A 240257-nucleotide genomic window follows, 5' to 3' on the forward strand; every position below is an offset into this window, starting at 1 on the left:
CTGATTGAAATGCAAAGATTGTGTATTTTAATGGAAATTATATACATGGTTAAGTGCTCATAGACATATAAAAAACCCAAAGAAATTCCTCACAGCCAGCAGACGATGTATATTACTTTGAATTTAAGTTACCCTTTATAATAGCATTTTACAGTTAATAGCATTACAGTTGCTTATCAAACAGATGTCCTGTCATTTACATAGCCCCAACAAAACAAATTACGCTTACTCAGGATGGAGGTATCCATCCTTCCTGTTCCTCGACAAAGCTGAATAACAACCCTCTCGGATTCCATGATTACCGGAATAAAATCTAAGACGGTACCTAACGGTGCCTCCAAGTGAATCCATTTCGCGTCAGCTGCTCCAACTACTCGTTTCCCGATCCTTGCAGCTCGGAGATATTCATTCAACATGCTGTCATAATTGATATCCGCCGGAATCGGTTGCCCAACTTGACATCCTCTTAGACAACTGTTAACCCACTCGATTTGCATTTACAGTTATGCAATGGCAGCCGCGACAATGCATCCTTTTGACATAATGCCCACGTTCGAGACCCAGAAACGAGTTTCCTGCCTCTGTGTGAATTTAAATAATGAACAGCGACGGTGGGAGAAAAGAGAAAAAAAGTAAGAAAAACCCGCTATGTCGCTGAGGAGCCTGCTCCTTTCCATTTCTCGCAATTCTCACTTGTGAAATAAAACGAAATGAAGCAATCCAAGGAGCGACGTTCGGTTCCGCCTCTGACGCCTACAAACCAAAAGATATTCCGCATGGAATTCTCCTACTCCAACACACCTCGACTCTCCCTGTGTGTATTCTATGCTCCTAGGGAACAATAGAACAATAAACAGGCGCAGAATGGTTTGGAAAACAACATTTTTACCGTAATCCTTTCGTTTTGAGCCGCTTGAGAAGCAAACACACACATGCGCACATCCCAGAGCTATTTTCATTCGGTCGAAAACGAGATTGAGGAAGGATTAAGGAATGTTGCGCTACCTGGTTCAGGACATGAGTCTGCTTTATTTGAATATCATCAGCGGAACACAGGGTACAGGTACCGCTAAAAACCCGCCAAGGGGAAAAAGGTTTAGCGGCGTCAGGTGCTTCGTTTTCCTCTTTCCATCAACTAATGAAAAGGTATGGGATATAGGATTGCGTGGATCCTCAATCAATTTGATTGCGTGAAATGGAGAAAAATGATATTTTACCCCCGAAAAGATAGCGGGCAAAGAAAGGATATAGAAATTGAGTGTTTATACAAACCCCAGACAATCGATTGTAACGCACATGTTGCGCACACAGGATGTGGAAGGATAACTCACTCTACTCCGTCTTGCTCAGCGGAAATAGCAGCAGTTCGGCTACTGTCCGAAAACAATTCCCTAATTATGGCAAGGACACGGCCATAAAGCCATAAAATCATCCGTCAAAGGGTTCGTTTCGATTCTTGGCCATTAACTGGCTTTCTCCTTTCAAGGAAATCCCTTCAACCCATTCTCGTCCTTGCACGGTAGGCAAATCAGTTTAGTTTCCTGCGAAAAATTGAGGCCATCGGCGCGACGCGCCCACTTTCCGAAGTTCGCCGCTTAAGTCTTTCGTTTTGAAACGAAGATGCGCACGAAAAACCATGAAAAACAAAAATAAAATGCCCAAAAAAAGATTGCTCAACTGCCGAAAAAATATAAACGCCGCCGGAGTTCAACGAACGCACAAAATATATAATGAAAAATAACAACAATGCATGCTCTGTTACCAACAGTCAGTCAGTCAGTGGTCTTCTTTCCCCCACCACCCCCAGTCCATTTTTAACGTGGCTCTCAGTTTGTTGACCTTCTCGATTTTATACGTTATTGTGTATTTTTTGTTGTTGCTGGTTGGTTAAATACATTTTGGGCCAGAGCCGAAAATGAAATGGAAAAGAGCGAGCTGGCCCAAAACCCACCGAATTTTACACGAAACACTCTCGCCCCGAACACGCGCTTTTTTATGCCCCTCTGTTAAGATTTTCGGCTGCGAGAGAGTAAATATGTATACAACTCTTTTTCTGCCGTTCTTGAATCGGTTTTTGGGCATTTTGTTTTTGTTAAAAAGTGAAGTGAATCACTTCAATTCCCCAATTCTGTATGCACAGTAGCTGAAATGATGTGAAACGACCTTACGAAATTGGGATAAAAGGAAGAGATTTTTAGCAAGCGAGAATTTTCGGAGGATAAAATAAATTGATTTACGATAAGTGTATGGAGAATAAATTGCTTGTATAATATCAATATATAAACTAAAGTAATTTTGAACTTAACTCATTCACTCTTTATGGAGGCAGTCATCGATGGCGAAAAGAATTTCGGGAAGAAAAAAAGGGAAACGAGAAACCGAGCCAAACATTGATTAACAACCGACGATCGTCAGCAAAAACCCGCAGCAATGAGGCTACAAATTGTTTATTTTCGCATTCGTTAAATTATGTCGAATGAGTTGGGCAAACAGAGTTGGAGGTTCGAACAAAGCCCACATATTTTCCCAACCCGCGCCACACCTGCCACCGCCCACCTGCGATTTTTGGGGCCCGAGAAGGTGTGTTCAAACGGGTATGAAATTCAAAGGTGTTTTGTGTCCGAAGTTCTGAGCTGCGAATTGCTCCCGGTATTGCTTTCTTTTGTGCTTCAATCGAATTTGAATTCGTTTTTTTAATTTTCAATACGCAAGCGGAACTCGGTAAAAAATAAGGGAGTGGGATTTGCCTTCTGACAACTTACTGAATTGCGATTCCCAGGATGAGTAAGCCACGAACGTCACGAAATATGGTTATTCATCATTTTTAAAATACATGATGAAAACTACCATATGCCAGAAAGCCGCACACAATTAGCCATTATAATCTTGTTTATTTTTGAAGATTACATACGCATATTTTCGGTAAATTTGAGAACATTTTCTTCACAAAGGAGACCCCTAAATGTTGGCTAATATTTTGAGCTGTTCGCCGAGTTTGTTACCTGAGATTGGCGAAAATTATGACCGCAACCTTCTTAAAAAAAAACAGCGGATAGGGAGAAAGTAATGGCAAGTCAAAGTCCTTGAACTGTGTTCTTTATGCGTTGTTTATCCCTGTCAAATTTGCGCGTGTCTGTCTCGCTCCTTTTGGACAATGGGTCAGAGTTTTTGTGTTTTTGGGACTGGTCAGGATTGTGTTACCTGAGACGGCGTGACGAGATGTTGCATCATTTGTGGCAAACTGCGATCCGTGGAAATTGTCCCTACACAGCTAAGTCAGCCATCCATCAAATTTATGAGGCCGGCATAAAAAATGTGTTCCTTATCGGGAATTCTTCGTTTTTGACAGGACCATAAACAGATTTTCCGCACTCAAGGAAGTGAGCAAAGGAAATGGAATAAAGCTAAAGGAAATTTGTAGGGCTATGTGTAGTGCCCATTTTGCTGAGAAGTGGATCAGTAGTTCCGTTTCCCAACTAACTGGGTCAGCACATCCTTTCCTTGTCCTGCGCTTTTCCAGGTCATCGTTTCCGTTCAAATGGCAATCGAAGTGATCTCTCAATGAAATGAGCACACACATCCAGGACTGACACTTCCTTATGCGCCATTCGTATTTTCCTCTATTATCCCGAATCTAAAATTACATAATTATTGGGTACTGGAACACAAACACATCAAAGGGAGGAACCCTTAAAAAACGAAGACAGGGAAACCCATAAAAAACTCGAGAATTTTCGCGCGGAATGGGAAATTTTCCCATTCGACTATTGTTTCCAACCCCAGAAAGCGGTGAAAAAACACATCGAAATGAAAAACCTCGACAGATGCTGGGACTGATTCACTGATTATCATCATGGGATCTCGTCCTTATAACTGTGAACGCTTTTGATTTCGTCAGGTGTGATCCCGATGATCCCACCGAGGATGCCACTGCTGTTGCCGGTGGTAGGAATAAAGGAAATCCTTTTGTTGCATGTTTACAGTTACTGCACGCTGATGCCGTGGCAATTACGACCAGGCTCGGGAGTCCTGGATCGTGGGAGCGCTCCTTTTACAGGATACAGCCGCGCTATTAAGCACCGATCTAACGGTTCATAATTATGCAAGTACCTTGTCACGCCAAATCCAAAAAGACATATGCTTTTCCATCACTATATCCGATTTCGCATGTGTTCGATCATCAATCAGCATTAGTCCACAAACCGTAAACAAGAGCGACAACAGCTTAAGAGTTCATTGTTACAATTTATAAACTTTTTCGATGCCATCGGCGGCAGCAGAACGGAATTGGCCAGTAAACAACTCTGCGGAGATAGAAAGACACAAAGACACACAATGGCCAGACAATGCAGAGCAAATTATACCCTACAACAATGGCCAACAATGCCATTGGTAAACAGATGAGGATCCTCCGTCAATGGGATATGAATAATTTTCAAACGTTTTGTGGGTCAACTATGTGCGGACGCATTTGAAAGAGCAAACAGGATATTGGCCAATTTGGGAATTAGCTTGATTTTCCACAGGACAAAGACTGTTATCTTGATTTTGTTCAACTATTTTTCACAATATTTGAAGTATCATTGCTCCGGGTTCCATACTATTCCAAAATATTCTCTTTCTTTGCTAAGTAAATGTCCCAAACACTCTTACCACGCATTATCGTTTACCGTTGGCCTGCCAAATCGCATTTAATTGGTATTAAGTAAAATGTAGAACATTTCCAGCATTGCCGTGCGGTTTTTCTAGATTTTTTTCCTGCAGCTTCGAGTGTTGGTGGAGTAATCATAAGCATAAAGTGCCGCTGCGGCAGAGGCGTTGGCAGCGACGTAGGCAGCTGAGATTGACACAAACACTTGAAGTCGATCCGATGGGGCCAAAGGAGTGTGGGGGGTTTTGGCCGATTCACGATTCTTACCACCTCTTTCTTCCTCAATCTTCAGTCTCTTTCACCTCGTCGCGATTTGCGAATATGCCGTACACACGTATTCGTGTTAACAGTTAGCTCTGCCTTTGTGTGCGCTCTGCTTGCACCATTGTTATTGTTGTTGCTGCTGGCTCGGTTGTTTGTTGGCTCAGTTGCTGCTGTTGCTGTTGTTGCTGCTGGCGTACCGCTTCTGTCGGTCATTGGCTTAGCACACATTTTTCATTTCGTTGCGGAAAAAAGAGTGAATTCCTGCAGCGAGTTGGGATCGGCAGATCGGATCGGATCGCTTATTGATTCTCACAGTCTTCGGATGGCAAAGCGCACCTTGAGATACTTTTTTTTTTGTTTTTTTTAGCGGGCGCGCGTAATTGTGGTTTCGATTTAATCATTCATGGCGTTAATGAACAGGAATTTTTCAATCATCTTTAATTATCATTAAGAGAACAAACTCACTGCCTAAATATCATACTTTAAATTCCAGAAACCAATCCATTATGTAAATAGCTATATCGTTCGATAATGTGCCTTTATATATGTATGTAAGCTTGAAATTATAGGTTTTTGCTCAAAGTATTGAACATTGTGACCTGCTTAATTGCTTGGGTAAAATATGTCAAGAAATTCGACATGTCTAAACTCTTGGAATCGATGTCTTATGATCACTTTAGTTTCTCATTTACCGCCACTTTGCTGTTGAACTTTAAATGGGTCTGTGTGAAATGGCAGCTTCGGCTAAGTTCAAATAGTGTTCACCTCCACTTCTGCTGGAGCAGCCTTTCAATCCTGGGCACAGGCATTCACCGGCCGACCAATCAAAGTCCAGTCGAGTCCGTTCAGCGGAATGGTTCTTAGACAGCCGACCAATTTGACCTGTACAGGTGTCTATTACTAAGACAAACAGACGGACAGGCGAACGCAGACTGACAGGCAAACAGAGAAAAGCATTCACTTTGCCTCCCCGTCTTTCTCCGCCCGATTCTACAGGTCCTCCTCCGCCTCCAGTCTTCAGTCTTCGGTCGCGATTCTGTTGCCATTCCAGCCTCTGACGAATGGCAAGTTCATTGCTCCTAACCTAATTTTTCAAACATAATCATGAAGTAAATCAGGTTTGGCACATAGATAACAACAACTGTTCAAGAACGAAGACTGGAGACTGAAGACTTGAGCTGAGACTCCGCCAAGTGGCGGGCTATCAATGAGTCTACGTCTCTCCATCTCTAATTCTATCTCCATTTCCATCTGTGTGTGTGTGCGTGGTGAGAGCTTTTACCGCAAAATTCGCGCGTGTGTTTAACACCTTTCCCGAAGCCAAGAATTGCACCGTAAAATGTGGATCAGTTAAATATTATTATATTTTAAAGGTATATGGCATAGAATGTTACAAAATGAAGAAGTATCACAATTACATTATCAATAAATTGTGGTATAGTATAAGAAAAAGGGCTCTTCAGAATAGGATGCAATTTCTTGATTTTAAGATTGATTTCTCTCAGTGCACTTGTTGGCCACCATTTGGCTGCTGTGGAGACTGAGGAACAGTTAAGAAGGCGAGCTTTAGTTGGCGTATTCTGGTGTTCTATTGGCGTGGGCCCAGAGTCAAGTTCTCACATCAGCAACAGCAATAGCAGTTGAAATAGCAACAGAAGCAGCTGCAACATTACCAGCAGCAGTTGAACTACTTACCCACTGGGAAGGCCAAAAAAAGTGTTTTTTTTTTTTGCCAACAGAGCGGTAATTGATGGCAAGATCTGAGATTGTTGTTGCTGGTAGCAGCTGACAACAAGTGGCAAGCTGAGGCGAACTCCTTAATTTGTTGAGTGACCAAGCAAACAAACCGACCAAAACACCCAACAAACAAACAATCGGAGGTCTTTATGAGATTTGGGTTAAGATTGATTGGGGACTTGAGTCCTTCTGGGACTCCTGATTGATTGTTGGATTTTTCGATTAAAGTTAAAAAAACGTTAACTAAAGAGAATGCTAATAAGATTGAAAAAATTGACTTATACTGATTCTGCTCTTAACAGCTGTGTTTAATTCTTAGTATGCATTATCACATTAAACGTTAAAAATAAATGACAGCCAATGACCTTCATTATTTCCACCCTGACTAAAGCATAATTGCCAACAATTAGGAGGAATTAATTGCCAACAAAAAATCCCGCGTCTTGAAATGCAAATCGAATTGAGTTGCGCAACCGCAGCTCAGTGTCCAATTATTCTTAACTACCTTAGCCTTTTTTCCACGATTTCTGCACCGCCATTGCGTGAAGATTGAATACAATAAATTAACTAGTTTTTGATGTTGTGTCATGCAAAATAATTTTCGAATTATTATGCCTTAATCCCGGTAATCAATCACAGCGCCCGAAAAACAAAAGACTCAGGCGACAAACTCGAAACGAAGATATATGCAAAACAAAAATCGGGAAAGGAGGCAAGTGGAAGAATTTCTTTTTCTTGCCAAAAAATAAAGCAAAACCGATAACCAATGTAATAAATAATGAATATATATATACATATGTACTTATGTATGTTGCTACCACCGGTAACTTTCCTGGGCCTTTTCATTTCAGCCATCATTTATTTGTTGAAGTGCGGCCGGCAGCTTCTTTGGCTTGGATGGTGCTGAAACTGGTGGCCAATGAACTCCAGCAATGAAAACGAAATGTATAAAAAACGAAAACAACAAGAACACAATGCGGCCACGAAGAAGAACCAAAGAACGCGACAGAGCCCGAAACAGAAACCGAAAGATACCAAAATTGTTGTTCCTTTTTCCCCTTTTATTTTTTGGTAAGAAGTCAATGAACCTGGCCAACTGCGTGTGTGCGGGAGCTTGAAATAAACTTGGCTAACCAAAAAACGAAATGAAATGTAAAGAAAGAAATGATTGTTGCGCCCAAAAACTGAGCGGGAAGAGCGGGAACGGCCAGAAAGAGCCATCAAAAGCGGGCAAAACGATGATGAGTTGGCCAAGAAGCCGGGCCAACAAGCCAGCTGTAGATGCCGGCTTTTTGGGCCTACGCATATACCCGTATGTCTCTCACATTAACTATGTGAGGGTAAACCCTCGTACGTATTCGTTTTTTTTTTTTCTTTTGGGTGTTAAATAATACAACCGCCTAAGAGGCACTTGTTGTTGGCCAGAGGCTTTTGCTTTTAGCCCCAATGAATTCATATTTATTTAAAAGAGAATGCTTCCTCCTCCATTTCTCAACTTTCAATTATGGGATACGCGGGATTTGTTGTCGATCGGGATTCCATTCCCTAAGACGCAATAGTTTTATGCTAAAAATTTCCGAAAATCACTTTTGTTTATTCGTTTAGTTGAAAGTTCTTTCCTTTTCTGGACGGCTGAAAATTAATGATGCACGATTAAAAAGAAGAAGCTATTCGCATTAATAAATTGTTATTCAAATTGCCTAAATGTTGAACTTGACAGCGCGTTCCTTTCACTAACTAGCGTAGATTACGCATTTAATTACGGCACCTATACATTCCTATATACCTATATATTCCTAGTGAAGTTTGCTTTAAGTACTTATAACAATTTTACTTACATATCCAACATAATATTGATTCCCTGCCACGATGATGATGATTTATTATATATTTAAGTCGTCTACATAGAACACTTTTATTTTTTCGAGCGCTTAAAAATTTTTTTCCGTCCATGGCTAAATGAGTGATGATGTATTAACTATTAAAATTATGTTCATGCTCGTGTGGTGTTTAAGAATTTATTGACCCCACCGCGCCAGGTTTTTGCTTTCAGCCAAAAGAGTTCTAATGGCTAAACAAAAAAGGTTCTAATCCCAGTTGCCGCACAGAGTCTTTCGCTTTTTGCCAAGCCAACTTTGAATGCTTCAATTGTTATTTATAGAGAATGATGGCAGCGGCAGTCGAGTGTGGCAGAAACTAATGAGTTAGGCCTTTATTCCCGGCCGCAAACGGATGCGGATTTACCTTTTGATTCGCATCCTATCATCCGTCTTTTGTCTTTCCATCGGGCGCTAAGTTCAAGGTTGGCTTGGCCAGCTAAAATATTGATTACACCACGTGGTCAATTACTTTTAAATTATGTAAATGCTCGTTTTTCAATTAGTTTTTAGTTAAGTCTTTTGTCTTGGCAGACTATAATAGAATGGCAAAATCCATTTACGGAATGTTAAGTGTTTTCCCCACTAATTATATATTGATTAACCTTCCAGGTTTTTGACGATATGCTCACCCATTTTTACGACTGCGGCTAGGCTTGTTGGATAGGAAGTTGGTATCTAGTCAAAATGTAGTCACTGAGTAACTGCTTTACACTTTATTTATAGCGCAATATTATAGAGTTCGATTAGATCATTAATGGTTGCGAGTTTGAGTCATGGAATGACTGGCGTTTATGCACAGATGTCCATTGATCTAATGCCGCTTTCAAAGTTATACTTTTACTTTTAACTTAACTTTATTTTAATGTCTCAACTCATTTTTTTAATACTACGTATTGAATTACGAACTTAAATAGTTCAAAGAGAGCATGAGTTTTGTTACATGTAAATAAATCTGTATGAAATCGAAGTTGTTTCACCATTCAGTGAAGAACTCCTTAAAAGTATTGCATAAATGTAAGAAACGAAATTAAGTAATCCATCACAATGATAAATAACCTTGTAAAGTGATGCAAAAAAGCTCTCACTTCCCATTTTGCGAACGAGACATTTGTTTGCCAATTGTTTGCATGCAATTATGGCATCATGATATTTGATACCCAAAAAACAGGAACAGAAATAAAACTGAAACAGAAACAAATCATGAACAAACCAATTACATGCCGTGCCAAACTTCTGGCCAAGAGAGAGAGCCCCACCAAACGGGTTAAGAGCATTGAGAACAAGTGGCCCACGGACGGCATTTTGTTGCGCTTGGCTTGCGCCGATTCTAAACTTGTTAGAAGAGTGGTGTTGTAATTTTACGCTCGCATGCTCAATTTACGCTCGCTGGCCAGACTGCGGGTACACTGAAAATAAAATCAGCCCAGTATCTAGTAAAAGCTCACTCTCAGCTCGGCTTAAAGAAGTACTTATTAGACTTGAAATATTTGTAATTCATATTTCATATTTCTCTTAAAAGTCCATTTAAGCGTATACTTCTTTCTTATTGATATATCATTTTTATATTTCAAGACAAAGTTCTTTTTATAATATTACTTCTATTGAGATTACGATATTGCTTTAAAAATATTGTATAATTTTTTATTTTTGTGTGTTAGAAGAGTTTAGAACTACGTATGTCCGTGTATTTTGTGCGAAAAAGAGTGGCGGTATTTGCCAGGGTATTGGTGCTGCCAAAGAGATACCTGAGCCCGCGCGCTCACCTTGAATGAAAGTTCTGGCCTGTTGCGCTCAGTGCGCGAGAGGGAAAGAGACGGATAGGGAGAAAGAGAAAGAGAGGGGCAGAGAGCTGAGAGAGCGCCGAGATGTGGTTGTGATCAGTGTAAATGGCACTGCGATCAAGAACCTGAGACACCTGAGCTGCGCCCTACCTGTGTGTTGGTGTGCGCTGCTGTGTTTGAAGAGAAAGAAGAGAGTGCTGGACGTGCGAGTGTGTGCGTAAGGCCGTGTAATGAAATGCTGAAAAGTCTATCTGTCTGCGCAGTCGCCGCGCTGCCGCTGCTCTGCCTTCAGAAGCCTCTAACGACATCGACATTGAAGTCGCACCGCGACTCATCCGTAGTTTCAGTTTCCCGTAAGCAACAAAACGATCGAGACATGATTTCGTAAGACGCACGCGTTACGCTTCTACTTGCTTCAAGACAGCAAAAAGACCACTGATCCACCAGACTTTGCAACATACACCCACCCACAAAAAGTTCTGAAACTAAGAGTATCTAGAAGCTACAACCCCCAATTCAAAGTGATTTGTGTCTATCAGCTAAACTGACAAAAAAGTGACATACACATAAGACTGCCCCTAGTTATGCAAATGAAATTCCACTAGACCTAAGCCAATTAGTTCAATTCCCCAACCAGTGCACTTGTGTATCAAAAATATAGTTTGCTCAACTATATTCGAAAAGTTTAAGAATAACAAAGTGTCTATTATGATCGAAACTTAAACAGCCAGCAAGCACTTTTCGGCTTCGGATTGGATTTATTGCGTAATGGATTTAAATTTAGCCGCAACATTAGCAGCAACCTCAACAACACGGAACGGATATGCATTTAAACACTGAACATGGTAAGTACTTCTAAATGATTTACCTTATATAAACTTCGTAATATTTCCTAGCTGCCTTTTTATTGCTCCAAGTCAATTATATAGCCGACAAGCTAACGATCGAGCTTGCTAATAGAATTCGACGAAGGGTTTTTATGGGTCTAAGTTTACACATTGAAATTGTCTTGTTGAAGCAGTTCCCGAAAGTTCTGTAAAGAAAGCTTTCTTCGGAAGACTGTCTTCGTTGGAGAAGCTTCAGGAAATTTTAGAGCGGGTTTTTTTGGAAGGTGGTCTTAAGAGTTGAGAATGAATACGAATTGTTCTTTTCCCATAAATTGCATAATAAATCATACTGGCCACTGGTAATTAAATCTTTTCTTTCAAATAAATTCTTAGTTAATTTCTAATTTCCAGTTAGAACTTTTTTCAAAACTTCTCTTTTAATTTATTCTTAGATAATTTTTCTTTATTTCAACTTTTTTATTGACATCTTAATTGCTTGGGTTCTATTCCTGATTTTCAACTTTTTCTTCACTAAATCTCACATTAAAGCCACCATAATTTATGACTAGCGTTTAAAATTAACCATGATGTTACACAGCAGCCAGCAACATCTTATTATTCTTAACACCACGAAGAAGACTTTCACATACAATTTATGCTAATCATAAGTATTCGATAGAAAGGTTATATAATAGTACGTCGCACTGGGCGAGAACAAGTTTCCAGCAAAATGCCCAAAAAGCGGATAAAAAATGGTATGATGATTAATTACAGGCAGGCTAGAAAAATGGCATAAGCAGCTAAAATTTCTTAGCCGCAAATGGGAGATGGCAGAATGATGGGGACTGGGACTTCATTAGAAAAATCATGTATAAAGCTACCCCAATCTCCTGTCCCTATATAAACAAAATAAATATATATATATGTATATATTTTAATAATCACATCAGCAAAAACAACAATATAGCACTCACAACACAAATAATTAGACAAAACCAGTTTGGGCTTAAACAAATCGCACAAACAACAAAATGGGGGTAAATATACGCCGACGGAGGGACAGAGAGCAAATTATAGGCTGGATAGCAGATGGAGCGAGATGGCGACAGATAATTGGCGACGTAAGGCAGAAAAACCTTGACTTTGACTTTAAATGACTCGACAACTGATCGCACGCTAACACGCTCCAACAGACGGTGATAAAAGCAACAACGCCAGCAGCAGCGGCAATAAAATATTGTATAAACAAATAAATTGAAATCGAAATCGAAATGAGATGAGATGAATGAACACAACGACAAGCCGATCGAATGAAATCAAAACTCATTGCGAATTTGTAATGCGATTCAAAATCACACGATGATCATTTCAATATCAAGGTCATTAGCAGCTGCAGCTGTCCAAGTTCTGTCGTTGGCCACCTGCTCCCACAGAGCTGTCAGTCTCCTCCTGACTTGATTCCGAATGGCATTCGAAATGAGTTATATCTCTATCCGACCATATATCGCTTATATAGCTTGGAAACAGCTTGCTTCGTTTTGCAATTTAAATGAGCTCCCCGTCTAAGTTTGTGTATGAAAGCAATTCTTTTGATTCTTCTATGGCTTTTCCCTCTTCTTCATTTGTTGTTGTTGCTGTTTCTTTTTTTGGCACGCATGCCGAGAGTTCATTGACTGTCAGCCGCAAACATACACACACTCTATGCCCCCACCCCACATAACAAATGACTTAGGCAACAAACTTGCCTTCGTTCGGTTTTCGTTTTCATTTCGAGCACCAGAAGATGCTGTGTGCGTAAGCGAGACAGAGCGTTAGGGAGAGGCCAAGGACCTAGGCCAAGAATTAGAGAATCCCCTCCGCAAATCCCCCCTCGAAAAGTGAATCTGCCGCTTCAGCTAGCAGCAGAAGAAAAAGCCAATGACCAGGAGGGGAAACCAGTTCAGATCGGCTCATCCTTGGGCCAGGGGCACGGTTTGAGTTTGGGGCAGGTTGCAACAGCCAGCTCCTCTATCTCAGCCACCTCCTCCTGATTCCCGGATCCCCGGATCACCCCCCAATGGTACAGGCATCGCACATTGGGAATCATTTGCCGTGAAAAGGGCGTTCAACTGGCAAATGCTCATGGGCACATGGCGTGCTCAACTGAAGCAAGCCAAAGGTTCTTGCACTCAGCCAGTTCTTCTGCTTCTGCACTGGAAACAAGAGCTTAACAAGTGCTCTATTTTAAAGAAATGAAGTTAAAAAATGAAATAGCATCGGAAGTGGAAGAAACAATTCACAAATTTACCCAGCTATCTGCTATACGTTTATCATATTTCTAACTGATCTTTTATCTGCTAAACAATCAATCGCATAGGCTTAGTTCGGATTCTTATAAGCATATTTAGTTAAAGATATTGAATTATGGATAGATTTCTAGTTAGGGCACATAACGAATCAAATATAAGTTTTTTTCCGGTGTTCTTATGCCCGGTTCTCTGCCACTTCTAAGGCCTGATGAAAAGGGAATCAAATCACTCTTACTCTTGGCCAGCTTTTTTTTATTTGCTTGAGCCAGGGTTATTGACTCGCTCGTGGTCTTACCTTGGGCAGTTCTTCCTGCCTTTTGCTTTCTGCTGGAGCTGCATCTTCGTTTGAAATTGTTGCTGCCTTGGCCACTTGCCACGCACAAGAGGATGAGGCTGAGGAAGAGGTGGAGCTGCCAAGTCATCCGCGGCAGCTTCCCAGGTAACATACAAAACTAATAAGAGGCTTAAGAGAGCCGGCAAAGAGAACGCCGACGCACAGGTGGGACCTGCAGGTAGAAAGAAAGAGCGAACCAGGAAGAAAGTGTGGCCAAGCAAAAGAATGGAGCGAAAGAAGTGGTAGCGCAGCAGCAGATGAAAAGAAAACAAGTTCAATGACCGACCTACTCAAGCGCGTTATAACCAAAGCGCGCGCACACACACATGCATACACATACGCACTGCGGAGAGAGGAGAGAGAGCACATGCGCATGCGCACAGCTCGAAGCCGAAGCCGATGCCAAGCCGAAGTTGAGTGCCGAAGCCGAGTTACGAACCTCACTTGACGTTGAACTTTGGTGCGACAGGTTCTGTGTCAATGTTGTTGTTTTGTTGTCTTTGTCGCCTTTGTTGTTGCTGCTTTGACACTATCGTGTTTAGCTGTAAATGCCCGCATTGTTGTTATTGTTTGCAGTGCATAGACTGTGACATTGAGCACTCTGCGAAAAAGTATCAGGCAACTCAAAATTGATAAAATTATATAATATACACACACAGTAGTTCTCTGACTGTGAATTTAGCATTAAATAACTTTTATTTATATGAATACGTTAAGAATCCATTTCTGTCAGTGCATTGATGATCATTGATCGTCAGATAAAAGAGTGGGCTGATATAATAGGAAAGGGGGTGTTGGAGCTGTCCAACTATTTGTTTAGGCCCCTCTCTTTAGAACTGGAAATCAAATTATGCTCATTTACGCGCCATGAATACGTAATCCCCCAATTTGCCGGCCACTCGTAATTTGACTATGACAAAATGGCTTTTTATTAACCTAACGGTACATTCACCGGCTGTACTCCACCTATTACTTTTCTGTTTTACAGTTGTGTGTCGCGCTGGCCATTAAAATACGTGCTTGGCGTTCTTTATGACTATTTCGCTGGCGGTTAGATTCACAAAGACAACGCCGAAATGAACTCTGAAGAGGTCTAGCTCATTCGAATAGTTTTGCATAATGTCCCTGGCACCGAGACTTCCGGCTGCAGCTCTAGTTCATTGTCAACGGTCAATTTGCAATCGAATGGCAGCACAACCACCACAAACAGAGCATGCGTTGCGAAAGAAGAGAGCGAATTTGGGTTAGAAGAGAGCGCAGCGAGAGATGCAGCGAGAGCTTTGCAACGTCTGCAATGCACTTTAAGAAACGGGAGCTGAGCTAATGGAAAATGACATAAAATCATGGTAAAAAAGGCATTTAAATGCTAATCCCTAACAAGTAAGTTTCTATGATTCAAGAGATAGAAGCATTGAAGAGATATGATTCAAAATGCGAACTACCCTGAAAATGCTAACCAAATACTTTCCTAGCCCAACAAATCCTTAGCCTGACCTAACCCAATATGTTTTGTGTTCCAAAATAAACCCTGACTGTGTTATGTTCTAGGCCCAGAGCAGAACGAGCTGCACAGAGCCAGAGATCCACCCTCTATAGGTTTAGACTCCCGAACTTAAAAAAAGCACGATGTTGGCCGAATCCGCAAAACGAAGCTCTGCTGAAAAGGGCCGCCCTTGCTGCGCTGCTGCCGCTGTCGTGCTGGCCCTGTTGTTGTTATTGTTTCGCACTGGGCGAGTTCAGTTGATGCCAAGTGCAAGTGCCAATAGCATTGGCCTCCACCCCCCACAGCCCCCTGAGAGCCACCCAGAACCACCTTGTTTACTGTCTGCAGTCGGCGGGCAGAGAAGCCGACGTTGCAGCCAACTTCGCTGCCGCACTTGGCTGAAATCGAAGGGAGCTGGCAGCCTTTGCAGCTGCTCGTTATTTCAGTCCTGACTCGGGATGTTAACGCGTTGGGCAGGTCATGTCTCATGGCACAGCCGCGTTGCGTGGACCAAAGAACGGCAAAGAAAACCAGCAGGACATCCCGTGCACTGAGTTCAATACATAAATAGTTATATATATATATATTAGCTACAAGCTAAGGCCGCCGCCGCAAATGTGTTCAATTAGCAAACGAGAAGCGTTTAGAATAGCGTACATCGAGTGCTCCAGTGCTTCAGTGCGTTAGTTAAGTGTTAAGCTCGCCCTAAGTCAATGTATCTAATCAAGTATCCCGAGATACCACCAATTGGTGCAATGTGTTCACACGCCGATCAGCGCAGACCATTATACTTCGATCGCATCTACTTTCGCGACACCTTCGCCAACATCAGCTTCTTCAAGTCGCGCTTAAAGAGCCATCAAAAACTGGCCAACACCTGAAACAGAGCCATTAAGACTGAGGCCGCAAAACAGTGAGACTGAGTTTGAATTGTGCAACAACCGAAATCAAAGAGGTAACTACTAGAATAGGATTGTGCAATAGCCTCTGAGAAGTAAGCACCGGCTAGGGTTAGGGTTTTTTTTAGCATAAAATCTACTTTTGCTTTTGTGCTGACCATGTCCTAGCGCACTGACTCCCCCCGCTCCGCCTTTCGTTGTGAAAGTTCGCCGCTGCCGACGCAGTTCAACAACCTTTCTCTCTACACACAGTTCAGTTCAGTTCAGTCCAGCTCAGCTCGGCTTGGTTCGTTTCAGTTCAGTTCAGTAATGCACTCCGTACCGAGGAGCAACCCAGCCCAGCCCAGCCCGAAAGCAACCGAAAGCCAACCCAGAGGCAGCCCACAGCGAACCCAAACCATATATCCTTATATCCCAGACACAAACACCAGTCGTTGTCTCTTTCGCTCGCATGGCCTTGGTCGTGCGGCGCTTTTGCTGAATGGGTGGAAAAAATTAAAAGTGAAACTTAGCTGCGCCTGCCTGGGCAGACGATGACGTCGGCGCAGAAGCTCGGCTCAATTGCAGTCTGCAGTCTGGAGGTCCTTGCCCTCAGCAGCAGCGGCGCAGGCACGACCCACGGAGTTTTCCTCGCCGGCAGAGGCAAAGGCAGCAACTGAAACAGAGGCAGAGCGGAGTTTTCCACGCTGCACACTGTCAAGTCCACGTTCACGAGAGGAGCGCAAAAAGGACACAGAAGGAGCTGCGAACCCAACCCAAAGTTTCGCAGGACCTTCGCGTCTGTCTGCTGCCTGCGCCGCTGCCACTGCCGCCGTCGGCTGCTCTGCATCCTTCGACGTCGTCGTCAACGTCATCGCGTCGCATCGCCATCGCCATCGTCCTGTGTGTGTTTCGCTTTCCGTATTGGGTGTGTATCCGATTGCCCGGGTACGACGACCGTACGTGCCCGGCGGAGTTCATTGAACGCCAGCCGCAGCTCCAGCGATTTATGTATGGAAAGCGAAAAGGATAATGAGCCGAAGTCGACTGAGCTCGATGCCTGGGCCCTGCCCCAACATAACGGACTGCACTGGGCAAAAAAATGTTGGTCTATGATATTCTAAGTTAGCATATATAAAAATAGATAAGGTGTTATCAATCTTATGAAATTCTATATCACAGATGGGATTTAATCGATTACTTTGTATAAAACTATTTCTTTGGTCTGTTAGCCAGACACAATGACATCGAAAAGGACATTTTCTTGCAGTGTACTCACATCCACACTGATGGCGTCGTCTGGCGTCTGAAAATGCCTGAAAAGGGTCGTTCGCCTTTTCTGTTGTCTGGCCCTTATTTTTGTTGTACTTGTTGTTTTTGTTGTTGTTTTTTTCACTTTGCCCTGTGCGAATATACGAGTATGTGTGCTTTTTTACTTTGACTTTTTTGTTGTTGTCATGGTCTGGCAACCAATCTCTCTCGGCCCCGCCCCCTTTTCGCCAATGGGAGGCAGACAGTGGCTGCTCCTTTGTCGAATTTATGCGCATTTTCAATCGCTTTGTCGTAGGTCGTGTTTGTTGCTTGTTGTCGTACCGTTCCGTTCCGTTCGGAATAGTCGTCAAGGTAATGTGTCGCCCACAGGATTATGGATTTAAGCCGCTTCCTTGCGAAGTGTCCTGATCCGCCTGTCGGCGCAAAGGACACCAGTGAAGAGTTCCTTTGAGGGATCGATCGGTTGGGGTTTCTACTTAATAATTCTGCACTTTTAATTGTTGCTCATTGATTTTTGCCACAGGATAGTGATAGATGGGCATTTTCCGTAGTTCTTTTTCCCATTTCGTATTTTCTGGTAGCCATGACATCATCAGCCAAATCACTTGGCTGCAGTTGGATTTGCATTGCCTCATCGTTGCTGCGCCTCTGTCTCAGCCTCTGCCGGCGTCGGCGTCCACGTCTACGTCTGTGTCTGAGTCTGGGTAAAAAGCATTTGACCTTTGGGTTCGTTAACCCTTTTGTACGCTAGATGATGTAAGCCAAGGCACTGAAGGACCTGCAGCAGAAGCTTAAAATAAATATTTGCTTGACAGTGGGTAGCACTTAAAGATAGAAACGCCCTTGCTCCATTGGCAATCTAAGTTTCCAAGTATAATCATTACTAATTAAACGGCAAACAAACACATATACATTAATTATATCAAGAATAGCAACAACAACAATACCATGCAAATGGAAAACTTTCACTGCGCAGTAGGGCGAAAATTGCCAACTGATAAGGAAGCAAAGTGCAAACGAAAAGCTTAGCAAAGCTACTCAAAATAAACACTTGAAGCGTAAACTGCATTGATAAGAAAAATGCTGGGAAAAAAGGGGGGAAAGGGCCGAAAAGGGGGCGGTGCCCCTTCGAAAATAGCACTTAATTTATGGTTATTTGACCTACGTCAAAGCTAAGTGGAGAATAAATGCAATCAGCAAATGCTCAAGGGCAAAGCCTAGGCACTCAGAAATAATAGGGAAACAATCAAAAATCCTATTGATTTATTGCCATTAAAAGCAACAGCTGCTAGAGTTGGAAAAACAATTAGTCAAACGCCAAAAGATAATTCAGTAGAGCAGCAACAAACCAAGTTATACAACAACAATTCCCATTTGCAAAATGCACGAAAGAATTTCAAAAAGTGTGTTATTTTAATTTGATTATCTGCGAATGTCATGTGCACTTAATTATGCAAATTTTATAACGAATCGAAAACGAACACATTGCACATATATTTCAATTACCTGCTTCAGCAATCAAATGAATGAACTTAATTCTTGGGAATTGTTTAATTGAATACTTTCGTTTTTGTTTTTAGAGAATTTGCATTGAATGTGGTACAAAAAATGTTTAAAAATTGCTTTTAAAATTTGCGTACTTAATATACTTTCGCTTTTAGCTGTGTTGCTTTCTTTGCGTTCGATTTGAATTTTTAATTGATTTATAATTTACGATTATTAACTGACAAAATCCCCAACGACTTGACTGTACAGTGGGCATCGGCTAAGTGCTCTGCAGGAGTGTGAGCAGTTCAATCGCCTTTCCTCACTCTCGTTTGTGGGGTGGAGATTGCATTCGTTGTGCACATGCGCATTTCAAAGTAATGGCAACAGCAACAAAAACAAAAGAATGCACAATATTTTCAAGGTTAAAGTGCAACGAAACCGCAACACAATACCTAACCAGCCAAAAGGGGGTGGATTATGGGTGGGTGGTGAATGCTGGGTGGTGGGTACTGTGTACACAGAATCATCAGCATAAAAATAACTGGCATACCTTTTGTTCAGTGTCCTTGAAATGCTGATATTAATTTCACGACACTCTGATTAGATAATCACCTGCACACACCCACTGTGCGCCCTGCTTCCCCCACCTCCCCCACCCCTTCCTTATTGTTTTTTTTTTTTAATCTTTTTTTGCAATGCGGATGAGTGAGACGAATGCGGCAATTTTTGTTGTTTTCGCATTCAATTCGCATGCACATTCTCGACTTGTGACTCAAGGTTATGATGATGATGATGCTCTAGCTGAACGCCCCACCCGCCCACGGCCCCCTTCTCCGCTCACCACCCTCCCTGGTACCCTTAACGCTGAAAAGCTCACACAAATTATTATTACACAGGCAGAGTGAGAGAGCGAGAGAATAAACAAATAGCTCGCAATTTTATTTTATCAGCTGCCCCACCTCACCACCCCGCTCGTTTCGTTTTTCGCTTTTCGTTTCGTTTTGCATGCACATAAAACTAAATGCAAACTCCCCGCCATTCCCCCGCCATTTTCCACCCCTTTAGATTTTTACATTTCCGGGTTGTGCCCCCCTCCATCGCACACCCTGTATTTGGGCACTGACTGACTGCAAATCATCTCGGCCAACAATGAAAAATATGGATTAACTGCGGGTAATATCGTGTGCCGCATCTGTAAGTGCGAAGCGAGTGCCAGGCTAAAATCACTGTATACGACTTGAAAGTGTAGCGAATTCGATGTCATAATAGATTAGGCCTTGGGCAAAAAGACCTAAGAATGTGTAAACAAAAATTTGCAATTCCTGGTTCCGCCTTTGATAGGTATTATAGCTTAGATTATTAGAAATACCTAGACACATTGACAAGAAATTCGTTTTAGACTAGAGTAAGCAAAAAAATAGACACTTAATAAAATGATTATTTGATTAAAATTAAATAAATGATTGTGAGATGAAGTAATGCCAATTAAATATGACAATCTCTAGAAAACAAATATGAAATCTTTTTTAATCATTACTTAACAATCTTCTTAAATTGAGTTAAATCTAAGTTATACAACCCCTTTCCCAATACAGAAGCCTCTACTTTTGAAGCACTTCCATGGCTTGCATATGGCTAAATAATAAATATTTACATTACACTTGAAAAAACATCGTTAAATTTGTTTATTCATTGAAAGTACTTAGCTTCGCCGATTTCCTACTTAGAAAGAGCGAGATGGCGAACAATTTATGACTGCGCCGCTTTGGCAGAGTGCAGTTATCAGCTGAACGTGCACACACACACACAGAGTGCCATATAGAAGTGCATACATTACATTCATACATATATGTACATATATATTGGTATAGCGCTAATGCGGTTAGTACAGTTCACTTTGTCCTTGAGCGAGCGATTCCAAGCGGCATGAGACCCCATTTGGGGCTCTGTTCTGTTTGGCTCGGCTGCAAACGCTTCCCGCAGTGCAATTTGATAAAGATCGATGCATGGCGAGAGCATAGGAGCATCGCGGAAGTTTTTGTTCACTGGCGGCGGCGTACGCGGCATACACGGCGTATGCGCAATGTGCTCTTATCACGGGTCGTCAGCGTTCAAGTTGAATGTTGAATGTTGAATGCCTCTGATCAATTGCCTCTTGCTACGTTCTGTTTCTATCTACTTTTTTTTTTTTTTTGTGTTGATTTTTATGAGTATGTCTTGGTCTGTGTACTTTATTTATTTTTAATTTCCCTCGCGTCGAGTGTGTGTCCTTCAAATGAAATAGTGCGATGATTAGAAACGCAAAGCGCCAAGCGATTTTTACTTTTTGTTTCTAATGTCTGTATGTGCAGCTGTTTATTTTCATTTTCGCAGCGATAGCGAAAAGCTTTTTTGGCGCGCTATCTGCAGTTTCACGCTCACGAATGCAGTTTGTTGATTTAACTAGAATATTGTTGATTTTTGTGTAGCAAGGCATGCATGACTTCCTTGTGTGTCGAACGCATCTGTAAATTGCGCAAAGGGTTGCCGCCACCCCCCTCTGAAAAACGAAAGTATCTCGTGAGACCCACCAGCTCGATTCTTCCTCATTTCGTCTGCATATTTTTGGCTGACGGCGCCAGCTGGCAAGAACCCACACACAAATGTGGAAAGACATAGACAAGGGATGGGAAAATCACGAGCAGCCAGAAATCACTTTCTGCAGATCGTTTTCGCACATTTCCGCACTCGCAGAACAGAATCAAAATGCAATTCGCAAGTGCAAGTGCAAGTGCATTAGGCATCATTCAGTGCACACAAGCCGACATACCGACATTCAGATAGATTCACATAGTCGGTAGTGTTGCAATTTTGCATCCGTGTCGCATTTGATCGCCGGGGCTCGGGAAAATCGTATTTCGTACTTCGCATTCGCATTTCGCATTCTACGTGCGTGCAGTTCGACGAGCGGACGGAATTCGAGCCACTTTGTAGCTCCTTTTGGCCACTTGAATGGTTTACCGGGGTAGTTGAATATAGAAGCGTATTTATTGTTCATATATCTGTACCGATTGGGTGAGTCCACAACCACAACCATCACTCCCCACGAACGACCTCCAAAGTGAACTTCCTGGTTATGGGATTGCACTCAACTTGATTGGGGGGCGCGATATCATTTTGTATTAATAGTTGGGCTTGGGGTGGCGATAAGAAGAGTTCCTGGTATTTCCTGCTGCAAATATGCCAGGTTTCTAGCGAAGGAAATCCCTAGTTACTAATCTGCTTGCGGATGTTTGCCGCAAAATACACTTTATTTGTTCAAGTTGGGGTTTAACCATTTCCATAACCATGAATACCCACAAGAACTCCCCCCTAATTTATGTAATCAAAGTGAAGTGATCATGCAATTATATGTTTCCCAGCAAATTGTTCAAGGGCCCTCAAGGCGAAACCAATGCAACTTCCCCATTTCTAGGAAGGAACTGAATGGCCAGCCTTGCACAATAAATTCTTGATTGCGCAGCTGAAAATGTCCGAAAAGAGAAAAAAATAGGGAAACTATCATTTTAAATAATCGACAAGCAACCACCAATAAACCACCGCTGCAACCACTAGCCGCACCACCGAGCCATCGAGCCACCGAACGAGAAGCTTTTCGTCAGCGAAAAGCGCTTTCACAACCCTCTCTAGCGCAGAACTTTCCGAGCGAGAATTTGAGAATCTTTAACGGGATGCGTTTGTATGGCAGTGCAGTGAGTATTGGTGCAATGCCGGTTGTTGTGTGAGTGTGTGTGTGTATGCGACTTTCTATGTATGGGAAATTGCAATTTTGAGCTTTTTTGGGGTCTACGCCGGTTGGATGTGGGTCAGTAGTAGGAACTCTCGGTTGGCGGCGTCAACGTTTCCCTAGCTCTTCTTCACAAAAATACACATTGCAACCGAACGAAAAAAGACTAATAAATATTTCTACTTCAATCTTTGTTCGTATTTTCGTTGTCGTTTGCCGCAGATGCGTCTTAATTTTGTTTCCGCCTGGCGAATTTCGACGGAAATCTTGAATGTCGCAGTGCAAATAGTAGAATGCTGACTGAGCAGCAGGAGCTCTGTAGTCGTAGTTTGTCAAGCCAAGCTGGACGGCCACAGCCGGAAAATTATTCCGGGGCGGGCGGCAGGCCACACGGCGTATGCGTAACGAGAGAACGAAACGGAAAGTGATGCGTAATTTGCGGGCCCAACCAACAAAAATTCAAATAAAATTACAAATATCAGAATCAGTGCAAGGCGATATACAAAACCAGCAATCAATTATCAGTTTCATACTAATTAAAAGCCCAGCAAGAAGTAAACGGGTATTCTTTTCAATAAAATTGAAAGCAATGTAAGGGAAAAACCAGTGCAAATGCAAAACGAGAGTACAAAGCGCAGCAAACGGCAGCCAAATGAAGAAGAATAATTCAAGTGAGTTGTCTTCGAGGAATTTTCATTTCATTTTCTCCACCGGTGATGCGGTGGGTGGGCGTTGGGTGGCCATGCCCCTGAACGTGAACGTGTAACCTCCACTAAGGCCGTAATCTTGAACTGCACCACCAACCCCAGTGCCTCACCCCCTCCTTCTGGATGACCCCCTGCACTCGCTACTCGTCGCCGATTTGCAGTTAGCTTTTAGCAGTGGCGATAACACGAATGCAACACTGTGAAAATTCTGATGAGCTTTTCCAGGGTGAGGAAGTGCAGGGGTTCAGGTGTAGAGGGTGATAGGCGCCTCTATTTATAGCGCCAAATTATGACTATTTTTAAAACGCATTTTCCCATCCTTTGTGCCATTCCAGATCAAGTAAAACTTCAACCACAAACAACTAGCAGAATAAGCAGCAACCACTGAACCCCCTATATATATAAAACCAGCACATATATACACAGTGTTAGCTGAGCAACAATCTAGCTATAGTCGCCATGCATGGACATCACAACCACAACCATCTGCCGCAGCAGCAGCCACAAAATTCGCAGGAGCAGCAGGCGGGTGCCATCATGAAGGCAGCCAACCAGCCCCACCATCCCGCCCACAGCCATCAGCTCAATCACCCACATCCGCACCAGCATGTCCAGCCACACCCGCATCCACATCCGCATCCGCATCACAAGCTGTCGGCGAGAAGGGCGCGCAGTCGCAGTCGAAGTCGCAGTCCGTCGCCGGATGGCAATCAGGACTACGATGTGACCAGGATGCGGGAGGAGGACTTCGAGCGGCTGGCCGTCTACCTGGTGCCGGATGTCCAGGCGGAGCGGGGACTGCCCAATCGGGCGGACAAGACGCTGCCGCGCAGCCTGACGCTCAAGTCATCCATGGTCTACTCAACGCCAAATGTTAAGGTAAGAAAGGATCAATAAAAATGGAAAGCCATAAAGAACTCAAAAGAATTTACAGAAGAATGTGAAACTAATCCTTGCATTTGCATTATTTTCTTAACTTGCAGACTGAAGGAGTTTGGAGCAGCGGGGTCATCCCACGTGGCACTCGCTTTGGCCCATTCGAAGGCATTCCAACCTCTAATTATCCCAATGATAAGAATAAGGCGCGCTATTTCTGGCGGGTAAGCATCCTCATCACTTTCTAAACATTAAATGAAGGGTTAAGCATCTGTTGTGGGCTTTCAATTCATTTGCATCTTTTGTTTGCCTTTGTTTTTGGTCACAGCTCCTTCGTAAAAAACGGAGGTTTCAGTGTTGCCTTAAATGAGTCATTATAAAAATCACCTAAAAACATGCTTCCCCCATCCAATCATCCAGCCGAAAAGAAAATCGAAATATGCAACTAACCAACTCGTTTCTCTTTAATTTTTATTTCATGTGATCTAATCTTAAACCATCCCACAATTACCCAACCAAAATGAACACAAATATGTATAAAACAAAAAAAAAAAAAACCGATCATAAATTCAAAATTATACTTTTGCATTTTGGAACGAATTCGATTTGATTGTGGTTAAATCAGGTGCAGGGAACACGCCACATAACCTACGGGAATATTAAGGTACCACTCACGATTTATGCTTTCTTTGATTTCTATTTGTTGTCTTTGAATCCCAAAACTATACACCTGCTTTCCCAGCTAATCCACGATCAGCACAAACCTCTTTCTAACTAACCTTGCACTGCTCTCTTAATCTATACTTGTTGTGTATTTTACAAAAATTTAGGAATATTAAAGAGTATTTAAAAAAATACCTTTAAATTATGCAAATTTTTCTAAAAACACATCCTTCAATCTATTTTCCTTGTAGAATGAGCTATGTTTTTTCTTTCTTGTTGTGCGTCTTGTGTCGTTATGCTTTCCTTCGTTTTTCTCCAGAATTTTTCTAAATATCCCCATTTCCCCCGCTCTTTTCTCTTTCTGTAGATCTTCAAGGACGACGACTACTATTACTTGGATGGTTCCGATCGCTCGCAGTCCAATTGGATGCGCTATGTGGCCTCCGCGTATAGTTTATCCGTAATGAACCTGGTGGCGTGTCAGCACCAGGAGAGCATCTATTTCTACACCACCCGCGACATTCTGCCCAACGAGGAGCTGATGGTGTGGTACTGCAAGGACTTCGCCAGTCGCCTGGGCTACGATGTGGATCCTGAGACGACGATCTTTGGCGCCTGCAAGCAGGCTGTAGAAGCGGAGGAGGAGGCGGACGAGGAGGAGGAAGAGGCGGAGGGAGAGGACGGAAAGCCGCGATACTCGATGCCAGCTCCGGAAATTCCACCAGATGTGGCCGTGAGTCACATAACCTACGTCATGGGTCTCCATCTGCCTGTGGGAGCGGGAAGTGGTCCAGCGAATGGATCGGTTGCGGGTTCCGTTTCCGGTGCCACACCTCCACCCCCGACTGCCACGCCATGCTGCCGCCGCTCCAGTCCACCCGCCCACGTCAGCACCACCACCTCCACCTGCAACGCCCACCACCCGCACATCCAGCATGGTCGACATGCCTCCGTGATCATCGGCCAGGATCGATCGCCTATGGCCAGCAGTGACAAGGATACGGCGGGATCTCCTCTTTCCGGTCTGGACCATCAGATGACCCCACAGGATGGCAGCGTGAGGTCTGTGAGATCGGACGAGGGCTACCACAGCAACGAGTGCCACGAGGATGGACTCACACCACCGGAGGATTCCAGCGACAGCGAGAGTGAGCATAACTACGTGCTGGACTGCTCGAAGAAGGCGATTGCTCCCAAAGAGACAGTGATTGCCCAGGCCCAAAAGCCCAGCAGTTCTCCACCGGCGGTGGTAATGGCCAACACGACTACCAACTCAATGATTAGCCACAGTTCACCCACTGCGACGCCCATTTGCGAAACGGACAAGAATGAGTACAGAAAGTTCAAGGTGAAGATGCCACTGAAGTACGAGTTCAAGAACAAGAGCTGCGTGAAACAGGAGCCAAGCCTTAAGGAAGTGGACCAGGAGATGTCCTTGCCGCAGGAGGAGGAGGAGGATCAGGTGATGCATCCGGAACCCGATTCCATTTGCCCATCGACCACCACCCATCTGGGCGATGAGCACATGCTGATGATGGAACGGGAACGGGAGAGGGAGCGCGAAAGGATCCAGGAAAGGGAACCATCCAACCAGCAGCCCGCCTCCTCCACGGTCATCGTACTGGAACACAACTCCGGCGGTCAAGCCCGCACCATTGTCCCACTGAGTAAGCCCTACTACGAACCAGATCCTCCCAGCGAACGCTATATGCGATTTGGCCAGCCCTCTTCAAGCATCCTGGAGACCATCCTCACCAGCCAACATCGCTTGGAGGCGGCAGCTGCTGCGGCAAATGCCTGCCGACAGGCCAATGCCGCCACACCACCACCCACATCGCCCACGGAGATGGCCTACAGCTACAAGAAGTCCCAGCGATACGGCAATGCCGTGAGTCCGGATAGTAGCTCAAACCTGGGACAGAATCCCGAGCAGCTCTCCTCGTCGGCAGTGGTGGTCGGTGAACAGGAAATGACCAGAGCCACGCTGATCAAGGGAGAGTGCTCACCACCACCGCCTAGCCACCATCATCACAATGTCATCTTCTCGCCTTCGAGACATGCTGCTTATCTGGGAGCTGGAGAGGCGGGTGGCCACTCGCCCAGTCCAGGTTATCCTGGCTATCCCCACTATGGAGCTGCTGCCACCTCGACCTTCCACTCACCACCACACAGTTCCCATTCCCCCTTCGATCGCCAGTCGAATGCCTCCAGTGGTGCGGGTTCGGCCACCAATCTGCATTTATTGCAAACCAGCACCCAAATGCTGAACCATCCGCTGATGCAGCCCCTCACTCCCCTGCAGCGCTTGTCCCCGCTGAGGATTTCACCACCCAGCAGCTTGAGTCCTGATGGCAACTCATGTCCCCGCAGCGGCAGCCCCCTGAGCCCCAATTCCTTGGCCTCCAGGGGCTACCGATCGTTGCCCTATCCGCTCAAGAAGAAGGATGGCAAGATGCACTACGAGTGCAATGTGTGCTGCAAGACTTTTGGCCAGTTGAGCAACCTCAAGGTGCACCTGAGAACCCATTCCGGCGAAAGGCCCTTCAAGTGCAATGTGTGCACGAAGAGCTTCACCCAGTTGGCGCACCTCCAGAAGCATCATCTGGTGCACACGGGCGAGAAACCGCATCAGTGCGACATCTGCAAGAAGCGTTTCTCGAGCACCTCCAACCTGAAGACCCATTTGAGGCTGCACAGTGGTCAGAAACCATATGCCTGTGATCTCTGCCCGCAGAAGTTCACACAGTTTGTGCATCTGAAGTTGCACAAGAGACTGCACACGAACGACAGGCCCTATGTGTGCCAGGGTTGCGACAAGAAGTACATCAGTGCATCCGGCTTGAGGACCCACTGGAAGACCACCAGCTGCAAGCCCAACAATCTGGAGGAGGAGCTGGCCATGGCAGCAGCGGCTACATCGGAGTGTTTGGGTAGGTTTCAATGGCTTACTGCTGTTAGTTAAGCTTAACTAACAATTAAATTTTTAAATATTCAGATAAAGACCATCCCGAGCCGGACTCCCGAGAAGCCTACGAGCAACTGACGCAGCACATGCATCCTGCTGTGCATCCGGGATTGAGGCACCTCTCGAGTGGGGGTCAATCACCACCGCGCCTGATACCCCTGGGCAATCACATGGCGCCACAACAGCAGTCGCATCAGCAGCAGCAACAGCAGCATCAGCAGCAGGGCGTGCCACCGCCCCACTTGCTGATGACCCAACATTCGGTGGGTCCGGCACCCATGCTGCTGACCACCGCCAGCCAGTTGCCACCACCGCCGCCACACCATCAGCAGAACTCGCCCAGCCGCCTGCTGCAACATGGCCACCCACATCCGTTGCAGATGCAACAGCAGCAGCAGCAGCACTCGCCCAAGGGACTCAAATCCCTGCCGGAATCGGGGGTGTATCTGCATGGACATAATGTGCAGGCGCAGGAGAGCAGACCATCGGTCATTGAGTCCTCCAACCAGCCCATGATCATCGAATGCACGTAGAAGGTACATGCTACATGGCATACAAAACGGACATGGAGCAGCTGCAGCCCAGACCAGGAAGTGATGGAATCCAAGTGCAATAAAGTTAAATAGAGTTAAGCGACAGACAGGCAGACAGACAGACGATACCCCTTTTTAAACAAAATCGAAAAGGATAACAAAAACGCAGCACAAGTAAACGTAACGGTATTATTATATAGTTGTATATAGTTAGAGATTCCCCTCGTAAATTTTTGATCCTCCTCAAACCCTGAAATTGAAATTGAAAACTCATTTTCGCGCTATGAAAACTAGATCTCACCAATTGGCAATCCCATGAATTCTTCTTCTCATCATTATCAGCATGGCAGGAGAGCACTAAAGGCATATTATTTTTGATAAATATTTTATATATATACACCGAACATATAAAACAAAGTGAACAAAATTGGTTAACAGCAAGCGATTGTTAATGGGAAAATAAATGGAGCCGGCAGCAGATGAGAATTTTGCGGAAAACTGAGAACGAGAGAAAGAAAATGCATTTACACTTGACTTTCGATGATTTTCCAGTTCTGATTTGTTCTCACACCCTCGCTGTTTGTTTGTTTGTTGAGGCGCGCACCTTTAGATGTAGATTACGTAGTAAAGAGTTAAAGGATAAATAAGGATACATTTACACATACAATACATAGATTCAAGTTGCCTTATTTGAATTTCGTTAGCACTGAGATCCGCGGAAAGAACATTTCGATTATCTCTGTTCAGTAAGAACAGATCTGCAAAGCTTATATACGTATTTTATATATGAATATATCATTATTATACATACGAATATATATATTTATATGTATTTTATTATATATACACAACCGGAAATGCAGCAACAAACAAATGATAGCAAAACTGTACATAGAAGGAAATCTTATTTCGGCATCTGTTGAACTAGTATCGCCTAGCTATATATAATTACGTAGACCTCTAGGGATTACCATTACCATTATCATTATTATGATTACTATGATTATTACGGAAAAAAAGATATAAAAACTAAGCAACAAACAAAAGAAAAAAACGTAAAGAAAACTTAGCTGAAAAATCGGTGCTTTTGACTGTTTCCATTTGTCCACGTTTACATTTACGATTGTATTTGTATTTCGAAACATATGAATTATATTGTAAACCACACTAAATATATATAAAATATATACACGTTAGTATAACTCTCTAGGATATTTCCCCACAAACTACTTTGCGCCTTAATCATTCAACCTTCCTCCAGCTCCTTTAACTCCTTTCACCACAAACAAAAAAAAAACAACGGAATCCAAAAAATTTGCTCGTATTGTACTTTACCAAAATTATGCTCTCAATTAGTCTTCGTTTTCGTCTGAATATTATATATATAGTATATATATAAAATCTTTAGCTAAACATAAGCTTATAATCTTAATGAGGCTGACTAGCTTTAAGTATCCACGTAAATCTATTAAGCGCATATTAATTAAATTAGACACTAAGGTCTGTATATTAAAGGCTGAGTCCAGAACTCGGCTTCGATCTGTAAGACACAACACCAATTCGTAATGATTAAGTATTTGTCTTGTAAAGTACGAGATACGGGGTGGGAAGTTCGGGTAAATTCTGTAGAATCCCGATAATTGAGACTAAGACTATGCAAAAGTTTTTGTATTTTTGTATTTGATACAAAGCAAGCAGGAGTTAGGAAACGAGTGACGATGAGATGTTTTAGCCACGTAAAGTCTAGTTTAAGCTAGCCCTAAGATTTCTAAGCATATGCAATATTTATACGCATAATATTTCTAAAAAGAAAAGCAAAACGCAGAAAAGATGAGACAAGCCTACATACATGGAAAATATAAAAGAAGATAATCAAAATTATACAAAAAAACACAAAATTGATTTTTTATTTCTCGTTTGGTTTTAAACTCACATTTGTTGGTTGTGCAATAATCTAATTATTTTTTTTTTTGTTTTTTGTGCAATAGTTCGCGAATTTATGTTTTTGTTTCTCTTCGCCATCATTTGATCGAGTTGAAACTCTTTAGGAATCTACTAAAATAAGCGACACACATAATACTTTCCTATTTGTGAGACTGAATGAATTACTATATATACAATACTCGTACTCGTAACTCATAGAAAACCAATCGAAGCTCCATCAGCAGCCCCATCTTATAGAGGGTCTGCAGTGGACTCCACGGAAACCCAGACATTTCGATATATATTTTACCGAACCTTTTGTTTGAGCAAGCATTGTAATATATTACGATACGAATATGGATACTTGTAGGCATATAGATATATATTTATACAAAGCACACTTACATAAATACGTAGTCGTAGAGAGCTATAGCTATAGCTATTTATACATACGAACAACCTATGGCCTATGGTTAAAGCGCCCAACTTTGTACAGTAATTGAAATCTGTTTCAGGATTCAAGGAACGTGACGACACAACGTAAATTTAAATGGAGAATAAATGACTGCTTCTTAGTGTTATAAGTGACTCTGATTTAGGTCGAACACACATACACACATTTACACTCACTCACACACACAAAAACACACAGACACACACACAAATGATTCAAGGATCAATTCTAGAAATCAAATCCAAATATATATTCCATTATATATTCAATAAGTCTATCGTATACCTTTATTGCAATCAATATTTCAAATGTATGAATCTATATAATTACAATTATCTATAATTCAGCCCTATATAGATCATGTAGAGCCTTTGTTATATGTACGTATGTATGTCCTATGAAATTGTTTCCCCACTCTCTCTCTCTCTCATAAACACAAAATGTACAAAATTGGTTCTCATAAATAATTAAAAATTAGAAAAAGAAACAACAAAAACGCAGCGAATTTCATTTGCAATCAAAGCGAAGCCCAATTAAAAATGCAATTAAATGTAATCATTTTAATATTCGAGATGGAGATTGAGTTTCTGTTTGAACCCTCTTGAACAAAATAAATGTTGATTTACACGAGCCTCAAGGTATATACACGCTTATATATCACTCACCTCTTATACCACAATAAACGAAATAATTGACTATATGCATATTTATACGCCAATTACATGCGAGACATCTTAAAAGAAAGCATTAAAAACCAAAATCGAGCGGAAAGCAAGAATTATCTAATTATTTGAATGCAACTTAAATTCCTATTAATTATATATGAAATATCTCTATAAAATATCTCTAATGAATCACAATTAATAACAGTACGAAAAGAATGAATAAATACAAAAATATTTCATACTAAAATCATTTGATGCTTGAGTTGAACACAAAAAACGTGGCATACTTTTGGGGGATTTTGTTCTTAAGGGCGGTTTCTTATCACATTCTTAAACTGCAACAGGATAATTATGAATCGAACGATAACTTCTTTAGATGTAGAGCATTTCACTATTATTTAGTTTATAGATACTACAGTGATTAATGCAACTACATTGCATACAATTTGATTAAACTCAATTGCTCCGTGCGAAGGCAGCTTATCGCGACTAAGAGCTCTTTGACGGTCTGTCACTGCAAATGGAAACATCAATCACATGTCAATCTACAATGAAAGTAGGGCACTTCAATGCTTGCGCTCACATGTTAACCCCCCTGGACATGCAAATTGTGTGCGTTTACGCATAAAAAGATGACAACAAAAAACGTATCCTGATTATCGACGAGAAAACCCCCGGAGGCAGACGAGGTGCCATATCGGGTCAAACGCGTGCTGTGCGGAAATGCCACATGGATGGCTAAATGGAGCGAATGCCTGCATCCATCCCATCGCCGTTTTTCTACACCCCAACGTGCCGCGACCCACCCCACGCGCTCTTTCATCTGCGATTTTGCATAGAATTCCGGTCTGGAATTTTCCTCATTTTCATGTCAGCCTTGATTTTATGTTTGGCAACGTTTTATAGTTAAAGCCGATTATTTTCATGGCCATTGTGTCTGCGCTCCCGTCCACAATGGCCTCGAACCCAACTGAACCGATCCTCGGACCCTCGGACAATGCCCGGCTGCACTTCCCCAAACTTCAATTGCATTGCCTGTGTGAATGGCAGGACGCCTTGTTAATCCTGTTCCAATTACGCACATGTGAGTGCCTGCCATCGCATCCCATTCCATCGGCTGCATCCCTAATGGGCACTTTCGCTCTCGCCGCGTCCTTTGTCCCTTTGGCCGGCTTTGTCCATCGACCACTGGCCAGCGGATTGAGATTGGGAGCGGCTCAGGGCAGCCAAAATATTGATTACAGACTGTGCGACGGCTGGCTCGCGATGCATTGTTTTGGGTTTTTTAGCATTTATTTACTATTGATAAAACATCAAACTGACCCTCAGTGACCCCTCAGGCATTAACAGCACCCGCCCTCCGGAAATTTCTCATGATTTTCATCTATTTTGGCCCTCGATTGGTTCATATTACCTTTTTTTTCGCGTTAACAATTTTTTACATCGATAACATAACAAGCTTTGAAACATAAAAACTTACTTATCACAATCCTAGTTTCTAAAAACAAATCCTTCTCATAACAAATCAGTTGTTCATTTGATAAACTAAATGGTCAAAAGCAAATCTTTGGCATAGTTATTTATAAATTAGATCGTAAAATTAATTTTTATTTGCCTTACTAATTTCTGGTAATTTTACAAAAATATTCTTCCAAATGTATCCTTCGAAATCACTTTCACTGCAAATCGATCGAGCCTTTGCCAAATTTACGAACCACAAAATGTTCATCTGATGCCTCCCCTGTGCATTTGATCCTCGATACAGTTTCCGCCCTCGGATACACTGTCATCAATGGCATTGGTCATCGATTTGGCACGCCGGCGTGGCACGTGCCGAAATTAATTGCTACAATCCGGAGCCGCAGGACGAAACAGGGAGGAAGAGGCAGGACGAGCGTTCGCAAATATGTTGCACAATGCAGCTCGGGGGTGCATATTTCATATCAGTCGGCGAGGGGTTGAAATGCATCGAGTATTCACAGCTGCCCGGCACGCGACTGAAGTGAGGGTTGCAGAACGCCAGTTGTGGTGCAGTTTTTTAGTGCAATTTTTTGGCAGTCACCAATGGGAATAGTTCGTTTTTAGCGGCATCTTTTTTATAGGGAAGTGATCAGCCTATCAGGATAAAGCAGGATTTGGGGTGATTAAGTATTTCATTTTATAAATTCAATCTATTTGCACTTTGAGTGAAAAATGTAGTTACTAATATTTGTTCCTAGATTGGCTATAGTTTCAATAATTTCTGGAATGGCCATTTTAATGAGTAAATGGCTGACACAATTAAAGCTCTAATTTAAGAATGTTTCCAATTTGAATTCAAACATTTTAGAATTTAAACTGCAAGTGCTTACCAATGAGCCTTACAATATAATCGTATAAGGCAAAAAAGACAACATAACGTAACATATAAATCTCAATTGATAAAATACTTTTAAAAATGTTAATTGAAACCTATTCTAATTTGTATAACAGTTTAGCTTCTCAAGTATCCTGAAGTGCGTTAGTCTCACGCACTTTTTGAGTGCTATACAGATGCAGATACATCCGAATCCGAAAGTGTGCTCGGCATTTAGGGTCTGAGGCGCTTACTGCTTACTCGACATAGATAAATTTGGCTCTCACTCTAGCGCTCTCTCTGCACGTTTTTCGGTGTTTCTCCCCGTGATCGTCATGTCGAGTATCTGTCAGATACATTTACACGTTTAACTCAAATCGAAACCGAAACGGGGCGAATTCACTCAACATTCGGCTCGGCGTTTTCCACGCTCACTCACCGACACACCAAGCACACACACAAGCGCAGAGTCGAATATTGTTTTCAAGATACTGAGCTAAATATTTTTCGGGCCTGCTGCGACCTTCCTAGAAATAGTCAAACGCAACGCGGAGTCAGTGTGACGAAGTGCGTCGTGCGCAGCGGCAGCGTTTTCCAAATTTCCCCTTCGTTGAACCCAAAAAATCGAGAAAGTGCTGTAGCTGTGTGAGTGCGGGCAGTGAAAGATACAGATACAGATACGGATCTTTGGCCACATGTCTGTTCGTTGGCAGGAAAAGCATGCATTTGCAGTGAAGTTCTAAGCAACATTAAATCAAACAACAAAACGAAAATCAAACAATTGAAGTGGATTCCAAACTAAGAAAAATAAACTAAAAACCCAAGAAGTCAGCATGGAGAACCTACAGCTGGAAAACGGCTTGGAAAGGAGGACCACCAGCCAGAGTTCCACTTCATCAGGTTTGTTTAGAATATGGAGTAGAGTGAAACTAATTTCCAGCTAATGCATGAACGTCACACGAACGTCCACATTCCCCGCTGCCCACAACAAACGTGTTTTGTGTTCCAAAAAAAGCGACAACAAATTCAATAGGAAATCTTATCAAACTGATTGCTGATTGGCTGTGCGATCGCCCTAATATTTGGTTTCTGTTTTTGTCTGGTTTTTTTTATATACTGCGCAGTTCTTTTTCGCTGGCGTATGTTTTTCTCGGTTTCTGTTGTGTTTTTGCCATTCGCTGATTTGATTTTTTATTGGCAAATTGGGGGTTTTCTATATACACGGAGGTGTCATCAACCCCCGAACGTTGACCGACTTACCATCACACTTGGATCAAGGACACAGGCAGTCCAGTTGAGGATTATCCTCGCCTCAATGCATTTCAGGCATTAGATCTGCGAGACTTACAAAGCTAATTGAACGGGCAAACCAGTTTGCGGCTTACCTATAAGAAAAGGAAAAGGACACCCAACCATCCAAAAGGATAATCGTGTAATGCTGGTGGTGGTTTGAGCAAACTGAAATATTTTCATTCAATTGGGTTTCTTATCAGACGCAAAAGAATTTCCATGATCTTAAAAGTCCATTCACGTTCTCGCTGGAAATGAGTAAGAAAATGCTTGAGCAGCACAACGACCTAGAAATGCCAGCGCAACCCCCGAAAATGAAAATTTTGATTCCAGATCCAGATAAGCCAGAGCAGCATGAGAGTGCATTCCGAGTATCTGGGCATCGGGGCGATACTACGAGTACTCAAGTACTAGGGCCCACTTCGAGAAATACAGACATACATAGATAAGCTGCCAGCGAAATGGGAGCGAGCGCAGTGAAAACAATTTATGAATGAATGAATGAATGAGCCAGCACAAATGGATATGGGCTGGTGCGAGTGTGTGAGTGAGATGAGCCCCTGCTTAGATAATGGAATGAATCCACTCCGCCGCGCCGCTCGTTCACTTATTTCCGAATATTTCTTATAATAACAACGAAACCTGTTTTCTGCCCTCAATGGGCGTTGGGATGGGGACGTGGAGGGCTAGAGAAGAACCTAACCCAAGTTGAACTTGCCTCGCGGCAAATGGGGCAAGGACACGGATGAATGTTGTTCAGCTGCCTATCTGCCGCTTGGTCATTTGAATAACAAAACCTTGAACAGAGGGATTCCCAGACAGGATATCGAATTGGGCTCCGAACTCAAGTTTCATTTTCTATTCCCTCCAGCGAATCCGACAGATCCTGTGAGTCCCACCGATGAATGCGGTTGTGTGCGGCTGGGCAAATGCAAATGGTTCAACGTGGCCAAGGGATGGGGCTTCCTTACACCCAACGACGGCGGCCAGGAGGTGTTCGTCCATCAGGTGGGTACTCTTTGCTTGGGTGAAAATAAGTTCTTACCTTGATACAAGGTCAGTCTTATGTACTATCCATTAGTAGAATGTTGATTATGGAAAATCGGTATAATAATTTACTATAATTCTTATTTTAAACGTATGTACACAGAGCGTCATCCAGATGTCAGGTTTCCGATCACTGGGCGAGCAGGAGGAGGTGGAGTTCGAGTGCCAGCGCACGTCGCGCGGACTGGAGGCCACCAGGGTGTCCAGCAGGCATGGCGGTAGCTGCCAAGGCAGCACCTACAGGCCACGAATGTGAGCTCATACCCAATCCTTTAACTAATTTCCCCATTTTCACCACCTACCCACCAACCACCCAACAGAAATCGCCGGACTCGCCGCATGCGCTGCTACAACTGCGGCGAATTCGCCAACCACATTGCCTCCGAATGCGCCTTGGGTCCTCAGCCGAAGCGCTGTCATCGCTGCCGTGGAGAAGACCATCTCCACGCCGACTGCCCGCACAAAAATGTGGTAAGTGCTCCTCTACGCTTACCCAGCCCCATTTCGAGGACTAAGCCCATATCCTTTCGCAGACCCAAAGCCACAGTAATAGCAAAAGAAACAGCAACAATAGCAGCAGCAGTGCAGCCCAAGAGAAGAGCGAGGAGGCCACCTAGGAAGTCCTTGGACCATGGACTGGTAGTTGGAAGTTACAAACTTCGTTGATAAGTACAAAATGGAAATCTAAGAAAAAACACGCATCAAATCAAAGAAACCCACGTACAACAAAACTAGCTACTACATTTAGATATTAGCGGGATGAGACGCAGCCCGGAAACCATCCTATCCTAAGTTTATTTTCTATTTTAACATTATTTTCTAGGAACCATAGTTGCTAAGGTTTTTCACTAGAGTACAAGTAAACGAATTAAGCTAGAGAGCATCCCTTGGTCTGCCTTTTGAAATCGGAGCTTTTGCACCCTGGGGGCAAACTGAAAGCTCTGTGCTGATAAGAAAGTCCTGGTCGCGAGTCACGTGGCCACTGACAACAATGAAGCTTTCCTTGGGGCAACAACAAACAGCTACAAACGGAATCACCATGAAAACGCAGAATCACTGTGTAAGCTTGGAAACCTGAAACCCGCCCTCCCGGCGCTGAAGCCGCCACCCACCACCCCCAGAAAGTGAAACAGAGTGAGCAGCAGCAACAACAAACGGATTGGGCGAGGACATGGCCAGGAGGAGCAGGGAAAGGGAAAGTCCTGCCTTTTTTTGCTCGCTCTCTCTCTCTCACTCTCTTTTTCTAGCTGCCTCTCTGCCTCTTGGCTCTTGGCCCTTTGGCTGTTTTTGTTGTGGTTTAGTTTGCAACATTTTGTTCGGGCTCGCTCTCTCGCGATTTTTGTCCTTCGCCAAGGAAGCAGGAGCAGGATACCCAAAAGGATGCAACTAAGGCCAGCGTCGAGCTCAGTCTCAGTTGATCTCTGCCAGAGAATTGTTGTGTGCAACGCGGCGGAATTTACATTTACAACATTTTAACACAGAAAAATATGAAGACCCAAAAATAAAGGACACCCAAGTCCAATCATCAAACTTAACCAAAAACAATAACTTAGACAACTAAAAGAATTTCAACAAAGTTAACAAAGCGTTTCAGCAACAAATTTTCAAGAACCCACAAGCCCCAAAACCAATAAATACAATTAAAAAATTTAAAATTACCCAAAGTAAACGGAAAAAGTTTGTACAATTTTTTTTTTTGCATAAAATGAAAAAGTTTTTCAACGCATAAGATATACAAATATGGAAACAAAAAATGCTGGCGAAAACTAAGAGTTCAAGGTTAAGAGAAAATCAGAAAATTACCTTTTTAACTGGGCAAACAATAATAAAGCATCAGCATCCACTGACAGAAAACAATAACAATAACAAGAGCAGCGTCAACGTCATCGCATATTCATTTGGGCCAAACCACACACACTCGTACCCACACACAAGAGCACAACAACACCAACACACAAACACACACACACACTGGGAATTTACAACCAGATTTACATGGGGAGCGCCTGTTATGTAATATCCTCCTTCTGACGCTGTCTCCTGTCATGTTCCAAGTCCTTGTTCCTTGTTCCCTGTCCCCATTTCTCGATTTCCCGATTCTCGCGTACGTGTGAGTGTGTGTGTCTGTTTGCGTGTGTGTGTGTTTTGGGGGTGTGGCATGGCATGCACCTCGGATTTGCTGCCCCTACGGGTGCTAATTTGATTTAACTCGCTGCATGGGCACGGCATTGAGACACCGCGACGAAGGACGAAGGACACTGGCCGCCCATCCCAGCTATTGGTAAATCATAAAAATAGGGAAGCGCCAAGGTGTGTCTGCACCGCGTGCCTTTTTTTATGGCATGCAAATCGAGGCCATAACAAAAAAAGAAAAGAAAAACACACACATATTACGCATACGCCGCGTGCTCGATGATGAGATGGCTGGGAAGAAAAGAAGTTATTGGGTTGGGCCTAATTAACGAATGTGTGTCATAATGCGACAGGCGTTAGTAGGTCAAGTAGATGCGATGCTGGGCGATTGGAGGTCGCCGCAGGTTCGGTGGGGGAAAAGCTCTGGCCAAAAGGGCAACCCGAGGACGAGGACGGGAACGAGGTGAGATGAGTCGCGTTTTTGGAGAGCAAACTGGGCGACAAGCCCGAGTACGAGTGCGAGTAAATAAATAGATGGGCGTTTCTGGCCATTCAGGCATTATTGCACATTCGCCCCGTGGACTAGGGTTTAGGCTAATCCCCACTCGCATTTCAATTATATTGCATTTTTATAAATTCTCAATGTTTCCTCCACTCAATATCTTTCTCTCTGACTGTCGTTTGCACCACACTTTCACTTTTTACTTTACCTCACCCACATTGCGATTTGTACTCGAATTAATGTTTTTCACTCCCTACTCTTGCACAGGCAGATGTAAGAATGAATCTGTACTCTGTATCTGGCATGATTCCAACTAAGGAAAACGAAAACTCTAACCTAAATCAATTAATCTAAATAGTTCTCAAACGGTTTAAAGTTCCAACAACACGATGTACAAAGTCTAAACATGTTTAAAACTCCTACTTAAAACTAAAAACTTAACCGAAACAAAGGACACTTCAGTTAAAGTGCTAAATCCATAAGGAAACATCACTCAATCTTCCAAATAAACTAAGAAAAGGTAAGTGTCCTGGAATTTATTCCTAATATAAATGTTTAGTTTATTTTTACTATTCTGAGTGTTACAATTAACGTTTAATGCAAACTTTGAGCACCACTTTCCACTTGAATGAAGTAGTTCAATTAAATTCAATTATTGTACACAGTTTCTTACGCTAAACTTTGCTTAGGGAGATCGACTCCATGACGAAATTAGCTACAAAGGCAGCTTTTCCACGGCTAAATTCCATGCGGGAAGTCCGCGACACACGTAAATGCAGCAGTTGTAGATATTCGGCTCCACTTTTCCTTGCTGTACGAGAGATAGGATAGAGCACAGGCTGCCCAGGTGGTAGTTGGGTTGATCGCTCATGGTGGGCGTGGTTTCCTCTTTTCCTAAATTGAACAGAAGAAATCCTTAAATATGTCACTTAAATTGAATATAAATAATAACTTACCTTTTATAATGCCATTTTTGAGCCAGGACACCCGATCAATATGTGTCCACGGCATCACTTTGTTATCCCCCGGGGCCAACCAAAGACTCAATATTGTCACCGAAACTGTATCCATATTCCCATCCAAGGCGGGCATGAGAGTGCCCACTATCGAAGGACAAAGAGCTCCGTGGTAATAATCATGGGCTCCATACAATGCGCTGTACAGGCCCGTGCCCAACATGCGTGTGGAATCGCAGCCGAATAGAAAAACAACGCTGCGTACCCGAGCCCGGCAAATTATGCGACCATTGACGTACTGCAGCCCAGAACCGTGACCTGCGTATCTAAAATTAAAGCCACAAGTATTAGAATGCCATTGTTCGCTTGCAATCATATCTTACACAAAGCAATCCGCCTGTAGGGCCTGTTTCACCATCACCTCCTCTTTGGGCACGGTTTCAAAAAGATGCTGCCATTGGGAGAGCCAGTACTCAAAAAAGCTGCGCAGCCTGCGGCCGGAGTTGACCAAATCCGCATCTGGGTTTATTACACACATGCCACGTTTAATATTTGTTGTGTAGTAGCCATGCTTTATGTTTGATTTGTGATTCTGGAACAGGCGCCATAGGCAGTGCAGTGATTTGACGCGGGAGAATTCCTGCACTGTGACTAGTTGTTCCCAATGGAGGTGGTCTAGACGCTACATAAATAATATGGTATAATAAATAATAGTTTAAAAATTCAAATGAACTACCTCATCGACCACCAGGATGATGGGAAATCTTCTGCTCGCCAGGGGCTGGCGCTCCTCCACTTCCGTCCAGTCGCTGGCCAATCCCTTGAGCAATTCGTATGCCGACTGGATCTCGTTTTCGTTGCTCGACAGCTCATAGCAGACGAGTTTAAGATCTGCGGTGTCCAGTCGGTTGGCATGCAGGGCCGCTTGAGAAAGCAAAACACGTTGGTGGCTACCCCATTGATTAACCAGACAAAAATCGTCAACACGAGTATATGTGGCATTGATTTGCTTTTGGACAACAGTGCAGTCATATCTTTTGCCAAAGAACAGAAAGGAATATGGAGATATTATGTCCCGAAAGTCGGCGAGTAGTTTCTGGAGGAGGTAAAGTAATGATGATAAGATACTTTGACATTAATATGTAGTACTTACTTGCAGAAAAGTGTCAAAACCATTCAGCTCCTCCCAATACTTTTGCTTAGCCTCTTTACCTTTCATGTTGAGCGGATCCACGGTTACCACTCGCCTAAATCTTTCCACCAGAGTGCTGTACTCTCGAAAGAGATTGACCGTATTTTCGCTGGAAATTCTCAGGCAAATAGGTCCCAGTTGGGGGGATCTACAGTGTCGGAGCAGGGTGAGATATATTGCTCCATCGCTGGCAATGATCTCATTGAAAACGGAGTAGGTGGTGGCGGGATTGAAGCTCTTGCAGAGCTGGAGGACACACCATTCCTGGGGCAGACTATTGCATTTCTCTGAAATGCGAGTTAGACCCTCTGTAGGATCCTGCACATCCTCCAGGAAGTCCAGATACTCCGGTATTTCGTTAATGGGCTTCTTTGCCGGTTTCTCCTGCTCCATTTGCTGGAGGTACTTAATAATGTTCTGCAGGAATTTTTTGCTAAGAATAATGTTTGTAATTAGTTTTAAACGCGCTAAGTTAGGATATACCACCTTTTGTAGTCCTTTTTCTCCAGCTTAGTGGCTGATTTGATCAGTTCCTCTGAGGTAGGACGCTGATTTTCCAGTTCCGCCGATTCGGTAAGGTAACGCAGATCGGTGGACTGGAACTGGGCTTTAACCTGGTAGTAAATTGAGTGCTCCACATTGCCATTGCGGTATTCCTCATCGGCGCGCAGTAGATTATATTCTGCAGATAAATATTAACATAACATCGTGTAGTTGCGGTGGGAATTTCGCAGTTTCTGGGTCTGTTTATATAGTTACCCTTCGCCTCGGGGCCAACATCTGCACTGGAGAAACCGGCCAGCATCTCAGCCTCACCACCGGTTTCCAGCATTTCCTAGTATTTATTATTTACTTAAATGTTTATTTTCAAACTCAAGTCCGCAAATTGCTTCCTCCTCTTCGGCCGATATCGATAGATGCCTTGTAGCCTTTACCAACACTGAGCTATCGATGGGCGATGTGCGATAGGAAACTAGTTCATTTTGTGGTATTTTCTAGTACTTTTTTTGAATTGCGCGCTTATTATGCTAAAAAGCATTATACTTAATATTAATTAAGTAAGTAAGCTTTAACACTAATGAAATTTAATTAAAAAGATGAATAAATATATTTGCTTTTCTGCAAGCAAATTGGGTACACAATAAAAAGGCAGTATTGATTACTGATAACTTGTAATTCTTACGACTATATTTATTTAATTTTAAAGAATTAATCATTTTATAACAACCTATGTCTAATAAACTATAAGGTTACGATTTAAGGCACAATAGCTTTCAGCACACCCGTTTTTGTTGTTTTGCTGTCAGCAAAAAGCTTTTCCCCTTGTTGATGTTTGCGGCCGTTCATTCATAAAAACATGAATCGAGATAAAAAGGTGCAAGAGATTGCAGGTTGGCCGGAAAACAGATGTTAGGGTTGCCACGCCACCTAAATAAGGATGAGCAGAGGAAGCTGCGCAGCAACCACACCCTCTCAAAATGGAACCTTAACATCAATTAAATATTTGTTGAAGTGTTTTAGTGGCAGATTAAAACATATTAGCGCTATTTTCCCATCAAATACAGTCTTATTTATTTTCGAGGGTCAACCCTTAGCCTTTAATGCCCTTTAGTTTTTGGCAACCCTAAACCACACCCTCTAGTTGCCCTAAAAACCTTACGCAACAACAAAAGCCAAGTACACACATATGTACATATGTACATATAGACGGCCAATTAATGCATTTGTGAGCCGAGATACAATATTTTACTTTTTGACTTTTGGTTAACTTTAAAGCTGGCTTTTTTGTTTTTAAATATGTTTTTTTTTTCAAGACTGTGTGACGTGCGTCTGGAGCTCTGCTGCCGCCTCTGCCGACGTCAGCTGCAAACTGCAGTTTTCTAATGACGTCTTTTGGAGGCAGCAAGAGATAACGGTATTTAACCGACGCGAGTGGGCGGCTCAAGCTTTGATGCCACGCCCATTTAAAATATAATTTTTAAGTATTTCTTGCGATTAAAAACGAGTTGTTATATTCAAAATATGCAAAAACATTTGTTAAGCCCTTAAAAACTTTGAAGTGCAAGCGGCTAGAGCGAATAATTACCGTTAGAGAAGCTGCAGCTGGTCGCTGTTTTAACTCAACGAAAGCTTCGATAAATATTGAATTGGCGCAGGGGCATAAGAACCTTTACTCTCTTTGGTTCTGCCTCTGCCGCTACTGCGGCCGCTGCCACTGCCGACAGCGACAGCGACGCCGGCGTCAGCATCCTTTCTACTTATTAATTTTGATGTTGCTTTTCACTTTTACTTTGTCGGGAAACGTGCTGTTCAAGAACTTTTGCCAGTGTTGGAAAACAGAGGGGCGCTGGGCTTGATCCTTTAATCGCGAAATTTCTCGCTTGATTGGCATGATGGAAAAGAATAGGCACCACCCCCCTACACCACTAAACCAGCCCTATCACCAAGTCCCCTTTAAATTCACTGGCCTTTATCCTTTGTTTTTTGGCTGCATTATTGATGTCGCTAACTCGGCACGTTCGTTGTCCTTTCCGCCTAGCAAATTATAACATTAATATTACATTAACACACACGTACGCCAAGTCACACACACATACACATATGCATTGGGGAGACATTAAAACTTTCGCACACAGCAGCACATGTAACGGAAAGGCCAAAAACAACAAGAGCTAAGCCACCCCAAAAACAAAAAAAATAGCAAGAGTGTGTGTGTGTGGCACACATTCCAACAGTTGCAGCGACGTCTCGGTCGACTGCGCAGTCCGCGTCGCAGCATCCCTCTGCATTTGAGCGACTCAAAACGAATTTCGAAGTCGACGTCGACGGTTGTGTTTTGTCGCTTTTTCTTGCTTCCAAAAAATACTAATCTAAACAAAATAAAGCTTTTAACTAGCACCACAAAAAAATAGAAAATAACTAAGTAAATAAACGAGCTGAAATAATAACAACAATCCTGAGAAAAGTAATTTGAAAAAGCGGAAAAAGCGTAGCATACTTTTCAGCCCCAGTGGAAAAAACGCCCACGAGGCAGACGAAAATGAATTAATCAAGTAAAATTCAAGTAACAAACATTCCGCAACAAGAAAAGACATTTAAGTAAATTAAGGTGTGGTGATTTATGCAACTTTTTTGAGGCACACACGCAGCGAAAAGAGAGGGGTGAAGGGGGGCGTTGAAGCCACTGCACATACCTCTAAGCTAAGCCCACACACACACACACACACACACACACACTCTCGCAGGGAGAGAAGCAGGAGCAGAGGCAGAAGAAGAAGCAGAGGCTGAGGGCATACAAAATAAAGGATAACGACGGAAAACCAAGAAAGAAATCGAAATTAAAATATAAGCCTGTGGGAGAAGAAAGAGGAGTGATGGAGAGGGGGAGGGGCAGCAATTTTCGGCTGTCGCTGTAATTCGACGCTCATCTCCTGCTCTACTTTGCTCTCTTTCTCCGCTCTTGCCCGCTTTCTCTTCTCGCCACCGCTTTGCTCTCCCGTTTCGTCAAGTGAAAACATTTCGTTTGGGCTTCGTCAAGTTTTGTAGGTATTTTGGCTACACGAAAATACACAGCGCCTTCATCCTTCTCGGTTTCGTGGCGAAAAACGGAATATCTCGTTATTTCCAGTCGAAAATCGCACTCAGACGCACCGAAAATTCCTAAAAATAAAGTGAAAAGTGATCAGTTATTAATTAACGAAATTGATTTCGAAAACATACGAAAAAAGCAGGCCAAAAACGAACATTTTTTCGGTGGGCCGCGAAAGGCGTTGCCAAATCAAAGGCCACAGGATAAAACAACAGATCCGCAACTAAATTTCAAACTAAATCCTAAACGCAGGCACTAGAGCAAGAGGAAAATCCTTAACTACAAAAGATAAAATCAACTAAGCTATACAAAAGTTAATCATACGCACCGTTAATAAGCACCAAGTGAAAAACTGACAAGAGGAAAACGCAACGCAAAAATAAAGGACAAACAAAGGAGTAAAACTCTCCAGAGGAGCAGCAGAAAACAGCAGTATCAGCAAAGAACATTCTGCTGCATAAATAATACACTCGACATACGTATACGCCATATAGGCCAGGACATACCAGCAGGATATACCACACACACACGCACGCACTCACACATACGGACGGGCAGGACGTGCTCCTGTTCTATTATTTAACTGCTTTCAACGTCAGCACCGCGTTCAACCCGACGAAAGTCGATTGAAAGCCGCCTTCAACGGCCACAGCATCCCTCTCTCTCAGCAAACACAAAAAACAAAAAGGATAACGAGAGAGCGAGTCCTGTGCCTGCGCCAGTGTGTGTGTGTGCGTGTGTTCGCGACATCAGGAGCGACGTCAACGTCAATCCGCTCAATATTTATACATTGAACCGAGTCTCCAGGCCCACGAGTCTTGCGGCCCTCACAACGCAGACGCTCCTGGTCCTCCGCTGGGGCCCAAAATAAATAACATCTGACAGCTGCCCAGAGTCCTGAATTCGGAGTCCTGAAAGAGCACTCAGCGGTTAGGGGCTAAAAAAGAAGCAGAGCCAAAGCGTGTGGCGATACAATTTCCCTGGGAAAACACCAACCAAACTGAACGCGATCCTAAAACGAAAACAAAACAATGGGCGCCAAGGAAAGTGTCGAGGCAGCCGCCAAAATGAACGCCGATGGTTGGGGCCATGTGGAGGTGTGTATTATTTATAAAAAGCAAAGCAAAGAAACTAATAACAGAGTCATAAATTCCCAAATCACCAAACTCACCAGCAGTAGTAGTATTTTTATGAGTAAAAGGTTTTATTTAAGGAGTTATCTTAGTAACTCAAACATATGGCTCTATTTGGTTGAAGGGTTCTATACTGAAATATAGATAATTTCTATTCTATATGTTTTGTTGACTATCAATTTAAAATTCCCCAAACAAAAATCAGGAAAGATGTATATATTTTAGCAAGAATCTCTAAAGATCATCAATCCGAAACTATCAAAAGAAAAGCCCCTTAGATTGTCAACAACTTGATGATCCCTTTCGATATGTCGATCATCGCCCCAAAGTGTGTCAGACCGACGATCCCAATTGCAACTTTAATGAGGGTGCCGAGTGGTGAGAGTAGATTGATTTAAAAATAAATTAGACAACAACACGTGCAGCAAGCACGCGAACTGCTCTCAGTCCGAGAAGACAGTTCCATTTTCCCATTTTCCTCATTTCAATTTCATTTTCATTCCCATAACCACTCCGGATTCCCATTCACGTTCCCATGCCCATTGTCGTATGCTGGTCCACTTGATGATCGCATGTGCAGATGTTGCTCGACCATATCTCTTCAAAGATCCGATCTCTCGAGCGGCCGGAGAGCTTGGAAGCAAACATACATATATATATGTGGGCGGCATGGGGCGCTCTCGAGACGCCAAGAGATTGGGAAAAAGAGTCTAGAAATCGGCAGAGATGAAAATTCGTTTGGATTTCGATTTTCAGTCAGTTGAGCTTGCGGCGTGCATTTGTGATGTTGTTTTGGCTTTTTCAAGATCTCGTCAGCCCCGATCCGTAAACCGCAATTCGAATCGCTTGGAAGCCGGCAACTGAATGGCCAAAACCGATTCATAAGAAACAACAAACAGGTGTCCGTGTGTGTCGCCCTCTGGGTCAACTGATGTAAACAAAAATAGCTATATATAAAATCACCTAAATATATACATATATCGCTATCATGTGCTTCCGTGCCAGTGAACAACAAGTCTGGCCGACATATGGGCCAGTCTGGGAATATTTATAAGAATTTAATCTACATAAAAATAAATTCTGCTCCAACTCACCTCGGATTTTGCATCCGCTGGGTAGTGCAATTCATCGGCGGCAGAGGTGGCCAAGAAAATCAAACGTGAAAACTTCAAAGCACATTTTCCGCTTTTCATCGTTCGGCTTGAGTTATGCATCGCTTTTGTTTTTGACACCTACACAACTTTTGTGGCAACGAAGGGGGAAATATTGCTGCACCAGCGTTCGCACCTCTTTGGCCGTCTTGATGATAATAAACTGCGGCGTGGGTTGCTTCAACGGTTTAATCTCACAGATACGCGCACCCAAAGACCTGAAACTTGTTGTGCGGTCCGCGTTGCAGATATCTTGAGTCTCTCTCAAGTTTATTGCAGCTTAAAGATGGTATTTACCACACTTTTTTAACGTCCCACGAGGTTTATATCGATCGCCTTGGCGCAATATGCAATTCAAGAAAATTTAGAGCATTAAATTGTTGTTGAGATACTTTCTTTGTTTAGCTATATAGTTCTTAGAGTATATAGATCGAATTAATAGTGTATGTCTTAGCTGATTAAAGTGGAATGACCCTATGAGCACTGTTTAAATGAAGGAAAGAATATATGAAGTATCCGAAAATAGTAACCTAAAAACGAATAACCTCTTTCCATCTTTTGCAGCGATCGAGTCGCTACCACAACCATCGGCACAACCAGCGGTCACAGTCGCTGAATCGCGGACAGGCGCTCTCGCAGGCGGACGTGAGCGGCATGTGGTGACATCGGGGTGCCTCTGGTAAAGGTGAGCTCGTGTTCCGTGCCCGATCCCGGCCAGAAACTAATAACAAACTTATACAACCTGCAGGATCTGCGGCAAGCTGCGCCAACTGCGCCATGGGTAACAAACTGAGCTGCTCCTGTGCCCCGCTGATGCGCAAGGCCTATCGCTATGAGGATTCGCCCTGGCAAAGTTCCCGTCGTCGCGATGGCCATCTATTGAGGTGGGTTATGGTCCTAACTTTCGGAACAGAACCACCACTTTATGTTAACTGTTGACTGCCGAAAACGAGGGCTCCAACCACCAACGCCACTACCAACAACTGAACCACAATTGAATTCGCTCTTTCGATAGCTTGTTTCAAACCAACTAATTGTTTCTTCTTCTGGTTTTTCTTTCTTTCACAAAAAAAAAAAACAAAACAATTTACCAACTTACGACCAAATCAAAACAAATATACACCTAAAACCACAAAAAAAAACACAAACTGATGCGGCCAAACCTCCAAACCACCACAACAACTACAAATGTATCCTGCTTCAACTTTTCCTTCCTACCTCCGACTGCAACTACAACTACAACAACAACTATAACAACAAAATGTGTTCCTTTGTTTGTTTTTACCAATATTCTCCCCTCCAACCCGAAAACTAAAATGTAACAATTGTGCACCAAATTCAAATCCAAATTCGAATCGGAATCGAATCTCGAAACGACCCACCTAAAAACCAACTACCATCCATTGCTGAAACTTAATTAACCAACAATAGTTCGTTCAGGTTGTGGGCAGAGGTCTTCCATGTATCAGCCAGCGGAGCCGGCACCGTCAAATGGCAACAAGTGTCCGAGGATTTGGTTCCTGTGAACATCACCTGCATTCAGGACTCGCCCGAGTGCATCTTTCACATCACCGCGTACAACAGTCAGGTGGACAAGATACTCGACGTGAGACTTGTGCAGCCAGGTGAGTGCACATTGGTTGGGCGCCAATTCCGTGATTAACTTATTCGATCATCCCCAACCAAATGCCACCCCTTTTCTAGGTACACGCATTGGCCAGGCATCGGAGTGCTTCGTTTACTGGAAGGATCCCATGACCAACGACACCTGGGGCCTCAACTTCACCTCGCCCATCGATGCCAAGCAATTCCGCGAGTGCTGTGTAAGTATTCTCTTACGGTCTGGCAAAGCAAACATTTTCGCATAGCGACGACAACAACAACCATGCCAAAACCCAAAAAATATATTTGAAAAACAAAAAACAGCCAAAAGAAAAACAAAAAAAAAAATATAAATATATACCTTTATATGAAAATTAATTCAAAACCAACCTCAACTGATACCGATACCGAAAAAATAAACCTCAGCCACCCCCACAACTAATACAGCAAACACACTAACAGAGTTCGGGCGGCGAGCTGTAATCATGCCCGCCAGCTGGAGCACTTCAGCTGAGCCACCCACCCCGAACCACTGCCAAAACCAGAACCACCAGAACCACCAGTACCACCAGAACCACCAGAACCACCAGTACCACCAGAACCACCGAACCAACCACCCACAAAACACTCATGACACTCACTCACACACAGAGACTAAGACTAGAAAACACTGAGAGAACCGAGGTGGCGACCAAGATGGTGACGATTAAAATGATAACGATTATGATTATGATGTTGCTGCTGCCGCTGACGACGATAATAATGATAATAATAATGATTATGATGGTTACGAGCCAGTTGATGTTTGCTTTGCATATAAAACCCATCTCTCTAGCTGCTATGTACTCCAAATATCCATCATCAATCTCAAGGTTCAGTGCCGCAAAAACACTCGAACAATCTGAAGATGAAATCATAATTAAGCTCTTCATTCGCTCACTATCACCGCAGAGTCACGGTCACTGTCATAGTCACAGTCACGAACTACGTTTATGCCAATCACGAATTGAATATTTTGCAAATTTCTAATTGACCATGGCAGGTCAATTACATTCCAATGATTAGAAAGTGTCAGTAAAATAAAATTCAAATGCCTTTTACTTAAAACCTTTTAAATTTAATTCATCTTTGTTAAAAGAGAATTTTTCAAATATTCATTAAGTCTATTTACCTGTAAATCAAAAAAATACAAATAATAATAAAAAAAGTGTTTAATAGTATGCAAAAGAACAAACAACAGTGATATCGGCTTTCCATAAACACACTTGCCATCGCCATCACACTGAATATCCCTCTGCATACCCAAAACTCTCGAAAACACTCACCGTTACATAACTCGTCGTCCTTGTACTCGCTAATTAGTTGAAAACCCAGACGATTTGAAAAAATTGGTTCACTGCAAATTTAAGACAAGTTTTGCCTTTCATTTCCAAATTTGTATTGAGTTGTATGTGAAAGTTTTGCGTTTTTCGTTTTCTAGTTTATGCCCATTGAGAAATTTGGCCAAGTAAAGTATAATCGTAGTATTTATATAGACACACTCACACACATGAAAACACAACACGCATACAGAGACATGTACCTGAAAAGAACATTGAAAATATAGTCAGAAATTGAGAAAGAAAGCTAAAGAATTTGAAAAGGATTTTTTGTCCGTTACCAAAACACCCATCCAACTTAACAAAAACTCAAATAATGTATATAACCTATCATTCCTTCTGGATCAAACAGATAAATTGTATAAATTTCCTAGAATATCACAATGAAAAACTTATAATAAGCTATACTTTACCCCGCTGTGGTACTTAATTTCTGACCTACTCACTCATAAAGCTATCATCTGACAGATACATTTCAAACTGAAACTAGAACCCATCAATGAACACACTTATCATACGCCTATTAATATATAGATTCTAGTATAATGTAGTCAGACATGAACTATCTGGACTAGCCAAGTCTAATAATTGTTTCGTTTTCTTTTCTTACTTTGCGCATCATTTGTTGCAGGTGTCTTACATTGTAAAAAAATACGTTAGTATCGCTTCATATTATTTCTTTTCCACTGTGTACAGTGTACATCCTAATACACAGCCACACACCACTGAATAATTCTTGTTTCACCTAAGTGTCGTTTGATCGCCGATAAAAGATAATAACAATAATAATGTTTAAAGTTTACAACCCCTTTAAACGAATATCTCTGTTCAATCCGCAATGTCGGGCATGTGTAAGATCCTTCCATAAGTGTTTCACACCACAACAACCACATACTGAGTGTCGTAATTGTTGTAAACTTTTCTGCTCTATGTGTCCACCCACCACAAAGACCACCCAACCAACGCCACCGCCACCCACCAGCCCCAGTTTTCCACCCACTCTCGTTTTCACTATCAGTGTTCAGAATTCTCACCTGAAGTTCCCGGTCACAGGACTCATTTGTAAATGTGATTCATCCAAGTGCGAAGATGAACAACGAAAACTATCCGATAACACTGAACGCAGACAGACACACGCCACATACAAACACACACACACACTAAAATTTGTTAAATGTATTTATATTATATATTCTTTCATTTCTTTTTCTCTCTTCTAATCATTTTTCGAAATCATTGTCGAAACACGCCAAACCTCAAAAACTATAAAACCTTCGAAATATTTCATTTTAAATGCATTTCATTTCGTACTTCAATTCGAAACATTTTCAAAAACTAACGATACCAAAATGAATAAAAAACCGACGGATGTTTCTTTCGAAATTTATGAATGATAAACACTCAACTCCAACAAACAACAAACAAAACTCAACAACAACTCAACTACAACAACAAAACCCCAAAAAATGCCCCGAATAAAAACATTCTGAATGTACACCTCGATTCTATATGAAATCTATTCTATATATGAACCCCTCGTTTTCCCCCTACTTCGAAATGCTTTAATTATCTAACAATAATTTTATTTAACTACTCTCTAAATATATAATTATGTATGAATATATTTTCAAATCGATTCGTTTGCATTTTACGTGTGCCACAAAACCAAAAACTGAAAACCCGAAACTAAATTTCCGATAATAACTGAATGAAAATGTCTGAAAAATGTATGTAAATTAAAAATTTCAATTCGACCGCAATGATGATCGATAAACAATGTATATAACTGTGGAATCGTACAAATGAAAATGCAAAAGAAAAACGCAAAACGCTTTAAAACAATCGCACGTATCCTCTACTACAATACCGTTACCTATCCCCTACAATCCGTTTCCGACGAGCCCTAATCCGATCCTCCCATCCCGAGAATCCTGATCCATCCTCCCCCAATCCAAGATCCCATGCCAGTGGGCGGTTTACGAATCGAAGCAATTTTCAAAAGTCCAAATCAGCGTCACTCCAGTGAGAGCTAGATTTGATAGTTAGGATCAGCAGTAGTTGAAGATATTGCGCATATATATATTCTTGGAGCATCATTTATCGCCTCGAAGGCGGCTTCCATGGAGGTTTCTGAAACCAAATCGAATCCAGTCGAATCGAAAATAGTTATATTCAAGCAAACGCACATGCTTACAATAAATTGTTCAAGTTAACCCCAATCAAAGTTGTATAATCAAAAGAAATGTTAACGTTAGGCTAAGTAAATGTTCAGCTTAAGACAAGCTATATCGCTTTACATAACTATCAAGTTATCAGTTACCAATCTGCGCTAAGCGCCCAAGAAGAGATTAAGAGAAGATACCCAATGGCAAAACTGCTTTAAACTTCAAGAACCAATCAAAAGCTCGTTTGTGTCCCGCACACTCTACTACTACTACTTCCATAAACTGCTTTCACTATCTAGATATATTGTTGTACGCAAGTAGATCCAGGCTTTCAGCACCCAAAGTCAAGCTTCAAACTCTTCTATCTGCACCCTCTACTATTGCTACTCGTAGAAGTAGTTCTCTAAGATATTTCAGAACACTATCCTTTCGTTACTAAGCAAAACACACAGACACGCCTACTTCGCCGAGTTCTGGACTCGTGCCACAGATCTCCAAGGAGAGTTAACCCCAGGTGATATATATACATGTATATGTATGTCCCCAAACTGGGTGTTAAGCGAATAGTTAGAGAGAAGACAGAGATTAGATTGAGAGTGAGGAGAAACCGCACACACAGAACCTTGTAATCCCAATCAACTAACCTAATGATAGTGCGACGTTTTACAGTCGCCTTCTTTCAAATTTTCACGAAAGGCCTCGTCGTCGTACTCGCTGAAATTGGATCCCCCCGGCAAGGGCAAGGTGAAGGCCAAGCGAAAGCCGCTCAGCACTCCGGCGTCGCCGTCGCGCGTCCGCCAGGAGCCCCAGTGCACCTGCATGTCCGCCGAGCAGTATGCGCGCCTGCGAACCGATCCCCGTGTTAGAGGTGAGATTACTACTCCATAAGACCCCGAGAAAAACACACACACTAAGATAAAGACAAAGAATGCAAGAGAGAGAGAGAGCCCCGATGAAAGTGCTCGCCAGCAGCGAGTTAGCCCGATTCTTGATTTGATTCCATTTTGAGTTTCCGACACCCAAGCCAATCCTCAGTTTGTAACTCGAACATTTGCGAACTCAGTGCTTAGCGACTAGGCGACAAGATCCACCGCATCCCCACCCATCAAAACTCACCGCCATCCTCATTGCAGGTTCATCCACTTTGCCGCGTAACGTTGGTTCGCACCGAATCACCGACGTCGACGGCCAGCAGCAGGTTGGCTCCGGAAAAGTGGTCAGTGCGGTGAGCAGCACCTCGCTGTACGACAACGTGGCCAGCGGTGGTCCCGGTACCAATCAGGGAGCAGGTGAGTCCAGTCACGGCATCTATGAATTCAAAACCCATCTAATTTGAATATTCATCCAACCATTAGATACCCTGCCGCGCCAGATGAAGGGCGGTCAGCAGGACAGACAGGACGTGGCCAATAGCGGAGTCAATACCAATACTCCGGGCGTAATTGTCACCGGCGTGGGCAACGTCGGCTCCGATATGTGCGGCCAGAATCACGTGGGCTCACAGGTGGGCAACGATGACCCGGCCGCGTGCCAAATGGACATGGATCTCTCGAAGAGCGAGGGCACACAGGCCGGCGGCGGACTGCACCAGAGCGTGGGCACATGCACCTCCTCCTCCAAGGGCACCGGCACCCGCAACAAGGACTTTGGCGATGATATGGTTAGTTTGTTGTTGCATACGAAACACGGAACAAAAATAGGAGTCTAGAAAGTTAAAGGATACATATATAAAATCATTTTTCAATATTCGTTAATAATCAAACACATCTTCCTTGGCATAAATTTACTTTAATATTTCTAAAGCCATAGAATCAAATCATAATTCTAGAAAAAATCACAGATAGTTTAGGGCATTTTAGGCCATCTTTTCGCTGTGTGCAGCAAACAAGCACTGCCACCCACTAACTAACCACCTGCCACACCCACTCTCCGTCCACAGACACGCGACGCGCACTCGCACGACATGCACCAGCATAATGTAATCAACAACAACACCCGGCGGAAGACCAAGAGCACCGAGGACATGAACGTGGACACCAGCACGCTGAAGCGCATGCTGAAGCCGATGCCCAGCACCGAGTCGCCGGTGACCTCGCCGGAGATGGGGCGTCGGCGCTATAACTACTACAACGCGAATGCGGCCCAGACATTGGGCCACCCGCCGCACATGCACCAGCATGGCATGTCGATGGGAATGGGTGGCGGCGGAGGCGGTGGCCACCACATCATGAACAACAACACGATGGGCCGTGCCAGCAGTCAGTCGTCGCGATTCTCCGGCTCGAGGTGGGTGTACTTGTTTGTTTGTTTGGATTTCGCTTGCTTAACGGAGCTTGTTATTTCTGTCCATGCAGATCCTCGCATGAAATCGGACGCGGCTATCCGCCGCGTAATCTGTACTTGGAACTGGAGCGGGAACGCAGCTGCATCGAGGGTTCGCCGCCCTCGGACAATGTCATGTTCGACAACCAGTGCTATGCGACCACACCGAGCTCCAGCAATGGCAACTCGGATCAGGATCAATCCTACGGACAGCAGCAATCATCGGGTCAGCATTCCCAGCAGCAGCAGGGACCGCCGCAGCGTTCCTCGCGCCATCAGCACCATCATCAGCAGGCTCCCAATGTGACACCCACTCCGGGCTCACCCACTTCGCGCCTGCTACTCGAGTACGAGATGCATCTGAGGAACACTCTGGCCAAGGGTATGGATGCCGAATCCTACAGTCTGCACACTTTCGAAGCCCTGCTCTCGCAGAGCATGGAGAATCTGGGTGAGTCAACTCGATAGTCACGAGACTTGACCACGTTTTCGTTACCATTTTTTTGGTTAGCTCTTTATTCACCTATGTTCTCGTTGTTGTGGTAGCTGAGCATTTTGTTATTCCGTTTCTTTTGCTTCGCTTAATTGAATTTCTTTCTTAATTAGCTTTTGGGTAGCGAAATTCACTAGGAAACACATCAACCTGTCAGTAGTCCAATCGAACCCATGTCAGCGGCCTTTTAAAGTCAGGTTCTTGGTTTGGGGTTGGGTGAATTGCCTCGGAATGGCTTGATAATCTGATTAAATGGGAATGACAATGCTAGCTGGGATGGAATGTTCACTGTAGTAATTGAGAAGGATTGGCAGAGGCTTGAAAAGGGAACAAAGAATTTCAAATGAGTGTTGTTCATTGTTTAAATCATAAAATCAATTCATTGAACTACTTCATTAAAGTATTGTCTAAAGTCTTTGAACTACCAAAATGGGATCAGGAGCATATTTATTAGAATTAATATACTAATATCCAGCTTATTTATTACATTTCACTTTTCACTTTATCTTTCGTTTTCCTAAAATGTACGTAATTTTGTCAATATTTATTATCCCGTTCTTTAACAATATACCATAATTGCTATCCATGTCACTTCATGAAATGCTCATTCATTACCTCTCCTCGCATTGCCCAACGACACATGAACATCAACAACCAACAACACCACGAACAACTACAACTACAACTAACAACCACAACAACCCAACAACAAATCAACAATCATCAGAATTCGCTGAAAGCCTACCCGGATCGAACCAGCGCAGCCCATATCCACTACGTAGGCGTAAGTAGTTCCATTCCGGATCCGCACGATCTCTTCCAGATTTAATGCTCTAGCTTGTACTCATCCGATCTCAGTTCGATGCGAATTGAAGCCATAAGTCGATTGCATTTGCCTGACATAGATTTTGGAATGCTTTCAATTAGGATTGAATTTGGATTTGGAAATCGAACTGAACTAATCCCATTCCATGACATATATCTTTATCCACAGCCAATGCGAAATCTTCCACGCTGCCATTGCCGCCACATCGGCCATTGTCTACCATTCGCGATAAGGAAAGGGATCGCGATCGCGATGGTTACTACAGTGATCGCAATGAGTTGATCAGGGAGCGGGAACGCGAACGCGATCGTGGCTATCTATCGGATCACAATTCCAGGTTAGTAAAATTGAAAAGCAAAGATAATGCGATTACTAAACATACTTCGGTTTTTATCTTGCAGTTTCTCCAACTCGCGATGCGCCTCTTGCATTGGCGAATCGGCTCGGGCCCAGTGGTTCCGTCACTCGGATGGTTGGCGTTCCGGAAGTTCCACTATTGGATCCGGATCGGGTCACGGCATGATGACCCAGCAGGTTCCTGGCTCCGGGCACAAGCGTTCGCCCTGGGATTCGCTGCCTTCATTGCGACAGGACAGCAGTCTCAACGATTCGGGTTACAAGAGTGCTCGTGCCGATTCTCTAGAACAACGGTGAGTTAAGATATATTTTCATACTATATCATAAATTATAATAATCATACATTTCAGTGCCGAGTTCATACGTCAGGATAGTTTGCGATCAGAGTATTTGAGCGATCGCGAGTCACGCTACGGAATTGTTCAACAGGCTTCCATTGAGAGCACCGATTCAAGGATGTGCTATCTAACATCATCAGAGGTGAGTACTCTTCCTTGCAATCTAAATATCTAGATTTTTCTCTGTTGTGTGAATGTGAAATCATACCGTTTTATATATGAGTATTCAGAAAGCAGTTCTATATGATTCCCTAATCTTAATGAAAAAAGTCAGATAATTTATAGAAAATTTATAAAATCGTTAAAGACTTCATAGCTTTCACAAATCTAAAAATCTTTAGATACTGAATTTAAGATGTTACTTTAAATTAATTAATTAATGGAAATCAAAAGTATTATAGTGATTTTTATAAGTTTTGACTTCCACTTTAAAAACTGTATTCCTTTTCGAAGCCAAAGAAAAAAGTACTAGCATTGTACAATATTAAATTTAACTCTAAATACAATTTTACCGAGAGGTTAGGAAAATGTATCTCCATGAACCCGCTTCCTTGACCTCACCTACATAAATATTAGATTATTCACCTTAAGTAAAAGTCCCCAGCGCAGTCACTCCTCAATATTGCATTACCTACTCCCGACGGACTGACACGAAATATAATTTCCCATTCCCAGAGAATGCAGTTTCCTAAGCGGAGCGCTCAGCATTCGTCATAAGCCAGCATCCGACATCAATTGCTCAAATTCAAATTCTCGTTGGCGGCGGAGCCACGAACTCCCCGCTTTCCATTCCGCTACGCCCTTTGACCCCACGACCCGCCCCTTTGTGGGCTGTGCTATTTATAGAGAGCCAACTGGGTCAACAGTAGCAACAGAAGCTGTAACACTAACAGCACCGACTCCTCTACCTTTCGAATGTTAAATCTGGCAGAGCTCAAGCCGCTGTTATATCCGTCATATAAAATATATACATATAATATATATATGTATATGAGTATAATTATGCTATAGGTATATATTTTATATGTATTTGCTTATTCAAAGCCGAAAAACGGCGCGGCAAATGAGCGGGGGAAAGTCAAATGCAGCATAAATGATATTTTTAGTTGCAGCCCCAAAGCTGACCCAGTTAACGTTGATTAAAAACAAACTGCCATACACACACACACACACAATCTAACACACACACAGTCGAACACCTAGAGAGCAGGACGACAGGCGCAGGACTCCCCAACCAACAACAGGATGTAAAGCCCCGAAATACTTTCTCTTGGTCTTCTGATTCCTTTTTTGCCCAACTTCCTGCGATGATAGATGGGTCTGTGTTGATGGTGATGATGATGATGATAGTATATATCCTCCCTCTTTCCGCCTACGCCCTCGCCCAGTGGGCGTGGCACTTGCATATTAATTGGCCACTCAAGGAATTTGTCTAGTTAGTGCCAAATTTATATGTCGCCTTGACACTAATGAGGCCTGCAACTCTACTTGCATCTTGGTGGAGCATTCCATTGTTACACTGACACACAAAAGGGAGAACTCGATGTTCCTATTGCTTCCCTACAAGTTTTTCCCCCTCGATTTCCCCCCACAGACTTTTCCAGCTTTTCTGCTGCGGCGCATGCGCATTGGCCGTGCTCTCGTCGGCTCGGCTTTCTGGTCGTTTCGGTTTGGTTTTCCAGGCTTTTCAGTTTTCCAGCTGCGAAAGAGAAGCTTTCGGCTGCTTCTGCTGCTCTGCCGATTTTCCCGCTGCTGCGACTTTCCCAGTGCCGTTCGCGCTCCGCTCCGCTTGCCGCTGTCATTGCTGCTCTGCTGTTTTGCTGTTTTGCTGGCGATGCGCTAACTTTTGCTCTGTCGTTTTATAATCAACCGAAATTCCGGGAAGCGTGTGTGGGTGTGTGCCTGCCTGAATGCCTGCCTGCGTACGTATACGTACCGTACGTGTGTGTGCGTGCGCGTGCCAGATTTGCAACTTACGAAAATATTGCAATAAATAAAGTTTCCGGGGTAGGCAGAGCCACAGACTTTGCTGCGAAAAGAGTTTTTCTTCGCCGAGCCGCCGCCACACAATGGAAAATTGTGTATAAAAAATTGTTTTAAAATTCAGCCATCGAGCGGCAGTAACTGCAATTTTCTCTCATGTACATGCATACAGCATGTGTGTGCGTGTGTGTGTGTGTGAGTGAGCGGCGCTCCAAAGTATGCAACGTGTGGAAAAATTCACTTTATTGCAATTTCGTTGAACGTGAACGATAGACAGCCAAATAGCAAGCAGCAGAAAGCAGAAATCAGCCAGCAGGAACCAGCAGCAATCAGCAGCAACAACAATCAAGCAGCCTCAGCTCAACCAGAACTCAACGCGACAATAATAATAACAATAAAAGGAGAGCTACAAGCACGTTAAGCAAGTAAATGTCAATAAAAAAGGGCGAAAGCGGCCCAATAATGTCAGGCAGTGAGTGAGTGTTTTATGTGTTTTTGTGTGTCAAGCTGCGATTAAACGCTTGGTTAATCTCCCCCTCAAGTTGCTCAGTTACTACCCAGTTATGCAGTTACTCAGTTACTCGGATACTCAGTTGCCCGAAAAGAAAACAGAAAGGGATGCCCCCCATTCACATGATAATAAAAGTAAAACTGCCACACAACACACAGTGCGTATGCGTAATGTTGATAGCAGTGGGGAAGGGGGCCATCGTGGCGTATGCGTGATGCGAGCACAAATCTCGGACTAATGCAGCTCAGGCCAGCTTTCAATTAGTTCCCGGCCGCAATCGACAAACTGCAAAAATAAGCCCCAAGAAAAGGTTCTGTGCAAAATAGAGCAAAAACTTGGCCAAATGCGATTAGGAAGAAACCACGTTTTCCTTCATCACGTGTGTGTGTGAGTGTGTGTACGAGTGTATGCGTAGATGTTGTGTTTTGATAAGACAGCCAAGTTTTCTATCGCAAATGTGTTCGTGGCCGCCGGCGATGTGATGTGCCTTTCTATGGCTGCCCGAAAAACGGCAACCATTGATAAATAAGTATAGTGATAATGATAATGATGAAGCCATTAGATAAATTGAATGGAAATGAAGAGGACGTAAGGCGCTCTGAAAGGTTTACTATTCCCAATTGATTCGCAGGCTAAGGCTGGCCATTAGTGACTATAGCTCCCAGGCACGTTTCCGCCGTGTGACTTCCTTGCTAGCCAATGATCACTGTACTCGGGCGCTGAGCAAACACAAACACACAGCTGAAAGTGCTGGGCAATGTTTGAATAATGTAAATCGCCTGCTGCCAGACTTAACATGCCGCTGAAAGCTTCGTGAAAGCTTTTCTGTTAAGTAAGCGAGCGAATGTAGCAGGAAAATGCGGGCCAGAAGGACCAAAAACAGGGGGGCCGCTGTCCTTTGAGGGGGATTTAAAAGCTTTGCGCTGTCCACAGGATGTGGCAATGTGAAGAGCAGGGGTGGGGGCTGGGGGAAAGTTGGTCCAAAGGATATGCCAAACCGGGCTGCTGTTAAGCTCCTTATGAGCCCCTGTAATGGGAGAGTCCTGTCCATTGGCGTGGGCAAGTGTTCCTGCCATTTGATGAATTTTCAAGAGACGTTCTCCCTTTTAATTGTGAATTTTCGATACAATTCTCTTCGTGTGCCTGCCACCCACTTCATCAGTTCGACGAACATCATTAGTAGCTGAAATATTGATAGCATTGTATGGTTGGCCCTTGTCGACATATTTTTGCCTGGCTGAAAATAGTTTTTGGTGCCCGAAAATTTCTGCTGATAATATAATTTGACTAAACTGTCAGCTCATTGTGTGCATTCAACATTTTTTCTCGCCAACAGCGCACGAAAGTTTTCATGACACTTTGGCAGGCCAAACTTTATTTCCTCCATTTTTTATAATTTTTTTAATATTTTTTTTTTCGTAGGGAAAATTGAATGATAAAGTTTTGCAAACCACTCGCTGCGTATTGATTACAACTTTTGCATTTGGCATTCAGCTCGATTGGCTTAATGAGCTTGCATAATTTAAAGTACTTAAATATTTACAATATTGACATTCACTTTATTTGCATTCGCTCACCCCAAAGTAAGAAGATAAAAAAAGGACGAGTCCCCGGGCAGTTTGCGGCCATCGGAATGATCAATCAAATTGATTAATTACCCCCCATGAAGCAACATCGCAAACAACACCAAATTGAACACATTTTAAATGCGTGGCAAGACATTAATTTATGCGACTTTGTGGTTTTCCTGACTGACACCAGAAAGGAGCTGGCCCAAAATAAAGAGGACCCAGAATCCTGGGGGAGGATGACATTCATTAGGCCAAGACCAACGGCTATAAGGAAAAGGACCTGAAGGCGAATTTGAAAGATGAAAAACCGTGTAAACACATAAGCCACTTTGGAGCAGTTCTCGGGATTCGTAATCCACCCACTTCTTGTGGCATGGCTATGCTCATTAGCTTTATGTCCTTATCGGGGGAATTCCCTTTTTTAATTTTGTTTAATTTTCATTTTCGCACCTTTTTTTCTGAGTCACTTCCCCGCTGCCGCCGTTTCCACTCGCTGATATCATTAGGGCAAATTGATGAGCGCGCTGCCAAACAGCTGAGGCCACGCAAAAAACAAAAGCTGAAAACTTTGTAGCAGGTGTGTGTGTGGGGGGAATCCCCGTGCAACGCTAAATCATTTGGCACAGAGCATTTCAAGCAAATTGACGTAGAGCAGGCAGCACAAAAAAGAGGGAAAACCAAGGGAAAAAGCAAGGAATATATCTGCACGGCGGATAAAAAGGGCCCAGCTAAGAAAAAGAAATGTTCAGACGTGGAAATTACAATTTGGCTAGAGACGTTGCCCCTTTAACCCCCCCAACATTCCCCGCACGCTTGACATTCCATTGACATTTCAATAAGTGAAGAAACTAATTTTTGTATTACAAGCTTATCGGGGAAAAAGTTTCTCATCTTCAAACTATTGCCAAGGCAGGCGGAGGATGGCTAAGAAAAAAGTTCAATATTAATTTGCAGCGAGTGCATTAAGGCGGACGGGCAAGTGGGCGGGGCCGTGGGTGGCTGGGGGCTATGTGGGTGAAGGGGGGAGAAAGTCTTCTGCTGCTGTCAGCGAAAGTTGGACGTGGACAGTTGGCCAAACTATTTGACACAAAAATAACAGTTTTCTTATTTGCCGCTGACCAACGAACTGAGTTTTTGCCATTTATTTTTTCTAGTTTGATTCTTTTTTATTTCAGTTTTTGCCACGTATTTCTGGCTCAAACTTTGGAACTAAGTTCCATCCTCCTCTGTCTCCTCTATTTTTTTTTTTTTTTTTGTATTCTTTCTTGCCACCGGTTAGTTAGACAGCAGCTTTGATACTCAGGCCAACGGCAAAAGAGAGCTGTCAGCAGAAGTTTGCGACACCCACACACGCATTGGTAACATATGGGGGATACCATATAGTCATATAAATATATCTATATAGGATTGGGTGTGAAATGAGGTAGAACCATTATCTTCTCTTTTATTGCTGCTTAAAAACTGAATCAGGTTTAAAAATAGTTATATCTTAAGATTCTTGTCAATACTAGTTATTCTTAAGCCATTCTTTCGCCTTAAATAACCATTTTGCACAAATGCATTGGCGATCCTTAGCTGGCCGCTATATGCCATATCTGTCATGAAGTGTGGATATAAACTGCAGTCAGCTTCTGTTCAATTCCATTCCCTATTTTTTCGTCCTTTTGCAACCGCTGCTGCTGCCATCTTCATGCCAAATGACATTATGAAATGCTAAAAGCCTTGAGCCAAAAGTTGTCCAAGTACCAAAGCCGCTGCTGTGGGTTTAGCGCAGCAAGCCCGAGTTCCAAAGGAGTGGGAGATGCCTGGAATTCATTTTCATTTCTCGATAATTCTTTTGGCTGCTGGCCGCATGTGGTATAAGTGAGTGAGTGTGTGTATGTGTGAGTAGCACATGGCCAAGTGCCGTGGGAGTGGCCCCTTTTATTTGCCCCTTTGCGGTGGCCAAAAAGCAGAAGCAGCTCAGAATGCTCTGGCATTCGGATGCCGCCATGTGGCTTATGGAATTTAAGCGCTTTTGCCGGCCAACCAAAATAATGAAACGAATCGGTTCAAGTTGATGGACATGGAAAAAGGGGTGGTAGAGGGGCGTTGGTAGGAGTATCTCATTAATTGCCCCGGGATACGAACAAACGAATAAGTGAGATACGAGTTACGAGTTTACCTGAATGTCCTTGGCTACTTTGGCATAATTTAGGGGTCTTTCAACAACTCAATGAGATGCACTCGACGCTCGGGCGCCCCCTGAAAAGGGATTTAAAAACACTTACACAACTTTTCACTCACAGTCCTCGCCTTAAGTACGCCCGAGAAGTTTGAAGCCGGGCCGAATGAAAGAAAAAAAGTGGCCCGAGTGCAGAAAAAGAGTAAACTTTGCACATGCTTCACAAGCAGAGTTGGAGTACAACTTTCCCTGCGCTTTCTCCATTCAGCGTGTCCATTTGCAAATTTCACAGAAATATAACGCCGAGTAAAATATCGAAGGCTTGACTTGCAATGAAAGGCAAATGAAGGGGGGGCGGAGCAATGAAATCGAGAAGATTTTCATTTCAGCACTTTAATCGAGGAGTATGAAGTAAAAACTGGGAGGCAGCGAGCTGCAAACCACGTAAGATGATATCATACAGAAAAAGTTAAAAAGAAACATCAATGAACAATTGAGTGCGGGGTGGTGGCAGAGTTGGTTGCCAGGAGGAGCTCCTGAAATTGGGCTGAAGGAAATGGCACTTTAACACACGCACACACACACACGCGCGCTCTCGAGTGCAAATCAAGTTAACCGAATAAAAAGCCGCTTCCTGCCTGCCATTTGGCTTGTTTCGGGCTGGCTCCTTCCTTCAGTCGCCTCTTGATTTCTTCCTTCCTGCTGGGGAACAGGTCCTGAAATGGCAAACGATGTCGTTCCGTTTCGTTTTCGTTTCGTTTGCCGTTGCTATTGCTATTGCCTTTACCTCCATGTCAAAAGATTATACTCGTGCAGTCATAAAAAATAATAAAATGTGCAAAAAACGCACAACTACGCGGCGGAGTGGAGGGGTATGGCTTGTGGGGTGTAAACTTGCCAAGGTTCACATGAGCGCACACATGGGTTCCTCCAGAGCCCCCACAACCCCCAACCCCCATCGTCAACCCCCACATACGCATTTCTTTGTGTGTAACATGTAAATGTCGTTTCGGCATTCGCGCATTTTAAGCTGCCATCCCACAACTGCTCAGCACCTCACAATTCACACACACGCACACCCACCTGGGCAGGTGCAAAACGAAGGGGTAAATCCAAGGAAGCGGCAGGAAGGGGCGGGTTTGGCGGGGTTTTGGGAACACGACCTTCTTCACCTCGACAGTTTCTCAGGCCTCATTTTGGCACCTCGACAGCTTTGCTCCTTTTTTGGCCGCCTGGCTGGCTGTTGCCCCGCGTAATTGGCATGTGTTCAGCATTTCAGCATTTCAGCATTTTGTACATTTTTCGCACAGTTCGCAGAAATGCCACGCCCACGCCCTCGTCTTCGTCCCGCTCAGATTACCTGGTCGGCAATGGGGCTAAAGATATGAATATAATTAAATGTTACAACTACATATTTGCATCTCTTATAAAGCGATGTTTTCTCAACTGAAACTCACTCACCGGCGTGGCACAAAATGTCCTTTGAGGTGTTTCTGTTTGTGCTGGGGAGAAGCGAAGACAGGATAAAGCCATCAACTAAATTGGTCGGGTCCCCAGCTAAAAATATATATAAGAAGGTAGCAGAAAGACAGCGATGCCTAAAACTTGAATTCCATTTAGCTCGGCTCTTATTGTTGTTGGTCAACAATTAAGGACAATGACAGCGGCAGATAAGTTAAGAAATTAAGTTGAAATTGAAATGCCGGAGATTGAGTTACCCCAAAAAGTTCTTAATGAGAAAAGCGCGCGAAAAGCGGCAGATTTTAAGGGCCAACTAACGAGAACTCGAATGAAAATGTTAAACGAGTGTCCTTATTAGTTCCTAGATTGTGTAAAAACTAGAGGAAAATATATGACACGTTATAAGATTATTTATCTCTAGTTATTAAGTATTTAATCTTCAGAGAATTTCTCTAAAATATTCTTTATAAAATGTTACATGTAATATTAAATACTACATCTATTGCCTTACAAAGAAATTTGTCACATGTGAAATTGATTTGATAGGCGGACTACAGATTTTTTACTGACATTTCCGATTCATTGTAATTAAATCCATTATATTCCGCTGTAAGCGTCAGTAAATGCAAATTGATATCGCTATAAAGATCTGTCAATGATATATGCAAATTCGATTGACTACTTTTCTAGGGCAATTAATATTTTTCCCTCGTTGGCCGCTCTGTAAACAAGCTCTGAAAAATCCAATTTGCATAACTTTTTGGCCCACATCAAATGCCAATTTATCTGCACAGGAGATTGTAAACTTTATGCGAGTGTGTGTGTCGGTTTTACCTTTTCCTGTATACCTATGTGTGTTGTGTGTGTTTGTTTGACTGTGACACTTTAACTAAAATATTGATATCAATATCTATTCGCACACAGTAACCATTCTCAATTTCTTCTTTTGATTTTGCCATTGCAGGTAAGCTAAGCTAATATTCAGCATTTTTGCCTTGTGTGGCGGTGGTAAGTAAACGATAAATTTATAGAGCGAAGCTGGTATAAAAGAAAATTGCATACATTTTATGAGCGAACATGAAAATGTTGCTAATTTATAGTTGGCAATCACAGCAGCAGGAGGCAGGGTAAAAGCCAAGGGAAAACTCTGCCCGACACCTCAATGGGAGCCAATAACAAAGTTATATAAATGTGCCAGCTATATGTGTGCGTGTGCATGTGCATTTGTCTGTCCATCTGTATCTGTATTTGTATCTGTGTGTCCTGCGACTGCCTGTGTGTTTGTGAGAGAAGCGGATATCCGCATGCAAGCCATAACTCAATAAACCATTGTCCACAGCCAAAGAGGAAGACGCAAAAAAAGAATATAAAACAAAGGCAAAACTAAAACCAAAGCTAGCTAAAATGGGCGTAGATCGTCGGAGGGGAGTGGAGGGGTGCTTTCTCGATGGGGGGCTTAGCAGTCAAAGATACAATCGAAATGCAGTAACTAGCAGTCAGCCAGGGGCGGAGAGGGGCTGCTTTAAGGGGGGAACTTGAACAGCCACTGGGCGGCGGGAGATTAGAAATGTAAACAAAGCCAAGGAGAGCCGTCGACAATTCTCCACTTCAGTTAAGGGGGCTTCCCCCAGAAGCAGAGGGAGCAGAGAAAGGGGGGCTTGGTTTTCCAAGGAGGCCAGTCTGCGGGGTGGCAAAAGAAATAAACATTAACTGTAATTTAGTGGGGCATTGTGCTTAAGCGTCCAGTCTCGGATTCAGATTCCAATTCGGTTTCGCATTCGGTTTGCTGCCCTGGCTCCCTCTCGCTGCCTCTCGCTCCACTCGCCAGCTGTCTCGCTCTGAAATTATGGCCCCATTGTGCAGTGGCCAGCAGTCACGCCTCTGTCTGCCCCCCTTTTCTACACACCCGACGCCCCTGCCCCTCCCCCTGTCCACGCAGCCAGTTTAGTTTCAAGTTGCACGAGGCATTTCGTGCTGGTCAAAACGCGCCAGGGAATCAGCCATGGGTGGGCCATCAGAAAAGGGGGGATGTGCGCTGCGAAGTGGCGGGGTGGAGATGGACGCTAAGGAAGGAAGGACGAATCCTGGCCAGAAGGCCTGTCAGTGGAGCAATTGTTATTTGCCTGCAGAGGGGCAGTGGAGCAGAGGCGGGGAAGTAACAGCTTCCAGCTTCAGTTTCATAGACAAGTTCTCAGTTTTCGCATTGCCAACAATTAGGTGGCAGCAGCTGGAGAGCCGTAGGCCAACACTGAGCGAAATAGCCCATAGAATACAGCTGATTTGATTGCCTGGAGAAGATCCCCTTCAGCTTTTTCCTGCGTGTAAAATCCTTTTGTGGAGCTGGCCAGTAAAGAAGTGGAAAACTAACAGAGTCCTGGCATAGTTCAAATACGAAATACGCCCCAATCATAACAACAACAGCAACAAAAGCATAGACAATGCTGGGCAAACTCAACAATAATCGACAACAATAAAAAGAAGAAAAATTGTTGGCCATGCCAGGAGGAAATGGAAATGGAAACGGGATGCCAGGCTGGCCAGTTGAGCCCACCAAAAATTTATTGAAATGAAATTGCGACCTTTTTATGAATATTGCATGCGAAATGAAGAGCCAGCGTGGCCCGCATTAAAAAGGTTAATCAAAAAAGCGAAAGAGAGAGTAGGAAAAAAAGGAACTTTTAACCAAATTGTTGCCAGTCATATTTTGTGATTTCTGCTTTTGCACCATCATTAAGGCAATTTCTAGGCAATTAGCTGGGGTTTTTCGCCATGCCCAAAAGGCTAGAAAATCTGAGCCACCCGCTCGGCGCGACTGTTAAAACCGCCTTTGGCCATAACATGGCTTTATTTGGCTTACAAAATTGTTAGCAGTCCCGGGGTTCCCAGGCTCGTGAACTTTGCTCATAATTCAACACCTCCAGCAGACCGGGCCAAACAAAATTAATAAAAATAAAGAGTGGCGGGGGCAGGGGCTTGGTTCAAAAAAAAAAGAAAACAAAACAAAAGTACAACGAAAACGAGAAAACCTTTTTCAAATTAAACTTTTGCCAGCCCTCGCTCGAGTTTTCTCTCCGTTTCTCTCTCTTTCACTCGTGACCACTTGATGATGCCGCCCTCCGGTTCAGCCGGAAAAATACAAACTCGGCGGCACACTGATAGCCACCGCTTTTGCCAGCTTTTCCTCCGATTTTCCCCCGCGCCTTCACTAAACTTCACTTCACCGCCCCCTTCCTCACGGCGGACATAGCTTTATTGCAGCTAAACAATTTTCATAGGCTATCAGCGCGGTGTTGGCAACTTTTCCTCGAGTGCAGCAACAAATTAAATTTGCGCTGGTAATTGGATTTGAAAACACTTCGCCCTGTCCAGACTTCAGAATCTCTGTGTGTCGGCTGTATTTAATGCCGCCAACAGCCGCAAGGAAGCTTTTTTTTGTGTCCAGCAGGAGGCTGGCGGCCTGGCAGGATATTCGGCAGAGCTTTGGCCTAGAAACACAGAGTCCGAGAGTTTGAAAACAAAAAAAAAAACAAAAAGCAAGGCGAGGGCGACGCTTCAAGTAAACAAAATGAACTGACATAAAACCAAATTGAAGCGGCAAGTCAACAGTTTGATAATTACGAAAGGTGTGGGAAATTTTAGAGGAAAAAATCGACAACCATTTGTTTATGTGTTCTAGGTGACGGAAATTAAGCAACAAACGCCAAATGCCCAAGACCGGAAATTATAAAAACGCTCAAATGCAGATTTCCGGGCCGCAGAAGGCAGCGAGTTCGATTGGCAGGCCAAGTTGCTTTGAATTTAATGGAAATTTATTTAGCTGGGTTATCATTTTCCAAATCGTTTGAGCTGCCGCCGCAAAACAAATTTCAATATTTTTCTGTTTTACCAGTCGTCAGACTTCAATTACATTTACAAGCGCTCGGTTTTCGTGAAATTCAATGCCAAATGGCTTTGGATAAAATGGCAAAAGCCATTAAATAATCTCACCTAAAGCGAGGGAAAACCAGAGAAAGAAAATTCATTTTTCAAATCCCAATCACAGTTATTAAATCTTTGCTATATGGTTATGGTTATTGTTGTGATTTGATTTTATGGTAATAGATGAAATGCGAGAGACAGACAGGATGGCAGAGAGCAAGGACGACGAACGAAGCTTTCAATGCCTGCGATTCTCTTTGAAACCAAAGAGAAGGACCTTCGTTCGCTCTGTTATTGTAGTTTTGATGCTATCGCTGCTGTTGCTGTTGTTCTTGCCTGCCTGCCATTTGCGCGCGCTCTGAAATACAAGGAAAACCCGAAAAAGGACGAGCGGGGACAGAGCGGAAAAGCGGTGGTAGGGTGGGGGGTGGGGTGTTGCCACAAGCGGATGAACGAAAGAAAAACGGCCTAAAATGGTTTACTGACGTCATAAAAGTGACTTTTCTTATCTGGCAGCGTATCTGCTAGCGAAATGGAACAAGCAGGATGCGGTGGTCTAAATTTAAATGTCGCTGCCAGGGCGGCAATCCTTCACTCGCATAAAAGGAAAATAATTATATTTAAAGGCAATTTGGGTGGCACAGCCTCCACCTCCGGCCGCAGCCACATCTGCATCTGCATCTGCATCTACATCCACATCCTCATCGCCTCGAAGCCTCGAAATCCGTTTCAGCGCTTCAGCATCAGCTGCAGTGTCCTTGACCGAGTTTATGTAGATTTGCAAGGCTTTACACTGCGTGTGTTTGTGGGTTTCTTTCGCCCTGCATACCCTGCTCACCCCTCCCCATTCTCCATTCCAACTGCCACTATATATTTATATACATATATTTGAGTACACATATATGCAAGTATTTGTATAATATTTAGCAGTCAGCGCCCGCTCACATCTCATTATTAACATATTTCGAGCTATTTTCTTATGGCTGCCATGGGACCGGGACTGGGCCAACGCTGCGTATGCGTTATATTTTACGATTCCTTCGTGTCTATGGCTGTTTCGGTGTTTGCGTGTGCGTGTGCGTGTACGTGTGTGCGAGTGTTTGTGTGTGGGCGTGGCCCGCCATGTGACTTATTTGAGCGTGTTTAAGCATTCGTGCTGTTGTGATTGCCTATGTTGTATAGTAGGGGCAACTTTTACTGTTGTACATGTAGGTGTGTTTGTGTGTTTCTGGCTGCCTGGCGACATTTGAGTTTTGAGGTGTTGACTTTATGGGGCCATTTGAGGCGCAGATTTAACGCCTGTCTGGATTTATGACTCAAGCAACAGAGTTTCGCCCCCATGGACAAAAATGAGCAGGCTGGCAGGCAGTGGCAACTAGATCGCTTTATTGCACCCACAAGCCACATAATTATGTTTGTCGTATAATCAACATAATTAAGTTTGCACACGTAATAATCAAATATTTATATCCATTCAATCAAATGCGGAACGCACACACACACAATCTCAGCCGCACATTCTCTCCGGATGTCGAGATGACAACAGAAAGCTGTTACAAATTAATCCAAAAACTTGCCTCTCTCTGCGGCCATTCCATTATCCATTATCCCCCAAACAAAATGTCTCCTTCTTGCCGCCGCGATGAGCCAAGTTGTAGCAAAATAAATTATGCTCACGATTTGTAAAAGCTTTAATACGCCCTAGAGCCAAATCCTGAGTGCACACAGCAGGAGCAGCTATCCAGCCAGCTGGAGCGGCATCAGAAGCAAATGCACTCGGAGAAATAGGACAGTACTCGATAAGATATTGGAGTGCAGAGTTTGGGGAAAGAATGCAAGTCTTTCAATTTGGTAGGATTTTTAAAACTATTAAGCTCGATTACTATTATAATCCACATAATACCCCAATTATCTAATTGTAATTACTGGCAGCTATAATGCTTATGAAGACATTACATCAAGTGGCCACATTTTCTCGCTCTGTAGAGCATCTGCTGTGGTTTGACTTGCGTTTGCTTGGCTCCAAAGACAACAATGAATAAATTTAATTTTAGCTGCGGCCGACCTACCGCACATAACTCCAAGTTGTTGCCGTTGTCGTTGTTGCTGTCGTTGTTCATGTTGACTAAACACCTTTGAGTTGGTGCCTCGCCCTCTGGCAGCTGTCACACGGGTTGTATACGTTATATTTCCCCCAGCTCTACCACACTCGCTCTCTTTCTCGCTCTCTCTCCTCGCTTGCTCCGTCTCTCTCGCACCGAGTGCATTATAACTGCATTTTGGTTTTGATGACGTCGTCACCATCGTCGTCTGATTTGTAAATTATGCTTGGTTCACAGGGATTTCGCTGGGATCTCTTAGCTTTCGTTGGGCACATAACTCTTTTGGATATTCGAAGAGCGCAAGCTTTAGTCGTAGCTTTTCACCTTGCCCAACCATGTGACTGGCGAGAGAGCCGAAGAGAGCAAGGATGCTGGTCGGGGAGCTTTGCTGATTTTCGCTGATTACGTAAATAAAGGCGAAGCCTGGCAGCCGAGAGCGAAAAACACAACCACCAACGGAATGTGTGCGGCCAGAACTGTTATAAACAATTTCACTGGAACACCCGAAGGCACACTCGTCAGCCGAAGGAGCCGAGCCGAAGCTTTTCGCGACCCGAATCCTAGTGTTTCGCTCGTGTGCGTGTGCCCGTGTGTGTCTACACGAAATGGGGCGAGCAGAGCAGTCGCTGCGCTGCTGGAAGTTCTCCAAAAGAGAGAGAGAGAGAGCGGGTGAGAGCGGGAGTACTGCTGCTCCGGCTGCCTGGCATATCCACATCCTTTGTGGTGAAAAGTCAGTCAGAACGGGAACGTCGTCGCGAGCTGTGCTTGGTAGCGCTCTCTGGCAGCTGTGTGTAACGCCATTTTGTAACGCGAACGCAATAGCCAGTCTGTGGACTGTGCCCTGTGTCGGTCCACAAGTCCTCTCGTCCTTCGCCAAACGTCGTCGACGCTAAACGCTAAAATAAATCATAAATTCCAGCGTGTGTGTGCCGCCGCCAATCGTATCGTATCGTATCGGTATCGAATCGAATCGCATAAAATCAAATCAAAACGGGTCAGGAAAGCTGGGAAAAGTCCGAGAAAAGTGCGTCAGCAGCCGTTGAAGCAGCCACATCGCATCATCAGCGCTGAAAGTAGAGGCAGTGAAACTGAAACTGAAGCTCGAGCTCAAGCCGAAGCTATATTCCTGATGCCTCAGCGGGAGGCGGGCGGCAAAAAAGAAATCAAATTACAAAACAGCAACACACACACACACACCCAAAGGCAGACACGTCGAATCAAGAGCACATAGATACACCAACACTTGTGTCGACAGAAGGACTAACACACGCAGCGCTGAAATTGACGCAGACCATAGACCATATAATTTAGCACACAAGTTAAGCGCAATAACAAAATAAAAGGAAAAGCAAATACTCGTAATACAAAAAATATACGGCAAATGAAAATAGGGAGCACCGTATTGGTGTGTGTGAGAGAGTGTGCTTGTGAGCGGGGGAAAATCAAACGAAAATTTCGATTGTCAGGCCAGGCATTAAAGTCAAATTAACAAGTTGCAAAACCTGGCGCACCAAATGAAAATCCCGCCCAACAACAATAACAGAAAAAAGTGTTGAAAAATGCCAGAGCAGCTGTGAAGGATTCGAGGGGCATGGGGGCGTTGTAGGGGCTACAAGGGTACAGGCAAATACCAACGCACTTAACACATATTTACCAACACAGCGGCAGCACCCAAACACACACACACACACACGCACGCAGTCATTTGGGGGCACAACAAAAACAAGGCAGAAAAGGAAAAACTCGCTAAAAAAAAAAGTAAAAAAAAGTGGAAAACTTGAAACGCGCCAGAGATTCGAGTCGTGTCGAGATTCCATGTTATATTGCGGACTTGTTTTGCTTCTCTCTCGCCTTTGTCCCTTTGCATATATATGTAGATATATATGTACATTGCCCAGATATTTTTAGCACGCGGGCGAAAATTTAAATCGCCATCGAACGGCAAAAGAATAAAAACACAAATGCTGAGGCGAAAAAGAAAAACTTTTTTCCCAAACAGCTACGAACTCTGTGCGTGTATGTGTGCTTTGTTTTTTGCGTGCTGTTTTGGCCCACAAAAGTCGGGCTAATAAAATATCAACAAGATGCCCACAAATACGAATGCAAAAACAAAAAAAAAAAAAATAAGCGAACAACAAGAATAATAATCGTGCTGGTGGCATATTGAAAAGGCTGCGCCTTCTGTTGCAAGGATAACCGAGAGCAAGAAGAAGCAGCAGCAGCAGTAGCAACGTCATACATGTGCAAGGATATTATCAACGTCATGCCTGTCGAAGTTCACACAAACACACACACACACGCGAATACAAGTGCAGTCTCAGATAAAAAGAGCAAGACAGAGACAGATAGCGCAAAGAGAGTGAGATAGGTAGCTGCTGCATTTGGTGTGGCACATTTTGTTGTTGCTTGTCCTTACCAACTATTAAACGTATTTATATTTATGGATACAGGACCCTCGGCCCTCGTGGGTGTCTCCTTGTGCTAAACGCATTTAAGCCTCAGTCGATGCGGATAAATCTATTAAAAATAATTTCAACTAAAAGTAAATAATTCTGCAAGAGAATGAGATCGAGATAGATGGATCCTGGGTCGAAAGGCCTGTGGCTGGCCAGGCATTAGGGGGAAATCTAATTTATCTGAGCCACATCCTGCCATAAAGTCCTCGAGTGGATTTGCTGCCACATTTTCTCATTCCTCATAAGCCCTAAGAGCAAGAGTAACTTTTTTAGCTAAAGACTTCAGCCGTTTAAGTTGAGAAAAGGAGCTTTGCTACCTGTTTGGATGGCCAAACTACTATCTCACTGATCCCATCTTGACTTATTCAGGACTCCCACGCGTGCTAGGGAAATTTTTGAGTTGGGACCTCGCTACTTGGCAATTTGGAAAAGTTTTTGGCCAAGGAACAACAATCGAAACGATATAAAAATGTCATTTAACACGCCAAACGAGTCGGAGAGTGTAGCGAAAAGTTTTCCTCTTTTGGGGTGGAAGGAAATTAACTTTATTGGCCGAATCAAGCGAAAATCGCTAAACAAATGCGCCCAAGCACCTTTTCAAGTGGTGGCTTAAGCCGAGACTTGGGCCAAAGCCCTGGCCATCCTTATTTTCTCATTTCCCAAGTTGCCAACTAGTTGAGCCTTGCCTTGCCCTCCGCATCCACACTCCACCACGCACACACTCACTCATGCAGTGCGGCATCTCCAGCACGCACACACTGTTGGCAACTAAACACATGGCAAATGTGGCAAACTTGAAACTTATCGACGGCTCTAATCTAAACGGGACAAGCTGGCCAAAAACTTTTGCCCCCGCCTGCCGAAGACACTAATTCGCAACTGGGAAGCCCATAGACCACTCCTTCCCCTCCCTCCCTCGACTGTTTTTCGCATTGTTCATGCGGCCCAGAAAAGTAGGCTATAAAAACTATCAACACAACTCAAGTTTTGTGGCAAGTTGTTGTGTATGGGATTTCTTCTTAGGTGCAGCACAGCTCAAAACATAAAAATAGGAAAAGTTTTGTTGTTCTATTCGGCTGTGTATTTTTAAGTTTTTTTTTTCTACCCCCTCGTGCCCCTGGATCATATAATCCTTTCACTTAACAAGCAAACTTTTTGGCAGCATCCAAAACGAAACCAAACGAAACGAAACGAGAGGAAAAAACTTTGGCAAACTCCTTTGCATAAACACAAACATGACCGTAGAGAGCGGAGCAGCAGTTGCCGAGTCATATCTCCGTGTAGATGTAGACATGAAATTTATGCATTTGCTGCCAGCCCGAAAAGTATTTATGTATGCGCTTATAAATATATATGCATGTATGCCCCCCACTTCCACAGCGTGTCTGTGCAGATAGCCAACAAATTTATGCTAGCAATATAACAAACAAAATATTTGCGCACGAGTTGCAAAAACTTTCTCGCAGAGCAACTTTAAAATAACACCGAAGAAAAGCTCCGAGAATTTGGCCTAAAGTAAAAAAGCGGGCCGCATGCAACATTGTTTTTTTTTTTAGCCTTTATATATGCTTATTGAAGCGCCTACGCCTAGGACATACATATGTGTACATATGGGTGTATTTGTCAGGGATTATTTTCGTATGCAGCACGTTTTTGTAAAGTATGAGAAAGTCTAAAAAAAGATCTCACGCTGCCTGGGTAATCCTGTTAAATATCCGGCATCTGTCAAATAAAGAGCAACTTAAATGCGAAGGCTTAAAAATTGTTTTCGAATTCAGTAAATCCTTTTTGCCTTTTCGACATAAATTAATTTTTGGCGTATTGTTGGCTCTCCTTCTGTCCATTTAAACTTTGCAGTAATGCTGCTTAATTAATAATCACTTCAAAAGCTATTTCAATTGCATTGAAATTCAACAGATTAGTTTTGCTAATGGTGAAACAGGCATTTTAAATAAATAGCAGCACAAACTTTAAAGATTTTGCTGTAGTTGTAGGCTAAAAATAAAACCACAACACTTTAAGCTAAATACAAATTTAATTCGGTCACTGCAGAATAATAAAACTCATTCGCAAAACCCCGAACGAACAACAAAAACTTCGGGTACTTTGTGATTTATAGAGCAAAACAAATATAATTAAATAAATCCTTGAATAAATATGTACATGAACAACACATACAAACACACACACTCACACAAGCCAAGTGATTTCTTTTTTGCCACTCGTTTTGCTGGCAACAAGTAAAAATAATTAATTATAGATAAATGTGTGCGACGCGTGTGAGATAAATTGGCAAAGCAACAGAGCCAACAGCAAAACCGAAAACGAAAACGAAAAACAACCCCTGCTGCCGATGTAATAAATGACTGCGCCGCAAAATGAGCTTTTAGTTTAATTAATCAAATGAATAATAATCAGCACTAAATAGTTGAGGCCAGTGGAAAGTGGAAAAGTGGCAAGTGCAAAGTGCACACACGCACACACACAAATGGCGGACTAGCGCCGGATGTATGGGATACTGAGGACAGGACATCGGCATCGTCAAGGACGAAAAGGACCTCGCCCCCGTTGCTGCCGCTGTGATTCAGATTCATTCTGGCCGCCCAACAAGGCAACAACAACAGCGAGCGCGGCGATCACAGCGGCAATAGTGGTGCGATCGGTGGTGCACCGCCATCTCTTAGTGGTGGTGGCAGTGTTGGTGGTGCGGCTGCAGGCGATCCTGCGGGTCCGGGAGGCGGCGGAGGAGGAGGAGGCGGCGGCGGAGTTGGTGGAGGTGGCGGTGCTGCTGGAGGAACCGGAAACGGAACCGGAGGCGGAAGCGGAAACGGAAGTGCTGGCGGGGCGGACTGCAGCAGCGACGGCGATCCCAAGAAGACCTTCTCGCTGCACTGCTGTTGCGTGATCGTCGACATCACACCAGTGGCGCATCCAGGAGGACGCCTGACATCGGCAACAACGGCCTCGGGAAGGGATGCGGGTGGAGCCGCCGCTGGCGGAGGTGGTGGTTCCGGTGGTGGCGGTGGCTTGGGCCTCGGCCTCGGCGAGAATGTCTCCCAGTTGGCCAGCCAACTCTTTCGCTTTGGCAGCAAAAAGCGTCCAGGCGTTTGCATATGCAATGCCCAGTGCCGGCTGCAATCGCTGGGCGAGACCCAAGGCAGCCTGGGAGCCACCACGCTTAAGACCCATCATGGCAGCCTGGACAGATTGCTGCAGAAGGGAGACGGAACTGGGACAGCAACCAGTGGTGAGCGCTCGATAAGCTGGGTGGTGGATGGTGGGGCGGCGGGTTCTGGTGCCCTGCTCAATGCCTCCTCCGACGAAAGTGATGACAAGAAGAAGAAACTGGACGAGGGCAACCAGTTGCCGCCACCGCCACGCCCACCCTCGCGGTCACATACCAAGCCCACGGCCAAGGAGGAATTCGATCGGGGTGTTGAGGTGGAGAAGTTCTATCACCAGATCAACGGGGACATCTTCGAAATCACTCGCCGGGTGAGAGCTCGCGATGAGGAGACCATGGAACAGAAGTGCATCAGGCGGAAGGGATCGGTGCGGCTAACCGAACCCACGGGTCACGCCCACGTGCGGATTGAGCAGAGACCTCAGTTGCCACCGAGACGGCAGAAAAGTGCCGAGGAAGTGGCCACCATGCCAAAGAGTGCTCTGCGCCAACCGCCCGAGCAACTGGAGTGGTTCGATCGCCGGGCTCAACAGCGCCACTCCGCCCGATCCGCTGAAGGTGGCCAGGTGCGGGAGGAGACCATGGAGTGGCTGAAGCTCCAAAAAACTGCCAGTCCCATCCAGCCAGTGCGTACCTCCTCAGGTCCCAGTGAGATCACAGTCCTGAAGGACGAACTGCCCGACTGGCTGCTGGATCATCTGCCGCGCAAGAAGGAGCGGGAACGCGATCGATTGCCTTCGGATGCGGACAAGGCTGTGGGTTCTGCGTATGCCAAGGCCTTGGCGGATCTTCTCAAGAAACCGCTGTCCCGACAAAGCTCCGGACCCTGTGAGTTCTCGCTGCTGAAAACTGATATTGTGGAGTGGCTCACCAAGATGCAGAGCAGCAGTGGAACGGAGAGGGGCAAGTCACGTCGGTCGCATCATCGCCGGAATGGCAGTGGTGGCGACGCCCAGCCCCGTTCCAATTCCCAGGAAGATGCCCAAGATCAGTCGAAGACCAGCCATCGGAAGAGACACTCCCTGGGACACAGTGGAGCAGTCAGCGAAGAGGAACAGCAACAGCTCACTGCCGATTGGATAGCCTATCCTCTCCACAAGCTGCAATCCCTCGGAAAGCAGCCTCCTCCAGCTCAGCCACCGGAGAGAATGAGCATTCCCAGTGGCTATGCGGTGCCCAGTGCCCTTTCACACACTCCCCTATGCCAGCGGAGGGAGGAGCGTTCCCGGGAGAGAAGACTGCGGCACTCGGCCAGCGAAGTGGTGGGGAGTGGTGGGGCAGGAGCGGCATCCACATCAAACACCGCCCATCTGGAACGACTGTATGCCAAGCCGCACAAGGAACGCTATCAATATGTACCGAAAACCAAGGAGTCTAGTGGTCGGAAGGAGCGTTCCCGGCGCCATCAGACCCAACGGTCCGCCACGGTCTCTGACATGTCCGCCCAGCGTTCCGGTGGCCACAAGCGCAAGTCCTCGAGTGCGGAGAGGGCTCCTCGTTCACCATCCCCGGGACCCTGTACGGATCCCGATTGTCCACTACTGCCCATCTGTACGGATCCGCATTGCCGGTACCAGGAGTGCCAGACGAGGCAGTGCATCACGTCGTCGGTGAGCTCGGTAAATCTGGCCAGGCATCAGCAACTGGCGCAGGTGCAACTGCATGCAGTGCCGGCTCATCTGGTTGGAGCCATGGGCTCCGATGTGCCGACGACACCATCCACAACGGCCACACCTCCGCCGCCAACAGGAGGTGGAACTATAGGAGTGGGAGCAACCGGATCAGGAGCTGCAGCGACGAGCGAACGCCGCCTGGTCATCTGCCACGATTGTCGATCCTGTGCCCCGCTGCTCAGCTGCCGGAATCGCAAATGCCTCAATGCCGCCAAGTGCAACTCACTGCCTCGCTGTGCCGCCGACTTCAATCGCTTGCGCACCCAGCTGGCCCAGCCGCCCACCACATTGGATGACATTGAGCCGGCGCCACTGGACGACCTGGAGATGCAGCCACTGCCCTCGCCACCGCATCCACATCCGCACCATCACTATCGCAGCAATTCACAGCCAAACACCCTCCAGAGAGGTGACTCCGCCAGTTCCGCAGGAATGGGTGCAGGAGTCGGAGGGACAGGACATGGTGGCTTAGGAGGACCGGGATCGGGACTCGCTTGGCTGGAGCCCACAACCACGCTAGTGCAACCACTGCCCGCCTATGTGCAGCACTCGAATGGCAAGCTGATGAAGTCCGCCTCGGCTGCCTCGCTGAATTCCCGTCGACGGCGTCACAAAACCGTGCACTTCGGCGAGAATCTTCTGCGGGAGGTGTGCCAAAACAGGAAGCTCATCAAGACGGAGGCCCAAGTGCCCTCCGGTTCGGCGCCCATGAAGGCCAACATCCAGATGCTGTACAACTTCGTGGAGGGCGTGTTGAGCGCCTGGGTGGACGACGACGAGGATCAGGTGCGCTCTGGTGCGGAATCGGAGCCAGAGCACGGTGTGGTGCCCATGCAACCGATCCACAGATGCAACCGCCTGCGTTACCAGTGCATCCGGCGCGTTGTCGAGGAGGCTGCCGACCTCCAGGGCACACTGAAACTGGGCAACTCCCGCTATCGCCATCGCCATTGGCGCAGCACCGCCAAGCAGTGCAACGAAATGTTCCTTCGCAAGGTAGGAGGAGCTGATCCTCTAGAGGATTCAATTCATTTATTCTAGGATTTGTAATCTTTTCATGAATGATCAAGGGGTTACACATCTTTACTGATTAATTCATATTTAATTCTGCTATATGGTATGACAACTGTTTTGCAAACATGTCCTCTAATCCAGGATACTCATTTAGAAAGTCTTACTTCTAATCTTCGCAACGCCTAATGCCAATCGCTTTCGTTGGATACATTTGTCAGACCTGCTTTGAACTTTTGCTCCCGTGGAAATGAATGAAAATCGCGTGAGAAAATGTCGCCTTGTCAGAAAGAGCAGGGACCAATTTAGCCACGAACTCATACTAGTACTCACGCTCATCCCACCGCGAATTCCTTCAGTTAAGTGTATTGTCTGTCTGGTACAAATTCATTTTGGGCTGCCTAACAAAACGTTGATCAAAGCCAAAGCATCCTTTTCACGCTCGAGCTGCTCCTGGGCTCCTTTTCTGGCTCCACAAAGGAGCAATAAATTAGAGCATTAGCCACCCATCCCCCTCGAGGCAACGGCATTTGAGAAAAGCTCTTAACACACGAACAAATAGCATTCGTTTTTTGGGGGGGCGGAGCGGGTGGTGTAAATGGGAATTGGGGGGTGGGAAAAACTGGTACTTGTATTTAGTTTTTCGGTAATGAATGGCATTGATTGCAATACGCATGAATCAAACGGCTTCAAAGTGATAAAAGGCCATTTGTCCGAAAAAGCTGATGGAAAATTGAGAGAGAGAGAAAACTACGGTGTGAGTGGGCGTGGCCCCGGATGGGAAATGGGAATATGGGTAGCGATGCAGGAAAGTATCTGAAAATAGGTAGATAAAGAATGCCGTGCAGTGATATAGTATAGATTCTAAATGTGAGTAACAACTTCAGAATTCATTGGAAACACGCACGCATGTTGACTGTGTGCGTGTGTGTGTTTACTTTGCATCCTTGTAGCAACGTTTGGTTAACTTAACAAGCAAATAGATACATTGGTCAAGGGTTTCACGTGCAATGCTTGAATCTGCACACAAAGATACCACCGAGAATACACATATTCAAATGAGTGAGCTTCAATGGAGGGGCTTCAGTTGGCTTATCCACTGAATGGGTCTGCATATTAATTAATGGCCAGAGCTTCGCTGAAAGAGATTGTCCCGAATCAGAGGAGGGTATGGCGCGAATTGGATTTACCGGATTAAAGGTGGCATATCCGTGAGTTGCACCGTTTCCATGCCCCGTTGCTCTAATTAACGCTTGTTACCTGTCCACATGATCTGAATACCTAAATGTTTCATGTCCTGTGATTACTGCACACACACACAACGATGAATCCCTTCCGTGCCATTCCAATTCCAAGGTTGCCCGAGTCGCTTGTTAATTTTGATTGATTCAATGCTAAACAGTTTCACCTTCAGCCAATTAGGTGGCTCAGCTCAGCGCTGGCTGGAATATTTAATCAAATCGGAATGACACTGCAGGTTTACCACCTGCCTGCCTGCCACCCACCGACCAACCCACCAAGTGGAAACCCCCAAACGAAATGAGCTGTGGGATAATTCCAAATTGATTTTCGCATTGCAATGCAGCAATTTGACTGAGCGATGGCAAAAAATAGACAACGAAACTTTACAAGTCAGCAGCGAAGGGAGCGCTGATGGATCTTGTCTGTATCTTTCGATTTTGGCCCAAACCACCTACCATCTATATCTCACCCTGGCAGATTTCTTCGTGTTTGAATCAATTTCGTTTGGCTAACAACATTTGCGCCGGCAACGAAAACTTCTTTAATGCCTCACTTAATCGCAGCAATGCCAGAAACGTGCCACAGCCACCGAATAACTTTTTCCCAGCAGGGACGCCAGGGTAGCAGGATGGATACCAAGCTAACCTTGCCACATGCCCCCCCATCCCAATACAGTATATGTACATATATATGGCTATATGGGTTCCTGCGAGGTCGCAGCCCCTGCATAAACACTCTATCAAATATTGTAATTTTTGACAGCGACATATGAAAAGATTTTGCCCCATCAAAACGAAGATGAAGTCTGGCGGTCTGGGAGTGTGGAAGTCTGGGAGTCTGGTGGTATGGGGGTCTGGGAGAGGTGACAATGGCAATGGCAATGACACGGCATCCCCAGCTCATCTCGTCCACATTTGACATTCAAAAGTCATTGATAATTATGGCTGAAACGTGAACGACAGCCGCATCGAGGGATCACAATCAATTCTTGATTAGAAATCGTAACGAAAGCACCTGGCTCACCTTTGCGGATAAGTTTGGTGGGGGCTTGGAGCTGGGATGTTTGGATGCTTGGATGCTCGGATGGACTATATGGAGGGATATATAGGGAAACCATCAGTGAGCCTAAGTGGGCGGGTTCGTCTGTGCGTAAATTGAATTTTGATTTTGCACCGATGCTGAGATATGGCGTATTAGGCCCCAAAGTAATCAGATGGCCAAAGTGATGGGGATGTGAATGGGGAGGGGTGATGAAGGAACAAGGATACCTGGGGAATGCCCCGGACTGGCTGGCATTTAATCTTTTGTGTGATTGTTGCTTGGCCGTGTTCGCAATCGTGTTCGTGTTTTGGGTTGCCCATTTAGGCTTACCCATGTGAGTGTTTTTGGGCCAAATCGGAAGGGAGCAGCAGCAGGGGACTGTCCTTAGGTGGAGGAACCATTGTCAGATTCAGGGATTCTGCTCGCCTGATGAAATTCAACGAACAAGTCGGCTGGCTGGCTGGATGGCTAGCTGATGTACTACAACCTGCTGCCACTTTTGGGCCAATTAAAAATTCATGAATCATTTGACAAACTCCTTGGACTCGGGCCAATCCCTTCTGGGATGACCAGCCGGAATGCCAAATGCGTGGTAATCTGCTGTAAAAGGGTACCCAAAGTCCGGGCCACTTTAAATCGCCTAATTTGATTAAAAGAAAGGTGCCCTGACTACAGTATATTTTTCATTAGTCCTTCAACTAAGATGTACGCAAAGAATGCTCCCTTAATATTCATATATTTTTCACTGGGTCACTCTTTAAGTTCAAGTGGCATATACATACTAGAGGTTCCACAACCCACCCACATTTCAATTTCCCTGACCCATCCTGCAACAGTTCCACTCGACAGCTTCCGCTCGGCTTGATGATTTCATGGAAAACTTCATTGAGCAAGCGGAAACTATTTCGTTTTGGCGCGGAGTGCAGGTGCGGGTGTGCTTTTGAAGTTTCCTTTTAAATTTTCGCCCAACTCTTCGAGCCACTTAAAGTGACACGCACAGATATCGATTGGGTAGACATGCCCATTCCCTTCCATCTCCCATTCCACCCAGGTCCTCGCAGCAGCTTGTAACCGCTTTGATCTGAGCGGGAGGGAGTCCTTCGCTTCCTGGCCATCGTCAACATCATCGACAACCCCTCAGTCGCTAAGCAAGCCACGTCTCAGGTTGGGCTCCTTTGGTTATTTGCATGCCTTTGCACTGCTCTTCGATTAATATAAAATTTGATTAAACTTGGTCGCTCCGACCGATGCTGCTGTGGGTTAAGTACACATGACCCCGGCTGGCAAAAGACGGTGACTCTGCTCCACGGGTGGGACTTCCCAGCCCGTAAGCAAACATCAATCCCCCAACCCCATTTGAATCCAGCAAAAGAGGAGGCAGTCAAATAAATAACTTGTAAAACATGCATATGAGCAAAAATGTTTGAAAATTGCCAAAACGTAAGCATGGGTGGGTGGGCTGACAGGCTGGAGTATCGTAACCAGGAGTAACCAGGAAACCGGAGAGGAAGAGTATGAGTAGGAGGAGGAGTACTCCAAGACCTGGTCGAAGGACCCCGGTCACAGGAAGCAGAGACGAAACGAATAAACACATTGTAAATTGATTTCCTTGGGAACTGAAATAAAAATGGCATGAAAAGCAAGTGAGCGACAGTTCGGGCGATGGGCAAAATGGGCGTGGCCCCGGTCGCAACGCCCACCTCGATTGAAACGAATGAATGGGCAAACCAATTTTTATTGCCACGCGGGACACGTAGCCCAAGCGCACAGAGCCATCGACTTTGGTCTTGGCTTGAATTCCCACATGGACCGAAAGACTCCAGCTCGTCCTCATCCCTTTTGGCCTCCTCCCATCGTCCTGCAGAGAAGGCAAAAATGGCTGAGTGGCGAACGGAAGGAAGCTGGGAGATGGTAGATGGTAGATGGCCAGCCGGGCCAAAGGCAAACAGAATTCAGTCAGTCAGTCAGTCAGTGAGTCAGTGAGTGAGTCAGTTAGTGAGCCAGTCGGACGACCCGGCTTTTGATGAAATAACATTGCCAAGTAACAGTTTGCCTTTCGCCATTTATTTCCCTTCTCTGCCAGCGATTCTCGCAGCCATTTTGTCAATTGTTGTCTGGGCCTGCCCTATCTCTATCTGTCGAGGTCCTTTTGCCCCGCCCCCTAGCCTCATCCTTTTCGTCCACTAAAAATGCAGGCGAGAAGAGAAGACAAATTGCTTTATCGACGACATACGTAACAAATGTTGCTGTCGGCACTGACAACAGCAACAGCAACATAGCAGCAACATCACAGCACGGCAGCAGCAACCTGGCCATTATTGGTTTCAAATGGCGCTTCGTCCTGCTAGGCTTACCAGTGTATGCCATCCTGCCAAGCCGCTGCTGCTGCCAGCTAATTATGACTTAATTATTTCAATTATTTTCTCTTCGATTTATTGAATTTTATCGCCGGCAACCGAAACCTCGTACGTGTTGCTGTTGCCCAGGCGCCTTAATTAAATTGTCTGTCCACATTCTTGATTCTTTATTCTTGATTGAGACTGAGGCCATCCCTTATTTCTTTTTTGCAGATTTCGGACGATGATCGAATGAGCCTAACTACCGCCGTTTCGGATGAAGATGATGGGGAAAGTGTCATGGCGTCACCATATAAAGCAAAGGCAACTGGCACCGCTGCATCCTCCTTCAATTGCACGGGAGCTGTTCGCAAAGCCGGGTAAGAAATCTGCTCCTGGGAATCGGGGAATTTATGCCCCCGGTAGATGTAATCTGGCAGCTGGAGATATATAGGGATAGAGAATGGGGGGAGTGATGGGGTGTTCCTGGGCTGTGGCCAAACCTGCTCACGTCCAACAAGTCATCATAAATAACATACCAGTCGGTGGGTCCATGGGGAGGCTCCTCGGGGAGCATAATTTCACAGTGATTAAGGGTTTGGTCAGAGGTGGAGAAAGCAGTGGCTGGGGATTAACGTTATTATGTCCGTATAGAGGGTATCAGAGTTGCGATGGAGCCTGCACTGGTGGTAAGCACTGAAGCGAGATTAGGGTAAAAGCCCATAACTTTTATTTAATCATGATTCGTATTAGCAGCCAGCTCTGTATAACATTGTATTTTCGCACGTGACTGTCCTTTAGATAGCTTTTTCGATTTATTAATGGATCCACCAACTTTTTAATGGGCAGGAAAACAAATATTGTGGCTAAAAGGATTAAAAGGAAAGAAGTTTTAGTTTCTCGCCTAAACAATACTAATAATATTTATAAAAACAGCAATACTTAGCATACTATAGAAAGAAATGTTAAGCCAGGGTATGCCCAAAGTCGACCCCTTTTTTATATACCTTCACCTAGGCTCTTATGATAAACTGCTTGAAGACTTATGTACGCAGGACATGCCCCCTCCCATATCGCCGTATCTTGATTAACTTGGAAGGTTAATGGGTTGATGGCGAAGCTGTTGAAGTTCTCCCAGGGATTACGAGTGGCAGTCTCCTGCCTGGTCCTTCTGCCCCACAAACACCCCCCACTTGTACCCCCCACTAACCAATGTGAACCACATCGAAATGTTTGCTTGCAGCTTCCTATCGGTAAAGAAATGGTTACTACGCAAGAAGCACCAGATCGAGCTGGCAAGAAAGCGGGGCTGGAAGGGCTACTGGGTGTGCCTGAAGGGCACCACGCTGCTCTTCTATCCGTGCGATTCCCGGGAGGGCCGGAGTGTGGAGGCGGCGCCCAAGCACTTGATTATCGTGGATGGTGCAATTATGCAACCGATACCGGAGCATCCCAAGCGCGACTACATCTTCTGTCTGAGCACGGCGTTCGGCGATGCCTATCTCTTCCAGGCGCCCTGTCAGGTGAGTATCTTTATTGCAATGCGGATGGGTGTGGGTGATGAATTGGGTCGGTTTGGGTTGAGTTGCGTTGCCTGGCGTTGCGTTGTGTTGGGTGGATGCGAGTGCCGCAGGATATGCTCGCTCTCATTTCGAGCAGTCAATATCCAAGGGAAGTCCTTCAAGGAAACTTTGAAAGACTGGCCTTGCCGCGTCCGAAGTCGGAGCATAGAAAGATGGCAGCGCAAATTTGTTTGCACAAGGATATGCAAGGATATGCGAGCAGGCGGACGTAGGCGAGCTCAGCCCTCGCGGGTCCGAGTCGTCCTGCTCCCTCATAATCGCCAGCCTCACTGAAATGTATGCCATAAAGAAACCGCAAATGGAGATGCACTCTGAAAAATATATAGCCCTCTTGGACTTATTATTCATTTCCGATTGAGTGAAGACATTGCTGGTTTGTTAACATATATAAATAAATTCTAAATTCCTTCCTGTATCGGTCTTATATGATCTTCTTAGATAAGCCTTCCATAATCTTGGGTTTCAAATTTTAAAGTCGATAGCTTGTGGCGGGAATTTTTCATTAAAATCATAACTGGGGCACGACTTACAGAAACGAGTCCAATGCATATTTCTGCGAGTGTGCATAGATGCAGATGCAGATACAGGACGAGGACGAGGACATGGACATGGACGAGGACGCTGGCAAGGCGCTGACTGACGCAACCCGCAAAAGTCTCCTAGAGTGAGAAAGAGCCAGACATATAGCGAACGAAGGAGAGGGCAAGAGATAGAAGGGCCCGGGGGCGGCTTAAAGTGTGAGCCATGATTGAGGTGGCGTTGACTGACTGCCAACTGGCAGATTGCCTTGAACAGCTGCAGTGGCAGCAGAAGCAGCATCCTTGTGGCAGCCCTAAACTGTTACATGTCTCAAAGGCATACGTTCGGCATGGCCCTCGTCGTCCTTTTCGTCCTGCTGGGGTGCTGCCAACTCTCGCTGCCATGGCCCAACGTGATTTGTCATTAAATTTGCATAACTGATAGCCAGCGATGAGCGGGGATGAAATGGGATTTGCAAATGGGTGGCTCCGGATGGCTGGGATAGCTTGGATGGCTTGGATAGCCTGGATGCCATTCGGTTTGGGGGACAAGTTCGACGTTTGGCGCTGGGGAGCCATGTCAAATTGCTTGCGGTGCATTTGGTCTGCAATTTGTTACAATGTTTCCTCTTTAACATCCGCATTCTGTATCCATCCGCAGGTTGAGCTGGAGAACTGGGTGAACAGCATACACAGCGCCTGTGCCGCCGCCTTTGCCAGGCATCGCGGAAAAACTGGAACGCTACACCTGCTCCAGGAGGAGATCTTCCGGCTGGAGAAGGCCATTGAGTCGGTAAGTAAATATAAATATGTTGCCATCAAGTGCGGAATATATCATCTATATGCGCACATATACATACACATTCAGGCCGCAAAGACGCAAAACCAATATACATTTCCCCATACACATTCAATTTGAGCTTGCGAGCGTGCAAAAGTATTCGTTGCGGTTTTTCGGTGCACCGAGCACCACCTGGAGAATGCCAGGATGAAATCCAAGGAGCACGGGCTTGGATTGCGGTTGCATTTCGCATTTTGCATTTTGCGTTTTGCATTTCGATGATGCAGACTCTGTTGCCGCTTTGTTGGCCCAGGAAATTGTTGCTGCTCGAGAGTTAAGTCAATTTTGCCAAGTGGCTGCAATGCAAAATGAATGGGCCCACACAGCCATTCGCATACAGGCATACAGTCATGTCAAAAGGGATAACGCTGCGTTTCGTCGCCGTAAGGCCGACTAAGCCCCACTGAATGGCATATGCAACAAATAACCCATCAATTGGTATCGCTTACGAATGCATCATCGAGCATGGCATTTGTGCAAATAGCAAATGGGATTTGAACTATTATGAATCGCACTGTACTGAATGCAGCACGCCGTTGAATGGCAGATGAAAAGCGAATTAAATTAGGAAACCCATCGAATGGGGATTAACTGCACATCAGTGCAGCAATGTGCTTGCATTTTCTTCGCAGCAGGGAAAACATGTTGTTGCGCCTGGCAAATGTTGTGAATATTGATGAGCCAGTGATTTGACCCATAAATTGAAGAGCTTCTTATCATTTTACTTACTTACCAAGTGGCTAACAATCGTTGCCCTATATTATAGGCTAAGATGGCTCCGTCTGGCCAAATAAATATTCCAATTAAATTTTAAGAAAGTTAAGAGAGAGGAAACTTGGTGTACAGCTCCATAACTCTTTCGATACTCCATTACCTGACGCACTGACTAATGTAATCGACTTGAAAAAAAAATTCCCACAAATATATCCTCGGCAGGACAACAATTTCTCAATATCGCGCTGTCAACTCAGAAGTCAACTCGGCACAAAAGGCGACGGAACACAACAATCGCATTTTCCGCCCGCATTTTCTGCATTCCCAACCAATTCCTCAGTCTCAGGCGAATCCCCAAAGATTTATGCCATTGTCGAAACGAAAAGTGCGGGGTGGATGGGTGGATGGGGTGGCCTGGGGAAAGTGCTTCTACTTGCAACTATTTATGTATTTGCTTTCAAATCAATTCCCCATCAATTTCGCGGCAAACAGCGTAAAATTCCTTGCACTGCAATTTATTTTCCTCTCCAGCGAAAACTTTTGTAAAAAGAAAAGCGGAAAAGGGAAGGGAGCTGAGTGGGTGGCTGGTTGAGTAGGGCTGCTGGAAAAACCAAATCAAAGTGAGGAAAATTTTTGCGCGGCGCAAATCGCAAGACAAAGCGAAAGCAGGCAAAGATGGAAAAACGAATCGCAAGAGCAAACAGAATTGAACTCGAGCTGAAACTACAAGAAATTGCACTTGGCCCACGATAAATGCTCTGGATAAACCAGGCAACTGGAAATCGAGGCAGAGAGATATGGAGCCCATCCAGTGGCCCCGCCATGAAAAGTAAACTTTATTTGTTTATTTATTTTTCATCATGTCATTTTCAGTTGCCCCCACTTCCCTACCGCCACCACCACCACCCACTTTTCCGTTGTTGTTTTTCTTCGCTTTTGTTGTTTGTTAGTTAGTTAGAAGGACTCCGAAAGACAATTATGTTGTCTGTCCTATCCTCAACAACTTGATTCATTCGTCTCTGTCGCCGGCATCGCTGCTGTTTTTCTATTTCCACTGCCTCAGTTGCTACAGTGTTTGCCGGAAAATTACAACTTCCGGTTATGGGAAATCCAACAAAAAGAAAGTTTTTCAAATTACTATAAGAAGTGAAGTTTGCGCTCATAATTAATAGCCGGCAAATAACTTTGAAGTATTTTAGAACTATTTTAGCCTATGTAACATATAAAACATAAAACAATTGCATTGATTCTAATACATTTTATTTTTAAGATGCTTTTTTTTTTATATTTTAACTGAATTGTATATCCCTTATTTTTTCGGTGTGCCCCAGTTACTGCGCTACTTTTTCTTGGCGCCCTTTTTTAATTTAGTTTTTTCCTTCGCAAACTTGTAGTTTGATGTAGTTTGATGACCAGGTCGAGAAGGCCTGCGTTTGCCGTGCTCCTTCATCCATCTTGCACTATCTGTCCCTTTGGATAAACCATAATTACTTCCTTGAACTGCAGCGTTTTTCGCCCCGTTTCCCTATCTCTCTCGGCCTGTTTGTGTTTACTTCGTTTTTTTTTCGGAAAAGAAGGCAGCAGCAGTGAAACAGCAGGGAAAGAAAACAAAAACCGTTGGGCGGAAGTCCGAGATTGGCATAAGAGTGCTCCTGGGTCCTATTGCTTCCGCTTTTCCTCATTTCCCCATTTTGCAGCCACGGCACTTGGCCAAAAACCAAACTTGTTGGATGAATATTAATTAAATGAGCCTAAGGACTGCCCGCCCATAAATGCATTTGCTGTTTGCTTTGCATTTAGCATTTAGTACTTAGCATTACTGCGCTCTTGCATTTGTTGTTAATTAATTTTCTAGAAAAATAGCAGAAGGGTCGCTGGGCTGAATGAAATTATGAGAAAGATGATACACTAGGCAGTAACGCAAAAGAAAAAGGTGTCACACCAACGCATCATTCTAGTTGCTCCTTTTGTGAGCGTGTGTGTGTGAGTGTTTGCGTGTGGGTGGGTCACCAAACGCCCACCGCCTCTTTTCTGTGAAAAGAGCAACAGTGTTGTCACTTTTTTCTGCCCCTCTTTGTTGTTGCTGCTGCTGTGGCGCCTTCTTCTACTTTTGTGTGACGCCTACGCTTCTAGCTGCCAGCTTGTTGTTGTTGCTGTTTTTTATAGGTGTCACCTTTCGGAAATAATCATATATGTGTCAGCGGGGAGGGGCTAGGTTGCTGCTAAGGGGGCGTGGCCGTGTGGGGTCGAGTGGGCGGTTTGGCAGCACTTCGCTTCGTTTGCTTTAGCTTTTCTAGTTTTTTGCCTTACACCTATGTATGTATGTATGCACATTTGGTATCCTCCAGCTGCTCCTTCTTTTTCTAGCTATCTATTTTTTTTCTCGCATAAAGCACTCACACGCACACACACACACACACACACACAGATACACAATGCAGGACCGTAAAAAAATAGTAGTAGCTGCCCGAGCGCGTTTGGTTTTTCGTACGCTCTGGTTTTTACGCTCTAATTACGACTCCTACGACAGCAGCGCCCCCTCCTCCACCTTTGCACCTGTAATCCACCCATCCCCCGTCCACCTTTTTGCACCTGATGTGCAATTGCCATGGCGGCGCTGTCTAAACAAGGCTCACTTGCTACTCCTGCCATTCAACCCACCGACTCCCCCTCGATGCTTTCAATTTGCAATGGCTGCTGTCATTTCAGCTCAATAGCAGCTCACTGCAGCGCCCCCCGCCAGCCATGCCACGCCCACCAATCCCGGCCAGGTTTTAAATTGTTGTTTGCTGTTGCATTTTTTATAAACATTTTTATGGCACAAAAAACCGCTCGTAACGAACGAACGATTGCTCAAAGGCTCAAAAATATATATCACCCCAAATCGCACAATCAAAACAAGTTGTTTTCACTAGCGGAGAATATGAAATAATTCAGAGGTATTCATATTCGGCACGTATCCACAAAAATATTACAAAGTCTCCTTAAATGCAAGGGTTTTTCAAATTGCGTAAGTGATTTATGAAAAAATCTATTTAAAGTCCTTAAAACATTTCAACTCTTTAATTAAAACCACAGCCCTTGTGGCTTTAATGGCTTTTCTAATTGAAGTTAATTGAATCACCTTTAAATCTTTAGCATCGGATCGTTTCAACCTCTTTGACCCACATCAGAGTAATGAATGGCTTTATGCCTTTAAACTCACTTTTCACACAGTTATTCAGTTATTTCATACATTTTTTAAATACCTTAACCGCAGTTTTTATTGCGGCCAAATGATTTTGTTGCGGCTGCCATCGATTTTAAATAATTGCACTAATTAAATGATGCAACAGTCGTGAATGGCGAGCGTAATGCGTTTTCTCTGCACTCGGCGGGGTGTGGCAGTAAAATATTTTAATTGCGCTTTATGAAAACATTTAGTAAATGAAAATTGTTTTTCTTGACCGCTCAGCCGGAAAGTAGGCAATCATTTCAGATGTTCCGCAAGCATTGAAGATTTAAATTCCTTTTGCGAAAATTACTCCGCCAGTTGGACAAGCAACCAAACACATAAAGATACAGATACAGATACAGATACACACTCGAGGGAAGCCCCAAAGTGTGCAATTAATTTTACAATAATTAAATTGAAACTCAACCGCACTTCCAGGCATCTCATATATACATATTATATCTTTTACTTGACTTTTTGCTGGCCAGCATGGTGTGGCGTGTCCATAAACCGAAAATTTGTAAACCAAAATTATAATGAAATGCATATTTAGTTAATTTTAACTTACACCGAAAACTTTACTTAATTAGACCAACTTAAAGCCGCACAAAATGTGAAGAAACTTCGATGGGCAGCGGGTTGGAAAGGGGTAAACAATGTCGCCCCCCTCCTTTTTCCAGCAGAAACCCCCATTTTCCACTCGTATTGTGATTTTTTTCGGCGTTTTTTTTTTACTTTTCCGGCTCTGTTCTCTCTTCAATATTTTTTAATGAAACCATAAAGTTTATAATTACCATAAAATTTACTTGTTCGGTTCGTTTTTGTCCTGAGGTTTCTTCATGATGGGGGCAAAAAAGAAAAAAAAAACTTTAGTTTGACCTGGCACACACACACACACACACACGCAAAACCATTATGTACGTATATAGTGAGGGGGCGGCGGTGATTGTGGGTGGGCGTGGCATTTCATAAACTAATGCCAAAATGGTAAAAATTTATGGCAAGAAATATGAGAAACGGGTTGAGCTGCAAAGTCCGGCACAAAAGGCATGGACACACATGTGTGTGTGGACACACATGTGTGTGTTAGTGTGTGTGTGGGGGGAGGGGGTATGACCCCTCTCGTTGCAGCTTTGTTTTTGGCCAAACGTGCGAATATTTTTGCAACTTTTGGTCCAAAGTTGCACAGGAAATGGGTCTGGCATATGGTTGCCACCGTGGCCAGAAGGACACGGGGACATCGGGACAGTGGAATAGGAGCGCCGGCCCTTAATCCCAGGACCCTATGCCCTTCCCCGCCCCCTTTGCCACAACTAACCCGGTGCAGAATGCGTTTGCTTTGGTTTTTGATTTGTTTTTGTTGTTGGTGGAGGAGCAGGAGCAGGAGAACAGAGGCGTCTGTTCGAACGAGCCTGCTGCATGCAGATGCGAAAATATGCTTTATGTAGGCGCTGACACAGTGGGCGTGGCTGTGGTCAGGGGCGGAAAATTCAATTCAATTGTCAACAGCAACCAGTACCGAACACCGAATAGCACCGAGCATCCAACAGCTCCCAATCACCCAACACCCAGGCCAGCTCATCCTGTGGCCACAGAGCTAGGCGCCAGTTTAGAGGTTTGAGTTTGGGTGCATTCCGGGCTTAGCATCTTTTTTGTTGGCATCCTGGCCAGCAGAACGGGAAGAGGCCAGTTCAGGCCAGGCTCACCGCTCAACTGCAGCACTCACACGTTATATAATGTGGCATCATTTTGTGGTCAGCATTTATGCAGACCATATACAATTTTTCAGGCCTTTTGTTGACATGGCCGTGTCCGTGGCCCGCACCCACCCGTTGCGGTTTATGTAGAGTGAACCCCTGCACTGACTTTTGACTGCAATGGAGCAGCCATTTAATGCACAAGCCATGTCAAAAGTCATCTGAGCAGGTGGCTCAAAGGGTAGCGCCGTGCCATTGAACAACTCAATATCCTTTTGAATGCAGGCCCTGCACTTCCACCTCAGCCACCCACTTTAATTGATTGTTATCATGGTAGCAAAGTGGCGGGATGTGCAGAGGAGTGGACTGGGCAAGGACAGGGGCCATTAGCAGTGGCAAACAAAATACACTGATACCCGGGTCACGAGTCCTTTTGCCTCACTGCCGCCACATGATTATTATTTCAGTCCATTGTTTTTGGTTATTGTTGTTTTGCTAGTGGTTTTGCCATTTCAAGCATCTTTGGCTTGTCATGCGAGATTCGTAGAATACGTTGAGTACTGAATACTGAATGCACAACGCTGACAACGGGGACACAACAACAATGGTAAAATGTATATTTTAATTGTACTCCCGAGTAAAAACATATATCAAACCAAAGCACGGCTACAGCAAAAGCAAAAACAATGCCAGAACCATGAACTCTCCAAACTCTCGACTCTCAAGCGGAAATGGCAGACCAGAGACCAACAACAAGACTAGCAATAATAATAACAAGTACATCTAGCAATGGCAATGGCAGCTCCCGACCAGCTTCAGATTCAGTTGACACACTGAGAGAAAAAAGTGAGCTTTTAAATTAGATAACAGAGGCAGGCATCTAATGATTTCTATTGAAACGATATGTCATCTTTACCAAGAAATATGTTTTAATAGTATTAGTCCCACGCCAATTGCATGATACATCAATTTATCTCCCAGTAGTAAAAATAAATAAAAATATCAGAAATTTCCAATTAGCTTTGACAGAATTATATTTATAAATGAAGCATATTTCAATGCGTCAAAAATAATTACTCCCTTGGAGTACTTTAAATTTGAGCGATGAGCAAGAAATATAAATGTCAATCAGATTAATGTCATGATGACATTTGCAGATACTTCGATTTATTTTCCCCCAGTGTAGCTGCCTCACAAATGTGAGCTCTGGGACGCAGAGGCATCATTTGGGGGCAGAGGCAGCCTCAAGTGGCGCTTAATGAAAGCGCAACAGACAACGGCAGGACCACAGGAACACGACCACACGACAACTGAGCGGGACAGGATCTGGGGGAACCGTGGGCAGGGGCAGCAGCATGGACGTGGGCAGGCAGGGACACGGACAGGGAGGACAAGTGTAAGAGCAGTAGATACAGGACAACTAAATAGGCGAACCGCAAAAACTCATCGTCAAGGAGCGACAGATACGGCCAGGGAAAAGTGGGAAAATAGATGGGGAATCCAACTATGCAGCCATAATAAAATTCACGGGAATTGAGATGAAAGCAGTGAGCACAGTCGTCCGTAGGACCTCAAGCCGATGCCGGATCCGGATCCGGGTCCGGGTCCATCCCCCCACTCCGGAGGAGGAGGAGGAGCCGCTCGAACTGCGGCTGGGGCTGTCACTTAGCGCGTGACATGTGTCAAAACAAGCGGCAACCGCAGCGAGACCGTGACCAGAGCCTCCTAGCCTGCTGCACAAGTGCATCCACGGCATCGTGGGAGTGGGAGTGCTGTTAATATCCTTCCACAGTAGCGGTGAAATGGATTTGGGCGGGTGGCAGACTGAAAACCTGGGCGTGGTGGCACTCAGTGTGCGAGTTGCCGAGGCGGAAGCTGCCTAAAACCAAAAGGAGATTGACTTTAAATTCAGAACACAAACCGCTGCAAGGCTAAAGGACTTTTACAATAAAAATGCAAAATTTACTCAGCTAAATGTTGTTATAAGAACACCTTAAAGTAACCTTGCTGACCAGTTCCTCTTTACTAGCAGCATGATATGACACAATATCATATTTTATGCTTGGCATTCCTGTTTGTAATATCTTTAAAAGCTAAAATATCTTCGTGGAAAGATAGCCTTCCGTGTTTGTCAAATATTTCCATTGCATGTGCTGCAAGCATTTCACTCTCTTGAATCGGACACCCCAATGGAGTTCAAACACCCTGGAGCGAATCGCAGTTCAAGGATCGCTGGCGGGGAGCTATCGTTTGCGTGATTTACACTCCCAATTGCATGGCAATTACATGTCCATTAACATTGCCATTAACCCTTGGAGTGCCTCCTCCAACGAGAGCAGCCACTGAGATGGAGTGCAGCACAATGGCTACAATGGCCAGAGCGATTAATGGTCAAGCAGGCGAGAGCTATTTATGGCCCAGGAAGAGCCCATATTACTTTGACAAGGACAAACTGTTGCCTGCCCCAGCAAAGTGTCCTTCCAACCCAACCCCTTCCCTCACCCGCCTCCACAGTTTTGTGTTGTAAATAATCACAAAACTCTCTCGGTCCCCGAGATAGTGTCTCACTGCGAGCCGCCCAGGCTCCTTCCGGTTTGTGTTTGTCAAATAAGCAGCTTTCCTCAAGTGCCAAGTGCCATTGACAGCAACCCGGCCAACTGCTCCTTCGAAAAGGATGGTATCTCACCCCAAATATCCTGCTACAGATGTGTGTGTGTGCGGTCGCAGTGCATAATGGGATTTTGGTTTATTAATTAACCAACTTTATGTCTGCTGAATAGAGAGCGGAGCACACGACCAAGATGGCTTGGACCACAACTAGGAATCATTGGCCATCTTTAGTGGAATTGAATTAAGTGGGGTTACACACACACACTCATATCGATTGCCGCCACAACGCACACATTGTCACATCGAGCATACGTATGCGAAATGTGCAAATAAAATGCACAAAACTTTGATTTATTTCCACGTAAAACAAACATTGAAAAGGCTCAACGTGGCACTGTTCAAATACACACAGATGTGGGGCTGTAGCTACGTAATCCCAGGTAGGACCTCTCCATCCAGCGATCCTTTCGTCCTTTTGGTCGCTGCCTGTTTATGTGTACACATTCATTAAAATGTCGAACATCGAAAGTGCCTATTCAGGTTGTTGCCACGCCCACGGCACACGCACACACACACACACTTGCATTTGCATTGGCAACCTGCAACCTGCAACTGCAACAGCAACAGCAGCAGCAACAACGCGCAACTGCATCTGCATCTGCATCTGCAAATAATTGTCAGCTTACTGACTCGCATTCAATGCAGCAACAACGGCAACCAAAATGAAACAATCACGTGCTCCGTGAGATCTATGCAAGCGTGCTATAAATGCACGTGAAAGTGGGATCCAAAGTGGGGATTTCAAATGCTGAATTCTGGTTGCAGCACCGAAAAAAGGGGGGCGGCAGCTGCGGCGGAAGTCAAACGGTATTTGTAATGAAAACAGGGGCATGTATATGCAGCTCCCCGTTCGCTTCCCTTCCAAAAGGGAGCTTTTTTTCCTTGCAGTTTTGGTGCATTGCCAACGCACTTCAGTATCAGGGACAGGAGGCCAGAGCAGGCGAGAGATATTTGAATTGCGCAGGTTGTGGGGCGGGGAGCGAGGGGGAAAGCTGCAAAATTTTAGCTGCACATGACGCGTGATTTATGTATTTTCGTCAAATGGCAGCCACCGCAGCGGCAGCAGCAGTGGGACAAAGCTGCCATGAAATGCTAATGATGCCATGACTCGGATGCTTTCATAACCCACCAACGAGTGTTGCACACAACCGAACAGACACACGCTTACATACCATATACATGTAGCCCAGTGGCCTGTCTCCATATATGCATATGCCAGCACTAACCCGGTTTTATGTCCTTTCGCCCCGCAGGATCACAAGCTGAAGCACATGGCCGAACTGCAGCAATCAGTTGTCACCGATCAGGAGACGCGTCATCAGATCCAGACGCAGATACTGCAGTGGGAGGAGAATCTGGAGCGGCTCCACTGCGAGCAGTTCCGGCTGCGCTGCTACATGGCCTCGCTGCAAAGTGGCGAGCTGCCCAATCCGAAGGTGAGTTATGGCCCCAAAAAGCGGCCACTGCCGTCGACCAGTGCCCCCAAATTCAACCTGTCAGAGAGATAAGTCAAATGCAATTAATGGCGGAAGCACTGCCGGCTGGCGGCTTTATAATTCATCCAGAACGAGCACACTAGTTGGGGCACATAGTATTGCCTACATTTTGCGGCTGTTATAGACCTGCCCCGCGTTATTGAAAGTCATAGAGGCCAGTTATAGTGTGTTATAGCCTATTTTTGTTAACAGTAATATAAGACAGACTATAATTATATTTATATTTCTAGGCATTTGCGAGTTTTTTAAATAAAACAATTGGAAGTATTTATAAGTTTCAGCTATTTTTAAACAGCACTTCCCTGTTTGGAAACAAAAAAAAGGGAAAATACAATAAACATGATAATCACTGTTCAATGGCTGTACAATTTCGCCCCAAAAGCCACCACAAGGCTTAAATTAACCACGCTTCAGAGAAACATCAAAAGCAGATTCACAACCTGGTCGAGAGCTTAAGACCGGGACAATGGCATCGGCCCAAATCCCTCTAACAACAATTTACCCCGAAACCCGTTTACAATTCCGTTTAAAACCCTTTACGGGTTCGAGTAGTCTATAATTACCTCTACCTATTTTCACAATGGATGGGGCAAAGCCAATTCACTGGTACGCTTTTGGAAAATCAAAACCCAAACATGCACAATTAATCTCCATAACAAAAGTTTAAGCGTCTTAAATAGGCTTAAAGGCAACCTTCGCTGGCGCCAACTGTTGGCAACCTTAGAAGGATTTGCCAGCACCGACTGACTGACTGACTGAATGACTGACTGACTGAAAGGGTTGAAAGTTGATTGCGCTTTTAATGGCAGGCTGAAGCTGGGGTGAAAGCTGGGGGTTCCCGGCGGGTGCTGGGTGGTAAGTGCAGTTGTGTGCCTGAAAAGCAACATTATTTATTATTAATAACCACAAAATGCAAACAACTTCAGCACCTGTGAAGAGAACAACTTCAGTCGACTGCAGAATGCCAAAGGCTTATTTGCATAGGTGTACGAGTGTACGAGTGTGTGTAGATGCTCTGCCTGCTTTTTAATGCTCTTTGAAAGGATCGTAAATATAACGAAATTAGTTGAGGGGCACTGGCGGCGAAACTATGTATATGCCAAATATAACTTGTATTCACATTTCATTTTCAAACTTCTCGCATTCGTCACATATATTCAACAGTCGCTGCTGACACACGTGTCGCGCCCCACGAAGAACACGCTGAACAAGCTGGGCGTGTTCACGGTTTCCTCCTTCCACGCCTTCATCTGCGCCCGCTCGCCCTCGCTGCTCAACAACCTGCTCGCCGGACGCGGGGCCACCAAGCGGCGACCGCCGATGCTGTCGCGGTCCAACAGCGGCTCCAGCCGTCGCTCCATGCAGGTGAGTCCAATCTACAGGTAGACACACTGGCAAAAAAGTAGCCTAGCAACTGGAAAAGTGTTCGTTAAAGTCTTAAATGTTACAACTTAAATTCTTACAATTTTTAACAACAAATCATTTACTTTTCTAACTAATATTCCCCAATTTATGGCGGCTTGCCTCAAATTTCTACAAAGTAACATTTAACGAAACTTTCCTGAGTTTAAGCTTACTTTTTGATAAGTGTATGTATATAAACATTTATGTGCGTTCACGTTTGGTCGCCGCATCAATGTGTGTGTGCATTTATGTGTGGCCACGGGGCGTATGGGTAATAAAATTATTTCAATTTTAAACGCATTTACGGCGCAGCTCGTGACTGTTTGTGAGTTTATGGCTTGTTCTCTCTTAATGTGCGTCCGTTTGTGTGTGTGCGAGTGTGTATGCGTGTGCGTGTGGTGTATATGTGTGCGAGTAATTGAATTTTTATTTAAGGCAACGGAAACGGCATTAAAAGCTAAATTGAGCGCTAATGCTTAAATGGATGGCCACCAAAAAATATGTCGTCCGGCCACGCCCCTGTCCATTAGACTGAGCTGTTTTTGTGTATTTTGGCTTTTATAATTTGCATTTAATGGCCATCAAAAATTACAAAAAGAATAATGAAATTTATGAAGGGTCTGCCTGGTCTCTCACTCTTTTTCTCTATTTCTGCTTTATTTTTTTTGTTCCCCTCGAAAAGAAAAGCCGCGGCAAAGAGAACAAAAAGCAAGCGAACCCAAGTTGACTTGGCAAAGAAAATATTTGCATATTTTAAGTGAATAATGCAGGAGTCCATTTCAAATGGTGATCAGATGCCGCCGCCCCCCACCCCTGCTAATGACCTCAACACAATCAAATCTAAATCAAGTCGAGAAGTGGTCCGTTGGCAGGACATGCGAAAGGAGCTGTTTAAATTCCAGCAAATAGCTCGCAGGCATTATGCTATATTATATAATAAACCCGAATGTCGACAGTCGATTAGCTGTGGAGCAGAACTCACTTGTGCCGTTTGTTAAGCCTCAATTAGTATAACCAATTTGTGCATATCTCGTGTTTGTAATGAAATTCATTTCATAAATTCAATTTATTTCGATTACTGACAAAATAATCTTGTGCACAACTCGGATTTCGTGGCGTTCACTCTCGGCTTCGCTCTGCCCGGCATACACTTCATTTCCAATTAAATTTGCCAACGCTGCACAATTGCCTCTCATCCACACAGCCCCCACCCCCTGCATTTCACCTTCTATCAGCAGTCACGCTGCCACTCGGATATGAAAAGCAAAAAAAAAAAGAAAATAGGAGGCAGGGAGGAAAATGCATTCACATTCGGCATGGCCAGGGAAAAACAAATGAAATGAAATAACATAAATGAGAGGACCCAGTGTGCCGTTGCGTTGTAAATGCCCTGCAAATTCAATGAATTTGAAAAATGTGCATTTGATTTGGTTCATATATATTTTCGGCCCAGTTGCCCAAACTCTATCTCTACTGTCGTGTAACTGCATTTCACTTGGCCATTTACCGAACATGTCAACTGCAATGCAGCTGAAATTGCAACTGCAATTCAGAAATGGCAAATAAAATTAAAGCTTTCCAAAGCAAATTATCAACGCCACTACGAGGCAACCGAAATAGCCAACTCGCAAAAGTTGAAAATACCCTGGCTAAAATTTAATTAAGCTGTCCATCGACAACGGCCAGAAAGCTGAAATTTTCCTGGCCTTAAGGGGGCTCAGGCTCAGTCAGGGACAATCAAAAGTTAATTAGTCAGGAGAGTTAAGTGTGCGAGAGGCGTTCGTGCAGAATTAATCGTCTTTCAGGGCTCCAAGCTCTCCGGCAGAAACAGTGCAAATCTGATGACAATTGCTGCTCGAAATCAGGAACAGATAGATTAACAATTTGCCATGTTCACAATGGAAATCATAGAATTGATTTTTAAGCACATACTCAATTTATCAACTGCTGTCATTGTCGGTCTTCAATCGGTTTACCCAATAATAAACAATGTTGGCATTTAGCCATATAATTTTTAAGCTAACATGCCAGTTGGTAGCTCTTCACTTCTGAGAAATGAAAGCTGAATTTTACATATGTATGTATTTTTCCATGAATATAAAGTCGATATAAAGTATTTGGCTGGGCAATAATGATCCCGTAATCGATATGCAAAACTGTTATGCAATGCAAATGCAAATGCGGAGGTTCCTCGTCACTTCTTGTAGCTTGTAGCTGGGGTATCCAAGTGAGAAGCTGCCTTTTCCAACTGCCAAACTAATTCAATTGTCCTGCGTGTATGAGGGGGTGTATTACCTGGACCAGGACCAGGACCTCGTGCCGTGGATGAACTGCTGCTGCCAACTTGGGCGAACCCATTGCCAATGGCTGCCAATACAAATGCAATTTCCAGTAGCCGACAACTGGCAGCTGGGCCACCTGATTCGTTTACAGTTGCAGTTCGTTGGCAGCAGGACGAAAAGGAAGCAAAGGAGCAGGGGCAGGAGCAGGAGCAGCAGGAAGCCTCATCACGGAGTTAACATTGGATGACGATGACGTTGTGGAAACGGTTAAGCATTTTAACTGAGTTTTCTTCAAACTCAACTCGATGCGGCAGCAGATCCCGCCTGCAGTTTCAGATCCGCGACTGCTTCTGCACGTACACTGAGAGAAAACATGAGCAGTCAAATCTTTAAGCTTATGCCATGTAACTTGCAATGCACTAACAATATAATGACTGCTAACTTTTGCCTTATACAGCATACATCATAGATTTCCTCTCAATTACGGAATTCGAACACTTTTTCTCTCAGTGTTTCCTTTACCGGTGCCTCAGCTACTGCCAGCGACATTTTTCATTACATTTCAGAGGGTCGCGGGGCTACGACTGCGGGTACCAATGTGTGTGTTTGCTATTTTTCAATTTTCACTTCCGTGTGGCCATATTCAAGAATGCGCACGACTATGGATGGATTGAGTGTATGGGGGCTATATAGTATAGCTGTATCTGTATCTGTATCTGTAACCGTAAATGTATCTGTGTGCGGGCCTCGCAAATGTCTGTGCCTGACTGCTTAATGACATTGTACGTGGCTATGTATGCGAGCGCATGTGTTTGTGTGTGTGTGAGTACGAGTATATGTCTGTTTATCCAATCGAATTTTCTGCCTTTTTCCAGATGAATTCACGTGACGAACCGGAAAAAACTTTCAAAGTTGCAATGCCCGACAATGCTTACTCGACAGTTTATCTACGTGATGCCATGTCTGTGGAGGAATTCCTCGCCAGCGCCTGCGCCCGTCGCAACCTCAATCCCATGGAGCACTTTGTGCGCGTCAAGAAGCGACGTGACATGGAGGATCACAATTACTTTGTGCCGCATCGCAACGATCTGATTGAAAATTATGTAAGTACATAATCAAAGCCAGAATGTGAATATGCCATCCCACCACCAGCTGCGAACTTAATTCCATGGAGTTTCGCCTTGGTCCTGATGGCGCGCCAACTCCAAGTTCAATTCAACTTATCGAATTTAACTTGGAAATTGCATGTGGAGCCGTGCAAATGGAATTTTGAAACGTGTCCTGGGTGAAATATTAAAGGAGATGACTCGGAATCACTGCATTCGATTGCACTTTAATACACATATGGGCTCTAATTGTATTGCTCCTTATTATTTGTATATACATTTGATTATATTCATATCAATAATGCATTATAAAGTGAGCTTTTGTTATTTTTGGAGAACGATGCTCAGTGCATTTCCTCTTCTTTACTGCACATCATTAAAATTCAAAGAGGCTTAACTCGGAATGTGATACCTTTAAATTAATTTTAGGTATAATAAAGCTATTCCTTTTAGGCATCTTTAAGCTGGCTTTGCAAATAGGATTAAAAAAGATTAAGTTTAAATTGAAAGTAGACAGAAGCTGTGTGCCCTGTCTAGTTTTTACTTAAAAGAGAAAAACTCTTTCAAAGTACTCTCAACAATTTTCACACCGAATAGTGTGTTGGTAGTTTGGGTTGTTGGATAAATCCCTTCCTTGCTGCTAAAAAGCTACTGGCAACAAAGTACCCAATTTCACAATTAGCTCATCTCCACACCCACTACGCCCATTTCTCTTCGATTTCCAAAAACATAATGCCATAAATTATGAACTTTCCCGTTGGCCATTTCCCTTTTCCCCTTCACTTGGCACACGATTAGTCTAGGTGAGACTTTAGCCAGCTGCCAAGTCAGCCGCTAGCTGAAAACTTTCGATGCGCTCCGCTCCGCTCCGCCGAAGACCCCTAACAATTCGAAATCTGAACTTCGACCTCAACAACAAGCTAGTAAATATTGGCCCAGCCAGGCCAATTGGCAAATGGCAAAAATGTGCAACTGCAACTGCAAATGGAGTTGGAATTTGAGTGGGTTTGGTTTTGTGGGTGGGGATGGCAGCTTTGGTGGGCTTGATAAAAAGTTCCATTCGCCGTTGGCAGTTCAATAAATTTCGACAACAACTTGAGCAACTCGCAGTAACTCCACTCAATCAATTTCTGCCCCTGCCCCTCACAAAATGATTGCCAGCGAAACTCGGCTAATTTGGCACTTAACTTGGGCACTCAAATTCACTTTCCAGCCATCTGTCCTTCTACAGGGATAAAAAATATATAAAATATTCACATATATCATTTATAATCGCCTCTCACTGCTAAAATATTAATAAGTTGCAAACTATATCTTCCCCACAGCTACATAATCACGAGTTCGTGGAGGTCTGCATGAAGATCCTGTACCAGGTGGAGCTGCAGCGCACGACTCTGGAGCAGATGTGGGGCTTCTCCGTGGAGGCTGAGCTGATCGAGAATGCGGAACGGCAGGACGAGCTGTGCTGCTACGTGAGTCGCGTGGAGGACAAGAGTGTGGCCATGCACAATGGTGAGTACAAAAGAAAAGGACGAGTTCTTTGCCTTTGAGTTCATCATCCAGGCGACATGACAGGACGAAAATGGGTTTTGACACAAATCGCATTCAGGCGATGAAATCGTGCATTTAATTTATGCCATTGAGGTGACGCAGCGGTACGCAAGGAAATGAAATAGAGTCTTTGTCTTCGTCTCCAAGGATTGGTGGCTCCATCTCCAGCCTCCAGCATCCAGTCCACTTTACTCTACTACTCAACTGGCGCCCCGAGCGAAACAATGTGGCCCAATGTTGCCGAGCTAAATTATAAAGTGCCCAGGTAGTCGGCCCCCTGCCTTTGCCGCCTGCTCTTTTCTGTATATCCATGCTGCTGCTTTTATATTTAAATGCTTTTCACTTTTATGTCATAAAAAAAACGCAAAAAGTGAAGAGCACAAGACGAAACTTGAGCAAACTCACTTTGGTCTACAAGGGAGACCGAGTCGAGTCAAGTGGAGTTTGAGCCCGAAAAGAAAGAGAGGGAGGAGGAGGAGCTGAGGGATCCGGAGGAGCGAGAGGAGCTCCTCGGGGCGTGCAATGCGAAAAGTCAACTGTCAGCGCTTGTTCCACCTGGTGAATGGGTGGATGGGTGGCCAGGTGGCTTGACGACGATGATGGTGATGAGCAGCGCACTCGAAATGTTTGCCAGGTGTGGGCGACGGTTTACTTCTGCTGCGGCAACGGCGGCTTCCAGGTCCTTAAAGGGGTTTTCCTCGAGTGTAAGCCGTCTCAGCATCCGAGATCCCCACACCCCTCACCCCCCACTACGTCCTGTTGTTTTTCTATCACTTAAAATCAACTTAAGTTGGCATTTGCATTTGCCGGGTACGTCGACGACGATGACGACGACAACGCCATGGAGTCAAGTGGATGTAGTCGAAATGCCACTAGAACAGCGCCTTAAATTATGGAACTGACAGGCAGAGCCACCTTTTCCCGAACCCTTTTCAGCAGCCCCAATCTCTTTCACCCTCCTTGCAACCGCCAGGTGGGAAAACTGCAGTGCTGCACTTGGCAAAGTGATGAACCGAAAGAACATTTCATGCTGCAGTAACAGCAGAAAACTCATTAAGCACGTCGAGTGCGAGTGGCGCTCATTTGGTTGGTTTTTGAAGGCGACAACGAATCAAAAAATCCATGAAACAATGCGCATGAAATTCCCCGGAAGGAGTGCCTCCGTACTAAAAAAAAAAACAAAAAAGAAAACCAACCACAGGGGGTGAAAAGTTGGACTGCAAGCCAAAACAGAAGAAAAACAGGAAGAGTGAAACACAAAACTGGGCAAGAAGTTGTGCTAATGAGTTTTACGATTGAGCAAATGTTGCATTCGCTGGCAGGGAAATGCAGGAAGCCTTAGCTTAATTAAATTACGGCGAATTGGCACTGAAGTAGTTATAACATTGATCTTATTGCATTAGCCAGAGTTAATGGGTCAATTAGGTAAGTTCCCTTTTAAAAATAATTACCTGCAATTATTACGTATACGACGCGTTGTGCATGCGTTGCGCATAATGATATGATAGATGATATACTGATTTCATAGAAACCTACATTCGAGGTATTAATCTGCTAATATCAAATATCAATTCCGTATACAAACTTAGTTTAGTTCAATGCATATTCAGCCGGGATTCATGGATAAAGCTTTTATTGGTTTCTGACTCTCCCCAGTATCAATATAGCGTATATGGCAATCTATGCTGATTGCCTGGCTTTGCCAGCATTTGGCCACAAATATTGCGTATACAATGTGTTGAGCTTTAAGTGCGGCTTTAAGCCCTCTACCGTCAGCGTTATCTGGCCGGCTCTCTGCGAGAATATCCCCCACTCATTGTAGTGGCGTGTGTATGCATAAATTAAGGACTCCAGGACTCAGGACTCGCATTTACATTTGCAAAACGCAAAACGCAATAGGAAACTTTTTGCGCCCCCAGCCTCCTGCTCCTCTTTCGCCGCTAAACGGAGATGATTGAGGGACTGGGAGCGTGAGCGGGAAAAGCGGGGCGCAATTGAATTTAATGGCTATTAGCATGTCGAAAGACGCAACTCTTAAGCAGCAACCGCAAAACAAAGCTCGGACAGGCTGGAGGACAGCATTTACGACCGAATTGCACAAAAGTTCGCAATTTCCCCACCCCAAAGAAAGGGGAGCGGGACAAACAAAAACAAATCCTGACCGCAGCTTTCAAATGCAAATGTGGCTGCGGAGCGGAAAATTCTGGCCACTTTTCCTGGGCTAATTGTAAAATCGTAACGAACTGCGAGGAAATGCGGTGGCCTGATGAAGATGCCAGCTTCGGGGGAAAACTCATTCAGTAATCTAGGACTTGTCTTCTTTAAGCGCAGATCTTAAATTCCTTAGTTTTGGCTATCCATCCGCCGCCAGTTTGTAACTGCATCTTCATCTTGGGTGCACAAAGTTCGGCTCTTTTGGAGTGGCGCAACTTTAGCGGCGAAACAAGCGTGGCAAAGCATTTGGCAAACATGGAATAACAATTTGCTCAGCCTTCGTCTTCTTTTGGGCCAGGCCAACTGGAAAACAGCAAGCGAACGTGTTGACAACGCATATGCCAGGCCTGGGCCAAATCGGGCAAAAAGGGTTTATATGGGATATATATGGGGGTTAAGGCAGCCCAGCAGCCACCGCAATATAAATAAAATTTGTCTTTCTCCCAGGGCCAGAAATAATCCTCCGGATAAAGTACAGAACGACACTTGCATATAGAAGTATGTGCATTTTATATGGTAAATCGCATGTGTCATGCCTTGCCAGCATTAAGATGTAAAAATCCGTTTAAATTGTAACAAATGCATAGGGGACAAGCTCCCTCTGCCCCTCCGCCCGAAAAAAAACAAACCTAGGTGAAGTGAGGAACCCAGACGATGGTGTAACATAGGTAAAATATTGCCACAAGGCGGGCTCCGAACACACATACTACACACATACATCTGTCTATCTATCTATCGAACTTTTGCCTTAAGAAAATGTTGCTCCTGCTGCACCAACAATGATAAGCGACACTGGTAGCTTGCAACTGCAGGCAACTGAATGCATGTCGTCAACAGGAAGAAAGGAGTGGCAACAAAGGGGGGTAAGACAGGTCGAGGCAGGCAACAAGGAATAACCAACATCATGGCTAGAATAAATGCTGGAGAAAACACACATGATAGACGAGTCATGCAGACAAAGTAGAAAATGCTAACGAACGCAGCGGAGATATAGAGAGGTACACAGAAAGAAAAAACTATGCAGAATCATAAAACGTTCTTAAAATGATGAAACGGAAATATTCTTTCTCAAATCATAGTTCAATGATCATAGATCTTTAGAGATTATATAATATAATCGCTTATTCATAGTTTGTTGTTATATTTAAGGACTCCATGTTATGTTCAATCTAAAATAACAACATATTGTGAATTTATCCAAAGGTTTATTTGCTCAGTGCACCGATGGCGCTGGGATAACGTGGCGTATGAACAATGCAAGATACCACAATGCTCTTGTTGTTATTGTTTTACGAGCATTGAAGCTGCACTGGCAGCAGCAGTAGCAGTTGCAGTTGCAGATGCAGCAGGAGCAGCACCGCCAACTGAAGACATTCCGCTTATCGTTTGTTACATAAAAGATGTCAGTGGTCCACAGGAGCCGCACAATTGTCAGACATTGATTCCACACCCATATAACATCCTTGATTGCTAGGCAGCATTAGATCCGCCCCCCGCCCCCCAAACAGAATATAACCCATTGTCTAAGCTGGAGGGGAATGGAGCTTCGACTGAAAAATAACAATGACCGTGGCAAAAACTCAACCTACATAGATATGTGCAACAATATGTAGTAGATAGTATGTTGTATGTATAATATCCACGACTAACGCTCTTCCACCAATTGCAGGCATTATCAAAGGAGACGAAATAATGGTCATCAATGGCGCAATTGTGTCCGATCTAGATATGATGTACTTGGAGAGCGTCCTGCAGGAGGAACAATCGCTCAGCATGATGATGCGGTAAGTTATGACAGGCTCTCTCTCTCCCTCTCCCTCACTCTCTCTCTCTCTCTGTGGAGCATCATTGTTCTTGTTTATGTCCTGCTTAACATCTGTTTCGATGTTTCGTTCGGAGCTGAATGGCACGGCGGCGATAAAGTATACGCCGTGTGGCCGGTCGCTCGCCATGTGGGCGCACACGATGGCCATTGTTTAAATTTCAGTTACACGGATTAATTAACTATTTTAGTCACCGGACCAGGCCAGACTGTCAATTAGCTTTAGGGCGCCCTGTGACAGCGTAATGCAATATCTCGGCCATTGTTCAACCATTGTTTGGACATTTTGTGTTCATTTCCCCGTTTATATGGCTCATAAAGTTGAAGGCATATCGCCTGACTGACACATTTTAGCTGATTTCATTGCAATATTCCGGACGGCAACAAAAATCTTTCATTAATGTCCAATGCCAGCTTGAAAACGAAATTTGTATAAAAACCGAAACCTGCAGCTGCTGATGCTTGTTAATTAAAAACATTTTCGTGCAGAGCTTTCTAACTCTGACATCACTCAACCAACTGGCCACAAGCCACATCAAATTCACACAACCCAGAATGTCAACAATCGACAAGCTTTGCCAATTTTTGATTATGTTACACCATAAGAAGTTTTCCAGCCAAAAGAGCAGAATACAACAAAAAAAAAATGGGTAACTAAACCAATGGCAGAAATTGTTTCGCAACAAATCGGAAAAAATGTAAAAAGAAAGTGGAGGGGAGTGGAAAAAAAAAACTAGATGTTTGAACCGAAAAATGTTCCATGTACATGCATTCTCGAACCGTTTTTGGTTTATAGTTTTTCAGCAAAGTCAACAACAAGTTCAAGCCGCAGCTGGTAAATGCGGCGTGTAGCGGGGGTGCGGGGTGAAAGAAAAACGTTTGGAAAACGGGGAAAATTGGGGAGACAAGCCGTAACCCAAACACGTTGCCACTTCACGTTCTCTCGCTTGCCATGCAGTTGGAACGTGGTCGTTTGGCTCCTTTGGTTCCGTTTCGTTGACCAGTCACCCAGCGCCACCCTGCCCCACCCCCTTTTCCAAACCATTCCCCCCCAATCTGGGAAAACACAGCCCCATCCACACTGCATCACCTTTCGGGCGAGCCGAACGGCATTTTGATAGCCTAATTAGCTTCTCTTTATGGCAAACGAAAACAGAAAAGCTTTTGTGCTAAGCGTTTGTAGAGCCAAATGCGCCCGTTCCTGCCTGTGCCGTGACCCCTGACCCCTGACCCACGACTCCCGACCCCCAGTCAGCCGGTCGTCCATTCAAATTATGCACGTTGGAAGCATTTTCCGCATCTTTTGCTAATTTCGCGCACTGACACAGAAAAAGGTCACGGCAGTCCGCAGTCGGTAGTCCGTAGTCGGTAGTCCGGAATCCGTTCCAGGTGTCGCTACACGTTCATTTGTTTGGATTTGTCAGGAGGGTCACAAACGGAAATTATGCAAATACTACACGGCGCAAAATGGGCTACTTAAATGCTGCGTAATGCATTTTCCAGGAAGATATGTATAACAATGTAGGGTTCACCCAGTTTTAACACAACTTGAATTCAAATGTGTAGCAATTAAATCCAATTTCAAGTTTGCACTTTACGAGATGAAATCGCATTTTTAAAATATATTTTTATTCTCACCTAATTTACATCTTAATTAATACTGATGTCATGGGAATACGCACATGTGTGTGTGTGGGGTTAAGCATTAACATTTTTTCCCTATCAAGTGGGTCAGCAATGAAAATTATGCAAATACCTGGTTCACCCGACGATAATCTGCTCTTTTTCTACCCATTGCCTTCTCATTCCGCAGGTCCTCGCGCACGGAGCCACCAGATCTAGTGGGGATCATGAGGGTAACGGACGATATGATTGACTCGCTGGTCTGTCCGCCGCCGCCCACAGATCCGCCGGTGATGAGCGAGGAGATGATAACTGGACTGATTGTTCCGGCCCCCGGTTGGAGTAAGTACCACCCCAATGCCCAAATTCCGATTCCCAATTCCCGATTCGCAAAAGCCCAGTGGCCAATGCACCCATGCAAAACCGAAAGAATTCTACCCCGGGTAACCTCGAAATTGTTGTGTGCGAATTCGGCCGTTTTTAAACATTTAAGCTGGAAAACTGAGGGGGGGTGCGGATAAGGGGGGGATCAAACCACAGGCAGCATTCATCAGCCACTCGTACAACAAAAGCATACTAATCACGGCTATGGTTGCAGTTCCGTGTCCGTATCCGTATGTACGGCTTGGGGTCCGGTTTTACGAGCCTTGACGTTGAGGTGCGTCGTCCCTGTATTTCTGCCTCTCTTTATCCTTTATCCCTGAATCCATGCACGTGTATGCATGTGAGCGTGTGTTCGTAGGTGTGTGTGTGGCAGGAAACGAAAAAGCGCATTTCCGGGCATGCATGCGAATTTGTAAAGTTCATTAAAGTAATTTATATTTCTTTTTTTTTTTGAGTTGAGCCGCATTAAATGCTGGCTCTAGACAACGGCTAGTGAAAGAGATGGCATTACAGTGCGCGAAAGAGAGAGAGCCATTGAATGTGGGCGTACAACATGTACAACAACAATTACATCAATAAGTAAAGAGGGGACGAGAGGCGCGTGCACGTGTGTGTGTGTGTGTCGTTTCGCAACAACCAACTACATAATTACAGGATTACAAACTGCAGCATACATTCAAGCGCTCACACGCACGCACACACACACGCTGCGCTGCACTCAAAAAGCCGAAGTGGCTAAGAACACAAAACAATTAAAGCCAACAAACGCAGCAGCGGCAAACAACAACAACCACAACAACAGCGCCACACAAAATGAAACTTTTTTGTTGCGGCAAACAATTAAAAGGCACAGAACGAACACTAAAAAAAGAATTAAAATAAAATATATACCAACAAAACAAAAATTGTAGCAGAAATTAAACGACTCTCTTTATACGAACGCATATGTGTGTGTGCGCGTATTAATATTTATTTCTGCATTTCTCCTCTTTTTTTTTTTTGTTTTTGTTGACACACATCCTGGTGGCTAAAAAAGTTTGCCAAAGAAGAGAAGGGTATTTAAAGGGACAACAAAAGCGCACAAAAGCGGAGTAACTGATTACAGGGAGTATTCCCACTTTTTTTTGGCCAAAGCCACCAATTTTCAATTAAGTTTGTTCGCCATAAATAAAAAACGAATTCATTGATACCTTGGCTGCCATCTAGCCAATTAGTTGTATTAAATTGCGAAAAGTTGAGCCAGCCAAGTTAACGCAGCGAAAAAAAGTAGTCGGATTTCCTTGAAAAACTTCGCAAACGTTCAAGGGATCATTAACCCCCAGGAAACTATGCAGGACCTGTGCCAAGTTGTTTAGTATCCTGGCACATAAAGCAAAAAAAAGTAACCGAACAGGAAGAAAAACAAAAAACTGGCCCAGCTTGAGAGCTCCTCGAGCGTATCTTCCTGCCATAAACAACGGCAAGTCTTACTTTATTTAAAGCCACTAAAACTGGCCAAGTTATTTGCCATCGACAAATTCGGCTTGGCACGTCCACGAGTTATTAGCTCAGGCTTCTGCCAGGACCCTAGAAAAACCCAACAACCAGGACTACGTGCAGCTTGCAAAGGGAGACCGCAAACTGAAATTTATAAGACGGCAATTTCCAATAACTACTCGCACGCAGTGTGTGTGTGGTGTCAAATTTTAGGGAAAATGTTCATAAAATTTGTTGCCAGCAAATTTGCATGCAGAAGGGCCAAGACAACAGGATAGTCGACACCAGGACACCAAGGCGGTCTTCAAGGACATGATACTTAAACGCTTCCCGGGTGCCGGCAAAACTACTTCTACTACATGCCACAAAAATACACACAAGAAAAATGTACCAAAGTACACTGCAATTCAAAGTGAATCTAAAAGAAATGTTTTATTTTCAAAAACAATGTAGGTTTATAAACTGGAACATGATCGTTAAATGAACTTTTAAACATGTATTGTTTTGAACTCAAATGTTCATTTAAGGATCCAAACTTTTGAACTCTTGAGATTGCGAACTTTGTTTATGCGAACTTATTGCCAACGAACTCAATATTTAAAAAGTTTATGCAACTTTTTGGCTGCTCAAAACAATATATGTATAGTATTTGCGGTCTAGCTGGATCTTTGCTAGTTTTTGGCCCAAAAAAGCAGCTTTGAAGAAATTGCCGTTTCCATGTTGTAAGATTAAAAATTCCGAAAATAGTTGCGGCTTCTTTTTTGGGAAGTGCAAGTGAGTTTCTCTGTGAGTTGGCCTCATATGTATGGGCCATAAATTTTTTTCGGTTAAGAGCGTGGTTCGCTCCGTCCCTTTCCCGCCGCCTGTGTCCTTCTCTTTCTGCCGTTAGTGTGTGAACGCTGTGGCAAACACATTGCAGCAATAATCATTACTGCTTGTTGTTGCTGCTGGCTGTTTTTTGTCGTTATTACTTTCGGCTTTGAGGCAGGGTAAAAAACGAGGGGGCAGGGCGCTGAAGGCGTGCCATTTTCGCCAGTATTAAAATTCCTTCGTTCGCCTTTTTTACTGCACAAACATGGAATTTAAAATTAACAAGCAACAAATAACCGAAAAAACGAGCATTTAATCGATATCCTCCAGGCGCCATTTAAACACACACATATACAAACGGCACACTCAACTAATTACGAGGCAGGGCAAAACTAATAATAATAAAAGTAGTAATAATACTTAATCACAACATTCGCTTATCTCCCCTGCAATTTTCAGATGGCACTAGCAAGGATTTGTACTCGCCGGAGGCGGAAAGCTCGCCGGCCACCTCCTTTGTGGATCCTGCCGCAATGGCCGCCCAGCTGGCGGTGGGCGGCGTGGGAGGCGTGGTCGTGGGCGGACTGGGCGTGGCCAAGCCAACGTCGCGTACGAGCAGCTTTGAGATTGAGAATCTGCTAAAGACCGCGGAGCAAGTAAGTGCAGTGCCCGAAAATCGTTGGTATGATCAGGAGGAAGGTGGAGGGAGGTTGGTGGCAGGAGGATGACCTCCTGAAGCTGGAAAACTGGGAATGGGGACAACCAAACGCAAACACAACTCCCTCTCTCCCCTCTCGCTCCCTCGCTCGTTTGTTCGACCCCCCATGACCCCCAGCACGGCCCCAAAATCCCACCCCTTTTAGTATGTACTTACCCCCAGCCTTGTCCCACAGGAACCTGCCACTTGGAAGGCAAATCAAATTGCTTTGAACTCGCAAAGCGGAAACGGAAACTATTAAAACGAGCGCCAAACACGACATTCAGTGGGTGGGTGGGTGTAGTGGTTGTGTTGGGTGTGGATGAGAATGGGGATGGGGCTGGACTATATGAATGGGTTGTATACAGTAGTTGATGTGGCGTGGCTTTCGGAAGGCCGACTTCCTCCATTCCCCAATGAGCACTTGTGATTGAAATGTGCACAAATTGAAATTTGCACAAAAAGATGTGGCAAGAAACACTCGTAGCAGGAAGCGAGATCTCCGAGAGCTCTATGCCCCAGGGCGTGTCTCGACACATCTCAAGATGTCATGGCAAATTTGGCCTATTGGGTCGCCACTGCCGCCAAGAGGACGAGATCCTCCGACGCGGCGCCGCTTTCTTCTCCTACAGGCAGCAAACAATAAACGTCACGGATAGCAATGTGCCAGGCATAAAAATATCAAGGATATCTATATATATATACACACAGGACAAGAGATATGCCTACAGAGAAAGAAAAGTGTTCAAGATGAAATGTTAAAAATAATATGAAACAATAATGTGCCACTTAATTTTAATTCGGAAGTTCATATGCCATGCATATCTGATGCCGCGTTAAGCACATTGAGCATTATCTTAATATGTTCCCTATCATTATGAGTATTTAATTTTTTTCAGTGGGTGGCCAGACGATGGGGTTGAGGCAAGGGGCGCGACGGGACAGATAGAACAACAAGCAAAGATGCCACAGAATGCACTTTGTTTTCTGGATATGCTTTTCCCAAGTGTGCTCGAAACTGGCAGAAACCCACTTCATTTAATGATACTTGAACACTGTGACACACAAACACACTGAGGGGAGCCAAAAGAGGTTGAGGGCGAAGGACTTTTGTGCGGGGAGGTGTTGTGTTGTGTTATATAAGGAATCCTTTTAATTCAAGTTGACATTTCGCACAGGACGAAACGAAGAGGCTGGGCGCAAAATTCAAGACATTTTCAAATTTTACATCTTTGGGCCAGGCCAGCGGCAACAATGTGGGCACTCAGCGCCAGAAGCTGCCGCAGATGTTGCCACTGTTGTTGCACCTGTTTCACCTGCCGCAAGGCACCCAGCCCCAACCAACCGCCCACTTCATTTTTTTTCTCTGCCTCCTGTCTGCCGTTTTGGCTTTTGGGTCGGCGTCGCTTATGCAAATCAGAAGCGCAGCTCAGCTCAGCCCCAGAATGCAGAACAATAAAACAGTTAAAAGTAGACAAGAACAAGCTGCAACAGCCAAGGGAACCAAGGCAGAAAGAGAGGGGCATAGTGCCGAGGAAAGAGAGGGCACTAACAATACACAAAGTGCAACTGCATAAAAGTGAAACGTCTCCACAATGCCGGGCAACAAGAGCGCCAAACAATGACAACTGCAATTGCAGCAGGTCAGAAAGAGAGGCAAATGGGGGGAAGGGAAAGAGACGGCACTAAGACCTAGTGATGACAACGTGACAAATGGATATTTCAGCAGGATTTAGGATTCCGAGTTTTTATTAATTAATCAAATTATAGTTTCTGTTATATACTTCTTCGTACATTCTTTTCTGCGGCTTCACTCAATTTGTAATCCTTTTTTACCTATAACTACCTCGTTTTTTAATCCTTAGTTTTAACATGCATTATCCTTTGTTCTGCAAGTTACAAGGTCTTGAGCTCGGAGCTCTGTTTGTTTAGGTATTTACAATGCAAATTCATTTGCCGCTCCTTTTGCTAAGTCAATTTATCAGGAATTCTTCATTTAACATTTTTTTTCTCGTACTGTTTCAAAGACACAAGTAGGTGAAGCAGAAGAGCTAAGCAAATAGGAGAAAAGCCAAGAGAAAGAGCCACGAAGAAAGTCTCTGCCGCCACTAAGTCTTAATGCAAAAGTAGGGTGCTTTATGGGGGGCAGAGCATATGGGATGGGGCAAAGACATGTCCGTATGTATTTTGTGTATGTCAAGCGTCAACTGTCAGTGCCAAATGTGCTTGTAACCGCAAACACACAGAGAAAGGGCGAAGGTTGTGGGTGGCACGGCCAACAGATAGTTACTATCTCGGGATAGGGGAATGGTGGGACTTGAGATTGAGACCCACAAACACTTTGCCCGCAACACCAACAACGCGAACACCCTTGGAGGACAAAGAACAAAACACCAACAACTCGGACAAGGACGTGACAGTCATTTAGAACCGCAGCTGTCTCCGTGTCTCCTTAAAGTGGCCGCGGGCTTGTTGCCACGCCCAAAACCCAGTGCAAACCCCTTTGAATAACCCAACCATTTGGCACCACCCACTAGATCCAACCCACTTGGTGTTATAAACTATCACTGTTCTTGTCTATCTCTGTCATGGCTAACTTCATTTTTGTTTATTGTCATTTATTTTGTGTCTCCTTTTCACGCGCTCGCATCTCTTTTCGTTCTGTTCTTCCTTTGGGTTTGTTCCTCCTCATCATGCAACAATCAACACAACACCAATATAACAACTCAACAACAACTCAACAACTACAACAACAACCACACAACACCACTGTTACAACAACTACAACTTGAACCTGACCTGTGAACCGTGTTAAGGTTACCGGATTTTGTCGTTCACCCCAGGAAACGCGGAAATCGAGCCCAACCGGCTCGGTCACCTCATCGGTGTCGACCACGGCATTAACACCATCACGCCAGCTGACCGATGCGGAGAAACTGCGCAAAGTCGTCATGGAGCTGGTGGACACGGAACGCACCTATGTGAAGGTAAGTCTACACAGCAAAAAAATTCCAATTATATCTGTAGAAATTTATTAAGGGCAATGCCGCACAATTTTAGAGATCTTTGTTGGTGTCTATATATAATAATAGCTTATTTGTAACAAAAATTAGAATACGAAGTTTTATTTTAAGCCAAACACTTTTATATATCTCTCAAAGGTTAAGAAAGTTCAAAAGATATGTCTTTCCACATTAAAACGAACTGTATATCTCGATTTTAATTTGGTTTTCATAATAGCTTCTTAGCATAATGAAATATTTCTGATCCTATCGGAAAAGTACTTCTGTTTGTTCAGTGTGCCCAGATCCAACTTAAATGCAAATCCCAGAATCGACCACACCGACCTGTGTTCATTAGAGTGGGGCGGCAAAAAGTTCGCCTGCAATTAAAAATGCAAATTTTAATCCTTTAACTGTGTCGCTCGGCTTCTGTTTGGGATTCTCTGTTTCTGTTTCTGCTTCTACTTCTGTTCCCAATCCCAATCTCCTTGCCAGTGTTTGCTTTAAGCCAGCTTCAAGTCTGGTTTTCGTTGGTCTGGGCTAGGAAGTATACAAATAATTATTATAATTTAGAAATTATGTAAAGCGCCGCTGCGGCAACGACGAAGGCTCCGGGTCTTATCTGTGGCGAGCGACCAGACTGCTGTCCCGCCCATAGCCCGCTCCGCCCTACCGCCTACCGCCCGCCGCCCACCGCACCCCCGCTGCCCGGAAGTATTGTTCCAAATGAAAGCGCGCGCCTGTGGCTATGCTACAGTATTTCTCCACTCTTTTTTGTTTCATGTTTTGCGCCAGTTGGCAAAACTAAAAAGTTTCCTCCAACCAAGCATAACTGCTGGCCAACTCCGCCGGGAATTGTTGTGGCCAAAAAGGGCGGTGTGGTAGCAATGTGGCAGTGGCGATGGCAAAGGCGCAGAGTCGTCGTCGGTCGTTGATTTTTTAATTTAATTTATGCATTTTCGCTTTTGTCCCTAAAAAGCGAAAAAAAATGGAAGTACTTCGCTTTAATTCCTGTATTATCATTTGGGCTTTATTGAACCGTCCGCTTCTCGATTCACCTTGCAGCACCTGAACAACCTGCTGGAGCACTATCTGGAGCCCATGAAACGAGAGACATTCCTGTCCAATGCCGAGATCAACGCTCTGTTCGGCAACATACACGAGATCGTCACATTCCAGCGCCAGTTCCTGCAGAATCTGGAGGAGTCCTTGGACCTGGAGCCGGATTTCAACAAGTTCGAGCACTGCGGCCAGTTCAGAGTGCGTTTCGCAAATGGTAATTTAAGTGTTGCATTATAGTAATGGCATTTCATTGCGATTCGCAGAATGTGCTCTTTGCGATTGGCTCGGCCTTCCTGTACTACGTCAACCACTTCAAGCTCTACTCCTCGTTCTGTGCCAGTCACAGCAAGGCGCAGAAAGTCCTGCATCCAAGTGAGTATTTCCCCCATAACACTCAGCATTACCCGCTGAATCCCAATCCCAATCCCCCGGACAAATCAAACTCGCAAAGTATGGAAATTCATTTACATACATCAGCAGGGCAAAAGAAGGCAGTCCACAAGATGCAGGAAAATGTTGAGAAAATTAAATTACAACTTTTATTAGCCGCATCACAAGATGTGTATTTGCATATTACAAGATTGAAAGTGAAAGTGCAATTGAAGTCTCTGAAAAAGAAACAAATTAGCATGTATCCTTGACCAGAAGTAACAATGTTAGTGACCAGGGAATATATATTTGCATTTTTAAATTGAAACAATTGACTAATTTAAGTGGAGTATTTTTACTATAGAGGGATCTAGTAAAATGGAAATGTAAGGTTCAAAGGTTCAGCCCGAAAGTTTTGCTCTATCAAATTAGCAAGTGCGTTACCCTCATGAAACGCACTGTACATGTGTGTTTAGCCTTTTTCGAGCACACACACTACGGAACTATTGCAATCAGCGTCAAGCGTCAAAGTCTATTTGAGTTTCAGTTGAGCAAGAAACTTGTAAAAGTCAAATAACCGAAGCGAACCCATCCGAACCCACAGAGCGAACAATTGGCAAACTATTCGCTTCAATTGTGCCACACCCCACGCCCCGCGCCCCACACCCACACGCCCACTTTAAAATGATTTGCAAGTTAAATGAATAATTACAACCGCAAATGTCGACGACGACGGAGATGGCGACACCCCCAAAGTGGAAACCGCAAACTGAAGGCAAACTCCCGGGCCGAAAAAGGGTGTGATGTGGTGGTGGCAGCAGCATATTCATATTCATGCCAAGGCAGCCAGTAGCAGCAGCAGTGGCAGCAGCAGCGGCAACTGTCAAGTATCTTTTGTTAATTAAACTTGTAGAATTATGACACGCTTACAAATGGCGACCCAAAACTATGCCAGGGCTTCAGAACTTCTGTCCTTTGGGTTGCGAAGAGTTGGAGGTGGTGGAACTTGGGTGCTCCACTACCACCACTACCACCACTTCCACCGCTTCCACTAAGCCCGCCTTGCAGTGAGCCGGATAAAAGGCTACTGTGGCGCGACAACATGTCATAATTAAATTAGACTTAGTCTAAGCTTAAAAACACTCGAGCAAACAGATGGCTAGATGGCCAGATGGAAGTTGGGAGCAGGCAGCACATTGATTGGTGCCACGATGATGGGTCGGGATTTGCAGCTAATCAAAAGCGTTGGAGGTAAAAAAATGTATGCGCAATATTTACAATCAATGAGGGAAGGTGTAGTCAAGGTAACCAGGGGGGGTTAGGAGTCCTGCAAGCATCATCCACTCCAAGGGGGAGGGTGGTGGCATTGCGCCCGGCTGTTGCATGAAATTTTATGCAAAAAGTTGAAAGGATAATTAATTATAGCAAGAAGTGCACTTAAGTGCCTTCGTTACGTGCAAGAGCAGGAGAATCCTGTTGCGGATTGGAGGGCTGGATGGATGGCTGGATGACGGGCAGGCAGGCAGGCAGAAGGACAAGCAGCCAACGACAGACGCTATTAGACGTAAATCTGCTCCGGCTGAAGCTCCATCTCCATCCAGCTGCCTTTCCTGCTGCAGACAGGCTTTGACTTTGCCTTTATCAAAAGCTGCTCGGCTGACAATAAGAACAAGTTAATGACATTTTCTTGTCGACGTTGTGACGCTGTCATAGCCGCTGTAACTGCATATCCTTGTGCGCCCTGCAACGGAACAATACCCTCCCGAATGTCCCACCCAATCTCTACCATTGACTCTAATGGGCCAACGTTGCAATTAATTACACCGACTCGAACGAGCGTCCATTGAAATCGAATCATTTGGCAAATGTCTCAATTTGCATTTCAATTTTTTTACCCATCTCCATCTCTGTCCGCCATTCAAACAGACGAGGGCAATCACGCCCTGCAGGAGTTCCTCGCAGCCAGGAATCCCAAGCAGCAGCATAGCAGCACCCTGGAATCCTATCTGATCAAGCCCATTCAGCGCATCCTCAAGTATCCACTGCTCCTGCAGCAGATGCGCAACCTCACAGACACCCGGGCCGATGAGCATGTGCATCTTTGTGGTATGTATCTGGCAAATGTGTCCATTTGGGCTATTTGAACTTATGGATTCCAACTCGAACAGAGGCACTCAAGGGCATGGAAAAGGTCGCTGAGCACATCAACGAGATGCAGCGCATTCACGAGGAGTACGGTGCCATATTCGATCACCTGTTCCGGCAGCACCAGAAGTCTTGCAAACAACCCATTGATCTAAGTCCAGGTAAATACATAGTTCACAACTCTTGTGAATTTCTACTTACTTAAGTCTTTAGGTGATCTGCTGTACTATGGCGGAGTGGAATGGCTCAACATCTCGGACTTTCTGGGCAAGATCAAGAAGGGACTGGAACTACATGCCATGTGCTTTGTGTTTAAGTCGGCTGTGGTGTTCCTGTGCAAGGAGCGACTGCGTCAAAAGAAGAAGTTGATGGTAAGAAAGAAAGAACCTACTAAATCATTCGCAAATCTTAACTCAATTTATATGTACGCATATCACAGGGCGTTTCCAGCAAGAATGCCACCAATGAGGTCGAGATCATTCGCTACCAGGTGCTCATACCCGTAACCGAGGTGCAAGTCCGCGCCAGTTCGGCCAAGGATATGGACTCCCACTTCCTGTGGGAGCTCATCCATCTGCGTTCCCAACTGCAACGCCGCTCCGAGAAGGTCTACGTGCTGTCCAACAGCACTGCCGACTTCCGCAACGCCTTCCTGAAGACCATTCGCCAGATTATCCGCGAAAGCGTCCGGAACATGTCAATTCCGATGAAGAACTTTGGCGGCAGCTCCGGCTCCGTCTCCGGCCATTCCTCGCAGGGCATGGGCAGCATGGGCTATGCGGGCAACTCTCAGACGCTGGAACGTCCCAAGCAGCAGGTAAGCAATAAAGCTTATATTAGAAATCCCGATTACTATGCCACCTTGTTCTACAGATCACCATCGTTCATGGCTCGCACACTCTGGGCAAACCGAAGAAGAAGTCCGGTTCGCAGCGCCACTCGGCTGGCAACATTGACTACGACAATTTGTCGGGCAGCCAGGAGGCAGACGACCTGCCACCCAGTGTGGGCGTGGTACACTACGCCTCCGGCCACGCCCACGGCCAGCAGATGCAGCCAGCTGGATTCCGCGGTCGCAGCAAGACGGTGGGCGATGTTACAGGTGAGTTGATGTCCATTCCAGATGATTCTGCTTTTGTCGAGAAGATTGCTAACAATGCATCATTGTTATCATCATTGACATCATTGACATCGCACGCCGTACCATAAAGAAATCACCTGCTCTTCCCCAGAACCCCATCAGCAGCAGCAGCAGCAACAACAGCAACAGCTGATGCAGCAGGGACACGCCCATGCCCACCCACATCCCCATCCGCATCCAAGGGAGCCACCGCCGCCTCCGATCAGGCAGCCACATCTGCACCACCATAGCTCGGACATCGAAAGGATCGATCCTGGAACGAAATCGGAGGGCGAGGAGGACTCGCAGCAGGGCACAATCAGGCCCAAGGCCACACTGGGTCGAACGCCCAATCACCTGACGCTGAGGTGAGTCCGGCTAATCCTCCCACTGATAACCCCTGCTAACTGGTATTCTGCTGACTAACTGGATTTAGCCAATGCAACTAATAATCGTTACTGCTATATAAAATATATGCATTTACTTTAGCTGGTTTATTCCATTCCTAGCCAGCTCCATAAACTTTAAAATTAACAATTCTATTTAATATTAATAATATTATCGTTTGGCATTGAAAAGGGCATTTAAATTCTAATTCATAACTTGCGTTTAATCCAGTCAGTCTGAGAATATCCACCCAAAGTGATAGTTTCTCGAAGTATGCTCGACTATTGCTTGACCCTGTGAACTTATCCCTTTCTCTTACTGCTCGACCCGCATCTCTGACACACGAAATGTGCGATCCTACAGCACCACATCGACGCTCTCGGTGGGCAGCACCGGCAGCCAGGCGCGCCTCATTCAATCGTCGCATCCGCCGGCCAGTTACCAGCCGGTGCTGATGAAGGACCTAGGTAAGCCCAGCCCGGATGAATCGGAGCTCGAGTCGGAGTCGGAGGTGCATGCCGCCCAGGTGGCGGCCTCCTTTAACTTAAGTCTAGGTAGTAGTGGTAGCTTATTCGCCTCTGATGCCAGAGATAATCAGACACAGTCCCGCACCCAATCCCAAACCCACTCCCTGCATCCCTCACCTCGTCAGTCGCCGCGTCAATCGCCGCGACAGTCCCCCAAGCAGGATATCGAGGTGATTGAGATCTTCGAGAGCGAGGCGGAACGACTGGCCGCCTCCCAGCAGGTGGCCGTCGTCCACCAGCATCCGGCGGACCAGGCCAGGGAATCCGGGCATAAACAGCGACGTGACCGAGACCGTAACCCAACTGAGACGGACGCCACAGCCCGGTTTATGGACAAGCATTTGAGTGACCTCGAGCAGGAGAACTTGGCCGATGGCACCTGTGACATTGTGGCCTACATGGAGAGCCTGCGCGAGAAGGCCTTCGATCCGCAGGATCTGGCCGAAGATACTGGCGATCAGCAGCAGAATGACTCTAGCCTCTCGCCGGAGCCACAGACCATAGTGGAGAATACACAGCAGACCGTGGTGGTGGATATTGAGTCGCCCTCCCGGCCAGCCACTGAATCAGATAGCACTGGCAACACAACCGGGCCCTCGGAAAGATCGGGAGATGAAACGGAGGAGGAGGCCACTACCAGTTCGTTGGCCTCGCATATCGTGGTGATTGACAAGAAGGTGGACAAGATCTTCAAGGCCAAGTCACCAGAGCGTCCAGCTTCCACCAAAGTCAAAGGTGGTAGAAGGCAGATATATATATCGCCAGATCGGTGCAAGTCCCAGGGTAGTTCCCCAGTAAGGATTATTAAGATTAAGTCACCTCGCACCAGTTTGAGTGACCAGGGCAAGCGGTTGAGTGTGTGCTCCTCCAGGGACAACTCACAGGATCGCCTGTCGGCAGGCCGACGGACACCGAGTCCTCGCCGCTCCTCCGAAGGTGGTGGCATATTGAAGCACACCACAGGACCGGCTCCTGGTATCCTGAAGCCACCATCCAGTCCAGCCAAATCGAAAAGTCCGGATCGGAGTTGCCTCAAAAAGGGCGGACCATCGCATGTTTGCAGCGTGGAGACTCTATCGCCAAGGGTTTCACCCAGAGGCAGTATGGATCACCTGTCGCCCGATCGCGGTATGACCAGCAGTTCCTGTCTGCGCCACTCCCCTCGCAGCAGCTTCGATAGCCACGGTGAGTCGGATCACAACTTGGATGTGCCACATGGCAGTCGTAAGAGGAGTATGTCTGCCCACGGCAGCTTTGAGACGGGCACCCGGCCAAGGGCCCAGGAAACCTATCAGTATTATCCAGTGTATGACAACCAGACCTGCAGTGATCACTATGTGGCTGCCGCTCCAACTGGGCGATATGGCGGGGGCACTAGTAGCAGGAGCAGGCAAAGCAAATCCCTGGAACGCTCTACTTCTAGGGATAGCACCACCACCAGCAGCTCCTACGGACACAGGGCATATGGGGTTTCCCCTGACCGTAACTACGTGGTCTTCAGTTCCGGGCCACTGCGATCGCAGTCTGCTGAGAATACCTTCTCCTCGCAGCCCATATACGATCCCTTGCCCCGTCATCCACCTCAACCACTGCATCAGCCGCCGATGCACCACCAACAGCAGCAGCAGCAGCAACAGCAATATATGAGCTATGCCCCGGAGATAGGAGGATACACTGGCTGCCAGCACGATCCGCAGGGTGGCTACCAGCTCAGCTCGTCGGCACCGGAGTACACCACATGCATCGACTGTCTGTACCAGAAGAGACCCTCCTAGCATAAGTCCCGCGTGCGGCAGAGTCGCACGCGGAAGAAGACACCACGCGGAATGGTGGTGGTCAGTGCGCAGCCGACGGCCACCGGGGGAATAGGATTCGTGCCCGAGATGGGCTCCTCCGAGGCACCCGGCGGTTGTGTGGACTGTCACGACTACTTCGAGATCCATGTGTAAGGGAACTCCGCCACTCAAGGACTCAAGGACCTAGCCTACAGGTTATATACAATCTACTTACTAGAAAACCACGAGCATAGGTAATAGAAGCAAGGCACTCTTGAAACTAGATGAAAATAGCTCCAACGTTACCATAACCAATCGAAGACCCCATTCCGCGTATTTGTTGTGTAAGTGTTAGCCGTAAGTCACCGAACCTGAGCGTAGCTAGCTCTTTTAGCGCAGCATATGTAGTTCATACCGAAAACTAATCAAAGGTTAAAACGGTGGGTAACTAATCCCGGTTGGCGAAAGGTTGCATAATGGGTGTGTGCCACCGTTTTGCAGTTAATTATTTAAGTTGCAGCCGAGTTGGGCGCGAACATTTCGCCGTGATTTACACACTCGCCCACATTCACTCACTCAAGCCATCCACCCACACGCATTAACGAACAAAATGGCGGAAGTTCCGCTCGCCTCGGGTGGCAAGTAGAAATATTACGTATACGCCGCGTTGCACACACAATACTCAAGTGCCGTAATTACGAGGGCAAACAACAGAAAAGAGCAGTAGTAGCTAGGGCAGAAGCAGCAGCAGCAGCAGCAGCAACTAAAACTAAAGTTGAAATTCATACTCGCACTCAAGTAAACTATGTACTAAGAGACAGGCAGACAAACAAATGGCAAACTCAACTTGAAACACATATAGATGGGGAAATAAGACAGCCAAGAGCCAGGAGCAGATACAAAACGAAAAGACACCGAGCACAGCTAAAAAGTTCGGCAAAAAGTTCGCCAGCTAACTAACTATTAGCTATGTGGGCTGGAAAAGCGGAAGGGCGGGATGGAAACTGTGTCACTTCCGTAAATGAAATCAAAAATTTTTAATTACCCATCTGGCGACATGGATCTGCTACTGAGCTGGGCTTTGGGTCGAATCGCAGGCCAACATTCCAGGGGTTAACATAAAATATACCTAACAAGAGTTTACCTATCGATATGGGGATTATTTACATAAAGGACAAAAAGGACAACTAGCAGAAAACAAAATCAAACATTAGTTAGTTAGAAAATTTTGCCAATTTGCACGTTTGTGCTATATCGGGCATCGGTGTGTGTACCAATAATGTTGTGACAAATAATTTGCATATATGCATATGGTTTTTATATGATTTTTATAGGTTTTTTATAGATATAAACAAATATACATGCATATACAAACTCGACGGGCAAATCGAATGAAGCATTTTCCGCATGGGTTTTCCACCACTTCCGTTTCACATTCCAATTAAATCAGCATATTTAAAGCATACAATAAAAGGGATACAAATCAAAATGGGAATGTATTCAGAGAATGATAATCGTAAGTCGTACCTCAATGTTCAGTAATGGGTAATCATATTATACATGTATGTACACTTAGGTAGCTCTGGAAATACGCGTATATATATATATATATATCCTCCCTTTTCGAGGCGCTGGTCGGAAAATCCTATTCGATTTTCCGATCCAAGCCGCCAACTCTCGACTAAATATATAGAAAACGGTTAAGATCAAACAAATTTCAGGTTGTTGTAACGAGAATTCAAAGCAGTATAGAAAAAACGAACGAAGTATGAGCATAGTCAGAATAACTAAGTTTAAGCTTCAAGAACATTTACAGTTTACAGTTTACACTGGGCTTCACAGCAGCAAAATCAAAACAAGAAATGATAACAAATATTCACAAAAATCAAAATATACATCGTAAATGTGGCATATACATACATATATACAGCAGCATATACGGACAGCATAAATGTTAAACGAAACTAAAAACTGGAGCTCTCGAAATCCAAAAAATACGCGAAAATAAATGCAAACTAAATAAAGATAAGCGAGCATTGAAGAGGAGCAGTAAAGCTAAAACAAACATCAAATTTAACCGATAATCCCTGTGTGTGCACAACCCACACACGGCCAAACACACTGAAATCCACTAAACAAATAATCGAAAAATCAACACACTAAATGCAAACTTCAAAATCAAATTCGTAAAAACCAAAACTAAAGCGAGCCCCTACGTACATAACTAATAATGGCAACTAACTAACTAACTAAAACTAAGCTAACTAAACCAATCGAAACGCAATTAACGAACTGGCCCATGAGTTTAAAGTAAATACATAAAGTACGCAAAAGTTAATAAGTATAAAAGGACAGCGACAAGTAGAGGACACCCATACATATACTATGTAGTCTATGCACCGATTTCCTGGCCCATCCAAAGAAAATCCTCTCTCGATTCAAGAAAACATACCCTCGATTAGTTATGCATTTAAGTTTGTTTAGTAGTTGCTTAGCAGGTAAGTGCGATATTAAGTTGTAATTAGGCAAACGAACGATGAGTACTTGAATTGAATTAGTAATTAAACAATTTAACGGGTGATATTTCATTTTGTCTACACACAATTATCTCAAAGATAACTAAAATCCCAAAAAAAAAACACATGGAAAATTGACTCGAATAATGTTGAACTCAGTTAGACATACCACATACACTTAGTCGTAACTCTTAAGTCGGAGATGGAGTTGGAGATATAAGTATTAGGCATGTTAAGTTAATAGGTATTACTACCCGCCCATTCGATGCATTTGTGTGTATCTCTTTATAGCGTATCTGTGTATCTGTTGTGTCTGTTACAAACACTTGATATTATTAGTTGGCATCGCTTGATTAACAAACAACTAACCAACCGAAATTCGAATCGAAATCAATGAACTTTGCAAGTTTCCCCCACTTCAATTTGAACGTTTTGCATTTTCTCTATCAATATCACGACTAATGGACAGAGTGTGCCGAAGATCTAATGCCAAATCTTGTACTGCTGAATGCCATGCCAACCGAAAGAGAGCAATGCCAAGTCCATTATAATCGATCTATATATATATATATATATTTATCTAACTATATATGTCTTATGGTTACACACACCAGCCCCACCAACTCAACTCAACTCAATTCAACTCCTCACCACCCCCCAAAAATCCAGAATCCAGTATTCAGAATTTATTCGGCATTTTTTCACACATTGAAACGCAATTATTTTCCAGAAATTTAATTTTCTGTTTTCCGTACAACTTTTTGTGTGCCAAAGCTAAACAAAATGAAATTGAATTGAATTTTATGAAACTCTCATCTATGCACAACTTTATCCATCATTTTTGAATCACGCTCTTGACTTTTGCATCTGGAAAACTAATTTCCAAATTAGCAAGTGGGTTAACTGAAATGCGAAACAATTTCAATTTCACCACTTACACTACCATAATTTTCCAAATTATAAACACCCCATTTTCCACCCGCATAAATATGTACATCAAATTCTCGCTATCATTTTGCAAATAAAATTGGAGTCCTTTAATGAAGACACACACGAGAAACAGAAGAGGCAGAACGGAAAATGTTGGCATAAAATGCAAAACTTTTGATCGAAAATTGGAAAAATTGCCTAGTCTTAACTGAAGCTCTTTACAAAAAAAGAAGAAGCTAAACTATCTGCAAACGAGAAAATGAACCAAGCGATGTCAACATTTTAGCCAACACAACTCCCTCTCTATTCAAAGAACCCCCAATCGCAAATATTAGTTATTAGTTGGATTAGCTGTTAATCACTCCCACTACCCAGTTCCCGTCCCCCAAAAACTATATCAAGTAGAGAAACCAGCCGCTTGAAGTAGTGCTCATTATACATTATACAATAATTAGTTTTGCTTATATTTTTTAACCGACAAATTTTGCTTGCATGCTTTTTAAATCCGAATTGGCCACCATTTACTTATTCAAATCTGTTCGACACAATTGTATATAACCGAATGGAGGCGCTATCCTCCGCCCACTTGCTCTTTCTAACTCTTTCGATCTCTAAATCTATATTTTCTATCTGACAAAAAAAAAAGAAGAAAAATAAAAACCAAAACTACAAATTAAGTTCTGCAAAACCGAAAAGAAAATATTTCATAATTTTTCATATATGGTTTCCATTGTATCTTTTCTTTTCTTTCATTTAATTGTAGGGTCCCCGGTGTGGAAACCACGAGACATGATAAATTTAGGCACAGATCCACAGTCAACAACCCGCAAAGACGATGTGAAAAATTAAATCAGAAAAAGCAAAGCAAAACATTTAGTATCAAGCTAAGCAAGCATAAGAACTCTTAATCCACAACTTCAAATCCTCTGTTCGATTTCTCAATTTTACCTAATCAAGTGTAAGGCAACGGCAACAGAAACAGCTAAAAGCAAAGCAAAAGCAGAAAGCAGAAAGCAAAAGCAGAATGCAAACAGCAGAAGCAACAGTTCAAAGTTCAAAGCAGGCGAGCAGGCGAACCCAAAAGCATTTTTCAAGCTCAATTCTGCGACATGAAGATGCATTGAATCACCGGTGTTTGGTGAATGGATGTGATTGTTTTTTGAAGAATGCTTGGCTTCGGTTTGCTTTCGCTCTTTTTTAATGGATAAAACATCGAAGAGTTTTTGTCATTTTTTACGTTTGCGTTTTTTAAACGGGAAAAGCACCACGAAAAGGATGTCACAGATCCTTTTTAGAAAGAGAGAAACGAAAAAAGAAACGGAACAAAACCTAAAGCATAAATGAAAACCAAAAGAGAAGACTTTCATTTATATTGATTGTATTTAAAGTGCAAAACATATAATAAAAGCATAATTAAAGCGAAGGATTTTGAGCAGATTTAATATGAACTAAGTGAACAGATTTAACAAGATTAAGAAATACGAGAACAAATTCAAATGCATTTGTCGCTGAAAAGACTTGAAAGTAAATTTCGATTTAAATACATTTATTGAGGACAAGACGAAGAAGCAGCTGTCAAAGCGACGAGGAGGGAAACCCGTAAACAAATTGCAACCATAGTATTTAGGCTTAGAGAATTTAAATTATAAAAGAAAACAAAACACAAAAAACAAAAAACAAACGAAGACCCCAGAGAATTGCAACAAAATATAAGAAAAAAGAAGAAACAAAAGTCAAATGCAAAGTAAGCAAAACCAAAGGGTTGAATGAAAAACATTTTAGCCAATTAAGCCACACACACACACAAACTGAAGCAAATCAACACACTCGTAATCGTAATGAGAAAATTTAAATGAAAACACAGCAATGAAAATGTTTAGTTCGTAGGAAGTACACTGAAAAAATACATAAAGATACCATACAAAATCCACATACACATAAACGAAAAATAGCAAAAATTTAGTCAAAATGTTAAATGGTAAACTAAAAGAAACCAAAATAATAATAACGAAGCAAACGATTCCATGCAATTAAATTGGGCTCCCAGCCTCCACAAAGAATCCAATCAGCAAATACAAGCAAACAAAAATTAACTCAAAGCAAACTCAACACGTTAAAGCGGGCAAACATTAAATTAAACTATAAAACTATGCAAAGAAAACCAAATAAATGAAAGTACATAAGCATAAAAAAAAGCAAGACAAACCCAAAAAAAAGACAACACCTTCTAGCAGAATTACAATAATAATTAAGAACTTCACTTTGAACACGCTAATCGATATATCGATGTATCGATAAAGGCAGCCTATTCCCAGCCCAAAAATCAAAAAGAAGATGCAAATATATAGTCGAATACAATGAAAAAATTCTACCAGATGAGAAATAATAATTAATTGGTTGTGAATGCAGCTTGGATGTTAATTCGATTCAGGAACAATGAAATCCCCAATTGCTGAACGTTTGTTTATTCTTCTGCACGCACACAGCAGTGTGCTTGCGAGTGGCGATTGTCTTTTTTTTCAGTGTACTTGCAGTTGCATTGCTCACACTCATTCATTTTGTACCCCCCAACCCCCCCTCAGAAAAACGTCATAAACTCATTGAACCATATAGCAACAAATCGAAACATAATCAAAACATTTTTTAGGTTTCCAATCAAATTGAATTAAATATACAAAAATAAACTCGAATTAAACAATGAGAAAAACTAAGAAAAACGTAATAATTGAAACTACAGACCATAGACAGCTATATGATGTGGAGTAAATAGAAATTCTAAATGTATACAACAGTCTAATGATAGATCTTTATCGATCGCATCGTCGATGCGGAAGATTATGAAGATGAATGCTAATCAAACACGGGACAAAACAAGGAGAAATTTACCAAATACCAAATCACAACATTTTAACATAATTTTTACAGTTTGTATAAGTTCGACAGAGGCAACGTACATAAATAATAATTATAATGATTAACAATAAAAGCCAGCGGTCAGTTGGAAGACTTTAGCGAAATGAAATAGTTAAATTATGAAACTCATTTGATGGCGAATGAAATGGTGGCGTGAAACTTTTTGTACGCATTTGACTATTTTTAAAGCATTTTTATTAAATATATATACATACATAGTCACTATTATACGAATGTTTGAGAGCCAAACGATGTACTCATTTAATTAAGTTCACGTGCACACAACGCACTGGAATCTCTTTTAACAAATTGTTATCGGATATTTGATTTGTTTGAGCGTATTGTTAGTTATATGTACATGTATCTCTTATCACACTTTCCTTTCGACAAGCGAACGAGGCAGCAGGAAAAACGAGGGTAACAATTGCATATTAAATACAATTTATAAGTCAGCCACACACACACACTCTCAAACCAAATTCGAAACAGAAATCAATAGCAAAATGCAGCAGCATTGGAAACAAATGTTGCCATTTACGAATGGACAACAGCAGACAGCAACATTGAAATTCAATTTTTATTGTAAACCTAATTAGCAGCTGCAACAAGAAGAACAAAAATATATTACAACAAAAACGAACATGCAATGGATGTTAATACTTTTTGAGAACGAGAAAAAAAAACAAATATGCAACAGTAAAGAAAGTAAAAAGAAATACACAATGATTATACAATTGCAAATGCAACTTAACACTCAACATAAGGATAGTGAAAATGTGTGACAAATGATTAAATTACGAAATCCTTTTGAAGTGAAAACAAATGAAAATAAAATGTGAAATTTAAAATGAAACCAACATGGAATTGCTTTTCATTGAATTTCTCTTGGGCATTTGGGGATTTCAGGTTTAGAAAAACGATTTTAAGCTACGATTTTATTTTGAATTTCATCTTTTCCACTCGACGTTTTAAAAATACGTTACCAGTGATGCCAGATGGTTTTTGAAATGTAAGTTACGTTCTATACACGATAGGTGGCGTGTTGCCCTCTGAAACTCTACACATGTGGAGACTTTTGAATTGCTTGGCGCGCATAACCAGCAAGTATTTTTAAAATAAAAAAAATTGCCAGAAATACAAGTTGTTTTGGTTTTGGCTGCACATGATCGCCACCACGTGAAGTCTAGCAATTTCCACAATGCCTGCAACCCACTGACCCAGAAACGACACTTGATGTGTGTATAAGTAAGTTTTATTGTTAAACATAATATAATTGGTACTAAAACGTACTATGTCCTACGACGTACAAATCTATAATTGTTATTCTAACTGATGTAACCTCCCCGTGTTGGAATGCCGAACATGTGCTTTGCTTGAAAAATGATTAGTTACTTTAAATTTATAATACCTCTTTTATTTCATAGTTTGTTTTTGGACTATTAGATATAAGATGTTGAGGCACCGATCCATGTGGCGGTAAACAAAACAAGTTATGGAATTTGTGTATACTAGGGTAATGTTAAATAGCTAATAGTCGATCAGTCTCCAACACGAAACGGGTTACACGGGCTGCTGTTTGTGTAAGTGTGTGTGTGTTGTTCTCTTTCCTAATCTTATCCAGCGCTTGCATCCTCGGCCAATATCTACAGCTGTTCGCTTGGCACACTCACTAGATTGGGGCTACAATTGGTTAGGCTAAGGTGTCTTACGAGTACGTACGGTAAACTAAATATAGGCCTTAACTAAAGTGATAACAATTATATGTGTGTGTGTGTATGTGTGTGTGTGTGAGTGTATGTGTCTGCCTAGTTGGGCAGCAGCTCGGACAGCTGATTCTGCAGGCTGGGTGCCAGTGTGTCGGGAAACTTGATGTCGAAGGACACGATCAGATCGCCGCGCCTCGATGGCTCCTTGGGCACGGGCAGACCCAGTCCGTTGATCCGGCGCGTTGTGGTGGGCTTGATGATCTCGTGGTTCGGGTTCACCTGTATCCTGCTGCCCTGCAGCGTGGGCACACTGACCAGTGCTCCGCACAAGGCCTGCTTCAGACTGATCTGGGCTGTGTACTTTAGATCGATGCCCTCGCGTTTGAACAGCGCATGCGGTTTGTCGCGTATGATGAAGACGATGTCGGCTGGCGTCTTGTTTGGCGCCGAATCACCCTCTTGGGGGAAGGTAATCTTGGTGCCGGCCTTCCAGCCCGGCTTCACTGTGATTCTCAGCACCTTCTCCTCCTTGAACGGTCCATTGCTTCCGGTGGCCATGCGTGAGATTTTCATCTTCTTTATGCATCCCTTGTCCACTTCCTCCAGCGACACGTACAGATCATGCTCGATGGGCGGATCCTGTTGCTGCTGGCGCTTGCGACTGGGTGCCTGTGCATTGAATGACTGCGAACGGAAGGCTCCAGCCATAGGATTGCCGGGGAAGGAGGAAAACATATCGTCGCCGCCAATGTTCATGAAGATCTCGTTGGTATTGCCGCCCTGACCCTGACCAGCAAACATGTTATCGCCGCCGGTAAAGAAGACGCCAAACGGATCCGACGATCCAAAGAACTGGGCAAAGGTGGCCCTCGGATCGCCGTGGAACTGGTAGGTGTACGCTCCCGGCTGACCGCCGCCATCTGGTCCCGGCTGTCCGCCCTTCAGTCCATCCTCACCGTACTTGTCAAAGATGTCGCGCTTCTTTTTGTCGGACAGCACCTCGTACGCCTCGGCGATCTCCTTGAAGCGCTCCTCCGCCTGCGGGCTCTTGTTCTTGTCGGGATGGTATTTGAGTGCCAGTTTGCGGTAGGCCTTCTTGATCTCATCGTCGCTGGCCTTGCGGTCGATGCCCAGAATCTTGTAGAAGTCTTTGCCCATCTCTCAGCTGAAAATGTAGGGAAAACACGAACGAACGAACGCTATAGATTAGAATGAATACTGAATACTGATTGCCAGCTTGCTGGGTTGGGTTGGCGATGGAAAGTGCTAGAAGCACAGCACAGTTGTGCAACTGCCGTGTTGTCATGCGAGTGACGTATGTAGTCACCCACTAAAGAGAGCTTCACACCCGATGTGCTGCCTTCAGCAGATCAGATCGATGCGCCCACATGTGGCAATATGTCCAACGAAACTTACCTCAAATGTATGCGATTGTCTGGGAATCCGTAAAAGTCCAAAAATCCAAGTGGAAAAGTGCAAAATGCAAAGGCAAAGTGCAGTTGTTGGTATTGTTCACTGTTTATTCACACTATTTATATTTTCACGGGGCAATGTTCTTTAAATATTTATGAGTTTCGTCTCTTTCTCGCAATTGATTCAATTGTTCTTTTTCGCTTTTTTCTTTATCCACTGAATGTGGCTTGCGCACTAAAAACACACTCTACTTTCGAGTTGCTTTCTCTTCAAAATTTTGTTTGATAATGAGCGGGATTCGTGCGTCAACCTCATTTTATAGGTTCGCCCTCGTCTCCGTCGAAATTTCTGGATGCTTCTCGGTTTTTAGGGTTGTATCTCGAAAACGTTTGACTGCGAATGTCAATATCGATATGCTTATCGATAGCTGTCGATGTTTTAAGCACTGTGCACTTTTATTAAATCGCTCTTATTTATATGCTTCTTTGATTGCGAATGCCTACGAAGGCGTGACTGTAAACGACGTGGGAAAAGTAAGTAAACTATCGGTTCTGGAATGATTCGTGAAAGTCCTCGAATTCCTAGTTATGGATCGATCTATTTTTGGGGATATATATTTTGATATCCTAAAGGGATTCTCTACAATTGCTTAAAAACACTCAGAAACATAAACAAAATATTTATTTTAACTAGAACAAAACCGTTGACGAGGTAAGCATATTATAAAAAGATTGAAAAGTGATGGAGAAATTTGCACTTATATTTTTCAACTAAATAATTTACTATCGAAAGATCAGCAGAAATAAATAAATAATAATAAATAATCTCTAGATGATATAAAATATAATACAGTCGAGAGGTGTGGAATGTGATGTGATGTTTAAAAAATGTACTTAAAAACTAACATTTTAATTATAACAATTTATTTGAATTCTTAGTGTAATATTCAAGCCAACTTATAAGTAATTCAGAAATGTAACTGAAAGTTAAAATAAAGAAGTTTTTTAAGCCCTGCCAGTGTGGCCGTAGGACGCAGACTTGGCCATTGCCGCTTCAAGGCGTTTAGTATTTTGCAGTCAGCGCCGTGCAGTCACACTGAAACGAGCAAGTCTGGCAAAACAGCCGAACGGAGCAACAAAAAACAATTGTAAAAATGACCCGTCGAGGCTCGTTGTAAGCGAATTTCGAGCGCAGTCAGGACGCAGGAGCAGCCAAGCAGGTCGGGATTAGGACCGGAGCAGCAGGATCATCGGGCGAGCAGAGCCGCAACCCACACTAACCACAAACGCAGCCGTATACCGCAGTATTTCCATACACACACACACACACTTTAGGTGAGTGAGACGGAGGTACACACACATGCACACACACAGAGAGAAGAAAACAAGGCGCCCCACGAATTTTTGCGACATATGGACGCGCCTCGCTAAGGACTAATTTGCCAGCGCGAAGGACATCCATTTGGGGCCACTTTTTGGGACAAACTCCGGTCGACATATGCGTGTCACGTTCCACTGTCAAAGCCTTGACCGATCGCCCCGCCCACCGTTCACCTCCCCATCGCTGGAAGTATTGCGCAAACGAATGTGACCCTTAACCCTTGCCCCCACCCCCTCCGCAAAGAATATCCTTTGGCATGGCGCCTGTTCAAAGGATGTCCCACTGCAGCAATGCAGCATTGTAGCAGCGACGGCAGACCCATAAAAATAGTCATTCATTCCCGCAAATAGAGAGCTGGCACATCGAAGAGAGCAAACGGTCGACATTAATAGCACTTTCGCTGTAAACCCAAACATATCGCCTATATTCATTGAGTAATCCGTCTAGGTTCTCGGGACCCAAACGTTCCCCCCTAGTGAAATACCCACCCACTGCATTGTGCGGCGATAATCGTTATCAGTTGCAACTCGTGAGTGGTCATTGATATTCGCAAAAGGCAACTGCACAAAGTGCAACCCAGTCAATTGCTTACATTACTCCCCATTATCCTGTTATTTGTTTAGAACTAGTGGCTTGGGTGATGTTGCAATCTTTATTCAAGTTCGTAGAGTGTTGGTATATATTTCTTATCGCATCCCGAAGCTATAGAGGCTATATAAAAGTAATGTTTTCCTATCGAAGAGTAAGCCAGATAAGTAAACTGTTTCAACCATGTCTCATTTTTATAGTGCAACCCGTCGAGAACTTAGCACGTAGCTCGCTTCGCCAAAGATCGGGCGCCAGATCGGGTGGTGGATCTTCGGATCGCAATCGGAATCGGCATCGGCATCCTAAGCGGCCAGTACACGCGTGAACTATGCCGTGCGTTGACGGTGCGGTCTTCTAGTTCGGAAAGATTTCGGCACACTCAGATCAGACACAGACGGTAAAACTCACCAAAATCCGTTGCATATATAGACCACGGATATGTACACACTTATTCACACAACATTGGAAGCTCCAATTAAAGTTGTGCGACGCCTAAGAATAGAAAGCATTTCGTAATGGAGATTTTGTGTTCGAGAATGCATTATATGATCGGGAATCGAGAATCCTACAATTTCCGGCACCCAGCAGCAGTCATATCTCAGTCATCTCATGGCTTTTGTAGATCACATAGATTTCGCAGTACCGAAATAGTTCAAAAATAGCACAAATATATGCGAGCATGAATGTGCCCCTCCCGCCGTCCCCCTTTGGTTCGTGTATATAGCATAGATAACTCGCGATATCGGTTTCTGTAATACCCGACCAACACAAACATTGACCAAAAGATCATCGTCATCATGTAAATATTGAGTGGGATGGATGGGGCCAATGTGTTGAAAGTGCCTGACCATTCTGATGAATAGGATAGACACATTCGACCAGTCTGTGCGCTTCTCTGAATCTCTGAATATCTCAAAAACCTTCGCATTCACAAATAGCCCGATATACGCGTATTCAAGAAGCTCCCAAAGCTGTCTTATATCTTGCTCCTCCACTCGCCTGTGTGCTTTTTCCGACCGCTCCGATGTGTCGTTGTGTCGCCGCCGACAGTTTTTATTTTTAGCAGCATCTTATTTTGATTTTGTGCTGGCCGACGTGTATTAGCATTTTTGGATCCCCATCTCACTCGCTCCCTTGCCGGGCAATGCGGTTTGTGTTTGGACCATCCAACATGTGTTTGAACGGCCAACTGCAGCGCATTCACATCGCGCACCGTGGATGTGCATCCTCCATTCGGAGGAGACCCAAAATATCTTGGCTGGCTGGCTGTCTGTTTTGTGGTTATTTCGGTGCAGCGAATTGGAAAAACATTGCAAATACCCCGGCCGCAATTGCTTGCGACACTCAATTAAATGCTGAGCAATACGAATCGATAGAAATTATTGCCAAGATAGTTTAATTTTAGATACAATTGACAGGCGAATCGATGCTTTTTTTGACTGCATATTTTGGAGTAGATCAATCGCTTTTCGCCTAATATTCAGCATCTGCTTTCCTTAAATCTGTCGAGTTCTACAAATGTTTCTAGAATAATTCGCAGTTTCTCGCTTATATCCGATAAGTATAAATTTGTACATATGGATATGTCCACCGCCCACTTGCAATATGCGCACTGCCGAATTGGAGGCGCCAGATATTCGTTCGTATAATAGCCACCACTTCCGTTACAGAGTCTTGCGGGGAGCCACAAAGAAAGCCAGCTGAAACATGGAGCGACATTTGCACTGAAATTTATGCATTCGGTACGCCCGACGGTGATAGCTATGGTCATGATGATGATGATGACGTTGGTAGCCCATTGGAGGCAAATAATAATTCCCGTAGCATCCTCCGGAGGCAACTGATGGTCGGTTGTTTACGAAATTCCGCTGCGCGTTAGTCACGACGTCGATTTCGGGGGGCAGTCGATGCTCGATTGGGTGTACGTGCTATATGTGTATATCTATCTATATATATGTATACGGCAACTGGTGCTGGCCCGTACAAATAAGGCGCGAAAAGCAAACCCGGAGCACGTCAATATCTGCGGCTGCGGGAGGCGGACGGAATCTTCTTGGTTTCTGCCGCTTTATTCGCGAATGGGGTCGAAAACAAGAAGATTTCGCAGTAATTTGGGGCTGGGCATCTCTTCCTTATTTACTATGGGGCAAGAAGCATCGTCATGTCCAGGAACTTGGTGTCAAAGGTGTCGTGTCACCTTGTTAATTCTAAAATAAGGAAATTAAAAAAAAGGAAACTCCAGACAAAATTCATAAGTAAAGCCAACGTTTCGCTTACAATCTATTTGCAGGGTTTTCTCCACCATCACTTGATTATTCCGGAGCCTGGCCATGACGGACAAGGAGAGCGAGCAGTGCACCGTCTCGGTCTTTGACCAGACACCCGGCTCGGAGCAAAAGAAGATCAACGTAGTGGTCCGCTCCCACTTCACGGTGAAACGCGTGATTGACCTTATCGGCACGCAGTTCTCGTACGGAAAGTTCGAGCTGTTGCTGCAGCCACACGATAACAAGGATCTGGTAAAAAGATCTGCACATATAGAGGTTCTAATAAAATGCTAATGGAAACCCTTCTTCTTTAGGTCAATCTGAATGCCCTGGAATCTCAGCTGATGTACGAAGTGGCTGGATTTGAGCCCCAGCTGAAGAATCACTTGATCCTGCTGCCCTCCGACAGTTGGGATGGCGACGTGACCAAACGCTTTGAGTTACCCATTAAAAGAGTGATAGTTAAAAAGGTTATGAAGTCGGACGGCGAGAAGGCCAAGAGTCCTGCCACCGGCGAGAAGAAGAAACGCGTAGTTGGCGAGAAAACGAAAAAGAAGCCAGCTTCGGGAGCTTCCTCTTCAAGCAAGACAAAAACGACGAGTGAGGACTCTTTGGCCAAGACCAGCATCAGTTCGGAATCAAGTCCCGAAAAGACGTCCAAGATCAAGACCACTGAAGCACAGATCTCCAAGCCCGGTTTGGAAAAAGCTCCCAGGGCTAGCCCTGAAGAATGCCCCGAGCTGTCTACAGAGATAAGCTCTAAAAACCCTTCTTCTGAGAGTCCTGTGGCCAAAAAAACGGCCAAGGTCACCTCCAAGCCGGCCCTAGAGTTGCTGAGTCCAATTAAGCCGGCATCACCCATCAAAGAGTTGGACTGCGAACCCGTAGACACTCTAAGCAAGCAACAGCTCTCTGAGCAACTGCAGCTGTATCCACAAGGTAGAAACCTAATCTCACCGGTGGACGATGCTCCTTCAGATCTTTTCATCTCAGATGCTGAACAATTGTCGGACGACGACCTGGCACTAGGAGCATCTGCTAGTCCGACAATGTTGGGACCTGGATACGATTACGGAGCTCCGACCGGTGACTCGGACGCCGAGGGTGGGACCGGAGTGGCAGACCCATCTACAACTGGAACAGACGATGGTACGTACCCGGCTCTGTCAAACTTCTATCGTCGCAAGTATGGAGGCGATGCATGGCAGAGATCATGGGAGAGAGTCAATACACCGGCTGCGGACTTCGTGTCCTCAGCCACCACAGAAACTGAGGCAGAGGCACGGCAAACGAGCGTGGGTCCCAGGGGATATGTTGGTTTGGTCAACCAAGCTATGACCTGCTATCTAAACAGCTTGCTGCAGGCACTCTTTATGACACCCGAGTTCAGAAATGCTCTGTACCGCTGGGAGTTCGACAATGACAACGAGGCCAAGAACATACCATACCAACTGCAAAAGCTCTTCCTCAACTTGCAGACCTCGCCCAAAACGGCGGTAGAAACCACTGACCTGACCCGCAGCTTTGGGTGGGACTCGACGGAGGCCTGGCAGCAGCACGATATCCAGGAACTGTGCCGAGTTATGTTCGACGCTCTGGAGCACAAATTCAAGAACACTAAGCAGGCAAATCTCATCTCTAACCTGTACGAGGGCAAGATGAACGATTACGTCAAGTGCTTGGAGTGCAATACTGAGAAGACGCGCGAGGACACCTTCCTAGATATCCCGCTCCCTGTGCGGCCCTTTGGAAGCAGCTCCGCATACGGCAGCATCGAGGAAGCTCTGCGCGCCTTCGTCCAGCCAGAAACGCTCGATGGCAATAACCAGTATCTGTGTGAGAAGTGCAAAAAGAAATGCGACGCTCACAAGGGACTGCACTTTAAGTCCTTTCCCTACATCCTCACGCTGCACCTTAAACGCTTCGACTTTGACTACCAGACCATGCACCGCATCAAATTAAACGACAGGTTAGTCTCTTTGCAATAATCCATAATCCACAAAAATTTAATTCTATTCTCGCCCTCTATTTCAGAGTGACCTTCCCTCAGACGCTCAACCTGAACACGTTCATTAACCGAAGTGGAAACAGCGGTGAGCAAAACTCTCAGCTCAACGGCACCGTGGACGATTGCAGCACGGCGGATAGTGGATCCGCCATGGAGGACGATAATTTGAGCAGCGGCGTGGTGACCACAGCGAGCTCTAGTCAGCACGAAAACGATCTGAACGACGAGGATGAGGGCATCGACATGAGCAGCAGCACCAGCAAGAGCGCAAAGCAGGGATCCGGTCCGTATATCTACGAACTGTTCGCCATCATGATCCATTCGGGCAGCGCTTCCGGTGGCCACTACTATGCTTATATTAAGGACTTCGACAACAACGAGTGGTTCTGTTTTAACGATCAGAACGTGACTAGTGTAGGTGTTTGCAATGCATTAATAACTTATGAAAATATTGAACGACTATCTATCCGTAGATCACCCAAGAGGACATCCAACGTTCGTTTGGCGGACCCAACGGGAGCTATTACTCCAGTGCCTACACCTCCAGCACCAATGCATACATGTTGATGTACCGGCAGGTGGATGCCAAAAGAAACGAGCTGGTCGCCAAGGTGGCCGACTTTCCTGAGCACATCAAAACGTTGCTACCAAAGCTGCACTCGGAGGAGGAGACGCGCGTGTCCCGCCTGGGCAGGCATATCACGGTTACGGACTTGGCTCTACCGGATTTGTACAAGCCACGCGTCTACTTCTATAATCCCTCCCTGAAAAAGATGAAGATTACGAGAGTGTACGTATCGCAGAGTTTCAACATCAACCTGGTTCTCATGTCGGCCTATGAGATGTTGAATGTGGAACAGTTCGCGCCGCTTTCCCGCTGTCGCTTGGTGGCTTACAACTCCTCGATGGATACGATTATCCAGTCCCTGGAGAGTTGCACAGACCCAGCTTTGACCGAACTGCGCGCGGCTCAGAACTACAGTCTGGACTTCCTGCTGGAGTACCGGGCTGAGGACCAAGAGTTTGAGGTCTATCCGCCGGACGGCATTACGTGGTATGTGTTTAAGGTAGATCTATCGACCATGGCGATGGACGGTCCCTTCCTGGTTTACTCAGCAGCGCGGGAGCGGGAAGCCAGCGACGTCCTTCGCCACTCGATCGCCCTCCGTTTGCACATTAGCGAGCAGCAGTTCCTACTCGCCACGGTGCGCGGCACGGTGCCGAAGGCTTTCGTGGCCTACGATCCCCATCCGTCGCCGGAGGCCCTTCAACACCTCCAGAACATGGCCAACACCCAGTTTAAGTCCATAACATACTTCTACTTGAACGTGCCCAACACGGACGCCGCCACCCTTGAGATGCTGGGTGTGCCCACCGTTGAGTCAAACGAGGTAGGTTTTACAACAGCTGGTTTATAACAAAGTTTAATTTTTGGCGGTCCTTTCAGTGCGCCAGCGGAGGTGATGTAGTGGATGCTGCAATGATGAATGGCGTGGCACCTGGTCACATGTCATCCAGCAACGACTGCGATTGGAGGCGCTACAAGCGAGATATATTGGAACCCATGTCCCAACCCAGTCCCAGCCACGGCCACGAGTCCAACTCGGAGGACAGCAGTCTGAGCGACGGAGACCGAACTCTGGTGGAGACGGACAACATTGCACATCGCGGTGGAGGCGACAGCCAAGTCAGTTCGACCAGTCACTCGCCGCAGCTGTCTAGTCCGGAGGACGAAGCAGCCTCACACGATGCCATGATGCGCGTTCATGCCTACTGCAATGGAAACGGCAGTTATGCGGCGGCCGATGTGGTGGATCCCCTGCTCCTGCCCACCAGCACCAACCACTTCTTCTACGCTACAAAGGTCGAGTGCGTGGATGTGGTTGGCACCGGTTCCAGTTCTGATCACCAGTCCGACGAAGAGGCTCAGCTGCGTAAGCCCACGCGTGCCTATAAGCTGCTGGTGGGCACACACATGCGAATGGGGGCCTTTAAGAAACACATCGAGCAGCTGATCCAAGTGCCCGCCGCCCACTTTAAACTGCAGCGGAAGCACGATAATAATCTGTCGAACAACCAGAACAACTCGTTGGTACATCTCATAGAAGGCGAAACCCTGACGGTTGAGTTGGGTAAGACGCTGGAGGCGGACGAGTTCAAGGCCAAGATTCACTTTCTGCGACTGGCGGACATTGATAACGAAACGTCCAAACTGCCTTGCGTATGCGAGTGGGTCTACAATGCCAACACCACGGCGGAGCAGGCCAAGAAAGAACTGGTGGCCAAGCTGCATCGCATAGACGCCAAGTACGCCACACTGTCTGTGCAAAACTGTCGCATCTGGCTGAAGGGCGGACGTATTCCCATCAAGATTCTGTCCGACGATGAAACGCTCTACTGCGACATGCGCTCCAGCATCGCAGCGGAGGTGGGTTCCCCTGTCTCTGTGATAAGAAAAAAACTTAACTTGAATGTATATCACACCATTTCAGTTCATTGTGCAAGAGTGCGAGGAGGGAGTGAACCCGCAGCCCAAGGACGATTCTCTGACTTTATTTGTAAGGCGGTGGTGTCCGGATAAACTTGAGTTTGGAAAGTTCCAAGAAATCACTTTGGACCGTAAGTTTAATCTGTATATTGGCCTGTAAGCAGTAAATCGAACTCGTATCTTTTGCAGAGGACAGCGAAATCAGACTTTCATTATCACAGATCAGCGACATTACAATAGACAAACTGAGCTATATGAAGGTTCGTAAAATTGCGTTCCACTGTGTATATTGATCTAAATTGCATTGGTCTTTTCTGCAGTTGAACAGCAACTTCCCCTGCACAAGCATATCAGCGTTAAGCATTAACGAGTCCAGCAGTTGGTACTCCGTGCCCACCACCCTGGACAAATATCCGCTTAATAGCACACAGACAGGAAACATCTACCTGTACAAGTAAGCGTGGAGCAAGTGGCAGTGGTATATTAAGTTCCTAGACTAACTAATGAATTCAACAGAGATAGGACGGTACCTGCGCGAGAGCTGACGCTGGAGGAGCGACGCCTGATGAACGTCAAGGAGAAAGCACGACTGGATCGGGTGGGCTGCGTGTCCACCACGCGGTATGCGCAGCGCCGGGAACGTGCCTTGAAGATCTACCTGGACTCTCCGGAGAAGTCGAGCAACGTGACCGCCTCCGCACCGATGGATGTGCATGTCAATAATTAGTCTGGCGAGTAGGAAACAGTCGCGGCGATCATAACAAAAAAAAAAGTACACCAAACCATGTATGTAAGCAACGGCAGACCATTAAATCCCAGATCCTCATTTAAACAGCGGCCACATATCTTTGTCGTCTGCAAGTGCTGCTCGTGTTTTCTGTACTTCATCCGCAGCAATTGCGTTTTTTGTTGTTCTTTATTTTGTTTGGCGCAAGGGAAGAGGTCAGCGAGTTGGGCAAAGACGCCGTAAACGGCATCGAATTGGTCTGGTCTTGGATCTGGGATGGACAACTGGGGTGGCCAAGTGGGCACAGCACTAAGTGACGTTTTACATAACGAAGTTATTCTTGCAACTTTCGTAATACAAGAGTTCAAAGATGAGACTGTAAAATTTAAAATAAAAAACGCAAGAAATCTAAATTACATATTGTATAATGTGAATGTGAACATCAAAACTAAATTAAACGTATAAAATAAACACAACTCTCAAGTGCATTTATTAGAATGAGAAGCGTATCGAATTCGAATTAGAATTGGGCGCCAGCGGAGAGTGTGCATAAATGAAAAATCGTTTGGCATTTATCCGGCTGTTTTATAGAAAATGTTAATTTTATTTAATACCTACTACGCAGTGTTAATAACGTTTCACTTGAATTATATTTTAAGATCATTTAGCGTTAAAATTGTTACAATTTGATGACAGTTCTTGCTTTGCTTTTTCGTTGCGATGATGTTGAACAGACCGATAAACGAAGGCAGCTTATAGTAACGGAAATAAAGAGGTAAAGTTGGCGCGGGACCGACCGACCGACCGCCCGCCCGCCCTGTTGATGGATGGAGGATTTTTGGGGAAACGTATCCTCAAATTGTTGCCGTCTTCTCTTCTGTCCTGTTCTGTTGTCAAAGGGGTCCTCTAATACGCAACGAATTCGATAGTAAAAATCTGTGGAGCGGCAGCGGTAGGCAGCGCAATTGTTCACATTGTGTTTCCGTTGTCGGCTTGGCGGTGCGGATCATCATCAGCGGGCTGGCCTATGCCTTGGTCTCCACGGCCGGCGCCGTTTCCACCTTTGTCGCCGCTCCAGCTGCTGCCTTCTTGCCCTTACCCTTGCCCTTCACGGGACCCAAAGGCTGCGCGAGCAGAGTCTGCAAAAAGTTGGGATTTCGTTGAGTACCCATCGTGAAATCAAGGAAATTTTTGCAACTTACCTTGAGCTCCTCCTGCGCAACACTGTACTCGCTCACATAACTCTCCGCCTCGAATGGGATGCCGGTGACCAAGTTGACGCCGTTGGGCATGAGCAGAACCGTGTGCTTAAACTGCGCCACAATCTCGGCTGTAATGGAAATGATAAGGAAATGGCTTGTTTAACTTTGTTATGACTTCCGGCTAAAATGCGAACTTTATAAAGGTTGCTCAAACTAGTTTAGTCTCTTAATTAATGCATTTACTTTAATAAGTATAGGAAAACAGGTTAATAGATTGGACACGATTGTGACAGTGCCATGTTCAGACAGAGGCCACACTGAGGCAACTGCTGAAGACGTCAATGCCTGGGATTTGTTCTGGCAAAATGTCTGGCCGCACTTAGCACGCGAAGGTGTACCAAGTCCGGAATTAAGTTCTGCCAACTCGCATAATAGGAATAGGATGAATAATACGCATCATACTTACATGGCTTCTCGTACAGCACTTGGAAGGGCTCAATCATCTTGTGGCCGACGCACTCAACAACTCCCATGCGGGCCTTGGTCTCCTCCTCGAAGCTGCGGATGTTGAATGGCATGTTTCCGTACTTCGTTTTCACCTCTGCCAGCAGAGCACGGGATGCCTTCATCTTGAGCATGTAGTTCTCCTCAGACTTCTTGTAAATGGAGACCTTGGTGTCCTTCTCGCGTCCCTGCAACGAATACGAATAATGTTAGCAATAATGTTCTAGCTGCGATGAATAAGGATCCAGCTTATATTTGGCGTTCTCAGATCTCATAATCTTGCAATCTTCGGACAACAGCCAGCCGGAACTTGGTGTCTGCACGTGCCGCATTTTAGTAAAAAAAAAAAAAAACGCCGAGCAAACAAGTCACTCTCGCAACAAACACCGCATTCCAGCCAAGTCATCCTCAAGCGCGTGTTTTTAATCATTGAACAAATTAGTGGAGATGTAGTGTCTATTGATGAATTACTAACCACTCCTTCCCCGGTGCTGACGATAACATCGATGGCATAAACCTCGTACGTTTCGAAGGTGCACTTCTCATGCTCCTTGCGCTGCGCCTCGCTGGGGTTCTGTATGATCGTCTTCTCACCGTCAATTTTGAACTGCTTTAGCTCGTGACTGAGCATGCCCTCAATGGGCTTGCACTTGTACGACTCGCTGATTTGTTGCACTGCATCGGTGAGGGAGTAGTTCTGTAAGGATACAGGATTGAAACATAAACATTAAGTATTAAATAAAATGGGAATAGTTCAACGCAGAGATAAAGAAAACATTTCATTCCCATTGCCAAATCTTAATCAAATATTATAGCGTACTAAAGATAACGCAAAATAACAATAACTAATCGGCATTATCATTGCGATTGTGGACAACTTTAAAGACCGAACATTTCAAGTATCTAAACTTGTTCAGTTCACGAAATCGACACTGTTGATCTCTGCAGACGTTGAGCTGTGCTGAGCCACGAGTTAAGGCAACAGACAATCCGTTGCCTGCAAATTACAATTCCGACCTATCTTTACTCTGGAGATGTGGACAACTTTAAAGACCGAACACTTCTAAGGAATGAACTTGTTCAGTTCACGAAATTGACACGTTTTCTATCCGCAGGTGTTGAGCTGAGCTGTGCCAAAGTTCGAGCGCAGTCAATCCGTTGCCTGCAGAAGAAGTAACCTTGTGGACAAACTGACAAGAAGCCTCCAGTCCTGAATAATGGGCCAGGGCAATTACCAGCTGCCACAGTTGATCTATGCAAGTGTTGAGATGTTCAGTCGCTGGAAAATCGCGGCAGACAATCCGTTTCTTGCAGGTATTAACGGAGGAGTACTTAGAAGTAAGGGAGGACTCACATTGGCGCCGGACTTGAGCAAACGCAAGGCAGCCTGGACAGCCCAGTAGGCGGCGAGGATGACATCGGCCTGGCGACCACTGATCTTCTGATCTGCAGTAGCGCCTACCACAATTGTGTGAGCGGCCACGGCAATGAAACCATCAATGTGGGCTCCCAGATCACTGTAGAGAAGAATGGTTACGAATTTTGTGGCGGTATATGTGGAATAAGAGATATAACTTACATTTTGACCACATCACCGGCCTTTAACGTGTAGTCAGCATCATTTTTGGCTGGCGAGAAGTGGCAGACACAGTTGTTGACGGACAGACAGGTGGGAAAGGCGATGCCCTTCTTCAGGTCCTTCTCCTTTTTGTATACCTGTTTGTGAAAGATCGATAAAAGCATTAGATTGCTTGTTCGTTGTATGATATATCAATGATAGTGCGCGGTGTGTCCTCAGATCTCATAATCTGTAAATCCTCGGGACCGTTTTGGCGAGCACACAAGCCGGGCACGTGGAGCATTGAAATCCCCGCGTGCGCCTGGCGACCACGAGGTGATCCCCAGCCCGCACAGCACATGGTTCGCCATAGGGAAACCCTCAAAGGTGTAAGTCTTAATCATTGGACATAGAATTGGCGCCAATGACCGCCAGGTGGCCACCACTTACTTTGCCGGTCTCCTCGGTGAGCTGATTGTCACCCTGGGTGCAGATCTCCCGGACGGAGGCATCAACCACGCAGAGTCCAATTACCGCCTTGAGGGTTTCTATAATTAAACGAGCAGACGGTGTCCAGAAATAGGCGGATTAACCAACGCGTGGCGCACAAGGGAAAGCGGCATTCGGTGCATTGTGTAAGCGCCACGTAGCAGCGACTCCAGGAATCGGCCAGCGTTCGCTGTTTCCGGCCAAGGAATACTCACTGTTGACGATTTCACCGGCCAACTTGTACTTGGTCACCACCAAATCCTCGGCGATGGTCTTCTCGGGCTCCTTTTCCACATCTGCCATTGTACTTGACTATAATAATTTTAAAATGGCGACTTAATGAAAATGCGACCGACTGAAACACCACGAGGTAATGAAAGTGTGGCCAGGCGCCGCGCAGGTATCGAAAGTTCCAGTTGCGTGGATGGTGGGACCGCTGATTCGCCTTGACAACCCTGGCCAAATAGGCGGTAAACTTAAGATGAGCGTGACGGCGTAGATTGCTAGTCGCAAACGCTGAATGAATTTTGAATGACACTTTAAGCTATGTCTAATGAGCATATTTCATAATTAAACATATTGTATATTTATGTATTAATATTTATGTTTCAATAAAAATTTAAGTAATAAGTTTCAGTATTTTTTGTGTTACATATTAATGGTCACTCTAAAAATAGGAAGTCAAAGAGCTCGATATATCGATACCATCGCAGTGTGACCGCCTTTGGAATACCGCATTCGGTATTTTTCTGAGCACGAATTTGTACTAAATGCATATTACAAGTCATCTTTAACAAAAAAAATTCGCACGTTAATAATCCCATTTACCTGCGTAAATCTAATTCGGCTGCCGAAACAAAAGCTCAACTAGAAGAAACCTAAACCTGTCACCATGTCCGTGCGCGTGATCAACGACGAATCCCACTTCCAGGCGGAGTTGGCCCAAGCGGGCATCCAATTGGTTGTGGTGGACTTCACAGCTGCTTGGTGTGGTCCCTGCCAGCGGATTGCGCCCATCTTCGAGACGTTTCCGACAAAGTACCCCAAGGCCATTTTCCTGAAGGTGGATGTGGACAAGTGCCAGGACACGGCTGCTGGACAGGGCGTTTCGGCCATGCCAACGTTCATCTTCTACAGAAACAGGACCAAGATCGATCGCATCCAGGGTGCGGACGTTAATGGGCTCGAGGCCAAGATCCAGGAGCACATCGGCACCTCCGGTGGTGATGAGGGAGGCGAGGATTACGGGCAGGGATTGGTAAAATAGTGCAAAATTTTGAAATGTTCCAAAAATAATCCCTAATCCTTCCTACAGATGGAACTGAACACCTTTATCTCGAAGCAGGAGTGCGAGTGCCTCAACGAAGCCGATGACCACAACTTAAAGCACGCCCTGGCCTCCGCCGGTGGCTACCTGCAGTCCGACTGCGATGAGCAGCTCATCCTGTCCATTACCTTTAATCAGGCCGTAAAGATCCACTCCCTGAAGTTCAAGGCACCTTCGCACCTGGGTCCCAAGGATGTCAAGCTGTTCATCAACCAGCCCCGCACCATTGACTTTGACATGGCCGAGTCCATGACCAGTGTGCAGGACCTGAGGTGGATATTCCCTTCTCTATGGCTGCTCAGCTCTTCTCATTGTTAATCCCATTTTGCAGCCTGGCTCAGAAGGAGCTGGAGAGCGGAGTGCCCGTGAATCTGCGCTATGTCAAGTTCCAGAATGTGCAGAACATCCAAATCTTCGTGAAGAACAATCAGTCAGGTGGCGATGTGACGCAGATTGACTATATCGGCTTCATCGGTTCCCCCATCATGACCACCAAGATGAACGACTTCAAGAGAGTGGCCGGCAAGAAGGGGGAGAGCCACTAAGTAACCCACTAGGATTCCATCGAAATTTTCAGCGATTTTCCCAATGACGTCGCAGCATTTCTTTTAAACTTTGGACTTACAACTAAACAATACACAACAAATGCATAAAGAATCATACAAAATAAGGATCAACAAGGTAATCTAAATATCCATCGGGTTAAAGGCTGCTCTGGCAAGAATCCAGTTCCTTGGTGAGCATTTTCCACGCACGCTCCGCCTGTTTCTGTGTGAATTCGTGATCCCACTGCGAACTGAATATCACATGCGACTTGGCCACGATCTCCGAATTGGGCACCTGACTGGCCAGTCGCTTTTGGGCCTCCTCCTCGCTCAGCTTGTTGCGCTCAATAATTCGCCGCACAGCCTCCTCCGGTGGCACAATCATGGACCACACCTCATGGCAATTGGTCTCCCAGCCCGCTCGCAGCAGCACCGCTGCCTCCAGGACCACCACACGCGGTACGTCAGCCTGGGAACGCAGTACATCCAGCCGCCTGTTAACCTCCGCAATAAGTTCCGGCCAGACAATTCCGTTAAGTGCTTGCAACTGCTTGGGATCGGCAAACACCAAGGGTCCCAGCTTGGACCGATCGATGCGGCCATCGGCTGAAACAATACCCTGTCCGAAGTGCTGCACAATTCGGGTGTAGCACACCTGACCCGGTTCGTAAACATCGTGCGCCACTTTATCGCAGTCGATGACGTGGGCGCCCATGTTGGCCAATCTCTCGCCCATTTTGCTCTTGCCAGATGCGATGCCGCCAGTGAGTCCAATAATGTAAGGGCGCGGCGGGAGCTGTGGTCGTGGCTCCGGCCTTCTCCAGCGGGTTCCCAGCAGATCGATGCGTGTGTTACTCGAGCTGACCTTGGTCTCGTGGATGCCATCATGCACGTTGCTTTCAACAATGTCAATCACAAAGATCTCCAGCTCGCGCAGTTGCTTGGCCGAGCGTACCTCGTTGACCTTCTGCCCTCCTCGCAACGTCTCCGCACTGACCACAATCAGGTCCAGGTCTGGATCCACTTGCGTGGGACCAAAGGGATCATCGATGGGCACAATCTCGTACTGCAGCGTACCATCTATGTCCATTAGGAACTCCCTTAGCCGGGCGATGCGCTCTTCCACGGGCAAAATCAAGTCCGGTAGCGTCTTTCCTGCAGACAGCGATAAGAATGGCCGTTAAGATAAGCTTTTTATTTTGCCAATTCATGCCCGTCTTACCCTTCGTCATGGCGGAGGTGGTTACGCCCACAACCAAGCGCTTGCAGGTGCGCAGTACAGCCTGGGTAAGGAATATCTTATGCCCCAGATGAATGCGATCGAATGTCCCGCCCAGGACAACCGAGGGATACACCTTCGGCGGCTGGGTGTCATCCTGCTGGGCCCCTAAGTCTGAGATGACCGAGTCCTCCAGGAAGATTGTTGGCTTGCTGATGTTAAGATCCGCCCGGAGCCTGTCGCACAGCTCAGGATGATGTGCATCCGAGAAGATTAGGTCGACGGGCTGGCGCAACTTCAAGGATCCACTGGCACCTGGTCGTAGGGGCGAGACAAGGACGCGCAGGTCCAACTGGTTGCCCACATAGCTGCTGCTGTTGGCGTACAGCTGCGAGATTAGACGACCCCAGACCGGAGGCGGTGGCACTGGTGACGTCGTGGACGTTGACCCCGTCACATTTAGGTGGATGTACAGTGAATTCACGTACTTCTCGATGGCGCGCAGGGATTTGCCAAGGTGCTTGATGTTGGACACCACCAGGAGACCTGTGGATGAGGCCATTCTGCTCGATTGATTGCGACTAATTGTGAAGGCTAGCTCAACAATTGCATCAACATTGTGACGAGGGGTTGTCGTTCCCAATTACAATTATCGATACGTTCTGATAAGGTGTAAAAATACCGTTATAAAAATAACATTTTTAACTCGAATAGTAGGCATAAATAAAAAAATGTAGCTGCAAGCCTTTCAATAAGATATTGCTTACATTATCAAGGTAATATATGTCATATTAAATTTAAAAAATTTATAATTGTTAAGAAAATATCGAAATACATTTTAGTAAATATCGTGAAATGCTTTAGGACATTTCGACAGGCCTACCGCGTCACTGGGCCGCTCGCGAGTTGGCAGCCCCAAACGACGAAAATGAAGCGAAAAGAGAATCCGCAGTCGGAAGAAACACGAGGGAAGGAATTGCCATTATTTTCGAAAGCAGACTTTTCGTTCTAAAATGCCTGGCCGCGCACGAAATTGAAACAGATCGGTTTGTGAGCGAACGTTTCTTAATCGTAATGCTCAGTAGGCCAACACATCAAGATCGCAGCGCGAAAAAGCCAGAAAAAGAAGAGTGCTCCCGAGTGCGTTTGTGTGCGTGTGTCGGTGTCGCAGTCGGTGTGTGAAGCAAGAAGCAGAGTGTTCGAGAGCGGGGCGAGGAGAAAAGTGAGCGTAGAGCAACTAAGCAGTAGGAGAGTTTTGAAGGACGTGTGGACAGTGCAGAAGCATCTCCAGAGTCTGCTTTGGATCGCACGCCCATGTGCATTAGCTAACTGGGTGGCGAAAACCACCAATACACGCCACACCACGCCCCCCACACCCGTTCAAAATTCCACCGCAAATACCCAGCCGGAGCATCGCCATGCCCGTTTCGATGGCCGTATGCGAAACGGCGAATGTAGTCAACGCAGCGCTGCGCGAATCCCTTGGCGGCAACTCCTCCGCCGGCTCGTCGACTGACCAGGCCAAGAGCGGCGAGGACACCAACGGCAGCCTGCAAAATCACATCGTGGCCAATGCTAAGCGCATCCTGATGGCCAAAATCGAATACGAGGAGGTGCCCAACTACCACGAATCGGTGCTGGAGAACCTCAAGTCCAAATATATTGTCATCAAGCCGGGAAATCCAGGCGCCATCAATGGCTTTAGTGGCAAAAACAATACAGGCAAACTTGTGGGCGCAAATGGACATGGTGAGTACACTGAGTAAAGATATACAACAAATATAAAATCCAAAAGTTGCTTGCAAAAGTGGCTTTTTCCGTCTGCGCCTTCGTCTGTGTTTCTTCTTTGTGTGGCAATTTTTGCGCAATTTTCCATGTGCTATATCTTCATATATATATATATATATATATGTATATGTTTCGTCCCATTTGTTTTTGCCAGATCTTTTGGGAATATCCCTCCACAAATCACGTGTGATGTTTTTCCGCAAACATATTTTTTTTATTGCTCCGCCTGCATTTTGTCGGCAGTGCAGTCGACGTCGGCAGCGCAGCATACCTGTACTTTTTAGGCGCTTCTATATGTGTGTGCGTGCGTGTGTGACGGCGTTTTTGGGTGGTGTACGTGTAAACAGAATGCAAAGGAATACGCGGAAAAAGCAAAACAAGTACAACGCCGTAAAGAGTAAGCTGGGAAAGTGACAGCAGCAGCAGCAACAACAAAGCCGCCTCTTCCGAACTTCTGATTCACAGAAGTTGTGGCGGAAAAAAACGTGCTGTATTTCCAGCGGCAAATGTAAGAAGAAAAAAAAAAGACAAAAAGCACGAGGGCTCCCCTCCGTAGTTCCGTCTCTTTCCCCCGCACACATGGCCAGCCCCAGCGGTGCTTTTACTGGCTTTGTTTTATTTTTTAAATGCGGTAAATGCGCCGCAATCTGCTTGTGCGTGATAAAAAAGAGCACAAACAAAGGCCAGACTCGCAAAAGTGATTCACACAGAGCAGGAAGTGGACACAAAGCCCAGCAGCAGGAGCTGTTACAAGATGTTTCGACTTTTCTTTTCTTTTTTTGGCCTGGTCAATGCCTCGAACACAGTTACAAAGACAATAAAAGGGGGGAGCATTGGGCCTACAACAACCACTGTTAGGTCGCGCCAAAAATTCAGTTGGCAACACTGTGCCGCCCCAACCCCCTAGGCCAGAGTGAGTCCACTGTATTCGTCGGCAGAAGACACTTCGACTGCTTCACCACTCGCCATCCCTCTCATTCGCTTGCTGTTATCAGCTTAAATTTTCTTCTTCTGCCAGTCGCCATCCCGCTCACACGCTAGCTGTTATCAAAGATTCGATAGTGCTGGGTAATATCTGAGATATGTGTACCAGAATAGGTACAATTTCCCAAACAAAACTGCAAGATACATATTTGGGGTAAATATAAATTTACGATTGAGATGACTGCTGTGAAAATATGTTCAGATAAAATCTGGTCATATCACATTCTGTAAACATGTTCAAGGATTTGTATTTCAAAATTTAGTACTAGAAATTCGGCATAGACTTTGTGTTCAAGTTTCTTTGTTCTATTGAGAATAGCTATCTTAATGCTGCACAGTCTGGTGCCTAGGTACAATAAATGTGTACCCTTTCCAACACTGCGAACAGGTGATGGAAGTGCGATTGTGTGTCAGCAGTTTCCACAGCGAGCACTGCTCGTTTTATTTATATTTCATAGCAGCGCGGATCAAGTGACTTAATCTGCAGAAGGGAATCCTTCCAATAAATGCATTATGACTGTGATAATGGTGGACGGGTTCGCCCTGTGGCTGCTCTACAAACTGTTCCTGTCTCCCTGCTGCCTTCTCCTGTGGCACGTGCTTAAACTGTCTACCGTCCTTTTTACCTTTGCAGACAATAACGGCGCCCGCAAGCAAGCGGAGCACCCGAACAATCAGTCGCACCACAATCATCCGCATCCAACAAGCAATCCCAATGAGTTGCCCAAGCCGAAGAGGGTCCTCTATCCGCGGGAGAACATACGCATTGGCTGGAAGCAGTCGGAGCGCAAATGGCAGGTGGGCACGGGCATGATCAATGTGGGCAACACCTGCTACCTCAACTCAACGCTTCAGGCGCTCCTGCACATACCCGCCCTGGCCAATTGGCTCGTTTCGGAGCAGGCGCATCTGGCTGACTGCAATGTGGCCGAACCTGGCAGCGGTTGCATCATTTGCGCCATGGCCAAAACACTTTTGGCCACCCAAAGCAATCAGTCGGCCGTCAGGCCCTTCCTCATCTACTCGAAGCTAAAGCAGATCTGCAAACACATGGTCGTTGGTCGCCAGGAGGATGCGCACGAGTTCCTGCGCTTCCTGGTCGAGGCCATGGAGCGGGCGTATCTAATGCGGTTCCGCAACTACAAAGAGCTGGATCAGCTGGTAAAGGAGACCACGCCCCTGGGACAGATCTTTGGGGGCTATCTGCGCAGCGAGGTGCGGTGTCTGAGCTGCAACCATGTGTCCATCACGTTTCAGCACTTCCAGGATCTGTTGCTCGACATCCGCAAGGCAGACTCCTTGGAGGATGCTTTCGAGGGACACTTCTCTCGAGAACGGCTAGAGGATATGGGCTACAAGTGCGAGGGATGCAAGAAGAAGGTAGGTCTTTGTGACCTTTGTTCTGTAGTTCATTTTTATTTAATCGTATCGCTTGCAGGTATCTGCCACAAAGCAGTTCTCTTTGGAGCGTGCCCCAATCACGCTTTGTATACAGCTGAAGCGATTCTCCATGATCGGCAACAAACTGACCAAGCAGATCTCCTTCAAGCCACGCATCGATTTGAGCAAATACGCAGCCCGTTCACCAGCGGCTCAGGCTCAACCGCTTACCTATCGCCTGGTGTCGATGGTCACTCACTTGGGAGCGTCCCAGCACTGCGGTCACTACACGGCCATTGGATCCACGGATACGGGCAGCTTTTACAACTTCGACGACAGCTACGTGCGGCCAATCACAATGCAGAATGTGTGCAACACAAATGCCTATATTATGTTTTTCGAACTGGATCTCTCACAGGCTGCCAGTCCGCCGGCCAACAGGCCCAATGGAGTGCGTTTGACCAACGGACACAGCACAACGCCAGTGCCGGCGGCGACTGTGTCTTCGCCTTCACCAACGCGTTTCATTGGTCCTCAACTGCCGCCGGTTGGAGCAAACGGTTACACCAATGGCAATGCCCAGAAAACCGCCATCCAGTTTAAGCAGCAAAACCAGCAGAACGGACTCCAGCTGGGGACCGGAAAGTTTCAGGACACTGCGAAGCCTCCACTGGTTGGCGCATACGCTAAAGGCGAAGCTACTTCAGCTCCCACTGCAAATGGTAACAAGAGTTCCTCCCCAAGCAGCAACAGCAGCAGCAACCACAAATCAATAAACCAGCAACAATATCTGCCAATATCCTCGGACGATGAAGACATCGATGATGAGATGAAGCCCGGGCCAACGACAGCCCAGCTACCGAGCATGCCCAATATGACGGAGGATAGTACGGAGCCTAAGGCAAAGTCTCCTGTAAAGATTCATTTAAAGACTCCCGTCAAAACGCCACTGAAAAGTCTAGTGCCCTACGAATCCGCCTCTGAGGAGGAGGAGGCGCCTCTACCGAATCCCCGCCAGAGTACAGAAGGGGAGGATTTTAGCGAGTCGGACCAAGAGTCTGGCCAGACCAATGGTCACAGTAAGACCAATGGCAGCCTCACCAACGGCTCAGCCTCGTCATCGGTTCACGTTAACAACAGCAAACAAAAGACTGATGCCATAGACGAGATATTCAAGAGCCTGAAAAAGTCCGCAGACAGTGAAGAAGACGACGACGAGGAGGAGCCCAGCATTCAGCTAACAAATGGATGGCACCCACAGAAGCAATCACAGTCTCAAAGCAAAGCACCACCATCGCCCAAGACGCCACCCTCGCCAGCGGTCATCAAATCGAAGACGGGTATCTGGAAAGTTACGCGTAACGATGAGGTCGATGCTATCGACGATGATGATGACGCCGTGGTGGTGGAAGGAGCGCCGGTGAAAATTCCAACGCCCAATAAGACCCATCGCAATCCCTTCTCGAGTAGCAAACCCTCCACGGACTCGCCCGCAACGCCAGGCGCCAAGCGCCAAAAGTTGCTCAACGGCAGTGCGCTCAAGTCGCACCAGCAGCCAAGGGTGGGCAATGGCTACCAGAGCAATGTCACCTCGAATGGAAGCACCGTCAATGAGCTGCTGAAGCAATCGTATCGTGGATACGGCGCCTCCGTGCTCAGTTGGAATGGCAAGCCGGCGGAGCTCGAAAAGGAGGTGAGTTCAGAGAGGCATTTTCTTGAAGTGCTTATCTATCCCTTGTAACCATGTCACTAACGTTGATACTAAATCTATGCATGGTAAACACTTTCTTTGGGTCTGTGCTTCAAAAATAACAAGTTGCGGGCTTAATACGTTGGAAGCGTACATAAATTGGTTTTCTTTTGCGGTTCTACCTAAATCTTTATTCTTTAACTGGCTGTTGGTCTTCTTTTTTGTTTTCTATGTCGTTCGCTTAGCTGTTGCATAAAATGCAATTCGATTGAGTTGATTTACTAAACGAACTTGTTTGTAATTTGCATTTGTTTCCACATTATCCCCATTCATTTAGCCTTTTGAGTTGGTTTGTGCGAAACGGATAGCTGGTCACGGCAGTGTGGAAGGCAGCGATATCGTCGAGGGCTCGGTGGCAGTCGACGCGGCAGTGACTAGTAGCAGTGACAGTAACGACGTGGTCGTAATTGCAGTGGCGGTATCAGACGCGACCGCTGACGCACCCGATCCGGATCGTCTCACGGACGGCCGGTAGGAGGCAGAAGCGGCGGCGGCAGAGGCGACGCTTCTTCTGTTTCCCCACTAAGCTCACACCACACAAAACAAATACAAACAATACGATTACCCCGAATAGTCTGTGATGACTGCGTTGCTGGTATCCGTTCCCAACCGGGCGGGCACCACAACGCGTCCTCTGTTCAGCGAGTGTGAAAAGTGTAGAGAGAGTTGCAAAAGTCATTGCGGGAGAGAGTGACTGCACCAGAGCCTAGGTAATTGACCCGATGACTCCGCATCCGTGTCCCCGTGCAATGAAGCTTATGATTTGACTGCTGGCCGGCACGTTGTTTCTTTCATTTCACCCGCCTGATACGCCATAAATTCAACCGTTGTGCCGTTACCGTTTTGCCTGATAACCTGTCACCGTGAACCGTAAACCGTAAGCCACTCACCCATTTCGATTAGACTGTGCATATTCCCAGTGCTTGTTCGCGAGCGTACCGCACTCATCTGCATAAGCTCCATTACCTAGCGCATGCCAGCCAGCCAGCCAACCAGCCTGCCCATTCACAAGGTCCGAACTCTAGCCTAATGCTTGATATTCTGTTTTCCGCAGCTACTGGTGGATGCGCGCGAGCAGCGGCAGCGGGACCTCGACGACGACGAAGAGAACGAGATGGATCGTGGACGTCAGCGGAAGGTGAAGTCCGGTTCGGCTAAGGGAAACAATGCCAGCAACAGCACGCCCGGTTACAACCCATTCCAGGAGTACGAGGGCCAGAAGCGCTGGAACAAGAACGGCGGAGGTGGTGGATTTTCTCGATTCCACAATCAGAACTATCGCCAGAACTTCCAGCAGCGCAACAAGTTCAAATTCAACCGCTTCGGAGGACAAGGCAGCGCGAAGTTCCAGCAGCAGCGAGCCCTGCAACGACACCTGTCCGCCGGCGGTGGCTTCAGCCGGCGACAACCTTCGGCGCAGCAGCAGCAGCAAACCTAACTGGATGCGGATAGGCAAGGGTCAGGAGAAAGAGAAGACGGAGCGGAAGAGGGAGACGCCGATGCGACTGCGGCGTGTGCATTTGTTATTGGATTTCAATTTCGCATGAGTTTTGTAAACGTTTTTTAACTGCTGATGATGAACATATTAGAAGTAGGAGTAGGCGTAGGACTATAAGCTATAAGCTAGAGCATAATTGTTGCCCCCCAAAATCATCCCCAACCTTCACCCAAGCACACAGCCCCATTAGAAACTAAGGCTATCATTAAGTACGATAAAAAGAAATGCAAGATTGTGTTTGGCTGAATTCGTTTTTATTGCATTGGATCGGTATCCTTGCACCAATCGGGTTCTGGGGATACCGTTTTAATGACGCCAATAATCAAGCAACAAGGTTACCGCTCTAATGTTTCATTTTTAAAAAATGTTAACCCCGTAAAGGCAAACACTAAACAGGCTGCACAACTGCGCAGAATGGAAATAAAGCAACCCAATACGTTAAGAACCTATCCCTAAACAGCATGCAAGCAAAATTTGTACATAGATTTCGAGACTAGACCTAGGACCCATGAAAAATTTATTGTAATTTTAGCGGCGCCCCCCTTTTATTTATAGAGCATAACCGAACGGCGGCGAGCAGCGATATTGCCAATGTTAATAACCCAAAAAAAATAAAGTATGTTGGATGTATATGTACCATGAATACGACGGAGAAATGTGTACGCGAGCGGTGAAAGAAAAGATCGGCCGCATCGGCGTATTAGCAAAATTATTGTACAAGCCAGGAATTATACAGTTTATTTGATCAACTAGAGTAATAGTAAATAAACCGTAAAACAAACTATGCTAAAAGCTAAACTTAGTCGGCATTCCGTTTGCGCCGCAGCTCCTTCTTGTTGACCATCCGACCCTTTCGGTACTTGGTCTGGTTGGCCTTTCCGTACTTGAGCTGCTTGCGCTGGTGCTTGGGAACGCTCTTGATGGTGTTGTTGCGGTCCCGTTTGGCCTTCTTCTGGTTGTTCTTCTTGTCCAGGCGCTCCTTCTGCTTGAACAGCTTGCTCTGGTGCATTTTCTTCAGCGTTTTGGTCTTCATCAGGCGGTCGAGATCCTTTTTGCTCTTGATGTCTGGCAGCGTGGAGTTGTTGCCCTTCTTGGCCTTCGGCTCCTCTTCGTCCTCCGGCTTGGATTTACGTTTGCGGGCGTTGGGATCGAAATCCATGCCGGGTATCCTATTGGCCTGGTCGGCTTCGTCCTCCTCGCTCTGGGCAGGCTGCTCCTCCGGTTCGCTTTCCTCTGCCGTGTTGGCACCCAACATATTGCGCTTGGCGGCCAGATCGTTGGTGGTCAGCTCCACGATCTTCACTTGCACTTCGTCATCTTCGTAGGTCTCCTCCTGCTGCTCTGCCTCCTCGGCCTTGTCCTCCTCGGTGAGTTCGCGCAGTGGTTCGAAGGACTTCTTCAGGTGGTTGAAGCCATCCTTTACCTCCTGCCGTATGCGCTTGCGCTCGTTCTTGAGGTTTCTTTCCAGTTCCGCCTTTGCACGCGATCGTCGCTCATTCTTTCTTTTCCGGAAGCCACTGAGGAACTCTCTGCGGGATTGGGATGTGGGCATTAGTATCCTCTGGGGATTTTTTGTCTCCTCACTTACATGCGTTTCTTGTTGTCGAAGACAACCTCTGTTTTCTTCTTGGGAGCCTTTTTCCTGGTCATTTTCGAAAATTGTGCTATTCGTTTTTGTTTACGTTTTCAACATGTGCGAGAGCGGCCAGTGTTACCAGATGGGCAAAATACTTTTCCCCGAAACGAAAGGTGCGTTAAAATTCAAAAATTTTTAAAAGCAATTTTTATAGTGATGCGTTTCTTGGTTTTTACCTTTAATTTGTTGGTATCATATGTTATACAGGTTTTTAATTTCAATTAGTTTTATTTTTAAACTTTTCAAATCGCTTTTCGTATATATATCACATGATTATATGTTCAAGTTCAACAAGTTCTTCTAAAGAAGCATTAACATTACACAATCGTAAGACTATATCTAGGGAACTTCGTACAACACTACGATCTAGAACTAATCAAAATACAATTAACGATATATTCTGTTGCCATATGTATCTGGTATTCGTTTCGTAACTGATATATATTGGGTTTATCATAAATTCATTCGGTTTACGTTGCTCGCTGGCACCGTACTCACTCACTCGTCGTCATATTCCAGGACGAAGAGTTTTTTGCGTCGGAACGATGAGGTGTCCAGGACCTTGGCGGAAGACAGGGCGGAGCATGGACTCTCGAAATCGTGTACCTGAACGTACCTGCCCATTGAATCCACACTGAAAGCGGATGGGTTACATGCTAGTCCATGAGGTAAGCGATTGAGGGTACTCACTTATTCTTTAGCAAATCCAGACGGGATTTGCCTTGGTTTGTGTTCAATGGCGTGGAATTTATTACGTTGGGGCTACCCTGATTGGAGAGGTCCAGCGGGTCCTCGCCGGAAAGGAAGTCGGAGGCATAGCAGTCACGATTGGCAATGGGTGTGGATCCTACCAGCTGGAACTCCACCCGAGGCACCAGAGGCACTCCCTTTGACGAAGGCGAGGATGGCACTATGTTAATGTTGGGCTGTGAGGCCGTTATGGGCTTGCATAGATGCAGGACCTCCAGGAAGTACAGAAGGTAACGAAAGGCGGCTGTTTTCCAATTGCACATTCTTCCCCAAACGGCACGGCGAGATCGCCTAAAACTACGCGACTGCAAGTTGTCAAGAGTTAAGATTGATTCTCAAAGATGTGCTTGGGAATGCTTACCAGCATTGTGAAGTTCATTAGCGACTTGCGCTTCTTTTGCAGGTACTGCAGCTTGGGATGTGAGAGTAGCTGCTCGGCCGTTGGCCTCTGCGCAGGATCGGGCTTCATCATGGACTTAATTACCGACTGCAGCTCCAGTGATATTTCTGTGCGAAGAGAAAGGCTTTAGGAACCTGCCATTTAAGTAGACAGCTAGTCGCAACTCACTGTTTATGAACTCCTCGGGCAGGATGCCGTGCCTCAGTTCGTGCCACAGTGGGCCGTTGGAAGGAAGATCCATGTAGCACGCCAGCTCTAGCATGGCGATGCCCAGACTAAAGATGTCCGCAGCCTTGGAGAAGTGACCCTGCAGGATCTCTGGAGCCATATACCTCGAATCTCCCTCCGTGGCGTGATGGCTGTTGGCCCTGTCCACATCGATGACCAGTCCGAAGTCTGCCAGCTTGCATGTTTCGTCGTCCTCACCGATCAGAACGTTGTCCAGTTTAATGTCCAGATGGATGAGATTCCGGTCGTGCAGCGACTTGAGTCCTCGCAGCAGATCCAGCAGAATGTGCCAGATGCGCTCCTCCGGTATCCTTTGGCAGCGCAGCAAGTACTGCTCCAGGCTTTCGCGGCACAGCTCCATTTGCATGTACAGTCGGTCGTACTGCTCCCAGGCGCGGATAAACCGGATGCAGTTCTCATGGCCGGAGAACTCCTCGTAGCGCCTCACCTCTTCCAGCCGCTCGGCGCGGTACTGTTCGCCGCGGAACAGCTGCTTGGAGATCTTGACGGCATACAACCGGCCGTCGGTGCGATCGCGCACCTGGTACACCTCGCCGAAGGATCCTTCGCCCAGTTTGGCCAGCCTTTCGAAGCACTGCTCGAAGTGTGACAGGGACAGGGTGCTCAGCTCGGCCTGGACTGGCGACGAGGGCAGCGTACTGGAATCCGAACACCCGGCGTCACGAAAGGAGATCGCGTGCGCGATCTGGGAACTATTGGTGCTACAGGAGCCCAGCGATTGGCTTCGGTTCAGATTGTTGTTATCCACGGCGACATAGCCACGCGTCTTGTACTTGGGCGGCCGGAAGCGATTGCTGTTCTCCCCATTGCACTGTTTGTGTCTGTGTTTGTCGTCGTGCAATTCCGGGAGGGGCAGTCGATGATGCTTTTCCATTTTCAATTTTGGGTGTCTTTTCTTATGAGTGGGCGAGTGTGACCATATCGGACAGCCGGCGAAATCCTGGCTTCTTCGCTTGAGACAATAAGAGCCGGCTAATTCACATGTATTTAATTATTTTGATCTTTATTGGGGTATAATTATTTGTTTCAATTAACTTAAGCTCCTGTAATTGGGTACAGTTATTACAAGCACTTGAAATGTCGCTTAATTGTCTCGAATAATCATATATCGTAAATAGAGATGGGAGAAATGAGTTAGTGACTGAACAAGACAAACAGTGAACTATTCTTAAAAACTTTAATCTAATCTAATTTCCTTAATGAATATTTTTTAAAAATTACCTAAGTAGCTATATAGTGGAATCATACCTTTATGTATAGGCCGCTATTTCAAGGAAAATATGGTATTTGCGAATACGATATAATTCAAGTGTGCCGCCCAAATGCGGTATTTTTTTGGATCATTGCAATAGACAAATGGTATTTGCAGTATTATGCCCTTAGGTACCTGGTATATTTTAACGGTCCAGCTGCGGCCGCACTGAGTTTATTAACAACATAGAAAACAACAAATTTATTAGCAAAATGGTTAGCAGAAATATAGAAAGGTAAATACGGCGCCCAGTTACGCGGATGCAGTGGGATTACGCAACGCATTCCATCTGGGTGCAGCCAAATCGCAGTTCCCAAGTGCACCTGCCCTGGTTATGCAATTTAGTAGGCGGCTTCTTCATTTATCTCGTCCGGACAATGGCTTCTCTGCTTCGGTTGTTCTGAGCGCTTGATCTTGACCTTAACCTTGAGCTCCACATCAAGATAACCATGATTGATTCGTGTATTGTTGTTCTACTTGTGCAGCACCAGTAAGGTGCCAACTTTCCATGTCATCCGCGAGGTCTACGACAGCTCTAATGCTCACGAAAGATTCGAGGCTGAACTGGACAAGGCGCTGGAAGCCAAGGTGGACTTCATCGTTATAGAGCCGCCTCGGCTGGGCGACGAAACTGGTAATTAGGGAGAGCTTCCTTTGAAAGCACAGTATTGATTTCATATCTTCACAGGTCGTTGGATTTGGGTGGGCAATTGCCTGCACAAGACGGCGGTGGCCACTGGAGTGGTTTCCCTGGTGGCCAGCTTGCTGTGGCGGGATCGCCCCATCATTGCAGCTCCCGCTTGTGCACTCTCGATTTTTTGCACAGGACTGTACACGGTCTCCTGGAACTATGATCCTTGTTGTCAATATCAGGTATGAAAGGAAAAGTTCTGGATATTCTCGATTGAGCAGCTCACTTTGGTTGTGCTTTCCAGGTGGAAAATAATGACGCCGTGTTGGAGAAACTGCCACTGACAGATGTCTCCTCGCCTGTGATTTTGGGCTACTCGCCCAACTCAAAAACCAAATACTTGCACCGTGGCGTATCCTTTCTCTCGGCTGCCCTGTGCGCCTGGCAGATTTGGAGGTCCTACAAGTAGGGGTCGCAAAGGAGCCCCTGATATGGCCAGCTGCTGGATTAGGCCTGTCCCCTGCGGAGGCGTAATACCTAATAAGTTAAGTTTAGGCACATAGGCGAATGCATTTCTTTTAGATTTTCGAACGATTTTAACACAATGTATTGTCTTTCGTGAAACTTTTAAATGTTCCCATAACCAGTGTCCATGTCTAGTGTTCCCGTGGCTGCCACTTGCACTGGCTAGCATGCTCATAACTTATTACGGTCCCCAAGCCCAAGTTAGTCTTAAGAGAGGAGCAGCCTCTGCACTGTAAATTAAGCAAAGCCAACCTCTGTGTATAAAGCGAAACCCATTTATGATTGTTATTAGAGTCTAGTTGAAGATATCAGCAAACGAAAGTCAAATAAACGCAATGCGAATGTTACTCCCGGCTTTAAAGTTACCCCAGAGCTAAGAGAGTCGAAGAGTGAGTGCGATAAGAGACCCCTTGAAAATTCGTAGCTGATGATTTATGGAAATGTTGTGCTTCATGCGGGCTGGTTCTCTCCCTTGTTCTCGTCGCAGTCGTTTTGTGCATTCTGCTGCCAGTGGTTGGCAGCGGCGACTCCGATCGATCGAGTGGTGTGTTCCAGTGCGATCCGGTAAGGAGCTGACCCACTCCACAGCACCACCTTGATGCCGAGGCTGCAGTCATGGACTCCAGCCACATAGCCGTGCGAGTGGGTAAGTCCGGCGATAGATAAGCCCTTGTCTTGATAAGATATAGTTAAGGGGTGAGATATATACATCTCGGCTGGATATCCCAGCCCAGTTAGTGGCAAGATGCCGATCTTTGTTAGCGCCTACAGTCTGCGTGCAATCAGCAAATACTATGCCCACCAAGACCAGAGTGGCCTGGACAAACTGTGCCACTTGACTAATCATCTGGTCGCCTTTATCTTCGCTAAACTCCATAATTTGTTGTTTGCTCTATATTTCGCTACGATAGCACGTCGTAGTCCCTCGCCGGCCGCCGTCTCCCAGTCGTCGTACGGCAGTCTGGGTTCCAGCCAAGATATACACATTCGAGTGGACAAGGATGGCGTTGCCAGCGAATCCACTCCGCTGCTGGCAGCTGCTCAGCGGTCCATCAAGACGTCCTCATCCCTCACAGCCTCAGTCTCCGCCTCCTCCTCGACGCCTTCGAGTTGCCGGAGGAACCCCACGCTCCACGAAGACTGCTTCAATTGGCGCTCGGTGGGACTGCTGGTCATGTGTGCATCCGCCTTGGCACTGGCCGCCTATTTGCTCTGGAGACAAAGTGAGTTTGCCCGCTGATGGTGGACGTGCACGAGTACGTGCTCAAATCGTTATTGTTACATATGCATAATAAATAAATCTCAATTAGCTGTGAGTTATGATAAGCTGCTCATGTGCGTTTTGATGGGCAGGCGAAAGTATTCAAAAATCTATCTATTAAATCTATACTCATGAGATAATGTATCTGACATTAAGTTTAAGCAAACCAAACTTAAGATTCGTTTCATATTTCGTATGCATGCATGACTCATTGTTAATTTTTTGGAAATTCGCCTTTATAGGCGGACAAAGCCACTTAATGACTGAATCACTTTGCACTGCTTGCAGCCCAAACGCCGGACTTTGGCTACCGACTCAGTATCGTGGGTCATGGCATATGGTCGGATATGGATATCCAGGGTCGGGGAACTCTTTTCGATCCGATCGGTGTCGACACAGTGATTTTTACCCACACTGGGAGCAATGAATGCCACGATGATTGCCCGGATGTATTGCATAAGCTGGAAGTGAGTTAATCGGACATAAGTATGTGTACATTGTAATCAAAGCTAAATTCATTCATCTCCTTAGAGGTCGCATCTTGGCGAGCTGCCCTACAACTTCCTGGTCGCCGGTGATTGTCAGGTCTTCGAGGCACGAGGCTGGCACTATCGGAGTCAGTATCCAAGGGATCTAATTGGAATAGACTCGTTGGTGATGGCCTTTGTGGGTAACTTCAGTGGGAGGCCACCCATCGATTGCCAGTTGATGGCCGCCCAGGCTCTGATTCTGGAATCCCTAAAGCGTCGGATTCTGCAGCCAGTGTACCAACTCTTCGTGTTGGGCAGCTATACGGACGCATTGCAGCGGGAACTGAGGCACTGGCCGCACTACGCGAGCCACCAAACGTCCAAGTGAAGCAACAAAGAGATGATTCCAAATTATTCCTCTCGTTTATTGTACGCCAAACACAAACAGTATACAAAGAAGCGCAGGATGAGTAAAGCGGTTGCCACCGATAAGCGAATCAGGGATCCCCAGGATCGGGCGCTGGCCAGGATCGGGGGACCGGCGAAGCGTTGCGCATTGGGTTAATTGATTGGATGTTGCCTAAGACTAAGGACTATAAACTTAAACTACAACTGGCGATCGGCTAGTCGAACTCCAGTTTCCGAAAGCTACCCTCGATGGACTCGATTTGTGAAACGAAGTTGGGTCCGCCGGTGGAGGCCTTTTCGGCATTGAAGCTGCTGCGCCGCTGGATGCCGCGATCGGAGAGCAGTATGCTCTTGTCCAGGCCGAGGATCAGGTCGCGCTTGCTCGCCAGCTCCTGCTTCCACAGCTCGATCATCTCGCGCATGGGCACCTTGCCACCCATTTCCAGCGGCAGACAGCCCTGGTCCACGCTCTTCATCAGCTCCTTCTCGCTGCCGTAGATGATCAGGCGGTTCTTCATCTTGGAACTGACGCGGTTCTTCACGAAATCAATGAGCCACTTGAGTGTGGATGGCACATTGATCAGGTGGATCTCCTTGTGACGCATGGGCAGCGATTGCTCACCCCACTTGAAGATGCGGGCAAACTCCGTGGGATTCCAGTTGGTCACATGCGCCGTGGTCACGCCGGCGAAGTCGCCCACATGCGATAGCCCAGTGATCTGCGTCTCCTGATCCTCCATCAGGCACTCGTAGGTGAGGAAATGCGCCTTGGCCTGGTCGCAGCTAGTGTGGATCTTCGGATTTAACCCCTTGGCATTGATGACCACCACGCGGCGACCGTGCTTGTCCCGCTGTGGCACCGCAAATATGTATCCCTGATCGATGAGGTCGCCGAGTCGCGGCTCCAGATAGTCCAGCTGGGTGCTCATGTGCGGGAACGTTCTCCTGATGTTCAGGTACTTGAGCAGCGTCTGCTCGGCCATCGGCACACTGAACTTCTTGGCGCGCAGGAAGCGCAGCAGGAAGGTATCGTCGCATCGCACATTCTGCAGATCCTCGTTCTTGGCCACCCAGTTGCGCAGCTGCTCCAGCGACTGCTCCCGCGTGCATCGATCCTCGCGCAGCTCCCGCTTGGCAATCTTCAGCAGTGCCTCCGGCAGGGCTGTCGTCTCCCCCTGATCCTGCACCATATTCTGCTCTCCTTCTTCGCTGGAAGATCTGCGGTTCGTTGCGGCTGCTCTGTGGTCACGCGATTGGCATGGACTGCGGTCACTACAAAGAACGATAAGAAGTGCACGGATTAGTCGGGGTTTTCTCAAATCCACATTGTATGATTAATATATATACATATACTGTTGTTAAAGAGATTGAATTTACTTACATACATACTTATAACATAAATAATTAAATAAAATAAGAATAACTTTTCTTCTTGATTTAGAATATTGAATATATTATCTATAACCAAGTTAAGCTCATTATAAAAAGTGCCCAATATCAAGTTCAAGCCTTTGGTTTAATCAATAGAAAAACTCACTTGGGAATCACCAACAGCTAAACTTATTGTTTAATAATTCTGCATATGTTTATCAATGAGATTTATTAGTGGTCATCCCATTGAAATTAGTTCAAGGTCCCAGTGATCTCAAGGCGAACGCCACCGGATCACGGATCGCTGTAATTTGCAAATATTTGCTAATTAAAACTCGCGTTTGAGACGCGTTTTTGTTAAAACAGCGCTGCGAAAGCGACGAAATAAAAAAAAGTATAAATTATTCACTTCTTTGTTGTTAGAGGAAACATAAAGCGACCACCAAATGCCATTATGGCCGCACATAAAATATGTATGGCAAAAAAAAAAAAACCAAAAAAGAAACCAGGCGAATTGGTTCAAGTTCAAAACTGTTTACAGAAAGCGGGTCAAAAAAAAATATATATATGTATGTTCGTAATTAGCCAGAAAGAGTTTCACTGTTTGAGCATCGAGCATTCATTGCATAACAATAAAGAGCGTGAAAAGCAAAGAAAAGTATGTGGAAAGCGAGCGAACAATGCCACTGTTTGACTTTTGCCTATAAACAAAGTGCCAACATCGATTTATACCAATATTTGCACACAATTTGTGATCCGAGCTGCGGATGGGTTTCGATTGTTTTATGGCCCTTTGTGTCTGCCCAATCCAATCCCCCCGCCAGATAATCGAGATCGAAATCCGTTTTCCCATGACATCGACCCATTTGCATATGTACATACATACATACGTACATATGTCTTGGGTTCGAACGTTGCGAACTCTGTGCCATTTAATTGATTCGATTTTGGTCCAAAATTTGCATTCGATTTTGCTTATTTTTGGTTTTTTCTTTTAGCTTTTTTTTTCTTTTGTCGGCTTTTCAATTTTCGTTTTGTCGGTTTTCCCCTCGCTCAACTGGAAATGCGATTTCAAAATGTCATTCATTGGGCAATGCGCCCGTTGGATCCCGCTTGCCATCTCTTTCGCCCGCCAGCTACCCCTCTCTCTCTCTCGCTCGCCCGCTCCTCCACATGTTTCAACATGTTTATTAGGAGCTCGTTGTGGCTTGCGTGGCTTTTGTGTGGCCAACTGAACAGGCCAATAATGCAACAGGCGGTGCAATCGTGGCTTATTTGGTAATTGTTATTCCACAGCCTCCTTTATTCCCCGCGCTGATTGATTTCCGAAAAGGTTTCAGGCTGATCATGTTTGCTTTTTCAAAGGCAGCACACAATTGCAAGTCCATTTTTGACCAAAAAGGTTAATTGGATTTTGATACATCTTGCAGTAGTTGATTGCCTTTTGATGGAAATGCGCATGAAAATCATAAAATTTAAAAGTAGGAGTAGGAGTAGGGCGGTTCGTTTGCTTATAAGTTTGGATTATTATCCTAAAACATATGTTTACTCTTGTTTATTTTTAGTAAATGCTGTAAGTGAACACTCTTTGCTTTTCTTCATATTGTTATGCTATGAAAAGTATGGAAAATGTTGAATGAAATGCTGTAAGTGATTTGATTAATCCTTGTATGCTTGTGCTATCCTGTTCATATATCCTTTCCGTTTTAGTTTTGGCTACATCCTTTTAGTTGCTCTCGAAATTATCACAAACACACACACACACACATTGGCACTTACACTCCTTTTTTCGATTCCTTTGATCGTTGTTTTCGAGCACGTCACACGCTGCGTATGAGCAATGCCAAACGCCCGTTTCGCAATCCTTGATACGGGTTCTCCGACCACGACTTGTATATGAGCACCTCGTTGGGATTTAGCTATGCCAGACGGACGATCTTCGAGAGACGACGCGCCGATCGAAATGTATGTACGTCCAAGCAACGCGAGGTCCAAACAACGAATGACGCTGGCTGGGGAGGCCTCGTCTAGCAAAACAACGAAAAAGCCCGAGGAGAAACAAAAATTGTTAAAGAAATTAACTGGATTATATAATGGCCATGCCACACCACTACAGACGAACACTATGTATAGCCCACTGAGCCGAGTGGCTGAGCGCGGGATTCGAATGCAATCTGATCGGTTTGTTCGCTGGGTAAATGCTGCTGCGGCTGCATGGAGATTGAGTTGGAGCTGGAGATGGAGGGAACAAGTTTTTGGCCAGCCGAAACTGAAAGTACGAAGTACACGAACCTTTTGGCCAGATGTTTTTTTTCTGTTTGGGGTAGAGCCTGATCCCCCAGCCATCAAAGGCAGCCATAAAGTATTAAAGAGCTGCTGTTGTTGGGCAATGTCAGTTGGGCAGTTAGTCACCTGCTCACTTGGTCACTTGGCCACCAGTGGCTGTGGATCAGGTTCGCTTGCGGTTTATTTTCGACTTTTCTTCACAGTTAAACCTTTGTCAATCCATAGCTGTATTCCCTGCCCATTTTCACGCCCATCATTTCATTCATTGGGTTTGTTTAAAAACGCGACTGGTTAAAAAAAAAATTAAAAATTTGCATTTTCATGGCTCGACTTGAGTTGGCAGTGAAGCGAGAATGGTGGCCAACCTTGAAAATGCAATACCCCATTCGTAATGATGCTGTCGCCATTGCTAATGGTCCAAACACCTAATGACCACCCGGCGCATACGTCATCTGGCGATCGGGTGATATGGCGATGTTTATCCAGCTCCCGAGCTCCCCAGCTCTCTAGTTCCAGTTTCAGTGCCAGTTGGAATTGCGACTGCAGTTTACGACTGGGAAATGCGTTGGCCCTTTCGGCTCTTTCGGTATCTTTGTGGAACCAGGGCCATGACGTGGGCTTGGAAATGTGGACATTCGAACATTCGAACATTTGGACATCTGAGTAGCGTTGGCATTTCGGCATTTCCCAACCCGAAGGGCGTAGGTCCACAAATGCATAGTAAGATTCATTGAGCTGCGATCATCAGCATGCTAATACAATGATTAGTTTCCGTTCGCCCGTGGGCGAGTTGATTGGATGAATCGATGGCTGGATGGTTGGCACGCCCTGAGTGCTAAACAATCATTAAACTGCAGTGTGAAAATGCCTTTGTTCGATGATAATTAATGTTGATCTTGTTATGAGCCTTGATTCAATGACAATTTCGTTTATTGATGGCGGAGAGAAGGCCGCTTGAGATAGATTTCCCTTCGCAACCTTGGTGGTTAAGTGAAAAACTCCATTTCATTAGCATTTGGCTATGTGGATGGGTGGACCATCATTTGTTGCAAAACTTCAAATTAACTTTTGCATTCTTTAATGACCATTAAGCTTAGCAAAAAGTTGAAGTTTTGTATCTAGGATTATAATATTAAATGCTTATTAAAATCTGTATAAATCTCAACTGCAAGTTTTAAAGTAGTTAGTTGCTCATGAATTGAAGCTGTGGTTTAATGACTTGAGCTCATTGACTTTAAAGTTATGCAGAATTTTATATTATATGTAAATATAATTAACCTTGTTCGCTGCATCCTAGATAAGTAGCTACATCCCTAAATGAAAGGAACTTAAATCAATCAGTTTAACCCAAAGTGGTTACATCCTTTATGTAAACTTCCGTGTTGGTATCTCCTGTAGTCTTACGACCCGGTTATTCCCCGATTGCAGCGATAACCTTCGCTGGTGCCCCTGACCAGCACGGATTGACCTACTCCAGCGCTCCGCCGGCGCAGGCAGATCTTAAACGGATTCGTTATGTTGGTAATAACCGCACTCGCTTCGCCAAGTGCTCGGTGTAATGTTGCTCACTCATCGCTGGCACGATTTTAATTTCTCACTCTTTTTACATTTATTTTTTCGTTTTCGTTTCATTTTCCCTCATTTTTTGTTTCTTTTTTTAGCCTGGCTTGCCGCATAACGGGTTTACGGCGCAGATGCCCCAACAACCCGTCCAATTGCTCCACATCAGCTGATAGCTGGTTGCCTACCAGGTAGCCCGCTCATAAAGATGCCGCCACCTCTCGATGCGAACAATAATAATAATTTTTAATAAACACATTACATGGCGCAAAGCGGACGAAACAATTTGCAATTTCTGTGAATCGAGGGGGGTAAATTTGGTACAGCTGGATTGGGTAAACTTTTTGATATGGCAGTAAATGGTAAAACCTTTTTTCGAAATATTCGGCCGTGCAAACAAACAAGCCTCGCTGCCCACAAGATTTTACGGTGCTTTTGTGATTTTGGTCTTAGCCATAATTAACAGCGAAGAAAATCAGCGGCAGGGCTTAATTATGGTTTCGAAAATGAATCGAGTTCCAGCATACACACGCACATTACCCATCCATACATTCTCTTTCTGGCTGCTGGCTATTTTCGGGTCTTTCTTGATCCGCCAAAAATGGCAGATGTTTGATTTCGTTAAAAATTTGCATATCATTTTTGGGGATTTACAGAACAATAATTTATCATCTAAGCCTTTTTAGGGCATCGATGAGGGGGCTATTTGGCCAATACGCAATACACACTTTGTTGATACTGGCGCAGTTACCACGAGCCCACTTGCCCAAGGTAAATAAATTCTTGGCTCACTTTTGGTCGCCGAATTGCGTCAGCTGTTAATTATAATTGCACAAGACAATGTCGCTGCTCTTGAGCCATTGTAATAAATACTAGGTAGCATAATTACTGGGGAATGGCCAACTGGGCTGTTCTGGCCAATTGGAACCTAACACGGCTAACTTAAACTAGATTCGCCGGCAAAAGTGTAATGCAAATTAGACTTAAGACAATTGCTCAAAAGACTTTGGTCCAGTTGAACGCAATTAAATATTTATAAATAGAAAATATGCAACGACAATTGCCAATTTATACCAGTTGAGTTAAATGAACGTTTAGTTTCATGTACTTATGCTTTTAAAATATAAATTTAAAATATAATACAATAGGAGTTATGTATTTTTGTAGCTAAATATCGTATTTTGCTGTAAGCAAACTGTTTATATATAAAAATATAGTTATGGCCACACCGCGTATGCTCCATTTCTACATTATGTAGTGAACAAAATAGAAGCACAGCTTTTCAAAACCCGATAACCTGTTGCGCGCCAACGCTTACAGGTTTCAGATAGACATGGATGTTATTAACATGAGTGCGTGGGTGCTAACAGCGCTAACAGGTGGATTTCATGTAGAGAGATAATATGGATTGAAAGTCACGATTTCTGATCATTAGTTTCTTTATTCGTTAAACAGTACACATAAAGAACGAACACATTTACATACAAACAAAAAACAATCAAAACTCGTTTTGTTCAGCTGAACAACAATTTTCGATCATACATTATTACAATTACTTATCAATTATAACCAAGTTAGCAGCCCTTCAAAGCAAAGCGCGACTTTTAAACGGATTCACCGCCAAGTTTATACAATTGATATCTATGCTACGTTCGATCATTACAATAGTAGTAGTTAACTTAAGATTAGAATATGCTTAATGCTAACTGAATGCAAGACAAAGAACCTACACTTATGTATATGGGGTATCTGAATAACTCGGGGCATGCTAAACAATAGGTTTTAGCCATTTATTAGTGTTCGTACATTTAGTTTTCAAATTAAATCATTTAAAAATAGTTTGATTTACAAAAACTAGAAGCTACATAAAAACCGCGCGACGATCTCGCGGCACTCATAATGAGATGCTTTTGCTTGGCGCCAGAATGAACAAATTCAAATAATTGCCATGGGGAATCTGGGAGGAAAGTTATTCGGAGACTACTTAACCAAATATTAGTACGTATGTAATATATGCATAATGAATAATAATCCGGCATGAATGTTGGGTGTGTGTGACTGACTGTCTCTGCTTGGGTGTGCGGGAGTGGTGTGTGCCGTGGGTGGATTTGTGTATGAATAGGACATGACCGGAACGTATCTAAATTATCGTTACGGGGTCTATCGCTTATCTACTGCAGATATAGCCTATGATAATCGTTGGCGCCGAAGGCGCAGTTGCATTTGGGACACTTCCGCTGCCGCGTTTCATACCTAGTGCGCAGGCAGTCGTAGCAGAAGACGTGGAAACACTTTGACAGGACAGCATCCTTCCGCTTCACCTTGCACGAGGGACACGTGAGCGTTTCTTTGTATTCGCGGATCTCCTCAATCATCACCTCGTCGATGGTGGTGCCCGACATCTCCATCTTCTTCATGCGCTCCGCCTTGCGTTTAAACTGCGCCAGCTCCTCCTGCAGCCGCTTGGTCTTGTAGGCCTCCGCCTCCAGCGAACTGGTCTTCTCCGCCACCACTTGCTGCGCCTCCTTCATCTGCGCGTGATACTTTTCCAGATGCAGCTTGAGGTCCGCTGCCGATTGCGCCGATTCAATCGCCTTGCGTTTGTGCATCTCCATGGCTTGCTGCCGCAGCATCAACTCCTTCTCAATCGACGCGACTGTGGCCTGCAGGCTGCGTTCCTTCTCCTCGAGCTTTCGCAGCACAATGTGCATGGCTTCGATTTGCGTGGTCGCCGTTGCCATCTGATCCTCCAGCACCGTCTTTTCCTCTCTCAGAAGTTTGTGCAGCTGGTTGGCCTTGATGCGCTCCGACATTAGCTTAAAGTTCGCATCGTCCTTTTCACGCAGCTGTTGTATGAGTCGGGAGTTCTGCTCCTGCATGTCCTCGAACGCCTGGCCGGTAACCTCCATCTCGTTCAGCAGTGCCTCCTCTTCGTGGGAACCGACAAAGGGTCGCGTGTAGTTCGCTGTGCCGGGCGCTCCACTGCCCCAAGAATTATCCGTGGGCTTGTGGTTGGCCATCTGTTTTTGCAGCTCGTACTTCTGCTCCTCCAGTTGCTTAATCTTACGTAACGCCTCCTCGTCGGCCAGCTTCTTCCGTTCCTCGCGCTTGCTTTCCTGCAGCTTCTTTAGCTGCTGGCGCAGCTCCTCGATCTCGGAGCGCAGTTTCTTCTCGGTGGCCATCAGCTGGACCTTGTCGCGCTGATCCTTCGATACGCCTTTGTACATATCCAGCAGGAGTTTCATTTCTTTCTGGTCGTTCAGCGCTTTTCTGTAAATCAAACCATGTTAAATAGATAATCGTAATTGCTGAACAAACTTACTTTAGTTGCGCCTTCAGATCCCGCACCGCTTCACTTTCCACTGCCTTCACATCCTTGGCCTTGACACCATCCTTGGAATCCTTTTCGTTTTTGACAGGAACAGAATTGGTACCAGTACTTGTTGAGTTTCCGGGTCCAGGGGAATCCTTCTTCTCAGCTGCCGCCGCGTCTCCAGAACTAAGCTTCTCTTGCTTAATGCCGTCCTTTACGTCCTTACCACTGGCCTCGTCATCAGCTTCATCTTCAGCCGAGATATGGTTCTCCTCCTTGATGGCTACGTTGGTATCGTTGCCGGAATTCGTTTGGTTTGTTTGTCCACTGGCAGAAACGTTGTTGGAGTTCTCCTCCTTCACACCTGTAGAGTTCTCCTGCTTGATTTCTTCGCCAGCCGCACCAGTCGCCGCCTGCAACTTGTTGCCTTCGAGGGTTGCTAGTGCATCGGCGAGCTCCTGACGCAGCTTCAAGTTGTCCGTCGAGGTGTCCTTGTACTTTCGCTTGTAGCGCTGCACCTCACCCTTCAGTTGGCCATTATGGTTTTGTAGAGAGGTGATCAGGTGGCGCATCTCGCGATTGATGGGTGCTGTCTGCTCGTTGGCTGCCATGTTCTGCTCGAACTCAATGCGTAGCGCTTCATACTCCTTGCGGATGAGGGCTAGAACGTCCTCCATCTGGATCATCTCGCTGCGTACCTTCTTCTGGGCAATAAGTTCCTCGCTCTCCATCACTTCGATTTGTCGCAGATGCTGGTTCTTGCTCGTTTGCAGCTGGTTTCGGGTCTCGTCCAGCATGGTCTTTATCTGCATGGACTCGTTGTAGAGCACGGAAAACTGGCTCTGCAGGCACTTGTACTCCGTGGTTTCCACAATTACGGATTCCGGCAACTGTCGTATCTGGAATGGATTTTAGGGATGAATCAGTATAATACAAAAAAATATAACCGAAATGACTAACTATAATTAGCAATGCTGCAGATATGGTAATACATTATTCATTCAAAACTTACATCCATTTTGAGCTTCTCCACCTCCTTGAGGGTTTCGCGATGCGTGGCGTGGAGCTTATCCAGCTCCTGCAGTCGGTTGTTGGCCAGTTCGCGGTACTCCTCCAGCTCCTTTTGCAGCTCCTCCAAGAGCTGGCTATTAACGCTGGTGGTAGCGCCGCCGCTGCCTGTGGAAGTGGGTGTCTTGGCACTATTAGTGCTCTTATTGGGATCACCGTAAATCTGGTGGTAGGCCTTCAGCTTTTCAATGGCCTCGGCCAGGTGGTTCTCAAGCTTATCATTCCGGCAATGGATCTTCTCTAGGTCATATTGCAGTTCGTCTATCTGGTTCTTCAGTTCGGCGTTCTCCGTCTCCTTGGCGGTATGGGCGTCCTGGTACTCCTTCATCTTCAGCGACATGGTGTGGAACTTCTCGTGTAGCGAGGTATTCAGATTCTGCAGCTTGTGGTTTTCGCTCATGATCTCGATGTGCGTTTGCTTCAGGGTTTCCTCTAGCGCATGGACACCGGCCGATGACGTTGTCGTCTCCGCATCGCCGCTGGCCTGCTGCTGCTCCTCCTCGCCGCCAGCCCCCGCTCCTGAACCGGAGCCAGCTGAAGCCAGACTATCACCTTTCAAGACATGAGTTATCTTTTCATTGCGTTGCATTAACCTATCAATAACCTGTACGATCTTGGCCACCGCCCTTTTGGACACTTGGACGCGGTTGGCCAGCTTCTCGTCCAGCTCCTCCTTGTCCCAGGTGGACAGTTGGGCGAGAAACGAGGTGGTCACCTCGTTCTCATTCCGGTTCTCCAGTTCATCGGCCGTCTCGGCATCGAAGCGCTGCAGCAGGACTCGTATGTCCTCGTTCAGCTGATTCCAATACCGATTGACCACGTTTAGCACGGCGTCGTCCTGCGTTTGCCGCTTTTCCAGCTGCTCGATCCGATGTCGCAGCTCCGCCTCCGTTCGCATCCGCTGTTCGATGCGCTGTGCGAGCTTCTTGTTCTGGAACTCCAGCACCTTGATGTCCATCTCCTCCAGCGTGGACACCGGCCCAATCAGATGGGGCTCGAAGTGCACCTTCTTGATGGGCGGCTGGCCGGCGGCTGCGGCGGCCACCAAGCAGCTGCTGCCGGTGGCGTCGTCGGCGCTCCGTTTCGACATCCTTGCACTGCGGAAAACAAGACAGAGATGTCGAATAGGACTGATTTCAGTTGTAAAAACAATTGGAGTGTTGAAAATTATTGATTTGCCCATTCGTGGCTGTACTCCATTTTTTTATCGTGTGCGGTGGAGGCGGTGGCGGTAGAGGCGTAACGCTCCCGCCACTGCCAGCATCGCCATGCCTTCGGTGTACTCAAAATCTTGAACATGGTGGGCCACTTACCTTAATCTCGGGTTTATACACTTTTAACTTAACATTAATTAAGGTTTTCTTTTGCTTTTCTACGTTTTGCCTGGCTTCATCAATATCGAATGCGGGCTGCGGTCACACCTGGAATTTTCACAGCAGCACGGTAACACCATTCACAATACTCCCTCGCAATTGCGTTCACGTTATCGATAACTGTAAGTCTGTGCTTAGCGGTAAATATCGAATAGAGGCAGCTAAAACTAAAAATACTAGATTGAAAGCGGGAAATTTAAATTTACGAAATTTATGCAGAAGAAATATATTAAAAATTTTGAATAAAATTAACAATTTAAAAACGCAGTAAAAAGCCATAGTTTTGGTAACTGGAAATCGAAAGTGAATTTCAATTTATTAAGTAATTTGGGATCGAACACGAAATGCACATGCATCTAATAATTAGATTTTAATTTGATTATTGGTGGCTGGGCTGTGTGGCGACTACTGGACTGGTGCTGTACTGGATGTAGTGCTGCCCGACTAAAATGTTTGGTACTTCAGGGCCTGTCGCAGGGTCATGCAGTCGACCTCGTCGATCTTGCAGGTGTTCGCCTTGATGTTGATCTCCTCCTCCTGCATCACCTGGACGTGCATCAGGTAGCGCATGGATGCCTTGTTCTCGTTCAGCTTCTGGTTGAGCTTGCACACGGACGCCTTCAGCGCCTGCAGTTCGTTGTAGAGCGCATCCTGGACCATGTCGCAGGTCAGCTCCAGGCCAGGACGGTGGGCGCGATTGCTGAGCCGCGTCTGGCACAGGGTAATGGCCCGCTGCTTGTCCATCATCTCCTTCTCCAGCTCGGTCATGTTGCGCTGCACCTGATGGATGTGGTCCATGGTGTCCTTGTGCTTGTTCTCCAAACACTGCTTCACGTGCTTCGTCTCCGAGATCCTTCGCTCGAAGGCCTCGTTGGTCCTGTCCGTCTGGTTCTGCATGTCCTCGCACACCTGCTTCAGCAGCAGATCGATGTAGGCCCGCAGCTGACCGGCGGACACCAGCGCCTTGGCGTTGGCCTCCAGATTCTCGTACGTCTGCGCCTGCCACTCGGTCAGCGAGAATTGGCTGGGGAAGGAAGAGAAGGGGTAAAGGCATGGTGGAGTCATGGCAACTATCAGGTCGATTTGAGTGGTTGCAAATAAATCACTTAATTCCAATGCACTAAAATAGTCCCAGGACAACTCTTTCCAATATCACCTAGGAAACTGCGGTTTCATTGTTAGGTTTGACCTTCCTCAATTCCATTCCTAACTGAAAAGGGGAACAACTACTTGACTTTGTAATGGAATTTGTACAAATCAAATCCTTTTAAACTTCTTGTACTGATGAACACCGAATTGAAATACCCTAACTAACGCTTAAAAGTGAAAGAAAAAATTTAAAATCGACCTACTTCATCATTCCCTAAAAAGGAAACCCCTACATGATTGACATGCAACCCAGTTTGCCAACACCTACCAATGCTGTTTGGACAAATCCTGTCCCTTAGCCAGGTCGTGCTGGAACTCCTTGAGCTTCAGGTTCTTCTCGTCGATGGCCAGTGACTTATCCTTGGCGGCCAGATCCTGATCGAGCAGATAGATGGCGGCGCGCAGCTTGCGGATCTGCTCCTCGGCTTCCTTGAGGGCGGCATCGGCCAATCCCTGACAGCCCTTGATCACCTTGAGCTCACGGCGCAGCGAGCGGTCCACCTCGTCGTCGCACAGATCCACACCGATCCGACCTTCGCGAAGGATCAGGCACTGCTTGCAAATGGCCAGCGACTTGTCCTTCAGGAATTCGATGCAGTTCAGCACGCGATTGCGATAGGTGTTCAAGGCCTCATCCTCCAGGGCGGCGGTCTTCTTCTGGCGATTCAACTCGTCCACCAGGAATCGGATCTCGCTCGTCCGTTCGCGCATATGGTGCTCCACCTCCCGTTGCCAGTTCTTGGTGGTGTCCTTCGTTTCGTCCACCACGCGACGCGACTCCCTGCATAGAATAGGGTCACCAACTTGAATCCGCTCCCAATGAATCCGCCACCCGCCCGATATACTCACTCCACGATCCGCTCCGCCAGCTTCTCCTGGTCGCAGGTGATCCGAAACTTAATCTTGTTGTTATAGTCCCAGTCCTCCTCGGAATATCTGGGCGGACACTTGGCCACCGGACCCAGGTGCTTCCCGGCCAGCTGCAGGCCGCTTATGCGGCGCGACTTCAGGTTGGGCAACATGTTTCTGTCTAGGATTAGGTGCGGTTAAGATTGCATAAGAAGTATATAAGAAATGTATGCAAGGAGCGCTGGGTAAAAAGTGGAACTGTCACTGCAAATCTCTACACTCGATTGTACCCACCTGGCACACTTCTCTGGAGACCGGGCAGGAAATCGTATGTACCTGGCTGGCTGGCTGCCTGGCTCGGAATCTCGGCCGGAGTCGGACGGAGGAGCTTCGCTGGCGACCTGAGTGGCCTGCCCTCCGCTCCCGCGGGCATGTTAAATCGATTCATGCTAGGGAATTTACGGTTGCCTAGCGGTATTTATTGTTATGTTGCTGACTAGACCCAGCCCCCACCCCCCCAAAATTTAGCATACACTGCACAAAAATGGGGTGCTTAACCTAATACTGTGATGCATCTCATGATAATCGTGCGGGTAGTAAGATTGATGATTGAGAAGCACATAATGCCCCTATTTTTCAAATTGTAGTATAATATGTTATCCTACATGTTTTCAGTTCCTAGCCTCCAATTCTCTCAGTGTACCAATGCCATACGACCGTGTGCATGTGCTCGTCCAATGCGCTTGTGCCGTGTGTCACCTGGCAGTCAGTCCAATTGGGCACACAGCGCTCAAATCCGGCGAAGGAGCCGCCGGCGGTGCCGCCAACTGCTCCTGCACGTTGCGGTCCCGTCTTACGGCATGTCTATAAATAGTTTTCCACCTCGGGGGGATTCCCCCTCTCAACCGGCGGCTGCTCCTCCTTGATCGATTTATGCTAACATACTTTCGCTTTTGCGCCTCCGTCTTTTGACTTGCAGGCGGCCCTTCGAACTTTTTACTTTATTGCAAAGTTTTTGCCATTAATTATGCTAATCAATTGCCATTTGCGTGCCCAGGTGGGAAAGGCTAAAAATAAAGAAACGTCGATGATTGGTTTTGGCATTTGAAATGGCAGCGTAAGAAGGGCACTAGCATAAATAGAACCCACTGAAAAAGGGAAGAAACTAATCAAACAAATAATAGTTACATTTAAATTTCCTTTACAAACTCATAAAATGTTTAAAACTTAAAAGGTATGAGTTAATAAAGGGAAATTTATTAATTAGTTCCCGTCTTTATTGGCTCTCAAACCTCCTCGACACAGTTTGAGAGCCGCTGACGAGCCCCCATTTTGCTTGACGGCGCTTAAAAGCTCCCAAAGCTTCGCATCGAGACCTCCAAAACAAGCATTTCGTTTATATTTTTTTTGTAAAATTAAGTTTTAATATATTACGATACACATTTGCCATATACATCTTTTATATCCACATAGTCGCATATACGCACTGCGCTTACAGCTAAACGATAGAAATGTACATTTTAATTAACTAGGATCTCTGGCTGTCGACGTTGTAATGCTCGCTTTGTATCTTTCGGATTCTCGAGTTTCGTGTTTCGTTTGGCTTCAACGATCTTATGGCTTGTGGCAGCTCTCATCCAGAACTTCTTATCGACTGGGCTATTTTGGTGTGTGTGCAATTAGAGCCGCTTAAGTGGGCTGTCAACAGATCTGGCCACGCCCCTTCGGACAGTACTTCCGCCTACGAAATTCAAAATAACTATAATCAAGCCAGTGTGGTTTTTTTGTTTTTCATGGCTTATGAACAGTGAACTTTGGAACTCTTCGAATTCTATTCTGTAGCTTCATCTCGGGGATGAGTTCACTGGTGATTTTTAGGTAATTAGTTAGTTCACCACCTAGCTCTGGACTGTACACTTTTGGGGCACTTGGCCTGAACCGGAACTCGGTTCTTGGAGGAGCTGCACAGCTGCACCCTGGCAATGTGAGCTCTGAACGGCAGATGGTCTGTGCTGGAGGATCTGTTTCAATTGGTTAACTTGGCTATCTACGAAATTGTGTAACGCTCTGCACTTAGTGTTTCTGCTGTTTTGGTTTCGCCCATGATCCTGGGTCTGGTTTAAATTCATTTACTTGCGATTTGTTTGTTTATTGTAGTTGGTAATATAATTTGTTGCTAGTTTCTCGTTTCGTTACTTCTTGCTTCCTCTCGGGTGTAGGCAGTGTTTCTTTCATAATGGGTTATTTGTTCGATAGATATTCTCTTCCGGTTCCGGTTTCCCTTTTTTTCTTTGTTGTTTTGTTTTAGATTTTTGGTTTTTACATATTTCTTGGCTTTAGCACATGGCTCTGTTATGTCTACTAACAATGAAAATAAGACATTTCCGTCCACAAATGAAAACAGTTTCATTTTTGGTTTTTGTTAGGGTTTTTGTTTTTCGTTTCTTATATATAGGAAATGATTGTTCAATTAAATACAAAATACATTTAGCAGTAAACAAGACCAAACACAAGGACAAATAAGTGTACAATGAAAAAAATATATGTAGTTATATATTCTGTTTCCTAATTTCTCGATTTATTTTTTAATAGTTTCTTCTTTATGTACTTTAGTTGGTAGTTTATCGTTTTATTAAGTTCTTTATTTGCATCGCACACTTTTTTCAGCTGCTTGTAACAAAAATAATTGCTTCTGAGGTATTTATTTTTTGTTTATATAAATATTCTTTATACACATAACCGTTTTTAGTTTTAGGCTTTAGTCGCTTTCGTTTTTCATAGTTTCTCATGTTTCCTATTCCGTTTTATTTCGGTTTCCGTTTTTAATCTGTAGTTGTCTTGTCTTTTTAAACAATTCAAAGCACCTTTTGATTATATTTGACATCTTAATTTTTTATTTCTGTAGAGATTTAACATTCTCTCATTCCTTAGGCAAATACAAAAAACATGATTCAGATTGCAAACTGAAACGGAATATAATCAAAGTACATTAATCGATTGTATACATTTCTCATATCTACCCATTTTGTTTCGGGTTTTATTTCTGTTTTTTTTTTTGTTTTTTGTGGTGGCAGCGTTTAGCTTCTCAGTACGCGGTATTTACTTGTTCCATTCTATTGGCTTGAATCCAGAAATGCAACTCAAATCGAATCGAATTAGACCAATTGCATGGAGCTGACTAAAAACAGAGGCGGAGTTCCTCGGGGGGTAGGTCATTGAATACAAATTGGCTATGCGAGCAAGTTTAGAGTTGGGCCCAATGGAGTTTTGGGCCACTCCTTATAATCGAGCTGGGAAACCTTTACTTTACGTTATGTACTTTATTTTATATATATTATAGTTTACTCTGTAATGCTCTAGTTTAGTTTATAATTTACAATTCATTTAAGTTTGTGTTGTTGGCTACGCTGCAGTTGTCCCTAAAAACTAAAGTCACTATATGTCTACCGTAGGTGTTCGAAATGACAAAAACAATTGGAAAACTCTTCGACAACAATAAAAAATAGGCTGTGAAGAACGCGACGCTTCTAGCCGGAGTTATTACACCCGATCAGTGCGTGTAGATTTCTATGTAGAGCTATCTCGCAAGAACAGAACTTTTTCGCGATATTAATGGTCTGCTGCTGTCTGTTTCGATTGGCGTTAAATAAGTGTAAAATGAAAATAAAGTGTTGCGTGTACATTTGAACTAAGTTGTGTAAACCTTTTTGCCTATATAAAACATAAGTGTAAGTATAATCTTTATACATAAACACGGATAGGTTTCGGGGCTGGGGATCCGGGTCGGGTACCATCTCTCTAGGTGTATGTATATAGTAATTGCTATAGCATATGCTTATGTGGATGTCTCTAACTGTAGTATCTAGGTGTATCCAAAAACGAACGCTTTCCTTCGCGTAGCACAATCATCTTCTCCGTCTGCCTCATAATCATAATCATAAACATCGAAAAGCGCGATCCGAGCGCGCTTCTCTTTAACAAAAACAATTTCGCGCACTGAGGTCATGTGCTCCTCGTGCTGCTCAGCCTCCTCCTCCTCCTCTGCCACCTCCTGATGATCGTCCTGCTCATTCCGTATCCTTAACCAAGTTCACACTCCACATACGTCATAATAGTAACTGTCAATTTCTGTAATCTTTTGCTGTTTTTTTTTCGGGGTAGGGAGAGGAAGCTTATGATGCAGTTGCTGGGTTGCGACGGAACGGGACGGGATGGGATGGGTTGGTTGGTTGGGAAGCAATCGCTCCAGCCTTTAGACCATCGGCAGACCCTGCACGTCCATCATCTCGTCCTGCGCCGGCGAGGGACGCGGCGCGAATGTCTGCATGTGATGCGGCGGCGTGGCCCGTGCAAACATCCCGGAGCGCTGCGAATGACCGTGCATGGACAACGGCGCATTGGCGCCCACATTGGCCGATGGGAACTGTAGGCGGAAGCTGCTGTCCGGCAGCTGGCGAGGAGTGCGTCGTGGGGAGCGTGCCGGCATCCGGTTGGCCCGATGCATGTCCTCCAGTATCGAGGGTGCAACGTAGGTGAAACCCTGCGAATAAGGAGAAAGAAGAAAAAAACACAATGAGCACCTTGAGTTGCTTGCCATTTAGAGTGTGACTCGATGATAGCTCCCCAAATCCCTGACCCACTTGCTCCACCGCCGTGTGTGTGCGCAATTGAATTTGGATCGGGCAACTACTGCCGCTCGCGCTAGTCCAGCTCGATTCGATCCGCATCCCGTCTTGAATACTAATAATGCCCTCGCCCCACTGGCTGTCGGAGCAGGGATTATGCAAGCCGCCCGCCAAAGCCAGAGCCAGAGCCAGAGCCAGAGCTGTGCTCCATCGATGTAACACACATTTTACATAATTTTCCAGACCCGCCGAGGAGCGAGAGACATTCATTAAATATATATGCCTTGACGAAATCCACCGGCAAATGCAATAAAATAATTAAAAGCCGCCGGCTGCCGTGCGTTCATCTGTGTAAATTCCCCCGGCACGGAGGCTGGACACAAATGCGTGACGCCGCTTCGAGAGGAGGAGAAGCTGAGCTCCGCGACTTGGAGCTGCACCTGTCACCGCCAGGTGAAATGTACGTGAGAGCACAGTCGCGTTAATTGGAACCGCGACCGACTGCTGACCCACTAAGGCGTTATAATAATAATTCGAGGTGTGCCGCGCAAGCCAGCGAAGCGATGAGAAAGTTTTCCATTAGCCGCAATATGTTCTAATAGAATCCCAATTGCGGTCTGGATCAGGTGCGAAATTAATCCATCCGCTTCTCGGTACGGTTTTATAGCCTGGAGCTTGATCTCTCACGCGTTGATTGGCCAGGCATCATTGAGCAATTATCCAATTTGAGATGTGATAACCAGAAAGGCAGTTCTTGCTAATGGTAACAGTCAGCTCCATGGCAACCAGTTTCGTTTTGTAGCGAAATCTAAGAAAGTGGTTTTCTTTAATCTTCACAAAAATCAGTTATGTTATAGATTGTTGTAATATAAGCCGCTGTTATGACTTGACAAAACATTTGTTTGTTTAACTCTTTAGCACCTAATTACATTCCCATTTTGCGCTTCCCAGAAAGCTTCTGACTTTATATACACCTCTTCTCCAACTTGTTCATAAAAAACTACGTTTCCGGCTGTCCAAAGACTGGAAAACCTTAATTAGGCAATATTTAACGTCACATTTAGCCCACTAATCCCATAAGACCATAAGCAAAATACACTTTACACAGCTTAGTGAGCCCAAAAACAGCGAACGAAAGCAGCTCAAGGGTCGTTCGACTCGCCTGGTCTGGGCCAACTCAGATGTTTGTAAACAAATAAAACAAAACGCGGCTGAGAGAGGCGGTGGGGATAAAGACCACTTGCTGCTCGGTGCGCAATTGGCTTGAAATGCAGCACGGCAAAGAGAGCGAACAAACCAAAACATAGAGCCGAATCCCGAATCCACCGACTTGGCCACCTGGCTGCACTCATCGCCAGTCTCACAGAAGCGCTCAAAGCGTTCGGTCAGCCCAGCCAAGCGGAGTCCCAGCCAATCCAGCCAAGAAAGAAACAAACAAAATAAGAAAGAAATCACGCCGAAGAAAAGGCGACTTGGAGTGACTTTCGTGCTGGAGAAAGGCCTAGTAGACCCACGGCACATAAGCATATCTGCATTTTTGCAAGCCTAGCACAGCAGTCACAACCGACCAAAACGGCCACATTTCACTACCGATTATTATTCATTATGCGGTGACATTGATTCTTGGGGCCAACGTGCATTGTCATCGCTGGTTCAGGGCTATCGGGATTACCAGTTGGTGGACCCAAAAACCAGTTGAAGGGCAACGAGACCAGCAGCTGAACGCCGAGAGAAACTCGGCGCGCATGCGTCCACGTGCATAAGTCACTCAAGCCCATTGAGTCTTCTCTTTGAGCCTTTCCGTTGGCCAACTGGAGAAACTGGGTCGAGAACGAGACTTGGCCACATGCTGCTCAAACTGTGGGTGCGCGGAAGTGTTAAGTTGGTTGAACAAATGACAATTGCATCACATAACCAGCCGCATAAAAGGCAACATAAATGCGCTAACTAACTAACCACAATAAACGAAAAATGTGTAAGAAACCCATGGGTAAAATTGGCAAACGTTCGAGTTGTGTGAAAATAATAACAACGCGGTCCAGCCGATAACACAAAAGCCACGCTTTGTTCGCGAATCGTGGGTAAAAAACCAAAAACCGAAAACCGAAAATCAAACAACGCAGCTAGCCAATAAATAAGCACTAGCCAACAAAAACCAATAATACAAGAAGCAAAAGTAATATATAAAAGAAAATCGTAGTGGGCAACATTCGCGAAATGTCCAAGCAGTTGAAAACAAATTCACTTTCGTTGCTGCATTGCCAGGCAGCGCTGCTGCTGCTGTTTTGTGTGGCAGCGCTGCAGGCACAACAGGCGCAGCAAATAGTGCAGCAGCAGCAGCAGCAACAGCAACTGCCAGCTGGTGTTGCAGCGACGACAGCCGCAACATCGCCTGCCAGCAGCAACATGAGACTCTTGAACGCAACTTCAGCTGGTGTCGCCGCCACTTTCATCGACAACACCAGCAGCAATGCCAGCAGAAACAACCACATGGTCCAAAACAATGAAAATCCCGCCTCCTTTGAGCAGCAACAGCAGCAGCAACAGCAGCAGCAACAAGCTACTGTGCAATATGCACATATATCGCCATCAGATAAAGAAGTAGGTATGCATCAACCAAAACAACAATGGATGTGACCAATCGCTATGTGTCCAAGTGGTTCCATGATTTACATATTTGGGTAGTTATATTTTTGCCAAACAAGGGATAGTATTCTTTGGGTTGCAGATAAGACTTGAAATCTTAAGAATCAAAGGAAACTGAGTAATATTAACAATGTGAATCAACTGTAGAAAATTATTCATAATGAAAGCTTCTAATATTTTGATTTCTTATATGCTTATTAAGCTCTGTTTGTATTTATGTATCCACCTTGAAATCACTTCACATAATAAGAACGATTAAGTTATCATTTAGGGCGGCGTAATGCCACTTTCATACACTGTTTACCCATCCCACTAATTTGCTTTCTTTGTGTGACCAAGAGAAATTTCCGTCACGATTTAGTTGGACGACTTCATCGTTTGGCAGTCGCCCCATCAGGCGGCTCAGCAAGTGCGTATTTATATGGAACAGCGGTAGCCGGACGAATAATGGTCGGCCCACCTCGGGTGCCATTAAATGTTGCGAATTAGCCGTAACAAACATTACCGCCCATCTTGCTTTCGGGCTGGCAGTAAGGGCAGTGGAGCGGTTTGTGGAGGAGCAGCACCTAGCCAAGCAAACTTGATGACCGAACTTCGAGTGTGAAAGTGAAATTTATTACACTTGAATTTGAGAAACGAAAATCAGAGCTAGTACAGAGCAGCGGAAAGGGGGCGATGGCCGAACGGGTTGGCTAATTCCATGCGGTTCGAGGGGCGCTAATTAAAAGCCAAGCTAGCCGTGCTAACCGTGCCTATCTGGGGCCTTTCCATCTCATTGCAGTCGAGCGCCTGATCAAACAGTGGGCACCGATCGTCTGGCTGGCGCCGGAGGAGAAATTCATGCCGCTGGGCGTGGAGGAGTTTCTGCAGTATGTTCATCCCATGGACAAGGATAGCAACTTCCGGCCAGGAGTTCCGTTTCGAGAGTATTCAACGAAATCCCACCTGGTCACCAACAATGAAGTCCAGGAGCTGCTGAGCAACGACAAATCCTTTCTGTACGGACGAAATCCTAATGAGAAAGCTGTGCCCATCTATGGAGTGGTCAACTTGTGTCCTTCGACGAGGGCACCGCCAATGCCGGTTGTGCCCACACCGCCACCCACTACCACACGAGGCGTCTACATTCCCGTGTCCATTGATCCGCTGGAGGAACGCAATGACACTATTCGGAGATCGTCCAGGCTGTTCCCACTCTTCCAGCGAGTTAAACGGGAGTCCCCAACCGTGGCCCAGTACAATCAACTCAATGAGTATGAAGAACTCGTGATGGAAGCTACACAAAAGCCCAATGTACAGCAGGATTCCGAGCCAGATCCGGAAAACGGAGTACCAGTGAACAATTTTATAGCCAACCTGGCGGACAATGTGAAGTTCAGCGGCGGCACTGATTCCGATGACAATCTGGAGGAGAACAGCATTGGCCAGGCGCCCGAAAAGGAGGAGGGCTCAGGAAAGGGCAAGCTGCCGGGTTTCCATGTGACATACTGGATGTTTTATCCCTATAGTCAGGGTAAGACCATGTGCACCGTGAGCTTGGGTCCTCTGGGAAGGATTCCCTTCCCGGCTGTGTATGGATATTGTCTGGGCAATCGTAAGGATATCGGCAGCCACGTGGGCGATTGGGAGCACATGAGCCTCTATTTCAACGGCGATGCCGAGCCGCAGGCCATGTATGTGTCCGCCCACGATGCGGGAGCCTATTACAGCTATAACCGGTTGACGGGATCCTTCGAGTTCCGACGCCAGGAGACGCGCAAGGGTATCTTGCAGCGCCCCAACTTCCCCAAAACGGTGACAACCTTCAAGAACCATCCAGTTCTGTTTGCCGCCAAGGGTTCACATGGTCTATGGACCGCGCCAGGAAAGCATCGCTTTGTTAAGGTGGCACGCCTTTATGATATTAATGGATTCGGAACGCCATGGAATACTTGGAAGGCCGTGGACATAAGCTACGAGAACCTGAGATCCTATGGTAGGAAAACCTTTATACTTATTTTCCCCATTGCTAAGCATTTTTATCTTTTCCAAAAGGTCGATCGCTGGTGCCGGATTGGCTCACATATCGCGGCAAATGGGGTAATCCCCAGAGCCATTGCCATCCCTTCCGGCGGATCGGTTTGAATTTCTGTGAGTTTACGGATGGACCCACGGGAATTCCCCTCAAGGAACCCCACTTTCAATGCGGTGCTGATTATCGCTAGCGACGCAGTCGGAAAATAGGACCCTTGCCTAGGCTTAGTCTAATGTTTAAAAAAGTATTTATTGTGAAAACCACCCAAAAAGATCCCTTAAAGATTAAAAATTAATAGAAAATATAAAATCTTGGAGTGCTTTCTTAATATTTTAGCCCTGGCTTACTAATACAATTTAAAATTTATACACTATGGTTGGACACAAGTCCCTTCCAAATCCTTTTCTATACCCCAATTTATTTGTCTACTCACTTGGAAAATTAAATTGGCACTTTCGCTTAGCGTCGTATCATCAGGTGAATCCACTGGAATTTGTCTTGTGAATCTTGTATCGAACTGTGAGACATCGTCCTCGCTTCTCTGTTGTGTTAAATATTCACTAGCATTAACACTTGATTTCATTTAATTTGAAAGGCACTTACCAAGAGCGGTTTTATAGGCGGTTCGAGTCGTCTGGCGAGCACATCGTCCCAGTTGACGTGCTTGAAGAATGGGTGTATTTGGACAGCCGCCGCATCCTCGGGTCCGCTGCCAAGGCGCTGAGGTTCCTGCCGCTTCATCAGGCGACGCACCAGATCCCTGGCTTCGGGTGTGAGGTAGGCTGGCAGATTGAGCTTGGCTTTCAGAATGGTCTCGATGGTCTTCTTGCGATTCTCGGCGGTGAATGGTGGCTAAGCGAATTCAGAAATTACACAAGGATTACCAAATACTACTCGGTTATTCACTTACGACTCCTGTGAGCATGTCAAACATGAGAGCGCCCAGTGACCACCAGTCGACTGCTTTGCCATGGCCACTTCTGGTCAAGATTTCAGGTGCCCTGCAAGCGAATCAAATACACATTAAATTTAAATTCGGTAACCGAATTGGGAGATAAATTGAAAGAGGCTTGCGGGCGCACGCACATGTACTCAATTGTGCCGCAGAAGGTGTGGGTGACAATACCCTCTTGTATGTGCTCCTTGCACAGTCCGAAGTCCGTGAGCTTTACGTGTCCCTGTGCATCGAGCAGTATGTTCTCGGGCTTCAGATCGCGGTAGATGATGCCCAGTTTGTGTAGATGGCCCAAGGCCAAAATGATTTCGCTTAGATAGAAGCTGCCAAAGAGTGGGAGCACGTTAGAATTTGTCTGCATAGTCGTTATTCAATTAAAAGCTACCATGTGGTATCCTCCAAGAAGATGCCCTCACGCTCCAAATGCATGAACAGCTCTCCGCCGCTGAGATATTCAAGTATAAGGTATAGTTTTCCGTCTGTCTGGAAGGCATAAACTAGCTCCACTATGAAGGGATGCTAAAGGAGGTAGAGAAATGCTGTTAAAAGGAATGGGAAGACAACAAGCCGTGACCGATCGCACCTTGACTGCCTCGAGTATATTGCGCTCGGCGCGGGTGTGTGCTGTGTCCTTTTGATTGGTCACAATGGATGCCTTTTTGAGCACCTTCATGGCAAAATATTTGTTGGCATCTCGTCCAGCGGTCTTGCGCACCTGAAATACCCAGAATATTAGTGATCCGTAACCCGGATTAGTGTATATTTACTTACCTGAAATACTTTGCCATAACCGCCTTTGCCAAGGACCTTCTTGAGCTCAAAGTCCTTGGGTCCCAGCTTGATTTTACCTGGATTAACATTCTCCTCGCAGAGCTGTATGGTCTCCTGGCCCTCAGTGCTATTAATTGGGAATAGGGAATTGGGTATTGGGGTTAGGGGACTGATTTAATTGTTGTCTTCTGTTCTGTTCGATGGTGTTTGCGTTTGTGTCGTCTAGCGTGGGAAAGGAGCAGCCCACGTGCTATAAATAAATCCCATGGCGTGCACGCGCCAATCGTCACCTCCATTCCGGTCCGTGCAGCTCCTCCCTCCCCATCCATTGGCACTGGCACTTCCATTCCCAACCAGCTCTCGCATTATTGCCGTCGAGTGTTTGCCGTGAGTCTTGTTTACACACCGAACTAGCTGGCTCATTGAAGAGGCGGCGGCCAGGGGCCAAGTGACAGCTAGTTGGTAGTCAATAGCAGTTGTAAACACTTCTGGGTCCGTCCGTTAGTCCGATAGTCCGTCTATTGGTCCCTTATCATCTGGATTTGTCCAGAGTCGACCAGGCTGAGTTGCGTCTGGCCGGGATCAGGCTGTAAGCCAAATCAATCATATCATATGCTATCACTGCCGTCGTTCGCAGTGTGTAAACAAGTCTGAGCTGATAATTGGCAATTTGGCTGTTCATTTAGCTGCTGCTCAGCTGGCTGGAGAGGAAGTCCGATCCGATCTGGCTCCCTATCAACCCCGCATTCCCAGAAAGTCACGTCACAGTCACGTCCTCCGATGTGGCGGCATAGCACTGGCATTACTCACTCTTGGTGCAGATTAATACACAATTCCGGTTCTAGGTCAACCTGCAAATGCGAAAGAGAGACGGAGAGGCGTGTGAGTGAGATGGCGTCTACTTGCGAGCATAACTGCTAGCGGTATACATGCGAAAAAATCAACAATTAATCATAGTTATTGCGAACTTGGGAGCAAACAGCGGAAGGGAAAGTTACTCAGCAGCGGGCATCAACGAAGACAAAAGGCCCTAAATCTTACAGATACTTCAAAATCAGCATATGCCAGCAGTAATATGTATGTGATATGTATGTGCCATAAGGTCTTGACCCACAATTTTAATAAGCTTTTAAATATAATAATAGTCCCTATCTAAACTAAACTATCAATAAAAATAGCACAAAAATCAGTTCTAAAATGGGAAACCGTATATTTTGTGCTTCCATATTTTCTTGTTGCATGCTTAATCCCCATTCGGTGCTGCCCCACTTTTCAGTTTCGTTTTAAGCAGCGGCAGATTCCGATGAATGGAGAGATCGCATCGGAGCAGACAGGGGCTCGCTCTGGGATCTCGGATGGCATCCGTGTCTTTGGAGTCTGTGACGCCAGTGAGTTTCTCCACCCTTCGATCTGCCCACTACTCACACGAAGCTATTCCGTATTTACACAGAGAGAAAGAGCGTGGCATCCACACAGATGTACATTCGTACACTTTCCGCACACGCACACACACCTTTCGCTTAATGACAAACTAAATTTAGAACTCGGAACAATGCCAAATAATCTGCCGGCGATGCTGGCGCTGTTCCTCGTCCCCTCCGGGTCCATCTGCCGCCCCCTTGGACGCGGCTGCTCCAATCGGGGGAAGGCCACAGTTAGGGGCGTCAGAATCAGAAGAATCAGCAGCAGCCGCAGCCGCCGTCGTTCTCGTCATGCCTAAAATTTGTATAGAACATTTTTGACTAAAGTTCAATTGAATGGCGGCATCGGAATAGGAATCCGCATCTCGACATCTCGTCGCGCAGCACATTAAAAACTGGTTCACCTCGTCAGCGTTGGCGGTGAATTCCAATTAACAAATCCATCATAATTTATAGCGCTCATACAAAGTCAGTGGATGGGCGAAGGGAGGGGTGTGCGCGCTTGCGTAAATCAAGTAAATCGACAGGTCTTGGAAAAGGTGTGCGATACGGCAGTGATAGGTTCTTATCAACACCCAAAAGACTTCTCCAGCTAGGTAATTCCCCCGGGCAGACAAAACCAATTATACACGAAGGAAAATTATGATTACCCAAGAGCTATTCTCACTTTCTAGTAGAGTATTTCGGTACTTTTAAGCCATTACTTTACTCAATTTGTCTAAAAATAAATCAATTGACATCATAAGATGACGGCATACATACATTATTGCTAAATTGACTATATTTTGGGCCAATATGGAAGTTTTAATATTCGAATGAAGAGTTTTAGAAACTTGCATTATGGCATTTATTGCGACTAGTATTGGATACGGGAAGTAATTTGAGCGCTTAAATACAAACTTATCAATTTAAGAACCGCTCATTAGCACAATTAGTAATTCGGTACATAGATCTAGCCTTAAGTGCCAGCAACAAAAGTGCCATTACTTAATGACCTCATGGGTTTTAGCATGTAACAAACTAATATTTTTTTCCAGTGCACTGTGGTGCAGTTACAACTGGTTCCGTATAGCACCACCCCAAACACGACGCTTTGGCCCGATCGCTCGATTTCGATCTCGATCGCCTGCCTGCCCTTTCCTTCCATTTTGTTGTGCTCCCTTATCGGCGCGGTGAGGTTTTTCTCATTTTCTAATTTTATATGGCACGCTGATAAGGAATTTCGTTTTCTAAATGGAAGCTAAGACTCTTGCGACGGTGCGAGCGAGTCGGCGATCGTTTTGGGCCTCCCTCTCCCTCGCACACCACCTTTGCAGTTGTTGCATTATCAGCTGAGACAGGGGCGGGGCAGGCAGGGGGCTGCCATGGAGTGTGGCGGGCAATTGGGGCTGATTAGTTTGAAGGACACCACCACTGGCTTCGATTGGCCCATATCAATCGAAGGTGGTTTCATAAGGAGGTTTTCTCTGATCGAGTCGAACTTATGGTACAATGAGTGAGTGTACATGCGCTGAATAATCGGCGACTGGACTGAAACCGAATGACGCCAGACATTTGCGCAGCAGATAAGCCCAGTTTGCAGGGTGTGCGGCTGGTGGATATGCTGGCTCGGGGGTGTGGAATCGGGATGCCCAGACGAGCGAAAGGAAAACTGGCAGACAAAGCGCAGAAAAGGTAAACAAAGAGGGAAATTGTTGCTGCGCAGTTTGCATCGGAGGATGGTGCGGCACGCATTGGCACGGGATGGCATGGAATGGGGCTATGTCTTACGTCGTCCAGCTCGATCCTGTCGTCGTCGGAGTCCCTGGCCTTGTCGTCCTGCAGTTCCAGGTCGTGCAGCTCCAGGTCGAACAGCTCGCTGGGATCGCTCACGTCCGCCATTGCGTGCGTGTGTGTGTGTAGGCGAGTGCGATTCTGTTTGGATATGGATATGGGATGTGGATCGCCGCTGGTCCGCTCCTGAACTGGGCGCTCCTCTTGCGGGGGGGCGGAAGCGCGTTGGCGATTTATTTTAGTCTCTGGCTATGCGTCCTCTTGTTCAGCTGGTTGGTTCAGATGGAACAGTACAGAACAGATCAGCAGCGGTGCCGATTTCGTGGCTTTCGTCGTGGCCCGAAGGTTATTGTTTATTAGTTAATGGCAATACAAATACACACACATGGGGCACACGCACCAACACTGCGACGCACGCACAACGCACCCACACTCACGCACACAGACACTGTGCTCAATGCCCTGCCCACGCGCGCCCTTTGAGTCCGCTGATGTGCAAGAAAACGTTGTTGTTCGCGAACGCCTAATCGCAATGCAGTAATCAGTAATTAAAATGCACTTTTTTCTTTGTTTGCGAGTGAAACACGAGGTGATTTGCTGAGTGTGGCCAGTCGTGCGCTAACTGCCAGTTGCTAGAAATTACCGAGACCCATCGAACGGCAATGCCGTCACAAGTGTGACCGCAGCAAGCCAAGCACGCGATAGTAGAATAAAGACCTACGTACAATTCTTTTAATTTATTTATTTTATGTAGCCAGTAAAATAGCAACCAAATAGCCGAGTCATGCGCAACGGCTCACCCAGCAGCAACGGCTCCCAGTCGGAGGAGGGCAGCAGCTCCTCGGATCACCAGCAGCCGCAGCAGGAAGCCCAGGAGCAGGAGCAACAGCTGCACACTCCCACGCATGCACATGCCGCGGTGCCAGCTGCCACATCGGAGGAGATCCTGGCGGAGTACGGCAGCAACCTTAAGCTACTCGAGTGCAATTCCCAGGTGGCCGAACTGCTGACCATACTGCGCGACAAGTAGGTGACGTTGGGGAGGAGGAGTCAGCAGCGTAGTAGCCGTACTACAAAATTCTACCCCCCAGGAACACCACGCGCAGCGACTTCAAGTTCTATGCCGACCGTCTCATCCGGCTGGTCATTGAGGAGTCGCTCAACCAGCTGCCCTACACCCATTGCGATGTGGAGACGCCCACTGGTGCGATTTACGAGGGTCTGAAGTATCGCTCCGGCAACTGTGGCGTGTCCATCATCCGATCGGGAGAGGCCATGGAGCAGGGACTGCGCGACTGCTGTCGCTCCATTCGCATTGGGAAGATCCTGGTCGAGTCCGATGCCAATACGCATGAGGCCCGCGTGGTCTATGCCCGCTTTCCCGATGACATCGGCAGCAGGCAGGTGCTACTCATGTATCCCATCATGTCCACGGGCAACACTGTGCTGCAGGCGGTGAATGTGCTGCGGGAACACGGCGTACCCGAGAGCTGCATCATCCTGTCCAATCTCTTCTGTACACCCATGGCCGCTCGGACCGTAGTGAATGCCTTTCCGAAGCTGAAGATCCTCACCTCCGAGCTGCATCCCGTGGCACCCAATCACTTTGGCCAGAAATACTTCGGTACAGACTAGATACTTGGGTCTATCTCGCAGACTTGACGACTAAGCGCTGCTTAGGATAGGTAGCTGTCGCCCAGACAAACGCCCTTCCTGCGTTGCGCTCCACTAACAAATGCTACCCTCTCTCTGTTTCGTCCTCCAGATTGCATTTGAGATACAAATACAAATAGACGACCCCTGCGGCCAACCAAACTACTACTTAGCAACTGTTAGCTTTTTACAACTGGCTTTTAATGCAACTCTCAAATACGTTACGTTCGTTACGCACTATTGTAAATATAGAAACGAAATAAATATTTAAACATTAGGATGAGGCGGTATTGCCTTTTAAGTGCTCATCTTGTAGTTGACCACGGTGTCCACCTTGTGCAGTCCTGTGGAAAAGGAGCGCAGCTGGACGGCCTGCGGATTCTGTATGACAATGGCACCCGTTTCGTCCCATTTGGCCGGTAATTCGGTGTTCTGCAGCGTGTGAATCATTACGTCGAAGGTGCAGATGCAATCGAGCAGTGGCAGATAGCTCACGGTGGCCGAGATCTGGCGCATAACGTCGCGAATCTCGTTCTGTATGCGACTCAGCTCCTTGGTGGTCGTTAGCTTGCTGGGATCACTGATATCGCCATCGCCCAACTCGGCCTGCATATTGAAGTCCCAGCACTCGAGCACCTCCTTGGTGTGGGCGTTCGTAATGACCATAGAGATCTTGTTGATCATGTTCTTCGAGAGCCATTCTATAGGTGAATACAAACAGTGGTCATCTTAAACTTGCCTTTTTCCCAAAAGACCACTCACCTTCAGTTTGGCTGAGCACGTTCTGCAAAAAGGTCTTGATCTTGGGATCCTTGGACATTAGAATGGTCAGGCCATACTGCTGCGTGTTGTCAAAATCTTCGGCTGGGTAAATTCCGCGTTGGAATAGGATCGAATTGATGCCGTACTCTATTTAGGAAAAAAAAGGAACCACAGACGCCATTGCAGGCGGACTTACAGACGCTTTCGTGGCGCAGCTAGCTACTCACTCAGGTATTCCACAATAATCTGAGCGGAGCCCTTGAGTGTGATGCAGTTCTTGGTCGCCTGGGCAGTTGCCATTTTGATTAAAGTCGATTTAAGTGGGAGAAAAATTAACAATTTGCTAAATTGCCGCTATTTTTGAAAGCTGTTGACTAACAGAGATGACAGAAGCTCGATATACATTCGATGCGTTCGTCTGTCATCCATCGATAAGTATCGGTGGGTGTGTTAGCTAAATTCAGTATATATTTATATTTGGTGTGTGTGCTGGCTATGCGACCAGGGATGTTGGAACCAGGGATGGCTAACTCCGACCAGTGCTGCCAAGCAAATTAATTAAGGGCGGGAAATTTGATTTCATTCATTAACTACCGCAATAAAATCAAAACACAATTATTGATTGCAACAAATTGAGAATTTTATTGGCCATCCTTGTGTAAACTAAATCTAAGCATGAGATCCATTTCTGAGCGCAAAAGTAATTCCGCGTGGTTCGGCCTAATGGGTTCCATCCGGTTCATCGTATTCCTGCCAAGAGACTAAAACAAGACGAGACTTTGTTAAAGCCACAACAATAGAGGACCCAGTTAATCTATGCTATCCAAAACCTAGCTCGGTTCGTCAGAGCCTTGATTACTTTGCCCTCGGATTTGTTGGTCGTGTGACAGAAAAGTGCAGCAAAAGCAGATCAGCAAATCATAAACGAAGTACAAGAAGCCACAGAGAACAAGAACAGAATATCAGACCAAATCAAAAAGCAATCGATGTTTGTAAAATGTGAATTATTTGCAAGTTTTTAATTAAGTTTTTTCTTACGCATCGTTTTGTTTGTTTTTGTTGTTTTTTTTTTTTCGTTTTTGTTTGTTTAATGTTTTGTTTTAAATTAAAATTAAACTTTACATGGTATTTTTGGTATAAATCTTTCAATAATTAAATATATAAAAAATTTGCCACTTAACATAACTAAAAATAATCTATACGCACTTTCTTGCTTTACGCCTAGCCATACAAACTGATGTCAACATACACATTGTGAAAAAATAAAAACTAATTTGCCATTTTACATATTTTGGTGTTGAAATTGCGCAAATCAAAAAACGAGGACAAATAAAATAGTATTTCGAAATTAAGTAGCTCCATGGTGTCTGTGTCTGTGTGGGGTGTTTGTGTGTGTGTGTGAGCTTATAGCTAGAATTACGTTTAATTTAGGTGTAATTAAATACAATAAATTACGGTTAAAGAAGGGCTTGCATTACCTTAGTTGAAATGTACACAAAACTTATCGTTAGTTAAAACGAGAGCTATTTACAGGATTTATTACAAAGTTCTCGGCTACGTCAACCTTTGTTATCATTTTAAAATTATTGTCTATGATACAACAACAAAAGCGCAACAATGTCAAAGTCAGGGTCGAATCGGTAATGCTTTGCTCTCGAACTTTGAACCGCAAACTTCGATCTTAGATGTTATATGTGATATATTTCGTAAAATAAATAATTTAAAATTCTGCTCAGCTTTCATACATCCGATTTATACATTTAATATATTCTGTCACCGTGCACAAGAACAAACGTAGCTAAAGTCAGTCTGGATCTGGAACTTTTCGCTCGGGAAGAAGGAACTCTAGGCGAGGGGAATTGTACGAATTTTGAAATGTTTTCTGTTTTCTGTTTTCGGATATGTATTCTTTGTAGTTGCAAACTTTGAGAACGGTGATGGGTTTTTGGGCATGGTCAGCTGGTGCAACAAATTCTCTAATTTTTTAATAAACGTAAAAAATTACAATTGTCCACGTTTTTGGAGTGCAGGGAGTTCGATTTTTTGTTTTTCGTTTTGTTTATAAAATCATAAAAATAATGAAACAAAATTCTATGCATTAATAGTCGTTATTTAAGGTATGTATTTGGCCGTAGATTGCAACAAAATATCTGTGAAGAGATTAAATTATAAATAAAATTAAAAATTAATCTTTCAGTTCTTCATTTACTGCTAACTAAAAGCTGGCTAACACCATTTCCACAATTAGGGGCAACTACAAGCATCAAATTGCGCTCTCAAATGAAAAAATTCCATGCAGAAGGATATTGAAGAGAAGGTCTTTAGCAAGAACTACTTGAAAATTAGTGATTTGATATATGCATATATATATTTTTGGTTCATTCGAGCTCAAGATTTCACTTTGCGTGGAGTTTACACTTAAGGAGGAAACGAGCACAAACTAAGGAAGTAATAGTGAACAGAGTTACCCAAATCGGAAACGCAGGAGATTAGTTAAAAGAAAAAATACAAAAAAAAAAAACAATCACCAAATAAAAGAAAACGAGGAGCAGAATGAAATTGTTGGTTTGTTTGATTTGATTTGAATTGGGTTCTTTCCGGTGGATTTTTTTTGGTTTGTCAAAATCTACAGCCAAGTGTTAATGTCTAATAACGAGTAGTAACTAAAAATAATTGGAAATCATAAATTCTAATGGGTTATCGAATGTGGTTTGTTTTTAATATTTGCAAACTACAAATAATAACACTGAAAACAAAACAAAATTCAGTTCCCGTTTCAAATGTTTAGTCAGTTCGATGCCTTTGTGGGTGAGTGTTTTTTGTAACTAACTTGCCAGCGTTTATGCGTGTTGATATTCGTGTATCTAACTAAGAGAGCCTCTGTTGATTTTTATCGTAAATCTGGATATTCATATTCATATTGTGTGTGAGGGGTTGAGTAAGTGTGGGCTGAGCCAAAGGATTCGACAAGTTTCTCAGTACTTTGTGGGGAAAAGGTCCTTTCTTAGTCAAATTTTCCTGTTGTCCGGTGTCCGTCCGCTTGTCCGTCCGTATGTCCGAGTTGCTTAATTATTTTGTTTTGTTTTGCTGTTTTTTGTTTTACATTTACTTGTGGTTTTGGTTGGTGTGGTTCGTGTGATGAGTGAATTGAAATTAAATTAAGTTCCTATGTAAACACTATTTAAAATAAACCTTCTATAGCACCCTTTGTTTTTATTCGTATTTATTTGCATTCTTCTCGTGTTTAATGATTGCTCTTAATATGGTTTTTAGTTTATAAAATTATATATATTATGAACAACTTGGTTAGTTATTTATTTCGTTTACTCTTTGTTTTCATTACTAAGACTTTACTTTGTTTCTTTTTGGAATGTGTTCTCTAATAAAACTTTTAGTTCGTCGTTTTACAAAGTGACTGATGATAGTTGGGGGTTCTGTGTGTGGAGTGTCTGTGATTGGGTGTCTGGAGTTTAGATTTTGGTCAGATTCTGCATACTGTTTTTGTACTTTCTGTCTGTATGATTGTGTGTGGCTGTGTTTGTGGCTTTATCAACTATATTTGGTTTATTTCACTTTCTCTGTTCTCGGATGTTTTGCAGAAAGTTTCAATGTACTAGGATTGTTGTGAAATTTCGTTGGATTTTCCTTTCTTCCATTTTAGGTTGTAGTACTATGTAGATGGATCTGTTACGTTATCGTATTGCATTTTATAATATTTTATGTTATTCGTTATTTTGGTATGGGCACTGAGTTCGGTTTGATTGATTTGATTTGATTTGATTGGATTCGGTTTAGGTATTGTGTATAACTCGCGTTTGACTCGACTCGCAAAACAATCGATGCTATAGAAGTGCCTATTTTAGCAGTAATAACCTCCCTGATAATTTTTGCATGATTCGGGAGAGCTGTACCTACTGTCGGGCCATTTGTTCTCGCAACGATTGCCGAAGTATTCGGTTGGGCACCTGAAAAGACAGACAAGATTGGTTGCACATATTTAGTATAGATCGTATTTTGTTTTCGAAACATTATTATATTTAAGGAATACACAAGTAGGGGAAATCGAAATGGCCATGAACTGCGGTGCAGCATTTGCTTGACCACTCAAAGATCCGGTCAAATATAAACAAAAGAACAAACAAATTAAGTGTGTGGCAGCGAATTTCAGCAAAAACGGAAAGTGCGGAAGGAGTGGGATCAAAATGGAAATTCATTTCCCCCCTCACTCCTGCGACCGCATCTCAAAAACTGGAAAAAAAATACCCATTCGAGATAGCGAGTGAAATGCGCTTTTTTGGGATCCGATTGGATCGAATCGATTCATCGCTTTGCGTGTGCACACTCGCACTGCCAGATAAAACGAGGCGCTGAAAGACATTATTCACATTGCATACACACACGCCGGCAAGTGGGCCTTTGTGGAGTTCTCCACTCCGGCCACGAATTTTGTGGCCTTTTAATTGCGCCCCCCCTCCTCCGGATTGCTCGGTTGCCGAGCGTGTAATGTGATGCCAAAATATTACAAGATACACATATTTACATGCCGTCTTATCAGCTGTCACATGAGCGAGGTTTATCAAGCGAACCACTTGAGTTTTGGGATCAGTTGCGAGGAGTCTAGCTCGACTGTGCAGCAGGATGCATCGAATGCACAGCGAGAAAATATCATATAAACTAATATTAAACTAATGAAATATTTAGGGAAAAAATGCACATACGTACAGATATGCACACTTCGAAGTCTTGACAGATGGTTTTATTTATTTTAAGTTCCTATGAAGAGTTAGATAGCAGGGCAGTACTAACCTACAATAGACCTCGTTGATGTCCGGGATCATCCTACAGGTGCCATTATGGAAGCAGTAGTCGAAGTTGCAGGGTATGCCCGAGGCTGACCGGTCCGTCGGAAAGTGAACTGAAATGGAGGCGAGATTTGATTATTTGATTTACAAGGACTTGACGTAGGTATTCTATATAAATTTAGCTGAATCAAAGATGTGAAACATAACATATGTGGCCATAAATAACAAGTGAATTGGAGCATACCGAATTGGCCGCAACATAACATCGACATACATTGATGCTTGTTGCAACACCCACGCATCACTCGCAATGGACCGACCATCTAACATACATATGTACATATGTATAAGACTCACCTGGTGAGGCCTTGATCATGATGCGGCGCTTGGCGATCGCCTTGCTGGCTTTATTCTTGGCCCGGCACTCGTACCTGCCCGCATCGGAGGAACTATTGAAGGAGCGCACTATTAGCTCGGAACGTCTTCTGCGAGGGGAGAGTGTGGGTGAACCCATACAAGGAGATGTTAGATATGTGCACTTCGATCGCGGACACTCACTTAATACTCACTTGTGATGCTTGAATTGGTAAATGTTGCGCTTGCGGTTGATGGACTTGTCGTCCTTGAACCAGGTGACCTTCGGCGGCGGCTGACCCGACACCTCGCAGACGATACGCAGCTTCTTTCCATGCTTGATGATGGCTTTACTCGGCTTCGAGAAGATCTTTGTGACCTCTGCGTTCTGTGCTGTAAGAAAGACCAGGTAAACCATTAGGCCATGCATTTCGCTTTCCGATTTCGATGATTTCCCCTATTTCGGTGATTTCCAGCTTCAAACGTTTTGGGAAAATCAACAAATACGGCTGAGTGTGTAGATAAATGAGGAATTTTCCACCTGCCCACCCCATTGAACTTTAAATTATTTTCGTAGACAGCCGTAAACAAAATAGCAAATTAGAAATTACTCGCATTCCTCGCGAATTTTCCCTTGTGTTTTTATGATCGTCGCGTCTGTTTGGTCTTTTTCATTCTAAAGTTGCCTGGATCGTTAAGTTGAAAGTTGTCTGGCACTTTCGAGAGGTGGAAAAATTTACGGTGGCATGTTTGTTTGCAGCACAGATGACAAGGATCCTATAGGATCTTTATCAATCCATTGTTCTAAAGGCTTCTTTTTGACCAATTGCAACCTCGAAACACGTGTCTCTACTTTTACGCTTTTTATTAAATAGATTTGGCCCCAGTTGCGGTTTAAATATATATTCATTTGCAAGTTACCCAATTAGATATTAAAAGAGTCACAACAGACTGACTCATCAATGCCGACAAATTGGCAATGAAACTTGTGTCTCTTCTTGCGCAGCGCGATTTGCCACTCCCCCGCCCGCCGGTGAATGCTTAAATTAGCCGGCATATCACGTGTCTGGTGGGCGGGGGCGGGCATCGTGGTGCATGGGGGCGGGGCTGGGCTGTGCTGTCTAAGTGCTCGTCACATGCTAATTGAGACCTGCGTGCGCTGTCCAAGTGATTCACCAGCGGCGGTGATCATGGTGATCATTCATCGATCGGTGGATCTATTTTGGTTTTGGGTGGGTGGCGGTACGAAAGTGCACATCCATCGAATGAAACACAGCGATCGTTATGCAATTGGCAGGGAATACGAAATATATATTCGCAGTCTATCTAATACTATATCTAATTCCAAGCAGTCTGCAAAGTCTGCGCTGATTTAATGCCCGGCAAATGTTAATTTATGCGATGAGGATCGCGTGGCCAGACGAAGCTGTCCATATGGATATACGTACGTATATTGTACATATAATGTGATTTTAAATTCGAAAAAGTACACTGTGAGAAAGCGACACGCAAGCATGGATTTCGAGACAAAGAAATTATCAAATTCCTTTCAAGTGTTTGAATAAATAAAACCCTTTGCAAAAAATTCAAAGCTCAATTTTGCAGTCTTCGGCATTTATGTTTGCCAAAGGAGTCCCATATTTTGGCAACGCTTTTCTTGCCAGTGTAATTATTCGAAAGGTGTATTTATTCTATAACATTTTGAGTATATTAAAAGATAAATTATTGTTTATAATTTATGTTTGGCCCAGCGTCGGGCCATAAAGCAGCATTTTAATTGTGCGCGCCACTTTCTCACGCTCCCAAATTGTGAGGCTGCATGTGTGTTCGTGCGTATCTGTGTGTGCGCATGGGCCTGTGTGTGAGTGTATCTGTGTGTTAGCGCTCCGAAACGTCAACTCACAAGTGTCCACGGCACACAAGGCGATTAAGTATTGAAGGCACCCAACACACCGGCACACGCAAAACAAGTTGACAATTGTCATGAACAGCTCCTACTTCAGATCGCTTCGCACCCCTCCCAACTCCTACCACATATATGGTATATGAATGCCCCTCAGCGGTTCCCGCTTTGATTTAACCAGAAATCCCAGCCAGAATAATAAGATGAACATTTTTATTTGCCATCTGCGTGTGTTTGGTTCGGCCAAAAATTGGCATATCATATTGCCTCGACCCCGCCGCCCCCGCCGATCTTATTATGACTTAATTATGCGCTTAAAAATATGTGCTCTCTGTTCGGGCCATTGGTCTTTTTGGCTACACTCAACAAAAAAACACAGTTTGGTTTGGAATGTAAATAAAACACGTATCTATCTATAATGATTTGTATTAACCGCGTAGTAGCCAAATAAAGTAGTTTAAAAGCAAAGATTTGGCAACGCAACAATCTGCTTCAAAATAACATCCTATCGGGTTTTATTTTCCGTGTAGAAGTGTATTTCGCACTTTTGATTTGGCAATGTCAATTGATGCGGGGGGCAAAGGATGAAGGATAAAGGAATCGAACTGAAATCCGATATCCTGCAGGCGTTCCGGGCGCATTGGCCTCTCGGGTGGCCCTGTTTTTGTGCGTTTGCTGAGTGCGTCAACAACTGTGGGCCAGTGCCTACGTCAAAAAGGCTGGTGTGTCGCGACGCGCTTCCGGAAAAGTCTGGCAAAAGTACAAGTGCCACTATGGAAAAGGAAGCGCTGCCAAAGAAAACGGAGGAAAACTGTCGGCGCTGTCGCCTCGCTGCCTGCTCCCCAATTTAGCACACAGACAGCACAGCGACAGGGAGCATTAAAATAACTTTTCATATTTCAAATAATATTTTTTTTTGCATTTCATTTCGGGGCCGACGCGCTTTTCCTCTCGAGCGTAACGCCGCCGCCAATGATTCATGCAAATCCATCAAGAAAAGCGGTTAACATTAGGGGGGAAAAAACGGGCAACTTGGGGCGATGGGGCGCCAACATGTGGTTACCTCAGCTCAGCTCAGATTGTCGAGCGAAAATGAAATTAAGTCGCTTTGCATTGAATTAATCAGCGGAATTGCATGCGACACGCCGACTGGCGCCATCTACCGGGTCAAACTGGCTGCTGTATATATAGTCTTTTATATTCATGCAATATTCACTCCATTCATTCAAGCGATTGCAATTTACATAGTCATTACCACGGCGATCATTGTTCCCTTCGGGTTTATCCCAATTGTGCAATGTGAACTGCACTTTTCGCTTATTATTTTTGCCTCAAAAGTCAAGTCGCCGATATATACATACGAAGTACATGGATATATATTATTTTGTTTAATCTACCAATACTGGCTGCGAGTGGCTGGCTGAACGAACGAAGGAGGCGATTTATTTTGGCAGCCCGGCGAGTGACCCACATTTGGTAGAAGAAGATGCCGAGATGCTGCTGCCGCTGTCAGCGGAAGTTTTTCCAAAAAATAAAATTCATATAAATTTCCCTCCTTAACCGACGCGCTTATTTATGATTCCTCGAATGCGTTCGAGTGTTATTTATTTGATTATTTTTGATTCATTTTTATTGGCTCGCGACATTGTGTCACTGCTGGATTCTCTTGCGTAGACTCGTCCCCGACGTCAGTGATTTATCGGGCCATAAACAAATACTACGAGTGCGCTGGCACATATGTATATATATGTACATATGTATGTATCCCTATCTTATTTGTCTGGGTAAAACTTAACAATTGTAGCACGCGTCTTCTTCTGGGGCGCGGAGTGACACTTCAATTTACTTCACTTAAGGCTCTGATAATATTTGCATGATTACGCTTCCAGGCAGAGATAAGTGCGAACCACTGTAGTGTCAATAGTGACGACTAATATTGCGCATACGCCGTGTTGTCCTAGGCACTGGCTAAGAATTGCCATTGGGGTGTAATGCAACTTGTCCTTATCAGTGGGATAATTATTCGACAATGGAGTAGTTGTTTACTTTCATTGTTAATGTAGATAGGGTTGAGTGAGTAAATAATTAAACGTATTTTAATGTTCATACATTGCATCCGACTTCCAGGAAAAAAGATACTGTAGTTTCAATAGCACAAGCTGCCTTATGACTTGAACTTTAGCACTAGCATCTACTTTGGCTTATCATGCGTGAATTTTGCCAGCATTTAAAAGCATTTTTGAAAACATTCCAATAGGAAACACGATATGCCGGCAGATATGTTTAAGTTAACCACAATATTCAATACCCAAGCAAACATGGGAAACATATTTCGATTCAGCAACAAACAGGCGAATGATGTCTTTGGCTTTCGCCAGACACAAGACAGGCAAATCAAAGAATATGTAGGCAGTGCGAAAAGATTTTCGCGAGCTGTGAGCTCGGCAAAGGCAGATGGATGTTAATGGGAATGGGGGAATCTGAATCTGAATCTGAATAGGTCTAAATGGGAGATGGCTGAATGCTTGGATGGCTGGCACGTGTGGTTAAAATGCTGGCCAAACTAATAAAACTGGGGAAATAGCAGCTACGTTGTCGCCATTTGGTCGATGTCGATTTTTCCATGTTTGTTTGCGATTTTTGTCTCGTCTTGTTTATTTGCACATTGCGTATACGCAATGTGATTTCCTTTGAAGCGTCGACTTTCCACGTTTTTGTCGCTGGCGCTGACAACTCAAGCAAATAGAGAGACAGCAGCAATAACAAGAAGCATTTCGTGTGTTCTTATGTGAACGGAAAGGGGAGCCACATCCAGATCTTCAACGGCAACAAACAGATGAATCTGAATCTGCTGGGATCCAGTACGAAGCGCAATATTCATGAAGCAGGATGAGCAGTGTAATCTCTAGTCCAGATAAGCGATAAGCACTTGCCCTCGCAGATCTGCGCTATATATCCCACACGCCCCTTTCGCGGTCGATTTGAACTTCCCCTTTCACATGTATTTTTACCCGCTGTCTGAAGCGTTTAATTAAGTCAAGTGAGCGAAGATCGCTGGCCCCATGCATCGCCATCGGCATCAATTGTCTTTCGCCTCGGTTTCAGCCGCTAAATGCCAACAAATTCGCTTCGCTCTATTCTGTCTACCTCTTTTATAGCGCATTTGTTTTGTTTATTTGGCTGCGTTTCATTGTTTGCCGCTGCTCTATTTTCTTTACCCATCTTTTTGCCAGTCTCGTTTCGGTTTCTGTGCGCCCAGCTGTTGGACAAAACCAGATCTGCGATCTCCAACCTCGTAGCGCTACTGCGACTGCTCCATATCTTCCCACATCTTTCTTATCACTTTCTCACGTTCCTCTGACTAATGCCCCCGAAGTCTTATCACTAAGTCAGCTGTTGCCAGTGCTTCTTTTTTTGACTAATGCAGGTGGTGTTGACTCTGCTAATGCTGCAGCTGTTTTTGCAGATAGCAGGAAGCTTCGGATTATTAGATAGATAGATGCTTTAATTGTCTGAGGTTTATATGGCTGCTTAAGTAAATAATTGTCAACATGATTGCCACAAAATGGGGTCTAACTATATTTATTCGTTATGGTTATAATAAAACACCAATAATTGCCGCATACTCGTGCGCTTAGCGAATTTACAAAAATATATCTTCTGTTCACACACAGATTTCCCAAAATAAATAGTCTAGACATCTTCGAGCGTTACGAAAATTTGCTTGATTCTTAACAGATTTATTTTATGGCGAATTTATTTTATTACCTACATATAAAGTCTGAGCAATCAACAAATCTTTTCATTTCGACAACCTTTCTTTACCGTTGGGCTATTTCATCAAAAAAAGTTAATTTTTCCGGACTGAGCTAATTTAACCTGCAATTCCTTACAAATTTGTGCTTATTTTGCTCACATTTAAGTAGTTGGCTTATATTTTTGATAAATATTAAATCTTTATAAATATTGTATATTATTGTACCTAAAATCAGCTGAAAATGCATTATCAAGCAGTGTGTATAGCAAACATTGTACGATATCTCAAGGGTAACCGTAGCAACCTCATTCAATCTGCACCTTATCTATCGATTTACAATCCGCTGGCTCCATAATCACTGATAAATGCTTCATTACGATAATAACGTAACAAACTTTCCACGATGCACGTGATGAAGATGCGTCAACAGAGGATGACAGATGACGTAGCCGGGGTCTGTTGACACTACGTTCTACTACTGTTACCTACCGCTTTTCCCGCTCCTGTTACTGCCATTGCTGTTACTCTCGCTATTGTTATTGTTCTTGTTGCTGCTGTGGCCATTGTTGGTGTTATTGTTTGGGACCACCTCTTGGCATGTTTTTCACGAAACTGTCAAAATGTTATGCAAATATTTGTGCAGCGATTCTATGTAAATTTGTCCGGTATCTTCCACAGTCATTTAGCGCTCTCACCAAATATTTCTCGCTGTGCATAATTCAGCTTGTTGTTTCGTTTGTTTGTTTGTTTGTTTGTTTGTGCTGCCTGTGTTGTTTGTGTTGTTTTCCCCCTTTTTGTTGGGGGCGTGTGAATCCAAACAATGCGGCAGTGATAAAGCCGATAAGCCCGAAAGGGGGCGGTACAAGGAAAACTGCGGTGTTTGTTCTCGGACTTCAGGGTTGAACATACCAGTTATGCTGGGCTCCTCAACTTAAACTAATAGTGCGTTCTTGGCCAGTGAGTCACTTCATTTATCAATGGCATCATCACTAACTACTATTACCTAAACGTGATATCAGCTCGAAGATTGCATTGTCACATGATATCTTTAACAATCTGAGATGACTAACATTTGGAAAATGCTTCGACTGCAAGTCGAACAGAAGCGCCAGTGATTAGGTAGTTATGGAATTTTTTGATAAGCTAGTTTAGGAATGCATACTACTGCTATTATCAAAGAATATATTATTTAACAAAATAAAACCATACTGCATTTTTTTTTGCCTATTCTAAGCTACACTCTGAGAAATTATTTTCAGTGCTGATAAACAAACTGCTTGGCTGGATTTTCTGCTCATGTTGACAGCGTGTGATATTTTCCGAATGCAATCCAGTGGGTGTCTACATGCGCCCAAGGTTAAGATAGTTTGCTTTGTTCCCCCTGACTCTTTGTCACGCTCACTGTCATCAAAATCCCATTCTTATCTGCTATCGTCTGCAGTGGGTATTTTTGTTGGTATTATTTTTACGACTTTGTTTGATTAATGCAAATCGAGAAAAATTGCAACTTGCAGAAGTTCACCTCAAAACGATTCACCCGTGCTGTCCGGAGGCTTCTGGGGCTTCTGCTCGCTCATCAGGCACTTCGATTGGATTGGGAATCGTTGGCGCACAAAGCGCCTGATTGCTGATAGCCATCAGGGCAGACCCCAGAGCAGAAAGACCCAATACCCGGAGACACGGAGACATGCAGACATGGACGACAACGGGCCAGGTCGAAGCCATCGGGCCAAGAGCGCGACGACCGACTGCAATTGTTTGGCAATGACAAAGCGCACCTCCCAGCCGGGCCAAGATTGCCAGACGGCGGCACTAAAAAGGGGGGAGGGGGGGCGGCAGCTGCAGAATAAACAAACCATAATTAAGTTGCACTCGCCACAGATGCAGATGCAGATGGAGCTGGCGGCTTAGTCGTTCACTAAGTCAGTGAGTCAGGATGAGGACGCAAAACGTGGCCGATGATCTTAATTCTTTTTAAATCGATCAATTTCCCCCGACGACATTATTTTTTATGCCTGCTGGCCCATCCCCACACTGGACAAAAAGCATTTTTAGTTGTTTAAATTTGGGCAAGTATATAGTTAAAGATTGCAACATTACTACTACATTTAGTATTCAAGCCAAAGAAGTAGCTTTCTGGGCAATGAACACCATACTTTTGAAATCCCTAAAACTTGTAGGAATGTACCAATTAGAATCGTGACAATTACAACGATCTGATTATTTCTCACAGTGCACTCCGAGGTTGCAGTCGTGGCCTCGTCTGGATTTTGAGTTACGTGGGTGAGCTTGGCCAACAAGTGGAGTGACTAAGCGTTCTCTGGTCCTCTCTGCCTCTCTGTCCGTCCGTCTGCATGTCCGACTGTCTCCGTCTTTGTCAGCTTATCGCGATGGAGACGCGCCCTGGAGGCTCTAAAAATAGCTGAAGAATTACTCAAGCTATGCAATGGCTAACTCAATAATAAGCCACCATCAGCCGGCATCATCCTGGTTATGATAGCCAAACGAATCTAGAGCAAAATCTTGACCGAACCGAAGTTAACCCAATTTCAGGTGAATTGCCGTAAAAGGAAAATGAGCACATTACCACAAGACAGAGAAAGGTAGCCAGAGTGGTGGAGTGTCGAGTGGAGGAAAAGTTGCCACTGCAGTTGGCTGGTGATTCCTCATCCTCATCCACATCCTCATCCTCATGACGAGCTTATCTTAGACACGTACTGGGATTTGAGCCTGACTGACATTTGTCAGCGCTGTGAATCCTTCAGCTTGGAGCTGCTGATCTGCTGAGCCGACAACTTCAAAGTTTTCCACAGCCTTCTTTTTCTTTGCTTTATCAGCGTGAGAAAATCTGTGCCAGAATCGTTTTTTATTTCGCATTGTTTTGCTGGCGTGAGGGGCGGCGGGTGGAAACGGGAGAGAGTGGGTCTGCAGCTGGCCCAAGAAATCGACGACCTTCAGCGAGCGGGCCTAACGGTTCACACCCACTACCCACCCAGTCAGCTGGGCAAAAAGCCCGGGCAATCCAGCACCTGGCAGTTAAATTTGGTGCATGTTCGCTGATTGAACACAAATGATACGGAAGTTGCTGCTGGCCGGGCCAACTTGGTATGTGTAAAGTTCTCACGCTTTGGCCACTTGGATTACCCGCCAGATTACATGAAAAGCGCCTACACTCGCGTAGCGGGCGCATAAATCAGCTGAGCAGGAAAAACAAAAACAGCAACTGCAGCAACTGCAACTGCAGCAGCAACTGCAACTGCTGCAGACCAGAGTTGGCAGCTTTTGAAGTTGTACGCACGCCAAAAGCGGCTTAAATGTCCAAAAGTGGGCAACAACTGCGGCAAGCAACAACAGCACTCGGCGAGTGGAAAATGTGAAAATGCCTGGAGAAAAGCAAGGCAAGAGCAGCCAAAAGTGAACTTCAGCTATTTGTGGGAACTTCTCGACTGCAGTTGCACTTTTCCAGTAGTAGTTGGCAAGAAAAAAAAATAAAAACAAAAAACCAGAGTTGCAGTTGGTAAAGAGACCGCGAACCGAAATTAATCATACGCACCATTGAACAGCGATGACGCAACGAGCCGGCGGCTTTCTGTTGGCCATGATTCGCTGGCTGTTCCAGCTAAAATATCAGCACTCATCAACGGGCGGCAGCGGCAACAGCCACGCCCACAATTCTTGGAAAACCATTCGGCAGACGGCAACAATCTGTGCAAATATCTATACTTATCCCACATATATACACTCGAAATACATATACATATGTTTAAATGGGCGAAAAATCAGCGGACTTAAATGTGTTGGTGTGTCCTATTATTGCAGTGCCGGAAAATGCGATTCACATTCGAGGTGCTGCATTTTCCATTTACTTTATTTACTTATCGAGCTCTTAATAAATTCATCTTTCGAAATACTTTCTGTTTACAGAGTCGGCTTGGCTCTGTTTTGGCTGTCGAAATATTTATGGCACTGACAGCCTTGTGTTCCTCTGCATTCTGTCTTGTCTTTTGGGGTATATTTTCCGCGAAATCCCATTTGCAGTTCATTTAACTGCAGGCGATAAATAGGCGGCAAGGCCATTCGTTATCACAGCTCATTAGATTAGATTCACATTTATCTAATTTGATTCTTGCTGGCGTTTAGTCGAAGGAAATAGTTTATAATTATTGCCCAGGGAACCCCTGGAAAATTTCTATATTTGCTAACAAAATACTTGAAATGCCTTCGCAGAATTGTTGTGGCTGCCAAATCTCATCAAAAATTTCTATGAAATTTAAAAATATCTGTCTTTCATACATTTCCATGACCAAAGCTAAACGATGTGTTGAAAAGTGGCTACCCAAAACAAGCTTTTCAATTGAATCAAATTTACACTGATGTAGAACCACTCGAAATAGTAACGCCTCAATAGGTTCAGTCCCAAAAGGTTTCCACACCCAGTCGAACAACCAAAGTCAATATCCAAATTCGAAACGGAATCAACATTGTTGCCCGATTTCACTGATGGAAGCGTACGAATCCGAAGCCAAATTCAAATTGCACAACTAGCCAAGAGAATCAACGAAATTTGTTTAAACAACTTTGCTCGATGGCTGCCCGTCAATCATTTGAGTGTGTAAAGTTTTTTGTTGCGAAAAGAAATTGCCTGGCATCGATGAAAAGATATCTCAGAAATCAGAATGTTTGCCGCCAATCGTTGGCTTTCCGGCCACAAATGGAAAATAAATAAATAAAGTGCCAAACTATTACAACATTTGTGATGTTTATTAATACGAAATTAAGTAGCTGCCGTTAACAAGCGGCGCAGTCGGTAGGTCAGCCCCCGACAAGGGATCCCGCCGCTCCACCGGCCCACCGATCCACCAAACCACCCAACCGACGATCGATTCACCAAGGTGTTGTTTTCGATGGATGCTTCGGATGGGTGGGTGGGCCCACATGGACGGACGCTGGCCCACAAACAGCGCTTTCATCTTTTCGTAATTAGGCGAGCGCTGAGACTGATAGATAAAAAGATAGATGGACCGATGGATGGAATGGATACAGATACAGCTACAGCTACAGCTGCAGATACAGATACGGATCCGACTTGATGGTGCTTTGTTTATGGGGCAGAGCGCTAGACAGATGAAAATTAAAACACCAGCCGAGAAAATGTTTACACATACGCTCCCAAATATCCAATCCATTGACTTGTATTTCTTAATTTTATAGAGTCTTGGTAGAATTGATTTTTAGATTTCAACTATTTGATGACAAAGATGGGACAATCGTTAAATATTAAATATAAGAAATAGTAGAATATTAAAGCACTCCTCTATTGGCCTGTTCGATTTTTTAGGAACCCTTTAAAGCTTCATTAGTTGTAAGAAGCTTATGGCTTCTATGCAATGCTTTAATACGTATTTTTATGGCTGCAAATCAAAGATCGTCAAGCTTTAAACATTGGTAAGAACATTCAGGCTTCGTCTAGCTGGCCTGTTTGAACCAAATTCAAACGCCAGACGTGGTGGCCACCAGCTGTCGATACACACACACACACACACATACTCGGTGGCAAGCACACAGACGCACTTTCAGCAAGCCAATTGGAGTCTTTTTTTTTCCACAGTTTTTTATTTTGGAAATTCTAAGGCTTTTGTGAGCTGGACGTGAGTGTGTATGTTGTTGGTGCGGAGAAGCCGGCGGGGGCGTTTATAATTAATTGTAATTGTCGTTGAAAGATTAATTTGGTTGCGCTTCAATGGCGCTTCATTGTCGGCCCGATCGGCCATTGTGCGGGTGGGGAAATCAATTTTATATAGTTTTCTAGTCCCGCTGCAAATGAATAAGTGAGTGAGTGAGTGTGCGGCTCTGTGGCACTGTGTGTCTGCTTGTTTTTTGTTTTGTTTCTCCGATTGCAGACGCACATAAATGTATATTTTATGCTGCGAAAAGTGCAATCAAGTGGTTAGAGGGCTAGGGGGTAGCACCAGCACACAATCTTCAAAGGGGCGACGACGGCCTGCTCAGCCGATCCCCTCCCAATCCTCCACAGCCGCCTCCTCCGCAGGCCCATTGAAATGGAGCATAAAAATAGTGGCTATAAATAAGAAAAGACCCTGCTGCTGCTACTGCTGCTTGTTTTCGGTTTTTTCTCCTCTTAAAATTTTTTTTTATTTTTTGGATGGAGGTGCGGCTGCATTTTCAAATCAAATTCAAAGTTGTTGCTGCCGAACATTTCCGCAGATCAAAGTCACAGCTTGACAAATTCTGTGGAAAAAAGCCAGCTGGTTGCCAAGTCGCTGCTGCTAATTGCTTTCATATCAGTTCCCCAGACTCCGCTGAATCCCCCGGACGCTCCGGACGCTCCAGACTCTCCAGACTCCCTAGACTCTCCAGACTTTCCAACCCCCCTAAGAGAGATTCTTCTTTCTGATAACGACACCCCCGAGAGATGGTTGCTTGTTCTCCACACCTGTAATTATCACTGGCCAAAAGTCTGACTCACTGATGGAAGTTTTTCGGTGGCGAAGCGGGAAAATCCAGGTGTGTGGGTGGGCGGCTGGGTAATTACCCTTTGATTTCATTAACTCCATTTTCTGCCACCCTCCGGTCGTCTGGCTTGTTTTGCTTTTTCGCAATCGAGGCCGACAGGGCGCCAATGAAAATCGCGGCCCTTTGATCTCTTCGCTCCCCGCTTCTCATGCTCATCCATATGCCGCGCTCTCCTTTTTCTAGTGCCTAACCAACAAACGTGGCGCCACGGAAAGATCTTCCTCTGGTTGTTGCAGCTCTAATTAGGCACACTTTTGTGTCTAGAGGGAAATTTTTGGGGGCCAGAAGTAGAGTGGGAGATGAGTGCCATCAGGGTCTTTCTCCCCTTTTCGGCTTGTCAGACGTTGTCGTCGCGCCGTCGACAGTTGTTGTTTAAAAATAAATTGCACATAAATTTATGAAACATGAAAGATTTCAAATAAATATTTCGTCATGTGAGAACTTTCCTCTCATCTGATAGATTTCCACTGCGCACCTCTACAAATCATCGATCCAACGCAGTTTCTATGGAAATATTAAATTCCGAAAATTGCCAAAAATTGGCATATTGTTTAGACAGATTTTCCCCTTAGCAGGAAGCTAAACAGAGCTCCAATGGGTGCCGTAAACAATAAATGAACTAATTGCCAGCGACATATAAACAAAATCTGGCAACATTTGCAGCCCCGCGATTTGCTGCAAGGCAGCAACAAGTTGTCAGTTGATGCTGCTGGTTGCCAGTGGCAAGTGCAACTCCGCTTCGCTCCTCTTCTTTTGCCGGCCAATCATCATCATTAGCCATGGCCATTTTTGGGTAAATAGTGCAACCCTCTTTGCATAATAATGTGGATCGGCGAGCGCATTTGGTGAAAAGCGCGAAACATGCAACATTTTTGTGTCTAAATAAAGATGCGTTGCGTCTGGCAACATCGACTGCAGCAGCAGCAGCTGCAACTGCAACAAGAGCAACTGCATCAGCAACCCGGTAGTTGCTGCCTGCCTGGGTAATCGCCGCTCGAAAGTGGCCACTTCACATCGGGTAATCGTTCCGCGATCGAGTGCAGATCGTCGAGGGGAAAAGTATGTTATTTTCGGATGGGGATAAGCAGAAGGCACCTTTGGTTATCATCAAAAATTACGATCATTATGCGACACTCGTTGTCACTGAATAGTCAGGCTAGTTAACTAGTACTAGGTTAACTGAGTTATAATTGCAATTCTATTACTTTTTGATACTATCTCAAATATACTTCCTTGTCTATCTATTCTATTGTGCCACTGGTATATAAATTGATGATATTAAATCACGTAATTGTCCCCAATTCCGCACTTGATAACTGCACGTTGCTATTTATAACATTGCCAATAGGGGAACTACTTTTGCCGCAAAAAGTACGAATGTCTAGTCGGCATTACTCAGTGGGTTTTTGTGTCGGAAGAGCATCCGAAACATAACTACGTCATGAGCGTAAAGTTCGCACATTTCTTGGAAATTTGCGTGTGATAGTCACGATAAGATAACTATCTATCTATATTCTTTCCGTCAGCACCCACATATCGCTGGGCACGGCTAAAACATATGTATATACTGGTTATCTGATTCCGATTTTGTCTTCCACATTCGGATCCGCTCATTTGCAATCACATCAGGCGTCAGCCGGTCGAGCAATGGCCCCCAGAAACCACATTTTGGTGTGATTTTTGTGATTTTGTGAGTTTATTTCTTGTGTCAACCAAAAACGAGAAAAAGCCTAAGAAAAATGATACAGAAACCGAGGCAAGTAAGGCGAAACAAAAACAAAAGCAAAACTGTCATAGGCTGGCTAGCAGATTTATAATGGGGCGCTCGACAACAAGTAAATGACTCGGCAGCGAATCGCGGCTGCTTCAAAGTTTCGCCCAGTGCGCGGTGGCATCATTAAAATGTAAAGAGTTGTGCGCACAATTTCAGCTGGGGAATTTATTTTATACGCAGCGTGGGAATTGCCCCTCAATTGTTAAGCAGGCGCCAACAGCAGCAGCGCACAAATTCTCTGGTCATTGTTGCTATTCGGCCGCCGTGTTTCCTTTGCGCATTATAAACGCATTAACTAATGTCGAAATAAATAAACAAACGTAAAATGTTTTGGAAAGTCTTGGCTTGGTCGAACGATCAATGAGCGAGCATAAAATAATCGCCCTGAAGAACAAGCTAACAACTGAGAGGGATAGTTTTAAAGATAAAACTGCACTTTAATCCTTTCTCTACTATGAATATGTATAAGTTGTAAAAGGATGTCTAATTATTTTCCGAAAATCCACCTGCTGCATTGCTCATACGCACTGTTGCCCGCGTCGAGGTGTCGTCGCCACCGTTTGACGGTTTCATTGGGTGAGAGCGTGTCGAGCCAACTTTATGGTCTATGAAACGATCAAAAGTTTCTATGCCATCCGGCTTAATTGCAAACGCAAAAGCGTGAAACAGTTATCAAATGCCGTTAACTGCTCACTGCCGCACTATTTTCCCAACCCAAAACGATACCCACGTGTCCGCTCGACTGCAACTAAATTGGCTGGTACTTAAGATCGCCGCCTCACTGCATCTGCCATCCAATTCCGAATCGATGGCGATGGCTTATCAGGATCAGCAGTGGCGAACTTGGATGAGCAGCCAGCCCGAGGGCATGGCATGCAAATTGAATTGATGCTGCTGCAGCATCTCAGTTTCTCGTCGGCTGCATGCCAGAAATTATAGCATAAATAGCTAAGAGATTCGGGCTCGAACTCGGGTGAAACAGGTGCCCAAGTCAGTTGGCAACACGTGCCCAGGGCGATGCTGCATCTGGCACTTCAGCCCCTCCTGCTGCTGCAGCTCGATGTGGCTAAATAATTACGTAATAAGTGGTTGGCAGGAGGCAGCCGCTCCATGGACAGTGGCCAAGGCAGGAGCACTCGGATGGCCGACAATTGCCCGGCTGTCAGCCAAAGTATGCCAAGAATTTCAAATGGGGAGCGAGCGGAGTGTGGTGGTGCTGCATGGCCAGGTGAAAATGAACTGAGATGAGCGTGCAACCTGCTTGTGAGCCGCCTCAAAGTTAATCTAATAATTGAAAGCTGGTTGCGGGAACAATAGGGTGGGGCAAAGGAACTGGTATCTGGTATCTCAAGAGATAAACCACTAGCTGAGTAACTCGCTGATGAAAATTGCCAGACCAATTATCTAATAACTTAAGTCAATCTAAAAGTAGACGGATTCTACTTAACTGAAAACTATCTCACCCATAGTACAAATTCTAATTAAATTATGTTCGTCATTGGCACCATTCTATATATGACACAAGCCAAGCAAATCAAATAGAACATGGTTGATATAGTAATTTGAATTGTAATAAAATATTATTGAAGGTTGAAGAGAGAACCGAGGACATGGTCTTTTCATAGACAAAGCCACATGTAGCCTCTGAAAGTTATAACCAAATTGTCTGTGATCAGCGCGATGTTGCTGCTGCGCCGGCAACATGTTGCTGCAGCTGCAATGTTGCTGCCACAACAGCCAGGCCATGAACACACAATCAATAATCGCATCGATAAAGATCGTTAAACGAAATGTTTTTATTTCTGGCCCCGACTGCCACGACAATTGCCGGCGAGCAGGCCACATATATGAGTTATGGCAACGTCCTCGTCCAGCTGCTCCGCCTGCTCCACCTTCTCCCGCCGCCACACATGCGCAATGGCAATGGCTCACCTGACTGAAAGGCAACACAGCCCCTCCAACCTGGCCACCTGACCCCTTTCCCCTCTTCCCCCTCCCTCTTCCGCATCCCCAGTTTGCCACCACTTCGCCCCCCTGCCATTCCAGATGCAGTGCGTCTGGCGCGTTGTGCGGTAAATACGCTTTATGGGCTCCCGACAACGGCAACAACAACGACTGCTCTATGCTAATTACGTCATGGGGACGACGCTTCGTACCTAATTTTGCATTGTGGGAACCGAAAACTGGAAATCCAAGATACCCCCGATTGCGTCCGCCTTGCATTTTCCAACTGCGGCAATAAAAAAAATGGGCACTGCTGTTGTTGTTGCTGCTGCCGCTGTTGCGCCGCAGCACCCAAACAAGCAACAAACAGCGGCAGCAACTGTTGCTGTTGCTATTTAAGCAAATGTGTCGCAGCCAAAGCCAAAGTCGCCGTTTGCTGCCAGCTGCACAGAGAGAAAACTTGCAGTTTGCAAGACAGCCAAGAATGTTAATTTGAGATAGCAAACTAAAGTGTAAAATTATCTTGATAAGAAAACATCTGAAAGAATATAAATATGCATTTACATTACATTGCAGTAGATATATTGTAGATCCAGATTCTAGGACGCATTTCTCTCAGTGTGCTGCTGGCGTCGCTGCCAATATCGACGACTTGGTTGTCGCATATAATGACTTTTTCGACTTGCAACTTCTTGTGGCTTTGCGCTTTTTTATGCTTTATGCGCTCGCTTTGGTCTCGTCGGCTGGTCAAGCATGTGGCGATGCTGATGTTGCAGTTGCAGTTGCTATTGCTGCTGGTGGCCATTGGATAGTTTCTAGTTGCCTTCTTTGTTGCAGGAGGCAGCAGCAGCAGCAGCAATTGCAGCAGCAGCAGCAGCAAAAACAGTTGCTGTTTGTTTGCTGTGTGTGGCATGCAGCGACTACTTGGCCACTTGTTGCCTCTGTTAGCTGTTATTATGGTTGCTGGTGGCAAGTTGAAATCATTTTCGTGTGTGTGAAAATATTTTGCGGCAGAATAGCAACATTTTGAATGCTGGCTGCACAAGCAACATGAGCTATAAGGTCTAACGAATAATTTCTCATTTGAGAATTCTTTTATCTTAAACGTAAATTAACCAAAATAACAGGAAGGGTATATAGTTTTCGGTTCATCGTAGGCTGAGTTTTCCAATAGGCTTTTTAATTAACCCCCTAGATTCCATCGTTTGCAGCCGAGCCGCCTGTCAACTGAATTCTTGCAACGCGTTTGACCATCAACAATGCAAAAAAGTGAACAAAAACCGCCTCAATTATGACGCATTATGTCAGGAACTCGATGCTGTTTTCATTTTTAATGAAATATACTCATAAATGTCGTTAAGTGCTTTGCCAAATACTCGTCGAACAAAAAATGCGAATTAAATGCGCAAAAAATTACTTTTAGACACATTTAAATACCATTTAAATAGCTTTTGGGGCACAAGGTGAAGCCGAGAGGCTGGAATTGGTGGCCAACCGGTGGCAGTGGCGACTCGAGAGTCGAGATCCGAGATGCGAGAAGCCTGCCACAGCAGCCACAAATTTGTAGCCAGCGGCGACGAATAAAATGCCGCACAAAAACAAAAATGCTGCTAAAAATGCAACTCCAACTTGTCCGAAATGGCTTTTGTGTGTGCCTGTGTGTGTGTGAGTGAGTGTAAGAGCACACATACCAATACGCGGACAGAGTAGAGTGTCTGTCTGTGTGGGCCAAACAAAGCTTGGGAACCAAAAAGGCCAACACGCGCTGAAACGTGGTTAAAGTGGCCATTGGGCAGGCGCGCGCGTTGACCGGCGGCAATTTCGATATAAAAATTTTGTTTTAGCACACGGTCACCTTGCCGGCCGGCGGAAATTCACAGGGGGGCGGGGGGTTTTAAGCACTTCAAACTGCAGATTGGGTGCAATTTGGCGGATGCTTCCGCTAATAAAACACTGCTGCTTCTGCTTCTTCGTAGCAGAGCATACATCAATTTTGAGGGCCAGTGGGCCGGAGGTGTTCTGGAATTTCCGCTGGCTAAGCGCTGGGAAATCCAGGTGTGCTCTCACGCCAAGTGACGAATTCGTCATAAGGACACGGGGTCAGGGGTCAACGGGGAATTTCCGGCCAAACATGTGGCCCGTTACCTGTCCGTTACCGCTCTAAAAACAAAAACTGACTCCTCGGGGCGGTCGCAGATTAGTCGATTTTCCCACGCAGGTAAGTAAAATGCCCGCTAACTTCTGCACTTTCAATAAAATGCGTAAAAAGAGTTGTTAGGGAATTATTGAGTCAACACAGGCGCGTCGATCTGGCGGATTAAGCCATTCGGTGGAGGCAAGCAACTTCATGCGATTATGAGCGGGAAATGGACTAAATCGTCAGCTAAAAAGAAAATATGGCTCCACAGCGACGGGGGGCAAGACGCGGAGGCAGGGTGATTCGGAAGATCCAGAACTGGCTGCATATTTGCACACAGAAAAATTACACAAATTCAGTCAAATATTTACAAACAAGAAAGTGTGTTTGTAATACCAGAAGGTCTTAAAAATCAGAAGCCTGCAGATGAGATTGTGAATAATTCGAGATATTTTCGACTTTCCACCTAGTATTTGTTCGCTGTGCACACATGTGGTCGATATCAAAGGCAAATTTCTCAACTTGCCATCGCGAATTCAGAAGGCAGACAGAGAACAGAGCGATCCGGCGATGGCGATCCAACGATCCAAAGATCCGACTCAACGACGACGACGACCAGGATGGCTTGCAATTTGATGCAGGGCGCTGCAGTTGGGCAGGGGGTGACAGACAGTTTAATATACAGATACAGAGGAGGTGCCCGCCTTGATACCCGATCCCCAACCTGATCCCCATCCTGATCCCCAGATCGAGGAGGTGTTGCTGCCACTGAAGTAGATAGATGAGCAGCCGCTCGCTCGGCTGGCATGTGGAATTATTAATGTTTGATGTAATTAATGCGTAATTAAGATAGCCAGTCGAGGAAAGGACAAGGGATACGCGGTCAGAGCGGTCAGCGATCTTGAACTCCGCTTGTTTTAGTGGCTAGTCACTAGCCTAGTTTTTCAAAAACTAGTGGTAAACGATTTTGGCCAACTCCTCCCACCGTTTTAAGATTTTTTTTAGCCTCCCGAGTTCAAAGCGCCAGAGCCGCCAACGCAAATTGAATTGACTTGGCAGCCGAAAAAAAAACAAATTTGGAATGCGACTTGCTGGGAAGCTCGTGCTCCCAAGCCAACCATTAGCTGTGAAAATGATCCATGGGAAACTAATAATGAGTCCAAGCCGTACGAACCGAAATGATTTTTCAAATATCAATCAATTTCAATATCTATCTGTGCGTCGGTCGACTTGGCCGGTCGATCATTCGGACGGTCATTCGGTTGGTCGCCGACTTTTTGGCCATTAATCTTGGCCGCGTGCGCAACTGTTGAAGCGCTTTTTTGTTTTTGTGGAGCAGAAGGTGGCCGAGGGCAGTGCGATTATGCGGGCAGAAATTAACAGCCAGCCAAAACAATTAGTCCGTCCGAACACATCTCTTATCATTTATCTTTTTACGAATGGCGTTTCGTTTTGTTTTTATTTTTGGTATTGGGGAATGTGCCGCAAGTGCCGCGCAAATTAACGCAAATGCTGAATGGCTAATTGAGGTGAAGTTTGCCAAACGGGGGGCCATACTATACTATACTATACTATACTATATATAGATACTTATAAATAGAAACCGAACTTCGGAGAGTCATGCTGTGACAAATTATCATATATCTTGGCATTATTTATGGTAGGGCATTTCATATTCGCCCTGGTCGAATTATGTAGATCAGCCGCTTGAGGAAGCGCCACCTGAGGGGGCCTTTGATATCGCGCCGACACAGATCTGGATGGACCCATTGATGGGTCCAATGAGAGACCTTATGAATGCCATTCGGTTTATCCATTTCGGCGGTACGTTGCATATGCAATGCAACCGGCAATCAGATTATGTCACATCCGCTGCTCGAGTGCTCGAGTGGATGTGGATGGATCGGAACAACAGAGGGGCTCATTGATCGCCAAGTTTCCGTTTTTTTTCGATTTTCCTATCTGGCCAAGATTGCTCCATTAGCGCCACTTGGGAGGATGGACCAGAAAAACCCGGCTGCCGGTGCAACTGCAAATGCAAATTGCAGGCAGGGCTAACAAGCGAGCAGATTTTCTAGTTGCTTGATTTTTCGAATTTACTTTTTTTCGGTTGCCGGGGAGGGGGACTGGGGCGTTTTGTTTTTTTGGCAAGCCTATGGCGACCAAGATGTCTTCCTACTCTCGAATGGCTTTCAGCTGCGTGATGTTGCTGCTGCCGATGTTGCTGTTGCTGCTCTGCTGTCGGCGCGGCCAGAAATAGCATAAAACTCATAAACGAGGCAAGCGAGTCGAGTCGCGAGGCAAGGCAAGGAAACATGGCATGCCATTTGAAAATTTCATTTCGTTATAATTTTCTATTTCCCGCATGCCAAACGGCCCGCCAGCCAAGTCCCAAGGGGCCCCTACACTCGCAGAAAATACCCACAAGTGACCCTAAGAATTGGGGGTGCCTGCGGCAAATGTTTGCCCTTATGTTCTAGATGAGATACTTAGGAAAATCTCAGTTTGAAATCTCAGTTTGGAATGAAAAAATTGGTTAAGCAAGTCTTCATAGTTAAGTCATGGACATAATTCAAATAGATCTTGTTTTTTCTACATAGTCAAGGCTTCTAGATTAATAAAATTTATTTGGAAAATGATTTTTTCGAGTGCCAGACACTAGTGGGTAGTCGAAAAGGGGGCGGGCTGGGCTGGTCTGGTCAGGGAGCTGAGTCAACCCCTTTACACTTACTACCTAAACGAACCAAGGTTCGTCATCTAGCGCCGCCATTCATACTTAATTACCAAAAAAATGAGATAAAAAAAGAAAAACAAAATTAACTAGAGCCATCGCAGACAAGACAAGAAGACTAACGAAAACTTGTCTCTTCTCTGGCGTGACGCTAAATGAGCAAACCGCCCCCCACCCACCGACGTGGAAAATCTTATGACCAGGTAGACCAGACACCCCCCACAAAAAGAAAAAAAGATGAGATGAGGAGATGAGCTGAGAAATGATGAATTGTGGGTGCCGTTGGGTAAGTTTGTCGCTTCCACTCGTAGGCGTTGACCTAAATATGCGAACTGCGCTGTGTCGCTATGCTGCTGAAAAGCATTTTCCGCTCTGGCGTTTTCTTTCTGTTTTCCGTTTTGTAATCGCTTGCCAAACACCACACAACACAAAACAACACATTTCCCATTTTCTAGCAAGTGCAACCGGAGTGGAGAACCCAGAAGAGAAACCGAAACCAGAGTCGCAGGTTATCCATGTCGACTCAAGTAATGGAATCCCAGCAGTCAAGGTTCTCTGCGGTGTTTCTTGCTTTTTTCCCAGTTGCGAGCTGTAGAACACAACACACACCAGGTATTGCTTTTCTCAATGAAAAATCTTTTCGAGATTATTGGTGGTGCTTTGGCAAGGTGACAAACTACAGACCGCAATGAGAAAATGAATATTCAATGCTGCGTGCAGTGACAAATATCTATATTATTATATAATGCAGCGGCAAACATTTAAATATATACGTATACTTTTAGTAAGCCATATAATTAGTTTTGTGTCAGCCACTGCCAGTTTGTCTCCGCTTTCGGATGGCCAAGCAAACCAGTAAGCAAATAAACCAAACCAAACCAGCAAACAACAAACATCGGGAGCTAAGCCGATGATTCTGCTTCGCGACTCCAACTGCTGCCAGATCAAATCATGTTTTATGAGCAGCTAATTTACTTAACACCTCGACAACAACAATGGCCAGCACAGGCGAAGAACAAACCGTAGTAGCCCCGCAGCTAAATACAAAAGATGTGACTTTATTTACTTTTCACATGGCCCCTTCTTTGTGTTTTCCCTGCCACAAATTTTGTTTTTTTTTTTCGCATATTCAAGTCACACTCTTGCTGGCGGCGACTGACGTTCACGGCGTGGGTGTAAATTGGGCATAAAATGCGACCAGTTAATTCATGATACTACCGATTCAGTCAGGTTCGAAGGCATTTTAATTGGTTTCAAGCAGAGCGCAAGCTGCGTCGTCACACGGGGCGTATGCATAATAATAAATCCCTTCCCTTCCCTCGCGCTAATCTCGTCTTTGAGCCACCGAAAATAGTTCAGGTTGTAAAATAACCGATCCGAGTCAGATTTTGATTGATCTGAACGATTTGATTCCATTTCTCGGCTTTGATTGGACTATAGATTTTAACGATCCGGCTGACGATCTTCAGGCTTTATGGCCTCATATGCAAATTGGCCAGCTCTTGGCCAGCGAGGAAATTGGCAAAGTGAAAGGAGTTGGCAAAATTCGGTCTGCCGCTGTGTGGGTGTATTGATTAGTATGCATTTCGATGAGTAATCGATTTTTAATACACATTTGCGTGTAGAACTGCCAGCTACCAGTTGCGAATCGATTCCCAAGCATTTGCTGCGTTCGCAGTCAAAATAAATCAGTCGGGGCAAAAAGTAAATATCCTGTTAATGCTATATGTTCATTGATGAGGTCTGTGAAGTCGGCGAAAAGAGAGAGAGAGAGTGAGGGAGAAACAGAAAGAGAGAGAAGGAAGCAAAGGCCAGAAAGTAAATAAACACCAGATAATAAACCCAAAAAGACAAAGCGCGAGAGAACAGCTGATTGCAGCTGATTTCGATGCGGGGGGAGCTCCGAAAAGGGTTGGGTCTTCAAAGGGGTATACATATGCATGTATGTTCGTATGTATATGTGACCATATATCTGGGGATCTTGGGAACACCGGAGGGGGGTTTCTTTTTCTCCCACTCCGTGTGCGGGAGCCATGACGGAAGAGCCAGAAGCTGAAACAGCAGCTAAGGAGCGATGTGGAGAGAGAAAATGAATTAAAAATCTAATTGCGCCCGCGATGAAACAAAGCACACAATCCGAGAGGGAGAAGACAATAAAGACAACAGCAACAAACATAAATAAATAAAAGGAAAGGAAGTTAGCTCAAGGTAGTCGAAGTTTATATGCCCTGCCTAGGGTTCAAAACTATAATATTATATAGAATGTTAAATTATAACATCATTTCAAATTTTATAAGCCATATTTAAAAAGTCCATTGAAGTTTCGAAAAACAAATTTCTACCTTTGTTGCTAGCCAAAATTGGAATACCCCCTTCGAGGGTGTGAAGGGAACCCATGGCAAAGGCGGGGGAGGCGGCGAGGGGCGGGGCCGGGTGATCGCACTTAGTCGCATTACAGACGCAAAACTCCATGAACCGCGACGCAAGAATAATTACAACAACAGCAGTGGGAGAAGAACGTAGGGTTGGGTTGGGTCTGCCAACCGCAAAGGTCGAATGCAGACAACAACAACAACATCAGCGAGAAGAACAAGAACAAGAACAACAAACCACCACGATGACGATGACGTTGTGAGTTGCACATTGGAGCTAAAAAGACGGGCGGACAGAAATGAGTTTTCAAAGTTTTTCCCACTTTTCAGGAGGATGGTAAGTGAGTAGGGGGGTAGGGGAGATAGGGAGAAGAAGCCGGGAGCAGCGAGCAAAGTTAATGCGAATTTAATTAAAATGTGCAACTAGCAACAGCCGAGGCAGCGGCAATAATAAATTCTAGATGTGAGCATTTTTGTTGCACAGCAACCAAATTGAGCCGGGCACAAAGAAAAGAATACAGTAGAAGAATCCGAAGAAGACCAGAGCCTAGACTTGCAAAAAAAAAAAAAAACAACAACAACAAAACTGCAATCGCACAGGCGCATGCGCAACGTTTCCCTGCATGTGAGTGTAAGTGTGTGTGTGTGGCAGTGGTGTGAGTGTATTGCATAAAATTATTTCGGTCTGGTGAATATTAGCAGAGCGTGAAGTTGGCAAATAAGAAATTCAGCTGCAAAAAGCAGCTAAATTTCATTAAACAACAACCAGCAACGTGGAGAGTAGAAAGAGCCAGCTGCCACTGCGCAAAAGAGACGGCAAGAAAGAAAGGTAATGGGAGGAAGCCGAAAGAAAGGTGGCGAGAGAAAGGGAGCAATTTTCGGGAGATTTTCATATCATGTCTTTCAGTTGAAGGCAATATTTCCGAGATTTGCAGACCATCATCATACTCATAGTGGGTTCAATGATCGGTGGCTAACTTTTCTTATCAAACCCAACGAAAATATCGATTTGGATTCATTTGAATAATACTTTCGTTTAAAAAACTTATTCTAGGCCCACCCTTTAGGTTTAAAATCGAAATCCACTCACTATAATTTTCGCTCACAGCCGTTTCGACCGCTTCCACCACTAAATGTGTGACCCTCATGGGCTGGCCGAGGATGGTGAAGTTGCCTGGATTCGTCTGCTGCACGAACATCATGTAGGATATATCCGACGCCTGCTGCAGATCGTTCCCGGAGCGGAGCATGCCCCGCGGCATCAGTCGCTCCCTGTAGATGTCGCACTCGCCGCTGGAGTTGCTCAGCGCGAACTGCAATCGCACCAGAGTGGGCAGTTGCAGGTCGTGCTGCTGCTTGTACACCTTCTCCACCTTCATGGTGGCCGAGAAGTTCACCCGCCGATCGGCGGACATCGACTTGAAGACACCCTGGAAAACGGTGGGCGCCGCAAAGGCCAACTGGGCGGGATCCCGGGCGGAGCAGTAGCGGTTGTATCGCTGGTGCTTCTGCTGGTGCTTCCTGCGCTGCTGCTGCTGCTGGTGGTGCTTGTTGCCGCTCTTGTGCTGATGCTGCTGGCGCTGCTCCTTGTGCTGATCCTGCCGCTGGCGGCGATGATCGCGCTTGTCCTGCTGCATCTGTTGCCGGTGGCCGGTGCGCTGTTGCTGCCGGCTGCCGTTGGTGTTGCTGCCATCCCGACGACTTCGCGCCGCCAGCTCCGGACTGTGATCCTCCAACTGGCTCTCTGGCATCTCGTAGGACTCGATGAGATAGCTCCGCACCGCCGGCCGACTGCTGTAGTTGCTCGGCAATTGCGCTATGCTCTCTGGCTGATGTGGCAGCTGTGATGGTTGAATGTGGCGACGCATTTTGCTGCTCGCCGCCTCGCTGGGCATGCCATTGTATAATAAATTATATATTTGACTATTGATTAACGTATTTGGAACTTTTTGCATTGACTGCTGCTGCTGTTGCTGCTGCTCTGGCACGGCAGCCACATGTTGCTCCTGCTGAGCGGGTGTACTGCTGCCGGCGTCGAATACTGTTGCTGGCTTTAACTTAACATTGCTACGGCTACTAAGACTATTGCTGTTGAGGCTGAGCAGCCTACTTAAGATATTGTTGTCGATGTTGCTGCTGCTTCTACTGCTGCTGCTACCGCTCTCGGCGGAGCTTTCACTGCTCCCGCTGCCATTATCCGAACTCAGTGGTATATAGTAGCTGCTTTCTTCGGCACTGCCTTCCCATAATCTTGGAAGATGCTGCTGCTGCTGTTGTTGCTGCTGTTGCTGCTGCGTCGTCGCCGACGACGACAACACACATGTGTTTAGTAGCAACATGTAGCTGATAATTAGCAATATCAATGGCATTAGTTGCTTTTTTGTTTTTAGACTCCATTTGCGCAAATGTTGCGCATACATGGCGTCCTCCAAAGTTGTTGCTGCTATTGCCCCGACTTTATGTACAAAATCTCGATAGCGAGTGTTGCTGCTGCGCTTTGCTGCTGCGTACTGCTGCGTGATGCTGCTGCTGCTGGGGGATTGGTGTGTCCTGTGTCCTTGCAATTTGCCTAAACGTGACAAATGTAAAATTCGCTGCCTCGTCGTTGTGGCTTGTCGTATTTCCGTTTATCCTGCAAATACTTTCGATAGTTTCGTAGCATTTTGAGCGACAGCAGGGGCAAGAGAGAGACGGACTGTTCGAGAGCGAGAGAGAGGGGGATAGTGTCTTTCGGACTGGTCTAACACACTGTATGCCTAGCATTAATTTATGAACACTTGGCCGCACTCGATAGTTGCTGTTGCTTTTGATGTTGCTGCTGTTGCTGCTGCTGCTGTTGCTGCTTATTTTGGTGACTCATTTTTGTTATCTGAACAGAATTTCGCCGCGTTTCACTTGAGCGATCGCTAGGAGTCGACGCACGGCCACGCCCCGCTGCACGCCCCCCCAAATTGGACGGGCCTAAGGTCGCGTGGCGTTTGATTTTTCCCCCACTTTTTTCGTAGCGCTTTTCTTCACGAGGCTTTTCACGCGCGCGATCGTTTCGTATCTCCTCGATTCGGGTTCGGATTCGTATTTGTATTCGTATTCGTTTGTGGGGCTCGGATATTCGTACTCGTATTCGGCTTTAGCTTCGGCTGCCGCTCCTGATGCTGCTGTTGCGTTTGCTGCTCTTGTAATTGTAATCCTCGGCGCCAGATATACGATAATGTTTGTCTGGCCGTATACGCGATCTCTCGCCTATATAGCCGTAGTCGCACCCGTAGTCGTAGCCGTAGTCTGATTCACGAGTCGTCTTTTCTGGCACACACACCGCTGCAGATCTCTGATCTCTGATGACGACGACGACGACGACGAAGACGACGATGATGATGGGGATGGCGATGATGATGATGGTGGTGATGGTGATGGTGGATGTTGGACGGCGGATGGTGTACGGCGATGATGATGTGCGATATAGCAGACGCGGACACTCACGCGTATCTCACGGATACGGATACACGGACGGGGCATACACAACACACACGTCTTCTAATTTTAGACAAAAGTAATTATAAAAGAAAAAACAGAGCAGAGTGCGCCGCGTTCAGCTTATACGCATATATATCTTCTACTTTGGCTTTGGCTAGATATATGTGCAATACATATATACCCGCATCTGCTGATGTATTTGTGCACCTTTTCGATGTCTGCGTGCTCACTAGCCGATTATATAGAAAAGTCGTCGCAACAGTCGGCTCTAGATGTATATATATATTTTTTGTGCATATATAGTATATGCAACATGGGAACGCACACAATCACACGCGCTGGCACGAGAATCGATCGTTTTTGTTTTATATATCTGTGCGTATATATGTCTATGTGATAAGTACATATACCAAGTGCAGGCAGAAGTTGTTGCTTCAGCAGAGCCAAGATCTATGAAGATGCCCCGGCTGTTGTTGCACTGTTGTTGTTTTTATTGTTATAGTTGCCACTGCTGTTTTTTTTTCATTCATTCCGCAAAAAGTCCGCTTTGCCGGGGAAAATCAGCAATTGCACACGCTTAATGAAAACGAAAGTCCTTTTACACGTTCGATCGATTTGTGTTGTTCGATTTGCTTGGTGGGTCACTTCGGTTACTCCAGCTGATGAAATTCGCTGGGAACTTTTTTCTTGAATATTAATAAATCAACGATTTTTCACACAGAATTTCACTGATTTCAAAACACTCCACTCGGATCTGCTGTTGTCTGGGTGATCTTTTATCAACGCCCTCAGTGAGTATCTGAACAATAATAATATTTGGCTATCTTTCGGATTGCCGACAATCGCGCGCCCGTTCCGTTGCCGTCGAATGGTTTCTGCGGACTGTCGGTGGAAACTAACTGATTGTGTATGTTGGTTTAAAATTATTCTTTTCTCTGCTCCTAACACAGGCGGAATTTCGTATAATTCTTTTTTTATTTGGGCGAAATCGCTCTACGGAGCGGCACAGGTCTGCTCGATTTGACGCCGCGAAAACGACTCAAACGTATCTCACCGATGCAGAGCAGAGTTGTAGCATTCACAACGTATCTCACGGATACAACTCAAACGTATCTCACGACTCAAACGTATCTCACTGGTCGGAATTTGTTCGACTGCGTTCGGCCGTGTTCGAATATCTTCGGCACGCTCTTTTCGCTCAAACGTTGAGTGTTTTCTCCAACGTTTTCTTCTCGCAGCAACGCCAGCATTTTCTCAACCCTGCAGTTTTCTCTCAACAATTTCGGGTGATCCAATTCATTACTTTATATTAATTACTTAAAGGCGATTTGTGGTTAACAATTGGGATATTTAATATGGAACATCAAGGTTGGCACGAGACCTTTAGTTATTCGAAAACACCTCTAGGTCTCTAAAAGTATGCTTCACAATAAGCTAATATCTCTAGAGATTGCTCTGGTACTTTTATCCTCTAATTCTCTAAATCTTTAAGGTTCTCACCACTTCAAATAACCTTTTTTTTTTTTACCAAATTTAGGGTATTACAACATATTTTGTAGAACAAAATCCGATTTACTCTCTCTCTCTCTCTCAAACTCCCTTTTTTCCTCTGCTGCAAGGATAATTTCTTACCGTAATAAGTCTTACAAAAAACTAGAACTTCTAGAAAAACTTTTCACACCCACAACGTATTAAAAAAATATCGTCGTTACAAGTTAAAGTTAAAATCGAACTAGAATGGAAATCGACCCCGTTGACGTTTAAATAGGCGTCTAACGACGATATAACCAATCCAATAGATAAATATAGATAAGGGGACTGTTTCCATTGGCGTTTGCTCCCATTTCCAATAAGTTACTCATAATCGTCGAGCTTCTGATAGGCTGATATAAATGATTACCAGTCGGAGGGTCTTTAAAAATTATTGCTCATACGCAAAGAGTTCAAGTCCTAGTTCAATGAGTCATTCCAAGTAATTGAATGAAAGAGGTGCGTTTATGCTGCGTTTGAATAAGTTAAATGTACTGTCGGCGATTTTATCTAGTTCAAGAAAGTTTGGATTCATAACTGATCTTAGATACCATCACAAACAATTTGCCTAAATGCAATGAGCAATATGTTAATAAATTTCCGAATTAATTCGAAATATTTATTCCTAATCGATCGATCACAATATGAGAATCTTACAAAACTCGTCAATCTCAATTTAGTTTTGCTTTCATCCAACAGATCTTAACTCAACGCTTTCGTTTGTTTTGACTTCGGTTCCGGATTTCCTCCCGTTTTTGATATTTTCTTATGATGACTGCGGCGGCGAGTCGTCGTTCTTCTGGGGGCTCAGCTTTTTTCCCATGATTATTTGCTTTATTGTCAAATGTCAAGCCCATAACAGCGACTACAGAAAAAACAAACTGCGGCAGGTGATTCCGTCCAGCGCTTGGAAGTCGTGTAAACTTAACGTTTTTTTTTTATTTTGTTTCTTACTTGCCCCAGCTGCTGATGTTTCACTCGCTGTTGTTGTTATTGTCAAACAAAGCTTCCACTTGTTCTACGCACTGCGCATAACAATAAAAGAAGCTGACAGAAGAAAAAAAAATAAAAGAGAAAAAGCATAAAAGGGGAGCTTAGGTGGGGCGGCAGTGGTGTGGTGACAAGTGCGACAATTGTAAGAAAAGCCAGAAGCAAAGAAGGGTTCAAAGTCGGCCACTTGTGACGGAGTTGGGCCAACTTGGTCTACGTCATTGCCAGTTTCTGAATGAGCGAATCAGGTACTTACCCTACTTACCGCCAGCTGATAAGAGCGCAAAAAACAAAACAAACGCTACCAAATGATAGTGTTCTTATCGATTGGGCTAACTAGTGTTCCTACGCAAAAAGCGCCCGGAAGCGGAAATAAAGCTCGACACCTGTCGCCGCTGCTCAGCGATCAGCGTTCAGCGTTCAGAGTTCAGAGTTCGGGCAGGTAGATTGTCTTCAGTTTGGTAAGCATATATTTGAAAAGCTGCAAAAAGAGAGAGAGGCTCCATTGTCTAGTACGGAAGGAAGTGCTGGAAGCAAACGTTGGACAAGCTGCAGAATCCAGGGATCCAGATCCCCTCACTCCCTTTTAGAACCTGGCCGACGACAGACAACAGCTGCCAAGCGCAGCGTCATTGTATCATCAACAAATGCCCACATATATACATATGTACATAAATACATATATACACAAACAATGGCAACAAGAACAACAAGGGCAGCGAGCCAAGCCCACAACAATAACAAACATGAAAACATGAAAATTTTCCAAAAGCAATTTCGAAATGCGCGCAGGCGCAAACATCCAATTCCTATTTCTCGTCACAGGGGAGGCCGGTAATGTAAGATGGTACCAAGTTGGGAAAATAAACTAAAGGAAAACAATTCTAATTTAATTCCCACTAAGTAACTTAAAGATTTAGAAGGGTAAATTGTGAATGGTTTTAATAGTTCATATAAACATTATCTTATCACATTTAAATTCAGGTTCCGCATTTAGCCATCATAAAATGAGGTGCAAAATTCCATTCTAATAACGACTCTATTTCCGATTCGACAAGAGATTTACTGTTGGCAGTAATTATAAAGCTAGCAAATAGAGCTTTATGGCCAAGAGTAGGCACCAAGATATTGCAGTTGGGCAATCTATATGATTATGACACAAACAGACCGATAAGGATTGCTTGGTTTTTTTTGCTTATCTAGGCTCTCGAGACTCTGGCTAAGTGATTGCAATGAAAGTAAATGAGATTCAAATGCGTTGACCGTGCACTTGTTGCACTGGGCTATCCGCTGGTGTTAAATGTTCGAGCAACAGGGTCTGTGCAACCGAAGACAAAGCCGTTATAGCACTCTGATCCGATCTACCCGCCCTCGCCAGCCCAGCCCATACATATATGTATGTATGTATGGATATATCCCTCAGCCGTCTGAGACGCCGCTAAATTGTGTTAAAAACCCAACAGCCAAAGTACAGAACGTAGAAACCTCAAGATCCGAGCGGCCAGATAAACAACATGAGACAGAACGGAACGGAACCGAAAGGAAAGGAAAGTAAGGAGCGAACTGAACTTGGTGCAATCTTCCGCATTATGAGTAGCTGGCTGGCTGGCTGGCTGAGAAAACGGCGAGGAAATGGAAATGAAAATGCACTTGGCTTACAGCAGATCGGGGCAGGTTGTTAGTGGTAGCGACATGTGGCCAGGGGCATGCAGTACGAGACTATCTGAAACTGGGCTCTAATTTCAATTGGGTTTCGTGGTTGTGGAAATTATTCAACAGCGCTAAGTACGCCCAGAGACTTGGAACTGGAACTGTCCATCCGTCCGTCCGCCTGGCTGTCCATCCGTGTGTCTTTTATTTTATATAGTCTGTTTTTCTGTTTCTCTGTGTGTTTTTTTTTCTTTCTGTGTGGGGGGCACCCACGCGTGACGTGACTCTTTGGTTTGGCTCTTCTATACCTGAGCCGCTTCCGTAAAAAGTTGCCGCCGTTGCCGCTGCTGCCGTTCCCATTCCGGCTCCCCTTTCCCTTTCCGATTCCCATGGAAGGGCCATGGGCCATGGGCCATGGGTATATGGTATATGGCCATATTCCCTAACCTTACCCCCGTCCATCTGCTCTGCGGTTGATTCTCTTCAAGTGCATTGAAGCAAGTTGAAGGCTATTTTTCAACTTCAAATGTTTGCTAAATGACTTTTGATGATTTGTGGTGAGCCGTTGAGCCGGCGAGCAAGCCGACTTTAACTCCGAGTTGAGGGTTGTGAGCAGGGGCACGATAAATTAATGATTATATTTATTTAATTTCACTTCGTACCGAGTGTTGACTGGCCGTCTAATTAGCCCCGAGACCAACCAGTGTCACTGAGCTGTTCCGGCTTGTCTTAGCATTGACCATTGGCCCGATAACTTTCCCCCAATCCGACCATACATATCCTCAAACGATTTACAAGCCGATGAGCTGGCACTTCCATGCTGTAGTGCGTTCAAGTGGCACAAACACCATAAAATCTAAGCAAATATTGGATGTTTGGCTTATCTATGGCTATGACTCCAGTCCCCCAAATCTTGGAACCGATCAACAATGGGTTTTCAAATGGGAAAAGCCCAGGTGACTCACATGCTTAATAAAGGGCAGTGCTTTGATCGCCGGAGGACAATGAACGGTGCTGAGGCGAATAACTTACTCGCGTGTCCATTTCGCCTAGGGGGAGGTGACAGCTCATCGTGGCGATCTGATAATAAACCGTCTGACGTTTGACATTTTTTGGCAAACTTTTTGTTTGGCAAACTCAAGCAGAAGACAACGACCAGACAGAAACAGAACGGAGCACAGAACAAAATCGCAGTCGAGTTGAGTTGAGCGGTACGGAGACAGCGACACGTGAATTGCAGATAATCAGCGTCGTGTCTGGGCCTAAAAATATGCTCCATGTAATTAGCCCCGCCAAATGGAGATGGAATACGAAAGCAGTCCTTCAAATACGCTTATTTTTATGAAGATTTACAATTTTTAAAATTATTATCAACAAGTTTTTATTATAATATATCATCTTTAAAATTATAGCAATAGTAATTATATAGTTATATGCGAAACGAAACGAACCATTGAAACGTGCAGTTGAATAGCGTAATATTTATACACTTGAAGGGTATTTAATATTCGTTGGTTTGCTCGGCGCTTTCCCTTTCCCATTTCCAGTGACTGCTCCAGACAACAGCAATGTGGCAAAAATAACCAAAAACGTCTCGAGCTCCACACGAGTCACAATGAGGCGATGGATGGGCTATAAATAAAGAGTGGCAGACTCCTGAACTCCCGGCCGTAAGTGGAAGTCACAGCAGCTCCATAGATCGCAGATCATATCCATCTTCGTGCCGAAAACTCTAACTCGAGCACATGCCCCACATGCATGACTCAGACTGGTGAAATCCTCGGCTAATATTTCAATTAGGCGACAAATAAAAAATGAAAAGAGGGGGCCAGCAACGAGGTGAGTCTGCGAAGTTGATGACATGCCCAAACTTAATAAAAAGCGGCAGAAATGTGCCCTCGGACTTCGGGCTAAATAAATTCCATGGGACCCTAGGTGGTCGAATATTTTAACACTACCGGGCACAGGCCGCCGGAAGGCAGAAGTAGGAGCTGTCTGACCACTGGCATCGCTATAAGATGGAGCTGGGGGATCGGAATCGGGATCGGGATCGGTGGCAAATCTGTGGCGCTGGCGTCTGCCTTTTAATGTAGAAAACTAGTCGAGGCGAATAATTTACGATGGCCAGGATTGCACAGCCAGCAGGATGAGCTGGTGGGGGGATGCGAGGGAAAACGGCGTTGACTTGACTTATCAATTTCACGGGAATCCAATCGATTTTTATATGAGAGCGAGCAGATAAACCGCAAAAATCAAGCAATAAAATCGCTTTGCCCCAGCCGCAACAACAAAAGCGAAATAAAAGCAACAACAGTGCAAAATGAAGAGCAGAGACACAGGGCCAGAGGGGCTTTCGGGGATTCGTGGGAGCACAAGGGGGGAATTGGAGGGGGAGGGGTTTTCGGAGGGACAGAGGCGATGGGACTGCGAAAATACCAAAACGGCAATAAATGGTGTTGATATCCCGCCAAGCGTGTGAAGACGCTAACGATGCCGCCAAAACTTGTTAACCACAAAAATTATTGCATGAGATGAAATAAATTAAGGTGGCGGCATCGGCATCGCTCCGGCTGCACCACCATCACCACCACCAGCAACCGCCGCCAGCGGCACCACCGAACTATCCGCTCTGCTTCCTATTCCTCGCATCCTTGCGGCGGCGACGATGGCGACGGTTCGTTCAGGCCGCCAGTGGCGACGACTCCCCCTGCTCCTTGTGCTCCCCCCCTGGAAACCGCGCTTAACCACCTCTGACCCCCCTCCGTCTCCACCCATGTGGCCATCGCCTGCTGGCCTTTGTTGTTGCTGCTGGCGGTACATACGTGTGTGTGTGTACTTTCGGTGAAATGAAATGACAGACGCGGCGCAAGATGCAAATTTACCTATGGAATGTTGGCCAGGCCAAGCTGAGCTTGCTAATACCCTACAAGGAATCGAAATCAATTGGGAAATTAAGCAAAGAATATAACAATCGGTAAATTACTATTTAAAAGAACCAAATAGCTAATAAAGAAAGGAAAATTTCGAATATGGAAAGTATTTCTCATTTACTGGAAAACTAATATTTTACATGTTTATAAATTTAAAGGAACTGGAATTTATATAGGCTGAAACCTTATATATCTTAAAGTAGAGCACTGCACAAGCTCATGCAACTTCATCATCTGGCCAGTGCAACAGACCCATTGCCAATGAGTTCAGTTCTGGCCAGCACTCTCATTTCGTCCCCCTCTTGGTCGCCACCTGATCCTCGGTTGCCCCTCCCACAACAACAACAACAAGAGCAGGCCATATCACAGGTCTCAGTTCAATCCCCACACACCACCACCTCCATTCCCATCCCCATTCCGTACCCAAACGATCCGATCCAATCCGTTCCGTCTCCATCTCCATCTCCATCTCCGTCCGCCAAGTCCGTGTCCGTCTGTCCGGCGGTGGACTCTACGGCGCTGCCGTTTTAGCAACATTGCAATCATCTGAAAATTCCATTCCAATCAAATTAAAAACTGGCGTCTACCTTTTTATCATTTTCTTATCAGATCTCAAGATCTGCCGCAGCGATGCCTTCTGCTGTGCGCCTTTTATGCGAATACCATGTGGATGGTATGGGTATAAGGATGGGGCACCATGGATGTGAATGTGGCTGTGGCTGTTGGGGATGTGTGGATGGGTCTGCTTTGGTCCCTGCTTTCTGGTGCCGGGGCTTTTGGACTTGGACTCACTGAAACTCTGACTCGGTTTCTGGCTGATTTGTTGTTGTTTTTCGTTAACTTTTTTTTGTGTTTGTTGCATTTTTTGCTCTTTTTTTATATAATAAGCAGATCTTTGTCCCAAAGAAACCGTGGCCATAATATATCAATATAAACGCGGCGGAGGAGCTGCCGAAGGAGGGGGGTGGGGGGTTTTTCTGCGGCAGCGGGGGCCAAAAAGGCGTCCATGAGCGCCTGGGAAGCAAAGCACATTCATGGCCTGGTCTTGTTTGCCAGTTTTCAGCCAGGACTGGACGTTGACTTCGTTACTTTGGTGGGGAACGGGGTTGGTGATGGGGGGTAAGGGACGGGGGGCTATTGGGGGGCAGGCAAATGCGACCGAATGGCGACGACGAAATCCATTAGTTTTGCACCTTCGCAACATGTTGCAGCGACGTTGTTGTCATCGCCAAAGATTCGTCTTTTTTGTTGTTTCTTTCTTCTTTTTTTTTGGTAATTTTTTCCTTTTTTTGGCCATTGCTGGCACCGCAAATTGGTAAAAATTAACACGCTGCTTTGCTCTTGACCAAAAACAGGCACACGAAACCCATTTTGCTTTTAGGCGTCTGTCGCCAAAATTCCTTTCATGCAATCCTCTGCAGACCCCCGCGGCCCAGCATCATACTTCAATTTAATAAATTAATTGGCTTTGTGTCGGCTGAAGCATTTGATCGGTCGGTCGGCCGGTCGGTCGGTCGGAGTAGTTGGTAGTTGGCAGGGACGAGGGGAAATGGAGGCTTGGGAACCGATCCTCAAGCTTGCTTGCAAGTATTACTGCTGCTGCTTTCGTTAATGCCAACCTCCCATGAAAAGATAGAAATCAACTTGGCTTTACAGAGATCCTCTTACAGTCTGCTCCTCTTCCTGCCTTAGCCCTTCGGTGCCCCCCACCTCGCTCTCCCCATCACCCAAAAAAAAAAAAAGAAAAAAAAAAACAACCACAGGCACAGACACACACACACGCATTCCTGGCGTTCAGTGGCACTCGAAATGCGTTTATCTGGTGCTGGGACTGCGTTTTTATTATCTTAGGTGTTAATGATTTCATTTTTGGCCACCCAATTGAGGCTGTCTGGCTCGCTGGTCTGCGGACCCTTCTTTTGCCTGGCTTTCTGTATTATTTCTGCTTATTTTTTTTGTTTCCCAGCTCCGTTCACTGTCTGGTCCTCTGATCTGCCTGGGCATCCTCTGTCTCGGCTTATCGCTTTAATCTCTTCTGACAGTGATTATTGCTGTTTGCGGATTGTGCAATTGATGTGCGAACTTCGACACCATCTCTGCCTTCTTTTCGCCTCGTTTTCCCGCAGGCCTGGCGCAGAGATGGTGGAAAAATCTCGTTTACCGTCTCTATTTACAGGGACACGGGGCCACTGCGAAGGGCGGCTCGCTTTTAGCACCCAAATATGATGTCATGGATTTGGCGGCCTCCGCCTCTCGGCCTGTAAGTCGAAACCCCAAAAAGGGCAATTTTTGAAATCATACGCCAAACATGGCGCGACATAACTGGGGAGCCTTGGGAGCATCTCAGTTCAGTTCGCTTTCAGTTTAGTCCAGGAGCTGGCGCAGGAGCCGCAGATGGAGTTGGAATCAGAAATTGGGAGTCGGGAGAATCGGGAGCTGCGAGATGGAAGCTGGAGCATTGTTCTTTGCACTGTCGCTTTCGCACTTCACAAAGGGATAGAGTTCAATTTTTGTGTCTGCATTCGAAACAAAAGACTTAAGCAACGAACTTGGCAATTTTTTTATGCCCGCTCTTCATTCTGCCCATCATCCTTCTCCGGCCACTTTTTGGCCAGAAAGCTGCTACGGCGATAGTATTTTGGACCAAAAAGGTGTCGCTGATTGTCTTTTAAGAGAGTTTCTGGTCCGCGGCGCCGTCGCCTGGGCGTTGACAGTTGTTGTGATTGTTTTGTTGTTTGTGCCGCTGCCGCTGCCGCTCCAGCATTGTGGTTGCCACCAGTGGAATGTGGCCGAATGCGCGGCCTCCCTTTTGCCAGTCGGTGCATTCAATCGAATTCAATTGTTTTTGGCAGTCGCGCACCGCAAAAAGCCCAGCCAGAAATTGCAAAGTAGCCGAAGCACAGCCGCATTCCCACAGCTACTGGTCCTGCTCCTGCCTTTTGGCCACAAAAAAAAAAATAAGCAAAGCAAATAAAACAAAATAAATAAAACAACCAAAATCGGTTGCACAGAAGCAGTGGGCTTGATCGGGAGGCAGTGTAAGGTTGCGCCTGCCATAATCAGGCTCAGAATCTGGACGTCTTTAACTCTTGCCCATGCGACTGGCTGCATCCTCAAAGCTGGCGCTAAGACCTAAAGCGATAATCGCACATCAATTCGTTTTATAATGATGACGAGCCCCAAAGAAAGGATCATGGGATCGGAAAGGGGCAAGGGGGCGTCCGCGGAGACCACCATCCCAAGGCAGGCACTTCGGTACCTCGATGCTGGTGGCAAGTTTATCTAACGCTCGCGATCTCCACTCTCGGGTCTTCAGCCATCGTCCCCAAGGCCCAGCGCCAAAGTGTGAGCCAATTGGTTGGGTTGCGACTCCGCGGCAGTCCGCTTCCTCCAATTTCCTCGCCTGCCAGACCTTGAACGTCGTAGAATCTCAGTCTCTCTCTCTACCTCTCTATTTAGTTAAAACATTTCGTTGGCAGGGTACTTGAGGTATTCTGGTGAAGATGGCAAGACGTAGTCTCAACAACTTAACTTAACTTAAGGCAGATACTTAAACTATTGTAATTTATCTGGCCTCAGTTATTGTGACTGCTAATAAATATTATTATTAATTTAAAGGGTATTTCTGGTGCGTGAGTATCTGAATCTGTGCTTCACTCTCCTTGCTGCTTCATTATAGGTTAACCGGCTATCGAGAGCCGGCAACCGGCCACCAAAACGCGGGGATGTGAGATGCGATGGGAGCCTGGCTTCCACAGTGGCTGCCTCGGAGGCAATAGAAATCATTAGCAGCAAACGGCGGCGCTATCTAATCTGCGGTTTTGGGGCGACAGTTGTGCCCTCCCCCCTCAAACAAAAAAAAAGAAAAAAGAAAAAGACCCACGATTTCAACGTGGGTTGCGGCTGAGTGCCTGCCTTGGTTGCCCCTTGATTTCTGTTGATTTAAAGCGCTGATTACTAATTTTATTAATTTTTCAACGATCGCCAGACAACACTTTGTGTTTTTGTTTTTGCAGCGCTGCTCTGGGCCAAGAACTTATGGCCGTGGAAGCCAAGGAGGCCTTAGGTGCTGTTGTCGCTTTTGATTTAGTTGATGTCTTTATGAAACATTTGAAATACGACACTTTTTTATAGCGCTTTTATTGTGTCGCTCTTTTTTGTTGCGAATCTGCGCCAGGGCAACTGAAATTAAAAGTGATTTCATTTAACGGTAAGACGAGGCGCCTTTTGAAGTGGCATCGAATGTTTCTTGAATCTGGACCTCGTGTTTGCCTCCGATGGAATGCCAAATATAAGGAGCTGATGCTCCAGGCAGCTGTATATTTCCTTAACCCCTTGATGGCCAGCCGAAGAACGGCGTTAATCAGATCGTTTACACAAACGACACGCACACACACACACACATCTGCCGGCTGAAGCAGCTGACCGAAGTGAAAGAGGTCCTGTGTGTCTTGTACAAGTGGGAGACCACCGCCACACATCGACATCCTAAGATGTCCTAATAGAACCGAACCGATCGGTCCATTCACATCCACTAAATATGAATCAATGTCAGTTGGAAGCGTGTGCTGGACAATAAAGCAGCTTGCCAAGGGTACCGGCACGTCCTGCCATCCAGGATATCTTCTATCGTCCCAGGGTCTTAGGCTACCGAACGAAGGGAAGACAAATTGAATGCAAACAACAAGTCAACTAATTCCTGGAACAAACACACACTGGCAGGGGAAACAGCCTTAGCCAGCGACGGCCGAGTGAATGAATGAATGAAAAACGAAGCGAAATGCAATGAAAGGAAGCCAACTGAGATGAGATCGTGTACGCAATATCAGCGGATAATTGAGCCTAATAGGATTTTAAGTGCACACGCACACACGCTCGCACAGACGACTTCCATTGCCAGACGATCTATGGACTTATGCCAGACTATCAGATCCATGGGCGCATTGTGTGGCTCTGGCTCCCACTGTGCCTACTATGCCTTCCGGAGACGTTCCGGTGGACAGAAGAGGACGGCAGGATAACGGCTGCCGGCTGGGGCGTTCAGAAATCCGTTCCGCTCATTAAACGCACCGCCCAGACTCCAGAGGTCCCATTTCCGAAGGTTTCTCCCAGCCGAGGAGTTCCAGGTCGACGTCAATTTCTACATGAGTCAGCTGACTTTGTTTTTGTTTGTGTTCGCTGGCCGAGGCAAATTGTGCGTGTTGCGGCATAAAAAATACTCATATCACAGGCAGAGGAAGACAGCCAACTACACAGAGGGAAAATATGGGTGGTATTTTAGAATATATTTAGCTAGGCAAGCAGATCATAGGAATTCATCAAACCACTTTATTACATGAGATTATCTAAACTTAACACAGTTCTATAATGGATTGATACACTATGTATCATATTAAATCCCTTTGGATGGGTTTTTTAATGTGCAATATTGGTTAATTTGTCCCAGTGCAGCTGAGATAAACAGGAAGAATGACCTGCTGCTTAGACAGACACAAAGAATGAGCGACCGGGACCGGGGCAAGAAGTTGCAGCAGCAACAGCGGCGGCTTATGACGCGCACACAGGCCAGGGACAATTAGCGACACAATGAGATTGAGATGCCGGAGGAGACGGATGAGACGGAGGTCTGTGTCCCAATGCGCCTTCCGGCAACGGAAGCAGACACCACCGGGCACCACACACACAGTTTGACGATGTCCATCAGCTAGATAAAGTTGTCAGCTGATCTGGGAATTGCAGCCAAGCGGCAGTAGCATATGAAATGCATCATCAAAAGGGGGCGTGGCCAGCGACTACCGAATGATGCGGCACTTAAGCCACACACGATATTAATTGAGCGCGGTCTAGGTCCGATCCCGTGGAATTCCAGCGTCTGTCCGCCTCGCCAATCAGGGGGTTTCGAAAGAGGGAGAAACAAAGCCCCCAAAGAATCCAAAGTCCAGAGACAATGGGGCAGCCGGGAGATTTATAAGTGGATATCGAGAATATATGGCCAGAGCCGCGCAGAAATTTCAGAAATTTCCGCACCGAACCGAAAGACATTCAATCAACGCTGACTGGGACATGATGAACTGCCGCCAGGCAAACAAAAACACATTTTTCGGCTCGTCCAAAACAAAAGAAATTCCTCGCGAATTTATGCAGATGATTTATGCATTAAGCCGAATTAGAAACAAAGGATTACCACGATTAGGGCGTCTGCAAAGTGCAGTTTCAGCTCCGATTTGAGGTTAGTTGGCTCGTTAAAATAGAACTGAATTAGCCGCAGCTGCAGCTGCAACAACTCAATTAGGTGACGCCGTGGCAGGAGCATAAAATTTAATGACAACGCTTAATTATAAAATCAATAAGGGAATGCCGCACACGCTGGCTAAAAAGAGCTAAGAAGGGCTAAAAAGGGTTAAGGCGTTGCCATAAGTTTGTCAATTTATACGGCTGCGAAAGGGCCAAGAAGGCAGCAAAGGCCAAAAGCAACAGCAACTCGGATCGACGGGACAGCCGGCAGAAATCACGTTAAGCGCAATAAAAAGCGCGAAACATTTTAACGCATCCCGGCGATAAAGTATCTGAAAACATTGCCCCAGACAATGTTCCCGGCGATTTCAAGGCGCTAAGCCTCGACGCGAATTATCTTATGTTGCCATATCCCGGCGATTCCGTGTGTATAATACACACTGTACATCCCATCCATACAAAAAGATACTTATACATACATAAATGTATCTGAGTCTGTGCTGTGTGCCCACCCTGAAAACCGATAAGTGAAAAGCGAGGAGGAGATGATTTGATGAAATGTCTCAATTAGCTCATCATCAACCTCAATCCGGATCTGAATGCAATTGCGTGTGAACGACTCGACTCGAGTGTTTTTTTTTTTGGACTGCGAATCGAATTTTCAATTTCCACCCCGTCGTTAAACTATTGGAAAAATATTGTGCCAATTCATTACCTCGGCGCTGTCCAAACAGTATTGAATGAAAATCGATGCAACCCCAAGGGTTTGTTTATTTCCAAAATTTCCATACATAAATCGTAATTAAATTAAAACGCACAAAGCGCTAAGGAGAGCGCTGCCAAACAAAGGACCAAACAATAATAAATAATGACAACTCCTCGCCAAAGTAAATGAAATCAGAAACACGAAAAAATAAGCGAAGAAGGAGCACAGCACACAAAGCCAGGCAAAATAGGGAAAATATATAGGTGTGTATATATATATTTATATAGGTATATTTAAGAAGCAGGAGCAGCTGCCACAAGGATTCAATAGCCGGGACACACTTCCCGAGTGACCTTTTTTCTTAGTTTTTTTTTGGTTTTTTTGGTTGTTGGTTTTTGGCAGGAGCCAGTGACGTTCGCTTCCCTTTTGCACCGAGGATTTGGGGAAGCGAACGCCACATGCGCCACGTGCTAAGTCGTTGATCCTGGCCAGAGAAACCAGCTGCCACCAAACAAGAGGACACAAAGGAACCGTCTGGCTCGACGAGATCGCTCCCTCTCTTTTCGGCAGGACCTGCTTCGACTCGGGATCTCCTTTTTTTCTTTTCGTTTTTGTTTTTTTTGGGATGGTAGCACCTGCTCGTGTATCTGTATGAGTATTTCTGTATTTTTTGGGGCGTGCTAAGTGAGGTGCTGGAATGGTAGTCGCTTGAGCGGAGCTGCTCAATCAGAATGTCACCGCTGTTGGCAACAAATGAGCAACAGGCCAACTTCCCTAATTAATGAAGGTAGCCGCTTCGTCGTGGACCACACACAATAAACCCACGGACAGGTCGCTTTTCCACTTGCCAGTTAATAAATAAACGCAACCGCGTTGTTAGTCATGTGGTTAACTCCTGGCTAAATGCTTCGACCACGTGGTTTGCTTTTTTCGGCCGCTAAGCTCTACTTTTGGAAAACGGCAGCTGCCCGGGAGATGCACCTGCCCATTAGGCCTCAGTCCTCCACCAACTTGTTGTGCATTCGCATTCGAAAAGCCGCTTTATAATTTGAAAGAGCTTCACCTCCTTCTGCCGCACTAACTGCATTAAACAGTTGCACAGCTGGCGGTTTTGGGTTCAAGTTAAAGGAGTGACATGCAATGGCAGTGCTAACTAATTTGGAGGTATTCGGTTCGGCTGTTAAGGGTGGATCCAATTGCCAAGGGGCTGGGCTGACCCTAATTTCAATAACTTTGCCAAGACATGGTTTGTGTACCATTACCTTTCTAGGTCTTTAAAATTAAGAATCCAAGTTTTATTTCCTTCTAGAATACTATGTATCTAAACTAGTTTGGTTGCATCTTGCTTTCCTGGCCAGGAAAAATGCAACCCAAACATTCCTTAGCTTTCCCCATCTTTCCCTTTCCATTTACCAACTTCTCACCTCGCATTCCTGAGCAGTGACGCTCCTCAGCCGACGACAAATTGTCTAATAGAAATGTCAGAACGAAATCTGTCCCAGAAACGTCGTCGCAGAGCCAGTCATCTTTCTATTTGCCTAGCCCAGGTGCAGGTACGAGTAAGTGGGGTTAAGACGACGTCTGCGACTGTGGGGAACCGTGGCCAATGCCAATAAACAATAATTCCCATGACTGCCACTTCGGCGAGACGAACACAGCGACTTCCCAGACACTGCGTCGACCACGGGCACAACAAAGACGGTGGTCTCCTAGAGCCAGACTCACGGAGGCAGCAACATCAGTGGAAGCAGCAATGGCAACATTACCACCACCAGCAGCAACATCAACAAGCCAGCCAGCTAGCCGGCGATTCGTGCAACAACAGGTGAGAGATCTTGGCTGTTTGCTGCCCCAACGAAGCTGGTTTTTGTTTCTACTTTACTTTACTTTACTTTACGATCGTCATCATCATCAGCAGCAGCAGCAATAGCAGCAACAGCAGCAACTGCAACACCAGCAACATCGGAAACATTTGCTGCACACTTTCGCGACTCTGCATCCTACTCTCTAGCTTAGCCTTGGGTGTGGGGCTTGGAGCAAGACCAAGTGTAGTGAAGTGAAGTGGAGTGGAGTGAACTGAGCTTGATCTTGTCATTAAACGTGGCCGGCAATGATGGTGCCTTTGGCTGATTGGCCGGCCGAGTCTTCGAGCCACAAGTTGCATGACCGATTGCCACCTGTTCGCAGCGCGAGTTGCTTTATTGAAATTGCAGCTGTCGGCTACTGGTTTTTGCCATGCATTTCCTAAATCAAATAGTTCACAATATTTTCCCGTCCTTGAGGAAGGCTGGCAGCCCTGTGTAAGTACGTACATAGCTCCCGTGGCCAATTCGATCCAATCAAAGCTCGTCATAGTAAATAACTTGTTATGGTGGAATATTTCAGTACCAGTGCCTGCCTGCCTAGTCAAGCTGACAGGCCTGGAAGCCTCGTCTTGACTTGGCTAAATATCTGTCTGCGGTATTTGTTGATAAGCATTCGCGGCCCAAGGAAGTCTGGAGCTCGGGAGCTTGGCAAACTCAGCCACTGAAATGCCAGACAGCCGGCAGCGGAATATGGAACTGGTATGAGGATGGGGTTGGGTATGGGTATGGGTATGGGGATGAGTACATCGTGATGCAGTTCGTCGCCTGGCTTTGTTATTACGCTCTAGACTGCACGGCGTCCTCCATTACCAGCCAGCTCTCTTTGGCATCTGGA

The 240257-nt window shown here is 45.2% G+C and overlaps 24 protein-coding genes across 59 annotated transcripts; 12 read left to right on the forward strand and 12 right to left on the reverse strand.

Moving 5' to 3' along the window:
* The first annotated feature begins 10570 nt into the window (after window positions 1-10570).
* LOC27208506 lies at window positions 10571-31411 on the forward strand. Of its 5 annotated transcripts, none has more exons than XM_016184060.3 (6): window positions 10571-11158; window positions 23692-24235; window positions 24340-24456; window positions 24858-24896; window positions 25263-27825; window positions 27891-31411. In XM_016184060.3, the coding sequence occupies exons 2-6, from the start codon at window positions 23816-23818 to the stop codon at window positions 28391-28393; spliced, it is 3642 nt and encodes a 1213-aa protein (XP_016030546.1). In that variant the 5' UTR covers window positions 10571-11158; window positions 23692-23815; the 3' UTR covers window positions 28394-31411. The 5 variants fall into 5 exon arrangements, with proteins under 5 accessions (XP_016030546.1, XP_039150138.1, XP_016030547.1 ...); XM_039294204.2 differs by lacking the exon at window positions 10571-11158 and adding an exon at window positions 15943-16200; XM_016184061.3 differs by lacking the exon at window positions 10571-11158 and adding an exon at window positions 21708-21937.
* A 2869-nt stretch (window positions 31412-34280) lies between these two features.
* On the forward strand, window positions 34281-36990 carry LOC27209473 (protein lin-28 homolog). Its single transcript, XM_016184898.3, has 5 exons — window positions 34281-34670; window positions 35932-36068; window positions 36211-36359; window positions 36428-36578; window positions 36641-36990. Exons 1-5 carry the CDS (start codon window positions 34604-34606, stop codon window positions 36722-36724), a joined length of 588 nt encoding a protein of 195 aa, XP_016030549.1. The 5' UTR covers window positions 34281-34603; the 3' UTR covers window positions 36725-36990.
* Window positions 36991-39276: 2286 nt separating this feature from the next.
* Window positions 39277-41836, reverse strand: LOC6736901. The gene is made up of 7 exons (XM_002083718.4): window positions 41650-41836; window positions 41377-41572; window positions 40852-41323; window positions 40435-40794; window positions 40082-40380; window positions 39699-40024; window positions 39277-39636 (listed from the first exon to the last, which is right to left on the reverse strand). The coding sequence occupies exons 1-7, from the start codon at window positions 41720-41722 to the stop codon at window positions 39458-39460; spliced, it is 1905 nt and encodes a 634-aa protein (XP_002083754.1). The 5' UTR covers window positions 41723-41836; the 3' UTR covers window positions 39277-39457.
* A 1835-nt stretch (window positions 41837-43671) lies between these two features.
* On the forward strand, window positions 43672-47448 carry LOC6736902. Of its 2 annotated transcripts, XM_016170902.3 has the most exons (3): window positions 43672-43999; window positions 44519-45576; window positions 47328-47448. In XM_016170902.3, exons 2-3 carry the CDS (start codon window positions 45511-45513, stop codon window positions 47424-47426), a joined length of 165 nt encoding a protein of 54 aa, XP_016030550.1. In that variant the 5' UTR covers window positions 43672-43999; window positions 44519-45510; the 3' UTR covers window positions 47427-47448. The 2 variants fall into 2 exon arrangements, with proteins under 2 accessions (XP_016030550.1, XP_039149801.1); XM_039293867.2 differs by lacking the exon at window positions 43672-43999 and having other exon boundaries at window positions 44431-45576.
* A 69-nt stretch (window positions 47449-47517) lies between these two features.
* On the forward strand, window positions 47518-128603 carry LOC6736903. Of its 17 annotated transcripts, none has more exons than XM_044922972.1 (33): window positions 47518-47647; window positions 48195-48388; window positions 48468-48586; window positions 52606-52777; window positions 53043-53198; window positions 53265-53569; window positions 53849-54195; window positions 54264-54682; window positions 55452-55508; window positions 55719-55887; window positions 55952-56200; window positions 56258-56387; window positions 83133-83278; window positions 84142-84421; window positions 85661-85792; window positions 95389-95571; window positions 96796-96996; window positions 100193-100420; window positions 101749-101935; window positions 105858-105972; window positions 107824-107975; window positions 110763-110959; window positions 113817-113987; window positions 115068-115262; window positions 115328-115436; window positions 117360-117539; window positions 117602-117739; window positions 117792-117949; window positions 118018-118395; window positions 118452-118680; window positions 118790-119066; window positions 119449-119552; window positions 125597-128603. In XM_044922972.1, the coding sequence occupies exons 1-33, from the start codon at window positions 47541-47543 to the stop codon at window positions 125680-125682; spliced, it is 6270 nt and encodes a 2089-aa protein (XP_044778907.1). In that variant the 5' UTR covers window positions 47518-47540; the 3' UTR covers window positions 125683-128603. The 17 variants fall into 17 exon arrangements, with proteins under 17 accessions (XP_044778907.1, XP_039149797.1, XP_039149798.1 ...); XM_039293863.2 differs by having other exon boundaries at window positions 48204-48388; XM_039293864.2 differs by lacking the exon at window positions 55452-55508 and having other exon boundaries at window positions 52579-52777.
* Window positions 92583-93540, forward strand: LOC27207103. Its single transcript, XM_016182848.3, has one exon. It carries the CDS (start codon window positions 92724-92726, stop codon window positions 93000-93002), a length of 279 nt encoding a protein of 92 aa, XP_016030552.1. The 5' UTR covers window positions 92583-92723; the 3' UTR covers window positions 93003-93540.
* Window positions 128604-128982: 379 nt separating the features above from the next.
* On the reverse strand, window positions 128983-131275 carry LOC6736906 (dnaJ protein homolog 1). The gene is made up of 2 exons (XM_016170135.1): window positions 130869-131275; window positions 128983-130617 (listed from the first exon to the last, which is right to left on the reverse strand). The coding sequence occupies exon 2, from the start codon at window positions 130608-130610 to the stop codon at window positions 129552-129554; it is 1059 nt and encodes a 352-aa protein (XP_016030553.1). The 5' UTR covers window positions 130611-130617; window positions 130869-131275; the 3' UTR covers window positions 128983-129551.
* A 643-nt stretch (window positions 131276-131918) lies between these two features.
* Window positions 131919-140428, forward strand: LOC6736907 (ubiquitin carboxyl-terminal hydrolase 47). 3 transcript variants are annotated; one of them, XM_016170906.3, is made up of 11 exons: window positions 131919-132199; window positions 135124-135352; window positions 135415-136039; window positions 136094-137069; window positions 137135-137522; window positions 137582-138499; window positions 138556-139536; window positions 139601-139727; window positions 139786-139856; window positions 139917-140050; window positions 140113-140428. In XM_016170906.3, the coding sequence occupies exons 2-11, from the start codon at window positions 135164-135166 to the stop codon at window positions 140321-140323; spliced, it is 4620 nt and encodes a 1539-aa protein (XP_016030557.1). In that variant the 5' UTR covers window positions 131919-132199; window positions 135124-135163; the 3' UTR covers window positions 140324-140428. The 3 variants fall into 3 exon arrangements, with proteins under 3 accessions (XP_016030557.1, XP_016030556.1, XP_016030555.1); XM_016170905.3 differs by having other exon boundaries at window positions 135415-137069; XM_016170904.3 differs by lacking the exon at window positions 131919-132199 and adding an exon at window positions 133096-133230 and having other exon boundaries at window positions 135415-137069.
* Window positions 140429-140894: 466 nt separating this feature from the next.
* LOC6736908 (proliferation-associated protein 2G4) lies at window positions 140895-144622 on the reverse strand. The gene is made up of 8 exons (XM_002083724.3): window positions 144292-144622; window positions 144038-144135; window positions 143609-143745; window positions 143384-143546; window positions 142505-142726; window positions 141992-142217; window positions 141526-141653; window positions 140895-141462 (listed from the first exon to the last, which is right to left on the reverse strand). The coding sequence occupies exons 1-8, from the start codon at window positions 144377-144379 to the stop codon at window positions 141349-141351; spliced, it is 1176 nt and encodes a 391-aa protein (XP_002083760.1). The 5' UTR covers window positions 144380-144622; the 3' UTR covers window positions 140895-141348.
* A 170-nt stretch (window positions 144623-144792) lies between these two features.
* On the forward strand, window positions 144793-146073 carry LOC6736914 (thioredoxin-like protein 1). Its single transcript, XM_016170908.3, has 3 exons — window positions 144793-145334; window positions 145392-145675; window positions 145735-146073. The coding sequence occupies exons 1-3, from the start codon at window positions 144969-144971 to the stop codon at window positions 145946-145948; spliced, it is 864 nt and encodes a 287-aa protein (XP_016030559.1). The 5' UTR covers window positions 144793-144968; the 3' UTR covers window positions 145949-146073.
* LOC6739617 (bifunctional coenzyme A synthase) lies at window positions 145984-147837 on the reverse strand. Its single transcript, XM_016174315.3, has 2 exons — window positions 147171-147837; window positions 145984-147103 (listed from the first exon to the last, which is right to left on the reverse strand). Exons 1-2 carry the CDS (start codon window positions 147727-147729, stop codon window positions 146106-146108), a joined length of 1557 nt encoding a protein of 518 aa, XP_016030560.1. The 5' UTR covers window positions 147730-147837; the 3' UTR covers window positions 145984-146105.
* Window positions 147838-147948: 111 nt separating this feature from the next.
* Window positions 147949-155210, forward strand: LOC6736916 (ubiquitin carboxyl-terminal hydrolase 36). 4 transcript variants are annotated; one of them, XM_016170913.2, is made up of 4 exons: window positions 147949-148916; window positions 150574-151319; window positions 151378-153012; window positions 154124-155210. In XM_016170913.2, the coding sequence occupies exons 1-4, from the start codon at window positions 148586-148588 to the stop codon at window positions 154505-154507; spliced, it is 3096 nt and encodes a 1031-aa protein (XP_016030565.1). In that variant the 5' UTR covers window positions 147949-148585; the 3' UTR covers window positions 154508-155210. The 4 variants fall into 4 exon arrangements, with proteins under 4 accessions (XP_016030565.1, XP_016030563.1, XP_016030564.1 ...); XM_016170911.2 differs by lacking the exon at window positions 154124-155210 and adding an exon at window positions 153347-153777; XM_016170912.3 differs by lacking the exons at window positions 147949-148916; window positions 154124-155210 and adding exons at window positions 150165-150327; window positions 153347-153778.
* Window positions 155211-155267: 57 nt separating this feature from the next.
* Window positions 155268-156316, reverse strand: LOC6736917 (nucleolar protein 12). The gene is made up of 2 exons (XM_002083728.4): window positions 156156-156316; window positions 155268-156096 (listed from the first exon to the last, which is right to left on the reverse strand). The coding sequence occupies exons 1-2, from the start codon at window positions 156215-156217 to the stop codon at window positions 155367-155369; spliced, it is 792 nt and encodes a 263-aa protein (XP_002083764.1). The 5' UTR covers window positions 156218-156316; the 3' UTR covers window positions 155268-155366.
* Window positions 156317-156411: 95 nt separating this feature from the next.
* LOC6736918 (membrane-associated tyrosine- and threonine-specific cdc2-inhibitory kinase) lies at window positions 156412-158575 on the reverse strand. Its single transcript, XM_002083729.4, has 4 exons — window positions 157522-158575; window positions 157315-157460; window positions 156894-157258; window positions 156412-156837 (listed from the first exon to the last, which is right to left on the reverse strand). Exons 1-4 carry the CDS (start codon window positions 158474-158476, stop codon window positions 156702-156704), a joined length of 1602 nt encoding a protein of 533 aa, XP_002083765.1. The 5' UTR covers window positions 158477-158575; the 3' UTR covers window positions 156412-156701.
* A 388-nt stretch (window positions 158576-158963) lies between these two features.
* Window positions 158964-160357, forward strand: LOC6736919 (transmembrane protein 11 homolog, mitochondrial). Its single transcript, XM_016170914.3, has 4 exons — window positions 158964-159089; window positions 159340-159488; window positions 159543-159727; window positions 159790-160357. The coding sequence occupies exons 1-4, from the start codon at window positions 159067-159069 to the stop codon at window positions 159952-159954; spliced, it is 522 nt and encodes a 173-aa protein (XP_016030570.1). The 5' UTR covers window positions 158964-159066; the 3' UTR covers window positions 159955-160357.
* A 139-nt stretch (window positions 160358-160496) lies between these two features.
* Window positions 160497-163924, forward strand: LOC6736920 (peptidoglycan-recognition protein LD). 2 transcript variants are annotated; one of them, XM_016170917.3, is made up of 4 exons: window positions 160497-160656; window positions 160922-161233; window positions 161560-161738; window positions 161803-163924. In XM_016170917.3, exons 1-4 carry the CDS (start codon window positions 160626-160628, stop codon window positions 162127-162129), a joined length of 849 nt encoding a protein of 282 aa, XP_016030568.1. In that variant the 5' UTR covers window positions 160497-160625; the 3' UTR covers window positions 162130-163924. The 2 variants fall into 2 exon arrangements, with proteins under 2 accessions (XP_016030568.1, XP_016030566.1); XM_016170915.3 differs by lacking the exon at window positions 160497-160656 and having other exon boundaries at window positions 160677-161233.
* LOC27207062 (alpha-tocopherol transfer protein-like) lies at window positions 162146-163339 on the reverse strand. The gene has a single exon (XM_016182813.3). The coding sequence runs from the start codon at window positions 163337-163339 to the stop codon at window positions 162365-162367; it is 975 nt and encodes a 324-aa protein (XP_016030571.1). The 3' UTR covers window positions 162146-162364.
* Window positions 163925-169142: 5218 nt separating the features above from the next.
* On the reverse strand, window positions 169143-173219 carry LOC6739619 (E3 ubiquitin-protein ligase Bre1). Its single transcript, XM_016174314.3, has 4 exons — window positions 173061-173219; window positions 171692-172844; window positions 170689-171578; window positions 169143-170636 (listed from the first exon to the last, which is right to left on the reverse strand). The coding sequence occupies exons 2-4, from the start codon at window positions 172835-172837 to the stop codon at window positions 169538-169540; spliced, it is 3135 nt and encodes a 1044-aa protein (XP_016030572.1). The 5' UTR covers window positions 172838-172844; window positions 173061-173219; the 3' UTR covers window positions 169143-169537.
* A 182-nt stretch (window positions 173220-173401) lies between these two features.
* Window positions 173402-175546, reverse strand: LOC6739618 (tektin-1). Of its 2 annotated transcripts, none has more exons than XM_016174313.2 (4): window positions 175413-175546; window positions 175119-175299; window positions 174538-175050; window positions 173402-174144 (listed from the first exon to the last, which is right to left on the reverse strand). In XM_016174313.2, the coding sequence occupies exons 2-4, from the start codon at window positions 175289-175291 to the stop codon at window positions 173565-173567; spliced, it is 1266 nt and encodes a 421-aa protein (XP_016030573.1). In that variant the 5' UTR covers window positions 175292-175299; window positions 175413-175546; the 3' UTR covers window positions 173402-173564. The 2 variants fall into 2 exon arrangements, with proteins under 2 accessions (XP_016030573.1, XP_039149406.1); XM_039293472.2 differs by having other exon boundaries at window positions 175119-175295; window positions 175413-175433.
* Window positions 175547-177655: 2109 nt separating this feature from the next.
* LOC6736921 (ribosomal protein S6 kinase beta-2) lies at window positions 177656-189825 on the reverse strand. 2 transcript variants are annotated; one of them, XR_006541821.1, is made up of 11 exons: window positions 189321-189825; window positions 186940-186980; window positions 186130-186256; window positions 185942-186073; window positions 185744-185877; window positions 185490-185681; window positions 185314-185404; window positions 185007-185255; window positions 184837-184944; window positions 179759-180551; window positions 179450-179658 (listed from the first exon to the last, which is right to left on the reverse strand). XR_006541821.1 is itself a non-coding variant. In XM_002083732.4 (10 exons), exons 1-10 carry the CDS (start codon window positions 189429-189431, stop codon window positions 179371-179373), a joined length of 1473 nt encoding a protein of 490 aa, XP_002083768.2. In that variant the 5' UTR covers window positions 189432-189825; the 3' UTR covers window positions 177656-179370. The 2 variants fall into 2 exon arrangements, 1 of the variants encoding a protein (XP_002083768.2); XM_002083732.4 differs by lacking the exon at window positions 179759-180551 and having other exon boundaries at window positions 177656-179658.
* LOC6736923 lies at window positions 180587-184694 on the forward strand. Its single transcript, XM_016170919.3, has 3 exons — window positions 180587-182348; window positions 183171-184364; window positions 184424-184694. The coding sequence occupies exons 1-3, from the start codon at window positions 181961-181963 to the stop codon at window positions 184591-184593; spliced, it is 1752 nt and encodes a 583-aa protein (XP_016030575.1). The 5' UTR covers window positions 180587-181960; the 3' UTR covers window positions 184594-184694.
* A 282-nt stretch (window positions 189826-190107) lies between the features above and the next one.
* LOC27209237 (uracil phosphoribosyltransferase homolog) lies at window positions 190108-191253 on the forward strand. 2 transcript variants are annotated; one of them, XR_005544039.2, is made up of 3 exons: window positions 190108-190349; window positions 190415-191008; window positions 191089-191253. XR_005544039.2 is itself a non-coding variant. In XM_039293849.2 (2 exons), exons 1-2 carry the CDS (start codon window positions 190108-190110, stop codon window positions 190956-190958), a joined length of 786 nt encoding a protein of 261 aa, XP_039149783.1. In that variant the 3' UTR covers window positions 190959-191253. The 2 variants fall into 2 exon arrangements, 1 of the variants encoding a protein (XP_039149783.1); XM_039293849.2 differs by having other exon boundaries at window positions 190415-191253.
* LOC6739620 (mitotic spindle assembly checkpoint protein MAD2A) lies at window positions 191156-192152 on the reverse strand. The gene is made up of 3 exons (XM_016174312.3): window positions 191966-192152; window positions 191739-191885; window positions 191156-191677 (listed from the first exon to the last, which is right to left on the reverse strand). Exons 1-3 carry the CDS (start codon window positions 192036-192038, stop codon window positions 191274-191276), a joined length of 624 nt encoding a protein of 207 aa, XP_016030577.1. The 5' UTR covers window positions 192039-192152; the 3' UTR covers window positions 191156-191273.
* Window positions 192153-192357: 205 nt separating this feature from the next.
* On the reverse strand, window positions 192358-223734 carry LOC6736924 (protein vein). Of its 6 annotated transcripts, none has more exons than XM_016170133.3 (6): window positions 221137-223734; window positions 197110-197287; window positions 196898-197025; window positions 196545-196653; window positions 195654-195703; window positions 192358-192499 (listed from the first exon to the last, which is right to left on the reverse strand). In XM_016170133.3, the coding sequence occupies exons 1-6, from the start codon at window positions 222464-222466 to the stop codon at window positions 192459-192461; spliced, it is 1836 nt and encodes a 611-aa protein (XP_016030579.1). In that variant the 5' UTR covers window positions 222467-223734; the 3' UTR covers window positions 192358-192458. The 6 variants fall into 6 exon arrangements, with proteins under 6 accessions (XP_016030579.1, XP_039149779.1, XP_016030578.1 ...); XM_039293845.2 differs by having other exon boundaries at window positions 192370-192499; window positions 195650-195703; XM_016170132.3 differs by lacking the exon at window positions 192358-192499 and adding an exon at window positions 192823-193888 and having other exon boundaries at window positions 195650-195703.
* Between the last annotated feature and the right edge of the window lie 16523 nt (window positions 223735-240257).

Source organism: Drosophila simulans, chromosome 3L, assembly GCF_016746395.2.
Source record: "Drosophila simulans strain w501 chromosome 3L, Prin_Dsim_3.1, whole genome shotgun sequence".
In the NCBI taxonomy this organism is placed as follows: Eukaryota; Metazoa; Arthropoda; class Insecta; order Diptera; family Drosophilidae; genus Drosophila; species Drosophila simulans.

What these genes read in the sequence shown, in the direction of transcription:
- LOC27208506 (XM_016184060.3), top strand. Translation starts at nt 23,816, where the DNA reads ATGCATGGACATCACAACCACAACCATCTGCCGCAGCAGCAGCCACAA. An exon ending in ACTCAACGCCAAATGTTAAG is followed by an intron (nt 24,236 to 24,339) that starts GTAAGAAAGGAT and finishes CTTAACTTGCAG; the next exon opens with ACTGAAGGAGTTTGGAGCAG. An exon ending in TAACCTACGGGAATATTAAG is followed by an intron (nt 24,897 to 25,262) that starts GTACCACTCACG and finishes CTCTTTCTGTAG; the next exon opens with ATCTTCAAGGACGACGACTA.
- LOC27209473 (XM_016184898.3), top strand. Translation starts at nt 34,604, where the DNA reads ATGGAGAACCTACAGCTGGAAAACGGCTTGGAAAGGAGGACCACCAGC. An exon ending in CCAGAGTTCCACTTCATCAG is followed by an intron (nt 34,671 to 35,931) that starts GTTTGTTTAGAA and finishes TATTCCCTCCAG; the next exon opens with CGAATCCGACAGATCCTGTG. An exon ending in AGCACCTACAGGCCACGAAT is followed by an intron (nt 36,360 to 36,427) that starts GTGAGCTCATAC and finishes ACCACCCAACAG; the next exon opens with AAATCGCCGGACTCGCCGCA.
- LOC6736901 (XM_002083718.4), bottom strand. Translation starts at nt 41,722, where the DNA reads ATGCTGGAAACCGGTGGTGAGGCTGAGATGCTGGCCGGTTTCTCCAGT. An exon ending in TGTTGGCCCCGAGGCGAAGG is followed by an intron (nt 41,573 to 41,649) that starts GTAACTATATAA and finishes ATTTATCTGCAG; the next exon opens with AATATAATCTACTGCGCGCC. An exon ending in GTTTTGACACTTTTCTGCAA is followed by an intron (nt 40,795 to 40,851) that starts GTAAGTACTACA and finishes TACCTCCTCCAG; the next exon opens with AAACTACTCGCCGACTTTCG.
- LOC6736902 (XM_016170902.3), top strand. Translation starts at nt 45,511, where the DNA reads ATGGGCGCCAAGGAAAGTGTCGAGGCAGCCGCCAAAATGAACGCCGAT. An exon ending in ATGGTTGGGGCCATGTGGAG is followed by an intron (nt 45,577 to 47,327) that starts GTGTGTATTATT and finishes CATCTTTTGCAG; the next exon opens with CGATCGAGTCGCTACCACAA.
- LOC6736903 (XM_039293850.2), top strand. Translation starts at nt 47,541, where the DNA reads ATGGGTAACAAACTGAGCTGCTCCTGTGCCCCGCTGATGCGCAAGGCC. An exon ending in ACGATCTGATTGAAAATTAT is followed by an intron (nt 100,421 to 101,748) that starts GTAAGTACATAA and finishes TCTTCCCCACAG; the next exon opens with CTACATAATCACGAGTTCGT. An exon ending in TCGCTCAGCATGATGATGCG is followed by an intron (nt 105,973 to 107,823) that starts GTAAGTTATGAC and finishes CTCATTCCGCAG; the next exon opens with GTCCTCGCGCACGGAGCCAC.
- LOC27207103 (XM_016182848.3), top strand. Translation starts at nt 92,724, where the DNA reads ATGAAAGCGCAACAGACAACGGCAGGACCACAGGAACACGACCACACG.
- LOC6736906 (XM_016170135.1), bottom strand. Translation starts at nt 130,610, where the DNA reads ATGGGCAAAGACTTCTACAAGATTCTGGGCATCGACCGCAAGGCCAGC.
- LOC6736907 (XM_016170905.3), top strand. Translation starts at nt 135,164, where the DNA reads ATGACGGACAAGGAGAGCGAGCAGTGCACCGTCTCGGTCTTTGACCAG. An exon ending in CGCATCAAATTAAACGACAG is followed by an intron (nt 137,070 to 137,134) that starts GTTAGTCTCTTT and finishes CCTCTATTTCAG; the next exon opens with AGTGACCTTCCCTCAGACGC. An exon ending in CCACCGTTGAGTCAAACGAG is followed by an intron (nt 138,500 to 138,555) that starts GTAGGTTTTACA and finishes CGGTCCTTTCAG; the next exon opens with TGCGCCAGCGGAGGTGATGT.
- LOC6736908 (XM_002083724.3), bottom strand. Translation starts at nt 144,379, where the DNA reads ATGGCAGATGTGGAAAAGGAGCCCGAGAAGACCATCGCCGAGGATTTG. An exon ending in TGCTCAAGTCCGGCGCCAAT is followed by an intron (nt 142,727 to 143,383) that starts GTGAGTCCTCCC and finishes GTATCCTTACAG; the next exon opens with AACTACTCCCTCACCGATGC. An exon ending in AGTGCTGTACGAGAAGCCAT is followed by an intron (nt 141,654 to 141,991) that starts GTAAGTATGATG and finishes TTTCCATTACAG; the next exon opens with CCGAGATTGTGGCGCAGTTT.
- LOC6736914 (XM_016170908.3), top strand. Translation starts at nt 144,969, where the DNA reads ATGTCCGTGCGCGTGATCAACGACGAATCCCACTTCCAGGCGGAGTTG. An exon ending in AGGATTACGGGCAGGGATTG is followed by an intron (nt 145,335 to 145,391) that starts GTAAAATAGTGC and finishes TCCTTCCTACAG; the next exon opens with ATGGAACTGAACACCTTTAT. An exon ending in ACCAGTGTGCAGGACCTGAG is followed by an intron (nt 145,676 to 145,734) that starts GTGGATATTCCC and finishes CCCATTTTGCAG; the next exon opens with CCTGGCTCAGAAGGAGCTGG.
- LOC6739617 (XM_016174315.3), bottom strand. Translation starts at nt 147,729, where the DNA reads ATGGCCTCATCCACAGGTCTCCTGGTGGTGTCCAACATCAAGCACCTT. An exon ending in CACCTCCGCCATGACGAAGG is followed by an intron (nt 147,104 to 147,170) that starts GTAAGACGGGCA and finishes CGCTGTCTGCAG; the next exon opens with GAAAGACGCTACCGGACTTG.
- LOC6736916 (XM_016170913.2), top strand. Translation starts at nt 148,586, where the DNA reads ATGCCCGTTTCGATGGCCGTATGCGAAACGGCGAATGTAGTCAACGCA. An exon ending in TGTGGGCGCAAATGGACATG is followed by an intron (nt 148,917 to 150,573) that starts GTGAGTACACTG and finishes TTACCTTTGCAG; the next exon opens with ACAATAACGGCGCCCGCAAG. An exon ending in GCGAGGGATGCAAGAAGAAG is followed by an intron (nt 151,320 to 151,377) that starts GTAGGTCTTTGT and finishes TATCGCTTGCAG; the next exon opens with GTATCTGCCACAAAGCAGTT.
- LOC6736917 (XM_002083728.4), bottom strand. Translation starts at nt 156,217, where the DNA reads ATGACCAGGAAAAAGGCTCCCAAGAAGAAAACAGAGGTTGTCTTCGAC. An exon ending in TTCGACAACAAGAAACGCAT is followed by an intron (nt 156,097 to 156,155) that starts GTAAGTGAGGAG and finishes CCAATCCCGCAG; the next exon opens with AGAGTTCCTCAGTGGCTTCC.
- LOC6736918 (XM_002083729.4), bottom strand. Translation starts at nt 158,476, where the DNA reads ATGGAAAAGCATCATCGACTGCCCCTCCCGGAATTGCACGACGACAAA. An exon ending in TAATGAACTTCACAATGCTG is followed by an intron (nt 157,259 to 157,314) that starts GTAAGCATTCCC and finishes GACAACTTGCAG; the next exon opens with TCGCGTAGTTTTAGGCGATC. An exon ending in CTGGATTTGCTAAAGAATAA is followed by an intron (nt 156,838 to 156,893) that starts GTGAGTACCCTC and finishes ATCCGCTTTCAG; the next exon opens with TGTGGATTCAATGGGCAGGT.
- LOC6736919 (XM_016170914.3), top strand. Translation starts at nt 159,067, where the DNA reads ATGGTTAGCAGAAATATAGAAAG. An exon ending in TCGGCTGGGCGACGAAACTG is followed by an intron (nt 159,489 to 159,542) that starts GTAATTAGGGAG and finishes ATATCTTCACAG; the next exon opens with GTCGTTGGATTTGGGTGGGC. An exon ending in ATCCTTGTTGTCAATATCAG is followed by an intron (nt 159,728 to 159,789) that starts GTATGAAAGGAA and finishes TGTGCTTTCCAG; the next exon opens with GTGGAAAATAATGACGCCGT.
- LOC6736920 (XM_016170915.3), top strand. Translation starts at nt 160,756, where the DNA reads ATGCCGATCTTTGTTAGCGCCTACAGTCTGCGTGCAATCAGCAAATAC. An exon ending in CTATTTGCTCTGGAGACAAA is followed by an intron (nt 161,234 to 161,559) that starts GTGAGTTTGCCC and finishes CACTGCTTGCAG; the next exon opens with CCCAAACGCCGGACTTTGGC. An exon ending in ATGTATTGCATAAGCTGGAA is followed by an intron (nt 161,739 to 161,802) that starts GTGAGTTAATCG and finishes TCATCTCCTTAG; the next exon opens with AGGTCGCATCTTGGCGAGCT.
- LOC27207062 (XM_016182813.3), bottom strand. Translation starts at nt 163,339, where the DNA reads ATGGTGCAGGATCAGGGGGAGACGACAGCCCTGCCGGAGGCACTGCTG.
- LOC6739619 (XM_016174314.3), bottom strand. Translation starts at nt 172,837, where the DNA reads ATGTCGAAACGGAGCGCCGACGACGCCACCGGCAGCAGCTGCTTGGTG. An exon ending in TGGAGAAGCTCAAAATGGAT is followed by an intron (nt 171,579 to 171,691) that starts GTAAGTTTTGAA and finishes AATCCATTCCAG; the next exon opens with ATACGACAGTTGCCGGAATC. An exon ending in GATCTGAAGGCGCAACTAAA is followed by an intron (nt 170,637 to 170,688) that starts GTAAGTTTGTTC and finishes TTTGATTTACAG; the next exon opens with AAAAGCGCTGAACGACCAGA.
- LOC6739618 (XM_016174313.2), bottom strand. Translation starts at nt 175,291, where the DNA reads ATGTTGCCCAACCTGAAGTCGCGCCGCATAAGCGGCCTGCAGCTGGCC. An exon ending in CTGGCGGAGCGGATCGTGGA is followed by an intron (nt 175,051 to 175,118) that starts GTGAGTATATCG and finishes TATTCTATGCAG; the next exon opens with GGAGTCGCGTCGCGTGGTGG. An exon ending in GATTTGTCCAAACAGCATTG is followed by an intron (nt 174,145 to 174,537) that starts GTAGGTGTTGGC and finishes TTCCTTCCCCAG; the next exon opens with CCAATTCTCGCTGACCGAGT.
- LOC6736923 (XM_016170919.3), top strand. Translation starts at nt 181,961, where the DNA reads ATGTCCAAGCAGTTGAAAACAAATTCACTTTCGTTGCTGCATTGCCAG. An exon ending in GCCATCAGATAAAGAAGTAG is followed by an intron (nt 182,349 to 183,170) that starts GTATGCATCAAC and finishes ATCTCATTGCAG; the next exon opens with TCGAGCGCCTGATCAAACAG. An exon ending in CGAGAACCTGAGATCCTATG is followed by an intron (nt 184,365 to 184,423) that starts GTAGGAAAACCT and finishes CTTTTCCAAAAG; the next exon opens with GTCGATCGCTGGTGCCGGAT.
- LOC6736921 (XM_002083732.4), bottom strand. Translation starts at nt 189,431, where the DNA reads ATGGCGGACGTGAGCGATCCCAGCGAGCTGTTCGACCTGGAGCTGCAC. An exon ending in ACAGGATCGAGCTGGACGAC is followed by an intron (nt 186,981 to 189,320) that starts GTAAGACATAGC and finishes TCGCATTTGCAG; the next exon opens with GTTGACCTAGAACCGGAATT. An exon ending in TGTATTAATCTGCACCAAGA is followed by an intron (nt 186,257 to 186,939) that starts GTGAGTAATGCC and finishes CCCAATTAATAG; the next exon opens with CACTGAGGGCCAGGAGACCA.
- LOC27209237 (XM_039293849.2), top strand. Translation starts at nt 190,108, where the DNA reads ATGCGCAACGGCTCACCCAGCAGCAACGGCTCCCAGTCGGAGGAGGGC. An exon ending in CTGACCATACTGCGCGACAA is followed by an intron (nt 190,350 to 190,414) that starts GTAGGTGACGTT and finishes TCTACCCCCCAG; the next exon opens with GAACACCACGCGCAGCGACT.
- LOC6739620 (XM_016174312.3), bottom strand. Translation starts at nt 192,038, where the DNA reads ATGGCAACTGCCCAGGCGACCAAGAACTGCATCACACTCAAGGGCTCC. An exon ending in GATTATTGTGGAATACCTGA is followed by an intron (nt 191,886 to 191,965) that starts GTGAGTAGCTAG and finishes TTTCCTAAATAG; the next exon opens with AGTACGGCATCAATTCGATC. An exon ending in CGTGCTCAGCCAAACTGAAG is followed by an intron (nt 191,678 to 191,738) that starts GTGAGTGGTCTT and finishes ATTCACCTATAG; the next exon opens with AATGGCTCTCGAAGAACATG.
- LOC6736924 (XM_016170132.3), bottom strand. Translation starts at nt 222,466, where the DNA reads ATGTATGCGCAACATTTGCGCAAATGGAGTCTAAAAACAAAAAAGCAA. An exon ending in TACCAATTCAAGCATCACAA is followed by an intron (nt 197,026 to 197,109) that starts GTGAGTATTAAG and finishes CTCCCCTCGCAG; the next exon opens with AAGACGTTCCGAGCTAATAG. An exon ending in AACAAATGGCCCGACAGTAG is followed by an intron (nt 193,889 to 195,649) that starts GTACAGCTCTCC and finishes ATCTCTTCACAG; the next exon opens with ATATTTTGTTGCAATCTACG.